The 232229-nt window shown below is 30.4% G+C and overlaps 4 protein-coding genes across 6 annotated transcripts; 1 reads left to right on the top strand and 3 right to left on the bottom strand.

The window, feature by feature from the left end:
- Window positions 1–19064: 19064 nt before the first annotated feature.
- On the bottom strand, window positions 19065–59346 carry LOC142325355 (neuronal acetylcholine receptor subunit eat-2-like). Its single transcript, XM_075367015.1, has 11 exons — window positions 59108–59346; window positions 55898–56196; window positions 47069–47258; window positions 41422–41573; window positions 39564–39608; window positions 35295–35401; window positions 32970–33183; window positions 27249–27492; window positions 22913–23065; window positions 21248–21420; window positions 19065–19332 (listed from the first exon to the last, which is right to left on the bottom strand). The coding sequence occupies exons 1-11, from the start codon at window positions 59190–59192 to the stop codon at window positions 19180–19182; spliced, it is 1815 nt and encodes a 604-aa protein (XP_075223130.1). The 5' UTR covers window positions 59193–59346; the 3' UTR covers window positions 19065–19179.
- An 8926-nt stretch (window positions 59347–68272) lies between these two features.
- On the bottom strand, window positions 68273–136229 carry LOC142325352 (rubber oxygenase-like). Its single transcript, XM_075367011.1, has 6 exons — window positions 135943–136229; window positions 101150–101236; window positions 82087–82222; window positions 78893–79102; window positions 75684–75917; window positions 68273–69605 (listed from the first exon to the last, which is right to left on the bottom strand). Exons 1-6 carry the CDS (start codon window positions 136001–136003, stop codon window positions 69155–69157), a joined length of 1179 nt encoding a protein of 392 aa, XP_075223126.1. The 5' UTR covers window positions 136004–136229; the 3' UTR covers window positions 68273–69154.
- An 18554-nt stretch (window positions 136230–154783) lies between these two features.
- On the bottom strand, window positions 154784–205349 carry Tfb4 (transcription factor B4). Of its 3 annotated transcripts, none has more exons than XM_075367014.1 (9): window positions 205195–205349; window positions 193376–193553; window positions 192450–192653; window positions 178186–178309; window positions 174398–174520; window positions 169127–169262; window positions 161135–161171; window positions 157923–157994; window positions 154784–155167 (listed from the first exon to the last, which is right to left on the bottom strand). In XM_075367014.1, the coding sequence occupies exons 2-8, from the start codon at window positions 193426–193428 to the stop codon at window positions 157928–157930; spliced, it is 744 nt and encodes a 247-aa protein (XP_075223129.1). In that variant the 5' UTR covers window positions 193429–193553; window positions 205195–205349; the 3' UTR covers window positions 154784–155167; window positions 157923–157927. The 3 variants fall into 3 exon arrangements, with proteins under 3 accessions (XP_075223129.1, XP_075223128.1, XP_075223127.1); XM_075367013.1 differs by lacking the exon at window positions 205195–205349 and adding an exon at window positions 197323–197430; XM_075367012.1 differs by lacking the exon at window positions 205195–205349 and adding an exon at window positions 197216–197423 and having other exon boundaries at window positions 154785–155167.
- Window positions 205350–207154: 1805 nt separating this feature from the next.
- LOC142325740 (tubulin alpha-8 chain-like) lies at window positions 207155–226331 on the top strand. Its single transcript, XM_075367774.1, has 7 exons — window positions 207155–207160; window positions 211604–211850; window positions 215716–216017; window positions 218525–218695; window positions 222300–222461; window positions 224303–224497; window positions 226044–226331. The coding sequence occupies exons 1-7, from the start codon at window positions 207155–207157 to the stop codon at window positions 226329–226331; spliced, it is 1371 nt and encodes a 456-aa protein (XP_075223889.1).
- Window positions 226332–232229: the final 5898 nt, after the last annotated feature.

Here is a 232229-nt window from a genome sequence, read left to right as displayed (position 1 = left end):
TGAATGAAGACCATTCTTTTGAAATTGAAGAATGTTCATTTTTAAATGCACAAGATGAGAAACATGCTTACCTAGTATGCAGCCTAATTTACCATTTTGGCAACCTAGCCAAGAAAATATATTTCTTGCAATCCCAAATTTCTTTAGTCCATATAGACAGCCATGGCTATTTTGAAGTATTGTGGTCTAATTCATCATCATCAACATCATCACTGATTATAGATAAAGATAAAGAAGCGACTTTACTTACAGTTGGTAGTTAAATTTCATCATGCAAAGGTAAATTATTCAGTTCTGAGGTAGATAGCCCCAAAAATAGTTCACTTTTGCTAGCCAGATTGGCTTTTCTTGTTATACCTTTATTTTAATAGAGTTAAAAACTTGTCAACATGAAACAGTAAGTAAAAAGTAAGACACATTTAATAATTGAAAATAACAATGATAGTGAAAACTAATAATTTGTCTCACCAGCATGCGGCAATTGCAGACATATGCAACTAACAAGGTGGTGACAAGGAGTGGATAGGGAAAGGATACAAGGTCTTATACACGCAGACATAATTAGCTTTTAGTAGATTGTGGCTGGGCGATAGGTGAACTACTGGCATCCACTGCTGCGCCCACCTATATCATGTATAAATTGGGCTAGTGGCATATTGTTCATAATTACATTAAAGAACACACTTTTCAGTAGGTCTGGAAGTGTATTTTATTTGTTATAGTTGCCTACTATTTTGAAATTTTTTAAACAAGAAAATCACAATATATATGCCAAATTATAATTTTAGCAAGAAAACAATATGGGAACGCTGTTCCCATGTGTTCCGTCCCCCTATATAACTGGTTAGGTAAAACATTTTAGAGCACTATTTAATGCTGCTTTTGACATGTCTAAACCAAATCTTCAAGTAAATACCTTTAATACATAATCTAACACAGCTGAAAGGTGCGTTTTGCTACAAGGTGTTATTGAACCAGTTTCAATAACTTCATGGTCTAATATTTGACTGCCACCCGATAATTACAAAATCAAACTGATATACCAGCTGATAATGTGTTCATGAGAAAGAAGTAAACCATCTACTGGTGCAAGTGTGATAGAAAAGTGTTGTTCTTCTGGGTGTGCCAGGAAGACCGACACTCTTCTTCAAAGGTGTGCCAAAGTCTTTGTTATTTTTAAACAGGGCATACTATCAAATATTTTGACAAAAGAGAAAGACACTGTATGCTTTTAAGTCATAAATTGCAACAATTCAAAAAATGCCTTTGATATTACTAATGCAGAAACCACCTAAGACATAATAAATTCTATAATAGAAGGTGAAAATTTATACTTGTTTGGCTATATCTGTGATGACGCCAGTTATATGATGTTAATTTTCAATATTTCATATGAAATCTAGAAATGTGTTTTAACTGTAAATAAAGAAAACAATAAATTAAAAAAAAAATAACACTCATTGAATTTCAAACTGGCGAGTAATAAAGTTCAATTCTTATCATTACATCTCTTCAATTTCCCGTCTCCAAGAAATCAGAAGGAATTAAATTCCTGCAGACACAATATGACGATTTACTTCTCTGTGATGTTCAACAGATTTTAATGAAATATCACAAGGATATTTATCTCCTGGAAGCAGTTCGTTTGTTAAACACAATATAAATGAAAAACGCCTCTTATACCATTATGGATATGGTATATGCTTTTCATTCCCTTGTCCTGGATATGAGAACTAAGGAAGTATAAAAAATTCTTGGATGTCAATATTGTGCAGTGTCCAGTCTATTTGAAAGCATCCTTTTCTATGTCTATGGTCTTAAGAACTTAATCATTTGGAAAGAATTGTAACAAACAGATCAACAACTTAACTATAACTATCAGCCGGATTTGAACCTTAGTCGAGAGTTCTAAGGTTCAAATCCCAGTAAAGACAGTTATTTTTATACAAATTTGAATTCTAGATTGTGGATACAGTTGTTCTTTGGTGGTTGGGTTTCAATTAACCACACATTTCAGGAATGGTCGACCTGAGACTGTACAAGTCTACACTTCATTTACATTCATACATATCATCCTCATTCATCTTTTAAAGCAATACCTTACGGTGGTTCACGAGGCTAAACAGAAAAAAAGAGAGCTGGAGCATTTTAATTGATTCATTTGGAAAGCTGTCATATTAATACTAAAAACACAAGGTCAAATGATAACCGATGGTTGGAGATAACCAATGCTCTGCACTACTATAAAAGATTGTTCTTGCATGTCAGAAGTTCTACAAATAGATCATCCATTCCATCATTTTTATTTCCCTGAGCCTCTTTAACTTAAGAAATTTGAGAGAGCACTTAAACAAGAGTTATTGGTTGAGGAAGTAGAAGTAATTGAAAATGATTGTAGTATGGATATGTTTGGCTCAGAAATAATTAAAAATAGCCCAACCTTCTGTCACCTTACTCCAAGCCCAGTGTACAATGTTATCAATTTTTGTTTTTGTATAATGTTAGCTAATGGTGTATATTTAATTTTTAGTAGATAAAAGGCCAATTTAAGAATCCATAATATCCCTCACACTTCTAAAGATACTCTTATATTAGGTTTACAATTTACCAGTTACCTTTAAATATTAACTCTATTTCTGCCTGTGATAAGCTTTATTAAGGACACTCAAGCATTATTATTATTATTATTGTTATTTGAAATAAAAAATTATTTCAGTCAGAAATTATTAAAAGGTTACAAAATGTTATAATTTATAACTTTTAACTATTATAATTTTTATATAACTTTTATAATTTTTGTGAGTTCGCACGTGTGGTTTGTTACTTTAAATTACATTATTACATATATTTCTTAATAAAAGTTTTTTTATTTTACTAATAATATTTTTATTTCCTTGTACTTCATAAAATCAATTTTTTTACTTGTTCATTCAGTCGTGGATTTATAACTTTGATGTATTTTCAGACACAATTTAGTTAACACATGGCTTAATCATAATAAATAATTCCTTATTCAATATGTTCTATTTATAATTGAAAAATAAGCTAATGTTGTGTAAAAATGACTGCATAATGTTCTATAATTTCCTGTTCTTTCATTTATGTCATTTGACCATAAATAAGTTAGCAATTAAAATGTCAATATACATATTTTATGATGATCGTTATTCTAATTTATAATTATTCATTCCTGATATAAAATAACTTTTTTCAGTTAAAGGTTTACAGCTTTTATAATTGTACCTTTTGTATTACACCTTTACTTACAATTTTTTATTACATCTTTTAAAACTACAAAACTTATTACATGGATCAATATTTTTATGCATACAAATGAACTTTTATATACTTTTGATGAAGTTATTCTTGTTTACTTTCTACAATCAGTGTACTGTTTTTATTAGTACTGATGTTTAACTCTTTTACTTATTCCAGTGTGAAGTATAAGTTACTAGATATTTATTGTATTTATTTTTAATTTATGTCACTAGAACAACCCAGAGCATGTCCAAACTTGCTTATGTACATGTTTAATGAGGAATGTGAGTAGATGAAATGATAGGTGAAAAATTCCCAGACCCTTAAATAAACCTGAAAATGTGAAATCTAAGAATTGACTTAAATAATGGCATTGAAAACTAAAAAAAGAAATTAATGTTTATTTTTAATAAAGGGTATATTTTATATGGCAGACCTGCATTTTATACAATATATTTATACGGCAGGCCATATTATGACAGAGTGAAATATCTTAGCCTATATATTGATAAATGACTCTCTTAGAATTATGTTACCACAATGTGTAAATCTTGAGATACTTTTTCTTTTTCCTGTTTAGCCTCCGGTAACTACCGTTTGGATAATTCTTCAGAGGATGAATGAGGATGATATGTATGAGTGTAAATGAAGTGTAGTCTTGCACATTCTCAGTTCGACCATTCCTGAGATGTGTGATTAATTGAAACCCAACCACCAAAGAACACCGGTATCCATGATCTAGTATTCAAATCCGTGTAAAAATAACTGGCTTTACTAGGACTTGAACGCTGGAACTCTCGGCTTCCAAATCAGCTGATTTGGGAAGACACGTTCACCACTAGATCAATCCGGTGGGTTAAAAAATCTTTAGATACTAGATATAAATAACTCTACTCTAGATCTTCAAAATTTTAATTTTGTATAAATATCCAATTTGAGAAAAACTCAAAAAAACTTTCTTAAAATTCATTTGAGAGTACTGCCTTGAAATTTATTATTGATTCAAAATTGTCCGTCATATTTAAAATATTATTTACAGTTGAAAGTAATACGTCAAGTAACTAATACACCCTTTTACACAGTAAATACTCATACATAGCCTTACATTCAGCTTCTAAATTTCATATGTTAACCATAAATTTCATATGTACTACTAACTAGCTTTTAATGATAAACTAAATCATAACCCTAATCCTGATTATAGAATTAAACGCATCAGATCTACCAATCAGACCTGTATAAAGCCTTAAATATTGCTATTGTAAATGACAGCATTAAATGAGTTCATGAAGTAATGGTTTAAGGGATTTCTTGATAAAATATATACTCATTTAACTGAATTAATTGATCTTTAACTCCTTTGGAGTACTTTTCCTGGGCAGTGGTCTCCTCAAAGCTTTTCCAAGTCATCTTATTTGCCATCAGAAGCAGTGGTTATTCATTACAGCTGTGAATAAATTTTAATTCTTAAAAAATAATAGTAGATAAAGTAGTGAATAAAAATAGTATTGTGGAAATTATTTTAATTAAAGAAATTTTTTATTAGTGCATCCTATATCTTTTTGCCATTAAAGATTTTTGTTAACGTTTTCCTAAATGAAAAATTTGTCACTGTCACCTCAAAATCATATTATCTCTTTTAGCAGTCTCCAAAGAATTTGGAAATCGTTACTATGCTCGATCTTGAATATAAATATATATATATATATATATATATATGTATGTACAAAATCTTTTGCCTGGTATATTGGATGCAAATCTCAACAGATTTTGATGAAACTTGGTAGAGTGATGTAAACCTATTGGGAATAAAACCCTGTTGATTTTCAATCAAATCTGTTTACAGGAATCGGAGTTAGAGGCAAAAAACTGGGTTTCTGGTACATTTTCAAGGAAATTTGCCCTTCTGATATATTTAACTGAGACAAGAGTTTTTTTTTAATACTGTAATTACTTTATAGTTACAAGTTGGATTGTTTCAGTAAACAATGTAATTTCTTGGTTGATCTTTTTTACTCTACTTTATTTGCAAACTATCACTTTTTCATTTTAATTAGTTTTGTTGCGACATGCCAGGTACAAAATTTACAACATTGCTTTCTTTTATATACAGTTTTCTACAATGCTAATAAATTGTTTGCTTCTATGTTGCAAATTAGGCTGTCAATTAAAATACTGCATTCACAATGTCATTTACTATGTTTTCAACAGAAATTGTAATTCCTTTACAATTTATTTTTTTTAAAAATTCTAATTTTAAATGAGTGCAAAATGTTTTGGTTAATACTGGTCATAGTAAAGGTACTAATGAGTATGTAATTAAATAAACACCAACTCTGATTTGTGTTGGGTAGTCAAGCAATAAATATCATTATTTGTCTTCTACTGATAATAGAAAATGGAAAGTGCTACTGTGTAAACAAAACCATGAGAAATAACATCACACACGAATAAAAAATGGGGAGTCCTTCTCATGGTGTCCCCTGGATCCCTGGATAACGCTAAACAACTGATAGTGGTCGCCTTAATAGCCCAGAAACAAACTCAAAAGCAACACAATGGACAGGCCAATACATGTAAGCAGCCCAACATACGTTCTTTTTCAAGGCCATGACAACAACTTGCTTAGAACCTTTTTCTGGAATGCAGATATATTAACTAGTGAAAAATTCACAGAATTTAAACGATTAGTGATAGATAAAGATATGTAGATTTTTATGCAATAGCATCAACTGATAATAAACAATACTTTCATTTGCAGGGTTACCAAACACATGTCTTAAAGAGGTCTAGAGTGGTGGCATCTGGATTGCTTTTGGCGGCTGAAGAGCTCACTCACTGTCTGCTTTAACGAAATAAAACAAATGAACGATGCGGACAAGTTGGAGATGGCAAGCTGGAGATATGGAAAAAAGAAATCCGATGTAGATTTATAATTTGCTTGCAACTCTCCCAGAAAGCTGTCTGGAAGACATGTGGTATTGCGACTGTCTTCATGGGTGACTTGAACGCCCATTCAACTATTTGGGGACTTACCAACATGTGTGCTACAGGAAGAATAATTGAAGAATTTTTAGCTAGTAACCCTGTACAGTTCATAGAAAATGATACCAGTGGAAAGATGTTTCTTGCTTATGTAGATGAAACTTCACATCCAGATGTAGTTCTTGCTCACACGGTTCTATCATTGTTTCTCGAACACATCCTTCTGTCAAGTCCAAGTGGCTTTGGACATAAAATACTTTCAGTAACTCTAGTCAGCTGGATGAAGACTCTGGAAAGAGACTCTGGAGGAGTGGGATTTGGCAAGAAAGCAAGCAGAAAGAACGAGATCCAAGGAGGAGAGGCTTATACTAAAACACAAAACTGCAGTTATCAAAAATCGAATAATTTACTGTAAATGTGAAACATACATAAATTTGTTGAGTGCTAGAGGCTTCAGGAAAGATGGAGTAAAGGCACATAAGTTCATTTCTAAGCTCAATAATGAGCCTTGTTCAAAAAAGAAAAATCCCTTCTCTAAGGGAGACAAGCTGTTCACCACTGATTCTGGCGTAGCAAACTACTTTTACAAGCATTATGCCAAAATAAGTAATTTTACTCCGCACAAAGAAAATGAATTGCTAGACAAATGTTATGCTTGGATGTCCAAAAGATGATGAGGAAAGGACGAGCCTCACGTATAAAGATTTTGATATTTGTGAGTTAAATTTTGCTTTCCAAGAAAAAAAGCCAAAAAAAGTCCAGGTCCAGAGTGGAATCAATCAGAGCTGAATTTTTAACACACCTCGGGGATAAAGCTCGCGCGAGCATCCTGAAATTTCTCAATAAGATTTGAAAAAAGCACTATCCCTGTGAATGGCGTAAAGCGGAGGTGTTTCCTATCCCCAAAAAAGATAAAGAATCAAATCTGCCAGCAAATTTACGGGCCATTTCACTTAAGAGAGTGCTTTCCACAGTGTATGAAAAAATGCTGCTTACTAGACTTTAGGCGAAAATAGAAAATAACCAGCTTCTGTCCGACTGGCAATCTGGATTCAGGAAGCATAGAGATGCTGTTGATGGTGGTGCCGGAGTTTTCTCTAAAAAATTCCAGATATTGGAACCGGTGGGAACAATGGCATCGAACTATGACGGTGAAATTCGAATTATCATACTGGCCTTAAAACAGCTAAGGTTTGCCTCTGGAAATAGAGCAGTTATATTTTGTTGATTTGCAAGCGGTGATACGGGCATTAACTTCCTTAGATGTAAGTATATCTGTCGACGTCCGGCGAGGAAGAGAAATGATGGTGGAGCTGCTAGAGGCCGATTGTACCGTGATGCTGCAATGGATTACCAGTCATTGTGGTGTCTGGGATAATGAAAGGGCGGATAGGCTGGCGAAGGAAGGTTCCAAGAAACTGCAACTGCAACTGCTCTTCTTGAATTTAGTACGGTAAAAATATTATTAAAGAACAAGCTGAAGGTAATGGCAAACAAAAACACGCGGTCAGTGCTAATGGCAAGCAGTGGTCTTCGTTATTGTATCTCATTTTCTCAATTATTCAACTTTTTACAAATTTTTAAATTTGCGTTTGCGAAAAATCCTGACGTGATGGAAAAATGAAGGTTATTTTCGGAATCAGCGCTAAAAAATACACTAGAATCAATTATCAAAAACTAAAAAACACTATCATTGAGGCTTGTGCAATAAATGAATCTTTGCTAATCAGCCAACATGAAACCTTTATTTAGTGATTTCTTCCAAAATTAACCTATCTTAATATTTTCTGGTAGTTTTTGTACAGTGATGTTATTATTACAATCTTCAGACTGTATTTTTTATGATTATTTTATTATGCTATTCAGTAACATTTAAAAGTTGAACTTCAACTAAATGAACTGTTGAAGAGGTATAAGAATTTGATTCACTGATGATCATTTACTTGTGCAACTTGAATTTTGAAACCACTGACCAATATCTCTGATAAAAAAAGTCTGTATATATATATATATATATATATATATATACAATATATAATAACAGTTGTATAATTAATAATATAATCGTTTTTGTGTTGAGTTAGGGCGAAAAAAGAAGATGAATGTGAATGTACTTGAAATAACTGATAGAAGAGCTAAAAATATTATAAAAAAATACACAGTAAACAAAGATCTGTGATACGTACAGCATATTCTTTACTAGAAGTATGCTTAGATAGCGTACATAAATTGACATATTGGCTTAAATTTATCTACTTAGAGCTTTGAAAAAATTGTTCAATCTCTTTCAAGGCATACTGGAGAAAGTTAGAATTATCATTATTATTGATTCCTTGAAATGAAAAATCTTCGATTTGAAACAAAATCACGCTTATCCCCATTTTAAGATGGGGTGCGCTTGTTTTTGAAATGAGGATGATAGTGACGAATTGATTGTCCAAAATATATTTTGGACATTTTTTGGGAATTGGATTTGATTTAAGAGCCAGGATATTGAACCCTACACGTAAATTAAATATAGACAAGTCTGTATGCATATAACGACATTTTAATATTCTCAACTGGAAAACTAAGTAATTTTAGAAAGTTGCTGGATGTTTGAAAATATTTCATTTTATTAAAATCAAGTTAAGGTATATGGAAAAGTAAACGTTTTTCTGTAGTTATACAAAACTCTTCATTTGATTTGCTTTTTGGAAAAAAGTACACGCCGGTAATGCCAATACCCAATAGTATATGGGACTCATTTGATTGCTTCTTCAGCATTATATCAAATTAATGAAAATAAAATTGAAGATATAGTTAAGTATCAAATGCAATTTACGCATACTCAAAAACCAATGTTTTTTTTTGCTTAAACTAGCTCTGTAATCATAATGAAATTGTAAGTACGAGTTCAAATTAGATTCATCAGTAATACTGTATTAATTAATTTGAAGTGAAGGTTAATAATAATTTTCTTCACAAGTTCTCATAGCAAATCATCAAGAAGGTATTAAGTTTATAAAATGACGTTTTAATTTACGAATGGAAGTGTTTTTGACACTTTACCACAAATTAAATATATATTTATGTACAAAAATACCTATACTTTAATTGAAACGAACTGTCACACGTAATTTTTCCTATTGATCTTAAACGAATGGAAATGAATGTACTGCAGTGTATTGCGATTTATATGTCATTTCTTTAGTGGGAGGATAAAATCTTTCAATTTCTTCTAAATTTAAGTCTACCAGGTCCATTTCTTCTATGACGCCATAAGTAGTCTAGCAGATATAATTTATGTAGGCCGTGGCTGTTTTTAGAAGATAAAGTTAAACGATATTCTAAACTATTTAATTTACTGTTATAGACATAGAGTTGTGGATAGCTAAACATTTTTAATCGGATGCCATGAGTCTTTTTGACTTCCACTCGTTCCGATATCATTGCACCGACCGCCGGTTTACAAGTGGCCTGAAATACTTAAAACTGATGCTCTTACTGTATTAATTTCTTTCCAGTTAAGGTTAATAGAGAAAAAAAATTATGAACAGTGATCTTTTAACACATAAATAGCCCATCAATATTAAATTTGTTTTACCATTAAAGTAAAATTTAAAACGAGCCAAACTTTATATGTTTATTAATGATGTTAGTAACTGGTGAGACTTAAAACTAACAAACAAAATTAATTTTACGTAAAATCCGTTAAATCAGATAAGAAATTCCATTAAATTATAAATATAAAGGTCTATTTAATAGGTTAATTTGATTTAACAAATTTATTCCGCCCTCATAATGTACATTTAAAGAAATTATAATTACTTGATTAGTTGTTATTACGAAAATTATTAACTTATTAAAAATATTCTTGTATCAGTTAAATTAAAATTTCAAAAAATTATTGATTAATTTGGTAATTAACATCTTTAAGCATATTTGAATTAAATGATTTCTTTACATGGCCTAAATTTCCGATTAAAAATAAATTAAGCAATACGAAATTTTAAACATTGAAATCAATCATTAACACTGTTTTTTTTTAAGATTATTATTATTACTTTACCGCTTTAATTTCTATTAATAATAAATAAACTTCTTTTATTTATAAAATTTTAGGTGGAGATACATACTTCAAACATATTTTATTAAAAGTTAAGTTTGAATGGTAATCTTAATTATTCTTGTAATTAAAATTTACGTTTTTTTTTTTTTACTTATTATTTATTTAAACTTTTAAAGAATTTTTGGCAATTTATTTTTAATTTTTGTGCTCACTTCAAGAAATAAATGTCTTATTCTCTACATCTCAATTAAGAATCCATGCGTTATAAATAAACTAAATTTTATAAATGCTCTAATATTGAAGGATCTATTAAAATACTTCTGTAAAAGTGACTTAAAAAAAATATTTGATCCGTACTGAATACAAAACCAAATTTGATATTACATCAGGAACTGTTAAAAAGAAAAAAACAACTTTAATTTTGGCGTCAGCCTGTAGGTGGTAAATAAATAAACATGTAGTGAATGAATAAATAAATATTAGCAGTACTATGTTATTACATTCTTCGTTAAGTCCGTTCTTTTTGAAGTATGCAGAAATTCAAACATCTCATCACGATAATATTAATTATAAAATTGACAGCCTATTAAAAGCAAGTTATATCGCAAAGTGTTTGACTTGCTTTCCATCAATAAAATGAAATCATGACAGCGGAATATGAACTGTAGGCTTCAACAATACGGTTTACTTTCATATCTTAAATTTTATTTATTGATTTTTTATTAATGGAAATAATGTAATAATTTAATTTTCTTAACATTAAAGAGCTACACTTTCAATTAAAGATTACACAACCAGTTTAATCAAAAGGTGTATGACATTTCGTTATTGTCATGTGATTGTTACTGTCGATCAATTCAGATTATTTCATTCAACAGTTTTTTATAATAAGTAAAATTTTCAAATGATTCAGATAATTTTCGTAAAAAAAGAAAAATAATTCAAATAAACTGAGTTTTCTAGAATGCCTTGCTTAAATGTAAACATTTCTTAAAGAGTTAAATATTTGTTTAGCAGTCCGATAGGAACAATAAAAGTTGTCTATAAAAAGTGTTAATTCAAACAGCTTTGTATCAGTTTAATGCAAAACATAAAATCTAATAATTTTTTGAGAAGTAGTATTTTACACAGATTTCTTGTTTGCTTAGAACTTTTTACGATGTTGACGTCAAAAGCGGTTAACGAAAATTAAAAGATTACAAAAATATTTAGCTCATACTTCTGAGTATTATTAAAAAATGGATTTTTAGTTGTGCCTGTAGGCTACAGTTGCCCAAACTTTCTGATTAAATCAAATACTGGTAAATTTGTATGATAATTATTGTTTTCATATTAGTGTTGTCCTCTCTAATTTTATAGAGTAGGCTACAAATAATTAAAGGCGGTTAATTTTCCTTCCGTTTCTTTATAATAATACACCAAAATAATTCCAGTTTTTTTACAATGGGTAGTTAATTTTTTTTTGTTATGGGAATATTATGAAAGCGGATACTAGTACGAAGTTTAATTTATTTTCTTTTTCTTTTATTATAATTCTTTACAACTTACATAAAATACATGAATTACACATAATTTCATGAATTACTACACGTACATGAATTTTAATTTACAGGTCTACCAGAAGGTTTAAAGTTCGAATATCGGTCAGGTTACTTAGTTCATTTGTTAAAAATATTCAATACCATATTCCTAAGTATAAGTTGTAAACTTATGTAGTAAAAAACGACCCTATTGATATTGATGTTTTTATTAGATCCATCCCTGGCGGGTGAATTATTTATCATTAAATTTAGTTTAATGTGAAAACGAACATATCCATTTATTTATAAAAAGTACACTGAACTCCAAATGCAGTTACTGTTTTTATGATTATAAAACAGAGAGAGAGAGAGAGAGAGAGAGAGAGAGATGTGAAAGTATATTAATTTCTACCATGCGAGTAAAGCCAGCATTGGTTGAATACTACATCAGTATTCTGCTTGTAATATACATTAAATAAAGAAACAAATTTAAAAGGTATAACGATCATATAACTAGGGGCATGGTTTAAAACTTTTTCTTTATCCTGTTTATCCTCCGGGAATTACCGTTCAGGTAGTACTTCAGAGGATGACTGAGGATGAAGAAATATACATATGAATGTTAATAATGAAGTGTAGTCTTGTACAGTCTCAGTTCGACCATTCCTGAGATGTGTGATTAATTGAATCTCAACCACCAAACAACACCGGTATCCACGATCTAGTATTCAAATCCGTATAAAAGTAACTGCCTTTACAAGGACTTGAACGCTGGAACTCCCAAATCAGCTGATTTGGAAAGATGCGTTCACCACTAGACCAACCCGGTGGGTAGTTTAAAATCTTACATCATAATAAATGTACAAACTTCATCATTTAGCGCAATCTATTTTTTTTTTTTTTTTTTTTTTTTTTATTACGACTGGAGTTCGATCAAGTTGAAAGTTCAGGAAAGCTTTATACGTATACCGCAGGGAATTCAAGAATATGAAATATAACGATCGCCTATCTTATCCGTAGTATAAAAGGTCATAACTGAAGAAAAGGAAATTTTGTACTCTTTGGAGCTATCAGAGATTTCCCTATCCCCTAAAAATAATAAATTTTGTCACTATTTTTATTTCTTGACTTTGTACACGGAGGAAATAATATTTTTTTAATTACAAAAAAAAAACGGATAAATTACAATATTATTATCGTTCTGAGGTTAGATTGCAAAATCATCTTGGATTACGCAATGTTAAATTGCTAACTACAAAAAAAATACAGTTAGAATGTTCTATTTAAAAATTAGAATTCAACATTTAGTTTCTTTAACTCTCGAAACTATTTAATTCTGAGACAACCTCCTATAAACATTTGGCTACATGGTTGTATAAAGTATATATATTTAATGAATTAAATTTAATTGATAATAATGTAAACAGAAGAGAAAGATAAAATAAAATCCACTTACCTAAAAGATGTATTTTTAAATTTTTAATTATTTTTTTTGCGTGAATAAAAACAATAGCTTAAAATATTTATCACAGTTTATGTTTTACTAATTATGTTAAACATTAAAAGTGTCTATAATTTAAAATAAATAAACTCAAATTACAATACGAACACATTATTATGAATATTAAATTTATTTTCTTCACTAAAGAACGAAATAATTAACTGCTGTTTTTATACGATTATTATTTTTATGAGTATTTTAAAATGTATGGCCGACGTAAGTAACGCGGTATTATAACTGAACTGTAATAAACGATAATCAAAGTGAGGATTGACGAGAAGCAAACAAGAACATCAATATGGAGTATATACGAGGCGTTTGCTCTTTTAGATACACTCTTATTTCATTGGCTGACACACTACGCGTACAAACTTGTGGAAGACACTTAAACGGCAATTGAACGTAAAATTCCTAATGTTTTCACTCATGCGCCTCACATGAGTAATTTAATTTAAACATGATATAAAACAGGTAAACTGATCGTTAAATTTTAACATTTTTTTTAAAATTTTTCAAACTGATATAAAAAGAGTCTGTTATTAATTAGGACCTTGTTAATTTGTGTTTCTGTTTTAAAAATAATAAAAATATTATTTTTACCTCAACTGGACAATGCTAAAAAAAGTTTATTTTTATTTTGTCGTAATAGTTATAAACTGAATTTTTAATAAAATAACCATTCTGAAGTGGGTTAAATGCATGGAAACATTGGAATTCGGTACAGGTGCTTGGGCAAACAAAAACAATAAATTGTGTAGGATGAAATAATTTTAGCAAGTACGTAATTAAAATACCAAATAGCTCACTAACACTCTAGCACAACTGCCAAATAGTTGGGGAAATGAATGCAGGGATGAGAAATGATGTTAAGACAGTTTATAAGTTTATAGAATAGCGCAGTATATAATGCAGGCGGTTACGTATATACTTTTACAGCCATATCTTTAGTAACCAACCACCTTCCTCTTCCATCACTTTTTCCACAGTAGAGGTAGCGTATCTCTGTCCACTAGGTATCAATATAGCTGCAGGCTAGGAAAGGTATTTTTCACAACCAGTGTTTTACTAAGACCAGTTTGTCAAACTATACAAATAAAGAAAAAGTAGAAAAATGTAAGTACTATAATGGGTGCTGATACCAGTAAATTTACTATACTACCAGTTAATCGAAGCAGCTACGGACAGACATTTTTTGACGAATCATGTAGTGGGTAGCATAGTTCTTTTAATGAATAACTCTTTGTTATGATTCTGAAAACAGCCATTTGGTGGGTATCTTCCAGCAATTGACAACAGCGACACCTGGACTAACCCGAGATCTAATTTTCAGAGTAGTTCTTAAAAGAACCATTTTGGTTTGCCTAGCGGTAGCCGGAGTCAGAAGCTTAACCGGAGTGGTCGGCTATAGTTAAAAGATTGTACTCCTCTACTTTAATTTACTACCGTGTCATCGATCCTATATTCCGAGCATAAGCCGGAGTCAACCAATCTAAACCTAGACAAACTATCCCTAAAAGCACCATGTTCCGCAAGAAATTGAGTAATATGCCGATTGGTGGAAACCCAGTTAATAGCACGCAACTCCCTAACATTTGGAAAGATACCATGCATATATCGATCGACCAGTAGAAGAATCATTCCTCCTAGCTTGCCAAGAGTCAAAACCTCGGTCTTCAATTTCCCGCATACGCCCTGACGTTAGAAGGTCTCCCTTCTTTGAGATATACCGCTGGCTACGCTCCGTAGCCAAAATATCCAGGGGTTTCATGCCGGCAATCGTAGTGACTGCCTCTCGCGAAACAGTCCTGTAGCAACCGACAACAGCTAACAAAAGAAGACGCTGGGCTCGTAAAAGAATGTCCGTATAACATTGGAATTGCAAACGGTGAGCTCAGACGGGCGCAGCGTACATCATTATGGTCTCATACGCATGGTGCGGTAATTCAACCCCAATTGGGATGGATGACTCTACGAACACCGAAGAAATTATCGATGTCCTTCTTCGCTACAAACTGGAGGTGCTCCTTGAAGAGAAGCCTCTCATCAAGGATAACACTCAGATACTTCTGAACGGTGACATACCTAATTGGAAGGCCGTCCATCACAACTCGCGGGTGGCGGGTTGCGGCTAGGCGGCCCTTCAGAAACATCGTAGTGGTTTTCTCCGCACTGAAAATCATCTTATGCTGAAGACTCCACAACCTTAGCACCTTACATGCTTGTGTCGTTCTGAGCTCTATCTCGGCACGCGAATTGCCCTCGACCAGCAGCAACCCATCGTCGGCATAAGCCACGATGCGACAACCACTGGGCATCCGCAATCGCATGAGAGAGTCGAACTCAACGACCCAAACGAGTGGACCTAGAACACTGTCCTGTGGACAATCTTTAGACAGGGTCTTTCCTACCTCCTAACTGCCGTCACGAAGTACGACAGTTCTGTTGCTGAAGTAGCTCGAGAGAGTTCTAATCTCATTTAGCGTACAACCACGCTGCTGCAGTTGAAACAGGGCTGAAAAATAACTGCATGAAATGGCCAATGGCTAGGCATGAGTCTTCCCTTCTGACAAGTCTTTTACATTGTGGTTTTATGTTAAAGCAATTTAAAAAATCAAAAACCCTGATATATCTCATTTTCAGATAAATAAGGTGTAATGATATTGTATATATAGTAATTTTATTTACAGCGTAAACTGTAGTTTAAATTAGAAACCCTTGTTTGTCAAATTTTGTATGTAGCTTTGAGCAAGATCTAAATATCTTTGTAATTTGATGACTATGCTGAATCTGCAACTTTCATACTATGAAGTAAAATACTAGAAAATAAAGTAAGAATGAGACTCTAATGAAATTTCATTCACCTATTATAAACTAAATGTGTAGATCCTACCCTACTAAACGGCATTTGTATGTGTGTGTTTGTTTGTGCGTCCCCCTTAGTTTAGCACCGGAATATAGCGATCACTAACAGAAGATCCCGATTCGTTAGTACATTCTCGTAGTGGCCAGATGCATACTTGTTATACATCGATATAGTGAATATATATCTATACTATATATATATATCAAAGTTTTGGGAAAATTTAATACTTTTTAATCGGACCCGAATTTTCGGACGAAGATCGCAAATATCTTGAAAACAGTCGGTCCTAGCGCTCTGAAAAATCTTTTTGACCCTCCTCAACGATATCACATCCGTTCCCATTGGTACCCGTCGGATGATAGTATTTTAAAGTGCTCCCGGGGCGTCGTTTGGAAATTGGGGAGGGGTGCGATGGGGTGCCACCGTATTATCTCGGCAACCGCTCGTCCAATTTTCGCGATTTAAACGGCGTATGTATCAGCAGGTCGAATGCTAACTGTTTAACGGATCGGGTACACTCTTGATCGATCGAATCTTTTTATCTGGAAATTAAATCGTTTAGCCCTATGTTTTGATTCGTGAGACGAACCGATCCGATCTTTTGCTAAATACGGTAAAACCTGTGCGCTAGCGCAGCTGTAACGTATAAACTTATGAAGACTAAAAATTAGGAAATAAAAGAGAAATAAAAAAAAATTAAAACCACTCTTATAGTAAATCCACTAAAAAGTAAAAAAATATGTAAAAAAGAAAATTTTACCATTTAAATTGGTGTTAAAATAAAACACCACTTAAATTAAACGAACTAAACGGTAAAAAATAATTTTAGGACGGAATCTCAGAATTGATTTGACAACAAGCTCGGATGGGTGATATGTAAGATTATGTGAAAGTCATTGCTTCAAATAAAAAATTTGATGTTTTTGCCAATTTTTTCTTGCGGGTGATGAATGGGCTAAACAGTAGGATGCAAACATGCATAAGAAAAAATTGGCAAAAACATCAAATTTTTAATTTGAATCTATGACTTTCACATTATTTTACATATCACCATCCAAGCTTGTTGTCAAATCCATTCTGAAATACCACCTAAAATCATTTTTGCCTTTTGGTGGTTTAATTTAAGAGTGGTGTTTTAACATTTTTTACATATTTTTTATTTACTTATGTGATGATTTTCTTCATAAAATAATGAACTATAACCAAAAAGTGGGCACCGGAATGTACCTATCACTAGCGGAAAATACCGATTCGTCTAGAGTTAAATTTTTAATTTAACTTTCGTTATATCAATTTCCATCATTCAAAAAAAAAATTTACACAAGAGGTAATCAATTTTGGAGACCTAATAATCCCATTCCGCGACGCCACCCGCCAGGGCAACTCGTCTGGAGGGCCTCTAGCTAGGAGGCGTGCCGTAGGCACGCCCAGAAAATAATTGCTGGTTCAATTTCCTTTGTTTGGGTGACAGTGTTAGTGGGTATTACTGTTGGCACAAATTATTTATCAAACTAGTTGGCTACTGTAAAAATATTAAAAATGTTAATTACAAAATATCTTTTTAGAGTAGATGACAAAAAAAAAATAAATAACAGGTCTTTAATCAGTAATTAAAAACCTTTTTAAAATAATTAAATATTAAATAACTCATTTTTAAAATAATGGAACTTTTACTTCTAAAGGGCTTTTGTAAATGATTATTTGCTCCTTCTTAATTTATAAAATATCTAGTAGTACTGTTATTAACTCTTCTATCCAGTAGCCATCTTAAAAGTTTATGAAACTCTTTAAATATGCATGACTGATAGGATAGGAGAATGTAATCAAACATGTTGTGTTATTTTTTTTAACATAATTTTTTTTCTTACAAGAAAAATTTGGAATAGATCCTAAAACCAGAAAATTCATTCAAGAAATCATTTTACCAATATCTATTCCAAAATTAAGTTCATGAATGAAATATCTGAACAGAATCAGAATAGATGAGATGGACTCTCATCTCTGGTTCTTTTCAACATGATTTTAAAAAAAATAATAAGACTTTGGAATAGAATTCTGCCCATTAATTCTAGGAGTGAAAACAAAAGGAATCAAAATCAACTATTTAGCTTTTGCAGATGATTTGACAGTTCTAATCCAAGGCATTGAATTAGCAGAGATTCAAATTAATCTTCTCAAAGAAGTAGCAGACTAAAGCTGGATTACAAGCCACCATTAAAAAAAACTAAAGTCATGACCAAATCTGTTAAACTTTTGGAAACCTTGGAAAAATGCAAAGTATCCAAAAATTTAAATATTTAGGAGAAAGAATCCAACAAAATGGATCCATGTAAGAATTGGGAAAATGTAGAAAGTACAGAGTAAAATAAGGGATCTACAATAAAAAAAGCTTTTCTATAAATACAAAAATAAGACATTATAAAGTAATTAAACCAGAAAGTCTATGTATTGGAATGTTTAAACCTAAAAGTAAAGGAGAGATAGAAGAAATAAAAAAGAAGAAGAATTTTAATAAAATTTAAAGTACCCATAAAAGAGAACAAAACCTGGAGAAAAAAATAATTTTGAAACGTACAAAAAAAAAAAACAGAAAAACTTTTAAATTTGGTAAGAAAGAAAAATTAAATTTTGCAGGTACCTTTCCAGAATGGACAAAATATACTGACAAAGATAATATTCAAATTCTTTAAAAACAGAACAACTGAATTAACTTGATTCTCAGAAGTCAGAAAAAATTTGAGATAAAAACAGATCTCAGAAGTGGACAGTATAGGGAGATTAAAAAAAAAATCTAAAAATTTGAAGGAATATTGGAAGTAATGAAACTAGAGTTAAGTGAAATAAATGTTGTAATGTGGTCCATTGTGGTGAAATAAAAAAATTAAATATTTTATCTTACAGAGTTGATTATTGTTTCATTATGTGAGATTATGTCAATTTATTTATTTACAATTAGTTGAAAATTAACTGAGATTCTAATGTAGTATGAAACACTTATATTCTAATACATGAGGAATATGTGGATAATAAAGATAATTGATATAAATAATGTTATACGATCCAAGGTAAATGCAAGTAATGTCCAGTAATGTAATGACACATTTTCATCAGATGACTCTTCACCATCACTCAGTTGATCATATTTTTGTAATCCCTGTAAAATATATAAATAATAATAATAATTTACAATATTATATATAAGAATAACAATAATATAACATATTATATATATATATATGTTTGTTTGTCCCGTATGTGTTCCTATACCACTCATCCGATTACGATGAAATTTTGGTGAATTGTGTGCATGCCTGCAAAGATATCTGAATTGGTTTGGACCCACTAGATGGTGCTGGGGTGAGATATTTCCAAAAATTGTATTTATGGTCTGATTTGGCTCATATTCAGAATAAATATTAGTTACCTGAAAAGAAATAATTTGGCAAAAAATGGACCCACTAAAATATTTTGAAAACTTGTATTTATGGTGCGATTCAGCTCATATTCAGAATATATATTAATTACGTGAAAAGAAATATTTTTGCAAAAAAGGGAAGAAAGGAATAAGGAAAAAGGGAATGGTGGGAAGAGGGGAAGGAGTGAAGATTGGAAGAGGGAAATAGGAGAAAAGGAAATATTAAATTTTATGTTCCGTAATGTTCAGTTTTTTAATGTTTTATCAAACTTTCATTTGTGTTCATTTAATCTATATATATATATATATATATATATATATCACTCAAATCTAGCAATAGTGAAGCATTGCTGGGTCAGCTAGTTAGCAATAAAGAAATTAAACAAACAGTAGAAGAAAGAATAGATACGAATTAAAAGATATAATACTATTTATTTGTCATTTAATTTAGTATATTTAATAGTATATATATTTTGTAAATTACAAATACATTAGACATAAATAATTCACAAAATTTACTGAATAAGAGGCCAAGATGACGTAGATTTATTTGTTCTTTGAAACATCAAGAAAATCTAAAGTACAAGAGATACCGTTTGTAATTACTTTCTCTCAGTGTAATGAAATTCCTATATCTACATTACTCAAGAGAATTTTCTAAAAACTTGATTTACAGAAAATTTGGCTTATGGAAATACAACATTTTATAAAATAAATAGATTTTTATTTTTTTTTTTATACTAACTTTATGAAAGTATTCATAATGAAAAAAATTATAGTTTTCCTGTATTGGTGAACAACAATTTTTTAATTATTAAATTCTCTATTATCACATGTTTGATGTTCATAATTTTTCAGAATTAACAGCAGCATTAAGATTAGCATATTAAAAGTTATGGTTACCTCAAAAATAATCACAGGACCAAATTTCTATTCATCAGACTTTATTCATGTTATAGGAATCAAGCTCCCATATAAAGAGATTCAAATCAACCTGGAATAACATATATCTTCAAGCAGTATGGAAGTTCAATTTGAAATATATATGTATATTCACTGGATATTTATAGGACTGAGTGTAATATGGATTACCTTAAACATGCTGATGTACAAAATTATATTTGGGTTGATGAAGAAGGACAAAGAAAATTGTATTATACTTTCCCCTGTAAGCTTGACATTGGATGCCTTGCTATTCTTAAGCATGATTATATTTTTTGGAAGTTACTGATGTTTCACATCAAATCAACTACAACCACTCAGTTATGACAGCTAATAAACAGATATTAATTACGAAAAATTTATTAGCCTTGAATCACAGATTGTTGAAATGATAAGCCACATTAAGCTACAACTATAACCACTATAAGCCACAATTGTTCACCACTGCATTACCATATTTTTCTCCACTAAAAAACGTTTTTCAGGCACTTAAAAAAGTAATTCATTTATTTAATACTTTAAATGGCACTGACTACTATGTCATCACACACTAATAAATTCCAACAATATCAGTGGAGCTTTATCAAACACTTTTTAAGTTAGGTGATTTATTGGCTAAGTTTATAAAACATGGATTCAGCTACTGCTATTTCCAATGTGCAATCCTGAACCATCTATATACTTTGTATGTAGAAAGCAGAAGAATACTCACATCAAAATTTAATTCAGGCAGAAACAGCATAGTTTTTAATGGAGATGAATTCAGAATGTATATAATTCTTTGATGTGGTGGTTCAAAATGAGGTTGGCGTGTAATTGCTAAAGCACACACAGATATGGTTGTAGAAATTGTAACCATAATTAATGATTCACTATATGCTCTAACTGCAAAAAAAAAATCCAAGAGTAAAATAGACAAACCTTAATAAAAAAATATAAACTTACATTATTTTATTACTTCTATGAGATTTCCAAATCATAACAGATTGTTGTCTTTATTCAGTTATTTTTATCTTGTTGGATCTAAAATAATAATTATTTTAATTGACTCTCTTCAGCTTTTGTTAAATGCACATTATGGAAAATTAAATAACCCTTCTGCTAATATAAGTTAATAATGAATTTACATTCATTAACTGGCTAATCTGCCACAAGATATATTTGTTCTGCAAATAGTGGCATGTCATAAAAACTTAATAGTATTTAATGTTTGCTACAATGGTTCAGTTGAAACTACATTCTATAGATTAGAATATCTTATTTTTACAAATAAATAATAACATCATATAGTAAAATTATGAAAAACATACTTGATGGTCATTGCTTACACAGATAAAATTTTCAGAATTATTTTTCTGAAAAAAAATTATTATTTTATTACCTATAAAGAATGGATACGAATGGTACAATAATGGGTAGGTAGAGTAAATACTACACCTAACGACGCAGTAGTTATTAATAATGTATTCAATTAAAGAAATAAAATTAATTTAAAAAATAAATACAAAGAAGTGCCAACATAAAACAATGAAACAAATTTAAAACTATGAAAAGCTTGAAAAACCATTTAAAAAAATTAAACTTCAAATAAATTGTCATTTAGGTTATTAAATTAGATATTCCATTAATGAACTTGAAAATAAGGATAACATTTTTACCCCAATAAAAGTAATTTACTATTAAAATTTTGGATAAAATTATTTGTAATAATAAAACATGACTAAATACTAAACTATAAATGACTAAATAGATTAAACTATAAGTAAGTGCTATTGCATTTTCAATTTTATAAATAAAAAAAAAGATAAATAAAATTAAAAAAAAAAAAAAAATAGTGCACCTCTGTATAAAAATAATTTAATACGTACTCACAGAGATCTTACTCTTTTAGTATCTGGCAAAAATCCATTGTTATAAACAATACAAAACATAAGTAAATTAAAACAACAGTAAGTAGAAACAACTTTTAGAAGTTAAATTAATTACTTTTTAGTGGTACAGGATTATCAAAAGTTTTGAAGAGCTTAAAATAAGCTAAAAAAGTAACAATTTTAACTTAAGCAATGAAGTACAAACATTGCTATTATTATTACATTTTAAAAATTATATTTATTTCATTATTAAAATATATGAAAATGTACTAAAATGTGATACATTTTCAGCTTTGTATTTGTTAATTTGTCTAAAATAACCATAAAAACTGTGATCCAAGCACTGGAATCGATATTTAATCCAAAACTATGGTAAAAGTACCAGATACAAACCAGTGTACTTTATTGATCAATTTTTTGTCAATCTGTTTATTATTTTTTTTTTTTTTAAATAATTACAACAAAGTTTTTTTAATAACATAATTTAAGATACTTTTTCTACTCACACAAGAAAGGTACTTGTTCAGCTGTTGCAGGTAGTAACTTATCTAAAATTATTAAAAACATTGATCCTAATATTAAACAGATACACTGGATTCCAATCTTTGCAGGTGCAAGAGGAGAAAATCCAAAACTTAAGATGCAGATACTTGCCATAACTGAAACAAAATGAATGTACATTAAATGTTTTAAGGTAGCATAAAAATTTTTAAATAAAAATATTGCTATTAAATAATACATCAATAAAACAACAGGAGTATTTGTGCTGGTAACCTATTTTTATGTGAAAAAACACTGAACCATAATAAATAGGCTGCGATGCAATTACAGTTTAGGAATTAATCTTACCCATTCTCAGGCTGACCATTCCTAATATTATAATTAATTAGACTTCAGTAAAATCCAGAAACATATAATGTAACATACTATAATGTATTACATGAAAAACAATATTAAGAAGTTAATTAAACACTAAATATTTGGTGTTTTAACTTTTGAAAACAATCTAGTTAATTAAGAATAAAATTAAAATGCACATTCATATTCAGAATTTTCTACAAATAATTAACAGAGAAATTTACATTTCATAATTAAGAGGATTCAAAATTTTAGTTCTCTCTATTACATTTGAATAAATTTGTGAGTATACTAAACAGCAGAATACATACACAATTTTTAAAAGCCCTTTTTTATTTTCTAATGTAGAATATTTAAATATAAATTTTGTTTAGGCAGTTAGTAATGAAATGCTTTAACTACATATTATGAATACCAAGAAAAGATTGTCTAGGAATAGAATGATACCAATTTACAAAAAATTTACTTTAGTAAATCAATATTTATATACAAATACTTCATTTGTAACACCTTCCACTTGAAGGTGTGTAACACCTTCACGTTTTAGCAAAGTGGATGACATCACTTGAATCACATCACTTGATGACATCACTTGAAGGTGTGTAACACCTTCAAGTGATGTCATCCACTTTGCTAAAACGTTGAAACAAACATATTGATGGGATATTAATTGAAGATTAGTTTAAAAAAAATAAAAATCTTCATGAGTTAATTAAAAACATACCAGGATGTGAAGAAATCAACCAAGCTGAAGTAAGTGATTGGCTGAACAGGAATAAATCAGATTTAAATTTCAACGACATTGTTGACATGGTACCAACCACAGGACAACAGCAATGCCACAGACAATGAAGACATAGCGAAGACCATCAACCAATGTAATTTTTATTATTACCATCCATTACCTTACATTTAGAGTAAATGTTGGAAGTGGCCGCCATCTTCTTGAATACAAGCTTCAATTTTTTTACAGCGTTTCTTGCAACTTTTTTCAAAGTTTGTGGCTGGATATTTAATACAGCTTGTTCAATATTGACTTTCAATTGTTCAAGTGTTCGTGGTTTGTTGTAGGCTTTTTCTTTGAGGTAACCCCATAGAAAAAAATCCGCCGCAGTCAAATCTGGAGATCTTGGTGGCCACAAGCCTCGACCGATAACCAAAGAATTCCTCAAAGAAATCAGAAGTTAAACCTGCGTAGTGCGACGTCGCACCGTCATGTTGTAGCCAGCAGTGTCTGTCTTCCTCTTCCAAGAGTGCAATGAACTGAAATAAAATATCCTGATATCGTTCTGCATTGATGGTATACTCGAAAAAAAATAGGACCAATTATTTTCTTCCGCGATATCGCGTACCACACGCCCAACTTCTGCGGGTGTAATTGTTTTTCGTGATAAACGTGGGGATTTTCAGCACTCCAAATTCTACTGTTTTGGCTGTTTACGTAGCCATCCAAATGAAACCGTGCTTCATCTGTAAAAAATAACGAATCCATAACATTAATTCTCTCACGCAGAAATCGATGGAACCATTGACAATATTGTAGCCGTTTTTTCTTTGTCGGGCTCAAGAAGTCGATGAACCGTTTGAATGCGATAAGGTCGTAATTGTAATTGTTTGGTCGCCCGATGAACAGTTGATTTAGACAAATTAATTTCAGCAGACAAACGTTTGATCGATTTATTTGGCGAGGCGAGTAATCGGTATTTGATTTCAGTGACTGTATCTGTATTCAACACTGACGCAGATCTTTTGTGTTCCTTATTATTAACAGAAACAGTCTCTCTAAATTTTGCGACTAACCTTAATACTGATGTTTTGTTATGAGCTGGTTTATCTGGGTACCTATTGCGAAACAAATCTTGCACTGCAACCACTGATTTAGTACTGAAGTACGACTCAACAATGAAAACACGTTCATCTAGCGAAAATACCATCTTGTCTCTAGAAATACACTGAACGTTATGATTGCATTGTTGTTACTATCGGTAGTGTTCTACTGCGTCGCCGCGATTTCAGATGTTGGACGAGTCCATTTCAGTAACGAGTAGGGGAGTAAGCTTGACTTTTGAAATTTCATGGATGAGTGATTGATGGATTGCGTTTTATATGGGGCACCCTGCCTCTTGTCAAATATAAACTGGACTTTTGTTTTTTAAATTTATTAGTGCAGGATAAAAGTACAAAAATATTTTTCATTGCTTTTCTTCATAGTCTTCCTGAAATTCTGCACATTTTCCCCAATGTATAGGAAGCTTGTGGATCCTTTCTTCATAAAAAATTTGAGGACTTGTCATGAGCCAAATGCGCATGAGCTTCTCTAGTTTGTTGTCCGACTAAATATAATGTACTTTCAGTGCCTTCTTCAATAGTCCAAATAAAAAAAAATCAAAGGAGGTTGATTTATTTAAAGGAGGTTGGTTTATTTAAATCATAGGAGGTTGATTTATTTTTGAACTGTACTAAGAATGAATGTACTAAGGTTTCCCAGTAAATTCTATTCTCTATCCAGAGTGCTAAAGGCTTTGTGAGGTCAGGTGTTGTTGTGAAGGAGAATTACACCTCTAACTGGCTGACAGCATCTATTGTTCCTGTACACATCTTTCACTTTGTCCAAGTGTTGGCAGCAGTAGACCCAGCGAGTTGGTGGTGAATGCATCTTCGCAAATCAACTGATCTCGAGGTCGAGAGTTCCATTCCAACTTTCAAATCCTAGTAAAGCAGTTATTTTTATACAGATTTGAATACTAGATCATGGTTGTCGGGGTTCTTTGGTAGTTGGGTTTAAATCAATCACACATCTCAGAAATGGTCGACCTGAAAATGTACAAGACTACACTTCACTTACACTTATGCGTATCATCCTCATTCAACCTCTGAAGTAATAACTGATGATGATTCCGAAGGCTAAACAGGAAAAAAAAGAAAAAAGTGTTGGCAGCAGTAAATAGAATTCACACTACGACATTTGTGGAGAAAATCGATGAGCAATACACCTTGCACCAAAAGATGGTTTCCAGGGCTTTTATAACTGATCAGCGGGTTTTTGGCTTTACAGGGCAAGGCTTTTCACTCCAATGCCACATCATACTTGCTAATTTTGACAAGACTGTGTAGTGATGTAAGCATATCTAATTACATGTGAATATTTGATGTAAAAAATTATTTCCTCTTGTTAAAACTGAATCAGGACCCTTGGGCATTCTTGTTGGACTTGTTTCTGAATTTGGATAAAAAATCTTGAACCCATCTTGAACAGAATTTGTGGAACTCAAGGCCTTTTTATAATGGAATTGGTTCTTCCATGATTGATATTAACTTCTGAAGCAATGTCATTAATCATAAGGTGCTGGTTGTCTTTTGTGAGGTCACAGATTGACCAAATGTTGTTACTAGTTTTTTTTAATCCTATGGTGGCTCTCATTTTCTACAGCTTCACATCCTCCTTTAAATTTGCTGCCCCAGTTGGAGATCTGTGTATTTGACCAAGTCATATCCCCAAGTTACACCCACAGTCTAATCAAAATTTCAGACGATTTGGCAGTATCATTCATGACAAACTTCATGATAATATATTGTGAAACCGATGATGGAACCTCTTGGTTTGATGTGACACTACTGATCAGAGAGACATGAATTGTGAGGTAGCTGAAGCATCCATCTCTTTCCCAGATTTCCACTGACAATTTCCCTCTATGTTAGTTCAGTCATGTTGATACATAAGTAGTTAAGACAAAATTCCAGTTTATATTTGACTGACCCTATATATATCCTGCTCCTACCAAGTCAAGCTACCACCATGTATGGATTTACTGTATGCATCTTGTCTTCTACTCTTCTCCTACCATTTTTGGGAGAAGATGATCAACAAACAATTTCTGTTGTTTTAAAATGACTTTAATGAATGAATTTGATGTTAATCAATTAAATATATACATACTAAACTAAATTAAGTAAAAAAAAAATAAAATTGCGAGTTTTTAATACCTATGAGTGGTACAAGAAAAATGTAATTATAAATATTTGAAACACGTTTCAGAGTTATTTTTATGATCATAGTTGTGTCAGTTGGTAGTAGGATGCTAGTTAAATCTCCATCAGTTGGTATACCATCATTATCATCATCATCATCATCATTATTATTATAATTAAACCACGGTATGCTAAGCCCTGTTGTTTTCATGTCTATAGACAATAAATTCCATTCGGATGCTGTCTTATGATTTGAGAGCTGCAAAAAAAATTAATGTTACTAACTTGTTTGCAAAATAAAAGAAGAAATTAAAATTTTAAATAATTGAATAAAGCTATTTTTTAAAGGAAACTAAATTGAAATATATAGGAAATGTCACTTTTTAAAATTAGTAAGTTGAATCTAATAAGATCTTGACTTTTTTCAAACTTCTATTTGAACATACTATTACTAAACTGTATAAACACAAATTCATTTTTAATGATAGACTGATCTAAATTTATACTTTGAAGAGGATATTTATAATGTTTTCTAATAAGAAGAAAATACTATGATTATTATTACAATCATGTAACATTGAAAAATGTGATATATATATATATATATATATATATATATATATATATATAAAATGTTTTATTAGTAAATTTAGTTCAGTTTGTCATTAATTTTTTGCATAATCTTTACTACTGACCACATGAACAAAAATTTTGAGAAAGCAGTTTTATTACTATACATGTAGATAATACACTCCAGCTACTCAGCTCAATTTTTATTTCAAATCCTTCTAACAAAAAAGAAATTATAATTTGTAGGTGGTACTATAAAAATAATACTTTACAATATTAAAACAAAAAAGAAACATTATAATAGTAATGATTATTCATCAATTTATTTGTTATTTTATATAATTAAATGGTTCTGAAGGTTTACAGGTACAGTACAGGCGTGTTCTGGGAAGATGAGTAAATAGTTAAAAGCATGTATACCACTCCAGACACACTAACCTATCATATACCATTTATTTCAGTTCATGTAACTCCTTCTGGAATGACCAATCAAAATTTTCTTTTAAAAATATTGATAATGCACTCAGTTCTTACATTATAAAATCTTAAATCATGATTTGGTGTTCAAATTTTATTCTATGAATCAAAAAATTCTACTTAATGCATAACTGTACTATATTAAATGGAACAAAGTGCTAATAGTATTAACTATACAAATAGCAATTTACATATGTTTAATGAATTCTGATGTCATATAAGTTTCAGTGGGAGGTTTTCCGCAATTTTGAACTAAGTACTGCACTTTTTCAACATGCAATTTTTGGTCTTTCACTTACTATCATAGTAATTTAGGGAGATAGTAGTCAATTATACCATTTCTTGTAATGCCATACACTTGTATGTACTCATACAAGGATCATTCAAAGTAAAGATTGTTTGCACATGCAACTGTTTGCATGTGCCAGTGCAGGTTACCATCAACAACAAAGCAACAAAGCAAAGCCAGCTAGCTAGTTGACTGTTTTATTAGCCAGTTTGAGTCAAGTTTCATATCTGTAAATAATTTATTACTATTTTTCTGACAATTTAAAATGCAAATAATACAGAAACTTACCAAATGTGAAATTTAAAGTATGATTCAGTTTTTAAGTACAACAAAATGGTTGTAGAGATTTTTAGGCAAAGAATCATTGAGTATGGTAACAGTGATGAAACAAGTGTTAGACAATGGTACTCATGTTAATCATGTTAAATGAAGGAAAATAGAATTTTCATAAAAAAGTTTACTCAAGATGACTTGGCCTTCACTTGTAACTGAAGAAATAAAGCAAAAATTAGACTTTTAAACTCATAAGCATTTCATATTAATATTATCAGAAATTATTAATAATGATCAATACTGTAATAATTAATTTTGTTCAATAGTTATCTATACTCATCAATAGTAAATACAGTCCATTAATTGTGCTGCACATTTCCTAAGATTGACCTAACAAAAACTGTTAGAAAATATCTGAGAACAAAAAATTTTGGACTAGTAGTTCCATGACTGCTGTCTGAAGAAAACAAGAAAGAGTGAGTGGGAGTTGCCTTGACATTTGTCAACTGATACAAGCAACGAGGCAATGAATTTATTAACCATATTATTATTATCTGTGATATGGATCTGTCATAAAATTATTGAAAGTTATATTGTGAGTTAAATGAGTGGTATCATTTAGGAACTCCTAATAACTGAAAAAAGTAAGGTACATTCAAATATTGTGGGCTTTTTTTTGAGACTGGAAAAGCACCTTACTTGTTTTTTTAAAAAGTGAAATAACAATAAACTCATAAGCTAACTGATAAAACACTTAACTGGTGCTGTTATGCAATATAAAACAAATAATGTGGCCTACTGTCAAGCAGCATTGTTTTATTTCATGATTTCTTGTATTCAGTTGCAACAATTAGAAATTAGGTATTCAAATACCTAACATACAGCCTGAACTGGCCTCCAGTGATTTTTATTTGTTTTCCAAACTAAAAGAATTTTCAGTCACTAGTCATTTTGGAACCAATGATGAGTTAAGAAATGAATGACTCTCAATGAATGACTTGCAAAACTAATTTTGGATTTACATGATGATAGAATAGAAAATATATTGTATGCTGTTCTTAAACTTAAATGGTGACAATGTAAAAAAAAAAAAATGATTTGTTGAAAGTATAATATAAATACTTTTAAATTGTTACTTGTTTTAAATTTAGTACAGCTAAATGTTCTTTACTTTTTGGATCATCACCAAAATAAGATTATCTGCCTTGATGCAGTAGGTCCCTAGCATTATTTTTTCCATTCTTTTCTACTTCCAGCTTGGGTTCTTCCGAGCTCCCATTTCATTTTACATTATTTATAATAATTAATCTCTTTTCTTTGTACGTTTTACTGATCCTTACATTCACTATTAATCCTTCTCCTCTCATGATACATTACAGACAATCAACTTTCTTACTCTGAATTGTATTTTTGCTTCTGTTCTCATTCATTCTTTTTATTTGTCACTCTGTCAATCTAATTTTCTACAATAAATTCCATCCCCATATTATTATTATTATTATTATTATTATTATTATAATTATTATTAATGTATGTCAACATTTTAACTTTATGGATAACTCTAAAATATTTATATATATATATATATTCATATATTTAAAAGTTGATCAAAGCCATTAATACTGTAGAAATAGGAAAACAAACTTATTTATCAATATATTTAGTAAGACAGTAATAGATAAAAACATATTGAACATTCTGAAATACAAACTTCTGTAACTACAAACTTTATCAAATTTTGTATTAAAATAATTTCAAAACATTTTTTGTCATCTTTGCAAGCATAATCTGTGACTGACTGTTGTTCTCATACTGGCATGAACTGATTGATGTTAATGCTTTCATTGGTTTGAATTAGCAGACATGCATTTAGAATACAGTTAAAAAATATGTGGGATTTGAAATATGTTTATTTATTTAGTATGTTGTTGGATGTTTTATATGTTGATGCTACTTTATTTCATAATGTTCAGGTGTGTTAAGTTGTGAATTTATAACCGTTCCATAGCAGCAGTTATCTCAGAGTCACAAATCATAGATTCACTAACACTGATAAGAATCTTGATATTCTACAACATATATGCAGAATAGGAAAAAAAAACTATAAACAAAATAAACAGATACATTTAAATCTCATACACTGCATTCTAAATGTGTATCAGCCTAATTAAAAAACTAACATCATAAGCTTATCAATCCCATTGCAAGAACAGCAACACCAGTCACTGAAGATGGCTGCAGAGACGACTGAAAATGTACTGAAGTAAATTTTTAAAAACATGTTATTATAAAATTTTATTCTGTTTATTTTTGCTTAAGTAATAATTTTAAATTAACATGAATATAATCATCATGGTAAAAATGTAGCAAATATTGCAACAAATTAACAAATATGGACAGTTACCAAATAAATATTTACAGCAGGCATAATATCACAGAAGGACCATAGACAAAGTGTTCAACTGTATTCCTTTCAATCTAGTGATTTTAATACATTTGAAACAACCAGGGAGGAGCATTTTGGGAATTGAAGTATGAAAGATAAAATACTAATGGTCAAAACCACATTTTTTTTAACAAACTGTATTCCATAGATTACCATAATCAAAAATACTGGCTACAGTTTCATTGTATGCAATGGCATTTCTAACTGGCTAAAAATAGCTCTGTAGTCAATGCCATTTAAAATTTTCAATAAAGAAAAATCATTTTAGTTCTGTTCCAAACACCAAAACTTCAGAAAAAAAAAATCAGTCATTCAGAGACCATGCAGCTGTTGAAACAGATCAATACAGTAAGTAAGAAAACATATTTTGTATGCAAGTTTTATTAATACTGAAAAAAAGACTTATTAAACAAAAACCTTATACATCATAACAAGAAATTAAGTATTATTATATACTGGAGATATATTACAGTATTGTGGAAATTCATCTGAACACTGGGAATTTTTTTGTTAATTTCTAAGTTATGGCTGCACTGTTTGACTACACCCATTCTTTAACTCATGCGTGTAATGTGTGCCTATGGTTCGTTGGTTATTTAGCAATGACAAATAGCTTCTGAGTGTGGTGTTGGACTAGGAACAGTGAATATTATTTTAAAACAATTTAAAGGAACTGGTTCCTTTTCACCTGAAAGAAAAGGCAAATCTGGTTGTAAAAGAAAAACTACCGCAACTCAGGAATGGACATTAATGAGAAAAAGGTAAATTTGATCCAAAATTATCTGCTGTGAGCTTAAATCAAGAATTAGCAGCCAGTGGAACAGATTTACACATGACAACTGTTAGACGACTTCTTGCAGTTGGATGGAAAGTTCATTGGATAGCTAAAAAGCAGCTTTTAAAAACAGCAATGTGCAAAAAAAAATCTTGTGGACCAAAATATATGCTGACAATATCAGAAAAGACTGGAAAAATGTTATTTTTTCCTACAAGTTACACTTTTATGTTCAGGGGCAAAGGGTTCCATTTGTAAGAAAAACATCATATGAAAATACATCACCGGCACATATCCAACAATCAGTTGAAAAAACAATCCGTATCCAACAAAAAACATTCCCAGAAAAAATGTTTCGGGGTTGCTTCATATTTGAAGACCCTTGTTCATTACTTCCAGTAGATGGTATGTTGAAAAGTGATGATGTATCAAGATTCTGAAGGAAAGCGTTGTGATAAAACTTGAAAATAAATTACCACAAGGCAACAGAATATTCCAACAAGATTTGGCGTCATGCCAGACTGCCAAAAAAGTGAAACAATTTTTCACTAAAATAGTGTTTCTGTGGCCAGACAACTTCCCGGATTTAAACCCAATTGAAAATCTTTGGACAATAATCAAAAAATGACTTTCAAAAATGAATTGTAACACAAAAATTGACCTCATTAAAGCAATAATATCAGTATGGTTTCATGATGAAGAAATAAAAAAAAACCTGTGTGGTACACTTGTTGAATTGATGCCAAATTATATATATGAAGTGACTAAGAATAAAGGAGAACATATTTTAATTACTAGATATTCACTAATTGGACAAGCATGATTTTTTTTTATAATTAAAGTTACTTTTTATTAAATAACATCTGTGTTCAAATTAATTTGCACACTACTGTAAAATAATTATACCTCTGTTCCATTTTCTGCCATCTCCAATTTTAAGAAATTTTTTAAAGCCCAGAATCCTAGCTTTAATTCACATGTATGCTGATCCCAAGGCCAAGAACTCAGATCCAGTTTACAGTGTGCCTGCAGTCGAGTTCTTGGAACCCATAACACCTCACCTTCAGAACTGACAATAACTCTTGATATTCCAAATATATCAGTTCCATGACCAACTGAACTAAAAATTTAAAAAGCTATGTAAACGTTATGACATCAAAAAATTATTTAATGCAATATTATATCATACTATATCTATAAACAATAAATTAAAAATCAGTTTTGTTCAAAGGAGATTAACTTACAGAGTTTTTTCAGGTTTAAAATTAGTAGTAAACATAAAGGGGAACAGGGGGCTTTCACAGTTCATTAAAAAAATTGGTTGAGTTTTCAATAATGAAAAGATATAACTTTTCCTGAACAAATATATAATTTTATAATTTATTTGGCATCTCTATACCATTAAGTGATTTTATAATAAGGAAGTTGTAATTTATTTTAAATTATAAAATAGATAGTATATTATTTAATTCTAGGGATCAAATTGTAGTTTTCTGATATTTTAGGGACTTTAATAATGCACATATTCATATATTTATAACAATAAAATCTTAAAGAAAATATGCAGATTGAACTATGCCTAGCCTAATAATTATTTTTCTTAGAAAACTTATAATTATTTTTTTATTATCTTATTAAAACTTATCTTATTTTAATTATAATTCTTTTAAAACACTCATTGATTTTATCATTTTACTTCTCATTTTTATTTTGATTTTCAGGAACAGGTGCATCCTGGTGGAAAGAGTGCAACAAATATGCTTCCAATAAGTTAAATATTTAAAGCAGTTGAAGAGTTAAATAAACAAAAGAAATCTGTGATGAAAAATTGGAAATACTAACAAATAAAATAACTTCTTGCATTTAAGGTTCCTTAATAGTTAATATATGATCTGTAAGACAATTATTTCTATCTTATTAAAGTTATAATTTCCTCCTAGAGTAAAATCTTTAACAGAGAATCTTTTTGGATTCTTTGGATCTTAGTTTTAATGTTAGAGGAAACCTTTTTATATCTAGCTATTGAGATGGTACACAGATTAGCATCAATGTTTAGAAATCTTTAAACTCAGTTATATACATGCCAGTGGTGAAAACTAATTTAAGTAAAAGCAATTTATTATTATTTTCTTTTTGTTAGATGTAGATTTAACAAAAGGTACTGCTCATCGGCAGGATTTGAAACTTTAGTGGCTTACAATAGGCATCGTAGCATATTTTCTTTTGATTATCTATGACAACATTTCCCCTCTCATAGAAATCTTAATTTCCCAATTATGTCTCATTAATATCAAGTATCCAAGACTCTCTTCGCACAATCTATATCCAGTTCCAGTATTTTGTAATGAATGAAGGAATTTTCCTGGTTACAGTTTGTAATAATATACAACAACATGTAATATACTACAACATGTTTGTAATAATATTTAACCTACTCCGTATATTCAAAAGCATTGGTTAAGTTTTCTTATTTAAAATGTAGTTTCACTTCTGCCTGTACTTGCCAATTACAAAGAAAACACTGCCTCTCAACTAGACTATTTATAGTATTTCATAAAAAAATAAAAATATTTATATTAATTGAACTTGCAACATTTACTATCATCCCAACTAATTATGACTTACTTAATTTGAGGCAGATTTATTCATAGCTTTTCTAAACAAAATCAATTACAACTTGCAGTCTTTTACTCGCTACATCATGTACACATTCATATACACAGACACTCATGATTCTGTAAGTGGAAAATTCTATATTATATTGTTTTAGTTACATTTTTATGTAATAGCCAGTACCCTGGCGACATTTATTTTACATAATTATCACTGAAATTCAATCCAGTTAATTAATAACGATAACTAATTTTACTAATGTGTTTTTGAAAAGATAATGAATTCAAAGAAATTATATTATCATTCAATTTCATTTTATTAAAACTAAATTAATTTCTAGTGTGAAACATTTCAGATTTGAAGGTCAAGGAGAAAGCAATTTATTTCTTTATCATAGCTTTCAAGTAGTTTCTGGTTAAACTTATTCAAAATATTTTCAAGACCTACTTCACACTCATTAAAAAAATCTAATATTATTATTAGCATTTTTGTAATTATTATTAGAATTGTCATGAAGACGGAGATATTAGTAGCAAGAAGCAAGTCTTTTTAATAACCTGAACATTTAATAAAAACATTTTCAGTTCAAATGATCTCTTTTGTTTGTTATTAACTTACTTGTATAAAACAAGTTCAGGTCGCCAAATTTCTCCATGTATTAGTTGAAGACTTTTCATTTCTCCATATTTATTTGGATCCCACTTTAGTTTTTCATCTTTCCAAGTCTGTAAAAAATTTAGTAATATTTGAAATGTTCTACATTCCTTCAAAAGCAGAATATGAGAATACTTTTTAAGTAGGAACAAAATAAAATAGTAATAATCCATCATAAGATAAATTATTTCATCTAATTTTATGTAATTTAATAAATCATTTAATGTTAATTAATAATTTCAGCTAATTTAATTATAAATACATAAAACAAAACAATGATAATATTTGTTAATAATGAATTTGAAAAATAAAGTTAAATCTCTATTCTCTTCCATCAGTTAAATCTTTATTATCTGCTGTCAAACTTGTTAGAAAGATTTATAGTATTTTTAAACAAAATATTTTAATAAAACATTTTTCTGTGTAGTTTTTGGCATATTAAGATTTTAATGTAAAAGTTGATTGCAAAAAATGTTCTAAAATGAAGCCATAAATAGATTAATATGAATAAATTTATAAAAGAGGAATAATTATTATTTATCTAATTTTATAAGAAAGTGGTAAAAGGTTCAATGAAAACTCTGACAAACATTCAACAGGTTCTTTGATCAGGTTGACAATATATGATGACACTTAAAAATTTTAAACAAATTTAAATGTTCTCAAAAGGTATGCGATTTTAGGTAAATTTTTTTGCAGCTAATTAAAAAGTTCTTCCATCAGTGAAGTTACAATAGCAAACTTCACTGATGAATTAGCTCTCTTATTACCTTCATAAGAAATCCATCATAGAAATCTTCTAGAAGCAGAAAATCCATCAATTTTGAAAGTGAGTCATTAATATTTAAAAAAGATATTAAAAGTTTATTTGTATTCAAATATATGACAGCATGTACAAATTGAATCTAGTTAAACATTTTTTTTTGTTAATGAGGACTCAAAGAAATCCATAGTTTTCAAATGAATCCTGAATATATCATTTCTAATTGGTAAATCTTCTTAAGACTTTGCTGAACAGTTTTAGCCGGCACAATGCTAACCACAGATTGAGTGAGATTGTAGAGATCAAAAAGAACAAGGCACTTTTTTGAGTTCCATCTGAGTACTATTATTTTGAGGTTCTAGAAGTCTTTTAAGTTATTTCAGAATCAGTAAAATTAATTACTGATTTAAGTAACATATTTTAAGTGCTGCAAATTCCAGGAATATGTTAATATGTCAACAAGCACATTTAATTTCTAGACAGAGGTATGGGATCAGTGAGTCATCTAAAAAATTGTGATTGCATCTAAAAAATTGTAATATATTATCCTGAAAATGACTTACTTATACTAGTAATACGAGGGTCATTCAATAATTAAACAGACAAATAGTTGTGGAGCAAAAGTGGTTTATTAAATAAATATAATTTTTTTGTATAATTTTCCATGTAATCCCCACCAACTTCTCTGCACTTGTTCCACCTTTTTACAAGTCTTCTCATCCTCTCAGTGAAGAATTCCTTACCTTGATCTTGAAACCAGTTTTATATTTTTTTCTTTACTTTGTACTTTTTTCTCTTCATTGTCGTTGAACTTGATGCCACGCAAAGCTTCTTTCATTGGACCAAACAGAAAAAATTTGAAGGGCCAAGATCAGGGCTGTAAGGAGGATGAGGTATTATAAATAGGGATGAGCTCCTAACCCACTTTGTCAATAGTTTCCTACATCAGATGTGCTGTATGATGTTGAGCGTTGTTTTGAAGAAGAAGCATGCCTTTCTTCTGCCATCTCGGACATTTCCTCTTCGATGCGAGCTTGATTGAGAACAAAGTTCTCAATCATGGCTAAGTAGTATAGGCTGTTGATAACGTGTTGCTCCTCCAAATAATTACAGAAAATACCAAATCTCCTTCTACTAAAATACAGAGATAAATGAAATTAATCCCAGAAGTTTTTCTGAAGTTACAGTTGATTTAATTTAAAAGGATCTGAAATTCCAAGGCATGAACATTTTTATAAGTTTGCTTTCAGCAACAACTGAGTTCTTTGCTCTCTTGACATCTCCATAAAAAACAATAGTTTAACCATAGTCTCATAGAACAACTACTGGTGGCTTTAAATCCCAGATTTATTGAAAATACGTCTGCATGCCTAAAGTAACCATATATAACTTGTTATAGGCGTGTGCTCCAAGTCAGCTTTTCATCTAATATAACTCCTTGATATTTTAACAACTGTGGCAACTCTCAGTCTGATGCCATTGATAGTAAAATTATTAAAACTGTTCAGTTTAATTTACAAATATTTTACAATAGTATGAAAGCGTTTTATAACAGTGAGAAAGGTATTTTACAGTGGTTTATAAGGATATATTACATACAATAGTTTTCTCAAAATTAACTGACCTGACATTCACATTTGGACCAGTCAAAGACAAACTTCAGAGATTCTTCCATGATGTCTGCCTCTGCATTTGTAGAACTATTCATAATTACAACATGTTTGTTGTAATTACTCCCCTAATTACCCTAGGGAATTACCCTAATTACAATATGTAATGATATATTAAACATGTTTTTTTAATACCCCATTGTTTTCAGTATATCTTTATTTGTGTCAACCATTCACTGTGTTCAGTAGTTCATCAACAATAATGTTTCAAATTAGTGATGAACCTCCTTACATTTGATAGTCCTCTAACCAGTGAAACTTCTACCTTGATTCCAATTTTTATTAGCTTAATCAATTCTATTAAGAAATCACCTAAGGAACAGACCTCAACCAACCAAGGATGGTAATATCCAGACTATGGGGTTGAAACTGCTAAAAAAATTTGAAAGTAGACAGTATAAAGCCCCCTGAATATTAAAGAAAGCTCCTAAGATACTTTCTTCAAAGAAATTTAATATTTGGATCTGTTTATGACCTGCAGTAATCAGCATCTGCACAGGATTTTACAGTGTAATAAACATACTGGTTGTACAGAACTTCTAATTAGGATTCTTATTTACTGCATACTTTTTTAACCAATGCCCTGATGTTTTGAGAAATAATGATGCAGAAATTAACTGAAATGTTTAAGAATTAGTGTAATTATATTTACTAGGTTGTAGAATTAAAATTATGCTACAGAGATTTCACACAATTGCAATGCACATAAATGCTAAACTAACCCTGAAGAACTTAGACAATTTGAAAGTAGTTCTCTTTGAAAGTAGACCCTCTTTATTTAGCAGTGCTTGAAAAATACCATCAACTCTTCGCCCAAGTTTGTATACATGATAACAGAGCAGATCAACATCTAGCCCTTTTTTGGGGCTCCCTTGCAGTGGTTATTCCAGGAAAGATTATGTTCTGATCCCAGAATAATATTTTCCTATTGGGACCTTCTATGTACCCAAAAGAGCAACAGGCCATTAGCCCCTGAAATCTGTAATCTTGAATTTTTTTTTTAATTTAAGTGATTTCATTACTTAAAGATCACCAGAAACCTCATTTGAGCTTTCTCATTTTTTCATTATAGATGATCTGGGAAGTTCCTAGATCATCTTAAGTGAAAAAATATATATATATTCTGGGGACTTCCCTATTTTGTTAAACAAGTGCTTACTTTATGATCTTCCAGTTCATTGTTCTTGTTTTATCAGGTTATACTCAATATCCAGCAATTGTCGACCAATAACAATGAAGCTGAATAGATATGTTAATCTTATAATTAGAAATTCTTGTTTACTGTTACTTTTGATAGTAAGAGCAGATAATAAGAATGTTTCTCAAATATTATGGGCTAATAATTTAGAAAATAGAAAATCAAATTAAATATTAAAAGCAATTTTAGGTCATGCATCTGGCAAATTGAAAATAACTAAATAATAAATGCTAAATTCTTGTAATGTCATGTCACATAAGATCTTTCATTTGACAAACCAGCATTTTCAAGATTCAAAAATTAAACATTAGTTATATTTATTGACAATAAAAAAAATTAAATCATAATTGTTGCCTTGAGTGAAAATTGCTAAACTATTATGCTCAACAAATATTAAATCTTTAGGTTGCTCAGTTTGGCTATTATTTTTAGCAAATAGACTGATGGACAGGTAGGTAGATCGATGAGTATCATCAAATGGTTATCTCTTGAATGCCTGAAAGAAAAATTTATAATGCTGTATAATAAATCACTTTTGTACACCTACGTTGTACAGTAGAATTGAAATTATTATCTCAAGGTATAAAATAAAATTTACTTACCATTTCTAACATGCCATCCACTGTAATTTGTGACATCTTGGAATCCTGAAAAAAAAGAAGATATTTAAACACCTAATTCTTCATTTGTTTCAACATGATTTAAATATTAACATAGCTATGTATGTATGTACTTTCTTAATCATACCTCATCAGACAATATTATTGTCTGTACTGCATGTATTTTCTGGACACCTGGGTGTATTATCCAATAAATTTAATCGTATTTTATTCTTGTAAACATTCTCAGAATGATTATTTCCCTATAACATTAACAAAAATGGTCTTGGAATAAGATAATGTATTTGAGTATAGATTGGGCTCTCATTCAGTAATTAAAATACATCAACATAAAATGGATAAATATGTAAATAAATCTTTTCATGCAATGAAATTGACTTAGATAGAAAAAATAAATAAATGTGGTACAGATATGTTCATACACAATAAACAACAATAATTGCCAATAAATAAAAGTAAAACATTCAAAGAATATATGAGTATATTGAAATTTCAAACTAAACAAAGTTACAAAGGTTACTGTAACCAGTCTCTTGATTTAACCCACCAGATTGGTCTAGTGGTGAACGTGTCTTCCCAAATCAGCTGATTTGGGGAGTCAAGAGTTCCAGCGTTCAAGTCCTAGTAAAGTCAGTTATTTTTATATGGATTTGAATACTAGATGGTGGATACCGGTGTACTTTGGTGGTTGGGTTTCAATTAACCACACATCTCAGGAATGGTCGAACTGAGACTGTACAAGACTACATTTCATTTACACTCATACATATCATCCTCATTCATCCTCTGAAATATCTGAACGGTAATTACCAGAGGCTAAACAGGAAAAAGAAAGTCTCTTGATTTAGTTGTTATTTTAATGGATGATTATAATATTTGATTTGCCTAAATAATTAATTAACTGTTTATAATTTATAGAATAATGCAATTTTCAAACAATATATATTACAGAGAACAAAAGAGGATCAAAGAATTTGACAACTATCAATTACCTCTGTAATGCCTAGATTTGTATCATATCATATTTATTATCCTATGTTATGTCTATAACAAATATTGTTACTGTTCTGATATTGTTAACAGTTTAGATATTTAATATTTTCTTCATTAATTGTACTAACTCTTATTTTAACTTAAAAATAAGATAATACGACCAGTATAAGTTATGTGTTAGTCATATTATATGACATCATAGTTATCTTTATGACAATAAGAGGTAATCTTCCTTAGCTGTTTTTAGATTTTATGAGCATTCAAAATAGGTGAAAAAAAATCATCAGTCAGTCCAAATATTAGATTCTACACTTCAACTGTCTTAGAAAAATTTTTGTTCAAATTAATTTTTTCTTTGTTTTAACCAGCTTATGAAAAGTATTGTACTTTAAACAAAAATACTTTCTTAAGAAAAACTTCTTGTATTTTATGAAGAGAGGAGTTTTCTCTGCTGTTGAGCATTCCCAACATTTGAAATTTAAACTTTTGTAACATAATTCATCAAACCATAATGTAAAAATATAATAAAACATTTTTAAAAAAACTTACTTCAAAATGTTTCCTTTAGTCTGTGACCATCCTAAGTAAGGAACATGGGGATAGTCTGCTATTAAGTTTAAATTTCATTATTAGTACCATTGCTGACTATCACTGACAAGAACACAAGAAAGTTCTCAACACTGTTCTTTATTCCCAATTTCTCTGTATTTTAGTAATGCATCTATTAAAAAAGATAATAAATAAGTTCATGACTGATGATTCTTCTATTACCAGATTGACATTTTAATGATTCATGAAAAAGAAAATGTATTAAAAATAAAATTTATACAGTAGATTAATAACATACTAGTTTTATATGATGACATTCAAGTTTAATGCTAACAGCAAGTTTTTCATTGAAATTCATTTTTGGTATAACTTGAGGGTCATAATTTTTTAGTAAATCATTCCTTAAATGGTCAACCCATGTCATAGGTTTTTGAACTTCAGTAGAAGAATCTAAAAAAAAAGAAAACAATTATTTTATTTAACACAAATTAATAGTTGCAAGGAAAGAAATCTTCTAATTGTGAATAAATTGAGGAGACCTACGCAATAAGGGCATATGACAATATAGGCCCTTTTTAAAGAGATTGTATTTTTGTATTCTTCATAGCTTTGTTGGTTTCTTAACAAAACTTTATTATAATACCTTGATTTCTGACTGGATAACAGTAAAATAAATTTTCTGATAGTAATAAAGAAAATCACAGTAGTAGTCTATTCACAAGTTATTAAGTCAAGATTGTAGATATGGGTCTATTTCTAAAGTTATTTCTGAAAGTTTAATAAAAATTTCTAAAGTTATTTTTGAATTTTATTTTTTACAAATTTTACTGTTAATATAGTATTTAAAAATGTCTGATTCTAAGGGCAGTGATATTTTTCACTGTTCTTTGAATAATGAAACTACTCTATGTAACAATATGTCAACAATAAACAAAAGAGAGTATCAATCTCAAACTGTTCGAGTAGAAAAGAAATTCTGGAGAAAACTATACTTCTGCATCAGGTAAAATTATTTCTGGGAAAAAGTTTTCTCTTGTTATTGAATTTTGTGTTAATAAAAGTTGTAAAAAATTTCAAAGAGAAGATCTTGAAAATTTATTTAATCAATTTTACAGCAAAGCTTCTAATGAACAACATGAAGCCTTTCTAAGTGCCATTAAAAAAAAAACAACACTTCTATTCATAAATGCAGTTCCTGGTAAAAGGGATAGTATTTGGTATTACAGAGTAAAAACAAAAAGCACATTACAAACTATGAGTTTCATATGCTGTGCTCAGATATTTACAATTACTGTGCTAATCATAATAAAAGTCAGAAATAACCCAAATGACAACTGTATAGTACTGTTCGACATTACAAGAGAAAGGCTAGATTATAAGATAATAAAAGATGATATAATTTTTAAGTATACAAGTTGCCACTGCTTGGAATGAAGTTGAGTTTTGTAAGTATAATTATTCAATGTACATTGCTACAACAATGGTGTAGTGATCTTTATTGCTTTTTAGAGATCTAAGAAAACACCCAGAGACGTTTTTTGGTCCTTGCAAACAATCTCATTAAATACAAAATAGCTACATCCTTCAGTTTCTAAACATGCATTTAAGAACCACAATTATATATGTAAGATTCTTATTGAAGTGAGCAGGCAAAGTTTTTGGTAGCACAGCCTATGGTAATTTTTATATTCCTTTCAAATATTTCAAGACGAATGACAACAACATGAGTCTGAATTGTCAGTTATTGGCATGCAAACCAGGCAATTAAATTCAGTTAAAGAAAAAGAACAAACTTTATTTAAATTTTTAGGTCCAGAACATGTTGCTTGGTGTGAAGATCTTTTCAGTAAAACTCAACATGAAAATATAGAAGACTGTAGTGAAAATTAAGTTTATGAATAATTAACTGTCATTTTTATTTTAAATAAAATACAGTATATAATAATAACAGAAACTTTATATTCATTTCTTTTATTTAATTTTTCTTTATATTTTTTAAATTTATATTCACAATCTTGTAGACATTTCTTTTTTATTAAAAACACTTTAATGTTATGTTCTTACCTTGTACCTATTACACTGTTTAACATAAAAACAATACAACTCTATTAAAAATAGGATCAAATAAAGAAATTCTCTGTGAAAAGAACCTAAAAAACGCCAGTTACATAAAAAAGGCCTATAAAATCATTTTTTTAAACAATTTTAACCCTAAGAAACCAAATGAAAAGTTATTACCTATTATTCTAAAAAAAAAACATATCAAGGTACTATTTTTAAAAGGTTTCAAAGACTACAAAATTACAAATAAAAATTTCATACAATTGTGAAATTTTAATACTTGTTTTCCTAAATTGTTTTTGTCTAAAAGGTCACTAGTATAATAGAAAAAATTTGTTACATAGCCTTTCTCAATTACAAAAATGAATTTAAAAAAAATTAGATAATCCTTTTTTATGTTGCTATTTAAAATATTAGTTTTTTAATTTAGTATTCTTAAACTATAAAGCAGCAATGAGACTACGGTTCAAGATACTTAATGGAATACAAAAAAAGGGTAAAAGGAAATAACAGATGAGGAAATTTTAACAGATCAAGGTGATATAAAAGAATGTTCAAGGACTCTTAAGAAATTTGTACCTTATATACTAGAACAATGTCTAGAAGATAATACTTATAGTAGAACATCTGTTAGTTAAAAAAAATTAAATAAGTGATTTAGAAAGAAAAAATTGTAAGTTTGTTAAACTTTTTAAGTACACTTCTAAAATCATGTTCATGAGTTGTAACTGAGATGTTCTACAACATAACACAACTCTTCAACTTTTTTTCTCTTAGAAAAGGTATACTCATTTGAAGAACACGGAATAAATTTGCAGGAAAAGAAAAGGGTTGTCAGATCTTTGATCTTGTAAATATGTATCATTGGTCCAAGTTTAGTAATTTAATAATTCCAACATTTCTATGGGTTATTTGTCCTAATTATGCCAATAATATGGAATTTAGAAGAAAATATTGATGATGAAGAAGGCTAAGGCGATTTAAAAATTAATAAAAAAGAGGATTCAGATAGGTGAGAGCACTGAACCTCACAAAATTATTGAAGCAGAACTTAATGATCTTGTTAGTAATCTTAATTTTTCTATAATACAGCCAAGTACTGGCTTCAAGGTTAAAAAGCTGGAACCTCCTTGAAAGTGGCACTAAAGTGATTTTTTTTTTCTGTGTTAGGCAGGAAGGATTTCATCACCTATTCTCCTTACTAGATAACATACTGTCCTGCATGATGTAAATTCTTTACTGTATTTATTACTACAACATCATGATACTGTGGAATGGAGATTGTTTATAAATATATTTAAAACAAACTTGAAAGCTGCCCTCCTTCCCAATGAAAATGAGAAACCATCAATCCCTCTTGCTCATGCAACACAAATGAAGGAGATGTATGGTATTATAACATTTTTACTGATGATGATACAGTATGAAAAAAGTATTCATGACACATATGTGGAGACCTAAAGGTGATATTTTATTACCTCTAGTCTTTAACTGATTACCTTTTTTGTCCATTTTATTAGGACTGAAATTTTATTTTTATACTAAGTAATTTTGTTTCCTATGTGAATAGTACAGTAGAAGTGGGAAAAATCACATTAAAATAGACTGGCTGAAGACAGAGAAGCACTAATACTAGGAGGAAAAAATTTTATTTGTCTAGCTTTTGTGAATCCAAAAAAATATATATATTCTACAATTACACATATACACATAAAACTTGGTTTGATGAAACATTTTGAGTATCATTTCAAAATACTGTTCCTAGGCAAAAAAGGATGAGAGCTATGTAAAATTGTTGAGTGAACTTCTTGAAAACTTTAAAAAACCAGAATGCATATGTCTAACTAAAAATGTATATGTTGCATTCATATTTTTACTTGTTTTCATCTAATCTTGGCAATGTAAGGGATATATCAATGATGGAAACAAGCTATTAGGGAAAATAGAGCCCAAAATGCTTGCAAATTACTGATGGAGACTGAAAAGGGGCATTCTAGAAACTGAATACTGGAGAAAAATAAAGAAAAGCAGATATTAGGTAAGATATATCATACTATATGTTGCTAATCCTAAGTAGTAAATATTTCTTTAAGTCTGTGTTACTAGAAAATCTTATCCTCCATTCAATTTTGGTTTGCAGATTTGAAATTAGTACAAAAAATAATATAAAAAACTTGTTGAATGCATGTAATAGAAAATACTTTTTTGCAACCAGTGTTATTTTTCTGAAATTTAAGATGAATTAGCTAGAATTACTTTTGTTTAACCTCCTATTGTGAAAAGAAATACAAATCCCATTACATTTTTAATTTAATATTGTAAAACAACTTGGTTTTATGGGCTATTATAAAAATTTTATGTTGTGGTTAACATGCTTGTTTGTGTATCTATTGGCATTTGAATTTTAACTTTCATCAATCAGTTGGAATATGATCACTGCCTGCAACATTTAAAAAAAAAAAATTCACTTGCATTCTTATTTAAATGTATGAAAAAATGATTGTATTAAAAACACTTAAATGATATTATTGATAGTAACATTATATACTCGTAAATATAAACTTGAAGGTATTAAAATTTCAAAATGTCTGAAGGATTTCTTTTGCAAATAAAATTTTGCAAAGTTAAGAATTCAAGGGTTGGCTAGGCCCCACTACCCTTCAGCAAGGTCTTTGATTTTGTATTCAGACATTACAAAAGAAGTGTTACACAAATTCTCACGGTGCCTCAAATACCTACCCTAAAATGTTTAACAGCTGTTGAACTATTATCTTTACTTCCATTCTATTTATGTCAGGAAAAAACGTAAAGAAAATATGGCTTTCATCCAGATTTATCATCTAATAAGTTATAAACATCAAATAAAGTTTCACAAAATACACAATATTTACATTGGTGGCCACTGCAGATCAATATAGAAGTTAAGGGTTATGAACATCAGCTGACAATCTTCTGCAGTTATGTAGATTGTTTTTGATTGGGTCATGATGTATCCACTTTCTGCATAGTTTGTCCTTGCACCTTCTGATAGAAATCATCATGTGAACAGTATTTTCTAATTTTGCATCTCATAAATCAGTGTCAAAAATATACTACTGTTTGATTAAAATATATTATAAATTCATTTTATGAAAAAATTGTACTGGCTTCTTGCAGTCAGCCCATTGACTAAAATACTTATTAGGAAATCAGGGCCTCCTAATATTTTCTAAACCACAAAAATGAGTAATTTTGGTTTTAAAGTTTAGAAAGAATGGCAGATATAGTTTTATTTTTTCACTTGTATAACTAGTGAAAAAATTGACGAATAATATTTGATGAAAATTGGTGATGTTCAAGAATTATTCAGCCACAAACAAATAAACATACTAGTTATGTTACCTTACTCCAGGAGTAGTTAAGTCTGACTGAATTCAATTAAAAATACTATAAACAAGCTATCAAAAGCAACTTTAATTCTTTTATAATGTTTTAGGCAGATTTCATTATTTTACCCACCGGCTTGGTCTAGTGGTGAAAGCATGTTCCCAAATCAGCTGATTTGGAAGTCAAGTGTTCCAGTGTTCAAGTCCTAGTAAAATCAGTTATTTTTACACAGATTTGAATACTAGATCGTGGATACCGGTGTTCTTTGGTGGTTGGGTTTCAATTAACCACACATCTCAGGAATGGTCGAACTGAGACTGTACAAGACTACACTTCATTTACTCTCATACATATCATCCTCTGAAGTATTATCTGAAAGGTAATTACCGGGAGCTAAACAGGAAAAAGAAAGAAAGAAAGGTTTCATTATTTTAAATTATGTAGTAATGAAAATATTTTATACAGAACTGTACAGACATTCCAAAAATAAACTGAAAATTATGAAACTACTTTCTTACCATTAATTTGTATAATTTTGCCATTTTCTTCATGTAATTTGCAATCATAAAACCATTTTCCAAAAACATCTGTCCAAGTAGAGAAACCAAAATATTTAATTGGTAATGGATCAGTATCTTGCCAGTAAACAAAAGGGTCATCTTCACCTTCTTTTCCAACTTCTATTAATCCTTCTTTAGAAATGTGTATCTATAATTAAATAGGTGGTTTTAATTATCATAAATAATGATAATTTATGAATTAATTATCATTATTTTAAAAACATATCCATTTTTACTGCATAAGTTATTTCAACAAAACTGAATAAATTTACTCAAAAAAATAAACAAACACATATTAATACTCAACAGATATCAATGAACATAGATTACACTAGTCAACAAAAAAATTATTTTTTCATGTATCTGGAATCATAGATGGTAATTTTAACTAATTTCCCAGTGCTGAATTCAAAACTGTTATCAGAATTTGTGTAATACGTTACCCTTTTTTTTTTACATATAAACGATTTATTTACCAATAAATGCATAGTCACTGTGAATTCAATACTTAAAAAAAAATTATTTATGTATATTCATTTAAAATTTGTTTAAATCAACTAAATCATATTTATTCAAACACACACAAATTGAAATACATTAATACAATTATAAAATAACAGTTTCTAAAAGTCTAAATCATTGGAAACATCTTTAAATAACAGTTATTGAAAGTTTAACACGTTAGCTGTATGTCCCCGTATTGTATTGCCGCGCATCCTCGACTCTAATCGTGCTCACTAGTTACTTGCTAAGATGCTTGTTAAAGGATTCTGTTCAGTGCGTTACGGCCGACATACGAGGTGCGACAATAAAGTAATAAGACTGATGTGAAAAAAAAATGTTGCTTACCGTTTTAGTCATGTTTAGTGTTGTCTCCTTCAAAGTAGTTCCCCTCTGATTGCACACATTTATTCCAGCGCTTCTGCCATTGATGGTAGCATTTCTGGAACTCATCTTCTGTAGTATCCTCCAAGACCCTCGTCACAGCTTTTTGGAGATCTTGTGTTGTTTGAAAATGGTGTCCCTTGACCGCCATTTTGACTCTTGGAAATAGAAAAAAGTCGCACGGAGCGATATCTAGTGAATAAGGTGGCTGTGGTAGTACTGAAATTTGTTTTGAGGTTAAAAATTGCTGTACTGACAGAGCAGTATGGGATGGCGCATTATTGTGATGCAGAATCCAATTATCAGCAATGTTGGCACGGACACGAAGAACTCGTTTACGAAGTCTTTCTAAAATTTCTTTGTAGAAATATTGGTTAACTGTGTGTCCAGGAGGCACCTACTCTTTATGAACAACTCCCTTGGAATCGAAGAAGCACACAAGCATGCATTTCACTTTTGACTTTGACATGCGAGCTTTTTTTGGTCTGGGTGATCCCTTTGAGCACCATTGCGAACTTTGGCGTTTTGTCTCTGGATCGTATTGAAAAAACCAACCTTCATCACCAGTGACAGCACGGCTCAACAAATCTGGATTGATTTCCGTTTGCTCTAACAGATCGGCTGCCACATTTTTCCGTGTTTCTCGCTGTTGTGTGAGATTTTTGGGGACCATTTTTGCACAAATCTTTCTTACACCAAGATCTTCAGTTAATATTAGGCTAACCGTTTCTTGATTGATGTTGAGTTCTTCTGCAATCATTTTCACGGATAATCTTCGATCAGATCGTACGATTTCATGCACTCTGGTCAAGTTGAAATCTGTCCGTGAGGTTGATGGTCGTCCACTGCGGTCTTCATCTTCAACATTCGTTCTGCCTTCACTAAAAATTTTATGCCACCGAAAAAGTTGAGTTCTTGACATAACCTCCTCTCCAAAAGCCTTCTGAAGCTTGCCATTAGTTGTCGTCGCGTTTTCACCCAATTTAACGCAAAAAGAAATGGCATGCCGTTGCACAATATTTTGCGGTTTCATTTCTGTGACGAGAGACACAAACACGTGTTCACTTATTACAGCACAACTCACGACTGAGCAGTTGCACCAATGTGCCGCTTGGACTAGAAGTAGCTTATAGACCAAGGCCAAAGATGGTGTGCCTACACAAGCTGCAGGGTTGCCACATCTTGCAAAGAAAAATCAGTCTCATTACTTTATTGTCACACCTCGAATACTCCGTATTCGTGATCCATCAAGTGGGGCACGGGAAAATACTTCCCGTACGTATTGTATTTTTATTCTCTTTTTTGTGTTACAACCAATGTTTAAAACTAGTTGAAAGGTTTTGCCATCTATCAGAAATATTATGAACTATCATATTCCGAAACAATTTGGCTAAATTCCGTTCGACGTTTCTCAACGCTATATGAAGCGTTGGTCGCTAATACTGAAAGGTTTCTCAACCTTTTAGTATTAAGCGACCCAATTTTCAATTATAATTTTCATTGCACCCTCCCTTTCATACAATAACAATGTATACAATAATTATGTATTTTGAGGCTAAAGCTACACTACGACCTTAATTACAAACCTTACAATTTACCAAGCTTAAGTAAATTTATTGATAATTGGTAACACCGACCGCTGCATTTACAAAACCAGAATAAATGCCTCTCTATTGCTCTCTGTCTTAGTCCATCATATCGGATATTTTCGCGAGAATATCCGATATGATACGGAACGTCTGCGCGATCGTCTGCACAAACGTGTATAAATGCTGCACCTCGTTCAATCCAGCCGGTCTCAATCGAGTCGATCCTTCTATCGCTATCAAATCTATCGTGAATGTGTACGTTGTAATTTGCGTGTAAATTGCAGTTCACGCTATTAAATATTCACGGCAATAGATTTATACAGAATCATGAATAAATTTTTAAGCGGGCGTAAGCGAGCATTAGACGATATTGAAGCATCAACAATTATGCAGACGAGCGTGGTTCCGAAAATAAAATCAAGAAGATATTCTAAAAAATACTTAAATTTTGGGTTTACCAGTACTGAAGTAAATGAAGAAGAAAGACTCTTGTGTATCATTTGCTAAAAAAATTTGGCAACAGACAGCATGAAACCTAATAAACTTAAACGATATTTGAAAATGCTTCATAGTGAGTACGTTAACAAACTCCGAGAATTCTTAGTATTAAAATTAAAATCATATGAAAAGCAACATCATTTTTTAAAAAAAAAAAACTTTGTGAATGAAAAAAACTTTACTTGCCTCTTACAAAGTTTCATATAAAGTAGACAGATATAAAAAGCTTCACACCATTGGTTAAAAGCTCATTTTGCCAGCTGCAATTGAGATTGAAGAAACTATGTTTGGAGATAATTTTGCCAAACTGCAGTCCATAACTCTATTAAATGATACTGTTGCCCGTCGAATTGGTGATATAGCTGATGATGTACAGCATCAGCTTTTTGGGAAGTTGCATGACAAATTGTTTTCAATTCAGCTTGATGAGGCAATAGGTAGCAATAAAGATGCGCATTTCATTGCCTATGTTCGATTTTGTGATGGTATGTCAGCAGTAGAACTACTTTTCTGCAAACCAATAGAACTCAAAGCACAGCATACGCATTATTTTCTATCTTACATGATTTTATAAACGAGGTAACCATAAAGTGGAAAAATTGGGTCGGAATACGCACCGATGGTGCTCGTTCAATGTCTGGAAGATTTCAAAGTATACAAGCACGTGAAACAAAAATTCCCACAGTGTGTCTGGACACATTGCATGATCTACAGATAAGCTCTGGTTTCCAGAGAAATGAGTCCTGGTCTGAATATTGTGCTAACGATTGTTGTAACTGTAGTAAATTATATAAAAATGAGACCTCTAAAATCGAGAATCTTTTTTGCACTTGTAAAGACATGAGTGCAGTACATTCAACATTACTATTTTATTGCGAGGCAAGATGGTTACCACGTGGGAAATTTTTGCAACGTATTTATGAATTAAGAGATGAAATTGCCATTTTGCTAGAAGAGGAAAACCGACCGGAAGCCGAGAAGTTTTAAGATGGTTTATTTGTGATGAAATTGAGCTACTTGGTCAACATATTCGAGAAATTAAATACCTTGAATCTTCAACTCCTAGGAGCAAGTACACATATGTTAGATATGAGTCATAAATTTATTGCTTTTTGTAGAAAATTGGAATTGTGAAGCAAGGTTTTAAAGCAAAAAAAAAAAAAACCTAGAAATGTTTGGAAATGTGGATGTATGTGTTAAAACTTACAAGGTTGAAAAACAACATGTAAAAGCTGTATTTGTAACCATTGAAAATCTCTTAGCCGTGGTGGCAAAGAATTTTATAAAGTATTTTTTTTTTTTATAACTTGGTAGCAAGTTACGAGTGGGTTACAGACCCAATTTAAAATACTCCCGAAGATCTTTCAACTGCCGAAGAAGAAATCTTCATAAACTTCACGGCAAGTGGCGATATCAAAGGACAATTTAGTAATAAATCACTCTTTCAATTTTGAGCAGGGGTGGATGATGAGTTTTTTGCACTGAAAACAAGAGTATTTTGTATACTATTACCAGTTTCAGTATCCTACCTTTGCGGAACCGGATTTTCTGCGGTGGCTGCTTTGAAGACAAAATATAGATCTCAACTAAATATAGAAAAATAACTAATTGTCTATTTCTAATATTAAACCTTCCTTCGAAAAACTTTGCTCTGCAAAACAGGCCCAAGGGAGTCACTAATAATTATTAAACTTGTTTTAATTTACTATTGATAAGTTAATTATTTAATGCATTATTACTCATACAATCCTACTTATAAGTGTATTATATCAGTATAAATAAATATTTTATTATTTATTATGTCAGAATGTATTTTATTTTGCTTCCCTTTCAGTAAATTAATCAAGTTGTTAAAAAATACTTTCTTTTCGATATGCTTGTACATTTAGTGTTATTAAGCTCCCTTAGGGGGAGCGCGCCCCACAGATTGAGAAACATTGCCGTACGATATATTTGCTACAGCCAACTTTATACAGGGAATTTTCACTCTGAAGGCAGTGAAATAACTTCACATTTTAAAAGCTTCTAATTTTTTTCCTCAGGTACTCCGATCGTCCAAGTTTCACTTCCATATAAAGCTAAGCTCCAAACATATATTTTCAAAAATGTTTTCCTAACGTTTAAATTAATTTTTGAGTAAGCAAACTATATTTCTGACTAACGGTTCGTTTCGCCTGTGCTATTCGGCATTTTATATCGTTCCTGCTTCGTCCATCTTTAATAATTCTACTTCCCAAATAACAAAATACCACCGTAATCTTTTTTCATCCTATTTTTATATTCAATGGTCCATCTAGATTATTTCTACTACATTTCATTACTTTCGTTTTGTTCTTATTTATTTTCATGCGGTAGTTCTTGCGTAGCACTTCATCCATGGCGTTCATTGTTTCTTCTAAATCTGTAGGAAATTCTTTAAAAAATGAATGAAATTACCTAAAACCATTATTTTAAATAAAAACAATATTTGTAAAGTTACATTAGAAATGAACAAAGTAATTAGCACAAATGTTAAAGAATGAACTAAATCTAAATTCAAATGAAAGATTGCATTGAATTATTTAGATGAAATAAAATTAAAATTATCTGTATATTTAAAATTTAACAGTATCTGCATACCTTGTAATGAATGAATATCAAACTGAAATATTTCACTGAAAATTTAATCATAATTTTATAGTTACTTACTCTGGAAAAAATTCATTATCCACCACAAAATAATCTTGCACTAATACGAAAAAATTTTAGTTCACTGCTTGTCTAACATGATATATTCATATTTTCTAATGAGAATAATTGAAGTATTTTAAACACAAAGCATGTTTTCCGTCACATTCATCACAATACGTGTTAACCTTTTTGACTTTGTTGTCAGTTTCTCGGCTCGATAGTTTGCCGTAAAATCTTGCAATAGCCACAACATTTTCGGCGTTTCTTTTTGTTTGGTTCGGTTTTTAATGAATGAATTCTCTTAGGAGTTCTTGGTTTTTGCATCTGAATTGTTTCTGCAACCACAGCTTTCATTATCATTTCCTTAAAATTTAAAATTGAACATTTTTTTTTACATTTGCTATTGTATAAAACCCATGCATTGGTAAATAATGAACCAAATATCAATTCTAGGGCTACTTTTCTTTATCACTTTACACCTTTTTCTTAAAACTGTGTAGTAGCTACTTATTTGATCGTTGAAGTCAACACCTTTTTTAGTACCGTAATTAATTATGCGCCCTGGTTTTGTCACTGGTTCCTTTTACAACTTTTCTGTAAATATTAACAGTTGTGTTCTACTTTTGTAGTTAGCATAAGTACCTGTCGCTTGTCTTTTCACATAGTTATTATGTCATCCTTCATAGCCCCAATTATTTCTCCTTTTTTAATCATTCGGTAAACTATATTCTTCGGCAGATTTTTCTGATCTTTTCGTAATGTTCTGCACATTTTTGTTTTTCCAAATAGCAAATATTTTGCTGCGTCGATGCTTGTGTAGAAGTTATCCGAAAATAAGATCAAGAAGAATACATAATGTATTCTTCCAAATTCCGATAAATCTTTTAACAGTTCTTTAATTACAGATAACGGGTGACTCTATCCGACATTAGGGTCCTCTTTTCCCTTGTAAATTTTAAAATTATACACAAAACCATTTTTAGTGCAAAGTTTGTATATTTTCACACCATATTTATGCCGCTTATTTTTTATTACTGCCTGAAAGACAGCCGACCCCGCCATAGTATCATAGACTCATCTACTACAATGTTCTCTTCCGAAATGGCGCATTATTGGAATGTTTGTAATAAATTATCAATTAGAGAGGTTATTTTAAACCATTTACTGATATAAATACTGATACACAAAGAAACTGGATACTATTTTCTACTCTCAAACAAAATTCTTTGCTTCAGATGTAGAGGAAAAATATTTAATAAATTAAGTCGTGCAAAAACTTGAAAAATATCACAGAAATTCACTTGCCACAATACTGTTGCCAAATATAACAAACAACTGGTTTAGAAAAAACATGAAAAAACAAGCAACCTACTCAATCGTTAAATTAACATCTGCAAATAATGTTAAGAGTAACATTATTTTGTTCTTTATTTTTATTTTGTAATTGAAACAGCCCCATGACAAGCAAATTTTAAAACCTTTTTCAAGTTTATATATATATATATAGTTAATCATAAAAGAGTAAGATACAGCTTAGCTTAGAAAGTGCAGATAACTTATCAGAAAAATTTAGGGTGTATTTATCATACTGTACTGAAATGTAGGAGGGTGGAATATCATTTAAATATATATTCATTTTCCAGTAAAAGGCTGTTAAGATAATATTTACAGTACACAATCATATCAGGAACATTTTAAAAGTAAAATTCTGTTTGTTGCTTGCAATGTTTATTTATAAAACAGAACAGTTAATAATTACATAGGAGAGAAATGCTTTCCCATCGCTGTTCTGTTCACGATACAGACTGGGCATATAGTGAACATAACTCTTTTCAAAGAAAATAAGTTTACTAGTTCCTACTGTACCTCAGGTGTTTTACATACGTCTTAGTCATAAGAAAGACTGGGGCAGATGGTGAAAACAACAAATTAATATTGTTAAAAAACTATCTATTTGAAAAATGGAACTGTTATGGATCAAATGTATACAAGAAAGAAGATATGATAAAATACATGCAACGACCTCATTATAAAGAAATATTATTGACTGTATTTACATACATTGTATGAGATATTACATTCAATAATATGTTTTGTAATATAATAAACACATTTGTTATGAAAGTTCTTACATGTATTGTATGCCACTTATTGATATATATATATATATATATATATATATATATATATATATAACATTTATGATATGCGTCGACAAGATTAAGTTATTATTACATAAAGTTAGTAACACAAAATTTTTTGACAAAGTTCAATAATTTAACAATCATAAATCACAACACTTAAAGAAAATCATGAATTGGGGTTAATTGAGTCAATGTGAATTGGACGACTGATGTTGTAGGTATTTTTCAACAATATTGAACAATATTCTTTATATGAAGGAATTAATTCTTACTGAATATTCGTCATGAACAATCCGAGCACAAAATAAAACACGGGGAATTACCGCAAGGCAACTGGTTAGTGCAGATGGTGTTGCCAGTCACTAGAGTGAGGAAGAAGACTATACTCACTTAAAGAAAGGGGATTCCCCAGTTCCACCATAGATTAAATAATAAAAAGTTCTGTGCTTTTTTATTCGGTCCAATTTGCAGGTGCAACAAAAATATGAAAAAAAAATGGTTCAAATTTTTAATTCAGATTACAAGATATTATTTATTGTGAAATTTTGCCACCCCCAAAAAGTGCCGTCCAGAACGGGTCGCCCTCACTGCCCTCGTTACACTACGCCACTGCTATTGCTGTTCTTTCTTTAAATGTCGTTTCATTTCCTAATTTTCCAACAATTTCCAGTTACTGTTCAATTTTTTTTCAGCATAGTATTGGGTCTGTCTGCTTAAACATTATTATATCTGGGCCCATGTGAGACTATTCAGTTGGTTGTTTCACATAGTCAAATTTAATGTTAACAACAGTATCACAGTTCAAGGTGGTTAATAGTATATTTGAAATTGGTAAAATTATTATTTAGGGAAAAACCAAATTATTGCATTTGTAGTGAAATAATTTGATTACAGTTTTTATATAGATTTGACCAAAAGATAAGTTATTGCTTTCTCTGTTTTTTAAATATATTAGTCTTATTATTTAATTGTATAACAATTATTGTATATTATATAATTACCCAAAATCCTCTGAGCTCACTAGAAGACAGCAGGTCAGCAGTCATTACTGATGATTTTGTTAGAGATCTTTTTGACCTTCTAATAGCAGAAAAAGTATTTTTACCACCACCCAGAACAACCTCATAAACAGGTAATGTATCTTCTAATGAATCAGTTACAGAAAGAATAACATGAGCATCACTCCTTGCTTGAACTAGAAATCTCATATATAATTCATTTCCTTTGAAACTTGATTCAGGAAAACGAAACAGTTTGTTATATGCATATCCATACGTCAAATATATTTTACAGTCTGGATCTGTCAAATTTTTAAAACTAAATTAATTGAAAGTAATTTATTTTTATTATACAATTATGATATTAACAAAGCTGATTTTTATATATATATATATATATATATATATATATATATATAAGTATAAGTATATAAGTATATATATATATATATACTATATACTTATACATATATATATAAGTATATTGATTTTGTTTAGGACAAAATGGAACACCTTGGATCACCAATAGGTATGTTAGAAAATGTTTGTTGCATGTCTATTTTTTTTTTTTAGCAGAAAATAATGATAAAGCTCAAAAACTGATTTTTCTTTAAGGGTTAAATATAAACAGAGAATTTTTAAAGTATGATTCATAAAAAAAATCTAGAGTATTTTTTACTCATCAAGGTCAGTAATGATTAAATATTGGTCATTTTTTAAAATAAAACGAAATGAAATAATTATTTGCCATTTTGTTTCTTTTCAATATTATTGAAAATATTTGTAATGTTATTCAGAAAAAACAATACTAACCAAACAATTTTATATTAACATAATATGAATCATACAATTTTTTGATTTTATCACTGGTTATGAAATTATATAATGTTTTTCAAATACTAAAAATTAAATGTTAAATTTAATGGAAACAATCAGTGAACAGTAAACTAAGTCAATGGGGAAGGCAAGCAGCAATTATGATTTAATGTAATGATATAAACAGATATAATAATGGGGTGTGTGAATTTGAAAATTATTTAGCTGTAAAAGGTGGATAAAGGTATGAAAGATAATGAGTGAAACGAAAGCTATAGAAGGTGTGTGGGATAGCAGCAATGAAGCATTGTGAATTCTGCCACAATTGTATGTTTATGAAATACAGCATATTATTATAAACTTTAGTTGAATCATATGTAAACAAGATAACATCACATCAATCAAATTTTAAGATAATAACCTCTAAATTTTACCCTCAGCATATATCTAAGTGTAAACATCTTACAGCTGAAAAGTTTCACACACTAAACAATTCCAAGGATAGGCAAAATTGTTCCATTAGAAAATCTCAAGTGACTAATTTCTACAGGAAAAAAAATTTTGATACAACACTATATTTAGATGGCCAATCTAAAATAGTATTGTGCTGCTTTTATCCTGGGTAAAAATTCCTTGATCGTTTGACTGTGATTGAGATAGACGTTGTTTATGTCAAGGTGCCTAGAACGGGTCTTTGGTTATTTTTGGTGAAATTGTTTATTATGCTCTGTGGTTTCATGATTAGATCATCCTTTCTTACCAACTTTTTCCTTAATTTAGGTAATTCTTTCTCATTTTGATTTCCTTGGGTATATTTTGTATAACCAAAGTTTCTTTTGGTAGCGTCCTTAGCATAGACATAGAAAGGTGGATGCCAATGATGCTGGGATCTCAACAGATAGTGTCCCCTTGGTGTGATGCAATGATGTTTGCTACCAGGAACTGTTTCCAATGGTTGCACAATACGCATAATAGCAAGGTGCTTATTGGTTACAACCAGGCCTCTTAAAATACAAATAAAAAAATTCTTCTTTTCAAGGTATAAAATATGCAGTTTATTTGTTCCAACTGCAGAATTTACAAATGCAGATGTTTGAGAACAAATATGATTAAAATTGAATTCTACTCTTTTCTCTGTAAGATCTGCTGCTCTTCAAAATTTGATGTCCCAGATAATTACCTTCCTATTGCTATTATTGCTATAAGATCTTAGTATTAAATACTAAAATAGATGATCCCCCAAAAAAATAACAGCTTTCTTTTATCAGCCAGGGTAATGTGATTTTACTTATTTGTTTTTGAATTAGACACTGACTCATAACATGGAAAAATGAGCTCAATAATTATTTGATTAGCAGTCTCAAGGCAACCATTCCTAAGAAAGTCTTGTTAACTATTTAATCTTTATGATGAAAGTATAAATTTGATTACACATAAATTTAGTGAAAAGTAACCTTTTATTGAATAATCAATACTGAATACAGCATGCTGTTTAAATTGGTGAAAGAATTTATGCCCATCTACCAAATTTATATTTGATCCAACATCCTATTACATTTGACCCATTCCTTAAGATTTGAGGAATAGAGTTGTGGTTAGCAACTCATCTGTTACTATATTTAACTCTGGTTATACAATTTTTGGGAAATAAATAGTAAACCATTGAAATAACCAAAATTCTTAAATGAAAAACAAACCACCAGAAAACAAAACTTTCTTTGTATCAGTTTTATGTCTGTAACCGCAGATTAACATGATAATTTTGAAGATTTTTTCACATGTAGAATTTTAATAAATAATAATAGTTTTTCCAATTTCACTCAAACTACAATAAAAATTTCAACGTATACTAACTCTTAATAGATACTGGAATGAAACTTAATAACGTATAATTCAATTCAGATTATATAATAATTAATTAAAAAATTAATATTAAAATTAATATCTTTAAAAGTAATATTAGTTAATAATTACTGATGATTATAGATATTAACTATTACAATAGATGTTATTTAAGGAGTAGAAAAACCAGTCAACTGGCAGATAACTAAAAAATAAACATGCTCTTGAAGAGGGATAATAAATATTTAAAAAATGACTTGTTACTCTTTCATAATACTTCTTTGGTGTATCTGGGGTTAGATTAATCTAGAGTGAGTATAAACTATTTTGTTTTAAATGTTATTTAAATAGATCAGTAAAGAAATCAATATGGTTCCATCTTTTGCTGGTCTGGACCAAATGCAGCTTATCAGTTCTTGGGTCTCTTCTGTCTACATTTCAGAAACTTACATAATAATATTATAAAAATAAACACTAAAAAAAATAATTTCTTTTAAGTTTTAAAACTGAAGAATTAACTTAATTTAAAATTGAATAAGTTGTCAAAATATTTACCTCGATCTGTGACTATTGGGTTTACCCCAATGATAAGAAGTTTAATAAGTAGGAGAAAAGAGATGAATTTTAAAACGTCTAACATTTTTTAATAAGAAAAGAAAGTATTTTAAATTTAAATACTGTTTATTTTTCTTATATCAGAATGTATTTCTATAATAATTCACTTTCAGTACAATAAGAAAAATAAATAATCAGTTGTAAAACAATTAAATGATTTAACTGAATTCTGTTTTCTGAAGAGCTAAACTAATAATGATTCTATTTTATTTTTATGAAGTTTATTTTTATCATTTTTATTTTTATATCACTTCTTCCTTCCTGTTATATTTCATCCCACTGAATATATCTATCAATTAATATTATTATCTCACTTGTCATTGATAATACAATCAACCAAAATCGTTAAGTCCATTTACCATAATGCATGATAGGTATTGTTATTTTTAATCACTTTTCATAAAACAATAATGTAAATCATAAGAACTAATACATGGCATTAAAAATTATTTTGAAATAGAAATACACACACACACACACACACACACACACACACACACACACACACACACACACACACACACACACACACACACACACACACACACACACACACACACACACACACACACACACACACACACACACACACACACACACACACACACACACACACACACACACACACACACACACACACACACACACACACACACACACACACACACACACACACACACACAATTGGGAAATATAAAATAAATCATATATATATGATGTACTAACAGAGTAATAAATCATAACTCACTAACTGAGAAATTTATTTTGGTTTGAATTATAACTTACACTAATAAATAAACTACAATTAAATTATTAATGTAGTTATAATATTAATGTAAAAAAAAGAAAAAGAAAACATGCACATCCTGATCATACAGTGAAGGTAGTATAAAGACTGAAATATATATGCTGATTGGTGACTTCTGTTTTATTATTCTGTTATTCACTTCTTATTTTAATATGAGAGATTATCTCTAAAATAAAGACCGTTTCATTGTAAAAAAAAATATTCTGAAAACTTTATAAATATTTTTTTATTTCTCTTAAACTTCATACCTTACATTACTTCTCTATATAATCGCCGCATTAAGACATTTATGGTAGTGATATACCAGTTTTAATATACCCTCGTCGTATTCTTCTACCGCCAGTCCACTTAGCCATTGATTAACAGCATTTTTAAGTTCATCGTCACCCACGAATTGCTTACCACTCAAAAATTCTTCCAATTTCCCCAACAATTGGTAATCAGAAGGAGCTAAGTCCGAACTACATGGTGGGTGATCGTAAATTTCCCATCCAAATATTCTCAGTAAATCACGTGTCGGACTCGCAACATGTGAACGTGCATTATCGTGCAGCAGGAAGACGCCGTCGGTCAGCCGCCCACGTCACCGATTTTGAATGGCGCGCCGTAACTTACGCTTACTTACAGTTTCACAGTAGAATTCTCCATTTATAATCGTTCCACGCGGCATGAAATCAATTAGCAGTATTCCAAACCAATCCCAAAAGACTGTGGCCATCAGTTTGCATCCAAATGGCTGCGGCTTGACCTTTGTCGGTCTGATTAGTGATTGAGGATGACGCCATTCACTTGACTGCCGTTTTCTCTCTGGCGTGTAATAGGAAATCCATGTTTCATCGCCAGTAACAATCGAATTAAGGAACTCATCACCTTTTTCTGAGTAGCGCGTCAAAAATTCCACAGCAGATCGATCTCATTCGGATTTTTTTTGTGGCGTTCCGTTAAGATATGCGGCACCCAACGTGCACAAACCTTTTTGAAGCCTAAATGGTCATGAAAAATACGACTGATAACGGCTCTTGAAACATCAGTAAAAGGAAGGGCCTTTTACTGAAAGGAAGGGAAATCGTTGAGCGACGATCTTTTCTGATTTCATCATTGACGCGTTTTAACAAGTCCTCGGTGATTATCGAAGGCCTCCCCAAACGTTCTTCATGACGCACATTAATTCTGTTATTTCTAAACCTGTCATAACATTTTCGGACGTTTCTTTCATTCATTACCTTATCACCGTACAAAGCAACCAACTGTCTATGAATTTCAGCCGGGTTTTGATGGTTTTAAAAACGTATGACTCCACGTATTTTACAATCGGCGACAACATCGATTTTCCTGTTCATTTTATAATGTAATAACTCACACGTAATCAAAGCTACTATGATGCGACAACTTACAGACAACAATTCAGTGTGTACATTACTAGCGTGGCCATGAACGACACAGATTCGCTATCTTTAAAGAAAGAAATTTCCAGCGATCTTTACTTTAGAGAAACCCTTCGTATGAATAGTATTTTATTACGTACGAGGTGTATGAGAAAAATAATGAGATTGGTAACACTGCGAGCGATCTGGCAACGCTGTGTCTACCGGTCTGTGCCAGACCGGTTTGTTCATCCCTTCCATGCTCAGTACGAGTTTCAACTCCGTTCAGCCAACACATTATTTTTGACAGCGCCATCAGTGAAGTTGTGTGCTACGAATATGGAGGATCGGAATTTAGAGTAAAGTTCTGCAATCAAGTTTCGTGCTAAACTTGGGGAATCCGCGAGTATGACCTTTGAAAAATTAAACCAGGCCTATTGGGAACATTGCTTATCAAGAACACAAGTTTTCCGCTGCCACAAATCATTTTTGGAAGGCCGAGAACACGTTGAAGATCAACCTTGCTCAAGGAGACCTTCAACTTCAAAATCTGACGAAAACGTTGAGCGTGTGAGGGTTCTTCTGATATCAGACCGTCGTTTAACAATAAGGATGATGAGTGAACAGTTCAATTTAAACACTTTCACCGTACGTCAAATTTGGACAGACGATTTGGACATGCGAAAGATTTGTGCGAAATTGGTGCCAAAAAACCTCACAACGCAACAGAAGAACAATCAAAGAAACGTGTGCGTTGATCTTCTTGATAGGAGAGAATTCTTCAATCGTGTGATCACAGGTGATGAATATCTGAGAATGATCCTGATATTTGAGAATGATCCTGAAACAAAGCGGTAAAGTGAAGAGTGGAACATTCCGTCATATCCTCGACCGAAAAAATGTCGAATGAGCAAATCAAAGATCAAAACCATGCTGATTTGCTTTTTTGACAGTAGGGGTATCGTGCATACAGAATTTGTTCCTCCAGGACAAACTGTCATCCAAGTGTTTTACAAAGGTGTCCTTGAAAGGCTCAGGAAAAGAGTGATTCACGTGAGATCAGACATTGCAGACAAGTGGATCCATCATCATGACAATGCCCCGTGTCACACGGCCATTTCCATCAGGGAAGTTTTGACTTCAAAACGAATTCATACCGTTCCTCAACACCCCCTATTCACCTGATTCGAGTTCTTGTGACTTTTTCCTTTTCCCGAAACTGAAACATGTCTTAAAAAGACGTCATTTTGGAACTCTGGAAAGCATTGAAATGACTGTGACCGACTAGTTAAAAGCCCGACCAGTTGAAGCCTTCCAGCGCTGCTACCAGGAGTGGGAACAACGACTCCTCCGGTGTATAGCTGCCCAAGAGAACTACTTGGAAGGGGATAATATTGTTGTTTGAAAAAAATAAAAACTTTGGTAAGTAAAAAATCAGTATCATTACTATTCTCACACACCTCGTATATGTATTAAATTAAGTATATTGTAACTGATATTTTATCCTATACAGTACACATCGATATCACACCTATCTTTTTTGGGTGAAAGTACGAGGGTAACTCAATTATTATCCGCAATGTAGTTATAAATTTTATTGCAATACAAATAGGAAACTTCCATGTACATCATTTTTCAACATAGTCCCGTTGCATTTCAACGCACTTGGTCCATCGTTGCACAAGCTTCCTGATGCCCTCAAAAAAGAAGGTATTCGGTTGAGCTGCGAGCCAGGAATACACGACTTCTTTCACTGCTTCATGCGAGGTAAATCGATGGCCCCTTAATCCCTCTTTGAGTGGACCAAACAAGTGGTAGTCAGAAGGGGCAAGATCAGGACTATACAGAGGATGAGCCAGTACTTCAAAGTTGAGTTTCTGGAGCGTTTCAACAATGTGGGCAGCAGTATGTGGACGGGCATTGTCGTACAACAACACAACACCTTTCGACAGCAGTCCTCAGCGTTTGCTTCAAATTGCAGGCTTCAGCTTGGCAGTAAGCATCTCACTGTAACACGCACTGTTTATTGTCGTACACATAATGTTCCAGTACTGGGCCTTGTGAGTCCCAAAAAACCGTAAGCATCAGTTTTCCTGCGGATGGTTGGGTTTTGAACTTTTTTTTACAGGTCGAATTTGGACGTTTTCATTCCATACTCTGTCGTTTACTCTCCGGCTCGTAATGGTGGATCCATTTTTCGTCACCAGTGATGATTCTGTCTAAGAAGATGTCCCGTTCGTTACCATATCAATCTAAATGTTTTTGGCAGATGCCCAAGCGCGTTTGTTTATGCAACTGTGTGAGTTGTTTTGAGACCCATCTTGCACAGACTTTAGAAAACCCAAGTCTGTTGTGGATGATTTTTTAGGCAGAACCATGACTAATTTGCAGACGATGTGCCACTTCATCTTTAGTTACTCGTCTGTCTAAGAAAACCATGTCACGTGTACGCTCAATGTTTTCCTCATTTGTGGCGGTAAACGGTCGTCCGGCTCCTTCGTCGTGCGTAACACTTGTGCAACCATTTTTAATTTTTCAATCCGTTTGTAGAACTCCGTTGCGGCAACACACGTCCACTTCCATGTATTTCAGCTGACTAGTTCCTGATTAATGTGTATTTCTTGTTTTATTTTTATTGTTTGTACTTAGTACTGTAATTTTATTACTCCTGACTGTACTGTAACATGAATAAAGTATGATTTCAGAATTAATCTTTTACCATTGAAACTTTAATAACTCACATTTAAATTTTACTACCTTATAATAGTTTTGAAACAATATCTTAAACAATATGACAAAGGGTAAGACTAAAATTTACTATTCCAATGTTGTGTCAGACTAATATTCATACAAGTTTGATATTAATATCAGACTTTTATTAATCATAATTTTAAAATGTTTAATATTGAAAAAATTAAATTTAACAATAATTTCAAATTGTAGTTATTAATGACTAAATATTCTAATTCTTACTGCATACTATAATTTGTGTTGGTTTCAGAATTTGTAATTATTAAAATTTTTTAAAAGTTGTTAAGAAAAATTTGTGGTAATAAAAGTGAAGATTTTTGTAGATATTAAGAATGGCATTACATATAATCATATATAAATTATATATAACGTTTAATAATTATAAGTGGTAACCTATTTTAGTCCATTGTCCTAATTTTCATTAAATTTATCAGTCTTTGAAAAGAGTAAACATTTTATTTATTTTTTAATATACAAGAAAACTGTCTGCCATTTTTTCGTATAGAAGGTACTGTACTGTGCTTAGTGTCAATATAATTATTTTATGTTATTCATCATTAATGCTAAAAATTACAAATTTAAAAATTCTATTATTTTTTTACGTTTTAGTTAATTTTACAATTTTTTTTTGTCAAAGAGTTTTCATTATTCATACTCGTATTGTAATTTTAACAAATTTCATTAAAAATTATTATTTATTTTATAATATTGTAAGAAGGTGTAATGTTTAGAATCTGACTTTTTAACTTTTCTCCAAAATAACAACTTTAACAAAAGTCAGATTGAGCCTCCATAAGGTGCGCCTGGATATATCCAGAACAAATAGGGGGAATTTGTCTGGTGAAATGAATCTTAACAAACTTCACAACTTCATCTATCATCAAGTCACCCCCAAATATTACCTCACTAGATTACTAGATTATCTAGTAGAATGTAGTTGTAACTCAGTCTAGTCCCACCACAGATGACCCCTTGACAGATTGGTCTTTAAGGAATACTCCACTGGCTGAACCAAACAACACCAGAGTTCAGAGGAGGGAGCACCCAGATATGCTGGGCTACCAGTTAGATGAAAGCATGCAGTTTGAAGCATTAGAATGTCCTAACATCACACTTACAAACTAGAACAATTAAACTGAAACAAATCACCCACATTTCCATACATAATGAAAACTCACTCATGCAGACTGGTAAACTAAAAGAAATAACTGACATAATCGACCAACACAGAATTCTCATCATGGCACTGTAGGAAATAAGAAACTCCGACCAGGAATCAGTGAAATCTCAAGGGTATAAGCTTTACAAAGGTATAACTGGGAAGAGAGTGCTGAAAGGTGTCCTACAGTTAGGAACAGGTTTTTGGACAGCCTCAAAATAATAAACTATGTACAAGAAATCAAGTCACAATCCCCAAGAATCTCAACACTCACCCTAAAAGCATCTAATAAAATCTACACAATAACAAACACCCATGCTCCCACTAAGAATAAAATCAGATCTGCAAATGACTGTAAAGAAAAAAAAATGTTCTGGGACCTATTCAACCATACTGTAAATAACATCCCCAAAAATCATGTTAAACAACTAATCAGGGACTTCAACGATCAACTAGGGAGATAAAGAAGATACTGTGACATCATTAGAAAATGGCCTACTCAAAAGAGAACAAACGAAAATGAACAGACACTCATCAGTCTCTGTAGAAACTGCAACCTAATCTCAAAATTCACATGTTTCAAGAGAAAACCTCAAAAACTCAATACCTGGAAACATCCTGACTATACTAAGGGAGAATGGCAACTAGATCATGTCTTCATGGTCAAATACCACCACAAAGAGATCTACAATGTAAAAGTCCTCTGAGGAGTAGGCATAGGCTCAGATCACTACTCAGGTTCAGTTCAGGTCAAAATTAAAATTAAATTCACTCTCCAAAGGAAGAAAAAAACCTAGCCCCTAAAACTAAAAGAAAAGTAGACCATACCCAACTAATCAAGAATGAAAATTACCAAAATGCAACCGAAAAAATAGCAATCACAGATAAACTTGAAGACCTAATCAACAACCTTAAACAAATCGCAGAAGAACTGGACCCAATAAAACCCTGTAAAACACATCAATGGTGGAACAGTGAATGCAATGAAAAAATGGAGAAGAGACATCAAGCGTGGCTGTTATACCAATTCCAAAAATCAGAAACATCCTTTTAAAATCTAGTAAAACAAAGAAAAGAAACCACCTGAACTCTAAAGAAAATAAAAAGATAACATCGTAAAGACGCACTGAAATCAATAGAAGAAAAATTCAATAAAACGCAGTTGAGAGACAAAACTTTAAAAAAACAACTCCAAAAATACAAACTCCCAACCCTACTAATGAAGTATGAAAACCAACAAACTCCTAAATTGCGAAGTATCAACAGAACTCCTAAACTTTGACACCAGCACCCCCATTAACAACATCACCGGAAAACATCAACCCACCCACAACAAAAGAAATCTACCAAGCACTAGGTGAGATGAGGAATTACAAAGTGGCAAGAGAAGATCAGACTTTTGAAGAGATCTGAACACAAAAAAGCAAATAAAACAGACCCTAACAACTACAGGGGAATCTCACTCCTAGACACAACCTACAAAATTCTTTCAAAATCATACTCAACAGGATTGGTATATTAGTTCAACTCGAGAAAGAATGATGAGAAAACCAGGGAAGTTTCAGATCCTAAAGGATCTGTCCAGACTAGATAATGAGTCTCAAGCTAATAATGGATTACATCAGTAAAAGAAGCAGACATGGGGATAATGTCTGTAGACTTCAAGAAAGCATACAATCAATAAGAAAACACAGAGAATTCCTACTAAAAATTCTAAGACAGCTCAGGCTACATCCCAAATGAATAAACAAGATAAAATTGACCCTCACAAACACTAAATCAAAAGTGAAATTCAGAGGTGAACTCTTGGAACCATTTGACATCAAACAGGAGTGCACCAAGGTGTTGGACTATACCCACTACTACTCAACTGCACTCTGGAAATGGTAATGAGGAAATGGCACAAAAAATGCCCCTAAAGTGAAAATAGGCCAAAAGGCAAAACAGAATGCCTTGGTTTTGCCGACAGCTTGACACTGCTAGCAAATGATACCAACGATGCTAAAACACAGATATTAGATCTTCAAAACATTGCAAATAAAATTGGCCTCAAAATATCATTCAACAAGACAGAAATTATGCCCCAAAAACCAACACAATTAAAAGAAGTAAAAACGATAATAAAGTCAAAATAGTAGCCCAATTTAAATACCTTGGAGAAATAATAACAAAACCTAAACAAAAATACCTCAATCCAAACAAGAACAAAAACCTACCTAAAACACAATAATTAACCTGAAATACCTACAGTAAGAAAGTTTACCCATAAACCCAAAAATAAGACACGTCAACACAGTTATAATACTGGAAGCCACATATGCAGCAAAAACACTCTTCCACCTAATCAAACAATGAAAGAGTGACATACTCCAGAAAATCGAAAGAAGAATTGGAAGAATCTACATCAACAGAAATACCAGAAAAATGGGTAGTGGTGGATCATGAGCCCAAAAAAGTCGTGAACAAAGAGAATCCATCACTGATACCGTGCTTAAGAGGAAACTAGGATTCTTTAGACACATCATGAGGATGCAAGATTTGAGACTTCTGAAACAGCTGGTATAGTACAATCTCAACTCGAAAAACAACAAGACAGGATGCAGATGGATCAGGGAAGTAAGAGTGGATCTGAAGGAAATTGGCCTTACACTAGAAGACACCACAGACAAGATAAAATTTAATGAAAAAATCAAGGGAAAAACATTCATTTCACATTCACAAGAGAGAAACTCACAACACAACATCTATCAATCAACATGAGAAAGGGCACGGAGATTTGAACTTATGAAAAAATACTGGAAAACCGCAAGGTCCAAACAGTCTCTTTGAAGAGACTTGGATAATAGACTGACCAAAGTCAGTCTATGCTGTCATAAAATATATATATACATGATACAATATGTATACATGAAAAACAAATATATATATATATATATATATATATATATTGAAAGAAAATGGTCTAATGTTAATTTTTCCCCCATTGAATTGGTTTATGGATTTCCAGTAAAATAAATAAAAAATAAATAGTAGTACTATTTTATTTATAATAAATACATATAAAATAAATGATCAATATACAAAATATACAATAAGAAAATTACAATTTTATTTACAAGATATTTCCTAAAAATTACATTATGCAATACAGAAAGGTAAGGGTGATATAGAGTGTTGCAGAAAACCAAAAGTAATGTGACTCTGATCAAAGTAGTACTAAATATAAATTTTCTTACAGTTGTGGTCACGTATAATAACTTTTATAGGATCATTTTTAAATTTTTATGTCTTTATTTTTTCATTATTATTCTAATTTTTATTTAATAATTTGTTTATATTATGGTAAATTTACCTATTTTTTTTTTTATTCTATTTATTTTTAATTATACATTTTATAATTTAAAGACTTTATCTTGCTAAAATGTATAAAAATATATTTTAATAATCTCTATTGTACAAGAATCTCTAAAAGTGATTTGAGAAGTAATAACAAATTTTATTGATGAGTAAAAATATTGAGTCATAAAATCTTGTTAAATTTAAAAATATTTTGTGGTTTTTTCATGGTAAATTATATTTTTAATAATTAAGTATTCTCAGTAAAGAAAAAGATCTTGAAGCATCTCTTATTCTACAACACTATAAACAAGAAAAGCATCAAGAAGTAGCTAAATAACACTGCTATTAATTTTGAGAAATACTTTCTAAATTTTGATATTTAATATTAACAACATAAGATTCCATTCAACTCGACTTAGTCATTCATCTCATTACTGTACAGCTGTATCAACAGGAAAAACACTGTATTGCACAAGAAATGGTTCATCATAGAAGTAAAATTTTTACTTTCATATCATAAAAATCCTATTCAGTTACTTATTTATTAAAAAAACGAAGAAAAAAAGCTATGTAGCAGAAAGTAATGTTGGCTGTAATGAAAACTGAGGTTCAGGTGAACAAACATTTCTACCAAAAGCCATAAATGCCAGGAAAGGAAATCGTTGTGTAATAAAAACAGACAACCACATTTGAAAATTAAATATAGGGCGGAATATTATAGCTAATAATTGATAATAAAGTAAAACAGAATGGACAAAGATTTGAAGTTTAAGAATAATTCTACTATATAATGTACGAGTTTCTTGCGACTGAGGTAAACCACAAAGATCTCTGGTAAAATCCATGAATGCTTCAGCTTGAATAGCAGGCACCAGTGCCCACATACCATCTAGTAATGCTTTAGCCATTGGTTGAAATTCCTTGATAGGGCAATTAAATGATGGAGAGAGTACCTCTCTTAGAATACCTCGACAGGCTGCTTTGGTTGATTCAATATTACCTCGACAAAGATTAAATCTGTAATTACAAGAGAAGTTCATTGTAATAGATATATTTTAAACTAAAAAGAATAAAAATATTTTTCATATTTAAATTATGGCTAAATAGTAAAATTTAAGAATGAATAAAACTACAATTTTTAATTTCTGAAGAACGTTTAAATGTATTCTGAAATGCCAAACTCAATGGTGATACATCAGGAGTAATATGAAGAAGTGATAAAAACATATTACCATAATTTATTTGCTGTGCCTTCAAACTGGCATAACAAAAGTTAATTTTTCATTTTTACATTAAAATTCTGTCCCTCATTTTAATAATTCTTTCAGAATTGTTAATTTCATGCTATTTTAAACTAAATACCATATCTTTCATTACTGATTATGGGCAAAACTATCTGATACTAACTGCCAGCTTCCATGTTGAATTTCTGGTGTATCAATGTAAAAGTCTGGATTTTATATTACGTAATGTTATTTTCATTGCTACGCACATCAGAGAAAAAAAACCAGCAAAACCTTCAATAGACAAACAAATAAACAAATTGCTGTTCTCAATAATTCCTTTAATTTATTTAGAAAATTTCCTTTTATTTAGAAGTTTTATTTGTGTTGAAGCAGGCTAAACAATATACTGATTCACAACAGGAAGACTACATTAATCTGTTGCTATACACTTTTTGTCCTTTATTTTAGCTGTAATGTATATAAATCATCTGAAATGCTAGGGTCACTTTCTCAGAAAGTAATTGAGATTATCATACAGCCAGTCCCTATGGTGAATAAAGATATTATCTATATTTCAGTGGGTTTACCATGGTGATATGTAGAGACTGGATTATATGCAACATAAAACGCTTGAAATGTGCATGCAAATATGCACGAAGAATGCTTAAAATATGCATGAAAAGTGTCAAAATATGCAACTTTAAATAATAAAAAAATTGTAATTTTAGTTTTTTTTCAAAATCAGCATACAATTAGTGAGCAGTTGAATAATAGATTGATAATTAACAATTATTTAACATTTTGATACTTTTGTAAATGGAAATAATCAGGTACTGTTCCAAATGTTCAGTAGTAAGACTGTGTCTTTGATCACTCAAAATATTTTTATAAGCGGAAAAGGATCGTTCCATATTCACTGAGGTAACTGGGAAGTATTTGAATTTGGGTTCTATGTTAGAACTGCAAACAGATGCCTTATGAAACACTTTCTTTGTTGATCAAATCAGTTTATTTACATTCCCAAACACGGATCGTATTTCTTGAGCGAATTGATGTACTCTGTGACCAAAGCACATCAGATGAATCAAATTGGGATAAAATACTTGGAGAGTTTTGGCTGCCTTGATTATACAGGGGATTAGCATCTGAAAGAAATATAAACACATTCATCTGCAGAAGATTCAGGAAATGTTTTTTTAATACACTCATTCACAAATCTGGCAATCATAGAATGATTTGTCTTTTCAAAGACTTTGTAGGCCACCAGATAGGAAGAAGAAGTAGTTTTAATGCACCGACAATTAAATTCACAATGTAACGGCCACAACTGTCGGTAGTTTCATCAGCTGAAATCCAAATAATGCTATCCTTGAGTTCATTGCGTATTTCTTTCAGAACATGTAGGTAAATTGTTGGTATGTAATCTTTACGCAATGTTGATTCATCTGGTATAATTTGATTCAAGAAATATTTTTGCAGAAAATCATTGAAGGTAGGATTTGTAAGTTTGAGAAGAGTACTAGAGAAGAGTACTTTTGAGAAGTACTACTTGTAAGCAATGCTTCACATAAATCCATGCTAAAGTAGTTTTTTGTTTATCTTTAGAAGTGAAATCACTGTTACTTGCCGCTTTTATAAGTTGTTCTCGTGGGCCTTTCTTTGCAATCCTGAGATATGAAGACTTGTCTTGACATGGTCTATTTGAAACTTTTTGTGCACAAAATATTTTTCTCACAAACTCGACAATATAAAGCATTTCCGTCATATGTAAATGTTCCAGGATAGTAAGCTATCTATGAAGAGGCACTTTTTTTTTTGGGAGGCACAGTACACATTAAACCTTGCTCAAATAAATAAAAAATTAAACTTATACAATGAGTGCATCAACAATAACTTGCGTAATTTAATTGCCTAGCTGGAGGAATGCTGCAGTAGGCGTGAGTAACGCAGAACGGTGTCATTCGCCTTTGTCTCATGTGAGTCTGTGTTTTTGTGGCCTCATAAATATTATCCTACCAAACCCATAGACGTGCAGCTGCTAAGTGCACTCTAAGAGCCAATAGGCTAATATAAGTGCAGCTAATAGGTTTGGCTGGCTGCAACATAAGATTTTTTTTTATTAACTACGTACCCTACTAAAAAATATTGTAAATATAGCAAAAATATGCATCATCACTAGATTTTAAGGAAAATATGCAATAACTGGTAAAAATGGGCTTTGTATGCAAATGCATATAATCTAGTCTCTAGTGATATGCAAAGTATATTTGGCTCAGTGAAGAACACAACAGGAAACCACTACAATCCTCTTTTTCCCTAGTAAGCCTGATAAGGAATGTTTTTAATTTTAGAAAATGACTATGGTGTTTTTGAAAGTAACTTGTGATTCATACTTAGTTGCTTATTATAACTGCTTCAGTTATGGCACATAACATAATTAGAAATTACAAAGTATATAAATTCAAAATTTTAATTTTACGTAATTGCTATAAGAAGATTTTGAGAATTTTATGTTATTATTGGAGCTACCTTTGTTAGTGGTATTTTAGGAGACATACAACCTTCAACACACTGGATGATGTATTTTCATTTTTAATATTTTTAACATTGCGTATTCTAACATTTCTATTCATTCAAAAAGTGAGTAATTCTATTTAATTAAAAATTTTTATTAACAACTAATTTTTCTGCTATGGAGATGAGTTAATTATTAAAATAGTAGTTAAATAAAAATGGCAGGGAAACTACTGATTAGTTGATATAGAATGAAAGCATTATCTATTCAATCTATACTTCTAAACAAATCAGGGTCAAGTTCTTTATTTCCCATCACTTTCTGATAAATCACTGTATTTTTCAGCTAAAAAAATTGTTATATTTATGGGTGTACTTATGGGATGGTTAAGTAACTCTTTAAAATGCAATTTCATCCAAATGAATGCGATGATATTTTAATTTTAAAGGAAAAATTTTGTTATAATTAAATTAGTAATATTATTCAGAATTGGGAAAAGTTTTCATTTTTACCAGCAAATATTTTTTATATACTTGCTTATTTATGATAAATTGTATGATACATATTTTAAATATACGAGTAATTAAATACTTATTAATAACACTATACAGTATATTAAAGTAACTTTGTGACCATAGATCATACCTAGAACTTTTATAAAACATTTTGGCCTTCTTAAAACATATCATATTAACATTTGACCTTAAAATAACTAAGAAATTTTAATATATTCTTAAGTTTAATTTACATAATCCATTAAAATTTATTGTGGGCTGTTAGTGGGCACAGAAGTCTTTTCATTAATTATACCATCTAGGTACACACTTCCTCCTTCTGTATATCACTTTGATAGCGTCAAACATGAAACATCTTTATATAACTACAACAAACAAAATTTTCTTAATCCCAAACTTTGTGAATGTGATGCACAGAATGAAAACTCTAGTTCTAATTGTTGAATTTTTTGCTGCTAGAAGGTTATAGTTAATAGTGTATAATTTTGGTATACAACTTACAACTTACAACCACATTACCAAGTAACAATATAGTGTTCTGTTAATGAAAAGCAACTAATTTTTTTTTTTACATTTTTGTTATATATATTAGTTTTTAATTTCTTAAAGGGATATACAAACCCTTTCAGATTAAATTTTACAAAATATTTTATATTTCCTCCTGTTCATATATTATTTCAGATAGTTTAATATTTATTGTGGGGCTGATTTTTTTTATTTTAACAGCAGTTGCTGTGTTGTTATAGACTTCTCACCAGGTGAGATGAACAGCTTTGCATCATTAATTAGCTTATAATTTTAAACAATGAGACCTTCTTTAATATTTAACTAATATTAAAGGATAGACTAAAGTTTACCTTTAAAATTGGCCAAAAATTAAAGACATATAACAAAGATAATGTTTTGACTACACATCTGTGTTTCAGACTTAAAAAAATCTGTATTTCAATAGATTTAAAAAAAGTCCATCAGCATATACAATCTTTCTTTTGTAGCTACTTCAGTGCAAATAGAAACCTGATAGACAATGCTAATATTAATTTGAGTAATATTGCTTGTTTACAATTATATAAGGATAATATAACTAAAATCAAAATTACAGGACTTGAGTATGTAATGTGATTATGGAAAACAGCCGATTTTATAAAGATCTTGTGCTGATATGCTTGTTTTTCTTTTCTTTTTCCTGTTTAGCCTCCAGTAATTACCTTTCAGATAATACTTCAGAGGATGAATGAGAATGATTTGTATGAGTGTAAATGAAATGTAGTCTTGTACAGTCTCAGTTCGACCATTCCTGAGATGTGTGGTTAATTGAAACCCAACCACCAAAGAACACCGGTATCCACAATCTAGTATTCAAATCCATGTAAAAATAACTGACTTTACTAGGATTTGAATGCTGGAACTCTTGTGCTGATATACTGGGAAAAATATAGTCTATATTAAAATGAAAAATTAATTTTCAAAAATATGTGTTGAAGTTCATTTATATTTTACATTAGTACTACCTGATGATTTTGTGTAGTTGTGGCCACACAACTACACAAAGAAAGCCTGTAGATTTGAACCCCAAAAACTTAATTTGACATTCATTAGAACATTTCTTAAAAGCATTCCTTAGTCACTTATAACTATAATTGAATTATTCATTTTTTTGTTTTTTTTTTAAACTTCATTTATTAGTGCTCATTAACTGCTTTAATCATTCACTTGCTGTTTTGTCTCACTTTAAGGGAAAAGTGACAAAAATTACAGAAGAAAATTTATTTAACAGGCTTCATAATTTTTTTATAATAATTGGGAAAATTTCCAATGATATTTTAATAATTATCTAATATTAATGGTTTAATAATAGATGAAAGCTGGGCTGTAATGAAAATGGTTGATGGAAAAGGAGAGGTAAAAAGAGTACAATGCTGATGGTAGTGCAGAAAAAATATTTTTTCCTTTTGACGTATTATGGATGAAGAAGTTATCTGAGGCTCCAGATTAAAGAGAGAGAAAAAGAAAAACTGATTGGTTTCCCGAAATTGTACTGGTAAAAAATATTGGAAAAGTAAAAATATAATAACATGTATAAACACAGTTAATGATCTAAACACAAACATTACTAAATACATTTGTTTGCAGTCTTATCCATATTCATATAATTTCTATGAAGGTTAATAAATGATGTTAATAAATTTTTTTTAATACAGATAAAAAACATTCACTGAAATATACATCCAAAAACATTATTATTATTAGTCACAACAATACATATTTAGGACATAGTTGAAAACTACATTAGATTTGAACTGTGCCTGATTCTCTAGTAGGTTGGTAGTATAATATGTTGTACTGTTTAACTCTATTAAAAGTGGTCCTTTTTTTGAGTATATGAAGAATTTGTAATTTGTTGTAAATGTTGTTTCTATTAAATAAGATTGTTAGTAAATCTTGACCAGTTTTTTCTATAAGATGTTGAATTTTTCTGTAAAGTGATGAGTTCATTAGCATTTTTATTGAAGATATTACAAGTTCAGTTCCCATAAAAGTAGTTAGTTATTAAAAAGAGTAATTAAAAATTAATATTTTGGATTTCATTAAACTTTAATATTTCATATTTGATTTTTATTAAAATGTGTAAATTGAATCATTTGAAATAATTTAATATTTTACAACTAATTTTAAACAATGACAGTAATATTACGTAAATTAAAATTTTACCAGATCTGATAGAACACAATTACATAAAACTGATTGGTTTAAATATGGAAGTTATATCCATCTCATCATATATTCAAAAAAATATGCCTACATGATAGCATTTCAAATGTAAAAAAAAAAAACATACTGATCATTTATACCAAGAAGATGTCCGATAACTCTCCAAAAATGTATAAACCCTTCAAGATCTTCATTTGATCCGTGTAATCCTAGTTTTTCTTGAGCTATGAGAGGAAAGCCCATAAAACCGAACTGTGTGACTGCCATGTCACATTGTGTTATTGGTCCATAACCTGAACTGACAGCCAGTCGTTCGGCACCACAATGACGACCTCTAATACTTAAAAGTGATTTTCTACACCTGTAAAAATAGAAAAAATTCATCTGAAGAGAAAGTAAAAAATAATTCAACTTTTATCTTTACATCCATCTGTGCAATTATGGTAAAGAGAATGCTAACATAATTTTGGGAAATTTAGTATATGTAAATATTATTAAAAAATTCCTGATGAGAAAACCAAAGATTTCATAAAACTACTAATTAAACATATAAATTTTAAAGTCAACTTATTTAATTTGTAAGATTTTCTGAAATAGAAACTTATATTTTGTATACTAAATGACTGACTTTTTACTAAATAATGTTAAATTTGAACTTCAAAAACAAATTTTAAATGTGTGCTTTATATAAAGATACTTTAGATTTAAGAGTAGTAGCCTTTACCCAGCATGCACTTCAGCTATTAGTTTTAAAAAATTTTGTAATCTCTGGACAGTGATACTGTTCTCACAATATTTATTCAAGAAAGAAGGTGTAAAGAATAAAAAAGGAGGGCATAAAAAGAGGACAACTGTTGTTCTCCTTATTACAACATTTACTGGGGTTTACTATCTTGCCCAGGATCACAGTATTTTAATTTTTATTTGGACAAATTCAGTTCAGTGCCAAGAATCTGGACATTTCTATTCTACTTTCCAGTTTTTTTTTTTTATTGGTTACTAAATAAATAAGTTGTGCTAAACAACCTTATTACTCTTTTAAATGTAAAATTATCTAGTGGGCCAACTTATATTTCAAGAAAAGAAATATGTAATTAAAGTTATTACAGTAAACAGTCCTTATTTTAGGAAAACCCATTTTCATTGAATGTATTAGTATATTACTAGAATTATTCCCTATATCACACAGCCAGTTCAATATTCAATGTGGTTTATTTGATAAAATCATTATATATCTTATCTTGCCATCATTAACATAAAATGCCTCTTGTTGCATTTTAAAATCAGATTATTTTTACTTAAAGAAGAAATAACTCCACTATATTTGTTGATTTAAACAATAACATAAATTGATCTGGATTAAAAAAATCAAAAAATCTTGTCTGAATTTTAACAGTTTTAGTGACTGTTAACTGGTTTTTTATACACACCATAATTTTAACATTAAAATAATCTGTAATACAAAGAACTTTGTAGAGAGCTATGTAACTGTGATTTCATGATTCTTGAGAATTTCAAATTAAATGAAGAGAGTGCACTATAATTTGAAAATTAATATTTTTTTTTTTAACTGAATGTCTGAATTATTTTTCATATAAAAATGCATAATGTGTTTTATTATTTTTATCATCTTAAACAGAGAATATAAGAAAATAATCTGACTGGCTGAAATCATTTATCTTATAATTTTATAAAAAAAATACACAAAATTCAAATCTTATTGATTCACTATTCTACCGTTTCTGTATTTTTCTAAAGATCAAATCACAATATATCTATGCGTTATTAATTTTTATATTTAGGTATGAAAAACTGTAGAATCAACTGTTAAATTCCAAATTGCAATTTCCTGGCTGCATTATTTCAACTGGAGTAAAACACAGCAATTGATTAATGAAAATAGTAACTGTATTATTGTATTCCATTATTTGTTAAAAATCAAAATTTGTACTTTTTTCTACTTTAACAGCTACTTACAACTAACTTGAGAGACTACCAAATATGAGAAATGGTAGTAGCTTTAACAAATAATTTGTTGAAACCGTTTCATTGATTCAATTTCATAAATTTCTGAAAAAGTTCTACAGATTGTATTTTAAGTTTATAATAGTTTAAAAATAATATTAAGATACACAAGCCTTACATAGTATGTCAACTACTATTTTAACTGATATTTATTCCGGAATAAGTTTATTTTAAATTAGGTTTAAATAATGAAGCATATTTTTAAAAATTTTATATATTTTTATTGAGTGATGCAAACTACTACTACATATTAATACACCATAAAATAATAATGGTTTCTTTTAATATTATAAAAGAACAGGAAACAAAAAAAAGAAAAAATAGAGAAGGAGCAAAATATGTAGTCATCTATTAAAACTGTTTAATGTACATAATTGTAAAAAAAATTATTAATTAGAAAAAACGTAACTTGCTAACATTTTTTTATAAATATCAACAATATTTTTTATTATATTTCACCAACACTTGTCTCATTTAATTCCTACATTGAATGACTTCGGGTGGGGAAAGAAGGAAGAGCTGCAATTTAAAGAAACAAGGAAAGGAGTAAGTAAAGCCTGGGATTTCAAGGTAAAGATTCTTCTGAACTTTTCTCTGATCTGTAAAAATTGACTCTTGCTTCTTTTTTTGCTAAGTATAATGCAGCAGTTTTCAAGGTTTCAATTACGCATTAGGGCGTAATTTAAAACTGTAATATTGCCACTGTAATTTGAGATTGATAATTGGCACAACTTGTTGTTATCATAATAGCCAACAACAATGAAAAAATTGAATTAACTGCTCTACCTTCTAACAGAATCTAGTTTTCATATCTGATATAATCTTGTAAATGCATACTTGGCAGCAATGTTACCTTTGCCAATTATATTACAATCAGTATGAAAGTATATTCCATCCATATGTATTTGGAAGTTCTTTTGATCTACTGAAATACTGAATAGAAAGAAAACCTCAGTTATATAAGAAATTTCAGAGGCTCGGTTGTTAATTTTTTCTACCAGCCGATTTCTTTCAGTTTCATTGATCATAATGATAAGATGACGAACTTTTAAAAAAAAAGAATAACTAACTTCCTGAACACAAATTTCTATCATACATTTTGTAAATGCTATAGGTCCTTTAACAACTATATTTCAGGTGGGCCTTTCATTTAATTATCAAGATATAGAATTATTCAATTAAAAAATTAATTACTAATAAAATAAAAAAAATAAATTTACATGCCAGTAACTAAAAAATTTATCTATGAAATGTTTTAAAAATTAGTCTAATTTTACAATATTTTAATAGGATTTAGATATTATTACATACTTTGAATTAGGATTACAGATGTCACCATGATACCAGTCCACCATATGTGATATGGTGTCAACATATCGACGAAATGCTGTCAATGGTTCTGATGATTTTTTTGTTAAAATTAAAACCCTTAAAATCGATGGCACAGCCAATATAGCCAACAAGCCACTCAGTTTTCCCACAAATAATGCAAAGTAATTCTGCTTAAAGTATCTTTGACCTCTGTAAAAAAAAGATAATTTGATGGAATTATATTCATGATTACTATTAATTAGTATTAAATAATTAAGAAATTAGTCACTTTCTAAAATGCGGAAAAATTCTCACAGAAAATTTTTCAAATTATAATGCAGTTTCTTTCTTAGTGAAACATCACCATTGTGACCTTTCATTTAACTACTGAAGAGTGAACGAGTCATTGATGTAAAAAGGTTTCCTCTTAGTGTAGCGGGCGGCGTATTGCTGTATATATAGGCTGATGGCTGGGTTACCGTGCAATTAACTATCCTAAAAATACGTGCAATGTACTGCATATTATGTAAGTAAACGGATTTATACGAGATGTTTTCATAAAGGAATGACTGTTCCACTCGTTCTATCGTTTTATATCTCTCTCGCACTCCATGTGCACAGCAATTCGCCGCCGCTATATATTTCTTTGTATTGAAAGTTATTTAAAAATTTGTTTTCATGAAAGTTTAAATCATATTTCACTATGTTGATCTACAAGTTTAATTAATATTAGAAAATAATTATTGATAGTAATAATAGTAAGCAATGAAAAACTGCAATTTTGAAGATTAAAAAAAAATTGATTACTGTTCGTTTAATAAATGCAACTTTTTTTCATAATTCACACAATATTTTACATTAAAATTGGGTTACATTTCAAGAAGATGCCCCAGCCGATCTGTAGTTTGTCAGCTGCGCTGTAGTTAGTTGTTAGATGTCACCACTGAAAGGAAAAAATAAATTAATAGTACAGATTTTTCTTTTTAATTACGTACATTGTACTGCAATATCGTTAAAATAATACGATGATACTGTAAAAATAAAATAGTAAAATAAAGTACAGTAATTTACGCATATAATTTAACAAGAACCTAACTTGTATTTTTGCATTAAATGTAAGTCTCAATTTACGCAATTTCATTATTCGCAGAAATTTTCCGGAACGTAACAACCGCGTAAATTGAAGGTGCACTGTATAATACATTTTTATAAATAACAGTATATATATATTAATTTATATAATAAATAAATCTAAAAGTATAAATATAATCAAAATAAACTTAACCTACGCTCACTTCGCTCGCTAGTCAAGGTTGGCGAGTGAAGCGAGCGTAGGTTAAGTTTGGTAAGATTATATTTATAATTATATTTATTTATTATACAAAGTTAGATTATAATTTATTTATTTTCTTCTTTCAGTGGCGCCATCTAAAAAGTAACTACAACGGCAACTGACTAACTACAGATCTGTTGCGCGCGTCTTGAAAATTACCAAAATTAGTTTAGGTGTGTTGAGAAATGCAAAGCAACAGTAGTAATCTATTAAAAAATCAATTGAAGTCTTTCTATTTCAAAAAAGAAATTTGAAACTTCATTTGATGGTAGTAGTATAAGATGATTCTTTGTTTTGTTTTTTCATTTCTTTAATTCCCTAAATTTTAATTTTAATTTATACTATTGTAAGAACTAAAAAATATCAAACATTATGTCATTAACTTTGATGGATGGTCTTTTCATGTTAATGTTTTTATATTCTTTGTTAAAAAATTTAAGAAAACTTATATCACCAAGCTCTTAAAGCAATTATCTTAACTTATATTTTCATATGATATTGACACCAGTATAAAATATCTGTCTGAATATAATTAGTTAAGTTTTTTCTTCTTAAACTAATTTTCTGATGTGTAAAAGCAATAAAAGAAAAAACTAAAAATAACATCCGCATGGATGATACAGTAATATAATAGTTGTATTACCTGTCACATTTACATCTAGAATAACATTAGTGTTTTACGGTTTATCAATAAAATTGATCAAATTAATGTAATGATATAAAAATTATCTGGTCATAGAATGTATTTAAAAAAACTCTAGAATGTATTAAAAAATGTATTTCAACTATAAGAATAGACCTGAAAAGCTGTCTGAAAATAATCATTATCCCTACTGAGTGAAGAATTAATTTAGATATATTAATGAAGATATATAATGTATTGTTTCTTGAGAGTGGTACATTTATTTGTTACTTTATGACTGTCATAACTGTCTTTCTTTTAGCTATGATGCCATATAAAGCACCAGATATGTGTACTCAGGTGTTGTCATCATACATTTATATGATACATAATTATATGAAACGCCATTTTAACTTCTTTTTAGACGATAATCACTATATAACCAGTTCTTGCAGGGAACAGAATAAAGGTATTACTTTTAGAGCTGAACAATAAATATTGCTTATTTGTCAATAATATATTTTTTTTATTGTTTCTTCTGTTTTACTCATCTATTTGATTATAATTTTTAATTGCTCTTTTTCTGCAGAGCGTACTGATGATGATTGTTGAAATGGCTATTTAGATTTAGATATTAAGTAAACTAATTTTGTAAAAAGTTTTTGAACTTAATTTAAAAAAAAAATTATTTCAATTATTTCAGCAGGTTTATTTATATTTAATATCTCTACTGTGCAGAAGCAGGTATGCAGATTAGTAAGATTTTTTTTGCTTGATGATATCACCAAATAAGCTTTAAGCTTGTGCATGGGATATGGAAACAGAATTTTTTAGCATAAGAAAAATACTGTGCTTGACTGGGATTCAAACCTGGTACCTCCAGATGAAAGGCCAAGATACCACCAGTCCACCATGGAGATTAAGGCAATTGTGCCGAATTGTTAGCACTCTGCTACAGAGATCCCAATTATGCCATTTGTTTTTAATGCACCGTAACAGATTTTAATAACATATAAAAAACCAATTTTATGTATAATTTATATCACACTTTGTCATAAAAGGTATCGTATTAATGAAATTACAAAATCAAATTGGGAGATCAAAAAACATAATTGTCAGAAGAATCTAAAGCATTCTTCAAGGATAATAATTTAATTAAGGTTATTTGATTTGTTAATTTGAATTAATTATTTAATATCATGTATCATGATGATAATTATTTGGAAAAATGTATTATACCTCTGGAATTTTGTTTTATCAAACCATGCAGGTAAGAGGAAAGGTTGTTTCATATCAACAGGTAACTCAGCACCTTCAGACAATATTCTTGCTATTAATAATTCTCCTTCTTTTATGTGACATTCATCTTCTGCATCTGTAAAATATTTTCATTGTTAACAACATGAGATTTTTTTTAGTACTGATTTATTATTAATTCTATTATGGTGTTAAAAAATTAAAAATATTGGTCATTAAGGAGAGATATTATCCAAAAAAATTAGAATGAAATTGTAATCTGTGCGGTAAGTCTTGCAGATATAATTTCTTCTTCTCAAAAAACAAAAATTTCTGTAATTTAAATAAATCTGTTTTTAACAAAATGATACTGATATTAAAAAAGTAAGATACTACATTTCTATCTTCATAATCTGTTATTAATTTAGAATTTTGTTTAAAAAAAAATACATGTTAAATATATGCAATAGACAATAGATCTACAGTAATAGATAATAAACAATATTTAAGCGTTCCATATAATAAACAAAAATTGAAAAATTTGTTACAAAACTCTTACCAGCCTGATTTCACTTATTAAACTATGAATAATCTTAAAAATTGTATTATTTTTGTAAATGTATTATTTATTACATATAAATGAAATTAGGCCAATAGTAGAAATGAGAAATAGACGCCAAAGTTTTCCATTTATGGTAGATCAGATGGAACAAATCTTCTGATGGCCATTACATAGATGATTTCCAGATATGAAAGGTTTACATGTTGTTAGGTGGGTTCCCCCAATCAGCATACGAGTATTATTCAGATTCTTTCTGGAACTTGGTGCTTTAAGGAATAAGTTGGTTAGATTTGTCTTAATTGGCTCAGGTCTATGCTCACAATGTAGAGTTTATGAGTATGCAAACCATATCCTGTATATCTGCCTAAAATACAAAGCCGAATGAACTAGAATAGTTAGAGAATTTGTGAGAATTAATTCTGATCTAGATTTGCAAGTCAACTGGAAACAAAAAGAGAGTAGAATATAGTTGCTGGCTTCCTTAGGTTTCTGGCTCTGCAGAGGTTAGCTGAAGAGGTTAGTTGCTCTAATAGTCACAGTAGCGACACAGGTAGCTAGGGGCCCACTTGGGCACTTATTTCGCCAAGATAGGCACTTTGGCATCAGCCCCTGGTTAGTTTAGCTAATCGTCTTCAGAACAGAGATAGAGTGTGCTACAAAATCTATGATGGAACTCTGATGTGGGAGGGTGAAGGCATTTAACCTCGCTCCCAAAAGAGGATCACATTGAAGTAAGTTAGTGTTTGTATAGTTAAACTCTCTTAATTGTCTTTGGCAAATTAATAAATGGATCTGGGTATTTAGAGGAAAAGTTATTGTTGTTGTGATCAGGACTTATTTTAAAAGTATGGGACGAAAATTTAGATGTTTCATGTAGACTGAAATGAATTTATGCATTTTGTAATGCAGTATATTTTGAAATTTTTTTGTGGAAATGATTATTTTGTGTCCTTTGGTGACATAAACAGTTACACGCAAGGATCGCGCGTCAGCGGAACGATTAATTAGTTGAGAGGGCTAGTAAAGTTGAGTTAACATACAGATGGAAATGTCTGCCGAGGCATTTGCATCGAGGACAGGTGTATTCCCCTACGGGGGTCAGGATGAACAAAATTACTTTATCATAATATGATTCCGAATTATCGAATTTTGATAGAAATCTGAAGAAATTGTTTTATGCCAATTGCCATTTCCTCTAATCATAAATATTTATTTTTAAGAAAATTTTTTATTAGCAATCAGATAAATCTTTGATTACCTTTATTATATTTAATTTTCAAAAGTGAAAAAAATTCCTAGTCGTAATGTTATCAAAGATTTTAATGATTTTAAAATTAAAATTAAAAAAATAAACTGTCACTGTCGTAAGTATATTCGTATCAAGAAGCATGGTGTGTTGGTTTTTTTGTTGTATTTGCTCAATTTTTTATTTCGAATGAAGCGCTTCTTACATATAACTACCATCTGGCGGGAAAAATTGCGCTAACAACTGTATAATAAATTGTATGTACTGTGTACTGTAAAAAGTACGTTGTTTATATTAACATTTTTTATACTTATTATTTCTTTTACATTTTGTTAAAAAAAAATAGTGTAGACATAAGTTTTTTTTTTGAAATTTTATTAAAAAAAAGTAAGAATAAATGTTAATCTAAAGAACATACTGTTTATAGTACACAACACAATTTATTATATTGTTAGTTCAATTTTTTGTCATTGTTTTACTTCATTTTGATTTTTTTGGTATTATAATGGTTTTATTATTTAATTTTTGTATATAAATATTTATCTAAAATTATATCTGTGTTTTGGGGATAAAAAAGGAAAACATTGGGGTTAGAGTTGTGTTAAAAAAATCAACTCAAGAAACAGCTAAAAATGTTCAGAATTTTGAAGCTTTTCGTTGTAAAGGTTTTTGTTGTTAGCTCGCTAAATTACTGAAAGTTATTTAGTTACAATTGGCAAAAAAATTTTACAAAATCATGTGTAATGAAACATAAACCGTGTAACATTTTCTAGGTGGGCCATAGGCCCGCCTTTTTTCTAGTATTTATTAATAATACGATTTTTTTTTTATAACTCATCTATTTTTCGTAGAGTAACTGTTTAATTATACATACGAAATATGATTAAAGTATCTCAAACCGTTTTTAAAATAAAAATTACTAAGGAGAAAACCAACCAGACAAATAGAAAACGAAGGTTTTCGGAGTTACGTGTATGTTTAACCGTAGCGGTTGTAGGTGACCTGAAGTGTCACAAGTCACTCCCAATAAGATCACCATATAAAGCATTTAAACATCCCATGCCAGGATTATTAGGAAAAATGACGAATCGCGTTCTTTCTTCACTAATCAACAAATCGTTGCGTATCAGTACCAAGCCACAGAAATGCAGTTGATAACCGTACAAGTGACACCTTCAACACAGGAACTGGTTGTACGTAATTATTCGGACCGATGCTCGTAGGACTTATTTTTGGATGAACAATCACTTCAACTGTTCAAAAGGTTTTGTTTTACTGCGTAATTTTAAAACTGTCCAAGTTTGTAGAGAGTTTTAAAACTTTCTGCATACAAAAAAAAATTACAAGAGAGAACTCAGTGCAGTTGGATAAACTCAAGTGTAATATTATAGCCAACAATTTTCCCCTTTTTTAATTATCTAACGACCACTGTTTTCTTTCACTATACCAGTAAAGTAATGTAGTTAAGTGCATTACTTTAACGAGGAATCATTAATTAAAAATTACAGAAAATTCAAACAAACTTTGTTTTTTCTGGTTGAAATCCTTATGAATTTCCACGTGTATTTTTATCAATTTAATTCTAAAATTTTATTTATTTATCTACCCTTTAAGGTACATAAATAAATATATACTTGGCTTAAAATTCAAGAAAAATATACAATCAGAGAGCTCTTCATTTATCTTAGCGATAGGCTGTAACGTGTTTATTATGCAGATCTATTGATAATATTTTATTTATGCGATTTTTAAAACAATTGAGATACAGATATCAGTAATCAGAGTTATTTTATTTAACATTAATGATGTTCATTTTAATAGAGCATTTGCGTGTTGAACAGAAAGAAGGTGGCATTAATAGAAATGATTGTAGTAACCTACTTATCGGAAAAATAAACATGATGTGCAGCAGTAAAGCAGGTATAATAATAGAAAATACTTTTATTCTCACTTTTCATAGTATTTCAGCAGAGGTTATTGTTCTTTAATATGGTTATATAATTATTGGATGTAACAAATCGTTTGCGTCATGTTTTCTACTACAACAACGGTTGTAGGATCATTCAGGTTGAATAGATATTTCCAAAGAATATAACTAATGAAAATTAATCAGTTTTAAAAATTGTACGTTTCATATTTCAAAAGGTAAAGTTTAGAATTTGATTGTTTTTAATAATTAAAAAAAAAAAATTTTTTTTGAATCATTACATCAAAAGTTATTTAAGTTTTAAGCAAAAGTTTAAGTAGCCTAAATAATAAAAAAGTTAAAATTTGTTTAAATTAAATTTTTTATTTTTTTTATTTCTAATGTCACATATTTCTCTAATGAATAATGACAGTAAAAGTAAATATTTACAGTTTTGTTTTAGTAATAACATTTCGTAATAAAACGATCAAGGACGTGCTTATTGTAAGTGTGAAAAACTTGAGTAACTGGTCAAACCAGTTTCAATGTAACATCACAGCTGCGATGCGCTTTTATAATGGACAGTCTTTTAATGTATAAGAAAGATTCTAACTGGTCATCGTTTAAAAAAAGATAATGAAACTTATCTTAATTAAGTTACATTTAACTTGGAATTAAGCGTTTGTAATAAATAAGTATTCTTTATATTTTATAAACCGAAGGTCAACATTTCATTTTATTGTTTTATTCCTTTGTAACCTCTTCCTGAGATAATTTTTTAATTATGTTGTTACTGAGGAAATACATTATACATGTTTATTATTAGAGTAATTCTAAAAGTCGCCATGGATGTATTTTAGAGAAAACAACATTCATTTGTAGGACTATTAATGATAAGTTTCCTTACACGTATTATTTATCACCATTTGTAAAATTTATTGGAAGATTTTGATCAGCTAAAGTTTTTTATAAAAAAAAAACAAACTTGATCAGTTTGTTTTATATAAAATTGGTAAATTCATTAAAATGTTTTAATGAACTGCACAAACAAAAAATCCTACTTTTATGAAAAAGCTGTACGCGCGAAACCTGCGTTTTGATAAAATTAATAAAAGGATTGCAGAGAAACTACAAAAAAGGACCTACTGTGCATGAGATAAGAATCACTGGAACGTATTATTGTTAATTTTATCTTAATTTTTCAGACTGATTTTCTTGAAGTTTTTTATCAAGTTACTTTAAATATCAAATATCAGGTTATGTATGATTATTCATAACTTGCAACGGTAATGATTAAGAAAATATCTTAAAATCGTATATGTAGATAATATAATTTTTCGTTTAAAATTATATAAATAGCATAAATATTTTGAAAGAAATTAATTAAAAAATTATGTTTTTAACCGATTTAAATAAAAGATGAAAGTTCTCTCATTTGACTCATACAGTTTATATATATATATATATATATATATATATATATATATATATATATATGTACGCGGTTGTGATTAAATGTTATTTTTTATATCAAACTGACCTACTTCTATCATAAATTTTTTAAATTTTTTATTATAGAGGAATTTTCTCTGTTGGTCTTATTGCAGCTTTTATCAAAATAACTTTTATTAGAATAATTTTATCAAAATAACCTTAATTTTATTTTTAATGAAAAATTATGCTGACTTCCTAACGAAGGTAGTTTTCATTTTTTGTCATCATGCTTACTTGCTAATATTAAATTGTTACATCATAATGATGTAGGGCTATAACATGATGTCATTCTTCATTCAAAATATATTGCATGAAAATGAATGGAGAAATTTAGAGTAAAAACAATATAAAGGACAATATAAGTAAGTCTGCCCAATGATTTAATAAAAAAACAGTAATATTTAATTATTTAAAAATTAAATAATTTAATTATAAATTATTTATTAATAATATTTATTTAATAAAAAAAATTATATATATATTTTTTAATATACATCAGAATTAAAATTAATATCCTTCAGCCCTTAAGCATTAACAGCTATGTTTAACCAATGATTATGAATTTTTTCCAATAAAATTCTATTTTGATTTATAAAATCCACTGTTTTCAATCAACTTGAGTTAGTTCAGGTCGTTAAGATTATAATGATTTTGATGGTCATTTCTTTATACCTCGGCATAATAATATTTTTGGAAATGTATGATCAAAGGAGTCTTTAAATTAAATATTATGGTGAGGAGGTTCCTGATCTTGCTGTCAAACATAGAGGTGGCTGTTTTTAAAGATAGAGTTGTTTAACTGCTTGGGAATAACAAAATCTCAAAATATGAATCATGAATTTCTAATTTGTAATTATGAGATGGTTAACAACTGCTGACTCTGTGTTGCTATATAGGACTTTTAAGTTTCATTGTATCTGTTTGATCAACATAGAACTGTTGAAAAATTGTAGTCAGAACAATTTATATATATTCCAGAGGCATTGTATTTATTTAATGATTGTGCTCTATTAAGGCCAAGAAAACTTATTTGCTTATCAGTTATCTTGAATAATAATATCATATGGTACGTTTTATAACAACAATGGCTGTCTTTAAGTTACCTTATATTCAAGTAATGTTTTTTTATTAACCTCCACCAAAACTATATTTAATGTCACAATTTACTGATCTACATATTTTTTAAATCTGTAAACTTAAAATTAATTACTGTCTTATAAAACAGATTCAAGAAACGACTGTCATCTATTGTAGATCTTTAAAATAATGTTCATAGGTTTAACGTTAACTTAATCTACCATATAAATTGATTATTTTTCTGCTATAGCCTAAAACACTATCAAAATTTTGTTTAGATGATAGTCCCTAAAAGAGTATTGTGTATTATGTATGAATTTATCAAATTAACATTACCAAACTTACACGTTAATTTTAGAGTTTAGATATTATATTTTATTTTTTTCAAATATAATCTACATTGTCATTGCAAATGAGTTAATGATGATCACAAAACCACGCAATTTCAGTAGTATAATTGTTCTGTAGAATTTATTATCTATCATATTATAACAATTAATTAATTTTTGTAACATCTACTTTTAAAACTTAGAAAATTAATTTATTATATTACTTTGAATAAAATGTTGAATAAAACTTCATCAGGATACCAACGTCTACCGCATTTATTCTGTTCACTGAACTGAATCGTGAATTGTTAGCATTAAGTATTAATTAAAATTCTTTTTTTTTATCATTGATGACGAATAATGATGGAAGAGGATGCAATATAATATTCATTTATATTCTTTAATAAACTGGATAGGATAGAGCGTAATAGTTACTAATATTTTTATAGGATATTTCAAAACAGACTTCAAAACTATTGTGAGTATAAATTTTATGATATAATATACACTGTATTATTGTGAACGTAAAATAATAAGCTAATAAATAAAATAAATTAAACATAATTAAAGATATTATTCAATATAAGAAGTAATTTTAAACTTATTCACATCTGTTCTTCCTTGTAAATAAAATTGCTCAATCAAAATGTCTTTTTAGATAATACAAATGAGAAAAATGGTATTCATTTTTTCTCACTGAAGTCTATTACTTAATTATTGTTTAATTTCTCAGCCATTCTTCTTGTTTCTTTATTCATTTTATATTCTTATATATGTACAGAATGAGTCAAAAGTACAGAAACCCTTCAACAACTTTAAAATGTTCCAGATAGAATACTATAACTTTCAGGATAAGGTATTGGTCAAGTCTTTACCTTTTAATGAGAAATAGAATTTCAGTCCCTTCTTGGGGGTTAGCCCAGGAGTTGTAACTCAAATATTTTAAATGGTAACACACTTTGTGCGATACATCATTTTAAAATTCTCTTTAAGACAAAAAAAATTGGTATAAATAGAAAGTTGTACGATGTCTGAACCCAAAATGGCAGCAGGATAAAATTTTGATTTTGAAAAAATTACATTGATAATTAAGGAAATGTTATTGAAAATAAATAAATTTATAAAAATTTGATTTAATGGATATTATGGAATAAATTTATTTAAAAAAATAATTATTTATTAAGCATAATGTTTGCTTATTTACTTAAATTTCATTTTAATAAGTGTTCGAAATGTTCTCCTTCTGTTGTTTGACAGTGTACCAGTTGGTTGTAAAAGAATGAAACTGCATTATTCCTTATGATATTTTGTGCTGATTCTCAAATTTTCTTATATAAATAATGATATCTCGAGACTTATTATGATAAACAATACTTTTTAAGTGGACCCATAGAAAATAATACGAAGGTGACAAGTCAGGTGATCTTGCTGGCCATTCATTCTATTTGACCCCTTCGACCAATCCATCTTCCCCGAAAAAATACAATTAAAATTTCACATACCTGAAGACCACAATGAGGCAGGGCACTATCGGTATCATAAAACGGTATCGCTGAAGTAACGGCAGATAAGTGACTGAACTGTGGTAAAAATATGCTACAAGAAGAAGAAAAGATGTGGAAGATGGATTACTTTGTTGATATTCAGGTGGATAAACTCATTATTACTAACTTCGAAAATGACTCCTCGGAATCTAATTTTAATGAAGATGAGGTGCTGAATGGATGTGATTATTTATCGAGTGATTCACCGTAAGGAATTGAGAAAAACACCAACAGCCAATTAAAAAATATTTTATAAAAGATTGAGCAGCAAATTCAGTTCTTTTAAGCAAGTACTTTTTTGCTAATGACTGCTGACAAAAGAGTATGTAAACCAGAGTTGTATTTTTAATTTATTACCTAATAGACATTCGATTTAACATCTAAATGTTAATTATGGCGTTTTATTTATTAATTTTTGCTCCCTCTTACGAAGTAAAGGAAGTATTGTGATTGAGAAAACTTTCGGTTTTCAGATTTCAACGGAAATATCCATTTTGACTAGTTTCGGCGTGACATTTGTACGTACGTATGTATCTCGCATAACTCAAAAATGATTAGCCGTAGGATGTTGAAATTTTGATCTGGACTGTTGTAACATCTAGTTGTGCACTTCCCCTTTTGATTACAATCGACTTGACCAAAAGTGTTAAAAAAGCCTAAAATTAAAAAAAATTTAGATTTTGGACTTTTTCCTAACTGCAAAAATAAGCTCTCATTGAGAGCTTTTCTACGATATATAATAAGTGGTACTTATATTCATTGATTCCACAGTTATAACCAAATGAAATTATAACTAAAGAAATATTTGGATTTTACAAGGGGAATGAACATCTGTTCGAATCAGACTTAATCTCTTTTTTTAACCTTTTTTTTAATTTAAATATATTGATTTATTAAGCTTTTATTAATTACGCTTTTATTTAACTAAATATTTTCATTACTTTTCATTTTAAAATTTAATAATTATTACACTTATTTATTGGTTATTTATTAGATATTAATATAAATTATTTTTTACTTTTCAGTGCATTTTTATATATTAATATATATAAGTGCATTATATCAGTGCATTTTATATGTTAATATATTATATTAATATAATCTTATTAAGTAAAAAATAAGATTTAATTCTTATTTTTTACTTTTTAGAGGGTTTATTCTAATTTGTTTCCTTTTCTTATTAATGTTAATAATTAATATTAATATTAGTTAAATAAAAGCTTTTTTAAAAAATAATTTTGTATATGTCATCAAATATATTTTTGTAATTTGTTTTTAAATGAAAAGTTCATAAAATTTTATTTCATTAATAACTTGTGATATTTTTTCATATTTATTTTTTTATAATTGTATTGAATGATTATTTATCGTAATGTGTTTTTTACAATCAGAAGTTAATTCTTAATTCTTTTAGAGGGTTTTTCTAATTTGTTTCCTTTTTTTATTAATGTTATTAATATTAGTTAAATAAAGGCTTTTTTTAAAAAATAACTTTTTATATGTAATCAAATATATTTTTATAATTTTTTTGTATTTTTTACTTTTTAGTCTTAATGAACAATAAACTTTTTACATCCAAAAAAAAAACATTCTTAATAATATTTATTATTAATGTTTGTTTCGAGTAGTTTGATTTTCATACGATAGTTGATTAGAAATAAAAAATTTAAGCAAGATGCATGAATTTAGCGTAGGGGCTGTATGTCGAGGGGGGTCATATTGAAATGTCGACACTGTAGTATTGTATTGTCATCGAAGTTACATACGTGAATCAAATTTCATTGATTTTCATCCGATAGATCAAAAGATATAGCAGTTACAAGATTTGATTATAACTAAAGCAAGTTAAATAAAAGCTTCTAAAGAAATGTGTATATGTAATTTAATAGGCGTACAAGGAAGTGATGTGGTGCCCACATCAGATTTTTTTTTAATGACTGCTGACAAAAGAGTACGTAAACCAGAGTTGTATTTTAAATTCATTCCTAAGACGTTAGATTTAACATCTAAATGTTAATTTTGGCATTTTATTTATGCTTTTTTTTAATTTATTTTTATATTTCTAATTTAATACAAATGGCCTCAAACATACAAAGAAACCGGTTTATGCTAAGACGTTACGGACAGTATAATTTATAAATAAAGTTGATGTAAAAGAAGGAAAAGGTTGGGCTCATGTTGCGTGTTAATAAGTAAATACCAAACTTATTAACATATAGTTATAAATTTTTTGTTATTACGTAATGCAAAAAAATCGAGTCGTCAACAATTGTCTTTATTAAAATTCTTTTTATTGTTTGCAAAAACAATTAACTTTAAAATTAAAATAGAATTTAATAAATTTAAATTAAATCATAGGCTTTTCTTAAAAAAAAAAATCGACTTGCATATAAAAAAGGAGAAAAATAGTTTCAAATAGTAATGTTATAAATTTTGAAAAAAGACAATTATTTAACATTTACTGAAAGAGTAAAATAATTTTCAACATAATTCTTTACTCGCATAATTAAGTACTTTAATTTGCTCCAAGTAGTCTGTCGAGGCCGCAGCTCTCGGTGGTAGAGTGTATTAATTTTCCAGCCAAACCGGGATAGTTTTACATTGTCGGCTTTTTTATTAAATAAATCATTAGGTTTTATATTATTGTTACTCTGTCTATTTATAGATGATTTTATTAATTATATACAAGTAAATGTAAGTATGAAGACAAGGTGATTGTGAAAATTCTAGAACTTTAGAAAGTGAAACATTTTTATCAGTCAGTTTTTATTAATTAGGTTAATACAAATTTTCTTTTCTTAGTAAACTTAACCTGTTGTTAATTTAGATAATCCGAGCAATACGAAGAGATATTTATTTTTCTTCATAAAAGTTTTTATACTACCATCCTACATATAGAGTTTACTTGAATTAAGCGACTGATTTTTTTCTGCAATTGGACCAAAAGACCAAATTCAAGGGTCTAAAAATATTTTTCATGCCGTGATTTGAGATATTTTGTAAGTGAATAAAGTGACTTTGTCTGATGTCATGGAAAGCCGTGTTGAGATTGAAAAGTTGTTAATTTGTGAGTCTATCTTTAACGGTTACTGAGTTATAATTTGATGGAAATTTGAAAGCCCAAACTGTGCCCGTTCGACATTTATTGTTTGTTCAGGACATCGTATGATTTGATATTTGAAATATTTGAATGTTTTAGTATTTAAACTTTTAAATCCGGCAGATAGATCAAGAATTAGACAAATAACTCAAAATTTTGGAACGGTGAAGGGAAGTGGCAATATTAAACAGAAATAAGCAGTTAAATTTTTTTGTACCTTAGGAATTAAATAATGTCGGAATTTTCAAAATCGGACCACGGAATTTTGAGTTATTCATAGTCAAAAAGTAAGTGTATGCAACATCTGTTTTGGCAATCCCTGAGGTCAAGAATTTCGGAATATCGCGAATAAAATCTCTACGACTGAAAGTAACGTTACAGTTAACACTTTTAAAGTGCTTTCAGATTTGTGGTAGGATAACCTATTTTCGCATTACACCCGTTTGTAATTTTTATCTTTCCTTTTCTTTTTCCTGTTCAGCCTCAGGTAATTACCGTTTAGATAATACTTCAGAGGATGAATGAGGATGATATGTATGAGTGTGAATGAAGTGCATTTTACATTCTCTGTACAATGGTCTTGTACATTCTCAGTTCGACCATACCTGAGATGTGTGGTTAATTGAAACCCAACCACCAAAGAACACCGGTATCCACGATCTAGTATTCAAGTCCGTGTAAAAATAGCTGGCTTTACTAGGACTTGAACGCTGGAACTCTCGACTTCCAAATCAGCTGATTTGGGAAGACGCGTTCACCACTAGGCCAACCCGGTGGGTTTGTAAGTTTTATCTGGCAAATTTTAAATACACGGTTATAATTTAAATTGGTAATAAGTAGTTAATGTACATTCAGATGTCTTGCTTTGTTTGGCCTTACTAAAATATTATTAATTGAATGTAAACTCTGAGTTTTTTGCAGTTAAAATACGATTTTGTTTGCAGGTATGCTTATGTTTACGTAGTAACATCACTTGACTGAATCTGGGTGGCTGCAAGGGTAATAAACTTTCCTCCCCTTTCGGACGAGGTGATTCGACGATAGGATTGATTTTTTTTACTTGGTTTATTTTAGATTTAAAATATGGCGGCACTTAACAGATTACAACAGTTGACCCAATACTACTAATTAAAAAAAAAAATTCATTAACATTATTTACCGATTCAATGACCTCAAGAATTCCAAATTCATAACTAACAAACAGTTCCTTTTCTCCCTGTTCGTAGCCACCAATTAATTATCTTTATTTTGAGGCAACCCGATACAATCACGGTCGTACACCCGACTTCTCCCAGATCAAATCTAATATTCCCTGTTCATAAATATATTAATCCATTTATTATTAATGTATTAATGAATAAGTTAATATTAATTTATTTTTAAATAAGCAATACTGAAAGCAAAGAAGGAATTTCGAGATGATTACTTGGGGAATAAAGCGATTTGAAGTTGGTAAAGGGGCGTGGCCTACATAAACGAAAATACTTTATCCTGTTAATTTCTGAAGACCGAGTAAATCAATGGAGATAATGGTTAGAGAAGAACAATGGAATCAGAAAGGGAAGGGGAACCAACAATTACTATTAGGCTATTAACAACTAGTGGTGAGAGGTATCTTTCTACATTCGTAGAAAGGAGAATAAATTATACAAGGTTCGCACATTATACATTTTTTTTAGGAGATGAAGTCCAGGATATTCAACCAAAGATTTCAGAATTAAAAGGAACCAAATAGAATATGGAATGGAAACTTAATATTGGGAGAACTAGAATAGTGAGAATAGGAGACCTAAGTCAATGAACGTCTACCCAAAAGAAGAAAGAATTGAAGTAAACCAGTAAAGATACATAGATGCCATGTAAACGAAAGATTGCGAAAGTGAAAACAAAATAAAAACAAAAAAACAGTGGCTAAGCAGAAGCATTTAATAGGAAGAGACAGTTATTATGTAGTTACGTGGAATTAAGAGTTGAAAAAGAGGTTTATATGATCTGTTCATTTGGAGTATGTTTTTATATGAATATGAAACATGGACGCTAAGAAAAGGGAAAAAGATAGGCTGGAGACTTTTAAAACGTGAATATAAGATCGGAGAAGAAAAAATGAGCAAATAAAGTGAAGGATGAAGAAATAATGAAGAGAATTAATTAATATAGATGCTTAATCAGAATAGGAAACGCTTCTAAATAGGAACGCTATCTGATAAAGATATAACATGGAAGGAAAAGAGTTCATTAAAACACTACTAGAAGGATTAGTTGAAAATATAAAAAAGAGAAGCGAGAAAAAACTAAAATTATCGATAATCTGTTCAGATTATTTCTGTTTGGAAATAAGAGTGATCAGGATCTGACAAGTTTTACCGGTAATATAGGAAAATGGAAACGGACATTCTGCAAGGTGCCAGACTCATGGCAGACAACCACATGATGATGATCGGTTCATAACACAATATCTCTATTTCCGTTATAGTACCGCTTTTGTAACCGTCAGCTGTTGAGTACAGATTTAAAATAAACATTTGATAAACTTTAGCAGTATTGTTTAATATTCATGAAGCCTTAGCTACCTCCGGTCTAGACATCCCTCTTTCAGAAATAATATAATTCCTTTTTATCTTCTTTTGCAAGAAATTATTTATTATTCTTTCAGTATTTTCTCTTAATATGAAATAATTTAGTTACCATCGACAGCAAAGATGCTTTTATTCTCAGTTGGATATTTCTTTATTATATCGTTTACTTATTAGCAATTTTTCTGAAATTAAGTCACCAAACTTTGTAATATATTTAGGTTTTAGAGATATTTTAAAGTTAACTAAAATATTCCTATTAATTTCGTCCTTTAAAATTATCGTCTTGATACTAAGTATACTGTATTATTTCAATTGCATCTGTTTGTGACGTATTTTATCTTATTTGTAATTTCCAATATGGCGCTGAAGAAAATGTAATGCACAGACGCCACTTTCGATTTAACTTAAAATTTGTGGAAAAAGATTTTTTATTTAGTTTTATTATATATCCACAATAAATTTAAACATTTTCATATTTATTGTCCAGTTTACCTTTAGATGATAATGATAGTTTATTTTTAATAGAATGAAGAACTTTAGATAAAATCTTTTAAGCAGGTTCAACGAAAAAAATTTAGAATTTTTACCACAATCTAAAAGGGAATGTTATTCGATTTTACTAAAATTGATAATTTTTTCCATCGTAAAGATCAATTACTGACAAAAAACAATTATAGGAAGGTATAACATTGCATACTGATTCTTGGAGAAGATATTAACCCAAATAAATTATTTTCTTAACTATAAATTCAAATTATATTTTAATAAATAAATCATTAATTAACCCAATCACTTGTGCCCATATTTTTTTTTAAAAAAGAAGTAGATGATTAAAATTCTTCAAAAATTCTTAAGATTTTTGAAATGGTAAATTAAAATTCATCATTTAGATTTCTATTTCTAAGAATTTATTTGTTTGGAATTACAGAATTCTTTATAAATTTAATTGAAAAACCTAAAATTTGCGTCTATGTAATTCGTAGGACCTTATTATTTTAAATTATACTTTAGTAATTAGCCTAATTAATCCTTATTAAAGCCTCAGACCCATTAAATACATAAAAAACACAACCATACGGTGATATAAAAAAAGACAAAAAAAGGATAAACAAATAGTTTTAGAAAATAATTTTATTAACTAAATTTGAAAAAACTTTTTTTGGAGAAAGTGTGAGATTAATAAATAAAAGAGGGGGTACACACGAGAGTGAAACTACAGTTAACAATGTTTTCTAAGTGCATTACAGAAGAGATGGCGTCCTTGACACGAGAATATCTGCATTGTATTTTGTGGTACGATGTATAGCAGAATGTGCAACGCGCGCTTTTACAAACCTAACACGCTTACTTATACTCGTATACTCAGATATACCTACCGTCACAGTTATCTTTGCCGTTTGCAGGAGGTGACGCTCTCAGAACAAACGAGTCATGTATGAAAATTGAAAACAGGATAAATATAAATACAGTTATTAAAAATAAAAAAATAAAATTTATTAGGATTAAAAAAGCATATAAACTTAAGATTATAATAATTTTGTTGAAAGAAACTCGTTTTAAAATTATTTTTCACTGCTTTGATTTGGTGATAAATATTAATAGTAATCCTATTAAAGTAACGAGCTGCAGTCTGAAACATCTTTTGAAAATTTATTCTAACGAATATATTTTTTAATCCTTATTAATCAATTTTCTATCCTTACTCACACAATACAAAATTTAAGGCAAAATCATTTTTTTTGTATGTATTTTTTTTATCACGTCAATCGTCTGTTTGATGTTATTAACCATTCCTTTTTTCAGTACCAATTATAACTTCAACATATTTACCAAATCCTTCATCTTCAATTACCTGTTTTATATTTTCCATTGTTTTTCTTTCTCTTTTTTTCTTCTTTCTTCATCTTCTTAATATCCCTCTACTACACAAGCCTGCAAAAGTTTGGTTGTAGAATGTTTTTTAACTTTTGATAATTGTTGATTCCTACATGTTTTTTAGTGCTGAATCCGAAAATAACCTTAATTTTTTTCATTACGTCAGGATTTTTCTCGAATCGCAAATTTCAAAATTTGTAAAAAGTTGAAGAATTGCGAAAGTGTAATACTACAAAATAGACATAATTTTTTTTTTTTTTTTTTTAATATAATAAATTAATACTTCATTTTTTTTTTTGCTTATCCTATGCACTCATCTAGCTAAACAGTTGACTGGTCTGAAGAGTTGGGCGGGGGCTGTTTGGGTTGAAGATGACGAGACGGTGGAAGGGTTAGCTCATCATTGCTCAGTGAATGCATGGAGTCGACAGCTTGACCGACAGGTTGTGACACGGTCACAAGATATTAAGATACAGTCCCGTATCTTAATATCTAGTTTTCCTCCTTTCTCTCATACTTTAGTCTTATATCTTCAAACTAAATTTCTCTTAGAAATTTTTGGCAATCAGTATTTCCACTTACTCATTTTTAGCCTCTGTCAGAAAAATAAAATTATCAGTGAATCTTAACTTACATTTTTATTTCTTAAGAGTATTTACTCTAGGTAGTTTTCCTAGAGTACTTTCGCCACTCTCAAAGTTTTCCTTAACTCAAATAAAATGAAAGAATTCAAATAAAAAATAAAAAATGACAGGATAGACAGAGAAATAAAAGGTTTTTAACTTAATAGTTTTTTTTCTGGACAGCTATTACAATGTTCGAACAAAACTGAAAACAAATCTAATAGACTATTTCATACTTAAATTGTTTTCTTTTTTCAAGGAAATATCTCACTTACAAAATAATTTGTTTTTAACGTTTTTACATTAGGACTTAATTTTAAACTGGAATATACTAACAATTACAAAGAAGAAAAGAGATTTGTCTCCCATATGATCACGTCTTATCCCCGTGATGCTATCTGGCACAATCATTTATTATTATTTTAATAATTAAACTATAGCGAAATGTATATCGGCTCATTTTTTTAAAGATTGTATTTTGAATTGAAAATGATAAATTATATTTAAAGATTCAAGCGAAAAACAAAGGATCATTTTAACGAAGACTATTAAGAGCTTCCTTTTTCCTAAATCACTATACGTAAAACCAACATAAAGGAGAAAAATGAAAAAAAGAATCACTTGTTCATACTTTTCCCAGGAGGGCAGCAAGTTTCTTGCCTAAAAATTTATGTGATTTTTTAATAAAGTATTACGTTAAGCATTTCAAAAATTTTCCTTTCTTGTCACAAAATATTTTTAACAAATTCGGGATTCTAATTTAGATTAATCGGTTAAATAGAAATTTAAAAAAAATAATTAACTAAAAAAAAGAAGATAAATAAAATATTTTCGTTATTATTTTTTAAATTTATTAAAATAATAATCGTATATTATTTTATCAATATAAGCTTTTCCATGAGAAAAGAAACTTAATTGTTGTTAAATTTAAGAACTCCTTTTCTATTTTTATATTTCAAACAACAATTTTAATTTTCAACTTGAACTTAATATTAATTTTTCTACGAATTTTAACAGCCTTATCGAAATGTTAGCAGAATTTTTTTTGTATAGTTTAATAATGAATGAGATTAGTTAAATGGATTGAAAGAAATGCGAAAAAAATGTTCACAATTGTTGTGGTTTTATCGTCGGTAAATGCATCATCAAATAACAACCCGTTTACCCGGTCATTCTCGATCAATTGAATGAAGGATTTTTTTACCCAGGAACACTTACATTTTTCAATCTTTTTTTTAACGTTTGATCTGCGTCATAAAAAAATGCAGCTTTTATTTCATTTATTATTTTGTTTCTAATTTGGATTTAATTATTTTTGAAAGGTCAATTTTCCGATTCATTATTTAAAAATGATTTTCTATAAAATCGTATGTAAATTCAGATTACTCTCTTCCATAAATTAATACTTTATTCAGTTAATAATTATTCATCTTATACATTGCCTAGGAATTACTAATCCGTGAATAACAAAAAAAAATAATTGTTTCTGCATTTGCTTGGAAGGATCAAGTTAAATCCTGCGAAGAACTTGATTAGGTTAGTTTTTTAAATGTAAAAAAATATAAAATAAGAGAAAAATGATTGTAGTCAATATAATTACGTAAAAATAATCATTTTATATTATTGAAGTGATAACTTTGGAAATATAATAAATAAAACTGATACAAAAATAATTTTAAAATCGTTAATTGCTAAATATTTGGGTTTATTTAATTAGTGGCTAACAGCAGAGTAATATTATTTCTGTAAAAGGAAACGTTTTAATTTAGTTTTAAATAAATTGACTGAAAATATTTTAAATTATTAGATAATTAATTAATTAAATAAAAAAAGACCAAGCTCATAACATAATATACGTCTTTCTCCACGCTGTATAAAGCGAAAATAATTGTGTTATTAAATTTGAAATTGGTGCTTTCGGAATAAACGGATTTTTTTATAGCTAACGTAACGCATTTGTAAATGTTGGCATTTTTTAACATTAGCCGATGTTATTGTATTGTACATGTATATTTATATACAATTTATATAAATTTATTGTATATGTATATATTCAGAGGATGGGATGAAATGACAGTTTTATAGTGTGTGAAAATGCCATGTCTAAATGGGATTTGAACCCGGGACCTCCGGATGAAAGGCCGAGATGCTACCACTGGCGCCACGGAGGCCAGCACTTTTTGTAAACAGAAGATTTTTTTCAGTTTTTTAAAAACCTCTAAGATCGGGATTAACTTATACGTAAGCATAATAAATATTTAACAATGATACCATGTTAAGGGGGTGATTAACATGCTTCAAAAAGAAACAGTATGGTTTGATCTTGTTACCAACAAAATAAATTTGGTTATTCCATAAAATATCATCTAATGCTTATTCTTAGAGTAATTAATGAACTCAAACCGATTGAGTTATGTTTAACTTCATTTGTTAAAAAATCGTACAAGAAGCTTTACCTTTAGGTTTTTAATTCACAACTTCTGTCTACAATCAGAGCTTAAACGTAAGTCTACAATCATGTTGAGATTGTAGACATACGTTTACTTCAGTTTTTGGTAATTCCATAATCTGGAACTGTAGAGCAGCAAAATCATAAATATATTATATTGGAACAATTGATAATTATTTTACGTTTAGAAGTGATAAACATATTTACAAATATGCAGCACTTTATTGATAAAGAATTAACTTCTTTTTTTTTATAACTAATTTTATTAATCAAGATAAAACTTACATTTGATTCTGCTATTATCACTTTTCTCTAACAATTTATTTGGATATTCTTCATTGTTATTTTCTTTGTGTATGCCTTCAGTTGTACCTGTAACAAGAAATTAATTAATTACTGTTATATTAAGTTCACAACATAAGCAGATTAAATTATATAGTCCACTGGAGAGTAAGGAGGAGTGGCTCACAGTCTTAGAGGAATTAATTATGCCCTTAAAAAAGAGTGAGTATGAAAATTAACAAAGATAAGAAAAAAATTCTCGTATAATGAAGCATACAAAAGCTTAACTAATTCTGTATTGAGGTAGTCTTGAAAATATTAAAGACTTATGTACTTTAAACTATATCTACATTCTTATATGTTGAAATGCTTATGTAATTTTTAACTGATTTACTTAAATCAGTTAAAAATTGTTTGGAATTGTTTGGATGCAGTTCTAGTCAGTTGTTTACAGTCTATATGTGACAAGTGAAGACAACTATCACAGCTATCAACCTTTATAATGGAGCTAGCATGTGGAAGAAAATTATTTTCACACATATAATTTGCTATTATTTAGAGTATTTTTATTTTAAATTATTAATACAGATTTTAACAATCTCTATTTTTTTAAATTTTATTACACTTTATTAAATTGTGTACTTTTTGATCAAGTTTTACCATGGTTTTCCTTGATGTATCCCGACAATGCTAGGACAGTTATTGCCATTGAAGTAGCACACCTACTATATGTGATGTGATCAGTATAATATTATTACATGTCAATCAGAATAATAATTTGTTTATTATCAAGTTCCAACACTACAGAGCATAATTAAATGTACTGTTCCTTTCTTCATACGCTTTAATTAAATTAAATTTATTTTTTTTAAATTTTAAATATGAATTAAAATGTTAAAAAATAATTCTTTAAAATTAAAATTTACAAACCGATGTTAAAAAGTGATGGATGCTTCCATTTTGGTAAAAACTGGAATTTTTTTTGCTAAAAATATTCTACCAAGTGAATAATATTGTAAAATTGCAACTGTATCAAACAGTAATAAACATAACCGATTTATTTTTTCATTTTACATTTACGTACATAATCAAGAATACCTGATTTGAGAGCAAATCATTGATAAGCAACAGTATACTAAATTATGGTTTTATTAACAGATCTCATTCAATAATTATTAAAACATGAAATTATCTGTTTTTAAAAATTAAAAAACTCACTTGTAATAATTATACAACTATTCTTTGTTCTTTGATCAAATGAGAAAACTTGGCAAGTGGAAACACAACTAGCTACCGCATTCTTGTACAACTTGGACTTTATACAAGGACAGAAAAAAATATTATATGTTCTTTTCATAATAAAATATTTATCTTTGTATGTTAATATTGAATAATCCTACAAAATGTAAATGATCTGCACTTTTAAAATCAAGATTTTAATAGATAAAATTATATCTATCAAAAGAACAAGGTACATATATGTAATAAATAAAATAATAAAGTTGAGATAAAATCTCATATTTTATAGAAATTTCATTTACTGTATGTTAAATATTTAATATTCATTTCAGCTTTGTTTTTATGTTATACAAATCAACTACAAAGATATAACATGTAGTTAGATGTCATGAGATTGTCAAGAAGGTACATAAAAATGTATAAAAACTAAACTCAACTAACATGAAAGGATGGTAGGTGAACAATACTTGAATATTAATTAGTTTTATAAATGAATGATGAAAACGTTTTCATAATACTGGTGACATCAGTGATATATATATGTTTGTGTGTACTATGATGTACATCCTACTATGAATCAAGCATTCTTTTTTTTTGGTCTTGCGTATTATATCTTTCATTTTTCGAGTTTTTATCAGTAGAATATTAGTGCCTTACTCATTCTCTAGGTTCATATGATCGTATGTTTTTTAATAAACAATAAAAATTCAAATATTAGAATAGTTTCACTTTTAAGAAAAAGGTGAATGTGAACTATAAATGGAAATACACCACCTTCTATAAAGAATTACAACCTAGGAAATCTGTATCTTCGATAAAACAATTAGATCTAAATTAAAACACTAGATCTTAACAAGAAGGTACTAAAATATTTTAAAAAGAGGTTTAAGAAAACTGGATACTTGCAGATCTAGATGAGGCAGTAGGGCAATAATGTTTAAAAATAAAGACTAAAATAAGCATATCACAAAAATGAGTTAATGATGAAATAATGCTATGTTTAAACTATAACCAAATTATCTTCCTCTTGCAATTTTCATTACCATCATTATAGCAAAGTTCTAAATTACCATAAAACATTATTTTTCCCTTACTCTATCAATTAATAAATTTTCCTTACTTGATCTTAAAAATTCCTTTTATACAACAGAAAATATCTTAATATTACTTCAAGGAAAATGTTTCTTTTTATCACCGTTTAAAATAACATTAAAAAAATTCTGTGAACTAGACATAAAGCAAATCCTACACTCAGAGATTGTCGAGTCAGTATACCTTAGTGTACCTTTTTACTCTACAATATTCCATACCATACTCCAACCTAAAACTTTTAAGATTATGTATTGAATTAATCATCTAAAAAACACCAAAGCACCTGCACGGCTAAAGAAAAGAAAAAAAACGTATATTGCAAAATAATATTAAAAACCGTTTTAATATTCTTTTTTAATTCAACAAATTTTTATAAAATTTAGTGTTGAATAAGTTATCAAATATCCAAAGTCCTGTCCTGCAAAGGGAAGCTCATGCTTAGCGGGCTTAGGTGTTGTTAATCCACATAAAAAGCTGACTGATGTTTTTGGAGCCTCAGAATGCTGTTAGCTCCAGTGACATGAAAATAATGTCAAAATGTTCAGCTGACTGAGGTTTGGGTCATAAGAATAGTAGTGGCCTTAATTGCTAAGGTTAGCTAGTAAGGTTGCTCTTTCAAAACTGAGTGGGATCTGTACTGCCCAGCTCATCCATGCTTCAAATTGGTGGCTCTTTTGATGGTGGCCTTTGTTGCACTTCAATAAACTAGACTTGAATACCAATTCTTGGAAAGTGCAGGCCAAAGAAGAATGAAGAGGTCTTCGGAAGAAGAAGAGGGAGAAGAAGAAGATAAAGAAGAAGGAAGACCCACACTACTCGTCTCAACATCACGAACTGGAGTCCGGAACAGAGCCCAGCAGAGATGCGTCCTGAAGGGCAGCCATAGCAGAAGCGGATGAAGAGCTTCTACACAACCTCTCCTTTTTTAAAAACTTAAGTCGAGTAAAATAAACCAGCAATTGCGACTCCTCCGGAGTAGGGGTCGCATTGCTCCCTCCTTATAGTTAGTGCCCCGTTGTGGCGTATTCCTGCTAGCCTATGAAGCGTTAGCACCGAAAGGACTTCAGTAGACGGTCTGAAGGGGAATTATGTCGGGAGGACAGGCTTCATAAGCCTAGCCTTCCGCGGTCGACCCATACAAATGGGTTCGATAACGCTGGTTCAACAACGGATTGGAATGCAACTAAACCCGTCTTAAAATCACTAAATAATAAACAAAACTTAAAAAATTAGACCCGCCATTTAAAATAACCCTTTTTAAAAACAAGCCCGATTAGAATCATCCAGCAGCAAGGGACTCTGTCCAGGTTCTGCGATAATTAGGGAGAAATAAACTCCCGCCAACTTTGCATTCCATTCCATTCCAGACTTGAATACATGTTGTAGGTGACCTTGGGCAGGGTCATCTGTGATTTATACATTTGATTGGTTATTGATGGGACACTTTCCATGTACGTTTAATTTGGTGATTCATTTTTAACAGTTTATTTTTTCTAAATTAGGATTTTAGTTTATTAATTTTGAATTAAATTGGATATGGGAAAATGATATTTTCTATTCATTTTAACCAATTATTATTATTATTTTAATTTTAACAGATGCTTTATTTAAATGAATACATTTAAATAGTATTATGGTAGAAAAATAATTATTTTTACCACAGCAGATGGAAAAAATCTGATATGGACACCACATCACTTCCTTGTACGCATATTAATTTACATATTCAACTTTTTTTTAAATGAAAAGTTCATAAAATTTTATTTCATTAATAACTTTTGATATTTTTCCATAAATTTTTTTATTGTTATTATTGAATTATTATTTATCATAAAACTCTTTTATAATCTGAGGTTAATAATTATTAATAAATCAATATATTTAAATTAAAAAACAAGTTAAAAAATAGAAAAAGGAGATGAAGTCTTATTCAAACCTTAATGAAATATTCATTAGTATTCATAGTCTTATTAATGAAATATTTCATTAATTAAAATTTCATTTGGCTATAAATCTGGAACCAAAATAAATACCACTATCGTTGAAAAGCTCTCAATGAGGGCTTATTACTGCAGTTAAGAAAAAGTCCAAAATTCAAATTTGTTTGGATTTTGAGCTTTTTTGGACACTTTTGATTCAGTCGATTGCAATCAAAAGGGGAGGTGCACAACTAGATGTTACAACAGTCCTAAATCCAAAATTTCAGCGTCCTACGGCTAATCTTTGAGTTTTGCGAGATACATACGTACGTACAGACGTCACGCCGAAACTAGTGAAAATGGATTCAGGGATGATCAAAATGGATCTTTCCGTTGAAATCTGAAAACCGAAATTTTTCGTGATCACAATACTTCCTTTACTTTCTACAAAGAAGTAAAAATGTTGTTTTCATCTTTAGAATAGATTTAGTAGATTTTAGGTATTCAGTATGAACCTCTGTCAAAAAGGAAAACCTTGCAGTTAATTTTGTTTCACATCAAAAGAAATTTGGCATAAAGCTTGTCATATTATAATTTCTCCCAATGGATGATTATTTTATTAGGAATTTGAATATTTTGAAAATCATACAAACTAATGCATTATGAATTTTAAATAAATAAAAATTTCCAGTACATAAAAATGCTAAAATAATTTCAAAGTAATTTATTTTTTCAAACCTTAACTATGACAAATATATGTTATAATAAACATTTGGAAAGAACCTTTTTAAGAAATTCAAGAAAAATGAGAATAATAAAAACCATTAATTTGGTTAAATAAAGATATATAAGAAAAAATTGAATGTAAACGTGAGATATTAAAGATTAATAAATCTTTAGTCACCATCAAGTTATTCATGTCACTGACAAGTGTGTAACGGGATGTATTTACTGGTATATATGGAAGTACTATTTGAATGTAATTCAATATGAATATCATTTTCGGTTATTAATTAAAAATTGTGTGGCTGAAAAAGGTACGGGTATATTTCCTGAATACTTTGTAATTAAGTTTTTTCGTAAAGGGTAATTTTAAAATAGTGTTTTCATGTAACGGTAAGTTTTTTTAAAATTTCTAATTACATCTCAGTTTATTTTAAGATTTAAAATCATCATTTGCGCTAGTCACGTTCATTTGGTAGAGGTCACTTACCGTTAAATAATTACCGAGTACAAAGTAACAATAACTTCATTACAACAGAACAAAATAATGTGTAAATAATTACTGGAAATGTCAACGCTCTTATTTCCATTTATATTGCAACTTCTAAGCGTAAAAAACTTAATAGTTTTCTTTCTGTTTTTTTAAACAAACATAAGAAACAGCGATAATTTGCAAAATAATGTCTATTATACATTTCAGAAATAATCATTTAAATTAAAATGTTTTCTTAAGTTCTTTTTTATGTGAGGTTTTAAACCTATTTATTATGTTTTTTTTAGTAAATTTGTGAGTCATTGATCTCGACATGAACATAAAGTAAATATAAAAATTAGAGAGAAGTAGATTTTGCTTCTTGTACTTTAAAATCATCCGTACCACAACAAAACAAAAAAATTATAATTTTTTTTTAGAAAATCTAGTCTTCTTTTATTTTTATAAAATAAATTTTTATTACAAAATTAACAATAAATAAAATAAAATACGTTGGCAGAAAGATGAGACGATGGTACAAAAATTTATGCATTTAAATTTGGCAAGAGACAGTTGATTTTATTAATTTTGTTCGAAGGGGTCGAAAACGATTGAAAAGAAGGATACAACCATAGTTGTATCCTTCTTTTCAATCGTTTATAGTTTTAATGAGTGTGAGGTTGTTCCTCACACCTCAGGACTGAAGGAAGTATATGCTACTTCCTTCAGTCCTGAGGTGTGAGGATGAAAAAATAAAATCGAATCCATACTAACTCTTGTACACTAACGGTAAAAAAAAAAACACGGCAGGCAAAATCACGACGAGATCACGATGATTGTTTATTCAATTCATCCTGGGATCAAGAAATCGACTTTCAATTTTCATCAGTGTAATATTTTTCTAATACTTCATAATTATAACCATAAAAAATCTTAGTGATTGAGTATATATCTGCGATTAATAATTAAATAAATAACAATAAAATAAGTAAAGAGGTCGTTTTTGTCGTTGGATGATTTTTAAAAAAAATCATAAATTTATCGACAGCGTGTCACAGAATTAGGACGATATTCTTGCTTTTCACATTTACGTAAATTTTTAGGTAATAGAACTGCGTATGACAATTTCAATAGAATAATTTGATTAATTAGTGTTCATTCATTAATGAGTATTAAATTAGTATTTATTATTAGTAATTAATTAGTATTCATTAATTATAATTAATTAGTAATTCTTTCCTTATTTCTGCTATTTAATCAGTATCAAAAAATTGTTCTTTAAATCTACCTGTTTAATTGGAAGATAAAAACGTAACATGAACAATTTGGCTAACCTAATACACGTAGATATTTACTTGTAACGTTGCATCTAACATAACTTTTTACTAGTTTTTTATTCTTCTCAAAATCTGTTGATCACGTGTTAAACTTATACGTGACCTTTGAAGACCTGAGTAGTTGTCCTCAATAATGAGGAAATGATAGTTCTATTAATTCTTTTTTTTTATTAAACAATTCATAGAAAATATGCAGAATGAATAAAATAAAAAAAAAACGAATTATCAAAACATAAAAATGGCCATTTATTAAAAATTAAATCAAAACAATTAAAGTCAAACCTACTTAAGGTAATGAGAAATCCATAATTATATATTTTCATTACGTAAAACAACCTACTTTACAGTTTTAAAAACAAGTAATACTTTTAAAAAGAAAGAATTTAGTAGATATAATTAACATTCAGGTTAGGTAATATAACGGATAACGGATAAAGATCGACAAGTAGAATTTAGATCAATACTAGTTGTTTTATGATAAAAAACCCTGCAGTATTTTGTTAATTTTTTGCAAAATAAATTGTAAACATGATTCAGTGATTACTCTATTCTGGTGTCGAAAAAATTATAACTGTTTTACAATTTACTTATGCATCACTAAAATTCAGAATGATTTCAGTTTAGAAGGAACTGATTTGTAATTCTGAAACGATCTTCTCGGAACATACTTCTTGGTAATTAAAAGATTATTCATAAATAATTTATAAATATACTCCTCATTTTATAATATAAGAATTTATCTACAAATCAAAATTTAATATAGATTTATTTATTTACTAGGTTTTTTTAATGTAACAAAATCATTTCCATCAATAAACAGTTTGTTTTTAACAAATTTCGGTAGAATTATAACGAAAAGTTTAGTTTTCCGTCTTGTAACAGCTAAGAAAATTTCTTGTTATTAATCAGGTCAAATTGGATAAAATTTAATTTAACTTTCGTTAATCTATTTATAGGTAAGCTAAAATAGGTTTTTTTAAACTTATAAATCAGTAAATAATTTTGTGCAACACGTAAGTATTGAATTTAATTTGAAAGGTCACTAAATACACAAGTAAAATAGTACAAACATGTTTTCTGAATTGATTTTTATTATCTTTTCTTACTTCTCGAAGGTAAGTACGGCATAACTTTCGGTCGCATGATGTAAGTAGAGGGGTGAAATAAACTTTTCTTTACGTTTTGAGGTGTGAGGAGCACGAAAATAAATTTTACTTATATGAGATTTTCTTAAATCTATATATCCTCGTATATATAACATTTTTTGCCTATGTATAACATTTTATAGCTCGAAAATTTCCCAAACTACTAGATCAATTTTATTGAAATTTAGATATACTGTAGCGGTGTATCTGAAGTTGTGCATGTGAAAATTTGATGATTGTTTTTTTTCTTTCTTTTTTCCACCCTACCCCCTGGGCCGGATCCATAACAAAGTAAAGCACAGCCCAGAAGGTTGTCTACTCAAACGGGCCACCCCATCCGCTGACCATAAGTCCGACAGATCAGCACACCGGTTAGATCTTTTCATTGCCTGCCTCTAACCCTTAGGGCGGGGTATCCAAGCCCGACTATGTCGTTCCTGGACCCGATGAAGATTGGCCGAGTCGTCCTTGAGTTACGTTCAATTTCTGGTCGAAAATAATTTGAGGTTATGTTGAAAGTGTAGTGGTCAAACGCGCGAATACAGTGAGTCACAATGGTGAGTAAAAATTTTTATTTTTTATTGCAGTACATTTTTTATGTGTAATTATTTTTATGGATGAAAGGTTTTTAAGATTAAAATTTCAGATTAGAATGAGCTGATATTTTTTTTAAAAGGAAACAAAATTTAAAAAAAATGAAAAGTTGGTCTTCTTGCGCAGAACTGAGCAAAACTTTTTTAAAATTTTATTAGGCATTTTTACACCTTTATAGGTGTGTTTATTTCAGTTTGACAAACGATTAACTAACCATTTATTTATGAATCGTATTTTATAACCTTCGATAAACATTAATTTTACAACACATTAAAGTATTTAATTTTATTTTCCTTAGTGCATAATTCATATTATTTCTGTATTCTACATAATGCAATACAGAATTGTTTTTGTTGTTAACTATGACCTTCGTTGCAACATGCAATTGATGCAATCTTATGCATTTTGAAGGATAATGTAAGACTGCTTCCGTATAGTTATTCTGTTTATTTCACTTTGTAGTTACTACTAGTATTTAATAATTAGCTTAACCACAAGATCCAATACAGATTTTTTTTGTTACATTCAATGTAAAAGTGTAGAATTGAAACATTTTTAAAGATCAAACGAAATTTTTTTAATCGAAGATTAGAAAACCGAAGTTGACAGTTACATATGTGTGTGTGTGTGTGTGTGTGTGTGTGTGTGTGTGTGTGTGTGTGTGTGTGCACGCGTGCTTGTTATTTTTGTAAACTGGATTTAAAACGTTTGAAAAAATAAACACGAAACATAAATTTAGTTATTCGTTTATTAACTGATAACTTGAAATTAGTAACTGGCTCTGAAAACTGGTTCAAAGAATTTCAGCTAGTCAAACCTATAAATCCAATAACCTGCTTTTGCAACAGTCTTCTATAGACACAGAAGACGAGGTTTTTAGAAACGAGTTTTTTACAAGCCTCTCGAATAAACCCAGTAAAATTACCCTCATTTAATACCTCACCTTACCAAAGGTAGGTCAGTCTAAAATAACGAGTCTCTTAATTTCGATTATTTTCTTTATATCTCCAATATTTTAAAAGTACAGAAAAAAGATCGTAGTTAAAAGTTTTAGATAACTTTTTAGTTTAGGGTCTTTGTTATTCAAATAGTCATTTTTCAATCTATTTTAATATCACTCCATCATATCCTACCGTTAATAATAACAATACATACGTTTTAAAATAAACGCCCAATATAAGGTCTATTAGTTTCAGATAAATAACTTCAACATTTTCCTGTTCTTGTTTTTTATGGAAAGTGTGACTAAATATATTACCTAAAAAAGAAATTAGCTAAGTTGAAAAACAATACAGAAAGCTTTCTTTTTTTTTGTAATCAGCCAGATGACTGGTTTAATGTTATTATTCATTTCTTTTTTTCTATGCTAATCTTTTTAGCATCAAACGTATTCATTACATCCTCAATTATCTGTTTTATATATTTTAAACTTTGTTTTCATCTAGTAATATCTTCCACTTACTCCTTTATTATGAAATTTAATAAACCGGGATGTTTTAATGCACGGCAAACAACCTTTCTTTTTCCTGTTTAGCCTCTAATTACCGTTCAGATAATACTTCAGAGGATGAATGATGATGGTATGAGTTGTAAATGAAGTGTAGTTTTGTACAGTCTCAGATCGACCATTCCTAAGATTGTGGTTAATTGAAAACCCTACCACCAAAGAACACCGGTATCCACGATCTAGTATTCAAATCCGTGTAAAAATAACTTACTAGGACTTGAATGCTGGAACTCTCGACTTCCAAATCAGCTGATTTGTGAAGACGCGTTCACCATTAGACCAACCAGGTGCGTTACGGCCAAACAACCTAGTTCACTCTATATATTTTAGCACATATTCTTAAATATTTAAAATTTCTTCTGAAACAGCTTCAGTTTTAAATTAACCTTTTAGATCTTATTCCATCCTCTTTTTTTACGCCCTAAAAGACAAACGTCTGTATTTTTTTTTTAATTTAAAAATGTAAATAATAAATGTTTATTCCATGATAATGCAATTTATGAATAATTATATTTATTTATATGTATAAAATGCAACGTCTGTCAGTAAAAAAGAAATAAAATTGAAAAATATACATCTCATATTTCTATAGATGTTTCAATGAAATATACAGTTTTCAAAAGAAAAATGGTTGTATATAATAATTATATTGATACAAAAGGACACTGAATACTTAACACTGAACGAAGTTAAAAAAGTGAGTAATAAACTAATCATGTTATATTCTCGCATTTTACTTGTAGTAGTGAAAAAATATGTCTAGATAAAAAAACTATGTAGAACAAAAAAAATATTTTGAAACTTGGTATAAGAATTTCAATAATTTTTTTTTAGAAAAGCAAAATTCCTACTCATTATTAAAAAAATAATAATAAATAAATATAAGTTAGTTACACATTATAAAATTTTAAATGCACATAAATATTGAAATAATAAACCTATAATATTCTTCCATTAGTTACAGTATACTGCCATGAATTAGCTTACATAAACATGCAATGTAGGCCTATTCTGAGCTCATTTTATAGCTAATATTATCTCCTCTATTTTATTTTAAATGGCCACCTATTGAGAGGCAACATTTACGATAAACCAAGGATGACCACTTAATGCAGGAAACGTATAAAATAAATATTTTGAAGAGTGTTTAATTTTTTTTCTTTTAATACTTGTTCACCGACCACTGAGATGCTTGACCTTTAATCTTTTATTTAGGAGGGAAACTATTTTAACTTATTTGTTAAATAAAACAGATGAACAAAAATTACATTCATAGTTACATAAAGAAAAACCTAACTGCGTAGTTAGGAATTTGCGCAAAGATTTCTCTACCCTCTCGTTACTACCTTACAGTTGCTAAAATTACAGAACAATAACTTTCTTTTTTATATTCAGAATATTTAAAATAAGCGATACATAAAACTATTCCTTTATAAAATTTAATATAATACATTCAATAGTTTCGGAAATAAATGTCAAATTCCTTTGCAAAGTAAAGTCGTTGCAGTACAATGACAGCGGCTTGTAAATATTATTGCAACACACCTGCTGTACAACTTTCTCTGCCTTGTACAAAGTAAATTAAACATTGAAAGCAAATAGCTTGATGCAATAATGATAATGTACTTCACTAACAATGAATAAAATTGCTGAACCCAATCTTTGGATTTTTTTACAATACAGTTTGCAAATTTCACGAAAGTTACAAAAAAGAATCTAGAAAACTATCATGAACGTGAGCAATTCGATCTTGATGACTTATTTTCTGCTTCAAAAGCGATCTGAGAGGACTGACAAATCTTATCATATTAACAAAAATCAAACAATTAACAAGTAATATATTAAAAAAAAAAAATCGTTATTTTTGTTTCTGTGTTTTTTATTCCAGATCTTTCAAGGAACAATAATCTCTTTCGTCTCTACTTGTGGTTATTTTACTCGAAAATTTAAATTTTATTAATCTTATATTTTTTTTTAATAAACTTAGTTAAGTAGGTTACAATATTAATTTAAACGTAAATAAATTTCTTTGATGTAATTTTATTTACGTTGTATCTCGTAAAACGATAATAATGTTGTTACGGAAACGTAGTTTTGGCTAGGATTTTGACAACACTCAAAAAAAGAAACCATCAGAAATATAGATATATCCAGCCTTTATCGAAAGTTTAAATGAAATGAGCAGTAAAGGTAAAGAGATAACATGTCTTTACTAACAAATTTAACAATTTATTTTATTTTAATTGGTAAAAACCACATTTAGCGCGTTATATTTTATCCAGTAAGATTAAAAACTAAATAATTCGCCTTTAAATAACAGTATTTATAAATAATTTTTTCTCTAATGCTACATGAAAATTATAAAAAAGGTAGTATTTGCAAAAACGTAGTATTTGCAACTACTTTGCGCTCCTGCTCATGATGGCTTACAATTTTTTTTTTAACAATTTATTGTAAATCGTACGCTCAGATATGAAGTAATTAAATTTTTCAAACGTGGCATTTGGTAAAATATAATTATTATAAATATAATATTAAAAACAGCTTACTAATATATTACTTCATTTCCTCAAACGTTTTCGGGTATTCTGCCATCTTCAGGAGGAATTTATAATAATTTAGAATTAAAATATATAAAAAGTATAAAATTCACAAGATAAAATTAAAGACATAACAATTGATTGTCATAAGATAAAAATCTTGTAAATATTACTCATAAGTTAAATTAAAATAATGACGTCCGTTTTGTAAGTGTCACAATTCCATTCAATATTATATTGATAATAATGAAGAATTTAATCAAATTTTTATTTATAAATGTGAATTCCTTTTCCCATTCATTATATATATATATATATATATATATATATAAAAGAAATTTCGTCTTCTAATTTAAAAAATAACCATTCTTGATTGGGATATAACGATTTCTTTAAAAATAAATGGTCTATAACTGGAAAACCGCTGGCCCAAAAGCTGTAAAGACGGGCAAGAATAATAAGAAAAGGTTAATATCCAGTTAAAGGGACTTTTTTATTCCATTTCATACGGACATTAAATAAAATATAATGTCCATTTCATATGGGCATTAATTTAAAAACAATCAAAAAAGTATTTATATAAATATCTTTTAGCTTTTTTGAATAAATTTGTTATTAATTAACTGAAATTGAATAGGATTACAAAAAAAGTGATGGGGAAGTAAAATAAAAATTTTTACCGCTATTATGAAGCTCGTTATTAAGTTTCAAACATTTTGACAAAACTAAAGTAGAATAATACAATCAAACACACGTCGGCGAGCTCTATACCTAAAAGGTTGTGGCATTTAATAAATGAAAAAAAAAACAAAAAGCACTTCATGTTCAGAAATGCATCTAACATTCAATTCTTACAATATAACTTGTTTTAGATATCTTTGAAATAAATAAATAGCGACATTAGAAGATTACCATGCAAAGGCCTGTACTTACAACAGTTACCAACGAAACAAGTGAAGTAGCACTGAATGTCACAAAGCAACATAAACGTCAGTCAACCTTCTTCCGCTTCAGTGTAAGAAAAAAAAAATTAGATACAGCATCATTTGTAGAAAAGTAAGTCAACAGAAGATTTAACAGTAATGTAAAATGTATGACTATTTTTACACATATAAATAAATAGTGATACAAACTATTACTATTAAACTATTTACTATTTTATTTATCTATATAAATAAAATTGTAAATATTCGTTTGTTCAAAATCTAAAATATCTGAAAGTTCTTCACCGATTGCTTTGAAATTTTGACACAACGTTGCATTCGAATACGCGCGTGTTTTTATATACTTACCCTATATACCTAAGATGTCATACCTGTGACAGGTAAAAACATGCTTTTTTTAAAAAACAGCGCTATCTGTTGGACGTAAAAGCAGCACACGCTATACTAAATATTTTACGATTCCATTTCAGTGTTTCCGATATGTGCGTCCACTACAGACCAAAAAACTACTGAACCGATTTACGCGCGGGGAAATCGAAAAAGGTAAAAGGGAAGAAGGTAAAAATGGAAAAACGGGAAAGGAGAACGAAGGAAAGGGGAAATGAGAAACAAGGAAAAGATAAATGGTGGAAGGTAGGGAAAGGCGGAGGAAAATGGGGAAATAGGGAAAGGGAAGTAGTAAAAGTGAAAATTGAAAATAGGGAAAGGGGAAACTGGACGGGGGAAAAAAAGAAAAGGGGAAGGTTAAGTTCCATAATGTTCATTTTGTTATGTTTTATAAATCTTTCAGTTGTGTTAATTTAATCTGTATATATACTCAAATTTAACAATAGCGAAGAATTGCCGGGTCTGCTAGTATATATATATATATATATATATATATTTAAGCCATAGGTAAAAATCATTACTTTACTGAACGAAGATTTGAGAAGCAACGCAACCGTTTTTATTTTTATGACCTTCATAGAGATGAACAGAAAAAAATTAATGTAGTAATAATCTAATGAAAATTGTTACAATCCCTAAAAAAAATGTAAACAAGAGGCACGGGGTATCAGAAACAAACTTAGGAACTGATTGACAGTTTAGAGGGAAAAAACTAGACCTCCTTAAATATTTAAAAAATGTTGTTTACACAAATTAAATAAAAAATAAATTATGATGATAAATACAGAAATTTATAATATTCATAAAAAAAAAATGTAGATAAATATACTTGGGCGTCCTATTTTCTGATTAGTGAAAAATGATCCAGATATTATAAATTAATATTAATTTATTTCAATTTATAACAATTTAATCACACCTGGAGAATTTAGGTATTAAAATAAAATAGATAACCACAGATCATCCTGTTAAGTTACCTAGCAGGTGCAATATTTTAATTCAGATTTCAACATGTATCTAAGTAAAAATTGATTAGTATAATAATTATAATAACAATAATAGGATAAATATTAATAATAAACACAGTAAACAAAAATTAAACGAAAATAACTAAATTAGAACACGCCATCATGCGAAACAGAATGGCGTAGTGGAAACGTGCTGGGCCCATAACCCAGAGATCTTTCGATCGAAACCACAATCTGCTGACAAATAAGGTGAAATAATTATTTTACTTTAATGCGTTAATCTTTTACGTAATTTTGTATTTTCCAAAAATAAGTTAAATAAATAAAATATCAAAGAACTTATAATATTATTTCATAAATATCTGCACGTATTATTTTAAGTATCTCAGCAGTATTTATATTAATTGCACTATAAAAAAGATTATAAAAAAAGATCAATGAGGGTATTTGTTCTTTAATATGGAATTATATCAAAATAAAATTTGTATTAAGAAATTTGTATTTTAAAGTTCATGAACCAGCTCGCTAGTTATCTCTTTCAAAATTCTCCAACATGTGGATAGGTAGAGGTAGGTAGTCCTTCCCAATTTTTAAATAATAAAATGATGTATCATATTACTGTATCAGTAAAAATAATTTATTACTGCAATTAAAAATATTTACCGTAGTTACGTCTGGAATATACAATGATATACGTTTATACACAATGTATGTATTACAGATGAATTATTTCAAAAATTACCTCGTTGCATTCCTATTAGTATTCATAGTTTATTTAACATTTATCCTAAAATTGTAAATTAAAAAATTAATTGACCGTTTACTGAATTAAAAATGCTATTGGATAAAGGGAAATAAAAAACATTTATAAGTAAGATTATGTATTACTATGATGTATATATGGAATGAAAAAAAACCTGCTTAACGAAGCGTGATTTGGATCCACGAGCCTCTCTGGCTTACGAGGCCAGCCTGCTACTCTTTCACCACTTTGCTACACTCTCCAGCTATTTACAACATAATACTTGAGTTTTGTAACCTTCCAACTTGTGGGGGTTTTACATACGAAAATAAACAATTACAAATAATTTTTTTAAGTCTGTGATCAATTACACACAATCTGTAAGCTACTTTTTTACAATTTTCGTGAATTTTTTCTTTCTTTCTACGGTAAATTTTTTTCCTAAAATAGAGGTAAAACAAGCAGCTAATAATAATCTGGTTGAATTTACACCTATTGTAATAAATTTTAAAATTACAATGAGTTATAAATTTATACATTTTAGGACATTATTTCCATTAGTATTCATGCCTTTCTAACAAGATCTCAGATTTAAAAAAATTTTTAAAGAAAATCAATGAAAAGGGTTTATTTTATAAGAAATTTGTAGTACTGCCTATTTCATAATAAACGATATCGTTAATATGTATCAGAAATCACAAAATTGAATATGAACCGATACAAAAACAAAATTTTAAATGATAATGCAGAAAAGTTATGTTAGTAAGAGGAAGTGTATATTAAAAAAAAATTCCTTACAATCTTACTTAAAAAAAAAATTAATTAATTTGTTTACTTATATAACGATTTTTTTCCATTATAAACAAAATTTTTAATAGATTTACTCCTTACAGTATGAATATTTATTAAGGTCATTATGAGCATTAGTTTTCTGATTAATTAAGTTATTAACTGTAAAAGAATGGACAAGTACAATAAATTAAAATGAATATAAATAAGCTTAGATATATACTAAAGTATACGAAATCGCCTACAATTACTGATAAAAAAAAATGTTTATAAAAGCTACATAGTTTATCAAAACCGAATACAAAATTACCAGGGTTCAGTTCCTTTCTACAAAGACCTTTTTTAAAGGTGTATTAATGGGATCTATTAATTTCATTGGTATTTTATTCTATTTGTAGCTAAATTTTTAAATAAAATTGTTTTTCTGAGCGTTTTATTTATTTATTCAAACACAAATACATGCGGAAGCGAACGAAGAAACTCCACGTTTGCTTTCACGACACTAAGGATTGATTACTATACAATAAAAGAATGTATAATATAATAATTAAGCAAATAATACAAAATAGAAAAAAAAACATACTAATGGAATAGGATAATAGTAGCTAAAAGCTATATAATAATTATAGATATTTACTCAGGTTAAAATAAAAGTTCAACAACAGAATTATAAAAGGATCTATCTAAACCAGAAACAGCTCATGATGAATTTAGGTTCAATTCAATACATTTTTAACGTAATTCAACGTAGGAACCATTAAAGAACTATTAATCATTAAAGATACATGGAATTCGTCTGAGAGGCTATTTATAATTGGATATTACATTATATTGAATCTTACGTCATATGAGAAATCTAAATATGTATCGTTAATTAATCGACATAGTGCCAATCTAAAATTTTAAGGTCCCTAATTTTAATTTAAATAATTAACAATTAATATAATCCACCTTACCAGCACGTTGATATTTTTGCACGTTGTTCTATATGTTCGCACGTTGATATGTGAGAACATATCAACGTGATGGTAAGGTGGATTATATTAATTGTTAATTTATTTATTTTACATATCAGCGGTACCATGTTTGAGAAATTAATTTTAATTTAATTTAAAGGAAAGATTAGATTTTTAATAGATTCCTTAATATAATTTTAAGGTCCATTAATATAATAAATATATAAGGTAATTACATAAATGGAAAGATAAAAATTACACAGGTAAGTTTATTTCAGATTTATTATCAAATTATTTAGCTTATATATCGACGGATGAAAATATTAATATATACCGTATGACCTCTCTGTTCAAATTTCAGCACTCTTTCTCGACCAACGAAATAATAGATGATATAAAGCGAATGAAGACTCCTGTTCTTCTGGAGCTGATAGAATACCTCCATAATAACATTAAGGATTGTTCTCAATTTTTGATATAGTTATTCAAATTTATATTTAATCTATCCTTAAAAACGTTCACTTTCTTGTTAAGTGGAAAAAATTCCGTGTCAGTCCAATTTTTGAAACCTGTAATTAATGCCTTGTTGACTGACAAGTATAGAGCGGTTTTTATTTTAAATCCATTTTTAATAGTCTTTAAGTTATATAGATTTTATAAAATCGTATACTACGATGTTCGATATGAAATAAGTGAATCCTAATGTGGCATTATGTTCAAAGAATTGATTGTAATGACTATTATGAAATTTTTTGATAAATTACTCCCTGTTTTATACTGTGAGTTTATTTAGAGTTTTGATTAGAGTTTATTGTGTCTGCATGGACTTCTAAAAGTCATAATAATATATGTTTTCGTTATTTGTTTTTTCAATAATCTTAAAAACAATAATGTACAACTACCATTTAAATCGTAAGAAATATATTTCACTAAAAAATATTGTATTAGATCTTCTTGCGTAAATTTTTCGGGTTCAGTTCGACTCGGGACATTACTTTTTTTTTCATAAATTATTTGCCAGATACTGTCAATAGCTTAAGGCGAAGAAAACGTATAAAGACTGTGTTAGAACATTTAGGAAGACGCATTCGGTAAATTATCGCTTTTTATTAGAGGATGGTTTGTTTACATTCATTGTATGGTCGGTGTTCAACCCGTTTGGATAATAATGTTAGTAAATGTTAGGTCGTAACATATATTCAGCAAAGACATCCTGTTAATTATGTTATACAATGAATAATAATTGTTTATATTACCTTTTAACACATTTCAGATCTTTACCAAGATTGTATTTTATTGAATCACTTTTTCATTTTTTGAATTCAAAACATAATGCACACTAAAAATATATATAAAAATTATTGCAGTTGTTTTGTTTTTTTTTAAGATAACATACGAAAATATTTCTTTATACATGAAACATATACAGAGGGGTCCAAAAAAATTTACTCACTGTTTGCTAGTCCATATGTCGTGACAAATTTGACTTGATGTGACAATTTTTCGCACTGAGAAATGGTTATGGTATGTGTTCGAAATGATCACCAACAGCTTCTAAATAACGCCCATGGCGCTGAACTGTATCATGGCGCTGTTATTGTATCTGGCGTAATGGCAGCACATTACTCTACGATTTTTTCACGTAGCTCGTCGATTGTTGCTGGTTTTATCGATACACGTAATTCTTGAAGGTCCCCTAGAGGTAGAAGTTCAGAAGGTGTCAAATCAGGAGACCGAGGTGGGTCTCCTTCGACCCACCCACCGTCCGAGTAGAGTTTTATCGAGGTATAACCTGACATCTTGATGGCAGTGAGGTGGTGCTCCGTCTTGTTGCACATAAAAAAGTTCATCACCATACAGGTTTGGCATGACAGGCAAAATCCTTGTCTGAAGCATACGCCTCACAGTTACGTCATCCTCAAAGAAGAAGGGACCAATCAAACAACGCACTGATAGACCATACCACATAACAACCCCCGGTAGATTCATTGCCCTGTCTACACGAGGGAGAGGATTTTCAGGAGCCCAGTAGACACAATTGTGGCAGTACCGTTAAGCTTGAATTACATCTCGTCAGTCCACACAAACTTCCCTGCAAATTCCTCATTCTCGCCAAACATGTGATGAACATTCACAGTACTCCATCCTTCGATCTGGGTCATCCTCATTCACCGCGTGTAACAGTCTTGGAATGTACACTTTCCACTCTTCTGTATGCGTTTTACACTTGACCGGCTCTTTTAGTTGTTCGTGATCGGCCGGATCTTTCCTTATGCACACACATTTTTAACACTTCCATTGGCTTCGAATTTGTCGCGAATGCGGTTAATTGTTCGACGTATTAGTGGCGGTGTTCCAAACTCTCTCTGCCATTGCCGTTGTACCTCGTGAATGTTCTCGTACTTCCAGTACCACTTCAGTACAGTCTTGCGTTCAACAAACGATAAGCGAACCTCAGCTATCGTTGCTATTCGACTGTCTTCTGCCGTACTGGCTAATATGACTGGCTTGTTCCACCACCGACTATCCGTCCATGCGCGGCATGAATTGCCAGCTCCGCCTATCATGACAAATTTAATTTATCTTACTCTAAACGACACTACACATTAGATTAGCGAGTGTAAGTTTTTTTGTTTAGATATTATTTAATTACAAACAGTGAGTACGTTTTTTGGACCCTTCTGTATATTTATTTTTTTGGTTTCATTTAAGTCAGTCTGTCTTGGTACAACACAAAAGTAATGCTATTCTAATTATAAACGAGCTGACTTTTTAGTCTTTACAACGTAAATAATATTAACTGGAACGATTTGTTTTGGTTTAAAGATCCTAACGATGCTGTTGATATTTTTTAATAAGAATATTTTAATATTTGTTTTCCTAGAGGATATAAATCTAGTCAATAGTCAAAAGAAGCCCCCTCTGTGTTTCAGTAGAGATGTAAATGAGCGATTGAAAAGAAAAATAGATACACACACAACAAAAAAAACTTTTCCGGTATCATGACAAGTTATTTAAACTGTTAAGATCTAAATTAAAAATAAAAATAATTTATATTTATATAGTTTATATTTATATAGTTAGGGGCGTGAGTCACAATGACTTAAACGGCCGTATCAACATCACTCAGTCCTCTGAGTACTGCGCAGCTGAAAGCAATGGAAAACTACAGCTGCTTTTTTTCCAAGAAAATGTGGCTCTCTGCATTTTCACATAGCAATAATGGAGGCGCCTTCCTTGGTAAAATATTCCGGAGGTAAAATAGTCCCCCGTTCGGATCTCCGGGTGGGGACTACTAAGGAAGGGGTCACCAGAAAATTAAAAAATAACATTCTACGAGTCGGAGCGTGGAATGTTAGAAGCTTAAAAAAGGTTGGTAGGCTAGAAAATTTAAAAAGGGAAATGGATAGGGTGAATGTGGATATAGTAGGAATTAGTGAGGTTCGGTGGGAAGAGGAAGGCGACTTTTGGTCAGGTGATTTTAGAGTAATTAACTCAGCGTCAAATAATGGGCAGGCAGGAGTAGGTTTCGTGATGAACAAGAAGATAGGGAGGAGAGTGGAGTATTTCAAAACGCATAGCGATAGAATCATTGTAATAAGGATAAAATCAAAACCTAAACCGACAACGATTGTTAACGTTTATATGCCAACAAGCGCCCATGATGATGATGAGGTAGAGTGTGTATACGAAGAGATTGATGAAGCAATTAAACACGTAAAAGGAGATGAAAATTTAATAATAGTTGGAGATTGGAATGCAAGCATTGGAAAAGGCAAGGAAGGAAATATAGTGGGTGAATACGGGCTGGGCAAAAGGAATGAAAGAGGGGACCGTCTTATAGAGTTTTGCACGAAGTATAATTTAGTAATTGCCAACACCCAATTTAAAAATCATAATAGAAGAATATACACTTGGAAAAAGCCAGGCGATACTGCAAGGTATCAGATAGATTATATCATGGTTAAGCAAAGATTTAGAAATCAACTCGTTGACTGCAAAACTTACCCTGGAGCAGACATTGATAGCGACCATAATTTGGTGATAATGAAATGTAGATTGGGGTTTAAAAACCTGAAGAAAAGTTGTCAGATGAATCGGTGGAATTTAGAGAAGCTTGAGGAAGAGGGGGTAAAGAAGATTTTTGAGGAGGACATCGCAAGAGGCCTGAGAAAAAAAGATAAGGTAGAAAATGTAGAAGAAGAATGGGAGAATGTTAAAAAGGAAATTCTTAAATCAGCAGAAGCAAACTTAGGCGGAATAAAGAGAACTGGTAGAAAACCTTGGGTTTCAGACGATATATTGCAGCTGATGGATGAACGTAGAAAATATAAGAATGCTAATGATGAAGAAAGTAAAAGGAACTATCGGCAATTAAGAAATGCTATAAATAGGAAGTGCAAACTGGCGAAAGAAAAGTGGATTAAAGAAAAGTGTTCAGAAGTGGAAAGAGAAATGAACATTGGTAAAATAGACGGAGCATACAGGAAAGTTAAGGAAAATTTTGGGGTACATAAATTAAAATCTAATAATGTGTTAAACAAAGATGGTACACCAATATATAATACGAAAGGTAAAGTCGATAGATGGGTGGAATATATTGAAGAGTTATACGGAGGAAATGAATTAGAAAATGGTGTTATAGAGGAAGAAGAGGAAGTTGAGGAGGATGAAATGGGAGAAACAATACTGAGATCTGAATTTAAGAGAGCATTAAAAGATTTAAATGGCAGAAAGGCTCCTGGAATAGACGGAATACCTGTAGAATTACTGCGCAGTGCAGGTGAGGAAGCGATTGATAGATTATACAAACTGATGTGTAATATTTATGAAAAAGGGGAATTTCCATCAGACTTCAAAAAAAGTGTTATAGTTATGATACCAAAGAAAGCAGGGGCAGATAAATGTGAAGAATATAGAACAATTAGTTTAACTACTCATGCATCAAAAATCTTAACTAGAATTTTATACAGAAGAATTGAGAGGAGAGTGGAAGAAGTGTTAGGAGAAGACCAATTTGGTTTCAGAAAAAGTATAGGGACAAGGGAAGCAATTTTAGGCCTCAGATTAATAGTAGAAGGAAGATTAAAGAAAAACAAACCAACATACTTGGCGTTTATAGACCTAGAAAAGGCTTTCGATAACGTAGATTGGAATATAATGTTCAGCGTTTTAAAAAAATTAGGGTTCAAATACAGAGATAGAAGAACAATTGCTAACATGTACAGGAACCAAACAGCAACAATAACAATTGAAGAACATAAGAAAGAAGCCCTAATAAGAAAGGGAGTCCGACAAGGATGTTCCCTATCTCCGTTACTTTTTAATCTTTACATGGAACTAGCAGTTAATGATGTGAAAGAACAATTTAGATTCGGAGTAACAGTACAAGGTGAAAAGATAAAGATGCTACGATTTGCTGATGATATAGTAATTCTAGCCGAGAGTAAAAAGGATTTAGAAGAAACAATGAACGGCATAGATGAAGTCCTACGCAAGAACTATCGCATGAAAATAAACAAGAACAAAACAAAAGTAATGAAATGTAGTAGAAATAACAAAGATGGACCACTGAATGTGAAAATAGGAGGAGAAAAGATTATGGAGGTAGAAGAATTTTGTTATTTGGGAAGTAAAATTACTAAAGATGGACGAAGCAGGAGCGATATAAAATGCCGAATAGCACAAGCTAAACGAGCCTTCAGTAAGAAATATAATTTGTTTACATCAAAAATTAATTTAAATGTCAGGAAAAGATTTTTGAAAGTGTATGTTTGGAGTGTCGCTTTATATGGAAGTGAAACTTGGACAATCGGAATATCTGAGAAGAAAAGATTAGTAGAAGCTTTTGAAATGTGGTGCTATAGGAGAATGTTAAAAATCAGATGGGTGGATAAAGTGACAAATGAAGAGGTATTGCGGCAAATAGATGAAGAAAGAAGCATTTGGAAAAATATAGTTAAAAGAAGAGACAGACTTATAGGCCACATACTAAGGCATCTTGGAATAGTCGCTTTAATATTGGAAGGACAGGTAGAAGGGAAAAATTGTGTAGGCAGGCCACGTTTGGAGTATGTAAAACAAATTGTTGGGGATGTAGGATGTAGAGGGTATATTGAAATGAAACGACTAGCACTAGATAGGGAATCTTGGAGAGCTGCATCAAACCAGTCAAATGACTGAAGACAAAAAAAAAAAAAAAAAATATTTATATAAATTGTAATTATGACATCAAACACAAAACCACCGCAATGATTTTCATTTATTTTATAATAATAATGTTTTGAATAAAAAAATAATAATGAAATTGCGATTTAATAAAATAAAAACTTAGGAAAGATCTGAAATGTGCTGTGGATATTATATAAGCCATCAAACTTCGTCTACCTGCTGTTAGATGTTATTGATTAGATATTTATTTTTTTTACAAAAAAATAATGAATAAATAAGCTGTTCAAGTGACCTCTTACGTTATCATCTTATGTCTGTATTCACTGGAACTGAATAGTTAATTATATTTGACCTTCCAGATTTTCCCAGATTCATTTTAGTACTTTAACAACTTTGTATTCACTACTAAAATTCATATTGCTACCATTAAAATCTAAGAAATTAAAAAAAATTTGATCCGGCATAACTTTTAATCATTTTCAACTATCAATGGTGCAAAATAGTTGAAATCTGGAGTATTTAAATAAAATAAAGACAGCTCCTTTAAGATAAACAAAAAAAAAGAAACGAAAATGAAATAAATTATTATATAACCGTATCTTACGTTATGTTATAAATTCTGCCTTAGTAAAAAATCTGTAAATATACTTTATGCCTTGGAACAAGGCCTTCATAATTTCCCTGTAATTGGTTATTGCAATGTAAAACTCGTCACATGAAAATACCAGTTTGATCAGCCTTGAAAATATCTGGCAAAGTGCAATAAAAACTAAGAAAAGCTAAGTAAACAATGATGATTTCATCCAGTATTTTCTAAAAGTTCCTAAATTAAAAATTTAAATTATAATTGTTTCTAATAATGTTTAGGGGCAACCTGAAAAATATCAGTAATAATCAAACATGTGTTTTGTTCATAACACACGATCAGTACGTGTCATTTTAATTTATTACAAAAACTCCAAGTACTGTACATGGGAATGGTCTATGGAAAATCTCTAGACCTGACTGGCTAGTTAAACGTATTCACTGACATTTTGTTAAAACAAATTTTTTTTAATGTTTACTTTCCAGTGTATGTAAAACGCTATTGCTGCTGCTGATGTCTAGTTATAAAGGAAAATTACAGCGATCAAGCAAAATTTTGAGTATCACAATTTTTTAATGTTTCAGCTCCATCTCTGAAACAATAATTTTCTTGCATCTTCTGGAGGACTGACATTATTTTGATAAAAATTTATCCTTAATAATTTGTTTCTCTTCTTAGGATCTAGTATGGTTTTACCTAGTCATACAAATAATGTTACAATTATAATAATTTTTATATTTTGAAATTCCAGTTTCATTATAGAATATAAAATGATATTATTTTCCAAGGGCAAAATGACCAAAGCAGTTATGCCCAATCATCAAAAAATAAATAAATAAAAAAATAAATTTTATTGATAATATAAATTTACTAGTCGGTCAGGGCTCACCTCGCTCGCCCTTTCTTTCTAGCCAGGGGATCCCCCGCTGTGTTTATTTCATGGTTGGGAAAATAATACTGAAAATAACAATTAAATTACACAAACTTTATAAATACCAGAAAAAGAAACTAAATTACAAAAGACAAACAGTAAATAGTAGTAACTAAAGCACCGACTTTTAACGAGAAAATTTTCACAACTCACCTCTCAAGGGAGTTAGGGCCTGAATAATACGATTGTATCCTAAAACTTGAAAGCAATCAGTCCACTGGTTCTCGCGTGATGATGTTGTAAACGGACAGATAGAAACCGCCACAAATTTTCGCATTTATATATTAGATTTTGTAACAATAAATATCAGAAATGAAATTTTTAGGGTCAGATGAGTTATTTTTAGCCAATAAAATTTTAGAGAACGTGATATATCGCATACGAAACAAACAAAAATTTATTAAAGTAATACATCGACAAACGATAAAAAATTAAATAATTATATTAATCTATGGTAAGAATATATTTACAAAATAAAAATATCTGAATCAATTTTATATTTAATATTATTTAAAGCAATCTATTTTATAATATCTTGCGTTAAATCACAGACTACAAACTCTTGTTTTTTGTTTAATAATACACTATAATTAATGTTGGAAAATGTTTATACACCACGCAATTAACATCAATCATTTTACTGCCTGAAAGAAGCCTTACGAATTAAATCTACTTTAGTAAGCCTACGTACAACAAGTATTCAGTATTTTTTTAAACTGTTATCACCGAATTAGCATAATATTAAAGAAAATTTCATTAAACAACCTATGTTAATTGTTTAAAGGCCAAACGTTTATAAACATATACATATATACAGAATAAAAAGTCATCTTGAATATTTAAATCAAGACGTTAATACAATAATTGAATTTAAGTACGTCTGCGTACCAAGAAAATTAATACTTAGGCTCTATGTATATTCTTCAGTATGTAGACTACATTGTTCCCCTACAGGCTTGTTTACCATTTTAGTTGCTATCATGCTTTGCTTAGAAATCCTAAGCAAGACTGAATAGGTGTACTAAATCACAAGTTATATCTTTCATATGATGGAAATGGTTTGTTTTGTTATCTAATTTATAACATTCAGTTCTACGCTGACGAGAAGAAACGTCTATACATATTTACAATCATTTTCTACAAGCGACGAGATTTTAAAAATTATAATAAAAAGCAAGAAAAAATAGATTTTAATAAACTTTATTAGAATTTCCACTCAATTATTAAATTAACTTCTTCCCCTTAACAAAGTTGTATTCTTGCTTCTCCTAATTTAGTAACAAAAAAATAATGAGAAAATGTACATAGCTAGTAGCGTTCAACAGAAACGTTGAAGGCGATCTGACTTGACACGAAAGTCACTCAATCAAAGATTTTCTACCCATTCTCAAGGAAAATCAGACTTACTTGGAAAAGTGAAGGGTAATGTGATGTTCCTTCTTTACGAGCCACTGTTTCATGTCAGAATTCCAGGATGTATTAATTTCTGAAGTGGCACACATTTACCATATTGTTCACTACTGAGACTAGGAAAAAATAATATAGAAAAAAAAATCCTAACTAATGATCATTATTAAATATCAGATGGTTTTTCTTGCGTCGCAACCATACGAAAGATTGGGAGATATAGAGCAAAGCAACAAAATAAAATGCAATTTATTTAAAGAAACAATACATCATTAAATTAATTCTATTCAGTAATACAAGATGAGAAAATATGTATAAAATTCTCTTTTTCATTATGGTCGGCGTCAAAATATCTAAGTTTGGAGTAAGAATAAACTACATCAAATCCAAGTTCAAACCTTAATGAAGTGTATTCGAGAATATTTTGATACCTTGGTACAAAATAACGTACCAAGTATCTGTACCAAAGAAATGATGTCATACTTTCGAATGTATCCATTCATAAAACGTGTCTTTTACTTTTTTCTCAGAAAATAAATTGAAGAAACCAGATTCAAAATGGTATAATTATGTAGCTTTATATTTGATCTATTTAATCTAAAATTGATTATAGAAGCCAAAAACTCATGATAGATTTCAAGTTTTTTTTCTTGTGATACAGATTATTCTTAAAATTAAAAATACGCGATTTTAATTACTGAAAAAACTGATTACTGATTAAATAGGCGATTTTTAAAAGTGAAAATAGGCGATAGTTAATAAATGTAAAAAAATATTGTAATACAAAAAGATAAGATTTTGGGTATCTTATATTCATCTTATCTTACAATCTAAAGCAGATTTTTATAGTTGGGGCCAAGATTTTCTCAGAGATGAGATGAATGAGATGATGTGATGTGTTATCAGATAACACATTCACGAACGTTCTATTGTTCGGTTCTAGTTAACAATACATGTTGGCCTCAGAATCCAGAAATGTAAAAAAATGTATAGCTACATTAACATACGAACTAGGAACAGAGCTGTTCACTGGCCTGAATTCCGGATTTTTTTTTTCAACAGACAAATTCCCTCATGAAAGAGTAATATAAAATTTACCAAAATAATGATAAATTATTTGTAGCAAAACTTAGTTTTGAATTCATTTCTTTCTATTTTTAAAATTTAAAGTACAAAATAAGTATGTTTATTTAATTCTCATAAATATTAAAATAAGACACTCAAATAATATAACTATTATTAAATCATTTTAAATTAAAATAAAGTGTGAAGTTTTCTTCAGACATATGTTTAAAATCAACTAATCGTGGATAATGGAATTGAAGATGCCAATACTCGCACAACAAATTTCAGCAATTTTCTATATTTTTATGCATCTGTTTTTTCGAATAAGATTAATGCAATTTTGTAAAGGATCAGTCGAAACTTCCATCTGTCTTAACATCCACGAGTGAATTTCGGCCTGTTTTATACTTCACAAAGTAAAAATCTTATCACAAGATGGTGTTCATCCACGGTACATATTTTAGTCGGAGCCGATATTTTAAAATAAACGAAAGAGGATATAATAATGAAAATTTTTCGAATAGTTCATTATTATCTACGTCAGGGGTGCCAATATTAGAGAGTTTCAGTTTATTCTATTAAATAGTTTTTCCGTCTTTATAATTATTCAACGATCTTATCATATGATTTTTCCTATTCCTGTATCTTCGTAAATACTCGGTTTTCATACCTGAACAGGTATGCGTACTGCGTACGCGTACGTGAGTAAATTTGTGTGTGTGTGCGCGCGCGCGCGCGCCCATCTATGTACTCATTCACGTGTACTGTGAATAATTTTTGAATGTAGATTATAAAATTTTACTTATATTTTATTAATAGAAATGGTTAGTAAATATTTTTAATAATAAATTGACGCTTTGTCTTAAGAAATATGTAATGTTTTTAGTAACAGAGTAAATTCTAATTGGTATATTTTTCTTCCATACCTCTTTATCCACCACTGAGTGTAAGTGATTGCTAACCGAAAAAAAATATTAAGTCCCTCCTAATAATTATTAGGTGGTAGTGAATAGTCAACGTTTTCTGGTTGTTATTCTAAATTGACAAAAGAGACACCAAGTAGTATTAAGATATTAAGTTTAATGAGACTTCATTCATAAACAACGTCTAATTCATAAAATTAAAGTAATTTTTATCATAAGAAACTCGTTTTATGTTTTTATTACTGGTAAAAATGTAGTATACTGCAAAGTATAAATCAAATTAATGGTTCTGGAGGAGATAATGGTGTGTATAATTCATAAAACAATTACAACTGAATTGTAACATCTCTAAAAACCGGTTTTTTTATTAGGTTACTAAACTTAAATAGCGGTTTAATTTCACTCTTTAAATAAAATGAACTTATTCTTTCTATTATAATAACAAAAGAAAAGAATGTAAGTAAAAATAAACATATTTCACCGTACGATTATTTTACGATTCTATGCCAATATTATTACTATTCACCGTACGATAATATGCGCTTCTTAAACCATGGTACTTTTGTATTAAAATTAACAATAAAAAATGTGAAATTGTTAAATGTAATAATAATAAGTATTCTTACATTATTTTATGTGATCCTAATGCATTTAAAAAATATTATACCAAAACTTTTTATCTGTAAATACCATTTTACATCGTTTATTAATAAAATTTTTAGCAATTGTAATAAATTTTCTTAAATATTTCAAATAGACCTATTTGAAAATAATTTAAAAAATATGTAACTTTATATCCTAGTAAATATTCATTCCAATTAAAATAGTTTGATAAACTTAACATTTTTTGTCTACTTTCCACCAATTTTTAAATAGTTTTTAAATCCTGTAACTTTGGTTACATCTTTTTTTAAGTAGCATGATTTTGCTGTATTCATTAGCCACTAATAAATACCAATAATATGCAATAAATTAAGTTGGGTAACTTCGGTGATCTAAATGACACAGACTTATTAAATACAGGCTTATATCAAAGAAATATTTACCTTTATATCCTTCAATTTCCAGGATGCTATTTCCAAAGATTTCCCAAAAGTTGTGAAATCCTTGATGTAAGAGAATTAATCACGGGACCTATAAGAATTTCTTATATTTAAATCTTTATCTTTTTATTTCGCAATCATTAACCGATATACTTTCTTTCAACAGGTACTTTTGTTTCTTTACATTCAAAAATTACATTTCTAAGATATATAAGGGAAGAATACGATTTGAATTTTACGTTTGCAACTTTTCTTTAAATCGAAGTTTTAAATTACTAGATGATAAATAATAGCCTTGAAGCAACAACAGGAAAGCTTTCTCTTGTGTGGTCCTCAATATAATCTTAACACGCTATCTCAATACTGTAACCTAGACACATTCACGAACGTTCTATTATTCGGTTATAGTTAACAATACATGTTGGCCTAAGAATCCAGAGATGTAAAAAAATGTATAGGTACATTAACACAAGAACTAGGAACAGAGCTGTTCACTGGCCTGAATTCCGGATTTTTTTTTCAACAGCCAAAAATTCAAAAACATCATATGAATTAATTATTATTTTTTTAAATTCTAAATGTAAGCGTCTAAATAATATGTAAAATATTAAGATCTATGATTGTAGTGAAAAATTATCATAAAGAATAAATCTATTCACTAACATTTTTTTAATAAAATTATACATTACAAAAAAACTTCAAAGAGAAAAAAAATGAGTTTCATAAAAAAGGTTTCATGAGTATCTAATAAAAATATAAGCATATAATATTACACTAAAATCTATGGGAATTTTTGATAACACTTCAAGACTATGTACTAAAAATACACTAACAAAATACTTGTATTATCACTTCGTGCTTAAAACATGTTCGGTAGTTGATTTATGGATAATAAAACACGGTTTACCTTGGAATCTGAGAGCTCTATTCAAAGAAATAATCATAGAAATATTTACGGTACTTTTTATTTCCTTATTCAAAGTAAAGAAAGTATTGTAATCGCGAAAAGTTTCGGCTTTCAGATTTCAACGGAAATATCCATTTTGACCATCCCTGAATCCATTTTGACTAGTTTCGGCGTGACGTCTGTACGTACGTATATATCTCATATAACTCACTTAGTAATAAGCCCTCATTGAGAGCTTTTTAACAATATACCATAAGTTGTAGTTATTTTCATCGGTTCCAGAGTTATAGCTAAATAAAATTTTAATTAATGAATTATTTGGAACTTTCAAGGGGAAGGCACATCGCCTCGAATCCGACTTCATATGCACATATTTCTTTTTAACTTTTCTTTTAGTTTAATATATTGATTTATTAATAATTATTAACCTCTGATTGTAAAAAAAAGTACAATAAATAATAATAATAAAAAAAAAAAAAAAATGAAATAATCAGAAGTTATTAGTGAAATAAAATTTTACGTACTTTTCATTTTAATTTAAAATTTTTTACAGAAGTTAATAATTATTTATTAAAAAATCAATATATTTAAATTAAAAAAGAAAAGTTAAAAAAATATATATATGTATATGAAGTTGAATTCGAACCGATGTGTGCATGCATGGTAACGGATCAGACACGTTCTCACTTACATCACGTAACTACTTGAGCGACGTGAAACAAAATTAATAAATAAACTAATATAAAATGCTAAGGAACTTTTTAGGGCCATTTTTATTAAGTATAATTGAATGCTGCGTGTTAGTATTTTGTGATGAAGACACGTGAACAGTGTAAAGTGTAAATTTTCCACAAGAAAGTCATGTGGTATTCACATCAGATTTTTTGTATAAAGAATGGATGAAGGTGAGCGCTTTTTACTATGTGTCTTTCAAGTGCTTTTATAATAGTTTCAGAATAACTTAAAAGTAGATGACCCACAACAGAATCCAACGGAAGTGAAATGATATTCATAGGATTAGAGTTGGTTCAATAGCCTATGCGTTGCCTACGTAAACAGATTCAACTACGTTTACAGGGACAATCGTTTTTCTCCGATTAAGTGACTTTTTAAAGAGAAAATGGAGCTAATCCGCTTAAATAAATACAATTCTAAGAATAACATTAAAATGTTTCTTATGCAAAATAAACGAGGAAGATGTTTTTACACTTTAAAGCGAAATGCCCAATAGTAGAATCTACAGTAAAATGTGGAAGAATGAAATACAAATAAATAAGTTTATGTATTAAGCCAATGATAATGACTGGCTGTAATTAAATTATTTTTATAAACTAGATTGGAATTTTAGATATAAGTTAATTCAGAAATTTAATTATTAATTTTTTTCGTATTCTTCTTTGTTTTGTTGATTATTAAGAAAATAATTTTTTGAATACAAAAAATTAATGGCAAAATTTTGGTACGAACATTATCTTCTATTGTAGTATTTGGATCGATATGAGAAAATTGTTGTATTTTCTTTTAAGAAAATGTTTAAATTAATGAAAAAATTTATCCTTATTTGCTTCGAAACAATAACTGGTATTTTTGAGGAATTATAAGATAATAACAGGATTTTAGTTAGTTTTCTCTGACGTTTATGAAGCAGGATAATGTTTGAATGCTATTATTAATGATGAATATTTAGATACATTGGTGAGAACATGGCATGATTGGGATGAACATGATTTTATTAGTTGGTAACGAATGATTCTGAGGGACTGAAAAGTAAATAGCGTTTATCATATGACGATTAACGGAAATTCATCTTTATTTCAATCTGGACTATGTATAACGACGTTTAATCTTTAAAGTATTGAAATCAGTGTGGACAAATGGGTAGGTGGAAAATTTCAGTTCAGTAGCGTGTAATGATTTGATGTTTTATAAAAATTTGGATTACGTATAAAACGAGGATAATTTTCGTAACCTTCAATATGACAGATCATTGTTTTTTTCAATTAAGAATTTTTAAAACTTACAAGTCCAGTATATTATCACATAAAAAAAGTCTTGGATAACAACCTGTAAAGATTCCACTCCAAAATGTATCTTAACACGATAAATATTTAATGAATGTCCATCAATTAAAAAAATATTTTTTTAAATTATAAAGAAACTGTCAAAAATTTTACATAATAAAAAAACAAAATTAACTGAATTACAATTAATCTTGCGTTAATTAACAACTAATCCAAAGTTTAAATCAATCAATAATTTTTGCTGTAATTCGAATTAAAAATTACAGTAGTAAAGTGTAACATGCAATATTTTTCGTAGAGCATTTTTTTGCGAATTTTAGAATGAAAAACTTCTTGTTATAATCAACACCTTCTTTAGAAGAGATATTAGATACAGAAATTTGAAAAACAATTATTAAGCCAAATTAAAATTTGTATCCACTTTTCAAATATTCGAAATCGATCTCGATTAAAGTTACTTCAAAGTGGGCAAATTACATTAACATTAAAGACATCATGTTATTTATGCATTGAAAATTACATTTTAATATTAGTTAATTTGAATGGGTAAACAACAAAAACCTAATTCTTAGAAGATGGTTAGAAAAAATATCATTCATTCAAATATGCGACTTTCTGTATTCGTTAAATGAAAAAGAAATGTTTCATTTCTTCGAGTAGTGAAAAATTTATACATCTGCAAATAGATTTTTATAATTTTATACTCGCACCTAAAAACATCCTGCCTGTAATAAAGATTTGTCTTAAACTGCAATCATAATTATTAAAATAGTTAAAAATTGTTATTATAAATTAAAATTTAAAAGTACCTTAAATACTTTTCTTATCTATAAAGTCAAGATGAAAAATAAAGAATTTACTTCGATAAAAATGTCACAAGGACTTAAATCATTCAAATACAATTTTTATACTGCGCAAGCAGATTTGATATTGGATCAGTAATTATACACTGGAGTTTATTTAAATGAAAAATCTATATGCGAAACAAAAATGTAACCAACCCATCCTATAAAAACTATATTAAAACAGACTACGATAACGATAACTAAATCTAGAGATTTATTTAATAATTGAAAGAAAAATTGAAATTTTTCAAAAGTTACTCAAATTATTTAAAAACTGAAGCGAGTTTCTAAGAAAAACTGTAAAACGAAAAATTTACTGATTTATCATTAATGCAATACGTGGATTTCATAATAAAGCTACCTATTGTAATGGGTACCATGATTCGACTTCCGGAAAATTTCGACATATCTTCGCGTTTCCCATCCCTCAGACTCCAAAACCACTGTCAGTTCAAAAGTTTATATATATATATTCACTTTCTTGTCGGCACGATAACTGCCGTAATTTTGCATCAATCACTTTAAAATTGTTCCTTAAAAATAATTTGTTCCAAAATCTCAGTCGAGTTCGTTAATGGGCAAAATCGGACCATGGAATTGGAAATGGGGGGGGGCTTTTCCGAAAAAAACAAATATTGCTATAACTTTCTTATTAAGTAAAACATCGAATTCGTTTTAAGTTCCTACTATTCTTTAAATAAGGGACTACAACTTATATAAGTAAAGTTTTTTGATATTACCAATCATTGGCCCAGGGGGTGGAAAAAATGGGGTTTCGAAGACAAAAAATATCATACCTCCCTAAACAGGCACAATATCGAATCGGTTTAAAGTGGTGCAATCATTACCTAAAACTTTTGTCTGAAATAATTTTTGATATGACCAACCCTTACGGCAAGGGATGATCAAAATATTGCTGGAATTGTAAGAAGATGGGGCTTGTCGTGTGCTAAACATGTGAAACTTTTTTCACATGCACCATTGTCGTATTAAGTAAATTTGAAGTTTTTCTTAACTTAAAGGTGAAAATATTTTTTATCCTCTACTTGCACCGGTGAAATCTACCTCCGCTTTCTGGCGTGCCGAAAAGGATTTTTTTTCTGAAATTTATTATTTTTTTGTTTATAAATAATACTAATATTTTTCGTTTTATGTTTTTACATCTACTGTAACATTTAATTTTATGAGCTATAAAACAACATAAAACTTATGACAAATATAAACGTAATATGTGACTGGTTTTTGATAACACAACATTCATTTAAGCTAATAAATTATAGAATTTAATTTCAAATTTGGACCAAATTATTATGTATTCTTTTACAAATCAATAGTTATGAAATTCCTATTTGGGAATAAAATTATTATTTTTTTTAAATATTTGAAATTCCAAAATTGAATTTTTGTGCATAAATTTTAGTATTTTATTAAAAGTAAACAAATTAATAAATAGATTTACTTTATATTCTTCATTCATAAAAAAAATTTAACTGATAATAAAAATTTAATTGTAATAAATAATTAAAAAATTAAAATTACTCACCAGTTTGAGATTTTAAAGTAGCTTCATTTTTATTAAATAAAGGTTTGTTATTATTGGTCATATTCCAAGAATTAATTTATACACAATATTGATAAAAAGGTTAATCTAGAAAAAGAATCGGTTTCTTTGAAAACCACGTTATTTATGTATAAAACAAAACTTTAAATAACGCATTCCAATACAGTCATATCACCTGTTTACACTGTTGTTATGCTTGGTATAAGGAGACTAAAGTAGCCAACCAAGGAGAGAAAGGATCTGCATGAGGTTGGTAACCACTGCCCCTTCCTCAAAACCGTAACAAATCATGAAGTCCCCCACCACTCTTCTTGACTGAATAGAAAGTGATACAATACTCTCAGGAAGGTCTGTCTGTACTGTGTCAGTGTAAGTGAAAGTATATTCATGGTTGTTACACGTACACTACTTTATTTATGTATTATTATTACTTTTATTTTACTTCCTGGCAAAATAGTTTATTTCTGACATAATAGAAAAATATTTAACCAATATGTCACTGACACAGACGTTTTAACCATTCGAATCGATTTATTATAATTTTTGAGGTTTTTTATTGTCAACAGATTATATATTGATTTAATTTCAAAGTTAATCCAAATTTTTTAGGATTACGTGTATCTGATCATCTATATTAGGTACGCATTATTATTATTTTTTTTTATAAATTTCAGTATATCTTTTATGATATAGCAATTTTCGATTTGAGGTCTTTGTGTTCACATACACTGGAACTTATATTATCTGTCAGACTTCGGGATCAAATACACGATTGGTATGAGAAAAAACGGCTCATAGATACTGAAAAAAAAAAAAAAAAAACAACATGTAGATTAAAACAAATTTGTATTTATTAACGAAACTTGCAAATGACTGCATAAATTTTCAAGCTTTGGCATCGACAGATTTTTAAACATTAATGACTTAATTATATAGTATTTAGAGTACAATTACGAGAAAGATCAAATGTTCAGTAAAAGAATTTTGGTTAAGAGTGATCTCCTTAATCAAATGATGTTTTATAACTTAAAAATAATTCAATATTAAAAGTACAAATGAGAAAAAAATAAAATCTTTAGTAAACAATTTTGGATTTTAATTATTCCCTTGACCAAACGACTGAACTTTTTATTATCAAAATTATACTGTATTTAGAAAAAAATTTCTTAAAAAAAAAACCGTTTGAACTCCTTGCAACGGATACCTCACGTAACGTTTTTAATAACACTCATAACTTCAAAAACAGATATTAAAAAAAAAAAATATTAAATCTTAACCCATAAGACCAACTTAAAAAATCTGATGTGAACACCACATGACTTCCTTGTACGCCTATTACATTACATATATACACATCTTTTTAAAATGAAAAGTTCATAAAATTTTATTTCATTAATAACTTCTGATATGTTTTTCTTATTTTTTTGTTTTATTGTTATCACTGAATTATTATTTATTGCAAAATTTGTTTACAATCAGAGGTTAACAATTATTAATAAATCAATATATTTAAATTTAATAAAAAAGGAGATGAAGTCGGATTCGAACCGATGTGCCTTCCCCTTGTAAGATCCAGATATTTCATTAATTAAAATTTCACTTGGCTATAACTCTGGAACCAATGAAAATAAGTATCACTTATATGACATATTGTTGAAAAGCTCTCAATGAGGTCATATTAACGCAGTTAACAAAAAGTCGAAAATCCAAAGTTTTGAATTTTAGGGTTTTTTGAACACTTTTGGTCTAGTCGATAGCAATCGAAAGGGGAGGTGCACAACTAGATATTACAACAGTCCTAAATCCAAAATTTCAACATCCTACGGCTAATCTTTTTGAGTTATGCAAGATACATACGCACGTACGTACGTACAGAACTAGTCAAAATGAGATGATCAAAATGGATATTTCCGTTGAAATCTGAAAACCGAAATTTTTTGCGATCACAATACTTCCTTTACTTTGTACACGGAAATAAAAATGTTACCATGTCGTCTACATTAATTCTTGATACAATTCGATTTTCAGTATTGAAAATTAAAGTTTAAAAAAAAATTGATATTTTACGTACGGATCTCATGCAGCCTTTTTTGGAAATTAAAAATGATTTATTAAAGTAATTTTGTACTCTTAATAAGTTGTTCAAATTTGTTGAAATGTTATTTAACTCGGCGAAAAATATTAAAATTTATTAAAAAATATACGGTTACCTGCCTTCTTTCCTAATGACGTCAAAAATCAGACCAAAGCTAAGAAGTCAGATATTTGTGCCAAATTTAATCTTTTAAGTATTTTCATGGTAGTGAAGCTCAATTTTCTACGACCAGTACATAAAAACTCAAAATGGTGAAGATTACTCTTCCCCCTTTTTTAATTTTGTTTCAACGACAGGCCAACACACAAACATACTTACATATTTCTTCCGGAAATTTCTAAAACATTTTTTTTTTTATTAAGGAGGGTCTAAAATATATCAAAATTTGCAAAAACCTCGATATCCAACATTTTAACAGATCGCTCTACTTTCCCTTTATAGCTAGGTTGCAACAGCTGGGAACGTAAACCAAACAAAAAAACTAGATGCCGAGTGTATCACGAAGGTCTCCTGCCTTTAAAAGGTGTGCTGGTTTTCAGCATCTTTTCTATTCGTGAAAATAATGGAAAATGTTCATATAAACATAAGTCCTAAAGATGCTTCTTTTTCAAGTTACGGCTAGTGAAAGATCGGATGAAAGCTCGAATTTCAGCTAAATTTATAAAACAACATTTACTGTTAAATAAAACTGGAAATTATACGAGTTAAAAATAATAATTTTTTTATTAATGACAGAAATACAATAAATTATTTGAAAAATTATTATTTCAAAGTTGGCAATAAAATAACAGCAGCTGATCAACAATGCACAACGGCAAAAGAAAGTTCCGGTGGTCGGGGCTGCAAAGTCGGCAACTGAGGTGACTGTCAAGGAAGGAAATAATTCTACTCAGATACTCGGTTGGTTGAGGAAATATTTGGTCCTTCAATGGGCCATGAGAAATAGGTCTTGCCGCTCCTGCAGGTAAAAAAGGCTAAGGCTGCCATCCTAAAAGATTTGGAAAAGCGTTTGACAAAAACGGACGTAGTATCTAATGAGGCTTTTAATGAATTAATTGGTATGTTTGATAACGTAAAATGATGATAACGTAGTAGAGGTAGAGGAATTTGTAGGCGATACGCGGAATGTCAGTGAGAAGGGTTGTGATTATATACATCTCGATTCCCCCCCCCCCCCACCGAGGGGAGAAGATCCCACCTCGTAGCGTGTCCGGTCGCTACACGACCCCCTCCGTTCCTAGCCAGTAGTGGCTTTAACGGAGGACATCTTCTCGCCCTCAAACTGATTGCGCACCACAGCTTTCAGTCCAGGCCCCGCAGAGATGCCACCGATGCAGATGTCCCTCGGGGCATCTGCATCGGTAAAGTTCACCCCGAGATAGTTTTATGTGTTTATGCCTTCAGAAAGAAGAGAACGGACACCTGCAGCTACCACGTCGCCCTCAGGAACTAAGCTAGAAGCCTAACCGCGGAATGAAGACCCCGCGCCTAGTCCTAACTATTAAAGAGCCAATTACTGAATGTCTCAGATCCCTACTAACAGCCTCTATAACAAACTTTCCCACAGCGAAATTTAGACCTAGTTCCCTTAAGAACCCCGCTTATTACTCAAAATGAGTTTCTATCTGACTCCGCTCCGGTCCGCCCGGGAGAGGAGAATAAACGCCTACTCCCGCACAGCTCCATCGCGGAGTTCCGCGTGACATCACCATCTTTCGCAAACCGCCGTCAAGACGCCCCTATATACCACCGAAGCAGCACCCAGAGACACCCCGCCGACAGTATCTTTAGCACATAAATGCCCTCGTCGGAGCGCGACCGCATCCCCCGGGCAAGGATAACCATGCCCGCCGGCAGCGGCCGCAACTCCGCCGACAGCTTAATTCCAATACAAGACACCAATTACATCTAACCGAGGCACGCTGCCTTAAGCGCTTACCTTCGGCCAGTCAACTGCCCAGGCGGTCCCTAGCCACCCAGGTTCCTATCACCTACTAAATCACTTCGGCAGTCCTACTCAGGGCGAGGAAGCGAAGGAAGCCGGCAACTATAGTCCACTTTCTACGAGTCCTCCAGTTGACTCGTAGATCCAAAACAGAATTTACTCTCTCGAGTTCCCTAGTAACTCTGGTACGCTCAGCTTCGTACCGGGGACATATGTGTAAGGCATGGCCCACAGTGTCTTCGACCCTACAGTCCGGACAGAAGCCGGAATCAATCAACCTGAACCTAGCCAATTTATCCCTAAAGGCACCATGTCCAGAGAGGAACTGTGTTGTGTGCCGATTGGGGGATACCCAGCTAACCGCTCGCAACTCTCTAACATTGGGGAATACACCATGGTATAACGACCTATCAAAGAAGTATTCCACCTCTCTTGCCAAGAGTCGAAACCTTGGTCTTCAATCTCACGCATACGCCCAGAAGTAAGAAGGCCTCCCTTCTTTGCAATATACCGCTGACTACGTTCCGTAGCCGAAATATCCACAGGTTTGATGCCCGCGATCACAGTTATTGCCTCTCGCGAGACAGTCCTGTAACCACCGACAACCGCTAACAAAAGAAAACGCTGGGCTCGTAATAGAATGTCCCTATAACATTGGTACCGCAAACGATGAGCCCAGACGGGCGCAGCGTACAACATAATGGCCTCGCAAACACCTTTGTAAAGAATCCGCATGGTACGGAAATTCAACCCCCAATCGGGATGGACCACTCTACGGACGCCGAAGAAAGCATCAACTGCCTTCTTCGCCACATACTGCAGGTGCTCCTTGAAGAGAAGCCTCTCATCAAGGATAACACCCAGATACTTTTGAAGAGTGACATACCTAATTGAACGGCCGTCCATCACAACCCGTGGATGGCGAGTTGCAGCTAGTCGGCCCTTCAAAAACATCATAGTGGTTTTCTCCGCACTGAAAACCATCTTATGCTGAAGACTCCACAACGGCAAAACTCTACATGACTGTGCCGCTCTGAGCTTAATCTCAGCACTCGACCACCCTCAACCAGCAGCAGCCCATCGTCGGCATAAGCCACAACGCGACATCCTCCGGGCAAACGTAGCCGCATGAGAGAGTCAAACTCGATGGTCCAGACGATTGGACCTAATACACTGCCCTGTGGACATCCTTTTGACAGGGTCTTTCCTACTTGCGAACTTCCGTCAAGAAGGACAACAGTTCTTTCGCTGAAGTAACTCGAGAGAGTCCTAATTTCATCCCGCGTGCAACCACGCTTCTGCAATTGAAACAAGGCAGAGGGCCACCACAAGTTATTAAATGCCCAGGTTATGTCCAAGAAGACACCGAGTACATATTTGTACTCACTGCCTGAAGCCAGATCAAGGACCCTAAGAATCGCGTCCTCTGTACTCTTCCGGGTCTAAAGCCATACTGGTCGTCCATCAGCATGTGATTCGAAGTCAGCCTACTATTAATGCGGAGGTAAAGTACCTTCTCGAAAACCTTTCTAACAACTGGTAAGAGCGTCAGAAGACGGTAAGAAGAACTAACAGTGGGGTCCTTGTCGCCACCTTTGAATAATAACTTCAAAATTCCACGCTTCCAGCAAGCCGGGAAATACCCGGCGAATAAACACCTAATGAACACCCTAGTCAATGGGCCAAGAATTACAGGCAGGGTGCGAACAAGGAGCTCCACCGTAATACCATCATATCCGGGGGCATTATTCCTAGCCAGGCTACAGACTACTTGGCGGACTTCCGCCTCAGTAATTTCCGAAGACACAGAGTCTGTGTTGAAATCTACAACCGCCGCTCGAACTCTCCGGTGTTACGAGGTCTCACCAACCTCGGTATCATCGGGTAGCAGATCGTCCATCAGAAGAGATAGAACACGATCTTTCTCAACTACAACGCCGTCTTGGGTCGAGAGCGTCGACAGAAGATTGTCCTTTTTCCGCTTGTGACCAAGTACTCGATAAACAACACCCCAAGGGTCCTTATTTCCCTGCTCTTGAGCAAAAGAGCGCCAGGAATCTCGCTTCGAAGTCCTAATTCTATGAAAATACTCGTTCCTTTTCTGACGATACTCCGCAAACAGGACTTCGCGCCGGTCAGGATCACGCGCAAGCTGTGGGGCTATCCTGAGTCGGCCCACGGCCTACTTTATCGCAGTCAAGTCCCGAGTCCACCAACCAGCTACTCTCTCTCGACCCGTACTCCGAGGGATTGAGAGTTCTGCAGCTTCAACCACCGCAGAAGAGAAATTCTCTGCCAGGTTATCTAGAGGGACCTCGTCCAGGGTACGAGTAAACACCCACATCCTGGCCGCAAGAATGTTAGAAAACTTGGGCCAATCCGCCCGCCTGTGCAAGAAGCGCCCCTGCTGAACAGGGGCGTCCGCCCTAAAGACATCGCGCAGCCCACCTATCCAATCAATAACTATGAGCCGATGATCGCTTTCGCAATTATTGACTACAGACCAGTTCAGAATCCTATCAGGGATATCCTTACCTATGGTAACATCAATGTTGGTACCAAGAAAGGTCCTCCGCAATCCCACCGCGCCGGCGAAAGTAGCCAACTCACCGACGACATTAAACACTTCAAAACGGTGCTGCGCGATGAAGCCATCCAGTAGTTCACCGCCGTCATCTGTGATCCCACTGTGCCAAAGAAGCGATTTGGCGTTCGCATCAACTCCTATAAGAATAGAACGACCCGCTATCAGCCTGATAATTCTATCCCATCTTTCCAAGTGTAAGTCAGTGGGATCTCTGTACTGAAAGTACGAACTAACCACAACTAGGTCGAAACCATCCACAGCAAGCTTAACAACGACGTGATGCGTGTCAGAGGCTTGCCGTATAAAGACACTATCTATAGACTTCCTGCACAGTACGGCGGATTTACTTTCACCAACATGGAACTTATTCCAGCCTGAAAAACCTGGCAGGTCACCCTTGACAACGTACGGGTGTTGTAGAAATAAAACATCGAGGCTCCGCTTTTCAACGACGTTACCTAACTCTACTTGGACCGCATAGGCACCCTGGGCATTGAGTTGACCGAACCTAACCATCGAACGATTTGAAATAGACCTCAACCGCTCTCAAATAACTGCCACACTCCCTACTATTGATGGAGTGCCTATGATTCTTGCGTAACCGCTTGCAGTTAACACAAGTCGGAGCCTCCTTCTTTTGCGGACAATCGTCACGCTTGTGGCCCTCTTCACCACAATGTGTGCAGACCGACGCATACTTACAAAACTTGGCCCTATGCCCAAACCTACAACATTTGAAACAGCTCTGCACGTCAAGGTATTCCTTGACGCAACAAGAGGCAAAATCAACAAAGACCCTACCCTCGAACAAAAACTTCTGGTGGAGACCAGCACCTAATTCAAAAACACCGTGATACCAAGAGGCATCACGCTTTCCAGTCTTGAAGACTAGCCTGCACTGCTCTTTGAATGAGGCCTCGTCCAAATCAGTATTCTGCTCCCGAATGAGAGACAGAACTTCTTCGTCAGAGGGACTCCGCTCGATGTCATATATAATGACCCGGAGCTTCCTCAACCGCTTGGGGTCCACCTTAACCTCAAGCTTCTGTACTGCAGGAGAGTCCTTGATGACTTGGACCGTCTCCTTATTGTCCGCAACAACAACTAACCCTCTACTGGTCTCCTTTATATCACGAATTCTAAGCCGATTCCGATCACCAGGCAGGGCTTCCCGGAAATCGCGCTTTAAATCCTGACTCGTGGTCTTCGAGCCCTCTGCCTTATTCACGAAGATTACCTCCGGCTTCTTAACTGCCTTGCTGGCCTCGCGTTTGGTTTTAAGGACCTCAGCGTAGCGCCTGGGCTGCACTGGGGCCTGGACAACAACCTTGGGAACCTTGACCTCGTGGGGCTTGGAGGCCAAGGCCTCGAAACCTTCACTAACCGCCTTAAAAGCTTCCCTCAACTTGCCAAGTCGAGGGAGAATCGTTTTCCTCGCCCCGAACTGACTCCGCCGGGGAGTGCCAGAAAATCTACTAAGTAGTCCAGGTCCTCCTGGACTACTTTCAACAACAGGGCAGAACTGCCCTTAGAATTCTTGAAGGCCTCTACTACAGGGGAGGACCGCACCTGGGTGGGTGCCCCTGTATCCATCGCTTCGCTGACCTCGTCCTCTGAGGAGCTAGTCGATGGAACCGGCGCAGGTTTCCTCTTCCGCCTGGACTTCTTCACCTCTTGGAACTCCGACATGGCCGAAAATTCCCTAAGTCCTACTGAATAAACTAGAATCCCGCTGTCTACCTACTACTGTCAAGTTTGGGCAAGCCCACGATGTGACAACTACCCGCAGCGAGTACGGGCAGCTGGAGACCCTTACGTACTCCTGTCACGCTTTGTGCCTCTTGGCCGCTGCTGGATCGATTGATTGCAATACGTATCGTACGGCAAAAAACCACAAATTACGGCCCTCGCTCTGATAAGAGCGCAGAACTAAAGGCTCGGCCTGTTCTGTAACGGGGGCTAACGACCAGCAGTCGTTGCCACCTTTCAGCCCCGTTGAGGCGGACACGCATCGCAGAAAACTTTCTCCGTTCACTCCCGCAAAAAGTGAAAAGATGAGTCTTAAATTTATTTTCCTTGTGCTAACTGTGTTCGTAATCCTCAATCGGTAGACTTGATACCACTGGAAGGTACTCACTCGACCAGCAGCCAAAACACTAAAAGTAGACAAAAACACAGAACTCTGGTCGCACTAAAGGAGACCAGAGTATGTGATTATATACAGTCACGATAAGCTTCAGGGGTACATTGAGGGCTTCAAGGCTGGAATTGGCGAGGGGGGGGAGTATTAACTGATTCTCCGCCGACGCCGCTACTAATTGAAAAAAAATTGACTTCAGAAGTGATTCGGATTTCCCCGGAGTTGTCGCCAAAGATGTTACTGACTGACAAGCCAACTGATGTTACTCCTGAGGCATTTAAAGGAAAGATTACTAAAAAGCTAGCGTCTAAGAAGCAGGCGATACAAATCGTTAATTTAAAATAAAACTCTACGGGTGTAAGAATCGTAGCTAATGATAGTGAAACCGAGAATAAGATTAGACGAAATGAAGTGGTGAATCAGTACACCATTAAATCAATTGTTGCCAAGCCCCTGCGGTCTCGTATGATCGTATATGATGTGCCAATTAAGTTATGTATGTATGTATGTGAGTAAGCCGTGCATTAGAAAAAAGCCACATGACGGAAAAGTTCTACAACTGTTGCCAGCTTTTTTTTTTGTTTTATTCAACTTATCTTACAATATTTTATTTACAATTAAGTTCGTTACAAGTGATTTTAATTGTTTTACGTGTTTATCACCCATTTAACAAATTTTGTACATCAAACATAAAAGAACAGGGGTTTTCACCCGTATTTATTAGTTTTCACCCTAGATTTCTCAAAAAGTACTCCAGCTACAGTTCTGGTCGCTATTTTATTCGATTTTACAGATCATAAGAAATCACTAATTGTGGCCCTTAATTTAACATTCTAAATATTTCAGTACGACCTCATTTCACCGGATAGCTGAAATCCGAGCGAAATTAAAACATTTTTAATATGAATGGTATTTTCGTAATCCGCAAACTTGAAACATAAAGAAAATCTATTTTCATCCCCAACTCCATAATACGACCGAAAAAATAACTCACATTGAGGTTATGTTGTCAACCTTAAATTGAGCGTAAAATCATGAACGACTCAACCAACTTCATCAAATTTTCACACGCACAACTTCAGGTACACTACTACAGTATACCTAACTCTCAATGAAATTTATGAAGTAGTTCTGGAAATCAAGCCACAAAAGTTATAAATAAGCTACACATATAAACAACACGCCTATATATATGAGTATATATATAAATATATCTTCTTTTTTTTTCTTTTACTTTTACAGAATTAATAATTAATGGAGTAATCCTAATACTAATTATAATATTACTTAACTTAATCATACTTAATTTAACATTGTTTTATAATGCAATTTAATATTTACTTAATTTATATTATTTGTAAAAGATGAAAAATTAGGTGTCTAAGGTATCTAAGGAAATTATATTTTAAGTGAATGTAATTTTCGTACCCTACACACCTCAAAACGTAAAGAAAATTCCATTTCATCCCTCCCTCCAATTATACCGTGCGACCGAAAGTAATATCGTACATTTTTTCAAAAAGTAGGTAATAAGGATATTAAGAATTTTCGGACAAAATTTATAAAATCATTTTAAAGTATTTCAAATCAGCGTGAAATAACATAATGACAGTAACAAATATAAGTTTGTTCAGTGATTTTCTTTTTTTTAAGAATGAAATTGAATAAATTAACAAAAAAGTGATTAGAGAATAAAATAAAACCTCGAATTGTTATTTCTACTATGTAAAAAATTATTAAACAAAAACTCATTAGCAAAAATGTAATCCGACTAATTATCAGAGGGTAACGTTCTAGAGTACAGCATCTCGTACTCTTCCAGATACTGTGCACAGTATTTCCAACAGTACGAGATGCTGTTCTCTAGTGACAAAAACAGATAATACATTTTTACTACAATCTGAATTTTTTTCAGATATATATCATCGATGAAATTAAATAAAAAATCAAATTGTAATTCTTCATGTTTACGAGTCAGGTGGTTTTTCAAATTCCAGTAGATTTAATTAATTTAAAAATGTATTTAGCTTATTAAATAAAGTCGACTTAAATAATCAGATCACCTGTATTTTCAGGCGTTTTTTTTTTTTAATTTCTTATTATACATTCTACAACAAATAGCGATAAAACATAAATAATGTTCAAGGAAAAAACTTTATTGAAAAAACTGAATGCTAATTTGTAAATACGTTTTTTTTTTAGAAAGGGAACTTTACACTTAGTTAACTTGTACAATACGTCTGTTAGTATTTCGTATCTTCTTTTCAGAAAATCTAGATGAACTCCTTTCCGTAACGTCTATTTAAAAAAGCATTTCTCAAAATAAAAAAAATGAATGGTTAATAATTAGTTATAGTACGTTAGTATTCAACAAAAAATAAAAACAATCAACCAACACAATTCATATGGATAAAGAAAACAATCTTTCAACATGATAAACTGATGCTAGATTAATACCCATGTTTTCTGTGGTGTTATGCAAGGACACAGTACATAAAAAACTACACGACTGACATCTACGATTTAAAAAGAAAAGAAGAAAAAATATAAATATATATACAGATTAGTAATATTTAATTGAAATCTTTACTTTCCTGGGCATCATAGCTCTTGTTTGCTTCAAGAAGGAAGGCATGCTAATCAGTCAAAAGGTGGAGTATGGGATTAATAACTTTTTTTTTTTTTACTGATAAATTAATTCGCCACAGAAGCCTATGAAGAACGCTTGTACGTGAGAATGTGAAAATGGAAATTTGTAATTATAAAAAATTCCATACCTGACCAGAATTTGGACCCAGGACCTCTGGATGCAAGGCAGAGACGCTACCACTTTGCCATGGAGATCGGCGAATAAATTTTTGACTGGATAAACTGATTTTGTACAGACTCGAGTACAAGGGGGCAATTTGTTGCAGAAATTTTGGGGTCAATATCTCCGGGGGGTTTTTTGGGAGTCAATTTTCTCAAACTTTTGCGTAAACATAATCCCATTTTATACAAAACTTATTACACATGTGCATAATAATCTTACGATTTAAAAAGGATTTGCCTGAAAATTTCCCACTTCCCAAATTTTTTCTTCCTTGGCATAATAGTAGTGCAAGCAACCCAAAAAGAAATACTTTGGAAGCAATATTGTGGGTCGGGGAGACAATCAAAGTTTAAAAATATTGATTTTTTGAATTTTTCAAAACTTTTTTGGTTTATTTAATCTTTTAATATATTACTATAAAATTTCTTCATAATTCACTCCCACCCCAAAAAAGAAATCTTAGATAACTTTTTATAATTGTAGTAAACGTAAAAAAATTCTACAAAGGCGATTTTGGAGGTTTCAAAAATATTGATTAAGAATTCAAATACAGATTTATATAATTTTTAAAGTGTTTGGTTTATTTAAACATAAAGTAATAATTTTGAAATAAAACTTCTCATAAATTATTCCTCACCCCAAAAAAAGGTATCTTAGATAACTTTTTTCCATGTATAATTATTTTTTCATTACATAAAAGTAACTAATGCCAGGAAAGTATTAAAACTTGTCAGTTTTTTCGTATTACTTTTTCTACTGAAAAATTCCTTTCCTATCCAAAAATAATAAAGTTGTGTAGGTAAGGTAGTTGCAACTTTGGTACAGAATTAGGTTAAATTCAACTTCTGAATGATCTATACTTAAAACTGGATTACCCGCAGATGGTACTAAAAAATAAATTAAAAAAACTAATCCGTAAACTCAATTCAAAGAATAAAAAACTGACAACAAACACGGCTTTAGCCACGTGACAGGAAACTCCTACAACTGTGAGTTGTTTGTGATGCACGGCTTACACACACAACTTAATTTACATTTTTTATTATGTTTTTAAATATAATGTTATTTTGTTTTTTAATTCAATGATTTTAATTAAGTGGGCATGCATATCGTATTTAATTAGCACGAATGTGGCGGTACTAGTAGTGACATTCGGCACTACTTATGTCATTTCACAATTTACATTGAACAAATTTTGCTTGTACGGTCGGCGGACTGGTGTAGCCTCGAGGCTTAATGCACCACAGTCTGAGTCAACCGGGCTATTGAGTTTGAGATCCAGTCAGGCAGAGTTAGTTTTTTACACTTCAAATATTATTCATTTATTTAATTCAACCGTTCACCCATGACGTTACAACATAGCAGAAGACTACAACAGCTGTACGTCAGTGCAACCAACCTTTGAAATATTAACTACATAAAATAAATAATATTTAAAGTGTCAAAAATAATTTGGTTAGCAACTCAGGGGAATTTTTAATTTCCCAAGAGAACGAGGGAAAAGGAAATTTCTCACAAGGAAAATGAAAACTTTCAAGATGCTGGACTGCAACACTAGCACTCCTTGTGGTGACAACGGGTAATATTGATGCAGTATGCCCACTTAGCCACAGAAGGTGACCTTGCTGTACAACCTCACCACCCCATTGATCTTTTAAGTTGAAAATTTAATGGCATCAATGTCCCACATATAGAACTAATCTGACAAAGTTTAGTCATAATCGGTCAAGTAGTTCTGGAGATAAAAGGTGAGTTAGAGGACAACACTGAACACACACACATGTATATACGAACATTTAACATCCAGAAAATTTGCATGTGGTTATTTGGGTTCCTTAAGAGTCAAATTCTAGTGAAAACCACATATGCCCAAATTGGTCAAATTGTAACTTTCCCTTGAAAAGGGGAAAATGCCTGAAAAGAGTTGCATAATTTTTTTAGCTAATTCAAAAATGATATTTTTCAAATACATAACCAATGTGATATATTAATGTAATGAAATAATATTAGTACAAAGATATAATTTTGAATCCAGAAATGATAAAAAAAAATTTTCCTCCCCCGTTTGTGGAGGTATAAATATGACTAAATGCAATCAGAATTATCTTATCCACTTAACGAGCATTAAATTAAGTGAAAAAGTTTACCTAACCTTTGAATAACATTTTAAGATCCAGAGACCAAAAGGTCTGTACCTAATTGATCCTTTGATCGACTGTGACCAAAATTGATTGGCATATATGTCCCATATATAAAAATCATCGTGCCAAAATTCATCCTCATCAGTCCTTCCAATCTTTCTTTCTTTTTCCTGTTTAGCCTCTGGTAATTACCTTTCAGATAATACTTCAGAGGATGATATGTATGAGTATAAATGAAGTGTAGTCTTGTAGAGTCTCAGTTCAACCATTCCTGAGATGTGTGGTTAATTGAAACCCAACCACGAAAGTACACCGGTATCCACCATCTAGTATTCAAATCCATGTAAAAACAACTGACTTTACTAGAACTTGAACACTGGAACTCTTTAACTAACTTCCAAATCAGTTGATTAGGGAAAAAGTTTTCACCACTAGACCAAGCCAAGGTGGGTTAGTCCTTCCAATCTGGAGACATGAAGTAAAAAAAATGGATTTACATACATATATACAACAATCTAGAATTTTTCTATACTAAATATGTTTTTTGTTAGAGGAATCATGAAACTTCAACATCTGTAAAAATCCCAGTAAACAAAATTTGACCCTAATAGCTTTCTTTCCATTAATATTATGTATACTATACATTCATATAATGTATAATTTTAATAATCAATACTGCTATCTCTATTAATGTTAACTGCGATTCATATAAAACAAGTCAGATTCTAATACGTCCAGAAGAGTTACAATTTGACAATTCGTTACTCCATATATGTACAATGATACAAAATGTTCAAAGTGGCTTCATATTATCAAACTGAAAATAACCAGATAATACAGTTCAGTTGTAGATGTGAATAACTTCATTTTTATTATCAGGAAATTTGACCAACTTCTTTTAAAATAATATACTAGTTCACCATATTGAATTGTATTTTGGTCAAAGGGTGCATATATTTAATGTAAAATCTGACAAAAAAACAAACTATGAAACTCATTCTTAGATAATTCCTACTGTTCGGAGATATCAACAGTAGCAATTGTGTAAATGGAAAACCACACAAGAAATGAAACTGTGGAAAACATGTTTGAACATTTTTTATTGCATTTCACCTTCAGAATGCCCTCAATAAATTAGTTGGATCAGTTACTGTTGTAAAATAATTTAAATGTTAAAAAAAGATTTATCACTCAAAATCTTAGCAGTTGTGTACACAATTACACAAATTTTGAAGCATTTTTATAGATCAGCTGATATTATTTACGTAAATTTTTTTTGACACCAATACTTTTTAAAATAGGTTTACAATATCCATTATGTATAGGTGAATGAAATAATTACTAATCTATAAAAAAAAATATAACTTCTTGAATATAAGCAGCAGTGTATAATTTATAATTTAACTTTAAATATATTAAACAAAACAGAAAGAAAATGAATCCAATTAGACATATACACATATCCATGCACAAAGAGACCCACAAAACTTCAAACTTTTCGACAGCCTAAAATTTGTTTTAGGTAGGAAATGAATTAAGTTTGAGAAGCAAAAGCATCTATCAACAACTATCAAGTACTATTATTAACATATCATTAAACTCAGATGTTAAAGACAGTAACCAATTTTTTATACAATCTGGAAGATACTTAGCAAATTCAATTGTTTAATTTTAAAGGAAACATAAAATTACTTTATGCCAAGAAATATGACATAAGTAGTAATACAAGTTACAGGATGTAAATAGTTTAATTCAGGCAGTGATGGTCAATTTTAGTAGTATACACATACTGATAAAAAGTGTGTTTTTTTCTTAACCCACACATTACACAAATCACAGATTTCTATAATGAAATTAAAGGAACCACATGAGGCTTAAAGTAGAGCGATTTAGTCAAATACTAAGCAATACTGTAACTTAATTTTGACAACACAAAATAAATTTGTCATAAGGTAGCAGTAAATTGTTTTGAATGATAAAGCATTCTTAACAAAATTAGCATGTGCTTCTTTACATTTTGTATGTGCACGTCACATTCAAAGTTAGTTCATCATCTATTATACAAAGATATTTGGCAGATATCATTCTGTTAAATTTTTTCACATCCACAATTAGTGAAAATATTCTCTTACATGAGGGAGCATTGAAGATCAGAAGGTAAAAATAAGAAATACATTTAATATTTTGTGTTAGATTCATTTACTGCGAGAAAATCAAAGTGCTTATAAATTTTAAATCACTTTGCACTTTGATAAATTAACTAACAGCACCATCAGCTAGATATAATTTACAAATGATGTTGATAGTTCCTGTAACTTTCCTGCAGACATATAATTTATGACAGAAATAAAATTGAATCTAAAACTGACCATTGTGGTGCAAACAAAATGTTTCACTTTTTAAATCTCCTCTGCCTCATTTTTCTAGGAAGGAGCAGAACCAATCATTAACTGGTCTCGAATACCAGCAATAATGTAATTTTTTTTAACAAAATTATGAGCTCAATAAATGTCAAACGTTTTCCTTATATCAATAAATAGGTCTGCAGCCTTATTTCAACTTTGATCTTTTAGAGGATTATAAATTTTATCCACAAAAATCATTCACTGTTAATTCAGTACTCGTTCTATTGGAAGCCAAACTGACAATTTAAGAAGTCATTAATACATTTTTTCTAGTAGTTTGGAAAAACTGATAAAGATATAATTTGTAATTTCCAATGTTATGTCTTACAGCCACATTTGTAAACAGATACCACATTTGCAGATTTCAAGGTGTTGTGGAAATATCATTGTAGAAAATTTTGATTAAAATGGGAGTAATTTTGATAACAACCTTTTTTAAATGCACTATCATTGCTCGATGATTTATCCCCTTTTAGAGAATATATTGAGTTTTAATAATTGAATATTTGTAACTGATACAGAAAAAGCATAATGTAAAAATGATGAAGTTGGTTTCCTTATGTGGTTTCTGGTAATCAGTAACTGTCCATCTGAAACTTAATTACAAATTTAAATAGTTAAGCAAGCAATACTTTCCAACATCAGTTTTTTATCTTCTACATTTGGTTTAATTCAACTAAGATAGAGACAGTCAACCTGAGATTATAAATTCTTTAAATGAATAACATATTAAAGAATTACATAATAATGAGTCAAATGTGTGTCCTTTAGTACGATCAGAACTTATTCATTTCTAAGTAGTTTAATTTAATCAATTGCTTATTTTTCAAAGAAGTCTTCTTCAAACAAAACAAAAAACTTTATTAATGAGGAATGGGTTTGGAGATAGCGTATTAACTTTAAAAGGAATGATACATTTAAAGATATTTTTCCCAAAGAGGACCAAAAAGTGAAACTAAGAAGACAGTAACTGATAATAACAATTTGGAGAGAAAAACAAGTTTGGAAAGTTTATTATGAAATTATTACTTTTTCAATTCACAAAAGTTCTTAAAAATACTAAATCACACACATTTTAGAGAATGATTTTCACTGGAGAGAGGTATTAGCTTTGATGAATATTGTGTTAATATGCAAAACTTTAATATAGACAATTTTTTTTAAATTTTATCATATTTTAAGATGAAGCTAACTAACTTTATGTTTAATAGATTTATTAATGAACATAACTGCCAATAGTAGAAGAATGATAGTGCCTGACTAGAGACTTGTATGCATGTTCCAAAACTGTATATTTGGGCAGGAACCAATGATTATCATGCAAGTAAGGCCTTTTGTTTTAAATGGCAATTTTATAAGCATTAGTTTTTACTTCATGTTTATCAGCAGGAATCCAGGAATATAGTAATATAATTTACTAAGTTATGATCTCAACAAGAATGTCACCTCACTGTGTTCTTCAGTTATGACATTTAAAATGATGCAATCATTTTAAATATAGTTGAGAAGCAGTAGAATTTTACCTGTCAGGTCTCTAGATATATTATGTCCTGATAATTTCCAAGGGGAAGTATAAGTTACAAAAGAAAAAATCTGATGTGGACACCACATAACTTCCTTATATGCCTATTAAATTACATACACACTTTTTTAAAATGAAAAAGTACATACACATTTTATTTCATTAATAACTTCTGATATTTTTTCATAACTTTTTCTTGTTATTACTGAATTATTATTTGTCGTAATTTTTTTTTACAATTAGAGGTTAAAAATTATTAATTAATTAATATATTTAAATAAAAAAATAGAAAAAGGGAGATGAAGTCAAATTTGAACTGATGTGCCTTCCCCTTGTAAGATCCAAATATTTCATTAATTAAAATTTCATTTGGTTCCAGTACCAATTATGATATATTGTTGAAAAGCTCTCAATGAGGGCTTACTACTGCAGTTAAGAAAAGGTCCAAAATCCAAATTTGTTAGAATTTTGGGCTTTTTGGACACTTTTGGTTTAGTCGATTGCAATTAAAAGGGGAGGTGCACAACTAGATGTTACAACAGTCCTAAATCCAAAATTTCAACATCCTACAGCTAATAATTTTTTAATTATGAGAGATACCATATGTACAGATGTCATGCCAAAACTAGTCAAAATGGATTTAGGAATGATCAAAATGGATATTTCTGTTGAAATTTTTCACGATCACAATACTTCCTTCACTTTGTACAAAGAAGTAAAAAGGGTTGGTAATATTACTAATTGAAAATAGGTATTTGAACTTGTGCTCTGTGATTTTTGTAGTTAATTTGAATAACTTTTGAATTTGAACTATATATATAAATTACATGAGAAGTAATTTCACAATGTCTTCTTGTGAAACAATTTAAATAAAAACTTAACTTTTCTATTTCTTCATTAAATTTCAAAACCATTAAAACTGGTTTAGTATCACCTATATCTGAAATGTAAAAATACTCATAAAATTAGAAATTTTCATTGATTTTAGTGCAATTTATTGATTATATGCTATATTTCTGCATAATAAACACATGAAATTCATCTACAATTCACTGTAAATCAAGTTTTATAGCAAGACAATATTGTCTTGCTATAAATTAACATCAACTTTGTTGATGAGCAGACACATAAAAGACAATCTGATTAATTTAAGAATACAATTTTTATATTTGAATTTATTTATAACTTAACAAAACAATTACAACATTTTGATATTAGTACTTTTTTTTTACATTAAAAACTTGTTAACTATTTTCATTTATTTTATCATTTAATCTTTTCAAAGGTGTAATAACTTGCATAATACAGAATACCCCTACCATGCAAGAGATTCAAAAGAATGTTAGACAATCCCTTTAGTTTCTTGATTGGGACATTCTAAATAATTTTGTTTACTTGCTCAGCAGTCATATACTGCTGCAATCTAATGTAGACATTTGTACTCCCAATAATGTTCAGTTTGGCATGAATCATCCACCTTCTACAGATTGTTATTGGAATAAGTAGACTTTTTTCTTGTACAGTGCAGCACAATAAAGAGTTTGATCAAAATGTACAGACCTGTAATAAACTATTTCAATCAGATATATTTACACATAACAGCTATGATAAATCAGATAATATTTTGGTGATCAATGGTTGAAACTTGCAGAACCAGTCAGATTTCATATGTGTGTTTGCATGGAATGGATTAAATATGACTGAAGTAATTCTTTCACATACCATCTAACTTGCCACTTACCATCTCTAACTATATTAGGTCCTGTTTTGTTTCTCATGTCAAAAGATAAACTGATTCTGAATTTTTACCTGAACTGATCTGCACTTTTTGCTAATGTCACAAAGGAAGATAAGTTATCTTTACATACAGATTAACTAACAGTTCCTTGAAAAATCCTAAAACATGGCTGTATGACAACAAAGCAGTTTTAAAATTTACTAAAATTAAATTCAATAATAAGGACATTCCTGATAATACTCTCTGTAAAGAGAAGCTTAATTTTGTAAGCTCTGTAAATTTTTTTGTTGGAACATTGATGCTTCAATGCCGAGGTTAGAAAAAAAGCTGTTTTCTTACAGCTTCAGTACTTTTCTGACAGTGTACACCATTAATTTTCAGTCTATCATTATATGGTTCTTTTTTCTGAAGTTAATCGTCTCATGTATTTTAAATTCAGAAACAGGTTAAGAATAATCACTAGACCTTAGGTACCTTAGTCACTGGAGTTAGCGACTCATGACAAATTATACAAAATTGAAAAAAATCTGTGTAATGCCACTCCCTATGTTCAATTATCATTGTTCTGGTGCAATAAGATTTGTTTAAATCACTAGTCAGTAACTTACAATTCTCTAAAAGGTGTTTGAACAAGCTGATTGATGTAAAGGCCAATACCTGAAAGCATAAGTCTTGCCTTTATTGGGCTTTACAGGTGAGCAGCTTAAAATCGAACTGGTACAGACTAATCATAATTGCAAATGTAACATTTTATGAATGAAATTAAACATAAATTAACTTAAATTCTGTATTTACATTAGCAAAAGTTCGTATCATATTTTTACAAAGATGTTAAAGTTGAGTACCCTGCCCAGTGATGTGCTTTTGTCCTCGAGATGATCATATGACACAAGTTGTGAGTCACCTGACAAAATGTCAATGCCATCGATTTCTTGCTGAATGTTTGCCTTCATCAATAGTGTAGGAATTTAATTCATAAACTCTATCCTTCAAACAGTTACAAAGGAAAAAATCACAACTAGACAAACTTGGGAGACCACGAAACATAAAATTCTTCAAAAATTGTATGATACACTTCTAATCTGACACTGTGGTTAAAAAATATTGACCCCCAATATAGAATTAACAGGAAACAGCATACCATAATCAATCATGGAAAAAAATTATGAAGTGGTGAATTAAATTTTTTTTTTCAGTCATCTAATACCTGGTGTGTAAATAAATGTTGACAGATAAATGATACCATGCCTTGTCTGTTATGAAATACAGTATTGGGTCTATCTATCTACTTACTGACAATATTTTTGAGAAGTCAGTCACAATAATTAAGATATCACATTTTGTTGTGAAAACATAGAAAAAAATATTTTTTCAGCCTAGCAGAAATTCTTTGAATAGCTATGGCCTCTCTGGTACTAATAGGGAAGGCTGCCTATTTCACTTGAAGGCTGCATTTGAAACCAACCCAATGTATAGCAATTTTTAACCAAATTGTGTATGGTACTCTTTGTTGGAATACTGGCATTTGAAATCTTTCAGTAACTATTTAATGCATTTCTAGAAAGGATGCAAAATCACATAAACTTCCACTAATATATAAGGCAGTATAAAACAATACTGAAATGAAGAATGAGCAGTTTAAAACCTACAACAGATGATAATAATAATATAATACACCACTAACACTGGTGGGAATAGTAGCAGCAGCAAAGTTCAAGGTGACATTCCAGTAGCTTGGCTTCAAGCCAGCTCAGTTTGGTTTTGGTAGAATGATTTTGAAAAACTAGTTCTCAAAAATCAAATTAATTTAACAAACATTATAATACGAATTAAAGAAGATGGGACAGCATTAATAAATGAATGCTATTGTTTGTGGGAGCAGTCTCACATTAACATCTTATAGAATATTATAATTCTAGTACTGAGAATGGAATGATTTTACAGTTTAATTCATTGTACAATTTATATTGGATTGTAAAAGCTGCTGCAGGAAAATTAACAAAATGTACTATTAAAAATATTGCCAATGTTACCTGGAAACATTAATGTAATGCTGTTATCCAGGATTAAATCCCACAAATAGACCTAGTTTCCTCCACATAATTAACAGGTGTAGTTCTGTAAAGAAACTCAAAGTAATTCCTTCCAGATACTACTGTTAATTCTTGGAATGTTTGACAACAAACTAATTTAGCATTACAATAATAGGTACTATTCAATAAAAGGTCCATGAACCTCTATTGTACAGAAAAAAAAAATTGAGGATAGCAGATCAATCCCGTCAAATGTATATGAATAAATTTAGTTGAAACTAAATCCTTACAGTATACACAAGAAAACCTTACACATTCAGTGCCATAATACACAATTTTGAATATTAATAAACTTTTTAAAAATTAGTTTTATAATACATAACATACATATGTAACATATTTATACTATGCAAAATATATACTTATGGTAACAATTTTCAGTAATAATAAAAAACTATATATAAAATAAACACTTTATTTAAAAATTCAGCATATAAATAACAAAAAATAAAAATTAAATGAAATGTAAAAGACATTCATTTACCATTGTTACCCAAGTTTTGGCTTCTTTTTCTTTGGTTTCACTGGAAGAGGACCAGGTGTCTTGTAAACAGCACTGCAAGCAAATGAAAATAAAAACATAAATAGATGCATTAACAATATGAATTAATTTAAAATACTAAAAAAAGCCAGGAACTCTGGCTACCAAGGTCTTTGTCTTTGACAGATTACAACTAAAGAAGAAAATTAAATGGAACATTAAAATATGTAAATAAATAAGTAATAATTCGTCTTCTTTATTTCAGGAATTACGTTGTCTGGACCTGCAACCATGGTTTTTTTGGTTCCCCATGAATGTAAAAAAAATTATTCTATTCAGAGTTAAATTTTGATACGGAATCCTTTGTGACAGTAACCGTTCACTCCCTTGACCAATTGTAATCAAATTTAAATGGTATTAGTGACCTGGTATTCAGAAATAATTTAAAAATATCAGTAATCCAGTCTGAAGATATCAAGCAAAACAATAACAAAAAAAATAGGTTTATATCCCCATCCCCAAATGAAATGCCCAAATACATAAGTGACACTAATGTAATGATGATCCAATTATAAAAATATGAAAGCCAAAAACAACAAAAGAAAGTAAAGGATTCTTTGTACCCAGTTTTTTTTTGGCAGCCAAAAAAGTGAGGATTCACTTACACAGGAAATACATAAAAGCAAAAAGACTGGTTAGGAAATGTGATTAAATCAAGTGGAATCTTGACAACTGCACGGAATGGGTCAGTAGAAGGAAAAAGAAAGCAAGGAAAAAAAAATGAAATTAATAAATGAGATGAAGATAGAAACTACAAGGGGGTGAAGAAGGTGTGAAATGGAAACTGAAAGATAACATTAGGATCTATCACCAGGCAGAACAGCGGATTATGATAATGATTACAATCAGTCAAAGACTGATTGGTCTTGTGCTGTAGGAAGTTTGTATATTTAACATGCTTAAAACCGTTTTGGGATTACTTTAGTACTACATGGATTGCATAATAGTTAAAACATTCTAAGCATGGTCAAGGCATTTATCAGCTATCATTAAGAACTTGAGGAAGAATAATAAACATTTTTATATTTTTGTTATTTATTTTATACATTTAACCTTTTACTAATTCTTTTTCTTCTTCTGGCTCCTAGATTACTTTTAGCCAACTATTTTTGCCACCATATTGCCTACACTCAACACACTTTAGTAGGTGGCTTATATTTTACATGCGGTTTGTAATCTACTGAATTCAGCCATTCAACCAACACAATTTTTGCTTTTTTACAATAGACAAAGGAACAGGAATACAAGGCTCGTTGAGGTGTTATCCATAGAGCATAAAGGAAAGCCTTCTCAATAATAAAAATTGTGTGAAGTAATTGAATTATGGTAGAAAATAAATAAATTATTGCATGGCATGATTCGTATACTTTTGCAGTAGCCTACAACACGTCTCAGAATGCCCTCATACTACCCTGGAAAAAGATTAACCAATGCAGTGACACCAATCAACATGACAATCAGTGGATTAACTAATTGTACTTGAAATCTCAAACTTCCATGGGAACTGGCTCAAAAGCTTAACAGAACAAGATTTTAATGTCAAAACAACAATGACAGATCTCTTGGGATGAAAACTACAATTGCCAATGGATAGGTACAGTCCATGTGCTAGTACTGGGCTTTAATCTATCAAGACAGTGGTGACTTAATTGGGTAAGAACTAGACATGGATGGATGTAATTACTTTATGAACAAATGGGCTATACATCACCTACGGCTGGTTGTGAGTGTGGTGAACCACTCAAAAACTGTTGGAACATCTAATTAAGTACTGTTCGTAGCAAGCATTCAAGGAAGATCCACAAGATGTTTATTGTGCTAGTTCACCTTGAGTCAAATGGCTGAAAAAACTAGATGTAGCTGAACAGAAATCTATAATTGTACCTACATAATTATCAGTTTATCATGAAGTTCTCCAGGACTTTCATAACCTATTATACTTGTGAAAATAATGGAAAACATTCATATAAACATATGTCCCAAAGAGCTTTGTTTGCAAGTTACGGCTAGTGAAGATTTTGCTTACATTTCAGCTACCCCAGTGAAATGTTAATTAAGGGGCAGAATTAGTGATTTTTTATGCTTTTTGACCTGAAAAATTGAATATAATAGGTCACACAACTGTATCTGCAGTAGTTTTTGCAGAATCTGGGGTGAAAACAAACAAACAGAGGCAAAGCAAACCTGTTTTTTATGTCTGACAAACAATAACTTTGTTAAATGGGTAATAAAAACATAAAACCTTTAAAAAAATGTTTGAGAATTTAATTCGAAATAAAATGGTGTAAGATAAATTGAATAAAACAGAAAAGTTAGAAAATTTTAATTTTATTTAGAAACAGTACATTATTACTACATTTATCAGAAAAATTCTAATTTAATGTAAATAAAAATATAAAAAATAATAAAAATTCACCAAATTCTTTTTTGGTGATGTGAAAAATTTGTAAAAACAACATTTACTATGAAAAATTGCTGTTAAAAATTACAAAAAAATGCAAATTAAACATGTGTAAAATAAAAATTACTAATAATTTATTTTATAATGACAAATACAATAGAATTATTGGAAAAGGAAAAATTATCATTTCAAAGCTGGTAATAAAATAACAGCTTGCACAATGTTACTGTTACTGATCAGCTGTTACTGTTTACATCATTCTGTAAGGTACATTAAGTGTATCGGGTACTGTGAACTGTGCTGTTAGCAAAGGTTTTCTGTGAATTTTATTTTGAATGTGATCAGTCTGCCATTGAATTAATGCCATACTTATTTACAACAGGGCAATACCCAACATGGTATTTTCATTGGGTGTGTAATGCTACAGCTGCTGCAGTAGAATAAGAAATACATTACAATTAGCACTTACAATTAATGAATAAAAACACACGTTTAATAAAATGCAAACAAATTACGTTAAAAAGAAGGAAAAATATTTAACATCACATGGTGCCAGACAACAGTGCTACCTGAACAATAGTTAACTCCAACTATACTCCTTATAGTAAACTCCTACTATACTGTTTAATCCAACTTTGAAACACATTCTAATTTAGCATTAAGCTTTTAACATGAGACATTAGATTCACTACATCTAGAGCAAAACAGTACTTGAAAAATTAAATTATAAAATAAATTTTTAAATTTTACTCACTGGCAAGTTGTACAAATTGGGCTAAATCTGCAAAATACTGAAAAAAAAAGAAAAGTTAATTAAATTGGCTTACTAAATCTATACTTATAATGGCTGAAACAACTTTTATGCAAAAAACATAAATAACACTTGCATGTCAACAAAATGCTTTTTCATAGAATGTCTACAATAAAATTTGCAAATCATTTTCTTTTTTTTTTGTTGATGTGAAAATAGAAAAAAAAAAGTTTATTCAGGAGATATAAATACAATTTTGAGAGCTGGAGAAAATTAACTGATGATGATAAAAATTTGAAAGTTAATAAAATTTTAACATGCTCATCTAACAATTATTTATCACTCTGCTGGTACCAATTTTATTAAATAATTCTTATGTGTCCATGATGCTTTTTGTAAGAGAAGTGTATTTTGGGATCTGATGGATGTTTTGCAATAACTTTGGTTATCACTGGAATCATCATTGCAATACAAATCAACAGTAACAATTTCTAAATTTTAGTAATGGATATAGATTTTAAACTATTTTATGAAATAGAAACGCACATATATAAAATGGTAGTTGCAATTGCTTCGTTATTAACTTGTTACAAATCATCTATCATACACATATTTGTGTTTCCTATCCTGATCTTCCTTGTCAAAAAGTTGAGCTTGTCAAGTCTCTCGGCAAATGTTAATCTATTAGAGAAGAATCTGGGTATGTGTATGTGTGTGTTAATTTAATTAAGTATAACTCTAGAGTCTTTTTAATAGTGATTCTTCCTCAAATTGCTACATGCACCTTTATATTTTACAGGAGTATTGGAAAATTTCCTTTATTTTTTAATATAACAAAATTTACAAAAATTAAAAATTTTGTGAATGGATTACAAGCAAGTTGCAATTTCCAACAAGGTTCTACAAAGTCAAAATCAAACTCTTGTGTTTAAAGTATATTTTTGTTGAACTAGCTGTCCCTGAATACAGGAAAAACATTAATTTCGGTCACATTCAACAGCAAACAGCTGAAGGTTTGATATAAATATTAGTACAGTGTAGAGAATATGCCATGAAACAAGGCTATGAAATCAAATGGCACTACAAATTAAATCACTAGGTAGGATTAGGATGTGTAAAACCACATTGGTACTTAATTTCAATATGTATGTCATAAGGAGAATTATACTTCATTTATGAAAAAAAATCCCTGTGGTAAAGAAAATATGAATAAAAATTACTAAAGATCTTAGTCTTTATTATTACATGCATGGTAATACACAGAATTTTATTAAATAGTAGTTTTAGATATTAAAAAAAAATTACAGATTTACACTCAAGTAGAAAAGTGATACTGCAGCTCATTTAACAAAATATATTGAGAAAATGCCCACTTAAATTGAGAAAAATGTAGATTAACCAATGTTACTGCCATAATTATACAAGACAATATTAAACGTCTGAAAGAGACATTAAAGTATCAATTAGGAAAGGTTGAGCATAATCACTTGCCAAGGAGTCAGCAGGATCAGAATTGATTAGTTTACATATTAATACAAAGGTAGATAATAGTTTTAGAAGTAAATGGGTTTTAGGGTAAATGGGTTTTTAGAAGTAAAGCAAAAAATGCCAAAAAAAATTATCACACTTGTTATGAATTTTTCAAAAATGGTTTGAACAATTTGAAAAAAAATATTTGAAGGATGAATTATATAATAATAATAAAGAATTATGCTAGTTATCATTTTGTTTTCAGTAATAACAATTAACAAAATGTTCCTTTCTTGTTTTTCTTTTCATAATACTTACAGCTCATTTATTTGCGTAATTTAAAATTATATTTATATTTAAAATTCTAAATTAGTTACAATAACTGATATAACAAGTGAATAAGTGATACAGATTTATTTGTTCATTTATATTATTATATTTATTTATAGGGTCAATCCATTTGAAGTTACCCAAGGGTAATTGCTTGACAAATTTAAAAAAAAATTAACTTAACCTCTTGTTTTCCACATCTCTCAGGATCTTATTATTTAAAAAAATTTCTTATTTAAGCAGTTTATCTGTGGCTGCCATTTTTTTTACGATGCACACACCCATATTTATGATTAAAAAGCTAAAAAACCTATTGGCCCTGGAAAATGAAACAAAAAGCAATTTACTCATACTTTCTCAAGGTAAAAGATTGGTCCAGTGGTTTATTTATCTCTCTCTCTTCTTTCTATGAGAAAATTACCAGTAAAGTTGAACATGAAAAAAGTGAAAATTTACTTTTGGTAATTTATTTTAAGAGGCAAGGATGATACACACAGTTTGGATTATTTTTTTTATGTATGTGTATGTTAGTAGTTTTACCATAAATAATACTAATTGTGATATACTTATTCCTAAATTTTCAAGAATTAAAAACTAATTTTTTTTACAAAGATTCAAATATTGGTTTCAAGTAACTCTGACGGGCTTGATGACAAAAATCTCAAATTTGCACAACTTACAGTGTTTTTGTAGATGTTTATGGCAAATAAAAATGTTCTTATGTATTGTACTAATAAAAAAGTAATAACCCCTCAAAAATAATGAAAAACCTGTTAAATGCAATACCATTTTGACTCACTAAGTGCTCCAAGAAGGTTTTCTTGCCTTCTTGGAATTTTAATATTTTATTACTATAGTTGAAATAGACTTGTTTAAACCATTCAACTGCAGTTTCATGTTATAACGCCTGTTATAACTGACAGGATTGGAAATGACTTCAGGTGCCTTCTTGAAGCCATTTCCAGTAGTCAGGAAAATTCACGTTGCAACATGCTCATTTATGTTTGTTGCATCATTTAGCTTTGCAGTTACAGACTGGACAGTCTGACATTAGTCAGTGACCTGTTCACATATTTACAGAGTGTCTCAAACTTCATCCTGTGTTTGGAAGTATTTATTAAATAAATAAGTTTTCTTATTAATATTATATTTGCAAATTTTTAAATCTGTTAATTTTTTACAATATTTTCCAGTAATTTCACATAAAACAATGGAAGAACAATGTTCCAGAGGAATTTATGTAAATGAAGAGTGCCATAATACAGTGTATGATACAGTGCCACACGAACTCATTAAAATTTGTGAATTTAGTGATGAAAACCAATAACTTAGTTTTTTACAATTAATTCAGATGTCACTAGTGAGTTTGTAATTACTAAAAAAAAAAGGTTTTTGTCAAAATTCATCACCTTTATGGACAGTTCTGTTGTGACCCTTTGAGAACTCATAAAAAACAGTTAAAAGATACTTAAGACAAATAAAATTAGAGCAAGCTCTTAAAGAACACATTTTTCCAAGTTAACTGTTTCATTTTTTCTTAACGGAACAAAGAACTATATGAATGCGAAGACCAAGAGCAATACCACTGCCCCACATCACAATACTGAACAATTGGATGCTGCTTGTAGCATTTTGGGTATATTACCTCCATCAAAATTGAAAAAATTGAGCATGGATCAAAGGTCATCAGCATTAAAATTTAGAATAAATAGGGTATCTGAAAAATAATACACTATTGCTACAAAAAACGGACATTTTACTGAAGTAATTAACATTTTGCAACAATTTATCTTTTCTTTGATAATGTTAGCAAAAATAAACCAATATAAAAATATAAATGAATTCTTGAAAAAAGATGTAGGCTACTCATTGAAATCTCAGTTTGGGTAAGTTTTACAGGCATTTTTGAATCAAAATTGTGTTAGGTTACTGGTATTGGTTAAGTTATTATTAAATTACTTGACCCATAGTTTGTGGGTATTCCATTAATAATTTATTGCATTAAAAATATAAAAAAAAGTTATTTTATAAATATTGAAAACATCAACTTCAACAACGTAGGGGCTAAATATAAAATTGTTAAGTACAAAGAAAACAAGAATCCCCTTGGAGCTTTAGCGAGTCAAAATGGTATCAATTTTAAAAGGTTTTTCATGATTTTTGAGAAGTTATAATTTTTACATAAGTAAAATACACAAGAAACCTTTGTATTTGCCATAAACATCTATAAAAACACTAAGTTTTCAAAAATTCATAAAAATTTAGGGGTAAGTATATCACCATTAATATTACTTATGGTAAAACCACTAATATACACCTACATATAAAAAAATAATTCAAACTGTGTAAGCCATCCCTGCCTCTTGAAAAAAATTACCACAGTAATATTTCGCCTTTTTTCATGTTCCACATTACTGGTAATTTTCTCATAGAAAGAAGAGAGAGAGGTAAATAAACCATTGGTCCAATCTTTTACCTTGAGAAAATATGATTACATTGCTTTTTGTTTCATCCTTCCAGGACCAATAGTTTTTTAGTTACAATTTTTTCTGTAAACCCTTACTATCACAAAAATAGGTGTGTGCACCGTAACAAAAACAGCTACCACAGGTAACTGGTTAAATAAAAAATTTAAAGAAAATAGTCCTAAAACATGTAGGAAACAAGTGGGTACATTTCAATTTTTTTTGAATTGGTCAAACAACCAGCTTATGTTTTTTGGGGACATTTCAAATGGATTGATTAATTTAAATTTACTAATTAAATAAAAATATTTATGTACTTTATATTAAATACTTGGTAAGCCTATGCAAAAAGAAAAGAAAAATCCATATTTTATGATTTTAGGAAGAGGATGTATATTCAGTTAAAATTGAGCATATTTGAATGAGAGAACAACCGTTTTATACTGATGCATTTTTAATTCATGAAATATTTTCAAATTTATATTAATCTGCTATTCAAATCATAGTTGAATTTTTGTGGCACTGATGATTTCCAAATTTATTCCACAACACCCATCAGATCACTGGGATGTGCTTCTTTTACAAAACCTGTGGACTTTATAAATATTGTTTAATCAAACTGTTATTCCAACGTTTTTTATTGTAGCGTATTCTTTAATTGTAGCTGCCAAAATTATACTTTTCTAAAACCTCCTGAAAAACATCTCTTTTCTACTTTCACACCAATAAAGGGAATGGATAATGTTTTAATGAATCATTTTTACACATTGATGTAATTAAATTTTTTCTATTTTTTTATTTATTTTTTTAATGATGCTACCAGAGCAAAGTCATTCACCAAGTTATTTAAGTTCTTTTGTATATCGCCCATGCATTTTAACAATATTGGTTTTAAGAAAAATATTTTAAATTAATAATAATCATCTGTTTATTTAAGTTTTATCTCCTTGATTTTTGATAATGTATTTTATCTGAACATAAACAAATACAAATTAACAATAGTTAATAAATATTTGTTGTCTTTAATAATTAATTATATTGTTTTTAAAAATAAAAATGTAAAAAGTACTAAAAAATAAACAATAATAATTATTAAATTAATTCAAATTTTTTTATTATCAAAAATCAAGAGGATAAACCATAAATAAACAAATGATACTATTATTAACTTGAAACACTTCTTAAAACCAATATTGTTAATTACTTAAACAGAATAACATAAGAATGGTTCAATGTACAAATAATTCTGTTCCCTTACTTAGCATAGGCCTTGCTTGTAGCAAATTGTTAGATATTTAGCCTACCTAAAAATAATATACTGTTGTGTATGATGTTACACATAAACTTGCAAATTTTACATAATCTAGCTTTCTTGTATAGCAATCAGTCAATCCTGATATAATGTCCAAGTTATGTAATTGCAGAAAATCTAAAATTTGTAGAAAAGGTTTTTCTTTGAATTTGAACCACCAACATTATTATAAAAATGAAAAATACTGAACCCTGCCAATTCCTGTTAATACACTATATAGAGATATAAATCAGTCAAACATTTTTTTTTTTACCCATGTTAATGATTTATTATAGAATACACACTACTTAACAATCTACAATCAATCAATTTTAATCTGTACTAAAAGATTATTTATATGGATATTTCTAACAAAACCCAATAAAAAGAGAATACTAGAAAATAAAGCAACAAAAAATAAGCACTAAAATGTGGAGAAGGATAAAAATTTCTCTCTATCTTATGTTTATGAAATCCATATTCACAAGTTGCTCCTGAAAATTATATGATGTCAAAAATAAAAAAGCATCCCATGCCATATACATTAGAAAAGAAAAGAATAACATGTGTTTCCTGTTGATTTCTCCACTAACACTCTTGCCTGTGATTCGCAAGGTTTTTGAGAAGGTCCTATATTTGCGTATTAATGTTAGGATAGCCACTGATTATTTGCTAATGGACAACCAGTATGGTTTCCAATTGGGCAAGAGCATTGAAGATGCCATACTAAAAGGTGATGGATATAGCTTCCTCTAGTCCATGTAAATATGTATGAGGGATTTTTCTGGACATATCCAGGACATTTAACAACTTATGGTGGTCCTCTGCCCTGTTTCAGATGCAGAAGAATAAGTGTATATGAAATGAACTAGAAGTGCTCACAAGTTATTTCAGCCATCGGACCGTTTCCCTGCGTGACGTCAGCTCAGAGGTTCGTAAGACCTTAACTTAAAGGATACCCTCAGGGCAGTGTTCTGAGTCCCCTTCTTTAGATCATAGAATTCAATTTGATGTTGCGTTTATGGCTGCCATGTAACTGTCATGTCGTTGGTTATACTAACGACGTGCTGCTACTGATTGAAGGAGATTTGCATAATCAGGTAGAGTTCCGAGCTGCTCGTGCTTGTGAGACACCCCGACTGTGGAGTCTCCAACATAAGATGATTTTCAGCCCAAAGAAAACCACAATGATGTTTTGCTTAATGGCCGACTGCTACCAGACAAATCCAGGTCCGGATGGCTGGCTCCCATCCATTCAGTACGACTCAAAAATACTTGGGTGTTATCCTTGATGAGAATTTTTGGTTCAAAGAACATTTACAGTATTGTAGCAAAAAAGGCTGCTGATGCTTTTTATGGAATCCATAGTCATTCATCCTGATTGGGGGTTGAATGACTAATACATACGTACCATGTGTATCCTTTACAAAGATGTCAGCAAAGCTACTATGCTGTATGCTGTGCCTGTCTGGGCTCACTGCATGCCTTTTAGATATTGCGCGGACATTTTGCTGCATGCACAGCAACTCCGCTTGCTGGCTGTTATAGAACAGTCTCACAGAAGGCATTCTGTGTTATAGCCGCAGTCAAACCAATAGATATCTTTGCTAATGAGTGTAAGGAACGCTACATTTCTAAGGTAAACAAACTTATTGATGTCAGAACAAAAGCAGGAGATTGAAGACCGGGGGCCTTGCGTCTTGGCAGGTCAGGTGGGACGAATCCCTCACAGGTCACTACAAGCATGGTATATTTCCTATATTGTCTGATTTAGGTGTGATTGGACAGCAGTAATGTCACAAGGTGGGTGTTTTTTCCCCCTACAGGGTTGACATATTGATTTCTTCTATGAGCAAGTTCTAATTAATTCATACAAATACTATGTTCAGCATGCCTTCTGAATCTTTAGTCCTATGAGTGACACCTTCACTTTGTTCATTACATTTCATTAATTTGGTATTATAAAGAAAACCAAATCTGATTGATACCTCTTTAACTGTAATTGCTTTATATCTATCAAAGCCATAAGAAAAGTGTGAAATAGTATAAAACAATAAGTTATTTCTTAGGAAAAAAATTTATATCATCAGAATTTAATTTAATATTTTTTTATTAAATAGATAATAAACTTACTACATATATATTTATATTTGTTATCAGTATAGTAAACTGCACTAAAAGTAGATATTTTTTTTCGTAAATTAATTTTTACGTTCACTAAATTGAATCACTTGTTTGCATAAAATTCAAGATTGCACATGACTTATTTTTTAAAATCTTACATAGCCTAAATTTAAATCAAGATCAGATCAAACAGTAGTTTTCAGAATGGAAACAAAATTTATCTATTCTGATATATAGTAAATATTTTGCTCCACAACATAAAATCTCTGATCAACAATATTTAATTTAAAGCACCAAAACTTTAAAAATACTTACTTGATAAGCAGACAGAACATACATGACCAATATCAATAAGTTGTCTGTGACAAAAACAGGAAGCTCGATAATCTACTTTAACTGGAGGTGGCAGAACTAACTTTTTTCTGATTGGTGGCTCAGGCAGAAACACCCACTATACAAAACAATAAAATAATTAACAAAAAAAAAAAATAATAATAAACAGTAAATCAAGAACATATAAATAAATGTCTTCATTCTTTTCAGTAAATGCAAGATAATTGGACGGAAACAGTACTAATACTTCATTCTATTTATCATCTTCGACCCGTTGTCTACTATTGGTTGTTTAAGTGTAGATCTGTTTCGACAAAGTTCCTCATCCTGAGGATATTAGGATGTAAAGAGTCAGTACCTTTTGGTATCTAGTTGAGGAAAGCTGAAGCTGCTTGCATGCTCACTCAGGAACTCTATTTCTTGACTGGTGGCTGCATAACAAGCTTACAAACTTAAGTGCTTATCAGGAATGATAATTCCCACCTACCAATAGTAACAAATACATAGTAAACCATCCTGATAAGAATCAATCCTTCTGTATGATGAACATCACTTTTTACTATCTTTCCTTTTCAAATTCTACCCTTCTTCTATGGACAGTTACCATGAAAAATTGTTATTGCCTAGCATCCTACCTCCAAGTGTGGCACATACAAGGCCCTATTAATATAGCATTTTGAAGAAATTGTTATCTTTCTGATTATATATTTTATTAATAAATTTTAATTTTAAATTTCACCAATGCAAAATTAAATTACATACTAATTAAAAATGTAATAAAGAATCCAATGAAAAAAATTGAAGAAATGAAGTAAGTTTAATACAACCTACTGATTTCACTTTTCATTGTCTGCATCCTCTTATTCTAGTGATGTGCAAAACCTTCCTGAATAGTGTATTCCCTATTAATATCAAGGAGCTACAACACTTGTCATCCTACCAGGTATGACAGCTAGATTGATATTGAATCTAAAATTTCACCTTGCCAAGCACTGCCCACAGTAGCTGTAGAGAATCAATACAGGCTTTCATCTTAATAGGCCAAGTCTCCTAATCTACATGATATTTAACAGTCTATGAACAAACTGTTTAACAGCCAGCTTTTCTTCAGAATAAGAACAATTTCTGAGCAAAATGTTTATTTTTAAATTTTACCCTTTTGAAACCTATTTTTTAATTTTAGTTTTTATTTGCACTCTTCTCTTCAACAGCGAAAATGGTTCTATATTTTGTCAAACTAGTTACCAAATTTGTGACAAAAGGGTTGAATCTGTTATGCAGAATGTTTCTAGAATACTCTAAACTTTACTTCACGTGATTTCAATAAGTTCTGGTATATCAAAGTCCTCTTATGAACCGTAAAGTCCTGCTAATTCATTAATTCGTAAAACTAATTATAGCTAACAAAAAACTCACAAAGAGATATTACTTTTCGTTTAGATATTTTACTAGCTTCAACATGAATTTCTATCAATGGAGCACATTCACGTTTTATGATGCCTACCATATACTGATACCAATTTAATGCTAGATGACATTCTTCTAAAACAAGGTGGATATTTAAATTTCCTTCCTAAAAATGCATTTAGAGGAAAGAAACCCCATCTTCAAACATAATATTCAGCCAAATCACATTATCAAACAGCCACTCGCTACCCATTTTTCTTGAGTATAAGATGAAATCTTCAGTATGAACTCAAACAGTACAGCTGCTTTTTCTGCATTAGAAGGACTCAACAAATATATAATAATATTTAGCATAACATTTTATACTATCATTATTTTAGGTATAATTATATTTTACACTTATACTATTTATTCTTAAAATGAATTATCATGAAAATTTGGTTTGGGGGCTTTTACATGTAATACATAAGTACGGGAGATATTCATAAAGTAAGGGCCATCAGCTTATATTTAATTATTAGTAGGTCTGAAGAGTTTCACTCATGCAGGGGCATTTACCAGCTATTTAGAAGCCACTGCAGTTGTTTTGATTCAGTAGTCATTCACCCGCAAATGAATGCAGTCCGCGACAATAGTTTCTTCTGCCAGTTGTTAAGTGCGCGATGTGATTTGATTTTTATGTGCAAAAGGATCTTCAGCTGTTGAAATTCATCAGGAGTTGTGCATAGTGTATGGACCAACAGTAATGAGTGAAGGAAACTTTAGATAATGGTGTCAAGACTTTAAAAATGGCTGCAAAAATGTGCACGAAGAAGAGCAGAGTAGCAGGCGCAATATTCAGACCAACAAAATCACTGAACAAGTGAACTGAAAACTGCGATGTGATTGGCAACTGTCTATTAGTGCTCTGGCTGATGAATTTCCTTATGTTGGATACACCTTATCTACACTATTGTCACAGAAAAGCTCAGATATCACAAACTGTGTGCAAGGTAGGTACGGAAAATGCTCACCGATCAACACAAAGAGCAAAGAATGTGGTGGAGTGGACAAGCTTTTAGACTGGTATGGGACAAGATGGAGATGATTTGTTTTTCTACATTGTTACGGGCAATGAGACGTGGATATTCCACACCAACGCAGAATCGAAATAACAGTCAGTGTAATGGCGCCATTCAAGTTCCTCAAAACTAAAAGTTTAAGCAATCTCCATACTAGTTGAAAAATGTTGGCTACAGATTTTTGGGATGAAAAGGGCGTCATTTTGGTTGATTTCATGGAATGTGAATCAACAATTACAGCTGATGTGTACTGCGAACACTCACCAAACTGAGATATGCTATCCGAAATCGACGACACGGCAAACTGTCGTTTGGCATAATCCTCCAAGACAATGCGTGTCCTTACACTGCTGCCTTAACCAAGAAGAAGATTCAAGATTTTCATTAGGAACTTTTTAACCACTCTCCATATAGTCCCAACCTTGCACCTAGCAACTACTTTCTCTTCTTACATTTGAAAAAGTAACTTGGTAGACAACGATTTGAAAACGACAAGTAACTCAAGACTGCTGTTGTCAACTGGTTCAATTTACAGATGGCAAACTTCTATGCAGAGGGGTTAAAAAAGCTGGTGCAGTGTTACGAAAGATGCTTAGAACTGAATGGTGATTATGTTGAAAAGTGAAGTAGATATTTAGTAAACTAAAACTGTAACAGCCCTTACTTTATGAATATGCTTCATAAATGCAGCAAACAGTAATTGAAAAAAGAAGACAATTTCAATGTATAACATTTAACTAAATACAGGCCATTCTACTTAAAACAGGCCCCATCAATCAGCAGTTTACACTAAATGCAAGTATTTAACAAAGTGTTCTGTCCAAAGGCAGGTTTTTGCCCTTCATTCTGCTAGATTCTGTGACACCCATTTCATTTTATAGTAACTTTCTTCCCTTTTTATATTTTCTACCATTTTCATTCGTCTCCGACCTCTTGCTTTCCTCCCCTTTACAAATCCTTCCAATGCTGTCAACAACAGGTAATCATGTCTCAGCCAATGTCTCAACCAACTGCATTTTCTTCTTTTTATTATTTCAATAATTGCCCTCTCTTCTCCCACTCTATGAAGCACCTTCTCATTCCGAACTCTCTCTGTCCAGCTGATCTTTTCCATCCACTTCCAAACCCACATTTCAAAGGACTCCAATCTTCTCTCCTCTCCCTTCCTAATAGTTCATATCTCTGCCCCACAAAGTGCCACGCTCCACACAAAACATTTTACAAGTTTTTTCCTTAGTCGCAGATCTAATTTGCTACGTAGCACTCTCCTCATTTTGCTGAATGCTTCCTTTGTCCAGCAATTCGTACTTTAACTTCCTGGTCACTCTTCATATCTTCCTTAATGATCCACCCCAGGAACTTGAAGGATACCACTTGCTTAACTTTATTTCCCAATCCTAATTTGGTTGATTTGCTAATTATTATGCTTTTTGTCTTCTTTGTATTTATCTTCATCCCATACTCCTTGCAGGTTTGATTTATTCTTCTCAACATTTCATTCATCATCTACTCACTCTCTGCCAACACTGCCATGTCATCAGCACTCTATCCTCCTTCCTGCAATATTTACACCCTTATTACCAGTTAGACTCTTTTCAATTATCACTTCCCAGTAACAGTTGAACAGAGTCTGTGACATGCAACATTCCTGCCACACCCCTTCCAATGTCTGCTTTCCTCCAATAAATCATTCCCAATCTTTATTTTTACCTTCTGTGACAAGTAGAGATTTCTTATTAATCTCCTTCCCCTCCAAGCGACTCCTTTTTCCTTTAAGATTCTCAGCAATTTATCCCATTCCACCCTGTCAAATGCCTTCTCCAGATCTACGAAGACCACATATAAATCTCTTTGCTTTTCAATATATCTTTCTCCAACCACTCTTATCAACCGTATTGCATCCCTTGTTCCTTTCCCCTTCTAAACCCAAACTGCTCTTCCCCAATTGATCTCTCTAGTTTTCCATAAAGTCTCCCATTCAACACTCTTAGTTGTATCTCAGCTGCATGTGATAAGACTAATGGTCCTATATTATTCCTCACATTTCAATGTATTCTTCTTTTTTTTGACTGGGGCCATAAGAGTAGTCACAAAATTTTCCGGCCAATTACCACTCTCATATATCAAATTACACAGGGTTGTGATATCTCTAATTCCCCTTTCCCCTAAACCTTTCCATAGCTCAGCTGGTACTTCATCATCTCCAAAATGGACAAACATTACCAATGCCGTCCAGAAAATAGACTGGGTACAACTAACAAGAGTAGCCAGGAACATGGTCAAACATGTAGACAAGTGCATAAAAGTGAATGGAAATCATTTTCAACACCTTCTGTAAAATTATTATCTAAGTGCCAATAAACTATTATTTATAGACTAAATTATGGTGCCTCTTTTAAGTTTAACACCCTATATTAATGGAACATCTACATAAAACATGTAACAAAAGAGAAGATCTTCATTAATACAATATTTCCCTCCTTTGCAATATGACAATATAAAAAATCCAAAAGAAGCTGCAGAAATTCAATTGAGATGAAATTTGTGGATGAGATTGAAATACAGGAGTAACAAAGTAAAAGCGGTAGGGGTAAGGAAAATTACAACTTAATAAACAACTGGGCTTTTCAGTCCACTGTAGAATAAAAACGGATCAACTGTAGGATCATTGTAGGAAAATGTTGGATCAACTAATAGAAGAGAAGATATGAATATAAGAAGTAAATTTGTTTTAGAAAAAGCCCATCACAATACACTAAAAAATAACTGTATAATTTAAACGCACCAATAAATATTGTAGTAAGCCTTGAAATTGTGGTATGCGCAAATATAGTCCACCAGTAATATCACAGCCTTGTTGTAGAAGTCCTAAATCCTGATCAAGGCTACAAACATCTATCATTACATTCTGCAAATAAAAATAAGTTATCTATATATTATGTATGTAAAAAAAATTATTTTAGTCATGAACTAGTTGTAGTTTTAAATTCTCTACTTATCTATTAAAATCTGCATTTTATTTTAAATGAACAATATTTGGCACTTAGCCCAACATCATAACTTAATACTATTAGAGTGATATTTTGACAACAAAGAATATCATATGTTCATTATTAAATTATAATTATAAAAAATAAATCCCAAATTAAAATTTGCAACCTATAACCTATAATCACTACGACTCGTACATAGTTCTTGCAAGGTACAGAATTAATTCTAAAATTCATGCAACAGTTTTATAGATGAACACTATATCAAATGGTAGTGCATAACCATAACTGAAAAAGAGTATCACAGATTATAACTGATAACATAATAATTATAATTCACATTTATTTATTCATGTTCACTGCAAAACTACAAGTTTGTTTGTGGATTAATGAATGCTAAAAAACCCCCACACTACTACATTCAGAAGTATGTATTTACGCAAATAATTTGTACAAATCCCCTTGTTATGTGTTATTTTGATGAGAATGACATCTCTCAATTAAGCAAATTACTATCAGTAAGTACTTTTTGTACAGTAAGAGTTGTAGTTGCCACAGTGTAATAACAGTTATTAGTTGCCGAAAGAATAATTAAGTAATTAATAGATTCAGAAGCATATTTGAAAAACCTCTAATCATTTACTTCATTTTTATAAAATTACATTAAAATAAAAATCTATTTATTTATAAATTTTAAGAAACATATTTATTATTGAATGTAATTATTTAGATTATGAAAAACATTTAAAGTGAAGGATAAACATTTTTCATTTACTTAATTTCAATAAAAAACTGGGAAAGGACTGAATCATAAATTTTTCAGTGGCTTACCCCAAGACAGGGTTTTTAAAAATTATTGACTTATAATAATAATAATAATAATATTATTATGATTATTATTATGCATAACTTCTCAGCATCTGGACTGCTAGCCCACTCATAGTCCATGCAGCACAGGATTTTTTTTCCTTCTTCTGTTATTGGATATCTATGGTCATTTGTCATCTAAGTAAATGGATGGCTTATCTCTCAGTGTGTGTTCTCTTGAGGGCACCGAAGCACTGCAGGCAACATCACCTCACAAAGGTCACTAGTTATCAGTCAAGTGCCCAAAGGAATATTGATGCTGTTCTCAGATGGTCACAGCTGAATTATATGCCACTGAACATCGACAAAACTCTTTCTATTACAAATTCATAAAAGACAAACCTGTCTATCTTCTATTATTCCATACATTCCCATGTTATGTTGTCTCCAGCACTCAGCAAGACGTGAAATCATAGTTCTAATGAAGAGCATACTGACATCCTCCTCCTCCACTTGCAGGTCAATCCCTGACCTGCAAGTGGAGGTTCATGCCCAGCTTGGTCTTGATCATCCCGATCAAGACCAAGCTGGCCATGAAGTAACTCTGTATGACGGTTGACCGGAAACTCAGCTTTGCTTAGCACCTATAGACAGCTGCGAGAGCCATAACTGCTTTCAGCTGGCTCATAGCGAATATTGGCAAACCAAAGGCCAGCAGATGGGAACTGCTGATGTCAAAGGTGTATTCAGTCCTGTTATATGGGGCGGAAAAGTGAGTTCAGGCATTAAGATTTAAAGAAACCATAAGTGGTTTACACACAGATGCAACACCACTTCCTTGCAAGTCACTTCTGCATATCAGATGGTTTCTGAGCCTGCCATTCTGGTGGTCACCAGCGTTACACCAATCACTCTTTAGGCAAGGAAGCATGAGGCGGCCTACAGAAGGTGACAGGTGAAGACCACGACACCATCATTGGGAAGAACGAACTCGCATGTTACTTGCCTGGCAAGAGACCTGGGTTCGAGACAGAGGATATGATGGATTGCAAATTTATCCCTTGGGCCAGACAATTGATAGAGCAACAACATGGAATGGTAGAGTACTACATGACCCAGTTTTTAATGGGTCATCAGTACTTTCGCGCTTATCTCTATGTCATAGGAAAAGCGGTGTTCCCCTGACTGCCCCTATTACCAAGATATGTGGGCGAGCACACAGTTTTCAAATGTGCTCAGTGGACAGCAGACTAAGGGACACTAGAAGTGGATCTCTGAGTACTGAGCTCCCACAATGTGGTTGTGATGTCCAGAATCCTTTGAATTAACATATTCATTTGTATGATTCCCTTATTAGGAAAATTTTAATCAAATTTTATATTAATATAAAATCTGTTAAATGGCATCAGAAAAACTGATAAAATCTGAAATTGTGTACCACCTTATTATTGGCTTGTCTGTAGGGGTCTAAGACATAATACAGTTAAGATCTCTTGCACAGAAATATTTTGGTGCATTTTGATGCTTTAAGGTTGAATCAGTTCAGAAACATTAGGCAAAATCTAAAAAAAAAAACAATTATTTTAGATTAAGGTCATGCCTTACTGTTGAGATTGGAATCAAAATTTAACAGATAGAAGTTAGAACTTATACAGAAGAAAATTTTTTTAAAGTTTCAAGTGTTTTTAGCAATACATTTTAAATACATAACAAATACTAAATAATTAAGTATTTAATTTATATCTATTTAGTATTTATAAGTATTTAGTTTATATTTATTTAGGGGTGGATTTATCCCCACTTCTAAATACAATTGAATCAAAATTTCGAACTGTAAAAGCTTATATAGTATTACCACTAACAAAAAAATTTCAAGTTCCTACAATGCACCTTCAAAAAATTAAAATTTTAAAATGGCAATAATCAATCCACACTCTTGTCTAAGTTAAAAATTTAATGATATCAGTGTTCATATATAAAAATATTTAAGCCAAAATTTTCAAGTTTTAATGTTCAGGCAATCCAAAGATATTAATCGAAATAAAGGCCAACCATACATACATAAGAGAACCTGCATATTTGTATGTAGCCTTCTGGCAGATTCCACAGTTTGTTTTTTTCTTAAGGGATCATAAAATGATGAGATCTGCAAAACCCTCCCCACCCAACATTTTGACCAATCATCATACTTTCCCTTATAAATACATATTTTTAATCTCATGGAAACAGGTACTACAGCTAAGGCTGCAAAAGTAAATATATCCAAACAAAATTTCAATGCACAAATCTTACCCTGCTACTAGTTAAGTACTACTACTGCTACTAGTAATTTTAGGTTCTGAGCAAGATAGTAAGCTACTCTAATCTATCCTTATGAATAGAGTGTCCTTTTTCACTACCAATCCTTTTCATTACCCTTGCCCCATTCTTGGTCCTGTAGGTCTAGGTCTGTTCCTACTGTTTTCAATATTAAGAACCTCTCAGCAAGAAGTGGTAGTATTATTTACATCTTCATTTTACTTTTACAAAACACTTGTTTCAAAAGCATCTCAACATTATCTCAAGAATAAGAGCAGCTTAATGAAGATGATAAAGTATAAATGTATTAACAATTATAGTGAATCTAATGCTTGTAGAAATTATAAATTGATCTCCCGAAGTAAAAAATCTACAATAAACTTGACAAAGTATAATATTTCACATAAAAAAATCAACCTCTAAACAATAAATAAATATGAACAAGTACCTAAGCTGCAAAATATTTTAAACTGATTACCTGTTTTTGGGCAGTGAAAAATACATTCATATAATTCATGTACTGAGTTGCACTATCTCCAGTTGCTGTAACAACAAGAATTCTAGAATTCATCTTTACTCCAACAGCACGTTCCATTTCTAACCTGCAAATGAAGACATTATTGTAAACATAGAAGGCAGTTGTATTATCACGTATAAAGAGCTTTGAACTTCATTTAGTAAATGCAATTAAGCTATAAAAACAAAATAATAATTGAATAATATTATTAATATCACCTGTTAGACACTTTCCATCTCTGTAATTATAGTAAAACAAATTATCATTAAACCAACTACACAACAGTCAGAGTTTAAACAAACAAACAAACAAAAATTCAAAATTATTTGAAATCAGTGAAACAAAAGGAACTACTGCGCAATACTTTAACCGATTTGGTGTATCAGGTTTTGAATAAAAGGAACCAGTGCAGTAGATAAAATCTTAAAATGCTAGTTTTATTAACACTGGTCTTTGATTCATGAATTGTAAGCAAACATTTAGACACAAAAAAATAAAATCATGAAAACTTTATTTGAAGTCCGTAAAGTAATTAATAAAACAATCAATTAATACAAAAAATAAGGTGAATATAGAGTAACTTCAAATACACATATAGAGTACACTAAAATTAAAAGATATACAAAAATGTAGGGAGGGGAACGAAGTATATCATAATTACACACCAGACACACTCAGAAACCTCACTTTAATTTATTTAGGAAGACAATATTGGAATATAAAGCCAATATTAATTAAAACTGAAAATGCTATAAATATAAACATTCAGCAACTTATCTTCCATTAATATTCATAATAACTGTTGAACAATAATGTTAAATCTTAAAAATATTTTAATTACTCAGTTCACACATCATGACACAATGTTAGACATAGGGAATAAATGCTGAGATCCCTTCGTGCTTTGAAATTATTACTTGGAAATGGCTAATAACAATAACAATCAATGTTACTAGCTGCAGGCATGCCTAAGGCACACCTCTGCAGCTAGACTATCAAATTTTTAATTTGAAGCTATGACTTTCACATAATCTCACCTATCACCAACAAAACTTGTCAAATTCATTCTGAGATACCATCCTAAAATTATTTTTTTACATTTTAGTGCATTTAATTTAAGAGTGGGGTTTTTAAGTTTTTTATATATTTTTTATTTTCTACTTTTTAGTCTTCATAAGTTTATACTTTACAGCTGCACTAGTGCTCAGGTTTGAGTGCATTTAGCGAAAGATTGGTCAGTATGTTTTACGGTGAGAGTGCAATCAAGACACAGGACTAAACGATTTAATTTCCAGACAACCAAGATCCAGTCGATCAAGAGTGTACCCGAAAGTAAAAATAAACAATGTACTTCCAAAAAAAAATTGAATATACTTCAACACCACGAAATAGGTACATATAAATAAAAATGATTTGTACCCAAATGTGGATAGAAGTTCCCTTAAATTGTACTTAAATTTTACATAAAAGGAACCAGTGCAGTAGATAACATGTTAAAATGCTAGTTTCATTAACACTGGTCTTTGATTCATGAATTGTAAGCAAACATTTAGACACAAAAAAATAAAATCATGAAAACTTTATTTGAAGTCCGTAAAGTAATTAATAAAACAATCAATTAATACAAAAAATAAGGTGAATATAGAGTAACTTCAAATACACATATAGAGTACACTAAAATTAAAAGATATACAAAAATGTAGGGAGGGGAACGAAGTATATCATAATTACACACCAGACACACTCAGAAACCTCACTTTAATTTATTTAGGAAGACAATATTGGAATATAAAGCCAATATTAATTAAAACTGAAAATGCTATAAATATAAACATTCAGCAACTTATCTTCCATTAATATTCATAATAACTGTTGAACAATAATGTTAAATCTTAAAAATATTTTAATTACTCAGTTCACACATCATGACACAATGTTAGACATAGGGAATAAATGCTGAGATCCCTTCGTGCTTTGAAATTATTACTTGGAAATGGCTAATAACAATAACAATCAATGTTACTAGCTGCAGGCATGCCTAAGGCACACCTCTGCAGCTAGACTATCAAATTTTTAATTTGAAGCTATGACTTTCACATAATCTCACCTATCACCAACAAAACTTGTCAAATTCATTCTGAGATACCATCCTAAAATTATTTTTTTACATTTTAGTGCATTTAATTTAAGAGTGGGGTTTTTAAGTTTTTTATATATTTTTTATTTTCTACTTTTTAGTCTTCATAAGTTTATACTTTACAGCTGCACTAGTGCTCAGGTTTGAGTGCATTTAGCGAAAGATTGGTCAGTATGTTTTACGGTGAGAGTGCAATCAAGACACAGGACTAAACGATTTAATTTCCAGACAACCAAGATCGAGTCGATCAAGAGTGTACCCGAAAGTAAAAATAACAATGTACTTCCAAAAAAAAATTGAAAATACTTCAACACCACGAAATAGGTACATATAAATAAAAATGATTTGTACCCAAATGTGGATAGAAGTTCCCTTAAATTGTACTTAAATGTTACATAAAAGGAACCAGTGCAGTAGATAACATGTTAAAATGCTAGTTTCATTAACACTGGTCTTTGATTCATGAATTTTAAGCAAACATTTAGACACAAAAAAATAAAATCATGAAAACTTTATTTGAAGTCCGTAAAGTAATTAATAAAACAATCAATTAATACAAAAAATAAGGTGAATATAGAGTAACTTTAAATACACATATGGAGTACACTAAAATTAAAAGATATACAAAAATGTAGGGAGGGGAACGAAGTATATCATAATTACACACCAGACATACTCAGAAACCTCACTTTAATTTATTTAGGAAGACAATATTGGAATATAAAGCCAATATTAATTAAAACTGAAAATGCTATAAATATAAACATTCAGCAACTTATCTTCCATTAATATTCATAATAACTGTTGAACAATAATGTTAAATCTTAAAAATATTTTAATTACTCAGTTCACACATCATGACACAATGTTGGACATAGGGAATAAATGCTGAGATCCCTTCGTGCTTTGAAATTATTACTTGGAAATGGCTAATAACAATAACAATCAATGTTACTAGCTGCAGGCATGCCTAAGGCACACCTCTGCAGCTAGACTATCAAATTTTTAATTTGAAGCTATGACTTTCACATAATCTCACCTATCACCAACAAAACTTGTCAAATTCATTCTGAGATACCATCCTAAAATTATTTTTTTACATTTTAGTGCATTTAATTTAAGAGTGGGGTTTTTAAGTTTTTTATATATTTTTTATTTTCTACTTTTTAGTCTTCATAAGTTTATACTTTACAGCTGCACTAGTGCTCAGGTTTGAGTGCATTTAGCGAAAGATTGGTCAGTATGTTTTACGGTGAGAGTGCAATCAAGACACAGGACTAAACGATTTAATTTCCAGACAACCAAGATCCAGTCGATCAAGAGTGTACCCGAAAGTAAAAATAAACAATGTACTTCCAAAAAAAAATTGAAAATACTTCAACACCACGAAATAGGTACATATAAATAAAAATGATTTGTACCCAAATGTGGATAGAAGTTCCCTTAAATTGTACTTAAATGTTACATAAAAGGAACCAGTGCAGTAGATAACATGTTAAAATGCTAGTTTCATTAACACTGGTCTTTGATTCATGAATTTTAAGCAAACATTTAGACACAAAAAAATAAAATCATGAAAACTTTATTTGAAGTCCGTAAAGTAATTAATAAAACAATCAATTAATACAAAAAATAAGGTGAATATAGAGTAACTTTAAATACACATATGGAGTACAGTAAAATTAAAAGATATACAAAAATGTAGGGAGGGGAACGAAGTATATCATAATTACACACCAGACACACTCAGAAACCTCACTTTAATTTATTTAGGAAGACAATATTGGAATATAAAGCCAATATTAATTAAAACTGAAAATGCTATAAATATAAACATTCAGCAACTTATCTTCCATTAATATTCATAATAACTGTTGAACAATAATGTTAAATCTTAAAAATATTTTAATTACTCAGTTCACACATCATGACACAATGTTGGACATAGGGAATAAATGCTGAGATCCCTTCGTGCTTTGAAATTATTACTTGGAAATGGCTAATAACAATAACAATCAATGTTACTAGCTGCAGGCATGCCTAAGGCACACCTCTGCAGCTAGACTATCAAATTTTTAATTTGAAGCTATGACTTTCACATAATCTCACCTATCACCAACAAAACTTGTCAAATTCATTCTGAGATACCATCCTAAAATTATTTTTTTACCTTTTAGTGCATTTAATTTAAGAGTGGGGTTTTTAAGTTTTTTATATATTTTTTATTTTCTACTTTTTAGTCTTCATAAGTTTATACTTTACAGCTGCACTAGTGCTCAGGTTTGAGTGCATTTAGCGAAAGATTGGTCAGTATGTTTTACGGTGAGAGTGCAATCAAGACACAGGACTAAACGATTTAATTTCCAGACAACCAAGATCCAGTCGATCAAGAGTGTACCCGAAAGTAAAAATAACAATGTACTTCCAAAAAAAAATTGAAAATACTTCAACACCACGAAATAGGTACATATAAATAAAAATGATTTGTACCCAAATGTGGATAGAAGTTCCCTTAAATTGTACTTAAATGTTACATAAAAGGAACCAGTGCAGTAGATAACATGTTAAAATGCTAGTTTCATTAACACTGGTCTTTGATTCATGAATTGTAAGCAAACATTTAGACACAAAAAAATAAAATCATGAAAACTTTATTTGAAGTCCGTAAAGTAATTAATAAAACAATCAATTAATACAAAAAATAAGGTGAATATAGAGTAACTTTAAATACACATATGGAGTACACTAAAATTAAAAGATATACAAAAATGTAGGGAGGGGAACGAAGTATATCATAATTACACACCAGACATACTCAGAAACCTCACTTTAATTTATTTAGGAAGACAATATTGGAATATAAAGCCAATATTAATTAAAACTGAAAATGCTATAAATATAAACATTCAGCAACTTATCTTCCATTAATATTCATAATAACTGTTGAACAATAATGTTAAATCTTAAAAATATTTTAATTACTCAGTTCACACATCATGACACAATGTTGGACATAGGGAATAAATGCTGAGATTCCTTCGTGCTTTGAAATTATTACTTGGAAATGGCTAATAACAATAACAATCAATGTTACTAGCTGCAGGCATGCCTAAGGCACACCTCTGCAGCTAGACTATCAAATTTTTAATTTGAAGCTATGACTTTCACATAATCTCACCTATCACCAACAAAACTTGTCAAATTCATTCTGAGATACCATCCTAAAATTATTTTTTTACATTTTAGTGCATTTAATTTAAGAGTGGGGTTTTTAAGTTTTTTATATATTTTTTATTTTCTACTTTTTAGTCTTCATAAGTTTATACTTTACAGCTGCACTAGTGCTCAGGTTTGAGTGCATTTAGCGAAAGATTGGTCAGTATGTTTTACGGTGAGAGTGCAATCAAGACACAGGACTAAACGATTTAATTTCCAGACAACCAAGATCCAGTCGATCAAGAGTGTACCCGAAAGTAAAAATAACAATGTACTTCCAAAAAAAAATTGAAAATACTTCAACACCACGAAATAGGTACATATAAATAAAAATGATTTGTACCCAAATGTGGATAGAAGTTCCCTTAAATTGTACTTAAATGTTACATAAAAGGAACCAGTGCAGTAGATAACATGTTAAAATGCTAGTTTCATTAACACTGGTCTTTGATTCATGAATTTTAAGCAAACATTTAGACACAAAAAAATAAAATCATGAAAACTTTATTTGAAGTCCGTAAAGTAATTAATAAAACAATCAATTAATACAAAAAATAAGGTGAATATAGAGTAACTTTAAATACACATATGGAGTACACTAAAATTAAAAGATATACAAAAATGTAGGGAGGGGAACGAAGTATATCATAATTACACACCAGACATACTCAGAAACCTCACTTTAATTTATTTAGGAAGACAATATTGGAATATAAAGCCAATATTAATTAAAACTGAAAATGCTATAAATATAAACATTCAGCAACTTATCTTCCATTAATATTCATAATAACTGTTGAACAACAATGTTAAATCTTAAAAATATTTTAATTACTCAGTTCACACATCATGACACAATGTTGGACATAGGGAATAAATGCTGAGATCCCTTCGTGCTTTGAAATTATTACTTGGAAATGGCTAATAACAATAACAATCAATGTTACTAGCTGCAGGCATGCCTAAGGCACACCTCTGCAGCTAGACTATCAAATTTTTAATTTGAAGCTATGACTTTCACATAATCTCACCTATCACCAACAAAACTTGTCAAATTCATTCTGAGATACCATCCTAAAATTATTTTTTTACATTTTAGTGCATTTAATTTAAGAGTGGGGTTTTTAAGTTTTTTATATATTTTTTATTTTCTACTTTTTAGTCTTCATAAGTTTATACTTTACAGCTGCACTAGTGCTCAGGTTTGAGTGCATTTAGCGAAAGATTGGTCAGTATGTTTTACGGTGAGAGTGCAATCAAGACATAGGATTAAACGATTTAATTTCCAAACAACCAAGATCCAGTCAATCAAGAGTGTACCCGATGTGTTAAACAGTTAGCACTCAACCTGCTGATACATATTCCATTTGAATAGTGAAACTTGAACGATTGGGTTGTCAAGATTTTTTTTGTTAATATTTATTAATTGTATTAACAGAATTTAAATTGTATTTAATGATATACAGTAAAACTTGCTTATAACAAGATTCAAGGGGCCGATCAAATATGTTCGTTACAGCTGAGTGCTCAGTACTTCTTAGTTGTCACCTCGTTACTGTAATTTTTATGCAGTCATTATCTATTATAATATAAAAAATATACTGTATACCTAAGAAGAATCTGTTTTAAAATACAATATTGATGTGGTTTAATTATAGACTAACACATAAAATTTAGATGTACATACTGTATACCTAAGAAGAATCTGTTTTAAAATACAATATTGATGTGGTTTAATTATAGACTAACACATAAAATTTAGATGTAATACAATGTTTAGACGCTAATATGTTTTGCTTTTAGCCGAAACTGTTAGCGTTTAATGAAATAGCAAAAAAAAAAATTGTAAAAAGTGTGCAGTAAAACTTTGAATTACAGTGATTGAATCAATTCTGAGAGTGGTGTACTGTCTTCATTATGGTAACATCTTCTGTTGAAATATAGCATGCCATATTTTTTTAGCAAGAAACACTAAAATGAAAATTCATTCACCGACTAACATTAACAATGATTTGTAAAAACAATTAAAATTGAATCCTTATAAATTACAAATGTTACAGCATATTATTCCACCACAAGATCATACTCTTACACAAAAGAATTTGCTAAGGAAATAATTGAAAGATTTGATTGTTACCTCAAAGTTTTATACTCAGATTAAGCTACATTTTATAAATCTGGAAAAGTGAACACAGAAAATCAAATATGGGGATCAGAAAACCCACGTGTTATACTTTACCAGATTAGAAGTAACCCAAAAATTAATGTTTGTACCCTCAGCTTGAAGCATTACAACCGAAATAATATTCCAAAAAGACTGAGCACTGCCACATTGGGGTTTATTAGTGCATGAATCCCTCAATAACACATTCCCAAATCATTGGATGTGATGGACTGACTGCTTGGCCATCTTGATCACTGGATATAACTATAGTAAAGGCTGGTACCCCGCAGGGTTCTTATACAAGAGAGACTTTACCCCTCAATCAAATACACCATTTTATTTGCATAAGCCTCACAAAATTTTCATTATATCCTACCTTAAAATTTCAGGGTATGGGTCTTATCTGAATCATTATAAAGATTGAAATATTATTATTACATGAATATTATATTTGATTATTACGTTACAGAAAATGAGTTTCTGGAAATACGGTACACTCTAAACATTTATTTTATTCATTTCACAGGAGAACTTCCTTCATGCTTTTCATTTACCTTTCAGTAGTCGATGATTTAAAACTTGTAAATGTCTCACATTTTGGTCATAATTCTTTGTTTTTTAAATACCTTTTGATTAATAGTTATCTTTTCAAACAAAAAAAAGCCATTCATTTAATTTTTTTTTGTACATTTACATTGCTGAAAAATTATAAGTTGTCAGAAGCCGAAATTATCAAGAACCAAGCAACAACCAGTAAAAAAATATAACATCAATGAGTTGTGTATTCGAGACTGGTGAAAGAAAATGGAATTATTGCTCAGTGCTTATTCAAAAAGATGATCATTACATGGACTGAAATCTGGAAAATTTTTAAAATTAAAGCAATAAAAGGGATAAGTGTTTTGGTTTCTACAGAGATGTGCATTATAAAGACAAAACAATAGCTTTAGCACGTAAATATTGAGTATTTTACAGCTAGCAGAAAACTGTTTCAAAAATTTTTATGTAGAATATAGGACAAAAGATTGTCTTATCAAAGATTGCCAGATGCATATGAAGAAAAATTTATAGAATTTCAGCAATATGTTATTGACTTGCACAAAAATTCCATAATACACAAGTAAGTAATACTAATCAAATACCTGTATACTCTGAAATGTTACACAATTCATCTAAAAGTTTGATTCGTGAAACAAGTGTTCCTATTTGAAATGGTGGTTGTGAAAAAAAAAAAGGTGTACAGACTTTGCTCAAAGAAAATTTCCCAAGGGGATAACTGTTTGATATAATAAAAATGGATGGATGGAAACTCTTTTAATGAATGAATGGTTGAAATTAGTGTGGTTTCACAGACCCAAAAGTTTGCAAAAGGTAAAATATATGCTAGTCTATAGCTTTTGGGGACATTTAACTGAATGTGAAAAATTCATTATCCAAAACTAAATCTGAATTAGTAATTATTTCAGGAGGATTAACTTCTCTCATTCAACTTTTAGATATATCTACTGTGTCCCATGAAGAAATTATTTTCTGTACTGGTTTCCATTCAAAAAACCTAAAAAAAATACTGTTTGCAGACATAAAATTTTGTTTTACGTTGGATATCTTGAAAAACTACTAGAGATAAAGTTCTAGAACCTGTTTTAACCTATTTCCCAGCTAAAATTACATTAAAAAAACCAACAACTTTACTATTTAATTTGGGTCCCAAAAATTACAGTAGGGCTTCTTTTTATTAGAAGAGCTGAGATCTGGGGCAAAATCTTTTGCCAACCATAACTCAAAAACAAAGCGTTTTTAGGCCTATGTTTATGTGAACTTTTTTCATTATTCTCACCAGTAGAACATGTCCTGAAAGTTTCTTTGTCGGACACCTGTATTAATGAATCTTTTAAAGACTTATTGAAAGAATTTATTCTTCTTGGATGGCAAACAATGAACAATTTACAATCACTCAATGGATGAATTAAAAGACCATCTCTCTCCTTGGTCTGTGAATGGATATTGACTGCACAGGAAAATATATCTTCAAAGCCAGTGATTAAAAGCTTTAAAAAGTTTCAATTTCTAGCAATATAGATGAGTTGGAAGAGGGTATATTATTCTCTGGGAAATGAAGAGGATGAAGACTCTTGATTACACAGTTCTGAAAATAGACACAAAAGTGAAAAAGAAAGTGACTAACTGGAAAGCTTAGCAATTATAAATAGTTATTTATCCATTTACAATAAAATTAAAAAATAAATCTGTGAAAATGACTGTTGTTTATTTTTTACTAACACCAAATCTTCCATTTATTGACGTATCTACAAGGGTTATTTTTTTCTCAAGGTCCGATTGGTCGCAAAATAAAAACCTGCGCGCATATGTGTTGCGCAGCGTCTCTAGTATGGCCTTCAATCACGCCACATCACTTCGTTTAGTTCTGAACACGCTGTTAGCACATAAACATGTCTATGACAATAGCAACACCCGCAGTAATGAAGTGTGTGCAGTAATTCGATTTCTTCAGGTTGAGGGGTGTAATGCAGCTGAAATTCATCAACGAATAAGTAATGTGTACAGTGAAACTTCAATGAGTGACAGCAAAGTGTGACAATGGTGCAGGAACTTTAAAGCAGGACGTACAGATGTTCATGATGCAGGGGGTCAGGGAAGGAAGCGAGTGTCAACTGATGATCTCGTTGAGAGAGTGGATGAGGCAATTCGAGAAAATCATTGGTTCACAATTTCTGTATTGAGTGATTCGTTTCCTGAAATTTCAAGGTCAGCTCTCTACATCATTGTGCGTGAGACTTCAGTACCCAAACTGTGTGCGAGATGGGTTCCCAAGATGCCGTCCGACCATCACAAAACAATGCGAATGGTCACCTCCCTAACGTTTCTCCAGCGCTACCACAATGAAGGAGAAGATCTTTTGAACAAAATTGTCACAGGGGACGAGACATGGGTCCATTTCGAAATTGAAGAAACAAAAGAACAATCCAAACAGTGGATGCATTCTCATTCTCCCGGTAAACCAAAGAAGTTTAAGTGAACCTTCTCCAACAGAAAGTGTATGACTACTGTTCTGGGACTGGAATGGAGTTCTCTTGGTGGAATTCATGGAATGTGGCACGACTATCACTGCAGTCTCATACTGCGTGACTGTTCGTCTATGAAGGGCAATTCAGAATAAGCGGAGAGGAATGTTGTCATCAGGCATTGTCTTTCTCCATGACAATGCTCGGCCGCACACTGCAGCTGTAACAAAGAAGCTCCTGAGCATTTTTGTTGGGAAGTGTGATCACCCACCATACAGCCCGGACTTGGCTCACATGAAACGCTGGCTAGGAGGACAACATTTTGGCACAGACATCAAGCTGCAAGACCAGCGTGATGGTCTTAAAACACAAGCGTGTTTTAAGTTCTATGACTAGGTTCTATGACGAGGGTATTGGGAAGTTGGTACCACGCTACGACAAATGTCGTAATCGGAGTGGCGACTATGTAGAGAAATAGCGTAACTATGTAAGTACTTGTTACAAATAAAAATTTTTTTATTTTCACTGTGGTTTTAATTTCGTGACCATTCGGACCTTGAAAAAAAAATACCCTCGTATATGTAAAAGGAGTATATATTCTAAAGTTCCCTCTCTCAATGTTAAAAATACCTTGCAGCTCTTAAAATGGCAGGGCTTATGTGGATAAATACAGAAATAGTTACAATAAATAACCTGTAAAAAGAATGTTTTTACTTCATGAGTAATTTTACAGATGCCAATTTTTTTCTTAATTTCTGTCACAAAACAGTTTCTTACTATGAAAGCTACTGTTTCAGTATAAAGCCTAGGGACAGAGATACAATTAACTCAGCGTCAAATAATGGGCAGGCAGGAGTAGGTTTCGTGATGAACAAGAAGATAGGGAGGAGAGTAGAGTATTTCAAGACGCATAGCGGTAGAATCATTGTAATAAGGATAAAATCAAAACCTAAACCGACAATGATTGTTAACGTCTATATGCCTACAAGCGCCCATGATGATGATGAGGTAGTGTGTATACGAAGAGATTGATGAAGCAATTAAACACGTAAAAGGAGATGAAAATTTAATAATAGTTGGAGATTGGAATGCAAGCATTGGAAAAGGCAAGGAAGGAAATATAGTGGGTGAATACAGGCTGGGCAAAAGGAATGAAAGAGGGGACCGACTTATAGAGTTTTGCACGAAGTATAATTTAGTAATTGCAAACACCCAATTTAAAAATCATAATAGAAGAATATACACTTGGAAAAAGCCAGGCGATACTGCAAGGTATCAGATAGATTATATCATGGTTAAGCAAAGATTTAGAAATCAACTCGATGACTGCAAAACTTACCCTGGAGCAAACATTTGATGATAATGAAATGTAGATTGGGGTTTAAAAGCCTGAAGAAAAGGTGTCACATGAATCGGTGGAATTTAGAGAAGCTTGAGGAAGAGGAGGTAAAAAAGATTTTTGAGGAGGACATCGCAAGAGGTCTGAGTAAAAAAGATAAGGTAGAAAATGTAGAAGAAGAATGGGAGAATGTCAAAAAGGAAATTCTTAAATCAGCAGAAGCAAACTTAGGCGGAATAAAGAGAACTGGCAGAAAACCTTGGCTTTCAGACGATATATTGCAGCTGAAGGATGAACGAAGAAAATATAAGAATGCTAGTGATGAAGAAAGTAAAAGGAACTATCAGCAATTAAGAAATGCTATAAACAGGAAGTGCAAACTGGCGAAAGAAGAGTGGATTAAAGAAAAGTGTTCAGAAGTGGAAAGAGAAATGAACATTGGTAAAATAGACGGAGCATACAGGAAAGTTAAGGAAAATTTTGGGGTACATAAATTAAAATCTAATAATGTGTTAAACAAAGATGGTACACCAATATATAATACGAAAGGTAAAGTTGATAGATGGGTGGAATATATTGAAGAGTTATACGGAGGAAATGAATTAGAAAATAGTGTTATAGAGGAAGAAGAGGAAGTTGAGGAAGATGAAATGGGAGAAACAATACTGAGATCTGAATTTAAGAGAGCATTAAAAGATTTAATTGGCAGAAAGGCTCCTGGAAGACGGAATACCTGTAGAATTACTGCGCAGTGCAAGTGAGGAAGCGATTGATATAGATTATACAAACTGGTGTGTAATATTTATGAAAAAGGGGAATTTCCGTCAGACTTCAAAAAAAGTGTTATAGTCATGATAACAAAGAAAGCAGGGGCAGATAAATGTGAAGAATGCAGAACAATTAGTTTAACTAGTCATGCATCAAAAATCTTAACTAGAATTCTATACAGAAGAATTGAGAGGAGAGTGGAAGAAGTGTTGGGAAAAGACCGATTTGGTTTCAGGAAAAGTATAGGGACAAGGGAAGCAATTTTAGGCCTCAGATTAATAGTAGAAGGAAGATTAAAGAAAAACAAACCAACATACTTGGCGTTTATAGACCTAGAAAAGGCATTCGATAACGTAGACTGGAATAAAATGTCCAGCATTTTAAAAAAATTAGGGTTCAAATACAGAGATAGAAGAACAATTGCTAACATTTACAGGAACCAAACAGAAACAGTAATAATTGAAGAACAAGAAAGAAGCCGTAATAAGAAAGGGACCGACAAGGATGTTCCCTATCTCCGTTACTTTTTAATCTTTACATGGAACTAGCAGTTAATGATGTTAAAGAACAATTTAAATTCCGAGTAACAGTACAAAGTGAAAAGATTAAGATGCTACGATTTGCTGATGATATAGTAATTCTAGCGGAGAGTAAAAAGGATTTAGAAGAAACAATGAATGGCATAGATGAAGTTCTACGCAAGAACTATCGCATGAAAATAAACTAGAACAAAACAAAAGTAATGAAATGTAGTAGAAATAACAAAGATGGACAACTGAATCTGAAAATAGGAGGAGAAAAGATTATGGAGGTAGAAGAATTTTGTTATTTGGGAAGCAGATTTACTAAAGATGGACGAAGCAGGAGCGATATAAAATGCTGAATAGCACAAGCGAAACGAGCCTTCAGTAAGAAATACAATTTGTTTACATCAAAAATTAATTTAAACATCAGGAAAAGATTTTTTGAAAGTGTATGTCTGGAGTGTAGCTTCATATGGAAGTGTAACTTGAACAATCAGAGTACCTGAGAAGAAAAGATTAGAAGCTTTTGATACGTGGTGCTATAGGACAATGTTAAAAATCAGATGGATGGATAAAGTGACAAATGAAGAGGTATTGCGGCAAATAGATGAAGAAAGAAGCATTTGGAAAAATATAGTTAAAAGAAGAGACAGACTTATAGGCCACATACTAAGGCATCCTGGAATAGTCGCTTTAATATTGGAAGGACAGGTAGAAGGGAAAAATTGTGTATGCAGGCCACGTTTGGAATATGTAAAACAAATTGTTAGGGATGTAGGATGTAGAGGGTATACTGAAATGAAACGACTAGCACTAGATAGGGAATCTTGGAGAGCTGCATCAAACCAGTCAAATGACTGAAGACAAAAAAAAATAAAAATTATAAATAGCTAATTTTCCTCTCATTTACAATTTTAAAAATAGAAAAGAAAAAGCTCTGATTTAGTATGTTACCTTTTTTCAGTAAACTTTTTTTAAAAATATTACATTTTAAGATCTTATATCTTCAACTGCTAATCAAACATGCAAACAATAGAATATTTATCACACTTACCTGTGAATATAACATAAAGCCATCGCTAATGCACCAGCTATTAAAGAATCTGTTCCTATTTTAGGTGTTTGACTGTTTAAAATAACACACTGCAAATTTTCTCTTACAGTTCTTTCAACATGAGTGAATAATTCATATTGACCATCTCGTTGCCTAGACCCCAGTAATGACTCATTTGTATTTTTACTAGGATATATAAATGTACTGTAACAAAAAAATCAAAATTAAAAACAAATAAAAAACTGCTGTTAATACGAACTAGATTTAAACATCAAAGAGAATACACATGGAAAAGAACAAAGACTAAAAATATTTTTTTTTTGAGGTAAAAGAGTGAAGTAGTCAAGAGTATTATAAAAAGCAAAGTTGGTCTTGGAATTCAAACTGCACATAAAACAGAAACTACCATTCCACTATGGAAGTCAATGTAATGATATGTAACGAACTGTGTACAACAAATAAAATATGTTCCATCAGTTAAGTTCATTTATTACAATCTATAACTTAAACTGCATATTTCTACACAATGATAAAACTCTGTGTGGTCAATTATTTTTACAAAGAGCAGAATAATAATGTGGTGGAGCCTTTTGGAACCAAATAATAATTATCATTTACTTCTAGAGACAAAGTGATGGTCACTGTACATTTTATATTTGATACAGTTTTATTTCCTGAAACTAAACACTAAAGCTAAAAAAATTCTACCAGAGAAATGTTAAGTAATATAACTAATTAAAATAAGCTACTTCCTCTACTTTTTAGGTCAGGAAATTATAATTTCATCAAATTTATTATTTCATAATCAAATTTTTACATTGGATAAGAGGCTTCTTTCAATTCCAACATTTAATTTAATGTATAAGGTAAGAAAAAATTTTAAGTGAAATCTCATATGATAAATTAAATGTAATAAATTCACTCACCTTGATTCTGTATTTGATGAAATAACAGCTAACTTGTTTATGGGTTTTAGCATTAAATGAGAATTTGCAAACGCTATAACACATTCTACACAATGTTGTAACTTAGAAGGTTCTTCAATAATAATGCGCTGGGCTGGATTGGTATCCAAAACAATTACCAAAAGGCTAGTCTCAACGTCTGAAAATTAAAGTGTACATTAATAATAAATAAAGCTTAACAATTATATTAACATATTTTATTTGTAATAAATATTTTACAGATTTATCTACGCTAAATAGTTACAGGAATAACACAACTAGATGTATGCTCAATAACCACTTGCACAAAGTAAAAATAAAGCACTAAGATCATATTATTATAACAATAAACTAATTCTGATTATGATTGTTTAACGATAAAAATATGCATTTAATTCTTTATTTTTATCATCTGTAAACTGTTCTCAAGTCCATCTAAGTTGTTTACAGAATTTAATTTTTTTAAAAAAGCAGTTGATGTGGAAAACATTTAAAAACAATTTAATTCAGGTGTAACAACTAAAAGAATTTTTATACTACTTTTAACAGCAAACAAGGTTTAACTTTCACTTGGTCATTGTTTTTGAAGTGCTTTACTTACTGGGCTTGCTTTAGTGGCCTAAGATGAAAATAATACAACAAATCCAAAGAGAAAAAAGCCAAGTATAAAAACATTTCCCAGTCAATCCATTAGTGTTCCTTTGAAAACAGTGGTACATGACCAAATACTGTCAAGTAACAGATGACCTATATTCTCCTTTCCTTTATGTTTTCAGATCAATAAATCCCTATTTTCTGTTAAAAATATACCCTAGCCACCGACTATTTCTTTGACAGTTACTTATCATGATTACTTACTTTTAACACAATGCTTTAAAGCTGTAATGGGATCTCAACTTTCTTCAAGATTGTTAATTTTTACATTACTAGCATGTAATATATTTAGGGTGTATGTATGTTTGTTTGTTTGTTGCACCATAGCAACTCAATGACTGAACCGATTTAGATGTATAACCATGTGTTGAAATCCTTATAATACATCCTTACATACATAGCCTACAGACACCCCCAGAGTAATGTAAGGATTCCAACACATGATCATACATCCAAATCGGTTCAGCCATTGAGCTGCTACAGTGGAACGAACAAATATATATGTTTAAATACTTTGAAAATAAATTATAATATACACAAAAACTATAAACAAATTGTTACCTGCACACTCTAATTATCCTATATTAAAAAGCAATGTTTGTCACAGTCATCTAATGGGCTCATTTAAAAATCAAATGCGGATTACAAAAACCGTGCCCAGAAGTTTCCAATTTCAAAAACTACTGGCAAACTCTATTTGAGTCTATGCTAATAAAATAAAACGGCACTTGAATAATTCTTGCATAACAATCACTTGTATGCTAATGTGAAAGTTGATTTCAAAATGAACAGTGACAAAATAAACAAAGCAAGGCAACAGGAAATTTATAGTATGTGGGCATTTTAACCAAGGTAGGATCAATTTGAAGAAGAATCACTTGGTCACCAGTGTAGGGCAAATGCTGCAACTGCCACTGCATAATAGGCATTAAAGCATCAGCCTGAATGGTCATCAGAATTGGGACAGAGTTTTGCTAGCTGGTGAAAGTTACATCGAGCAATGCTTGATGCACTTGGTAGACAGGCCAGACTAAATGAATATACTAAAGTATTGTTGCCCCATATGACTGTGAACATGCATTTGCTATGCAAATTCAACCGCATGTAGTTGATATAATTATAAAACCCACTGCATCTGAAGAAATACCAGAGGGTTACTTTGTCAATATGAAATCAGGGACTGAGGATTTCTTCCACAGTCATGAACACGAGATCATGATCTGTCAAAACAAGTAAGACTGTCACTATATTTAAGGATAGTGCTCATGTCTGTATGTTTGTCTCCCATTCGGAGGCCAAAAGGATTTGTAGCAGCTGAAAAAGGAATGTCAATGTTGATGCATTTTGCAACAGATTTGTTTCTGTAAAGATAGCAATCAAAGAATAATAAAACATTTTACTCACAGATGTAATGTGCAAGTTATTTAACAGATACAAAATGTCACACCTATCAAATTTACTTATTATGGACTTCAAATAATAACAAGATTTTTAATATTGAAAAACTCTTAATTTCTTGATCAACTTCAATTTTGTTCATATGTTAATACACCACAGTAAATAATATGCTTAGGAAACAAGCGTACGAAAACAAAAGATCTAAATGTCAGAAAACAGGTTTACTTTGCAGGAAACACAAGGACAAAGTCCGAGCCACATTATCAGTCCTATAATCAATTAGCTATCAGTCTTTTGAGTTACTGAAACCTGTTTGGATGCTAATCCATTCTGAGGTGATATGGTAGGGTTAAGTTAGACTTTTGTGGAGAGGTTAGAGATAAATTACAGAAATATAGCAATACTAAACACAATCTCATAGAACAATCGGAAAAAGTTATGTTTAAACAATAATATAGTCACATAGAAATAGAATATAATACATGTTCTGTGCTATTCCATGTGTATGATGGACATCACCTTAGGAAGAGCCCATCAGTCATCTTCAATGGTGATTCTGATTATTAAGGTTAGGTTTATGGTTTACTCCACTCTCCACAAAAACTCTAACCTTAACCTTAATGCTAGTCTCTCTCCACAGAATGGATTAACATCTAAACAAGTCATCAAAACTCACAAAACTGATTTTTAATTGACTACAGTACTGATAATGCAGCACAGACTTTGACCTTGTATTGGTCACCCACTGTCCTAACCTCCTTACCAATATTCAGATCTTGTGTTTTTGTGATCCTAAGCATACTTACTAACTATGGTATATTAAAATATGAAAAAAAAATTGAAGGTGATGAGATAATTGCTCAGAAATACCAAAAACTGTAAAAATTAATTAAAATTTTTTTTTATCTACTACCGCCTCTTAATTACAATTCAATTCACAAAATTTCACAGTATCAAAACAGTAATGCAAGTATGATTTACTAAAAGAATTGTACATGAAAGAATTTAATTTATTCAGAAAAAAAGCAATTGTTATCTTCAATTTCAATACAAACTTATAACACATCAGCCTACTTGATCAAATCATTCATTTGTACTTACTAGTAGCCAGACTTTTTACACCCTCACAGCTCATGAAACATTATTTTATACTTAACAACCTTTGGGGACAACCTTATACAATTCTTTAATAAAATAATTCTATTCCATCATAATGGTTAAAAGCAACAATTAATTTATCTTAAAAATAAAAACATTTAAAATTTTTAATTTTACCAGTTTTATTAAGTAATAAATAAATAGGTTAAAAGGTAACTTTTGGTTAAAAACAATAATTATGACAATTATTTTTTATCTGACATGTTAACTACCAAATGAAAATTTTATTGCACATTTAATTTATATAAAAATAAGGTTCGGGTCAGAATAGGGTGGAATGGGATTGCTGTCCCATAGACTAGCTTGACTCCTCAACCTAACTTTGTTGTAATTAAACATGCTGCAAAAGAAACTACCAGAGTTTCACCTTCTATTAAATAACGGGGTAGAAGTATAATTAATTGGGTAAAGCATGAAGCTGTCTAAAAAACAATAACCACACTAGTTCTATAAGGATACTGCTGTCAACAAAAGTGATCAGCAAATTTCAGTTAAAGAACAAGGAATATCAAACTTTCAATCACCGAACTACTGAATTCCTTACTTTTGGCATTATACTGATCAGAATTTGAAAGAATATACAAACTGACGCAGTTAATCGGCGATACTTACGCTCTGCCATTCCATAAACAATATAAGTGATATGAATTTATTTCCGAAAAACTTTCGACAATGAATGTTACATTAAAAAGAGTATGATTAGCAGAAACCGTACTTACTCGCGATAAATGACACACAACTCTTTAAGAGAAACTAAAATAAGATAATTAATAGCAATAACAGTACGGCAACCACAAAAGCGACGCCATCCACACTCACAAACTGCTCACCAATGAACTGTTCAAAGATTTATCTTGAAAGCTATACTCAAACGAGTATCTTAAATGTAGTTTAATATTATATTAGTTTACTAAACTATTTTATTATTTTCTGTTGAGTAGTGTAATGCGTACTGAAGGGTTATAATACTTTCATTATAACATTTAGCGTAGAGTTCTGAATTTGCTTACATCATTAAAATGTATTTTTTTATTTCATCATATTTGTTTAAAATTAAAGGTTGATTGAAAATAATTTGTCATCAAGCTTATTTCTTTTATCAACCTTATGTTGAAAATTCGATTTTTTATACTTAACCATGTTGTTTATTATATGAATGATTTTTTTTTCTAACAGTGTTACTGACATTAACAAAATTCACTTTACTCTGTGTAACTGGATAGGGGATCCCATGTATCAGAATTTGTAAAATTTTAAGCAAAAACTAGCGCCACTAAATGAGTGGTAGAATAAATAAAATGAAACGGCGCAAGCGCAAAAGTAAGTGTAAGTGTACAGATAAGACCACGTTTTAAACCGATGCAGTATAAGTGTTCTGATTTTGTATTTTGAACACTGATCTCTATATAACCACATATCTGAAATAATAAATTTTCTACAACTGTCCGTAAATTTCTACTTGTGTTGCGAAACTGACCGTTCATTTGGTTATATGATTTTTGCTTTAGCCTCAGAAACCACCGTACGGTATTAGTTCAGAGGATGAATTGGATGATATGTATGAATGTAAATGAAGTGTGGTCTTGTACAGTCCCAAGTCGACCATCTACCACCGGGTTGGTCTAGTGGTGAACGCGTCTTCCCAAATCAGCTGATTTGGAAGTCGAGAGTTCCAGCGTTCAAGTCCTAGCAAATACAGTTATTTTTACACGGATTTGAATACTAGATCGTGGATACCGGTGTTCTTTGGTGGTTGGGTTTCAATTAACCACACATCTCAGGAACGGTCGAACTGAGAATGTACAAGACTACACTTCAATTACACTCATACATATCATCCTCATTCATCCTCTAAAGAATTATCTAAACTGTAGTTACCGCAGGCTAAACAGGAAAAAAAGAAGGTCGACCATCTAACCTACTGGGTTGGTTTAATAGTGAACGCGTCTTCGCAAATCAGCTGATTTCTAAGTGAAGGATTCTAATGTTCAAATCCTAGTAGGCAGTTACTTTTTTACCGATTTGAATGCTAGATCGTGGATACCAGTGTTTTCTTTGGTGGTTAGGTTTCAATTAACCACACACCTTAGAAATGGTCAACCTGAGCCTGTACAAGACTACACTTCACTTACATTCATACATATCATTCTCATTCATCCTCTAAGTAATACCTGACGGTGATTCCCGGAGGCTAAATAGGAAAAGAAAAGGTCGACCATCTGGCTTGAGTCAAATAAACATCCCTTGTTTAGGGATGTTTAAAATACATTTCCTGTTTAGCCTCTGGGAATTGCCGTTCAGGTATTACTTCAGAGGATGATATGTATGCATAAATGAAGTGTAGTCTTTTACAGTGTCAGTTCAACCATTCCTGAGATGTGTGGTTAATTCAAAACCCAACCACCAAAGAACACCGGTATCCACGATTCAAATCCGTAACTGCCTTTACTAAGACTTGAACGCTGGAACTCTCGACTTCCAAATCAGCTGATTTGGGAAGACGCGTTCACCACCAACCAACCCGGTGGTTTAAAATAAAGATCCCTACAATCACGATTATAGTCGCGCAAGCTTGCTTACAATGGTTTTATTTAATTTCCAGCCGCTCATTCTGCGGCGTTGGAGTATGCTTCAATATTGAACACTAAATTGTATTTTACGTCATAAGATTCCCTATTCTGTTATATAGAGATCAATGACTAAATTATTTATATTTTCCCCTCCCTAAAATTGTTACTAGATTTTAAAATGTATTCCATCTTTAAGATATCGGAAATGATAAATTAATTAAAGGGAATTAGCAACGAATTTAAAAAATTGATACGAGTTTTCTGGAAACATGACTTATGATTATTAACAGAAATGAGAGTTGACATTAAAATGTATATATAATAAATATCTTTGTACAATAACTAAAATTAGAAGTAACCTAAATAAATAAAAACTAAAAATTCATTCTACAAATATTTTGCAATATGTTAAAGAAAGCTTTAACATATTGCTTTAAATAGCTTTAACATATATATAGCATATTCAACATATAGCTTTAACATATTTTATCTTTAAATAATAGGGTATTTAAAACTACTGAGGAATTTTCACAATGAGACAAATTAATTTCTGCATTTGATTGTTCTTTGAGTTTTTTTTTAATGATAAATTCTTAAACAATAGTAATTCCATTTTCATTCCGTATCATAAATTTTCAGTTACACCGAAAATAAATTTAAAATGGAGAATAGCGACTTCGGAAATAATTTTTTTGGTTATTACTTAGAAATAGGACGAGCGTTCAAAAATTAATAATCTTGGCATATATTGTTTTCACCACGTTGATTGTAAACTTACAAAAATATGTCGCTTTACTGTCTTTGATTTTAAAATGATTATAAAAAAATTACATATTCCCGTAGCGACGAGAGTAATTTTTAAATTTGTATCAATATCCTGTTGTGATTTTAGATTTTATATCGGGTAATTTAATATTTAACGAGGTTAAATTAGACGAGGTAAGCCAGCGTTACACGGATAGAAATTGGATGCGCCGCAGCATTGCAACAATAATTTGTGGTGGGGGTAAACAACTTAGTAGAGATCAAAACCCCGAGTAAACTGACCTTCATTCGTAGTTGTTGTTAATAAGTTTATTAATAGTGTTAGGGTCATAAAGAAATGTTATTTTTTAGTTAACTATTTTAATTGTTTGTAAATTTGATTTATTGCAGTATAAAGATAAAACCCATAAAGTCAGAAAAAACCGATAAAATTGGCGGCGGGGGGAGAGGATTATCAAAAGTCAGACTCTAGCAGTTACTCTCAATATTTGTAATTTTATGAAGAAAGAAGCTGAAGGACAAACAAAAATGTAAAAGAAATTCAGACTCGTACTTCTAAAGCGACCGGTGTATTCGTTAGATTCCTTCAGCAGATTTTAAAGCAACAAGAAGAACACGAAACTGATGGAAATAAATTCAATACTCCTCGTAAAAGAACGTTGAAAAAGTTTCACTTAAGGCATGGAATGCCTCTCTCTGAGGAAAACTTCTGCCATTATTAAAAAACCAAATCGTCCAATTTTATATGTAAATGAAATTCCCACGAGGATTAAGCGTGGACCGTTGGTTCTTCAGAAGAGCCGAAAATCGAGCAATAATAGTAATGCGGGAGAAGGCGGCTTTATCTAAAATACTCAATATTTATGTCGCGTTAAAAATCGGGCGATTGCCATGACAATATGACTTTTAATAATTTTCAAAATAGATTGTCTCAATTGCCTACAGAATCTGTCACCAAGATCTGCAAAGTTATGGACAACGCACCGTATCACAATGTTTAAATAAATCTAGCCCCTAATTCGAATTAAAAAAACAAGACATAATCGACTGGCTCATAAAAACAAAATACTATTTTCACATGAAATGTTTAAACCTGAATTGTACAAGCTGATAAAACTACATAAACCGCGATTAAAACGTACAAAATAGATTCTTTGTTTGCTGAAAAAAAAAAAACATACTATTCACAGTTGTCAGATTACCACCTTATTATCAACCCGACTTAAATGTAATTGAGAATGTCTGGGTATGTGTTAAAAATTAATTGCCCAAAAGAATGTAAAATTCAATTAAGAAGACACAATAGAATTGGCAAAAGAAAAATCTATAGAAATAAATGTAAACTTCAGGAAGGCAGTTTGTAAAACTGTGAGAAAAATTATTTAATACTTGAACCGATGTTAGACCTAATTCCCGAGGATTTAACTGTAAAATTACACAAATTGATTTCAGTTCTATACACGACAATAATGTCGAAGAGGAGGAGATACTGGGTGGAGTTATATTATGTGTAGGTAATGAGTTAATTTAGTGAGTAGAGAAAAAATCCTCCTCTATGAATCATGAGACCTTGCCGTTAATGAGGGGGCTTGAGTGCTCAGGGATACAGAGTAGCTGGACCGAAGGTGCAACCATATCAGAGAGGTATCTGTTGAGAGCCAGACTAAGAAATGATTCCTGAAAGAGGGCAGCAGCTCTTTCAGTAGTTGTTAAGGGCATGAGTCAGAATGACTTAAACGGCCATATCAACATAACTCAGTCCTCTGAGTACTGCGCAGCTGAAAGCAATGGAAAACTACAGCTGCTCTTTTTCCAAGAAAATGTGGCTCTCTGCATTTTCATATAGCAATGATGGAGGCGCCTTCCTTGGTAAAATATTCCGAAGGTAAGCTCGTCCCCCGTTCGGATCGCTGGGTGGGGACTACTAAGGAAGGGGTCACCAGAAAATTAAAAAATAACATTCTATGAGTCGGAGCGTGGAATGTTAGAAGTTTAAAAAAGGTTGGTAGGCTAGAAAATTTATAAAGGGAGATGGATAGGATAAATGCGGATGTAGTAGGAATTAGTGAGGTTCAGTCAGAAGAGGAAGGAGACTTTTGGTCAGGTGATTTTAGAATAATTAACTCAGCTTCAAATAATGGGCAGGCAGGAGTAGGTTTCATAATGAACAAGAAGATAGGGATGAGAATAGAGTATTTCAAAACACATAGCGATAGAATCATTGTAATAAGGATAAAATCAAAACCTAAACCGAAAACGATTGTTAACGTCTATATGCCTACAAGCGCCCATGATGATGATGAGTTAAGAGTGTGTATACGAAGAGATTGATGAAGCAATTAAACACGTAAAAGGAGATGAAAATTTAATAATAGTTGGAGATTGGAATGCAAGCGTTGGAAAAGGAAGGAAGGAAATATAGTTGGTGAATACAGGCTGGGCAAAAGGAATGAAACAGGGGACCGACTTAGAGTTTTGCACGAAGTATAATTTAGTAATTGCCAACACCCAATTTAAAAATCATAATAGAAGAATATACACTTGGAAAAAGCCAGGCGATACTGCAAGGTATCAGATAGATTATATCATGGTTAAGCAAAGATTTAGAAATCAACTCGTTGACTGCAAAACTTACCCTGGAGCAGACATTTGGTGATAATGAAATGTAGATTGGGGTTTAAAAGCCTGAAGAAAAGGTGTCACATGAATCGGTGGAATTTAGAGAAGCTTGAGGAAGAGGAGGTAAAAAAGATTTTTGAGGAGGACATCGCAAGAGGTCTGAGTAAAAAAGATACGGTAGAAAATGTAGAAGAAGAATGGGAGAATGTCAAAAAGGAAATTCTTAAATCAGCAGAAGCAAACTTAGGCGGAATAAAGAGAACTGGCAGAAAACCTTGGGTTTCAGACGATATATTGCAGCTGATGGATGAACGTAGAAAATATAAGAATGCTAGTGATGAAGAAAGTAAAAGGAACTATCAGCAATTAAGAAATGCTATAAACAGGAAGTGCAAACTGGCGAAAGAAGAGTGGATTAAAGAAAAGTGTTCAGAAGTGGAAAGAGAAATGAACATTGGTAAAATAGACGGAGCATACAGGAAAGTTAAGGAAAATTTTAGGGTACATAAATTAAAATCTAATAACGTGTTAAACAAAGATGGTACACCAATATATAATACGAAAGGTAAAGTTGATAGATGGGTGGAATATATTGAAGAATTATACGGAGGAAATGAATTAGAAAATGGTGTTATAGAGGAAGAAGAGGAAGTTGAGGAGGATGAAATGGGAGAAACAATACTGAGATCTGAATTTAAGAGAGCATTAAAAGATTTAAATGGCAGAAAGGCTCCTGGAATAGACGGAATACCTGTAAAATTACTGCGCAGTGCAGGTGAGGAAGCGATTGATAGATTATACAAACTGGTGTGTAATATTTATGAAAAAGGGGAATTTCCGTCAGACTTCAAAAAAAGTGTTATAGTCATGATAACAAAGAAAGCAGGGGCAGATAAATGTGAAGAATGCAGAACAATTAGTTTAACTAGTCATGCATCAAAAATCTTAACTAGAATTCTATACAGAAGAATTGAGAGGAGAGTGGAAGAAGTGTTGGGAAAAGACCGATTTGGTTTCAGGAAAAGTATAGGGACAAGGGAAGCAATTTTAGGCCTCAGATTAATAGTAGAAGGAAGATTAAAGAAAAACAAACCAACCGACTTTGCGTTTATAGACCTAGAAAAGGCATTCGATAACGTAGACTGGAATAAAATGTTCAGCATTTTAAAAAAATTAGGGTTCAAATACAGAGATAGAAGAACAATTGCTAACATTTACAGGAACCAAACAGAAACAGTAATAATTGAAGAACAAGAAAGAAGCCGTAATAAGAAAGGGACCGACAAGGATGTTCCCTATCTCCGTTACTTTTTAATCTTTACATGGAACTAGCAGTTAATGATGTTAAAGAACAATTTAGATTCCGAGTAACAGTACAAGGTGAAAAGATAAAGATGATACGATTTGCTGATGATATAGTAATTCTAGCAGAGAGTAAAAAGGATTTAGAAGAAACAATGAATGGCATAGATGAAGTTCTACGCAAGAACTATCGCATGAAAATAAACAAGAACAAAACAAAAGTAATGAAATGTAGTAGAAAGAACAAAGATGGACAACTGAATCTGAAAATAGGAGGAGAAAAGATTATGGAGGTAGAAGAATTTTGTTATTTGGGAAGCAGATTTACTAAAGATGGACGAAGCAGGAGCGATATAAAATGCTGAATAGCACAAGCGAAACGAGCCTTCAGTAAGAAATATAATTTGTTTACATCAAAAATTAATTTAAATGTCAGGAAAAGATTTTTGAAAGTATATGTTTGGAGTGTCGTTTTATAAGGAAATGAAACTTGGACAATCGGAATATCTGAGAAGAAAAGATTAGAAGGTTTTGAAATGTGGTGCTATAGGACAATGTTAAAAATCAGATGGATGGATAAAGTGACAAATGAAGAGGTATTGCGGCAAATAGATGAAGAAAGAAGCATTTGGAAAAATATAGTTAAAAGAAGAGACAGACTTATAGGCCACATACTAAGGCATCCTGGAAGTCGCTTTAATATTGGAAGGACAGGTAGAAGGGAAAAATTGTGTAGGCAGACCATGTTTGGAATATGTAAAGCAAATTGTTAGGGATGTAGGATGTAGAGGGTATACTGAAATGAAACGACTAGCACTAGATAGGGAATCTTGGAGAGCTGCATCAAACCAGTCAAATGACTGAAGACAATAAAAAAGGAGAAAAAATATTTATAAAACTAATATGGAAATAGTGTAATATAATATTACACATTATAATAATGTGATTAACTGTGGAACTACGGTAATTGGTTGGTTTTTTAATAAATACGATTTTTACATTAAAATTAGCATCATAATCATAATATCTTTTAACGATTTTTTTTTTTTTATTATTTCGCTGACAAATTAGATTTTATTGACATCAAATTAGTTAAGATTTACGAGATGATTTATAGCGTATGTTTTGTTTAATATGTTTTATTTGCGTACAGCGTTGTTAATTGTGTACGTTGTATGGTTATGATTGGTAGAAATAAAAATAATCATTAATTAATGTCACTATCTACGATCATATAGTTAAATATAAAACTAAAACCATGACAAGATCAAAGACAAGCTTTGTTTTACTGAAGTAGATTTAAAATTAGTTACGTAATTGTAATATATTACTGACATAAGAACTTTGGCGAAGGCGAAATTATGAAGCAGTGTTGCTAAACTACGATTGCAGATGAAGGTTTGCTCCCTGTATTCCTATCTGCAAACAGAAACTCTCTTTGTTACTGGATCTAGAGAACTAATAGTTCACACAGCTCATATGACCCATTCGCCAAACAAACTACTAACGGAAACGTTATTTACCTTACCTAAACTAATTATGTAATTAACTATGAGTTCTTTTTATGTACTAATTTCAATGAAATTTGTGACGAGATCAGTTATTGATAGATTGTAATGGAACGTTTACCTAATTAAATTACAAAAAAGTGAAATTAAATGAAACTTCGTACGATATCAGCAGACATAACACGCTTGCTAACCTCGTCTAATTTTAAAGTAATAGAGCATACTTTTATATTTACAAGCAGAGTGATGAAAACAAAAATGTATCCCAAGATTGATTTTGAATGTGCGTCATCTTTCTAAGTAATTAACAATTTATTTTTAATGGAATTTATTTTAGATTGAAATTATGTAAATTAACGTAAAAAAATCTGATTTTTTTTTTCTTCAAAAACAAACAAAAAATTAAGATTGAATCCTAGTATCTATTGTTCTCTGTATTAAAAAACTGATTTTTTTTGTTTATACAGTTTAATTTGAATTATAAAAAAAAAATTACTTACCCGAGTCTAAGCTAGCTTTCACTCATTGGTATCTTCAGAACTACCGCTGGGAGCGTTGAGCGTAATGGTGCCATTAGATTAGAAATAAGTTGAATTGAGTCTTAAAATACCTTTGTTGTTAAAATGTGTTCAAAGAGATATATCATAACTCATACCTTTATGTGTGTGACTTAAATTTTGATTTAAAATGTTTTTATATATTTTTAATGCTTAAAAATTTGTCTAGTCTCTATCCTTTATTGTTAATGTGGTAAAACTTTCACATTGATGTTTATGCATGTATAAATTAGTTTAATGAGATGATTGGAAAAAGTGGATTTAGTTTGAAGCAAAAGCTTTTATACATCATTAAACCTAGATTTTGTTTATCTTTTGTAGAACTAATTATGGCCTGAATAATCAATATTGTTAATAAATCCCACAGAAATAAAAATCATCAGAATTTCTATGTGAGTTTTTGTCTGTAAATGTATACTTAATTTATGGTTCTGTATACAATGTTGTATTTTTTTTAAATTAGTGGGTAATGTTTTCAGAATCTTTGTTAATAAAATTGTTATAATTTTTTTTTCTTTACTGTTGTTACAAACTGTGAATTCATTTTATAAAAAATCAATAGTCCAATTTCAAACTATTCTCTTTGATGAGTATGAACATCATACACACAATTTCTACTCCAGCTAAGCAGAAGAACAGTATCAGTCTACTTATAATTATAGTAAAAATAACAAAAACAGTTTCTGAAACTAATGTTGATTACTAATTATTTAAACAAACCTACCTTTGGGTTTCATAGCTCCTTAATACCTACAAATATCATGTATAATGTGAATATAAACATAACACATATTTCATTACAAATCAATGTTAGGTGCAACTGAATTAGCATAATAATTTCTTGTCCTGAAGAAATGTCCTTATTCTTCTTTTAAAAATCTTAACATAAAAATAATTAATTCTAACAAGAAATATTTGTACAAAATACAGCTAAAAAAAATAATAATGAGTTTCAAAGAACATCTAGTAATATTTCATTACATTTTTAATATAAGAATGATTGTAAAGTAAACACATTTATATATTGCTGATGAAAAAGAAATTTATGGAAACAAAATCAAACAGGTTGCCTTTTGTTGCAAATCAAATGTGACATAAAATTTTACGTGGCCATTAAACAATTATTTAAAATTTAAATTAAAAAAATTTTAGTAATATCAATGAAATTCGTAAAAAATTGTTGTTAAATTAACAAAGGCTTCATATTTTGTCATCACAACAATGATTACAATGGATGTATGTATCTTTATTTTATGTTACTTATTGTTTACTATTTAAACAGTTTTGATAAGATTGGTTAAGGATGTCTTACAGATATTTAGGTGCAGATAACTTTGAAGCTGTTCAAACTGAAGCAATAAAAAATGAGTTATTGAGATAAGCTTTCAGTTACTGAAAATATTGTTTGTAAGTAAATAATACTGCTGAAATGTGATTTGTTTTTATAACGCATGACTTTAATAGTTATTCTGTTTTCATTAAAAGTTTTAAAATAATTAAAATTATGAACTTAGAATAAATATAGTTATGGAGCATTTCAATTAAACCTAATTAATAAATATTATTTTTGATATTTTTAGCATTTCAGTAACATTATACTGACCTCAATTTCAAATAAACAATAAAATTTTTACACAATATGCATAGACTGGGGAATGTTATTTTCTTGCTAAAACTAGTGTTCATGTTTTGCTTTTCATAAGAGCTCTACGTGTGCTAATATATACTGGGATGATTTTTCTTAAAATTAGCAGTAATTATATTTTTAAATGAATTTATAATATTTCTCTACATAAACATATTTCATTAAAAAAGTTAAAGTAAAAAGGATTTGAAAAGTAAATTACATAAAACAAAAAAAAGAAACACTTCTGGTAACTCTGCTGAAAAAAAGATGTGCTGCGACTTACTTTCAAACTGTATGAAGGAAAATTATTTTTGAATATATTTTTTGAAAAAGTTCTATATTTAGTAATTTTAAAGGGCTATTACATTTAACCATACTATTCAAAAGAGATTTTAAAGGAAACTCACTTTTTAGAAGTACTTAAGAATTTAATAAACCACCATATATGAAAAGGAGGATTTGTTCACATTTGCAATAGTGGAAAAAAATAAATAAGAAAAAACAACTAAGTGCTGGAATTGGTAAAAATTTTAGGTTGCAAAGTGGAATTTAAAATTAACCTTTCCTTCAATTATAATTATTGAAATTTTCATAATGTTTGAAATAATCAAACACATAATAGTGATTTTTTTCATCAAGCGTGCAACTTTTTATACTTTGTTCAGATTAATTTCTTTTCATATTTATATATTTATTTAATTTTTAGATTAAGGTTTATGTCAAAGGAGGAAAGGGAAATAATTTGGGAGCTGATTTTAGGATGCTTGAAATAAGGATAAATGTTCATATAAACATGTGTTCAAAAACACATTATTGAGTTACGCTAGTGAAAAAATTTGCCCAGATTTCAGATCTGCTAGTGAAATGAGGTCATACTAAAATTTTTAAGGGGCTATGTAAGGAGGAACTTGATACTTTATGTTGTTTAATCTGAAAGATTAAGCTTTCATGATAGAAAAGTTCAGTGATGAAAAACACATTTTTATAGGTTTGAAGTACAAAAACTTTGTTAAATGATTAATAAATAACTATTTTTTTTTCACAAAAGAGAATTTAATTCTGAAAAAAATGATATAATAAGTCTAAGAACAACACAGAAAAATCAGCTTATATTATTAAAAAAAAAAACAACAGAAAGATGTTATTTGTAAAAATTAAAAACAGTTGTTTTTAGTACAATAGATTTAGACCTTTGAAAAAATTAAAATACTTTTAATTTGCTTAAAAAAAAAGCTATGGTTTACACTAACTATACTAATATACAAATATTATGAAAATTTCACCATTGACATCAACACACTTTTGAACTTTCATTACATTTTTCTATTGGTAACTTAATGATACTTTTGCGTTTGTTGATGAGGACAGCAGCAATGATAATGTAAGTGATCATTTCATCACGTGTGTCTACGTTTTGCTTGTATACCTCACTTTTCAACCATCTCCATAAACAGTAATCTAAGGGAGTAAGATCCAGTGATCTAGGTGGCCAATTTACTGGTGTTCTATATCCAGTCAATTTACCAGTAAATTGAAGATCTAAGAATTGTTTTACTAGTGAGAAATTTTCCAGAACAAAGAAATTCATTGTTTAAAAATGCCAGATAATTTCTCCCCATGACATGTTGTTCTACTAAAGAGGCCATATTAATTGGTTGTTGAACATGTCACACAAAATGTCCATGAAAAATTGTTGTTGGAAATTTGATCTGACTACAGCATGTGGTTTTCTTCATATCACTGCTGTAAATTCTGTGTTTTATTCATGCCAATACAGGTAAAAGTAACTTCTTCCAAAAATAGTATGAACAGAATTAAGTGGTAATTATTTTTAACCAATTGAGACAAAACTGCAGTTGTCTGGTATCGTCACAAAGCTGGATGTGTTGAATTTTTTGAACATGATAAGGACGAAGTCCATGAGCATATAATGTCCTCAATACTGTAATTTGTGGAATTTTAAGTCTTGTAGAAATCCTTTGCTTGCTCATTGTAGGATTAAGCTGTACCCCACCTAAAGAATATTTTCCCTTTTCATCATGTACAGGTTGATGTTACCATTCTCACAAAGATTATTAAAAATTCTACAGAATACTTTACAGTATGGAACACTCATTCAGGATATTTATGTTAATATCCTTTCACCACAAAACCCGTTCACAGAATATCAGCACATTCTGTAAGAGTGAAGAGACCTGGAATTTTTCAAAACAAAGCAATTAAAAATGGAATTAACACTTTTTATAAATTCAGATTCAATTGGAAGATGTAGGTACCCTTTAAGAGTACAACAAACACAAAAACACTACACAATTTGATTATCAAAAATAAACACAATCAAAATTGTCAAAAACAATTAAACTACCCAATGTTTAATATTAACCACAATTTTATGACAACAATGAGTAATATTCAAATTAATTTTGAAGCATATATGTATGTAGGTGATGTCAACCCAATTTTTCAAATGCCTAAATTTCTTGTACTAAATTAAAAAAGCTGTTTTAAATTTAAAGCAGCTTTATTTTATTTAAAACAGCTTTTTTCATTTTTACAAATAACATTTTTCTGTAAATTTTGTTTTTGATATAGACTTTAATCAATTAAATTCTCTATAGTAAAATATGAATTCTATTTATAGTAAAATTTACTTACTTATTAGTCATTTAACAAAGTTATTGTACTTTAAACATAGAAAAGGTGTTTGTCACCAAATTTTTGTGTTTTACTTTGGATATCATGAAAACTACAGAAAATACAGTTCTGGGATCTGTTTTGATTTTTCAGATCAAAAAACATAAGAAATCTATTGACAGATATTAGCATTTTCATCCACCCACTATCTTTAATCTTTTGGGTTTGAATCTCAGCCAGGCGTGACTTTTTTTACCCAAACAGAATATCACATTTTCATTCACATCAGAAAATACCCACAGTAATGTGTGAGGAAAAGGCACTTATTTAATTATGGTGAGATAATTCTTTGTAAATTATTGCACTGATATATAACTTTATAGTTAAATATAAATATAAGTTTTTATGATGAATTGTTTGGTGATTTGAGTTTCTAATTACATTCTTTATTTTTCTGTATTTGCCTTTATTTTTTACTTAATAATATTTTTCACTGATTAATTTGATGTAATTATTGGTATTTAATTTATCACACACGACTGGAAGTTGTAGATGAAAGTAATTTTTTTGTTGTGAGGTGATCATTTATTTGGGTATCTATTGATTTATTAACTGGTTTTAAATTTAACAGTAAGTTCTACTACAAGCAAGTTTTTACAGTGGTATGAAGTGCATAGTGTAATCTTTCTACAGAGAAATTTTGGTACTTTTTCGTTTCTCCTCAACCCCAAAAGTTAGCAAGTTTTTCACCTGGAATCTCAAAATAGCAGGAAATATTGATATTAACAATAACAGTGGAGAAATAACCCAAAAACCTGATATAACCATTTTTACAACCATATACATTTAAATATAATCTTTCTTTTTACCTTTGGGACCACAGGTATTGCTTCAGAGGATGAGATGAACGACAATTTTTGTAGCATGTGAAAATGTCATGCCTGACTGAACCTGGGACACGGAGGCCGGCTTATAAATATAATCTAACCAAACTTAACCTATGTTTGCTTTGCTTGCTAACGTAGACTATTTAACAGTAATGTTTTGAGTATTTAAATAATAAATTAAGTAATTATTGCAATTATTTAATTAATCAAAACATTTCAGATAATTAGTTGAGGTTAGCAAGTGCAGCTTAATTTTGATTAATTATATTTATAATTTATATCTATAATTATAAGTAGTAATGCTAATATTTTTAATATACAAAATATGTTAATATGGAGAATGTTTAAAATGACTGGTATACATACTGAAAGAATCTCCAAAAACAAAGTTTGGAGATTTTACACAAATCTATTAACAAAATCTTTTTTGATAATGCAAAGGTATAATTTAAGAAAATAATAGTAATCCAACTTTATAATATTTATATATAAAAAATATTTCTATGTCATGTAGCATTTTTTTTTTTACAGACAGTAATTCCGGAGGAAGGGAGACAACGATGTCGACAAAGAGAATGTATTTCCCTACATATAGGTCAAGCTGGAGTGCAAACTGGTGCTGTATTATGGGATCTGTTTTGCTTAGAACATAATATAATGAGAGATGGAACTCTAAAAGGGCATCTTGATGATGGTTATGCAACATTTTTTTCTGAGACTGGGAGCAGGAAGCAAGTACCACGGGCTATTATGGTAGATCTAGAACCAACTGTGTTAGGTGTGGAGTTATAACTGACAATAAATTTTTTTTCTAATAAATAAAAAATTTATCAATTCACTCTCATAGGAGTAAATATTCTTAGATATTTCTCTGATATTCACCATTTTAAACATACTTATGTTGCATTAGTTTGCTCATATACTTTGCTTAATATACCTTTAACTACCACATGCAGTAAGGAAAAATTCTAATGCGGCAAGGGAATATTAATACCCTCAAAAGTAAACAGAAACTTTAGAAAAACTAGAATTCATTGATGTTGTCCATGAAAGTTAGTAGTGAAAATAAAAAATAGTTCATCCTTTAATGAAGAAGGAACCAAAATTTTATTTAGTGGGTATTTTACAGAACATTATAAAATATAAAGGATATTCTACATTTGCTCATAAACAGGTTGATTTTAACACATCAACCCTTAGCTGGTATAATGAATTATACAATTAATGTGAAAACCTGATATGGTAAAAATCAAAATGATCCAGGGTAGCTTTTTTTTTCAATAGAACAGAAATATAAATATAATAAAAAAACAAGTTTTGTCTATTATGCATTATTAGTCATGAAAAAATTATGCCAAAGGATTGCTTGAATAGTTAAGAAAAAATCTAATATTAATTAAATAGGCTATGTGATTTTCCTATTCTAATTTTTGAAATTGTTTTAAAGCCAAGTTTTGATTTCACATATGAAATGATGAATTAGTGATTAATTGCATGTTAATTTTATTTTCAAAACTAGCTATCCCTATACAACCGACAGATACAGGTTTATAATTTATGCAGTATCTGATTATAGTTTTGACAAGAATGTCATCTGTACATTTTGTAATTTTCTTTAGTCTTACTATCCATATTTGAGTGAAATATTAAACATTTTTTTCAGAAAAAATTGGGTTGCTCTACACCTTGTAGGGAACAGAACATTAACATAATTGCTCATTTATTAGGTACTGAAATTTAATTTGTAACTGATCTTTCTACAGAAGGTGTGATTTTGGTTTAACAAGCACTCGTGTTTCAGGATTGTGCATGTGTGTTCTTATATTTTGTTGCTGAGGATGATTTGTACTACTTTTAGAGATGAGTTAACTTACCATAGAAGAACTGAGCATTACCACAATAATGCTTAGAATCTTTTTCCTCTTTTTCACATGTAGACTGTTCTTTCTGTGTATTGTTTACATTCCTTCCTGATTATCCACTACATCTGATATATCATTTTCACTTAGAAGCATTACCCAGAAATGGTATCTAAAATAATAAAAATATTGTTCTGAGACAAGACATAAATTTTGACTTTAAATATTTGCCATTCTCATGAAAAAAACACTTAAAAACAAATATTAGAAACACTTATTTTGAAGTAAACAAAGTTCAAAATGAAAAAAGAAAACAAAAATGTGACAATGTAGTAACTCAACAAAAACATCAAGGTTGGTTGAGTCAACCTGACTCAACCAACCTTGATGATGTGTTGGTTGATGATGTGTATAAATTACTATTCAGGGATAGAGCTTAGATTTAGAAACATCATAAAAAAAGACAACTACTTAGAACATACCATATTGGTATCAAAATTTCAAAATGCACAGCACAAAATATGAACATATCACCAATAATACATACATCGGTTAAGATTTAGAAACAGAGGAGCACATAAAAAACAACAGTTAGAGTATTTTACTTACACAACTCAAAAAAGATGCTAGAATAATTTTAAATGGAACAGCGTGAACGATCAAGAATAATTCTGAAGATAATACAAAAGTGTTAGAAACTATTATACAAATATAAAAAATCTCTATTGTAATAGGCTATTGCTATGATTAGTTGAACATATAAAACAAACCAGTTTTACAAGCTTTTACATTGGTATAACCAACTTCTAAAGCTTGTGGATAAAGCTGATTTGGCTAGAAAGGACTACTTTGTCACTGAGGATCACTTGGGTCATTCTTTTTTTGTATTGCGTATTTGTTTGAAATAGACATATTTATCAGATTTTATTTTTATAAAACATCATAAAATGGAAAGATTTACTTTTTCTATATTTAAAAATATATATTTTATAACATTACAAATTCTGAGGTGTGGGCTTATCATGTTTACATTAGTTGCACAAACAAGTTTATTGATGTTTGTGAAGTTGATGAAATTGAGGGAGAAGAATCTTTCTTAACATAAAGCAATTGATTTTGCATTAGTTTGTCAGTATGACAACTGTCGTATAAAAATTTTGTATGGAAAAATACTTAAATTGTTTACAGAATTAAATTGTTTTACAGAATTAAATTGTTTTACAGAAATAATTGCAATTAATTATAAAATGAATAAAGTTGTATTATGCAAATAGTGTACTTAGAATTTTATCTCACTGAAACCTTTTGATATTAAAATCAACATATCTTCTTTCCTGAAGTATACTGCAGATACAGCAGTTTTTAATATTCTCCAAGTTTAATTACAAGATAATTTATATATGACTTTATAAAGTGACTAGCTATCTGTGATTGGCAAAATAAAAAAAAAATAAATTTTTTGATAAATAAATTCTTTAATAAAAGTTTAAGTAGTCCTTCTTAGTAGCTCAGACTATGAAACAACTGACTAATATAGCAACAAGTCTTAATTGGATTATTGATGTAAATGGATTACAATGAAAATGTAATTATTATTTTATTTTTAGTAATTTCACTTTATCTCTTGTTGATTCATTACATTTCAGCAATGTATATTTATCAAAATAAATCATTAGAAAGGTAATTTCAAATATAGATTCACTAATACATAGTGAAATAAATCGTAATGTAAACTTCAGTATTATTTTATCTTCCTTATTATCTTTATATAAATATAAAGAAGAATGCATGTGTGTCTGTCTTTTATTCAGCCCTAAATTTTATTCAGATTGTGATGAAACTTTTCACACCCAACAGTTCCAAACAAGAGGAAAATTATCAACATTTCAGTTTGAAAAAATTAACACCCCCCCCCTCTCTTAAGCAAAGTTTTAATACTCAGCTTTGCGATTTTTCATGGATATCTTCAAAAACTGTGAGGAGACTGACAAAAGTGAAAGCGAGTTTTCTGAAATCTCATAAAATTTTCTACAAAATGCAATTTTTCTGGATAGCTTTCTTAGTCCTGAAGTTATTAACACTCAAAGTTGAAAATTGATGCACAAATGTTTTTGTTCTTTACCCATTATGAGTGTGAGTCACTATTTCATCTGTATCTCCCTGCATTAATGCTCTGCCCCTTAATCCCTTCACCCTTGCACAAGTGCCCTTCCCTTCCTTCTCCATTCCCCCTGCACACATACCATTCCACTCCCACATTGTGGCTGGGTACATTAGGATGGTGGCAGGTCTTACATGACAGTTGACAATGCACAACGGAAAAGATATTTAATAAATAATCAAACCACTTAACCAGTTTATAATAATATTATATTATACTGAAATATAAACCTGAAAGTTTGTTTGTTACTCAATCATACAAAAACTATGACAAAACTATTTTAACAAATTTAAAAAAATTTTTTTTTTTTTAGAAAAAAAAATGCTATAAAAGCAGTGATATTATAAATTAATTTTTTTGGCAAATGAAGAAATAAGCGACTGAAAAAATTTATCAGTTAGTGTAATGTGTAAATTTTTTTAGTTTGTTTTTACTACTGCACTGATTTCACTGAAACGATTTTTATAGGCTACATTATTAAAGTACACTTGCGAAGCTGCAGGTAGGTGCTAATAATATACATAAATATTAATTAAATAAAATATATTATCAATATGTTATGTATAATATGACATTATTAGTTTTAAATGTTTATTTACTTTTTTGTTTCATTCTGGTAAAAGACCAAGTACGTAATGGAGAATATAAACAACTTTATCACCCTGAGCAATTATTAAGTGGTAAAGAAGATGCTGCAAACAATTACGCAAGAGGTCGATATACAGTAGGTAAAGATATGGCTGATACTGTGATTGACAGAATACAAAAAATTGCTGACACATGCAGTGGCTTACAAGGATTTTTTATATTTCATTCACTTGGCGGTGGAACTGGATCTGGACTAACTTCACTGCTGATGGATAGTATAGCAAATGAATTTCCAAAAAAAAGTCGATTAGAAATTATTGTTTATCCTGCACCAAAGGTTAAATATTATCTCTTATTAAAGTTAATAATAATGAAAATAAAAAAATATAAAAATTATAAATATAATAAATAAATGTAATTATATAAATATAAAAAAATTGCTGTTAATGTAATTATTTTATATTAACAGCAAATTTTTTGTATTTGTGGTAATAAAATTATTAAGGAAAGTCACCATCTTAGAAAGTTAGAATTAACAAATTTCCATATTAACTGGATGGTAATTTTTAACTAGATATGGTTTTCCAGCCATAATACTAAAACAACACACATGAGTAAATCATGTTAGTTAAAAATTATGTGCTCTGTGAAATATTTTAGTATTACATTTACGACATGTACTGGTATCCTAAAATTATTGTGGCATCTAAATTGCGGTTCAAAACTTGATTCTGTGGGATTTTTCTGTTTTATTTCTTTTTAGGTTTTAACAGTAGTTAAAAAATGAATTCTACATTTTTTTATTTGGAATTTTAGTTTTAACAACTTTTTTGTTTTTCAGCATTAATTTTAAAGAAAAAAAAATGTTTTAAATAAGTTCTTTATGCAGTATTGTTAAGACAAAAATTATAATTGCAATTGACATTTTTTTCTAGAAAAAAATGAATGAAAAAATGAACAGTAATTTTAACAGATTTAATGACAGTGTGTTAGTGTATAAAATGAAGAAATAATTTTTTGTAATTTACATATTTAATTTGCTAAATTAAGATTATAATTTTGTATTTTTTAATGATATTGTAATTAATTTTGCCTTCTTGATGTATTTCATTTTTTCATCAATTGAAAAAATGTTACCATATAAAAAATATGTTTACATTACTCTTGTATAAGGTATGTGATAACTGTTACTATATTTAAAAACAGAGTATAAATATAGTGTCATAATTCTCAATTGGTTATAAAAAACCATCATTGGTTGGTTCTTAGATTTTTATATTCTTTGTTGACTTATTTTTTTTCTCTTACTTCTTTTCTGTAATATTTCAACTGCAAAAGATTGTCTATCACTGACATTTTTATTGCCTAGGATCGTATTTTAGTCATTCAAGTCATTTATTGCTTTAAACATATACATTACGCAGAAACAAAATGGCACAATTTCATCTGGTTAAACATCAGTCAGTGATACATAACTGTTTCAGTAAAGGAATAAATTTGATTGGTTGAATTAATAAATCACTGACCACTGCAATAATGATGAATAAGTGCAAGGCAGATATTCAGGACTTAGATATTCACCACCAGGTTGATCTAGTGGTGAACACGTCTTCGTAAATCAGCTGATTTGGAGGTCAAGAGTTCCAGCGTTCAAGTCCTAGTAAAGGCAGTTATTTTTATATGGATCTGAATACTAGATGGTGGATACCGGTGTTGTTTGGTGGTTTGGTTTGGTTTCAATTAACCACATATCTCAGAAATGGTTGACCTGAGACTATAGAAGACTACTACACTTCACTTACACTCATACATAATATCCTCATTCATCCTCTGAAGTAATGCTTGGCTGTAATTCCCAGAGGCTAAACAGGAAAAAGGAAGATATTCAGGACTCCGCATACTGGAGGTGTTGGGTAAGCAATTATCTACTGATAAATCTGTGAGGCTAATATGAGTTTTTTCAATTTGAAGTAATAATTGAAGTAATTTTTATTTTTCCAGCTATAACTGTATTGCTGATTACTCTTCTCAAGATGCAAATTCCATTAACAGTTAACAATTATTGCCACATCTTTATTCTGCAAAATTCAGATCAGGATTCTGGACTTTATTTGTACTTTCAATTAAACTTCTTAGAGTATTTAAAGCATTTTCTTACCATGTAACACTTTGTCTCTAGATTTTTTAACATTTTAACAAAATCTAATCAAAGCGATAAATTGTGTCATTTCAGGATACTAAATATGAATTCTTAAACTGGTTGATTTTAAAAAATTAAACATTTCTACAAAAACAACCTAAGTAGTTTTCAACTATTAGTTTGAAATCATAATGATCTACACAGTACAATCAAACAAATTTTGCAATAGAACTTCAATTTTTACACAAACTTCTCTAAAGCTGAATTTGTTCAGTAAATTGTATAAATGGCTTTTTGAAACAATTCAAGCTTATGAGCTTTTAAAGAATTTTTAGAGCCTCAGTATCTTTTTATTCACCTGCCAGTCACAGAAATTGTAGCACAAATATTTTTCCTTAATCCTCTAAAATAAAGTGAATCAGATGTTCAAAAAATAATTTGTTTAGCTCCTGAACTTAAAAAAAAATAAGACAAGAGAAGCTAGACAATTTGTCTAAAATTTATTTAAACTGTTGTATTTTTTATTTAGTTTTTTAAACCAAAACGAAAATAATGGATAATTTTTCGCAACTGTCAAGTAATTGATCATAGAGAAAATAAATAAATAATTAAATTATACTGTGCAACTTCTACAACTTTTTTATTTAAATAACTGAATTCATTATGAAGATTAAATATTTATAAAAAAATCATTTGTTCTTAAGGTATCAAGCGCAGTTGTGGAACCATATAATGCAATTTTAACAACTCATTCAACAATAGCAAATTCTGACTGTGCATTTATGGTTGATAATGAAGCCTTATATAATTTATGTCTTAAAAGACTTGGTGTGGATAATCCTAATTATAAGAATTTAAATATGATTGTGGCTCAGGTAAATATTTCACCTTTTCTTACTAATGACACAATTTTTCTTTACAATCTTATCCAAAAAGTATGTAATCTCTAAAACAAGAAAGTCAGTCAACCAGATTTTACTGAAAATGATATTTTCTCTGATTCATGAAAAAATAGTCTATTCTCAGTCATTGCTATATTTAGATAACATGTGTACCTCATTATTTTGGAATTGATAATAAAGAACTTTCTTAAAAATCATTAGATTCAAGCAATTCTCTTGCGAGATTTTATCAGAATCTTCACCTGTGATTGCATGTATCCTGTCATACTGCATTATTAGAGTTTGATTTTGATTATATATATATATATATATATATATATATATTAGCTGACCCAGCAATGATTCGCTACTGCAATTTTTAAGTAAATATACAGAGTAAATGAACACAATTGAAAGCTTGATAAAACATTAAAAAACTGAACATTATGGAACTTCACAAGATTTAACCATTTACTTTATAAAAGTTAGAATGTAAATAAATCCAATTCTCAAAACAACAGCACTACCTAGTAGATATAATTCAAACTACTCGCTAAATACAGTAGTTGGTTCAAAATACCCCTAACTTTATTTTATTGGTCATATCGAGGATTTCAATAGCTTTAAACCTTCTTTGGACAACGCGGATTATTTTGCAGAAAACCGCGCGTAAATCGGTCCAGTAGTTTTAGTCTATAACGGACACACATATGAACATTGACTTTTGTACCGGGTGGAAGTCAACCGTACCCCCAAAAGTTAGAACTAAAAATTTGTAATAAGTTATAGATGAAAAATGTTATATAATAATGAATTATTTTATTTACTCACTTGAAACATAGTATTAATTTTAATGGTCCAGTGAGTCTGTGTGTAGTTGACCGCGTAATTATGTACGTTGCACGTCATCTGTGACAAGCGATGAGCATTTCTGGTGTAACGTTACGGAAGGCGTCCCTCACAGCGTCACGAAATTCATTTGTGGTGAAGCGACGTACAGAAACGTGTGCCTTGATAATTCCCCATGATGAATTGTCTAGTGTGGTGAGATCAGGAATCGTGGTGGCCGTGATAATAGAGCTAGTGAAAATGGTGTACCGCGGCCAATCGAACGTCCTGGAAAACCTTTATTCAGAAACGCGCGGACTAATAAAGCAAAATGTGCAGGCGCTTCATCCTGCTGCAACCATACTCGTTCCATGAGATCCTTCTCTTGAAGCTGTGATGTTAACCGTGCCTCCAAGATCTCTAATAAGCTCGTGCATTCACAGGCCCGTCAAAAAAATAAGTAACAAACAAATGGCGAGTTGTAGTTCCAACCCATATTAAGACGTTCGGCGGATTTTTTTTCAACTCTTTCTCGTAATAAGTATTTTCTTTCGTCCAAAATAACACATTTCTGGCACGCGAACTGCGATAGATTGCACATTGGTCACTAAAAAGCACCTTTCCACGGTACACTGCAGCGGGGATTTTTTCTAATAAAGCCCGGCAGGATGCTAGATGCGACATTTTCCATGTCTGCATCTAGCAGTTCATTGATGAATATCGGACGAAATAATCTAACTTTAAAGTCCTTTTTCATATAGTCTTGTATTGTCGTTTGTACGAAGTTCAGCTGACCGTTTACGACAGCACATGTTTCTATCCGCGTTAACTTTCTTCCACTCCGCGGCCTATGTTTAACACTGCCTAATTCAAATGCGTTTTTTCCATGATAACATTGTTGCTTTACATAACAACAGCTTAATAAAGTATTGCCGAAACATAAAAGTAATTACCCTTCATTGTTTGATTCATATGTTGTCGTCATGAACCCCGTACACTTGTCACTAACCGCTCCTCGACGCTGTAACTATTCCTGTCAACCATTTAGCACAACTGTGTTTTGCTCAGTATGTGACGTTGTAAAAACGTGTTGCCAACCGACCCCAACGAAATTACTTTTGTCTAATTTAGAGCATATGTATTTAGAACTTCTGAACACATATCCTAACTCATATTTTTCGTTAATATTAGGGGTACGATAATTCCCAGCCATATATATAGTCGCGTATTCGCGGCTCGATCAGGTTATTGAGAGATTGACAATTGAAAATGTTTACTTTATTACAATTTATTGGTTTAAAAACATAAGTAAAACAAGACAAATCAAGACATTAGCTCTTGCACTTACAGTCTTAATAGTAACTTACCAAACTATTTCTTGTTTTCATGTACAACCACATTGGAATTACTTGTGACATCACCTTAATCCTGTCAAATGTGTATGCACTGACCTCCTCCCAGAATACTCTTGCAGACTGATGTCGCAGACTGGCATCGTAAAATCTCGCAGAACTAACTTCAACTACTCTTCCCTGAAGTATTTATACTCCTATCTTCTTTACCTGCTGAACCACACCCAGTTGAGCATGAGGACCACCAACTGAGTCCCCTTTCATTCCCATGCATTCCTAATCTGGGTCTGCTAACTCTTCACACAGAAGAATGTGTGTCAGTGGGTAATATTACAAAAGACTATTATTAAACGGACCTGTTATCTTTACAAAAAGGTTTTCTTTTAACTCCTTTTTGGATTCCTCCCATTATTATATTTTCTACTACTTTCTTCTTAATTTGTAGGAATCTGTTGCTCAGGTCTGTTATACTGGTCTTGTTAACAATATATATATATATATATATATATATATATATATATATATATATATATATATATTAATGTAACCTTGTCCCTTCAAAACTTTTATAATTACATGTGGTATGAAGTGTTAAGAAAAAAAAATACTTTTTCAATTATTTTGTGAAAATTGCAAAAAGATTTCTGCAATTTTTGGGAAGTATTAGATTTTTTAGTTCCATATCTCTTAATGTTGAGAAACTTATGGTATAAGAGCAACTGCTTGTATTTGGTTGATGTCATCTATTGCCAACAATAAACAGGCTGTTGAAATTAACTGCCTTAAGAAATTAGCATAATGCTAAGTTACATCATATTTCATCTTTTGAAGTCAAATAAACATAAACATACATAATCAAATTTTTTAAACTAAATTTTAGTATTTTTGGGCTTAGGTATGTCAAAATGTCAAAAATTTGCTTCAATATTTTTGCTCTAATATGTAGAAGATTATAGTAGGTTTTATAATAGGTAGAAGGTAAACATACAAGAAAGGAAGCTTAAATAAACAGAGAATTGTCTTTTGAATACGTTTGAAGTTGGGTGATTAAATCCAATCACATTCATTGATAAATCCAATCATCCATTCACATTCTTTTAAATGTGAATGGATGACAAAAGTACAACTAGAGTGACTTTAAGAATTTATGATTTAAGTGCAAATGAGTTAAGATGATAATAAAGAATAATAACACAGACAAGACAGAAATATGATAAGATATTTTCTGCGGAACTGATTCCAAAACATGTACGTAAAAGATATAAAACATAAAATATATTTATAAAACATTTTGAGAAAGAATCCTGCTCACCAATTGCAATTGGCTAATTTATAACAGAATAATGTACAGAATTTTTACAGAAATTAGTTTTTTCTACGAAACTGGTAACTGGTCCAAATAATTTTTATTTTTACAGGTTGTTTCATCAGTAACTGCATCTTTAAGGTTTGATGGTGCACTCAATGTGGATATGAATGATTTTCAGACCAATTTAGTTCCTTACCCTCGTATACACTATCCACTGACTGCTTATGCACCAATATTATCAAAGGAAAATGCATTTCATGACCAAGTAACTGTAAGCAATATGGAATATTATATTAAATTTCTTCAATAACTTTATTATTTTATTCTGATTATTTTTAAATTCTTTAATTTTGTCAATTTAATGTCAATTTTTTTGTTGTACATTGTGGAAGTCATATGACCAATTGGAGTCCTTTGAATATTGGGTTAAGACATAATTGGTTACGAAGCAATAAATGTTTTCATTCCTTTTTTATGAAGTACATAGTGTACACTGCTGATGCCACCATAGGTTTGCTATTTAAACTAACATTTTTAACTGGTACCCAACTATAGCAAAAAGTTAGAACTTAAGAAACAGAAGTAGTAATTCAAATTGTGTTTCTGGGTTGCTGTTTTTCTACACAGAAATTAACAGTTTATACTTGGCTCTATCTCAGCATACTTATACTTACTAAGGATATGCTATAATTCTAAGGGATTAATGATAATTATCATTAGCCTATAAAAAAAATGTTAAGCTAATAACTATTTTGATATTACAGATTCATTTTAAATATAAATCTATTCAAATGTTTATAGTGCATTAGGTTATTACATAAGTTAAATATTCATAAGATTATCTAATACATTAGTTGATTACCTGTTAAGTAGATAGTTTAAAAAAATTAGAAATAATGAAAGTTAAAAGCAGAAAACATATGGTACTGATTTAAACAAATTACCTGATAAATTTGTTGTTCTCTTTCAAGGATAGTTAAAAATTTTAATCTTGTTATCTACTCTTGTTCCACACTCCATTCACAGAGTAAATTATATGGTTCACCTTATTGTACAACAATGAGATTTATACAGTTTAATTCTGTTTTGACCATACTAAATTCCAAAAGGCATAGAATTAGTATTAAACTCTAGCATTAGGCACCATGTAGGAAGAAATTTTGACCAGTTATCATTTTAAAGACTTATTCATAGTTGTAAAGATGAATCATTTAAAGTAGTTGAACTAACCATGTAAATTTTTATGTAATACTCAATTGTGTTTTTACGCTTTACAGTTGGGCATTTACAGCCACAAATGGATAATTATAACCAGCTTGTTTAGAACAGAGCAATTGTGTAAAGTAGAACAAGTGTTTAAAAATAAGCAGCTGAGTTTCAAAGCCCTTATAAGTTTCAGCTGCAAATAAATCCATTTATATCAAGTCATGATTTTAATTGTGGTGTGAGTGGTAGTGCCTCGGCCTCTCATCCTGGTCCTGGGTTCAAATTCCAGTCAGGCATGGCATTTTCATATGCTACAAAAATTGTCATTCATCTCATCCTCTGAAGTCCTGGAGGTTAAAAAAAAAAGTTGAACCCAATAAATTTGATACGTTATTTGTTAGTTAATGGTGATGAAAGCCGTAATAAGAATATCAGTGTGCACTGCTTCAGCTCATAAAGGAGTCTTACTGATAACAAACATTATTAAGTGACCAACTTTCTTTATAACCCAATATTATAGACGCTTCTAATACAATGTTAAGCAATGTAGAGCTTAATCAAATTTATATTGCTGTTCTATAAATAACTTGATAATCAAATAACAAGATTTTATTAATGCCTCCAGTAGATAATTGCAATTAAATCAATAATGGTTGTCTGCTCATTGAATCCTTAACAACTATTAAAGTGATGTCTTAACAAAACTGAAAAAATCCCACAAAAAATTTATTCCAATCTGGTGACAATATATTCTAAAAATGCAAAGAAGAAATTATTATTGCAATATTATTTAATATGCATAATCACTGATCAAAGGAACCTAAGAAAATAAAATTTGTGAAAAAAGTCTGCCTTATTTTGTATTTAGAAACTTAAAAATATGCATTTTTTTATTTTTTTTAACAGGTAAGTGCAATAACAACTGCATGTTTTGATGTTAGCAACCAGTTAGTTAAATGTGATCCTACATCAGGTAAATATATGGCATGTTGTATGCTTTACAGAGGTGACATTGTTCCAAAGGACATAAACTGTGCTATAGCTAGCATCAAAAATAGAAAATGTGCTGAATTTGTTGACTGGTGCCCAACAGGATTTAAAGTAATGATAAATTTTATAAATTGTTAGTATGTAAGTTTTATAGTATTTGCAATAACGGGAAAGTAATATAAATTTGATTAGTTATCTATCTGTTAGACAAAATAAGTGGTTCTAGGCAAATCAAAGTGAGAAAGTCAGTGCTGGAAATATCATAATTATGCTCAAAAACTAGTTTTCCATACCAAAAATACTAGGGAAAATGAACTGTAAAATGTTATCATGTTGCCTTCTTTAATGAGCAGAATATAATTGTGCAAATCAAACCTATGGAAATGTTAATGATATTCACCCTCATAACTGTACATTCACTCTATAAAATCTTATCTTTTGTCACTGAAACTGACAAAAAAGACTGTCTGTGCATTTTAATCTTATCATTTATTCCAGTTGCATAGATTATAAACATTCCACTCTTAGAGTAAATTATATGCTTCACCTTACTGCACAACAATATGATTTATACATTTTTTCTGAGCATACTAAATTATTGACTTGAGTGTTGTTCTTTAAATCTGTCAACTCAACGTTATACTTTGGTTTATGCGATAGGATCCTATTATGTTACAGATATCTTTTTTTTATATATTGCCAAACCATTTGGAAAAATTTTCCACTAATTTATTTAAAATGTTTTCTTTAAAGGAAACGTAATTACTCTGATGAACAAATTTTTCATTTGATACAAATGAAGTTTGATACTTGAAAGATACAGGATATGATGTACTGAAATTAAAGAACTGATACAACAAACAAAAGGTTGTGTAGGATTGATAAAAAAACAGGTAACTGAAAACTAAAATGTTTGAGGCTATTGTCTTTCTCTTAGATGATTCTTCTCAGCCAAAAGAATCATTTAAGAAGAAGACAATAATCATCTAGCACAATGTATAAAAGTGAAAGAAAGGTTCACAAAAACAAATAACTTTTCACTGCATATAACTGAATAAGTTTGGGTATATACACCACATTCTTTCTGTGCTATGGGCAAATTAATACCTTTGTAATGTATTACCTGGGATCTAAAAGGTGATTTTTCTTTTAAATGATAGGTTAAACTGAGTTCTGAGTTATTTTATAAATATACATTTTACAAAATGTACACAGTAAAAGAAAAAAAAACTGAGGTCAAATGTGAATAAGCGAGATGTATAGTATATTAAATTGAGATTAAATATATGTTGTATGAATACATAGAGCGCAGTTCAAACACTTTCTGAAGTTTCCTTACTGCCTAAAATCAGCAAACAAAAACTACTTAAATGTTTAAGTATTTTTATCTACTGGAAAGTGCCAGTATGGTGTCACAATTTGAGGTGCAGTATGGTGCAGCAGTTTGTATGGTTTTTGTTCCTATATAAAAAGAAGGGATGAATGAGATAAGGCTGGTGAAAGAAAAGTGTTCATCAACCTAATAAGATGGATTTGCCTCTCATTGAAGTAGTTTAGAAGTAAATTATTATTATTTTAAGTAAATTATAATAATAATAATAATATTTAATAAATAATTAAATATGAATAAATTTGTTTTCCTTTTTCTTATGGTCAGGTTGGAATAAATTCCCAAGCACCATGCAATATTCAGAATGGAGATATGGCGACTGTGAGTAGAGCTGTCTGCATGCTAAGTAATACAACAGCAATAGCTGAAGCTTGGGGGAGATTAAATACAAAATTTGATTTAATGTATAATAAACATGCTTTTCTTCACTGGTATGTTGGTGAGGGTATGGAAGAAGGAGAATTTACAGAAGCAAGAGAAGATCTTGCTGTACTTGAATTAGATTATCTTGAAGTTGCAAAAGACAATGCACAATATGCTGAAAGCGATGAATAAATTTTTTTGGGATTATCAAAAATGTCTGTTCTTTAAATGTTATATTCGTTTTGTACTTTTTTTTTGTATGCTGATAACCTTACAGATTTTAATCTGATTAGTTTGTTGAAAGTATTGCAGTTTTTATAGTGCTACATAACATATTAGAAAATAACAATAAAAAGAATAAACTTAACTTTATTTATACATTAATTGCATTTTTAATATGTGTAATTTACTATTTTTTTTTACAAGTATTAGGATAATAATTTATTGTTAATATTAAACTATACAAAACATTGCTCTTGGATTTCATTTAAAAAATATTTCTTATACTCTGATTTGTTCAAATTTAAAAAAAGAAGTTTGACTCAAGTTTAAAAAAGTACTGATTATTCCAACAATGTATATGAAAAAATGCAGCTGCTGAGGTAAACATAAAGAAGTCAGTCTGTGGTGTACTAATATGGCATTATGAAAAGTAACATTAGAATGAGAGTGATTGAGATACATTATTTTTAAAAACATTCACTCATTAATATAATCACGCATTCTTACTGTACCCGAATTATAATTTCATCATTCTGTAAAATAAAAACAAACTGTTTATCTTATACTGATTGTTTTTAATATTAGAAGGATTTATTTCATAATAATAGAATTTATTTTTCTACTTACATTCAACTAAGTAATAATAATATAGCCAAATTTATAACTACATTTCCAGGATATACAGTACTTTTATTTATTTACGGTATTTTATTTATAGTATCATTTATTTCTTCAACAAATCCCACACATCTAAACCACATTTTTCACACAATTTAAGATTCTTAGCCTAGCTTACGCCTACTGAATGCTTGAAAGATATAAATCTTACTGCATTAATCTTGTCACATGAGAATATTAATAGGCCTACAATATTCCATAAGATGAAAAGTAGCATGCATGATATAGAAAGTCAAGAAGTTTTACTGAACTTCTTATACACTTAGTGGAACTGCTTGAACTTCATCTTCACTGCTTTCCTATTCCTCCAAGTCACCTTCAATTTATTCTTCATCACTGTTCTCCAATTCATCTTCACTACTACCATAATTGCATCTTCCCAAATTCCATTTTTAGCCCAAAGCTCATCTTCAAATTTGCTGGCATTTTTGCAGTATGACAACCAGTCCTCAGGTGTGACATGTTCAATACCTTCTGTCACTAGTTTTCACAGTCTGGTTAATGACATGTCACCAGATGTGTTATTAGATCTGATGTTTCTTTTAATTTTTACCAAGCTAACTCTGTGGAATTTAATTTGCACATGTAAAGGGGGATTTTAATTACAGTATGACCATGTGGAGTCAGTATTTTATCAACCTTGTATTCCTTCTTTTTTTTGGTGGCAATTGTAGTATCAGGTCATCTTTCCTCAGTTTCTCATCACAATGAAACGATTTTGCCTCAAGTAGTCGATCATGCCTCCTTTTAAAGATGACTTTATTTACTTGCTTTAGATGGTATGGCACATTGTCAATAATAGCAGTTCCTTGTTTTCATCAGCATTTTCTCTTTCATCAGTGTCTTGAAATATGTAGCATTCATTTGCTTGTGGTCATCACCAGATGTACAACCTGCTTGAAATATTAATTATGCCTTTAACAAACACCTCAGAGGACCTGATGTAAACGATGCCAAGTCTTTTGGATGCTTTGGTAGTTTTAAGTGTTTGCAAGACATATTTACTTTGCCAAAATTTTTGAAAATTTTAATTTGTATCAGCCCAAGTTTTATGTAAAATTTTTTTTTCTTTGCTTCTTTCTAACTTACCTAATTTTCTGTTGTTTTTCCACTAACACCTTAAGTTTTGAAGCACAGGTTTTCCATTTAAAGTACACTTTGGTTAAAATATTCTGGAGAGTGGTTCTTTTCCATTTAAATCCAATTCACTGTTTTAAGACCAGAAGAAGTTTTGAACTTGACACAATCTTTTGTCAGACATAGAAATCTTTGATTATATTTCTAGTAGATATCTACATTAGGGTAATGAGGATGCTTCCTTTTTTCCCAGGGGTTAGTGATTCACCTTTACTAGCACAAACACCTTTTAGAGCAGTCACGGTTTTTCATGACACACTATTTTGCTACTCTTGGTTTAGTTAGTGGGATTATCAGCCTATTTAACTTTTTCACTTACTTGCAACAATCTATGATGTGAGGATTGATGAGAGTTGAGGATTGTTTTACCTTTGAACATTTCAAATCTTTTTCCACTATGATTATTAAAACTAACTTAAAAAAGTTACGTAATTACAAAACAGAAATTAAAAAAAACACTATCTGTACTTATTACCAAAATTAACAACAAAAAAGACAGTCAAAACACAACACTAATGGAAATACAATAAATACACTACACCCAAATTTTATTTTATAAAGACTGACAGTCTGAAAGTGGTTAGCGCTATGTTTACTTGACTAATATTTTTAGAATGAGTAGTAGCTTCTCATGCATGTGCTCACTAAGGTCTGTACTCAATCTACAACAATCCATGCCACTTCTCATTGTGGCATATTAGTATGTAGATCATTCTGCATTAATCCATGCTAGGTTCTAATGACCAGAATGCTGTAACTCAGAATGCTTTTATGAGTAGAGTTGGTAAAATAATACGATCTGCTTCAACAAGCGGAATATTGACAATATTTTCCTTTCCTGGGCTAAACTGATTTTTTTTGGTCAGTCTTTAACAGCATAGTGTTTATCTGTAGCCTGACTATCCCACACACACATGCATGCGCACACATGAAATATATATTTTGTAAAGCCACTCTAGAGACTGAGAAGAAGCGCTATCACTTTCAGGTCAGCAATGATTCGCCATGAATGTTCATCATACTTAATAGCTTTTAAAATTTTTGACATACACATATGTTTTTTCATTCCTACAGAAAGTGCCACTGGTATAGAAGAAAATTTATAAATTTATGTGATAGTACTGCCTTTAAACTTCTTTTTGATGAGTTTATAAATAAACACCAATCATGAACAACATATACAATGTCCAGTTCAGATATTAGCCTCTTAATACCATGGCAGTAACAAATTAAGCAATCTCTTTGATTTCTACATATTGAAATTTTAGTATCCTTGTTTAATAAATTCAATTCTTTAAGACATGAACCTAGGAGTTCTGCATGATATTTTGACAAATACATGTCACAAATTAGGTCACTCAATTCTGCTTGTGTGATTAGATGATATTCAGTATTTGATTCTTCTAGAATGCAATTAATAATTATTGAAGTTTAGGATTCATCGGTTCAGCCTTCTGGAGAATCGGAAATTTCTTTCCAAGAAGTTGGAGCAATCAGAATCTGTAAATCAACACCATGAAGTACTGGTGTCATAGCTGAATGAACACATTTGGGTATTCAATACTGCTTTTATTGTTTGAATTGCAGTAACATTTGTTAAGCAAAAATAGCAGTACCATAATGGTTAGTAGGCTCTTGCCAAATCATTGGTATGCCAAAAGGCAAATGCTCTTTTTCCCATTAAACCACTAGGTTAGTTTAACATGTAGAGATCAAGATTTATCTTGACTTTTCTTGGTGAATTCTCTACAAACGTAACAAAAAATATTTGGAGAATTTTTACAAGCCTGATTTTTATTTATTGTTTAAGTAAAAATGTTCTAATGAATAAACGTAAACTGAAATATTACAGAAATACTTATTTAATTATAAAAAGTTTTAATGTATAAATACTTAATTACTTAAAATACTTCATAAAGTTGATTCACCATAGAGTGCAATAAAACAATGTCAAACACGTGATCGATAAAATAATACCAAAAGTTATGTCATAAAAATCATTCACTAAATTTATGGCTTATGAAACAATCTTTATAATATGTGTATGATAAAATCACTACCACAGATAAAGAACACAGCAAGTCATACTAAGAACTGAACTCATAACTGAAGAAAATTTCATCATGTTGAGTTACTCATTACTTGACTCACTGACATGTCTGTCTGGCTTGACATGAAATGACCCCATTTGATAGTTATATACCAAATATAGTTATACAGCATGCATCACAACATAAATTGGACGTGAATAAGCAAACTTACATACATACTAACTTATCTGTATTGTTTGTTTTACAAATGATGGAATAAATAAATTTAAGGGGTTGTAACTTAAGAATATTACATGATGGGTTGTTTTGGAATACATATTCAGATTCAGAATATAAAGTACTATGTAGAACACCTATTCCCTTTTCAATTCCAAATTTTATGTTGACCAGTGTTATCAATGAACCTTGACATATTTATTTTTTCTCGTTAGGTAATTATTCTTTAACTTCAACTACTGTATTGTTTGTTCTGTGTACAAACTGAAAAGTAACACAGACGTACAACATTTTTGTCTCATTTCTTTCTGAATCAGAGTTTTCTCTTACAACTCTTGAAAAAATTATAAATCTCTTCTCGCTATATATTTAAATCATAATTTCTTTTTAAATTTTATTCCATTATACATTCTCAGAACTATAAATACCATATCTAGTTCAGTTTGGAAATTGAACTAGATATGTGTAGGTTCACTATATGCATGAGATTTTAATGGTATATTATCAATTTCTTTTGCTTTGTTCTTATTTAAATATTTTACAACCATCAAATTCAGATTATAATGTAGCCCTTCTCTGAATCATTAATTCCTTTCTTCTCTTGAACAATTTTCATCTTATTTTTCTCCTCTATATTGTACTGCTGTATGTTCTGCCATCTGTAAGCCCTTTTTTTAACAAAGGGTTTTCATTTGCAGTTCTTTATTAATATATTTTGGCTTCATTTCCCCAAAGTTTCGCTTACTTTTCTATGTACTACCTACCTTTCCAGTAGTAACATTTGTCTCTTCTCAAAGCATTCTCCTTGAATCAGCCTTCCTTTGCTACTCTAACTTTCCATTAATTTAATTTTTTATACATTTAACAATTCTCTATTTCATTATCTTTTGCACTTTTATACTTCTGTTCTACATTGTATATGTCTGTCCTACATTCTTAGTATCTCTCCTTATCAACAAACTTCTACATAATGCTAATTATCTACCAAATATCTCCTCTCTTGCCTTAACTGTTTTCTTTCATAATTTTATTTTCATTTTCAACAGAAGTTTCTGTTGGAAATCTAGGCCCAAAGCCATGGTTTAATCAAATTTTAACTTCTTTATTCAGTCAATATCCTACCTGCTTGATCTATTTTTTCTTTAAGTTCTTAAAATTGTAGTCAAAATAAATGTCTGCTGCTATGTAAATTTTGTAGCTCATAACTGATTTCAAAATCTCTGCCTAACTGTTGTATAATCAATGTGTCTAATCATGTACCATCTTTTATTATTATATATATATTTATGATTAATAGTCTACATTAATGCAAAATTGTAGAAACAACAGCCTTGCACTATCATCTAAATATTTAATTAGATCATCTGTTTCTTCAAATATCCTTCAATCATCTCATCTTCTGCTAAGGTTTAGCACTTTTTTTTTTAGGCTTGGGCTTTGGTTCATCCTGATTACAATAATTTCACTTGTTATAGCAAAATCTTTCTGCTTTGTCACTTTCAGATTTTATATTAATCATCTTGTAAATGCCTGATTTTTTGTAAGATAAATGCTTGATAATCCTATAAAAAATCATTTATTTCATCTAGCCAACCTATCCATTTCATGTTTTAAATTACCTAGCCTATTACCTTTATTTAATCTTCTGATATTCTGTGCTTTGACTTCAAGAATGTCATGTTTATATTTATTGATGATCTCCTCTTTAGTTCTTGCCATCCAGAAAAACATAGAGATTATTCTAGTTTAGTATATTTTATGCAAGAGAAAACCATAATAAGCATTT

This window comes from Lycorma delicatula, chromosome 5 (assembly GCF_047948215.1).
Source record: "Lycorma delicatula isolate Av1 chromosome 5, ASM4794821v1, whole genome shotgun sequence".
Lineage (NCBI taxonomy): Eukaryota > Metazoa > Arthropoda > Insecta > Hemiptera > Fulgoridae > Lycorma > Lycorma delicatula.
Note: the sequence above shows the minus strand (reverse complement) of the source record. Positions and strands in the feature narration are given on the sequence as shown.

Excerpts from the sequence above, each read along its gene's own strand:
- LOC142325355 (XM_075367015.1), bottom strand. The coding sequence starts at position 59,192 with ATGTTAGACGTTTTAAAATTCATCTCTTTTCTCCTACTTATTAAACTT. Across the intron at positions 56,197-59,107 it reads CCCAATAGTCACAGATCGAG|ATCCAGACTGTAAAATATAT; the intron begins GTAAATATTTTG and ends AAAATTTGACAG. Across the intron at positions 23,066-27,248 it reads TTTTCTTGTACCACTCATAG|TTATGGCAAGTATCTGCATC; the intron begins GTATTAAAAACT and ends ATTTTGTTTCAG.
- LOC142325352 (XM_075367011.1), bottom strand. The coding sequence starts at position 136,003 with ATGACCAATAATAACAAACCTTTATTTAATAAAAATGAAGCTACTTTA. Across the intron at positions 101,237-135,942 it reads TACTTTAAAATCTCAAACTG|GTACAACTGAAGGCATACAC; the intron begins GTGAGTAATTTT and ends TTCTTGTTACAG. Across the intron at positions 79,103-82,086 it reads GATAAAACAAAATTCCAGAG|AGGTCAAAGATACTTTAAGC; the intron begins GTATAATACATT and ends TTTTTTTTACAG.
- Tfb4 (XM_075367012.1), bottom strand. Across the intron at positions 192,654-193,375 it reads TCATCAAATACAGAATCAAG|TACATTTATATATCCTAGTA; the intron begins GTGAGTGAATTT and ends TTTTTGTTACAG. Across the intron at positions 178,310-192,449 it reads GCTTTATGTTATATTCACAG|GTTAGAAATGGAACGTGCTG; the intron begins GTAAGTGTGATA and ends CTTCATTTGCAG.
- LOC142325740 (XM_075367774.1), top strand. Across the intron at positions 216,018-218,524 it reads TTGTTTATCCTGCACCAAAG|GTATCAAGCGCAGTTGTGGA; the intron begins GTTAAATATTAT and ends TTTGTTCTTAAG. Across the intron at positions 222,462-224,302 it reads CATTTCATGACCAAGTAACT|GTAAGTGCAATAACAACTGC; the intron begins GTAAGCAATATG and ends TTTTTTTAACAG.